General features: G+C 43.1%; 2 protein-coding genes and 5 pseudogenes across 5 annotated transcripts; 3 read left to right on the top strand and 4 right to left on the bottom strand.

Moving 5' to 3' along the window:
- Nucleotides 1-14605: 14605 nt before the first annotated feature.
- Nucleotides 14606-185742, bottom strand: LOC148030050 (uncharacterized). 3 transcript variants are annotated; one of them, XM_087686325.1, is made up of 8 exons: nt 184690-185740; nt 139597-139785; nt 139405-139496; nt 81214-81273; nt 80847-80916; nt 59844-60047; nt 14854-15270; nt 14606-14760 (listed from the first exon to the last, which is right to left on the bottom strand). In XM_087686325.1, the coding sequence occupies exons 1-7, from the start codon at nt 185425-185427 to the stop codon at nt 14881-14883; spliced, it is 1743 nt and encodes a 580-aa protein (XP_087542451.1). In that variant the 5' UTR covers nt 185428-185740; the 3' UTR covers nt 14606-14760; nt 14854-14880. The 3 variants fall into 3 exon arrangements, with proteins under 3 accessions (XP_087542451.1, XP_087542450.1, XP_087542452.1); XM_087686324.1 differs by having other exon boundaries at nt 14606-15270; XM_087686326.1 differs by lacking the exon at nt 59844-60047 and having other exon boundaries at nt 14606-15270; nt 184690-185742.
- Nucleotides 27029-32273, bottom strand: LOC148030055 (uncharacterized; annotated as a pseudogene).
- LOC148030054 (uncharacterized) lies at nt 71682-72992 on the bottom strand (annotated as a pseudogene).
- Nucleotides 94640-96031, top strand: LOC148030053 (uncharacterized; annotated as a pseudogene).
- LOC148030052 (uncharacterized) lies at nt 96243-97506 on the top strand (annotated as a pseudogene).
- LOC148030051 (3-oxo-Delta(4,5)-steroid 5-beta-reductase pseudogene) lies at nt 106653-107783 on the bottom strand (annotated as a pseudogene).
- Nucleotides 185743-229162: 43420 nt separating the features above from the next.
- LOC148030049 (beta-glucuronosyltransferase GlcAT14B-like) lies at nt 229163-242798 on the top strand. Of its 2 annotated transcripts, XM_087686323.1 has the most exons (5): nt 229163-229605; nt 229813-230448; nt 234226-234301; nt 234411-234526; nt 241525-242798. In XM_087686323.1, exons 2-5 carry the CDS (start codon nt 229872-229874, stop codon nt 242043-242045), a joined length of 1290 nt encoding a protein of 429 aa, XP_087542449.1. In that variant the 5' UTR covers nt 229163-229605; nt 229813-229871; the 3' UTR covers nt 242046-242798. The 2 variants fall into 2 exon arrangements, with proteins under 2 accessions (XP_087542449.1, XP_087542448.1); XM_087686322.1 differs by having other exon boundaries at nt 229163-230448; nt 241525-242797.
- Nucleotides 242799-247968: the final 5170 nt, after the last annotated feature.

Here is a 247968-nt window from a genome sequence, read left to right as displayed (position 1 = left end):
TGCTTGGCTATTGCATGAGGCTATATTTTGCATCTTTTACATTTAGAGAACAAATGCATGAAATGAAAGAAGCATTAACATTGGCACAAAAAACTATTTCTGAGCTAACAGACAAGGTTGATAATCTAGAAAACTCTAATTAGTCATTGCAAGAAAAATTATTGTGCTTGAAAGAAATTCCAATAGGATTTAGACAGAGAAAAATACCACTTAAAAATATAATGGATTTGTGTAGTCGAGTGAAGAAAAGGAGACTAAATCTGCAAAGAGATGTGTCTCTAATATTTCAGGTATTAATATTCGAGAGAATGATGAGAGGATTAAGCTTATTAAAGAAACTATGACAAAGAAGGACATTATAAGGATTCTTAAATCACCTGAAAATGTAGACTTGAGAAGCCAAACTCCGAAAGAGTTAGTGAAAGATTTAAAAGGAACAGTTAAACCAAATGAAATAGTGGAGACATGTGACAGTATGGGTATCAGTAGTGGGGTTATCGTGCTCTCTCTAAATTGTGGTTTACAAATCTTAAATGCCATAGAATAAGTGCATTTGTTTTGCCTCGGCCTCTTGCAGTTTCAATTGCTAGGACATCTATGAATCTTAGGATTCCAGATGCTTTTGGGGAGTATATCCATATAGAAGGATCTATGCCCTCTGAAAAACATAAAACAAAGGTCTTTTTTGAATACAACACATTTAATAATATTTGGATTGATCTTAAAAGAGTCTAGATTGCAATGGTCCATTTGTATAAATTTACTTTCCAAGAATGTGGTGGTATTTTGAAGTTCTCACTAAAATTGGATGAAGCACAGATTCAAAAGGGACAAAAGATAGAAAGAGTCAGCATCTGTATCATGAACAGGGCATTGGATTATAGTACTGGTAGGGGGAAAGAACAACAGTTTAAGATACAATCAGAGACGGAGCTTTGGTGGATTGGTGCGGCCCAAGTACCAACTGAAAGTCATGAAATCTTGAAATGGTTCTCTCATACAGGTATTCATGATATTATAAAGTCTCAAAGTGAAGGTGAAATATTGATAACCGATGATGTCGATAGTTTTAATGTTGAATGGCATATGAGTGCTGACTTAAAAAATATAAAATGTATGCTTGGATTAAGTAATGGGACCAATGTAAAATATCCTTTTATTTATTGCATTGAGAGTTTGGGATCCAAAGAATGAAGTACTTTGTGGCCAGCAAGAAGAGCCCTGACTCGTAACTCTATAGATTTGAGCAAGTTCAAAAACATGGATGGCTTGTGGGATCTTATTCTCTCAATCTCTCTAAGGAATGCTCATATTTGTACATTACGTGCAGAGATTAGAATAATTGATAAGTTACTTAGATTGCATCTTGACTATGCATATTCAATAAAACCAATATATTTGTCAGATGACTGCATTGATAAATGTGAGACTTTACTGTCAAAAATGGATTTTCATGGAGGTCAAGTTCACATGAGAAATGATCCAATAGCCTCAGGGGAAATAAGAGAGGTCTTAGCAGATGTCTCTATGGGAGGTGCAAAAGCTAGACGATATCTAGGAAATCATACTGGTAAACAAATGAATGCATTGTGGGAATGCTGAAGAGAGTTTTGTGCAATCACAACAAATGTGGCTAGCACACCACAAATTGCATTCTTATGAATGGAGGTTTGGAGATACCTTGACATATTTTTAAAAATGCTCAGGGAACAAAAGATATCATCTAACTATTCGAAAGAGTACAAACATTTAATTGTGAATCTTGTTTATGCAATTAAGGAAGCTTGGGGAGAAAATAATATTACTTTCTACTTGGTAAGATAGACATGAATTTGAACCTTTTTGCTTTGAAAACAAGGTTTAATGATTTAAACTGATCATTGCTTGTTGGGTTGTCACAACATATTCTTCTTATTCATGGGCCTTATTTTGTGGAAGAGCAAGGGCCCCTAGAGCGACTTACAATAGCCAAGGTATGGAGAAATCTCACTACCAAGCACGTATGCTTTCTTTCAGAGCACTAGACATGGAGGAGGAGTAACAAAAACCAATGCCCTTTAGGAGTTATTCAATTGGTTTTTTCGAAGACAACTTCAAAGATCGAGAACACAACAAATGCGGTGGAATCTAAAATACCAATACTATTTTTAAAATATTATATACATGGCTAGCTTTTAAGAGCCTTTACATCCTCATCCTCCTCAGGCATTTTTCCTCTATAACGTAAAAACTTTATTCTCTTGTATCCAGCTATGGATTTGATATCTGTTTTGTTTGCTGCTAAAACATAAGATGAGTATGCTGGGAAGTATCCAGCCCTAGAGGTAGAGAAGCTGGGACCATAACCAAATATTCGGATGGCTCCTGCCTTTTCCAAAAACATAACTTTGTGCGCATTGTATTGCAAACCAGAGTATCCAAGAATCCTTGTAAGTGCTTTAACATATACAATTGGCCATGAGACCTCCTTTGAGAAAGTGCTATGCAAAACCAACAGAATATTGGGATCAATCTTCGATATGTAATGCCCAAGTGCAACATCCTTTAGGGAACTACCACCAACTCTCGATCCTTTGGCTCTTCCCAAGAAATTATCGTCATATGCAATCTCCAACTGTAAAAGCAACAGTTAGAATGAAAAAATAAAAATATGTATGTGGTTCCACAAAAACAAAAGAATGCATTACCATTTGATTTTCATCACTCTTAAGTTTGCTTGGATTCCATAAGCTAATTGATGTCTCCTTGACATCCTCGAGCTCCTTTACATATTCTGACTCCTCCCTTCCGAAATTGGAGATTCCAAGCTTCTCTTGAAATTGGTCAAATTCTTTGTCAGCAACCTGTAACTCTCTCTCAGCATCTTTAACCTTGCTTAAACATAGGGAAAGAACATTTGATGCATCTATAAACTTATCATCAGACATTTGAGTATCTAATTTAAGTAAGTCCTCCTTGGACTCATTTTCAACATCCACTATGCCTTTTGCATCTATAGATATCTCTGCAATAAGTGCCAAGCAATAATCTTCTCTCAAATTGAAAAGAATTTGGAGATCAGACAATAATATGTACTCCTTGCCTTTAATTGGGAAAGTAGGCAAAGATGGAACGATAAGGAGGAATGTCAAATGGCTTATCAACCTCTATAGTGGTCTCTTCAATTACTGTCTCTACTTTGAATTCAGCAACATCCAGGTCCTTTGCAACTAATGCTTCCATCTGGGTGTCTAGTTGCTCCTCAACATCAACTTCATCTACAATCTCCATAAGAAGGCAACAACTATATAATTTTGAGGTTTCTTTATGCTTTTCATCAGATCTTAGAGGATATTTCACAAGGGAAAATACAATGAATATAGTAGACTTAAGCATAAGTTTGCATTTATTTGGGTATAAACAACATAACTCAGATGCATAAAATCTATCAAGAGAATGATAACCACATTTCTTGGTAAACAAGGACTTCTTAGTGCTTGACCTTCCAACAGGGGTGTGAACATATTTTTTAGACTGGTCAAGGAGATATCTGATAGGTTGTCCTCTGTTGCTTCTGTGGATGACCTCAATAATAGATGGCAGCTGTTTGCCCTACTATGCTTGTAAGAGGCAACATATGATTTTTTAATAGATTTTATGAATGATACTTATATTGGAGCTGCCCATGCACATCGAATTACATTAATGAATAAAGACTTTAGTATGGTTTGCAGACTTAGATATAGGTTTGACAAGGTTTTGAAGCCTCTTCCATCAAACAACTGATCAAAAGGCATTTGAAATCCTCAATGTTCCACCCAGGAGAAAGCAGAAAGAGCCACCAGTACCCAAGATTGAAGAGGTTACCCATTTGTATCCTACAAGGATTGCAAGTGAGCAGGAGGTTGTCTTGGAGGAGAAAAGGAAAGAGGTAATAGAAAATGAAGATATGATCTGGCAGAGAAAGATTTTGTCTCTTGGCCTAGTGAACTGTAAGAGGATGGGCAAAGTGTACGGCCAAATGGTCGTGAATGTTTCTATTAATCGTGAGAAAGAAGACTACCTCAGCATTTCTCTAGAGGATAAGATCCTATTTGAGAAAAAGGATTCTCAACTAACAGATTCAGTAGTTTTTTTTTTGTTTGAGGTAAGGTCTTTTGCTTCTCTTTATTTATAATGAAATTTTCCAAGGGTCGTTATATTGCACTCATTCTCTTATTCATTCTTTACTTTGTATACTGGGAATATGTTGCTTCTCTTAGCATTGATATTGCTAAGGGTATATTTGTTTGTTTTCAAAATCTAATTCAAATATTGCAAGGTTTTTTAAGGACTTCGATAGTGTCACAAACCATCATACTTTTTTTCCATATATTGAAAGGTACTTTCTTCAACATTCTACCTCTTGATGATTTGTCTTTAGGGTTATTTCTCACTTGTGTTTTGGTTTGCAGACGACATTGGAGCCTAATCTATATCGACATTTTTGCAAGAGAGGTCATTTTTATGAATTCTCTTTCAGGGAATCCATGGCCAATCAAAGGTGCATTGTCAATAAACACTCTTTATTTTATCTTTTATTGGATAAAGTTTATAATATTTGCTAATAAGTTAATATGTGTAGTGCTGCTAGACTTGTTACAACCCACTTGGACACCAGCTTTCAAAGCATTGTTGATCCTCAAAGACCTTTCAAGTTTCTGCTTCAAGAGGTCCCATTGCAAAATGACGTACATAGTTGTGGCTGGAGAGTGGCTTCAAATGCTTCGAGGATAATAGATTCAAAGTTACTGAATGTAGAGGGGGTGAATGTAAGTTTCCTATGCTTTATTCTTTTTATAGTAAAAGTCTCTTGCTACTTCAAATAACTTGTGTGCTTTGTTACAGTGCAAAGACTACCTTGAGTCATACATGTGGTGCATGCGGGAGAGGTGTATTGAACTAGTTTTAGATAGGGCAATTACACCGGTGGACCCAAATTCCCCTCTCCTAGCTAAAAATTCCAAAGGACAGGCAACAATGAAGGGCAAAGGCAAGAAAATGGCAACCACCAAGAAAAAGAAGTCTCCATGGTCTAAACAAAAGGGGCCCAAAATGAAGGGCATGCCTAAGGTTTCTTCATTGAAATTTAGTGCATCCCCTCTAAAGCCCAAGGAGAAAAGACTGCCTGAGGTGATTAAGTTATTTGAGCGACCAAAGAAAACACATACTAAGAGGAAACTAGAAATGACGGATGAAAGTATGGAAGATGAAGCAACTTTTCCAAAGAAAGAGGGAAGTCTTAAGGATGGAGAAGTTGTAGATCAAGGAGAAGCTAAAGAACAGCCTGAGGAAGGAGAAGCCAAAGATCAAAGAGAAGTTAAAGAATAGCCTTATAATTATCAGTTTGTCTATTTGTACTGAAGTAACATTCCCCTTGTGTGTACATCTGTAGTGCAATATTCTAACCCAAAATGTAATGATATGTCATTTTGATCTTACGCATGAAAAATGATTTTTTGTTCATAGAATCATAGAGAATTATAAAGCTTGTACCAAGTCTTTCCTATTAAATTGTACTGCAATTTTGTAACTCATGATGTAATGAAATCATTTTGGTCCACAAACGACGATTTGTTATTCAGAGAATCATATCAAAGCTTATACAAATATTTTTTTAAATAGTACTTATCAATGTGTATAATTCCATGTTTTTGGCAGCAATATTTATGAGTAAAAGAAAGATTCAAATTATTTATACATGCATATTTATGGTCCGCCGAAACTCACAACACTAGGAGGCAAACAACTCATACATGATATAGAGCTCTCAGCTCTTTTTCCAATTATAGCACCATTTACCTTGAACTTATATCCAGGAGTAACATTCTCTAGAAACTCCAAGGTGTCCCTTACATCCTTAAGACTTCACTTTGAAGTAATGTTTACCTCCTTTACTTCTTGTACGGTGACTTGCACAATAAGTTTCAATATCTTACAATCAATATCTGAATCTAAAGGAACCCAAGCACCCAATCTAAGTTTGTATCTTTTGTAATCAAAACCTATGATAAGAGATTGTCGAGATATATTATAGGACAAACCCAATGATTGAGGGCACACATTGCACCTTATAAAGTCACCTTTATGGTCAGATTCCTTGACTTTTCAACATAGACCTAAAATTTTGTCCAAATCTTCCTCTGAAAAATTTCTATTTAGCCATGAAACCTTCGTTCGTTGTAAACATACTGTTTTAAAGCAAGCTACAAAAACATGCAAGGGTAAAAATCACGATAAGTGTACTCTTCTCGAGATCCTTTTAGGAGTCATAGCCTTTTGAAAATCTTGAGCAATCTTGAGTTTAAAACTCTCCATTGTTGCTTCATCAAGCATCTCCCAATCCAAAGATGAGAGGCTTGGTAACTGTAGATCTTCAAGGTATCCATACACATGTTCTTGAAGGAACCACATATTGTGCATAATACACAAAAATTCCACTTTCATGAAAAAAACTCGTGGTCTGATCAGCATAAATAATGTATGCAAATTCTTTATGAATGGCACGGAATGTTCCGCTGAGGCTCTCCACAGGTTGCCACTCGAAACTTGTTGATGGAAAGATATCTACAACCAACAATCCATTATTTAGCATATGCTTCAAACAAAACCATATACTCACGTAAACCTTACAACTCAAACTTATAGTGTGCTTGCTGGGAAAAACATTCCCGTGGAGCCAAGTGCATATCTCTAGCTATGTAAACATGTTGTACCAAAGCAAACCAGCCTTGAGACGTGGTTTTGAAGGCAAAGATATGTCCGTTCCAATGATATTTGATATCCCCTTGTTTTGTTTTTTTCACTTTGTGAGAGCCCGTGCAAGATGGTAGCATTGTAACCCAATCATTTATAGTAAATATTTTGGGCTCCTATTCTCCATTTGCACTTTTGCTATACATGGTGCAAGAGTTTATGGAATGAGAAGGATGCACTGTGGACGCCATGTAAAAGACAACGAGTATGCAGACAATGTGCAAAGAAAGAAACCTAAAGAGAGAGGATACAAATTAAAAATACTACGAGTGCCAACAACTTTGAAAATTCTCTCGATTTTCAAAATGGTCTTAATTGACTTAACTTTGTTATGTCTTCGTCAGAAGTTTTGACAACTTTTATTAGTTAATAGGGGCCGTTGGAACTACTAAAACTCGTCAGGGTTTGAAGATTTTGGCTAAATAGGAGGGGAGAACTACAAAATGTACTCTACTATCTCAAAAGTAGAGGAGACAAGAATACCATATTTTTATCCACGTGGCAAAATCTCTTTGGCTCTTTTCTTAATCCATAGATTAACAAAAGTGCCGTTTTTAACGTTTTTCGGCCCTAATGGTGGATTGCATCTTGGGATTCTTTGAGACGATGGAGCTAATTACATCATTCACCATCCCTTCTTGCCTGATTGCTGTAGATTATACCTACTTATCCCTCACCATAGCTGTTGGGGTAAAAGGCCTCCGGGCCTGCCCATGTACACCGTGACCGCCCGTTCTTTATTCATATATAATATGATAGTGCAATAAGGCTGTTAGTTTAGTTGGATGGCACCTACATTGTGTGTGCTCTTCTCTCCCACATCTTCCTCTTCTCCTTCTCCATTGCCATTGCATCCCCCCTTCAACTTGTATCAGAGCTTTGGATCAGAGCTTGATCGTGGACCTTGGCCTGGCATTACTTCAGCTCGGATTGAAGACCTAGAGCTTGGAGCTTCAATGCTAGCCATGGCTTCTTGCCCCCGAGGTAAGATTTCATCTCCCGCCTCTCCCCGGGCCTCATCGGCTCTTTGCAAGTGTTCTTTGGCTTCATTGGGCACCTTGTATGTGCCTATTTGCCCCCTTATCCTTAGCATAACTAGTAGGTCCCACAATAGCAGCTCATGTTTTTTTGCATCTGTTTCAAAATCTTGCTAAAAAATCCCATTTTTTCTCATATCTCGGGCATCAGGAACCCGATTTAGGCAAGGTAAGTGTCTAACTTGGGGTTTTGGCAAGCTCCGGGCGCAATGGTAATGTCAGATCTGCCAAATTATGATAATAGAATTTTCTGTAACAGATCTGAGTTAATTTATAGCAAGAAAATGTCATGCTCTTAGCTTATGTGATGCTCTCGAGGCTTGGTATTTGATGCCCAAATGCTTCGGGGATGTTTGCCCAATGTTTTGAGATGCTTTAGGACTTGGTTTGAGCTTCCATAGATCGATTTATGCAGGGATTTACTGCTGTACATTGTTTAGCAAGGTTTTATCGGGAAAGGCTTATGCATAATGCTCTTTGTTGACATTCGGGTGTCCTGTTGGATGTATTGATGCTTGGTCATCATGATTTATGCCCGAATATGCTATTTGAGAGCTATTGAGCTTTGATTTGGATGCGGACACTTCGTTGTTAGTTGGGATTTATGCTACCCTGATTGACATGTTATTTTACCTCCAGTTTGGTTATGCCTATGGTCTACGGGTGCTCCCGACTACTCGGGATGATATGCTGATGTATTTGGATGATGTGCTAGTTGGGTTGCTTTTGCCCATACAAGTCGGAGAGCAGTTGCTCTTGCTTTGTCTACTATCATGTACTTTACAGAGCCACTTATTTGGATGTTGTTGTACAGATACTTGGGCTTCTCCTGGAGCTTGACCATTGCAGGATCTTATGCCACTTACTGGTCTTGCATTGACTTGGATGCTACTATGTGGTCTGATGTACTGCAAAGTCATGTTTGCCATTATGGTTATGGGCTGATTTCATGGCTGAATATCATATGCTCTTATGACAGATATCTTATGCTTTACCATACTATGGTTGGTTATGTCATGTAGTTGGCTACGACTCTTCTTCATGTGGGAGCTTTTGCATCCTTGGTTGATGCCTTTATGTCCTCCCGTCTGTTGAGGTTTCATGAGCCTTGTAGCATGCTTCTACCACCCACTGATGTACTTGCAGATGATTGTCCTTATGAGCAGGTTTCCTCCGTTGGGATAGCCCTCAACTGCTTGAGCTTCGTGGATGCTATGGATAGCCCTATTCATGATGACTTGGATTCCTTGTCGTCTTCTACAGGTTCTTCTACTTCAGATGTTGTTTGCTTCCATTGTGGGAAGCTTGGGCATGTTCAAAGAAACTGCTTTAGACGGATTAGAGAGTAGCAGAGACAGAGACAGACTCGACATGAGTAGAGAGTCAGAGATACAACAGATGCAGCAAGTATTACCACTCTTACTAGTGGTGAGGTACATGCAGTTACCCATGATGATGCAGTTGAGCATATACTCCTGTCATCTTGTTTCCCTACAGCTTACTTGTTCAGTAATCAGGCCTATGAGTTTGATTGGCTTTTGGACTCTATGGCATCTTGTCATGTTACCCCTCATAGAGCATGGTTATCTTCTTACATGGAGGTTGACAGATGTATTGATTTGGGCCTTGAGCTGTCTTATGCTATTGTTGGTACAGGGGATACACACCTAGCTTTACTTAATGGGACTTCTCTTATACTCAAGGATGTTTTACATGTTCCCATGCTCAATGAGAGCTTGATTTCTGTCAGTTAGTTGCATAATGCAGGATATACTATTTCTCTTCAGGATAGGTCATGGAAGATCAGTCGTGGTTGCTTGGTTTTGGCTAGAGGTTTTGGAGTCAGTTATCATTACCCAATGCATGTCTCTCATGTGGGAGATTCTATGGTTGCAGTTATCCGGATACCACATGCATTGTTATGGCATTATCGCCTAGGCCATATGCACCACAGAGAGATGGAGATATTGTCTCGTTTAGACTCATTGTTGCCTCCTATGTCACTTATAGATCTTGATGCTTGCCCTGATTGTACTCTTGGTCCTTGCAAAGCCCCCTTGGCTTATGGCAATCGTACGAGGCATGCTCCTCTAGATCTTGTCCATTGTGCAGTATATGGACCTATGCCTTCCCAGTCACTTGGTGGAGCATCGTACTTTGTGACCTTTGTTGATCATGCTACTCATCGTGTTTGGGCTTTTCCCTTGGTGCAGATTGAGGATGCTGCAGTTATGCTTGATAGGTTTATGGATTCTGCTGGTAGCAGGTCTAGGTGCTTGCAGATGGATTATGAGAGTCATGCTCTCTCTCCCAGCTTTCAGACCTCTTGTCAGCAGTATGTCATTGATTTCTTGTGCCCACGGTATTATGGGATTGCTCATGGCATGTGCTTGACCTTATAGGCAAAGGTTGCTTCTATACTTACCACAGCTGGGTTGCCTTATGGCTTTTAGGTTGAGGCTCTTATGACAGTAGTCTATTTGGTTAACAGGACGCCGTGCTTGACCTTGGATGGTATTACACCCCATGAGGTATGGAGTAGCATGCAACCCTCCTATGATTACTTGAGGATGTTTGGCTGCTAGGCATATGTATGTATGCCACATGAGCCTATGTCACGTAGATGTATCCTCCTTGGTTATGGAGATGGTGACTTTAAGGCCTACAAATTATGGGATTTGGATGCCTAGCAGGTCACACACAGCCGTCATGCTGTCTTGTATGAGATGCAGACACCTCTCATGCCTCTTGATGAGCATTCAATACGCTTTATGGCTGATTTTACAGTAGCTACAGTGCCATTACAGCAAGTTGTTTATGTTGAAAATGAGACACTTATTGGCCTAGATGACGTAGCTATGCATAGCAGTCAGGGACAGGATGTTGGTGGTCAGTTGCTAGACCCCTTGTAGGCTCATGAGAGCCGTTTTCTTGTAGTTTTGTAGGCTCGACAGCCAGCCATATGTCAGTCTTCCGCTTTGCTAAGGCCGCATGTAGTCTTGAGACCCCGTTGGATGAGTGTCCTGGGATGTTGGCTCTCTTTCAATGATTGACTCTAGAGAGTTTGACTACTCTCCGCTGTCTTGTATGTGCCATGTTGATGTTATGCGCAACTCTGATGCTTTACAGCCGTGCACTGATGAGTTGTGCTTGCTTCATGCGAAGCATTTTTCGATTGCTCCGTTGTATGGAGTTGCGGGATCGCTTATCTCTTGGATGTCATGGACTCGGGGATGCTTAACTCTTCTTCTGTACAGGTTCCTGACACTTCTTGCACAACTCACTTTCTGATTGGGCGTTCGGTGAGATGTCATAATTCCTCACCTTATCTTTTTTTCATTTTCTTTGTTTTCACTCCCTAGCCACATTGGCCTTTTAGTGGGAGGTTGTTGGGGTAAAAGGCCTCTGGGCCTGCTCATGTACACTGTGACCGCCCATTCTTTATTCATATATAATATGATAGTGCAATAAGGCTGTCAGTTTAGTTGGACAACACCTACATTGTGTGTACTCTTCTCTTCCGCATCTTCCTCTTCTCCTTCTCCACTGCCATTGCATCCCCTTCAATAGCCACTACACCACGTGTATAGACACTAGACATCACATATACCTAACACTACCACCTTTTACTTCACAAATGAGATAGTTGATGTATATAGTCACCGTGTTTACAATGGTCTTACCTAGTTTGAGCACACTCGTTCTTTGATGACACTCACCTTCTAGCTCATGTCCATCCTATATTGAGGTGTCCTCCAAATCTTTAAACATAGAGTAGGGGCTCATGCAATACCGGATTAGCATGGATTGGACTTTGCTTCCTTCCAATGTGATTCTAACTCCCCCTCCATACACCTACCTCACATTGAGAGATCCTTGGTTATGAGACAAGATCTCTATAAGCTACACATACAATGCTGCCTACACATATACATGATCACTATTTTAAAAAAACCACAATAGATGGATTTATTGAGAGACTTGTCTTCTTAGACATATACATGATGTTTGAGGTGTGGGCGGCCATTTGTAATCTTAGAGTCTCTTCTCACTAGTTGAAGATCAAGATAGGGAGAGCAATCCACATCCCTAGAGTTGAGTGAATTTGTAGACTGTGCTAGGAGGTCGAGAGTGAGGATCACTACATATGCAAATGTTAAGCCTATAGCACAATATGGGCATGATACCCTTTCAGAGGTGACACATACCTTAGACTAGTGATGGAGTCCCCAAATCTAGTCCATTCCTCAAGATTTAGAGGCTTTACATATCATTACTGTAGTTGAGCACTATGGGGGTAGGGTGAGGACAATCACAACTCACTGGACTCTTTCATACAATGACCTCACACGTATTGCCCCCACACACAAAGGGTTGAGACTCTAAAGAATTGAGATTAGAGCCACATAGTGAATGAGCATAAAGGATATAAAACAAAGAGATTCCACTGGAAAGATTCTTGAGATTTATCAATAGCACGAGTAGCACATGGTATCTTGAGATAATACTAGTCTAGATGCTATTCATACACCGTCTCATTAGGGATATATGATATATTGTACCCATCACTACTAACTCGATGGAGTTAGATAGGTATCCTTGATACATATAGCAACCCATCATTCATGTGCATAGATAGTCCTTTAGTGCTCCATCCACCCACTCCTTTTATCCCTACATTGACATTGTATTGTACATCAATTCACACTATATATTAGATTTTATACATTACATAGTATACATTGACACCTAGTGATTATTATCCATTGTACATGATTCTATCTCATAGGCCGTTTTCAATCTCAATAGATGTGTGTGTGTGTGCGTGCACACACGCACACACACACGCACACACGCACACACGTCCCCCCTTTTTCTAGGCCAATCCAATCCATTCTATTAGACAACACAGTTTGCCAATATAGTAAATACAATTCTTTTGACCAAAAGCAAAAGACCTCCATATCATTGAAATAGATAGTTTCTCTTTCTCTCACAACTCATAGACAATTTAACTTCTTTATTCTTTCAACATCACATCTTTTTGCCACAATTTAACTTTTACGTGCACGTAGGACTAAGTTTTAATACGCAAATTACCACAAATTGCATGTAAGTGAACCTGCTGCTTGAATTTTGCAATTATAATTCTTTGCATGCTTCATATTCATATAATGACTAGAGTATGCTATTTTGAATGACAATAGAACCTAAAATTATTCATAACTTACTTTCCACATTGTCTTCTTCTCGATGTTCCCCACTAAAGGATGACCATTCCTACTTTACCACTTCAAAGCAACTACTATTTTTCAGAACCACTACATTTGGCAATTTGATACTCTTAAACTCTAAGTTGCTCCCTTATTTAATTGTTGACTTGCATTCTTTGACTACCTTTAACTAGATTTGACTTGGCTTTTTTTCCTTTGACTTGCAACTATAATTTCAGGTTAACATGTAATGCATACACTTCTATATACATAAACTTGCATGCATATATACATATATCAAGGGTTTCTCTCAATAGATCTACGACATTGGGTTAAGTGAGATGATGTCTACCAAGGCTATATTACACACACACACACACACACACACACACACACACATAGAGTTACCCAAGTTTCAAACCAAATTAGTTGTATGATAAATCTCTCAATTAATAGTGTACACTCATCAACTAGATTTGCCTAATTGATGGCCAAATTTGTCGAATCTACCAATCGTCCCCTTTGCATGTTTTAAAGCTCAACATTTTTGAGGGTCACATAGTTTTACTCTTTGTATTTCACCATGGGAAGGGGGAAAAACCTTGTTAGCATACATTCAACATTTCACATTCCAAATTTGTATGAATGAAACAAGAAACAAAAAATGCCTCCTCCTTACATTACAAATCTCTTCTTTTGAATGCAAAGAAATGCTACCTAAGCCCTAAATAGAAATCCCAATTGGAAAGAGGAGTCCTGACCCTCTCCAAGGCATGCATATTTTTAGTGAGAAGCTTAGAAGCATGCATTCAAAAGGGTTAACTATAAGTATACTACGAACTTCTCTGGATGATTCGATAAGGAGAACAAGGAGGGCAACTACTTCTTAGTACCATTTTCCAAAGCAATTGAAGGAAACATGAACTTATGGAAGAATACCCTCACATGTAATATGCCCAAGTGCCATATTCTATTTGATGTATGCAAATGCTGCCTGAAATGACATTTAGAGCTGCGTGTAGTTGCATAGAAATCATGACCTCTGTCATCCTAGCCGTACCCTCTCCATATGCTCATCAGACCAGCCAAAAGAGAGCTTTCTAAAAAGTCTAACAGGAAACCAACATGTTGCTTTAGACAGGAACATTCAGTGAAGATAGCTTCAAAAGTCTCCAATACAAATATAAGCTTTCTACTCTCATTTGCTTTGTTTTATTTTTCTGTTTAAAAAAGGTATTTTCAGTGTGAATGAAAAGTTGCTTGCTTGGGAAACCCTAAAATGGCACAATCCTAATCATGCTGATAGTAGCGTTTTGTGACTTGAAGAGCAATAATCAATGTACAAGGATACATAATTCAAAAACCCTAGTTGGACTTGGTTCCTGTGTGGCTTTTTATAAGAATTCTTGATCCATTGCTAATTAGTAATTATAGTGCACAGGATGGGGCCTGTGGTTCCATATCATAGACAGGGCGTAACTGCAATCATGGTTATATGAAACAGATGATGTACAGTGGTTAGGTTTGATGTCATAACAGAAGGTTGCAGGGGTTCAGGTATGACTCTCACGGGGTTTGAAGTAATTGTCACTCTGCAGCCCCTTTCCCAAGGGGACTCCATCCACACCTTCCTAGCAACATCTGCAATGTCCAACGTCCACCAAAACTACAGGTCGTAATCTCACTCCAGTGTGGCTCTTTCTGAGTCCAGGGTATGGGGTGTACTGGGCTCCATGCTGGTAAAAGAGAAAAATGCATATGATGCAATGCTTTATTTGACAATAAAAGCAAAGATATCCAAATGATCTCAGCAAAGATGACAGGCATACCTGTACTGTGAAATCAAAGGTCTGTATTTAGAAGATAAGAACATAATCGTAATCATCTGAATGTGGACTCTCTCCCTGCTCCTCTCCATTTGGGGACGAAGATCCCGCATTCCGAACATTTGCATGAGTCTCAGCAGCATGCTGGAAAGACTTCACAAGCTGTTGCAACTCTTGCTTTCGAGCTGCAAGCTGACTTTCTGAAATTGGCTTTTTTAACCCTAGGTACAGAAAACCAACACCAACTAGGATGATACCAAGGCATACAAGACATACTGTGAAGACCCAGAATGCATAAGGGGCATTCGAATTTCCAGGAATTCCATCAACATTGATACCAAAAAGTCCTGTTATGATTGTTAGTACGAGTCCACACCCTCCAAAGACTGTTAAATTGTGTGTGATCCGTACGCTCTTATCCTGAAATATCACAAACACAATTAAGATATCAAAAATTTCCTGAAAATAGACAGCATTGTTAAGATATCAAGGGCTGTTCCACAAAAATGTACATACTCAGCATCCATTAGAACATTGGCTCTTTATTCAATCGTTAATGTAAGCTGCGAGGAAAGCAGAGCATGGTTTCTCAGCTTCTGTCACCAACAGACCTTTGGCCCTTGCATTGAAATATACAGCTGACAAAAAGAGAGAAAGCAAAAACTATGCAAGACAGAATTGCTATGTGATCTTCCTATTTACTCTGTATGAATTTGATCATGACTAACCATGTTGTAAACGGCTTAAGGCCTGACATTTATTGTTTGAAACCTCCGAATAAGCCTAACGATATGATTTATATGTCTTGAAAGAACCTGTCTACTAATGCAGTCTTCTATAAATTTGATGGCTTCCAACTCTTCTGATGTTGAATAAGACCACTGGATGTTCTCCCCAAGGAAAGAAAACATCACGATAGAACAAAGGAGCTAGAAAATAAGTACGGCCCCCAGGCTGGCTACTCTAAAGTGGCAATGTCTTGTACAAATGGCTGAACAAAAGCCAATCAAGAGGACTGTAGTGCTGGAGGCCTACACTCAAAGAAGGTGCAACCTGTCGCTGTTGTGCTGTCTGTGTGTGGTCCAAATTTACCAAGCCATTTCCCTATCCATAGGGTAAAAGGAGAAACACCCCTTGGCTTCCTCCTAGCCATATGCAGGTCCTTTTCCTATAAGGCAGGCTATGATGTCCTAACTAACTATATCTCGAGTTGTGGGCATTGAAGATCAATCTCAAGGCTCTCCTTGAGATCTCCTGTGGATAAGGGCAGTCCCCATAAACAATGTCTTTGAGTCTCCTCTGCTCTTGCTCTCCCACCAAAGCTCTCAAGTGCAAGCTTCGATCCTTCTCACCTTTCAACTAGTATCAGAGCACGGCTTCCCGACTCTTGAGCTTGGCTCGTGGCATTCTCTTGAGCTCCCGTCACTCCCCGGCTTCCCGAGCTTCTTCCCGGCCTATTGAGGCACCATCACGGCATTGACATTGAGGTATTGCTTCATTATTTCAGAGATTTATCTCAGTTCACAGGTCTAGGTAAACAGGGTTTTCACAGGTTGTGGGCAGCCATAGCTCATATCTCTTGGAGCTTCCTTCACCTGGATCTTGCTTCCAGGCTATCAAGGCTTGCTGAGGCTTGGTGTATGCCTTCTTTGGCCCCCATTTGTATCCCCTTTGGGCCCCATTGTTGACATGTGGGACAGCAGGACCCCCCAGCCAGCTCACGTTTTTTTTTGTGCTTGTTTCAAAACCTGGCCCAAAAATCACTCTTTTTGTCATATCTCGGGCACTCGGAATCCGATTTAGGCAAGGTAAGAGTCTAAGTTGGGGTTTTGGCACGCTCCGGACGCGATGGTGATGTCGGATTTGCCAAATTTTGATGACAGAATATTCTGCAACAGATTTCAGGTCTGAGACAGCATGTATTTGTATGCCTATGGCTTATGTGATGCTTCTACTAATGTCTATTGATATCGAATCACTTGTGGATGTTATGCTTCTTATGTGAGATGCATTTGGAGCTGATTTAGCTCAGCCATTGACTGTTTTGAACAATCTTAGATCTGTCCAAAACAGGGCAGCCACCTGTTACTTCAATTTTATGCTTACAGGTCTTGGCATTTGATGCCCGATTATGCCCAATTGGTGCCTATATATACGAGAATGTATGCCTATGGATTTAAGCTTGGATTGAGCATTGATTTGCTCAGTTTATAGAGGTTATATGCTATTGGAAACTTCAGGGCTGAAGCTATTTATGCTACCGTTGGGTTATTTGGACTATGCCACGTCTTGTTTATGCTCCGGAATGCTTTTGAGCTGAGATTAGAGCTCGATTTGGGTTTGACTGTCACTTCTTTGCAGCTGGCATTTCATCTATGACATGGTTTATGCCTAGGCTACCCAGTACGGGTTATGATGTCTTGGTGAATGCTTTATGCTTTGGCTGTGGATGGCAGTTGTTTGAGCTCATCTTGACATTCATTTGAGTATTCCCTTGAGCAGTTGGACATTGACTTGGATTTTTCCGTTACGACTTGGCTTTTTGCATTACGACCTTGGATGCTATTGAGACATTGTCTTGGTTACCTGTCTTTGGTACTTTGACTTGGTTTGCTTGAGCTGTTGAGCTCGTTTATCCGCCTTTTGAGCCAGTGGGAGCATCTTGTATGCTTGACCGACATTGAGCAGGAGGTTTATGCTATTTGAGCATTTTGCAGATACTTGAGACTTTGGGATCTCTTACACTTATATGTTGCATGGTTCATGAACTGATATCTTGGAATTGCTTTTGACCTGAGCTTGGGCTTTGCACTCTAGTGATCATACACCTACTGGTGTCAAGTCTTGCCAGTGTTATGTATACTTTGCCCTACTGTCCAGGGGGTATGCCTACTCACTGATGGATGCTTTGGTGACATGTTTGGGTGTTTGCTCAGGGTCTTGATGACTGCTTGGTGTTGATTTATGCCTGTTTATGGTTGGTCATGTCTTGGCTGTCATTTCTTGACTTGGTACAATGATTTGGTCAGCAATTGCCTCTCACAGTACCCTGCTGTCATTTGTTACAGCAAGCATATAACTCCGGACTGACATGGATTTTTCATGCTGAAATATTCTGAAATGATGTACTTTCACTAGTACTTGGTGGGCAGCAGCTTTGGTTACACTTTCTCGCCATTTTTCTCTTGATTTTGGTGATTTTTTGGTCATTTTCTGTAGTAAACAGCAAGCAGTTTTAAATTGTCTGCAGTCTTCCACCCTGCATCATGGCGAGTTCGTCCAATGATCATGCTATTTTCAACATCACAAAGCTTAATGGTACGAATTACTCTTATTGGAAGAGCCAGATTTGGCAGGTGTTGGTGCAGAAATCGCAGTTCAAACCATTGAGGTTGAGCGGGCATCCGCTTGCAACTATGCCAGATGACTATGTCTGCTTACTTGAGCCAATTCCATGCTATACTCAAGAACTTGACTTCGCAGGACATCACTTTTGCAGAGAATGTCACTCCTCTTTTCTTGCTTGGTACTCTTAATGAGTCATGGGATGTATTCCGTACTGCATTATGTGCCTCTATTGCTACTTTGAAATTATCTAATGTTGAGAGTGCTCTTCTGTAGGAAGAGATTAACCGTAAGAATTTGGATGCCTCTCGTGTGTCGCATACTATGACAGTTAGAGGCAGGAATGATGGATATGGAAAGCATGGCAGTGGCAGTGGCTGTGGACGGGATTTTCAAAAATCTTGGTCCAAGTCTCATGGGAAGTCACGTAGCAAATCCCGTGGCAGGAATGCAAATGTTACTTGTCACCATTGTGGAAAAAAGGGCCATATTAGGCCACAATGCCATGAACTGCGCAATGAAAGGCGCAAAGATAAGGGGAAAGACAAAGTGCAGGATAAGTCTTCTAATCGCAGCATAGTGCCTGCAAAGTCCAGTGTTAAAATTGAAGAGATCAATGTTATGCAACCTGAGGATGTTGATGATGATTATATCCTTGCAGCTTATTCTAGTGCTTCGCAGATGACAGAGATACACTCTATGTATGCACAGTGTTGGCTCTTGGACTCAGGTGCGTCCTTTTATGTGACACCTTGCCGAGAGTGGTTTCATTCATACCGTACTGTTTCGAGTTCTGTGCGCTTGGGTGATGACAACTCTCTTGATATTGTGGGCATTGGTGATGTTAGGCTGTAGTTTCCTTCTGGCAGCAGTTTTGTTATGCAGGATGTACATCATGTACCTGCTTTGACACGGTATTAAGCGTCAGTTGACCGCCCCCTACACGCCCTCCCCAGAATGGTTTGGCTGAGTGGATGAATAGAACCATCCAGGAGCGTGTACGTAGTATGCTTAGCCACCCAGGCCTACCACACAGCTTTTGGGCTGGGGTAGTTAGTATAGCTGTGCATATCATAAACAGATCACCTTCTAGTGGTTTGGATGCCGAGGAGGTATGGACTGGAAAACCTCCCTCTTATGCGCATCTCCGTGTCTTTGGATGTGAGGCATTTTGCCATGTGCCCAAGGACAAGAGAAGTAAGCTGGATCCTAAGAGTGTCAAATGCATTTTCCTTGGTTATGGGGATGCAGGTGAGATGGGTTACCGTCTCTGGGATCCGCAGGCGCGGAAAGTCATCCGCAGTCATGATGTAGTCTTCCATGAAGACAAGATGCATAGGCAGCCTGAGAGAGTTGCTGAGATCTGCAGAGTCATATTTCAGGAGGAGCCGAGAGCTCCCGCACAGCCAGTTGGACAGCCTACAGATGTAGCAGATGCTCATGGTCAGGGTGTTGGACAGGCAGCTGGGTAGGCAGCAGAGCCTGCCGTGAGACGGTCTTCTAAAGACAGACGTCCACCTGATAGATTTCAGCCCTCGATGCATTATGTCTTGGTTATAGATGCAGGAGAGCCTTTCACTTATGATGAGGCTATGCGCAAGGGTGACAATCACTCATGGTAGAGGGCTATGCAGTCTGAGATAGACTCCTTGCATAAGAATGAGACTTGGGATTTGGTTTCCTTGCCTAAGGGCAAGAAGGCTTTGCCATGCAAGTGGGTGTATAAGCTGAAAAGTACCCTTGGACACCCCAAGCAGGCATACAAGGCTAGATTGGTAGGAAAGGGTTTTAAGTAGGAGCATGGTGTGGACTTTGATGAGGTCTTTTCTCCTGTGGTTAAGATGACCATCCTGCGCTTAGTCTTGGCTTTGGTTGCTCAGCTTGACTTGGATTTATACCAGATGGATGTCAAGACGGCTTTCTTACATGGGAACTTGCATGATGAGATTTATATGGAGCAGCCTAAGGGCTTTGCAGAACCTTGTAGGGAGCACCTAGTGTGCAAATTGAAGAAAAGTCTTTATGACTTGAAGCAGGCACCTAGGGAGTGGTATCATAAGTTTGATGCCTTTATGCAGTCATAGGGCTACAGCAAGAGTGCAATGGATCCGTGTCTTTATAGAAGAAAGCCCGTAATGGTTCTGTATTGATTTTGGTACTCTATGTGGATAATATGCTGATAGTAGGGAAAGCTCATGATGAGCTAGATGCTCTTAAGGCTCAGCTCAAGAAGAGCTTTGAGATGAAAGATCTGGGACAAGCCGCTCACATACTTGGTATGCGCATTAGACGCGATAGGCATCAGGGACTCCTCTACTTGTCATAGAGGGAGTACATTTATAAAGTCCTTGAGCGCTTCCGCATGCAGGACATTAAGCCTATTGGTTTTCCATTGCCTTCTTATGTGAAGGTATCACAGGCTGATTGTCCGCAGACAGATGAGCAGAGGGCCGAGATGGCCAAGATTCCCTATGCATCCGCAGTGGGCAGTCTTATGTATGCCATGATTGCCACTCATCCAGATATTGCCTTTGCAGTTGGTGTTGTGGTACACTATATGGCTACACCTGGCAAGAAGCATTGGGATACCGTGAAGGATATCATAAGGTACCTGAAGGGCACTGCAGATATGTGCATATGCTATGGCAGCCAGGATACAGGAGTCATGGGATACACTGACTCTAATTATGCATGACATGCACATAGCAGGAAGTTCACTTCCGGCTATATATTCACCTATGCTGGAGGTGCTGTTTCTTGGATGTCCTGGGTGCAGAAATGCACGGCCCTTTCTACTACAGAGATCGAGTATGTTGCAGCCACTGAGGCTTGCAAGGGGGCCATTTGGTTGGGTCGTTTGGTTGCTGACCTTGGTATTGATGCTATCCCTACACTGCATTCAGATTCTATGAGTGCTATTCGGTTAGAGCCAAGAATCCGGTCTTCCATGCAAAGACGAAACACATTGAGGTAAGGTATCACTTCATACGTGGGGTCATTGAGGACAAGTCTGTTGACCTTGTCAAGATCTCGACTGACCAGAATCCTGCAGATCTGCTCAGGAAAAGCCTCTCTACAGAGCGCTTTGCCTTTCTCAGGAGGTTGATGGGCGTGGGATGAGATGACGTCTTTCCTCGTCTTGTTGTACATTTGTACATGTGTACATGTACTGTCTTTTTTTTTTCTCTTTTCACTCCTCACTAGGGCAGATTCACCTTTAAGTGGGAGGTTGTTGGGGGTAAAGGCGCCTCCGCCTAGCCGCCCGTGTATTACTACACTGACAGTCATCGCCACTGCACACTGCAGGTGGCAGGCGCCCGTTACCGTCACTTTATTCTTTATTCTTTTAGTGACAGTTTGAATAAAGGAAGGCTCGATCACATATTGTGACTGTCGGAGTTCCCATTTCTTGTCTCTCTCTTTCTTGCTCTTGCTCTCTCGCCATAGCTCTCGAGTGCAAGCTTCGATCCTTCTCACCTTTCACAAAATGGCAATCGCATGAGGATTTTACTCGAGTTTCTCGTGGGGTTGTGGTGAGATATCTTGGATGCTATATGGGGATTGAGATTACCTCAGAGCAACGATTGTATCTCTTTCTTTTGAGCATTGGACAAAAGCTTCTTTATTGGTGCTTAGCAAGGCTTTCTCTAGCATGTAGTATGACACTTTGTGTTGGGCATTCTCCACATCATGCATTGGCGAGGTGAAGTGCCTTATTAGGAACTTTATTTGGTCAGGAGGAAATGTGAGCTTGGCTAGAGCAAAGGTAACTTGGGATGTCACCGTATAGCCTAGATGTAGAGGAGGATTGGGGATCATAGACCCAAATAGCCAGAGCAAAGCCTTGCTGGCTAAGCTCATTGTTAGGGATCTTCTTCCAGGTTGAGGAGCCTTGGAAGAGACCTCTGGCAGCGAGGCTTTAGTCTACCACACCTACACGTTGAGGACCATGGCAGCTCAACATTCATTGGCTTTTTTAAAGAAATTAGAACTAGAGACTTAGGGAGGACCTTTGAAGTTAGATTTGTAGATGCTGTTATCAAAGCACGGAGATCTGCATCATTTGGCCTTCATCAATTACCATCAACCACAACTAAAAAGAAGAGGATGCAACCTTGTCTGTTCAATCACTATTTGAGATCAGAATCAAGCCGCATTCTTGGATAAAGGACTTATCTATCTTGGGGGAGGTTCTTAATATAGGTTGCCGCCTCAATGGGAAAGCGGTTCACATTTCAAGAGCTACTGCAGTAGATTTAGAGGTTGAGACTATAGGGTCTCAAGTGAGCTAGAGCTATGATCGAGGCTGTGACAAAGAGAGTATCTCCTAATTGGCAGATAAATTATAGGCACTACTCAAACTTGGGTTGTTCTCTTCTCCAAAGAGGACATCCTTCCACCACCCTTTGTGACTAGCAAAGATGGAATATCGATTTTTATGGTTGAGGAGGATGGCCACTTTTAGTAAGAGGTCCTAGACTAGATAGAGTTTACTAGACGTTCCAAAGAGAGGATCAAGTAGTACCACATTGTGAGAGGAATCAATACATTGACCCAAACCTAGTTACCTACTTGTTGGAGTACAATGGGATCCAAGAGAGTGGATGTGGAGAGATCCATTCATTGATAGGCCATGTGATGTGGCCTTCTTCAGCTACACTACTAGGTTGGGAAGGCGGATTCAAATGAGCAAGATCACAACAGAACCAATAGCCACCTCCCATTGGCACAAATAGGTCGTCTCAAACTAGTTATCAGATTTTTTTGAGAAGGCTAGATGATAGCTTTAGGCCTAGGAAGATATTTCTCTCTATGGCTATTAACTCATAGGAGCTTAGTGGTTAGCGCTTGGCTTGACAGCACGGATCCAATGGTATGCATGAGATGCAGTGAGCCAAACAAGACACAAAGACATTGCCTTTGGGATTGTGATAGAGCTCATGAGGCATGGAGAAGAGCCCTCAAGATGATATTCCATATTACACCAATCCATCATGGTCGTGATGTGGGGAACTAGAACTTGGGTCACAAATAGAGGCCCAGCATGTGGCTATGAGGATGGTCAAGGAAGCCTTTCTTTCCTCATCATTGGATAGCATCTAAGCAAGATCCCCACTCTAGATTACTCATTAGCACAGTGGACCCGAGGACACTATCGCTGATGAGAGCTGATTGCCAATATTACGGCCTAGTACATTTAGATTGCAAGGTCCAACCATGCTATAGACCTTCAAGATGTATCCACAGTTGAGACTCTTTTGATGATTTGGACAAAGGTCATCCACACTCTCTGTAGTAGATGGGAAAGGATGCAAGGCAAATTTGAGAGGATGAGGAGGAGAGAGGCCCTTATGCAGACTTGGGACTTCTGCTCTTTTTCCATAATATCCCTTAGCTGGTCTAGCATTATATGGCCAACCAAATTGGTTGTTCACATGAAAATTGTATTTGTGATGTATCCAACTACTCTTTATAAAGATGCTTGTACTTTGGGCTTTACCTCAAGGGGGTTTTCGCCAAGGTGTTATTAATAAGATTTACTTTTCTTAGTGTACCTATGCGTGCACATGTGTGCGTGTGCACTTACACATCCATCATGATGCAATGGAAGCATGAAGCCTTTGTATGCCATACATGTGGAGAAAGACACAAAGAAGTCTAACTCCCATGATTGGAAATTCAAAGATTTTGGTAGCACTACGCAAGTGACACAACTAGGCTTCTCCAACACCTATCCAAGACAAGGGGGTGAGTTGCTCCATGCAAAGAGATCCCCAAAGCATCATAGATGAGATTCTCTCCAAGATGAGAGGTAGATTCAAGAGAGGAGGTGGCACATTGATATCAATATCCACCCATGATGAAGCCTTCAACATTGACTTGCCTTCCACCAATGCCTCCACTGTTGGTCGCTCCTTGACATCCATGTCTCACTCCAAAAGACAAAAGGTAAAGGTTAGAGCCACATGGACAACTAGAGAGGAGGGTTTCAATGGCATAAGTTATGAAGAACACTCTGTCTACAAATCAATTGAATTCTCGGATCCTTGGATCACAGCAGCTGCCCTGCTTACCACACCTCAACCTGCTTTGCCTGCACTCTCTCCTCGCTTCCTAGCCATGGACACTTCCTCAGCCTCCTCATCCACCCTTGCAGCCTTCGTAAGATTCCTTGCATAGACAACCTCCATCTCCCCTTCCCCCTCACAACCCCAACAAGCAGACTAGCGGCAATACCCTATGCCAACAGACAAGGAAGCATCCGCACCACAGGCACATGGAGCTAGTGTATCGCCTGAGATTGCAATTGGTCCTCCACCATTCCTAGGGGTTCTAGTGCGCCCCCCGCACATACTCGGCCGATGCCTTCCCACCGATCGGCTTCACTCCGGACACAGAGCTGGCACTCAGGGAGAGAGTGACAACCCTAGAAGCAACATCCTTGACTTGCAAAATGGTCGGATTGTTCGCCGATCCACAGTCTTAAGGACTCCATTCAATCAGCTCTTACTGGCACCCCAGCCAGGATCACACGAGTAGTGCCCCTTGGAAAGGGATGCTTTAGACTTTAGTTCAGCTCACTTGAGCAGATGGAGGCAGCGCTCGCTACCAGCTCGCTTGATGTCACGACCTCGGTGGCATACTTCAACAAATGGATCGAGGGTTGGGACTATTCATTGCTTGGAGATGGCATTGCCATCACCATCTCTTTTCCTCGCCATGATGCGTATTTTATGCCATGCCTTTCCGAGATTGGCAGTGCATTCAGCCATGTTATTCAAAGGGATAGGACCTTTGCTGACGTAGTCTTAGAAGGCCCACACAAATACCCATCGGTCCGAGTAATAGTTGTAACCGGCCTATTCACTGGAAAGGGCGGTAGTGTACAACCAAAAATACATAAATGCTTTCACCCAATTTACAGTCGTCCACTTTACCTGAACTTAAAGACACATAATCAAGAAGAAAAACAGGAAGCTAGAATGCTCCTGTTGCCACACAGACACCCTGTTGGCCCCTAAGTTAGGCACCCCTTGCGGTATTTCTTTATTTTTAAAAAGAGAGAAATTACAATGGGCTGTCTTTCACTTATTCTGGGTGAAATTTGACAGCATAACAGTACAATTACTGACCCAAAACAAGTTGGCCAGGAGGGGAAACTCTGCCCAAGACTGAAACTTCTGGTTGGAGTGCAGAATTGACCATTTCAGTCTGCTGTAATTACTGGTTCAGACCTGTTCTGAGACCTGTTTTCAACTCATACTGTTCCCTGTACTGTTCAGCCCACTGTAATTATTGGTTCAGACCTGTTCTGAAACCTGTTTTCAGCTCATATTGTTCCCTGCACTGTCCTGCATCATCTCTGCCAAGTGCCCCTTGATTCTGACATCAATTGGGCTCTGAAATAACCTCTGAACAGTCCAAAATCTGTACTGTTTTAGTGCTGTTTCAGACACTTGCTTGGTGAGGTTACCACCCTCACCTGTTCCTGCTTGTGGGCAGCAAACAACTGCTCCTGTTCCTGGAGAAAAGAGGCTCTTGCCTCATGCAAAAACAGCATATTCCACACAGCTGTACCTGAATCAGAAGAAAGGCCCTTGATTCTGCAGCATAACCATATTGTCAGGGAGAGAGAGAGAGAGTGTAGGAAGCAAGCCCAGCCCTCTGTGCATCATAGACAAAGTAGGCCAGCTCTCAAGACCTCTCCATCAGCAACTGTCCTTCTCAAATGAGCCCTTCTAGATCCAAAAAACTGCATGCCAACCCTCTTTAAAGAGGTAAGTGCACAACTTTGTGCCAAGTGGCAGCACTGGAAGATATTTCCCGTTCCAGCCTTCCGGTCTAAAATTCTCCATGCTCGGTGTAGAATTTGACCTCGGCACAGACCAAAGGATTAATCCTCCTGCAAAAACGAAGATAATGATGCGAACAGATTCTGAGGTCCAAAAATAGTAACTCCCTAAATTTTAGGAGTTGCTTTCATTGCATCCCCACAAGTCTTCTGACCATCTTTGCAGATATGGCTACATCCAAATTTGTAATGTAGCTCAACTGAAAGTGAATTTCCACTGATGACCCCACATGGACTAATCTCTTGAAGATTTGTCCATCTTCACTTTGAACTAGTCTCTTCCAAGCTAGTTCTTCAACACACTTGTCCATATACACTTTCACAAGTCTCTTCCAGACTTGTCAATCTACAGTGCCATCAGTCTCTTCCAGACTTGTACTGGACCTTAACTATCCAGTCTTGACTCATTAGACATTCCTGTCTATTTCACATACTGGCCATGCAACTCAGGCGTTTAGATTTCAAGAGGGATCCTTCCAAAAAGAAAAACCAAATAAAATATGTAATAAAGAAATCAACAAAAAGGTAATAATTATCACAGTCTTGTGACATACCTCCCTCTCAAAATCTCAAACGTCCTCGTTTGCATGAATGTCATACATGCTTCCAGCTAACCCAGTGAACTTACACTTGGCAGCACATGTACAACACATACATGCTATCAGTCAACATTGTGAACTAAACACACTGTTAACACATGTATGTTCTAACTGTGAAACATGGCAGACTATCATCATGTGACTCCACATCACTGTTTCCAGATATAGTGGCCGGTACACCACAATAATATCCCCATAGTGGCAGATTCTCATTTGATGACTCCACATCACCCTGACTAGAGATCTAGTGGCTGATACATCAAAATGATATCCCCACTGAGTCAATTCACAAAATACATGCCCGATCGAGTAACCATTGTTACAACATGTATTCAATTCAATAGAAGTAAAAACTATATTCTTGCAAGCAATACTTACTTCTTTAGCACTGAGAAAACCATATGGACACAATAAGTGTTAACCTGTACAAAGTCTGTTTCTGTACATAATTTCTTTCTTGAGCAATTGTCACTTTGACAATCTATTTCAGCTTAGAGATACAAGGAGTCAAGGTAGGTTGCAAGCGAAATGCTTCAAGGTAAAATTCCAACACATTAGGTGACTCTGCAAGTTCACCTTCGTCCATCCACTTAGCATCTATAGCTGGATAGTTCTTGAACTTAACCAAATACCTTCTAGCAACCTTGCCTTTCACTTTCCTTTCCTTGTGTGCCAGTACCTGTTCTGGAACAAGGATTTCATCAAGTTCTTCAACTTCGGGCTGTTCCTCAGCTGGCATATCTTCTGGCACATCACCCACATAGGGTATAAGAAGACTTATATGGAAAGCATTATGAATCTTCCAATTGTCAGGAAATTTCAGCCTATAGCTGACATCACTAATCTTCTCTGTTACTTGAAAAGGCCCATAGTATCGCATACTAAGCTTAGTGAAAAGTCTTTCCTTGCCTTTCCGCTTCTTTAAGCGTGCCTTTTCAAACCCCAACAGTACCCAACCACCAAGTGAAAATATCAATTCACGACGGTGATGATCAACAGCTTTCTTTTGCTTTGCCTGAGTTCTTTCAAGGGCATGCTTAACTTTCTGATACATTTCCCCCATACTCTGCACATATTGATCTGCCTGAAAGATCTTATCCTTTGTATGCAAAATGGGAAGAACCTTTTTACCACTTGCAACAATTTCAAAAGGGGCTTTGCCTGTCGACGAATGCACAGTATTATTGTATGCATACTCGACCAAAGGCAAATACTGCTCCCACTTTGACTTGTGCTCTGACACATAGCACTTAAGCAAATCCAAGACAATAGAATTTGCCTCTTCTGACTGTCCATCAGTCTGTGGATGAAATGACGATGAGAACTTAAGCGTTGTGCCCATGTTCTCAAATATGCCTCTCCAAAATAGACTTGTCATCCGTGGATCACGGTCACTGACAATAGACTGTGGCATACCATGATACTTGAAGACATTGCACATAAACAAACGTGCCATCTGATCTGGTTTTATCTTCTTCCTGACAGGAATGAAATGAGCCTGTTTGCTAAACCTGCAAATAATAGTCCATATCCCATCATTTCCTGTCTGTGTCCTTGGAAGATCAAAGATAAAATCCATAGCTATGCTTTCCCATGGTTTATCTGGAATAGGCAATGGCTGTAAAAGCCCTGGTGCTTTTTTGCCTGTCAAACTTGACCTTCTGGCAAATCAAACACTGCCGCACAAAAGCATCCACGTCTCTTCTCAAAGTAGGCCAATAAAAGAACGTCTCTACTGCTTTGACTGTTGCATCAATACCACGATGCCCTGCATACGGTGGAGAATGACTCTCAGTCATAACTTTCCGTCTCAATGGCATAGTTACACATAGTTTACCATGCATCAACATGAAACCATCCTTGAGAAGATAATGCTCATGATGTTGTTGTCCATTGACAAGCTGATCAAAGATCCTTGCAAAATCTTCATCATCAGCATACTGTTCCTTCATATCATCAAGCTCATGATGATAAGGAATTGACACAACTGAAATTTGTGGCTTCCTTGACAAAGCATCAGCCACAACATTCTTTTTGCCTTCCACATGCACAATCTGAAAATGGAACATTGACAAAAAGTTTGCCCAACGCATATGCTTTTCTAACAGCTTAGTCTGAGTTAAGAAATAACGCAATGTCTGATGATCCGTCTAGACAACAAAATCTGCCCCAAGTAGGTAGTGTTTCCAACAAGAAAGCGCATGAATCACAGCCAACAATTCTTTCTCATAGACCTGCATAGTCTTCTCTGGCCCTCGCAAGATTCTGCTTTCATAAGCCACTACCCGGCCATCTTGCATTAACACTGCACCAATGCTATTGCCACAGGCATCACATTGGACAACAAATGACTTCCTAAGATCTGGCAGAATGATCACTGGACTAGAAGTCATCTTTTCTTTAAGAAGATTAAAAGCTGAAATCTCTTTCTGTGTCCACTGGAAAGTGATTCCTTTCTTCTGTAAAGCATGTAAAGGTGAAGCAATCTCTGCAAAGTTGCGGATGAACCTCCTGTAGTAAGAACACAAACCCAAGAAGCTTCTAACATCATGGACAGTCTTCAAATCTGGCCATGTTCTAATTGCTTCAACCTTAGCAGGATCCATTCGGACACCATCCTTTGACACTATGTGGCCCAGGAACTGGATTTCTTCCAAGAACTCACTCTTCTTGCCATTGATAAGCAACCTATTACTGCAAAGCTCATCAAAGACTGCTTTCAAGTGTTCTCTATGCTCCTGTTCATTCTTTGAAAAGACAATCATGTCATCAAAGAATGTACCAACAAACTGCCTGTATGGACGAAAAATCTTGTCCATCATTCGATTAAATGTAGCAGGAGCATTAGTAAGTCCAAATGGCATTACCAAGAACTCATAGAGACCAAACGTGGTCCTAAATGCACTCTTATGCACATCCTCTTGCTTAATCCTGATCTGATGGTATCCACTCTTCAAATCTATCCTGCTGAAAATTGACGCTCCTTCCAAACGGTCAAGGATGTCGTCAATCCTTGGAATGGGGAACCTGTTCTTGATGGTACTCTTGTTCACCGCACGATAATCTATGCACATGCACCAAGAGCCATCCTTCTTCTGCACTAGGAGCACTGGTGAGCAAAAGGGAGATGAACTTGGCTGAATCAGCCCTTTTTCCAACAGCTCATTCACCTGGCTCAATATCTCTTTCTGTTGGGCTGCACTAACCCTATACGGAGGTCTATTTGGTGGGCTACTGCTTGGCACCAAATCTATCGCATGATCCTCAAATCTCTCTAGTGGCAACTGTGATGGTAATGAGTCAGAAAAACAATCACTGAATTGAGACAAGAAAGCAGACCTCTCTCTATCTAACATAGAAAAGTTTGACTCATCATTATCCTTGACATCACGTGCAAAAATCAAGTACGCAGAAAGATGATTCTTTATTACAGATGTAATGGCAGAAGCCGATACAACAAGTACAGACTCTCCTTTAAGCTTCACATCAAGCACATGAGTCTTTCCCCTATGTTCCAAAGTCAGTGTCTTGTTAAAGGCATCCATGACACCATGCTTTCTGAACATCCATGGCATTCCCAACAAGACATCACAGCCTTCAAGTGGCATGATATAAATTTCTTCTGCATCAACATAAGACTGTATATGAAGACGCAGCTTCCCAAGAATGGGTGTCACAGACTCTGAGTGGCCAGGACATGCCAACCCTGCCTCTGCTGTGTAGCCCATCTTATCTGCTCTGATGCCCAAAGTAGAAGCCAACTCTGGTGAGATAAAGTTTGCCTTAGCTCCAGGATCAAAGAAAATGAGTACATGTTGATCCCTAACTTTACCCCAAGCTCTGCAAAGCTCATTAGCATTCGAGTGTGGCTTGTCTCCTAGCATATCTGGCACTAAACCTGCTGAAGGTTTGGGCTTCTTTCCTTTTCTGTCCTCTTTATCATCATCAGCCGATCTCTTATTCTTGTCCAGACAGTTAGACGCAATATGACCAGTCTGCTCACAGATAAAGCATTTCCTCTCAGCCATTAAAGCCTTTCTCTCTTCAAGAGACTTGAGTACAAAAGGTTTCTTCTGGTCCTTTGACTGCTGTCTAAAGAACTTGGCTGGCTTCTTCTTGAACTGCCAAGATTTACCTGTGCTTTGAGAAATCTGAGAAATTTGTTTACCAAATGGCTTCTTTGCTGAAAAATTTTCAGATTTGTCCTGTTTAATGCTGCCCCCAAAACCACTTGATTGTCCCAACAATAATGCATTTCCTGTGGTAGCATTCTCAATTAACTGAGTCAAAGTGGTGACCTTTGTCTTTGTACAATAATTCCGGAGTTCCTTGGGCAGCCCACAACAATATTTCTCTATCTGCTCGGTCAATGGCACAACCCTGTAAGAAGTGACTGGAAGTAAAACCTCCCAAAACTTCTTGTTATAGTCTTCCAAATCCTTGCATTTAGATGCATCCAAATTGTGCCAAGCTGACATAACATCAATCTCAAATTCATTGGTCAACTAAGCAGAAGCAAATACTTGCTTAAAATAAGTCCAAGTGGCAGGAGCCTGTCCTTGCATCAACAGTGTACTCCACCACTGACTAGCATTGTCCTTAAGAAAAGTGGCAGCTTTCCGAACCTTAGAAGGCTCTGAAAAGTTCCCTCCTGCAAATGCGGCATCAAACTGCTGTAAGAAAGAAAGAGCCTTAGTCCTATCTTCAAATCCTCGAAAGATGTCAAACTGTACAGCTACACCACCTTCCTTATATGGCTTTGGCTTCTCATGAGCCATCAAAGGATCCGTAGGATATGCCTGTAACATGGGAACACTAACAGGTGGCATAGGAGTTGCTGGACCACTGACTACAGGGCTTGTAGACACAATACTTGCTTGCTGATTTTGATAACCAGCCATACCAAAAGTGCCCTGTGGCATGCCAAAACTGCCCTGAACACCCTGAAATCCAAGCTGCATGCCTATATTGCCATACATGGGGTTTGGCATAAAACCTTGTGTACCCCCAAACACCGTTCCTGGTACATAAATCTGGTTTCCAGGCGCATAACCAGCCATACTCTGAAATGCAAATCCACCTCCAAAGTACCCAGGATGTACAGAGGTCGGTGGGAAAACCTGTGGTAAAGCCTGAAAACTGTTTCCCTGTCCATTTAAACCAACATTTGGCTGCTGTAAAGTGGCGAGCTGAACTGGCAATGCCTGTGTAACTAGCGTTTCCGCCACCTGTTCCTGGACAGTTGGAACCAATCTTGGAGTCTCCATTGACTCCGCAAGCTGCCTTGGTGTTTCCACTGAATCTGCAGCATGCTTACCCTTATCTTGGACCTCTACTAGATCCGAAATCTTTGCAAATTGCCCAACTTGCTGTAAAGGAAGGGAAGGCTGCAAAAATGCCAAAAACCTTGGATTCTGCATCACTTGAGTAAACATACTCACAGCAGCAACTAACTGAGTCTTGAAAGTGTCTTCATCCATAGAAGAAGCCGTAAGAACTTGTGGCTCAACCATAACAGGAGGAGTAACAAACTGTGGAGGTCTAGAAGATTCTCCCACCTCATGAACAACAGGGATCTCCTGTGATGAAGATGCTTCCTCTATGGTGTCTTCCTTTCTATCAGCCATAATGCACAATTCTGTGTCTTATACCCAAACAAACCCTGGCTCACTCTTTAGGGAAAAAGTGATTCGATCCCGGCAATGGAACCATGTAACTGGCCTGTTCACTGGAAAGGGCGGTAGTGTACAACCAAAAATACATAAATGCTTTCACCCAATTTACAGTCGTCCACTTTACCTGAACTTAAAGACACATAATCAAGAAGAAAAACAGGAAGCTAGAATGCTCCTGTTGCCACACAGACACCCTGTTGGCCCCTAAGTTAGGCGCCCCTTGCGGTATTTCTTTATTTTTAAAAAGAGAGAAATTACAACGGGCTGTCTTTCACTTATTCTGGGTGAAATTTGACAGCATAACAGTACAATTACTGACCCAAAACAAGTTGGCCAGGAGGGGAAACTCTGCCCAAGACTGAAACTTCTGGTTGGAGTGCAGAATTGACCATTTCAGTCTGCTGTAATTACTGGTTCAGACCTGTTCTGAGACCTGTTTTCAACTCATACTGTTCCCTGTACTGTTCAGCCCACTGTAATTATTGGTTCAGGCCTGTTCTGAAACCTGTTTTCAGCTCATATTGTTCCCTGCACTGTCCTGCATCATCTGTGCCAAGTGCCCCTTGATTTTGACATCAATTGGGCTCTGAAATAACCTCTGAACAGTCCAAAATTTGTACTGTTTTAGTGCTGTTTCAGACACTTGCTTGGTGAGGTTACCACCCTCACCTGTTCCTGCTTGTGGGCAGCAAACAACTGCTCCTGTTCCTGGAGAAAAGAGGCTCTTGCCTCATGCAAAAACAGCATATTCCACACAGCTGTACCTGAATCAGAAGAAAGGCCCTTGATTCTGCAGCATAACCATACTGTCAGGGAGAGAGAGAGAGAGTGTAGAAAGCAAGCCCAGCCCTCTGTGCATCATAGACAAAGTAGGCCAGCTCTCAAGAGCTCTCCATCAGCAACTGTCCTTCTCAAATGAGCCCTTCTAGATCCAAAAAACTGCACGCCAACCCTCTTTAAAGAGGTAAGTGCACAACTTTGTGCCAAGTGGCAGCACTGGAAGATATTTCCCGTTCCAACCTTCCGGTCTAAAATTCTCCATGCTCGGTGTAGAATTTGACCTCGGCACAGACCAGAGGATTAATCCTCGTGCAAAAACGAAGATAATGACGGGAACAGATTCTGAGGTCCAAAAATAGTAACCCCCTAAATTTTAGGAGTTGCTTCCATTGCATCCCCACAAGTCTTCTGACCATCTGTTTCACATACTGGCCATGCAACTCAGGCGTTTAGATTTCAAGAGGGATCCTTCCAAAAAGAAAAACCAAATAAAATATGTAATAAAGAAATCAACAAAAAGGTAATAATTGTCACAGTCTTGTGACAATAGTACCCACAGAGTCTTTGCACTGCCTTCCCTAGACTATCAAGATTCCCTCCATTCACGAGGGCTTTCTTATCCAACCAGTCTTTTATACAGGCCTCCTTGGTTAGTGCTTTGCTTGCAGGATGATTGGACATCTTGCAGTGGAATGCCCCAGGACACGCCGGCGCCAGACCTCCTTCACGGATGAGGGAGGTGGTAGACCCGAGATGCGTAGGAGTGAGGTAGAGCGCCAGAGGCAGCACAAGGCTAGATAGAGGAGGAGACAGCGTTAGCGAAGAGAACGTGCTAACGAGAGTCAAGGGCATGAGGGCCTAGAGCCGAAGAGGCAGACAGAGGGAAGGTGGAGAGCGATTAGGGACCTCAAGCCATTAGTCCATGCGGAGCCACTGCAGCCCCCCAATGCTCCCATGGACACTCCTCTTGATGCCTAAGAGCCAGAGGTCCCACAACCACTGATAGTGGCAGCACTACAGATTGATGTGATACAGCCCATGGAGGCATCGACACCAATAGCTTCTCAGGAGCTACACCAGGCTACAGATATGCCACAATCCCCTAGACCATCGCCTCATCAAGTTGAGCTCCCAGAGCTTAGCCCATCTCAGGTACCTGACACTTAGCAAGCAGGGGAGGCCGTGATGGCCCAAGATAGTGTGATGAGCAAGAGGTAGAGGACTCAACAGGAGATAGAAGTCTCAGATGCCTACTCTGAGGACTTCCCCCAATTACACCCCGCAACAGAGATGGCGGAGAGGACACATGATAGAGTATATACTAGGAGGTAGCAAAGGCAAGTATGGGCTGTAGAGCCACACCAGTCCGAGAGGTTGAGACACACTTCGTGATGATACTCTCATGGAATGTACGAGGCTTCGGAGGTTGTCACTTCAAGTAGGGCCAGAGTCTCATGTGACAGGATTTGCATAGAGCTTTAGTAGGAGGATCGATTGATTTTCTTATGTTATAGGAGCACCATCTTTTAGCAGATAGGATATCTTGATGTTGCAGGTAGCTATTGCCAGGTCAGAGTCACACTTATTGAGCAGCAGCTGTAGGTGTTACCGAGATACAGGCTGGAGTATGCATGTGTTGGGGAGCAGTGGACCCAGTCGGTACAGTTCTGGGGTATTCTGATTCCAAGGAGAGCCATGTGGGTCTCGGTGATTCCACACCACAGGGCCTAAACACTCTAGACAGGGTGTTTGGAGACTCAGAAGAGCTCATGGATCCATTGCACAGGGTCCTCTAGAGGCAAGACAAGTGGCCACACAATACTACACATCCTTGCTAGAATCCACCACTAGACCCCCTGGATATGAGAGAGAAAGAGAGACTGTTTGGCAGAGCAAGCACGGGGTGGTTACAGACAGAATGAGCAAACATCTGATGGCTCATTTTACAGCGGAGTAGTTGGAGGAGGCACTTCGGGCACTACCCTCAGGCAAGTGTCTAGGCGAAGATGGACTAGATAAGTCCTTTGTGAGCTACTGGGATCTTATTAGAACAGGCCTTCACTCAACCTTTTAGGAGATTATGGCATTAGGGACTATGCCAGAGAGACTTTTTGAGGGGGCTGATTCATCTTATCCCCAAAAGAAGTGGAGATAGATTGGAGATCACACAGTGGAGACCGACCACCTTGCTTGGAACTGCCTATAAGATCCTTGCAAATGCGATTAGTCTCAAGCTAGCACCATTGATGTTAAATATTATACACCCCACTCAGACAAGGTTCGTCCAAGAGCGCAGCATCTTGGACAACATTTTCACCTTTTGGGAGACCACAGCTTTGGTTAGATCCAGGAGGCAAGACCTTACTGTACTACTTCTTGACTTTGAGGAGGCATATGATTGCATGGATTGGGAGTTATTGGAGGGCACAATGCTGAGGATAGGCTTTCCAGAGTGGTAGGTCAAGGGAGTAGCGGCTCTCTATTCTTCAGCACACAGCTAGGTCATGACTGGAGGGGCAAGAGGAGATAGATGCAGCATTCATAGATCAGTTAGACAGGGGTGTCCACTAGCTCCCTTCTTGTTTTTATTTGTAGTAGAGGCCATGAGTTCCTTCTTGAGAGACAGATCTATAGGTATCAGAGGCATCATGCTACCCATCCTCGAATTTGAGGAGCTTCTTGATGTGGAGTTTGCTGATGATACATCAATTTACTTGGGTGGGAATGAGGGCAACTTTAATGAACCTTTGTAACAGCCATGAGATATTTTGAAAAGCATTAGGAGCACTAATTAATTGGCACAAATCCTATGGATTTTGGGCATGCAACACTAGACAGCCAGAGTCGCGACCACATGAGGATTTCACATGGGTTCCTCGTAGGACTGTTGTGAGATATCTCGGATGCCATGTGGGGATTGACATTACCTTAGAGCAACAATTGGTACCCCTCTTGAGCATTAGACAAAAGCTTTTGTATTGGAGTTCGGTGAGACTCTCATTGGAGGGAAGAGTAGTGGTTGTCAACCAAGTTCTTCTAGCGACCATGTGGTGCATCGGCTAGGTGAAACGCCTCATTAGGAACTTCATTTGGTCAGGAGGAGATGGAAGTCCAAGCGAAGCGAAGGTGGCTTGGGATGTCATCATACAACCTAGATCCAGAGGAGGATTGGGGATCATAGACCCAGATAGCCAAAGCAAAGCCTTGTTGGTCAAGCTCATTGTTAGAGGTTTGCTTCCAGGTGAGGAGCCCTTGAAGAAACTGCTAATGGGGAGGCTAGAGGACTTGACACCTACGCATGGAGGACCATGGCAGCCCAACATTCACTAGATATTTCAGGAGATTAGCACTAGAGATTTAGGGAGGAGCTTCGAGGTTAGATTTGCAACTGCCATTATTAGAGCATGGAGATCTATATCTGCAAGGCTCCACTAGCTCCCCCCGACTACTACTATTGGAGAGAAGAGGAGGAAACCTCTTCTCTTTAATCATTATTTGAGATTAGAGTTAGGACACACCATTGGGCAGTGTGGACACACTTATCACGAGGGAGATTCTCTTTGCAGGTCGCTACATTAGTGGGGGAACGGTTTGCATTTCAGGAGTTACCACATGAGACTTGAAGGCAGAGACTTCATGGTCCCTTAGGGGAGTCGGGGGTATGATTGAGGTCGTGATGGAGGGGATTTCACTAGATTGGAAAATTGACAAAGCTTCCTCTCAGACTTGGATTGGTCTCTTCTCTAGAGGGGATATCCTTCCAGCAGTCATTGCATCTAGCAGAGACAGGACATTCACTTTCACATTGGGGAGGATGGCCGCCTCTAGTGAGAGGATCTTGACCTTACAGCCCTTAGTGGTGGCTGCTCTAGGTAGAGAATTAGAGAAATGGCACACTTTGAAAGGAAATGGCACATAGACCCAAACCGAACCACTTATCTTATAAAGATGGAGATATTGGGCATACCAAAGGAGGCCTCTACAAAGACTCAATGGGATCCGGGAAAGTGGGTGTGGAGGGATCCCTTCCCTGATCCGCCATGCAACATTCCCTTTTTTGGCTATACCACAAGATTGGGATGGAGGATACAGATGAGCAAGATTAGAGCACAGCCTGTAGCCACCCCTCATAGGCATAGAAAAGGAATCTCAGATGAGTTTTTATATGACTTTTGGAGGCGGCTACAAGACATCCTTCAGGCCCAGGAAGATATCCCTCTTTCTATGGCTTCTAGCCCATAGGAGTTTAGTAGTTGGCACTTGGCTTAGATATGGCAAGGGTCCAGTGGCATGTGTGCGATGTGGTGAGCCAGAGGAGATACAGAGACATTGCCTATGGGACTGTCCCACAGCCCAAGAGATTTGGAGGAGAGCTCTTAGGATAGTATTCCATGGTACAGTGAAGTCCATGGTGGCGACATGGGGGGCTGTAGCTTGGGTCATAGACAGAGGTTCAGCTTGCGGCTATGAGGACACTCAGGGGAGCATTTCTTTTCTCATCATTGGACAACATCTAGGTCTGGCACTTTAGCCCACCGGATTGGTTGTTCACACAACCATTGTATCTTTGATGTACCTAGTTACTCTTCACATAGTTCCTTGTACGTTGTATTTACCTTAGGGATTTTTCTTCGAGGTGTTATTAACAAAATTCTCTTTTCTTGGAAAAAAAAAAGAACACTGTCTATACTAGCTTCTAGTGGGTTGCCAATTGGACAAAGAGAAGGTTGTCACTACACCAGGCGTTCCACATGTCTTGCTGTTGTGTCCACAAACAAGTCCTAGCTGTTTTTCTCATTATTCTTATGGACCTCCACTGACTATGACTCTTATAGTTTCTTCACAATCTCCCACTTGAAAATATCTAGAAACTCTTCAATGAAAGCTAGATCTTCCATTGATGTTCATTCTCTCTGTTCGTGCTTCTTCAATTTTCTCCCAAATAGGTCGATACAAAAATGCAAGTCTTTATTGCTTCTATAGATAGGAGGAACAATTCGTCATACAAGGCCCGCATCAAGATAGCATTGTGCTCTCCAGTTGTTGCAAACATAGAGATTGCATACACCATTATTGAGTGCAATCTCTCCTTCAATGTCCTTACACAAAAGCAATAGAAGAAAATGATGAAGGCAATTGCAAATGTGGGTCCATGTGAGAGATGGACTATTGTCTCATACAACTACATGAGGACAAAGAAGATTGATGAAGAGGAGAAGATAGCTAAGCCCTCGACCCAATTTGGGCTACATGGACCAAATTAGGTAAGCATTGTAATTTGCCTCTTGCTGCTTAAGTTGCATGTATTTAAATTTCATCATTTTACATCAAGCACACACTCTCTCTCTCTCTCTCTCTCTCTCTCTCTCCCTGCCCCCCGGAAAAAAAAACCAAGCATTGTATTGTGCATGTACGTCAGCTCCTCAAATGTGGTACAAATGGTTACCAACAATACATTCAAATGCCATTGCATGGGCTGCTAGCTTGAGCTGGAGTTTCCCCCAATTATATGGACTCCATGTGCAAACCATTGTCTTGACTTGCTCATGGAGAAATTATCGATTTTAAAGATTCTTATATTCAAGTGCAAGCTCCTAGCCCAAGATTGCAAATCAAGTGCATGCGAGAGAAATTGGAATGCCTATTATCTCATTCATACAAAGATTTGTGATCAACTTAGCACATGATAGTTAGAGTGGCTAGTTTATTGCTGCACTAACTTGCGCACGATGTGAGTGATACTCAATATGGGTAGTCTCAATCAGGTAAACCGTAAGAGTCAAGACTTAAGTTCACTTTTGAGTTTTCAGCTTCATATTTGCAATGTGCATGTGCCAAGGCTCTTAAGCTTTTCTAATTCTAAAACTTTTCAAATTTCACTTGTATGTGTAGGTGAATGTTGACACCTTCAAGTTGTAAGTGATACTCTTCGTAGTGTGCATCATGAGGTCAATAAGGGTGAGATGATTTTTGTAGAGCTCTATAAAGCGCTTACGGTATCCAGCACCCTGTTTGCTATGTTTTTTGCAGGTCCTTTGTGTTTGCAGCCATTAAAGACTGGGCAATTGCTCCAAACTGTCGGTGATACTCTTTTCAGCCTAAGGACCTGAAAACACAAGTTTTTCTTGGCATTGGTTGTTGCTGTTTCAGCAATTGCAGAGCATCTAAGGGCCGTTTTTCACCAAAATGCAGTAGTGTGGCTGATTTCTGCTCGTCTGGGCAGCCCAACAACAAAATTCAGCATCTTTCTATGTATGCTTGTTTGTTTTGTAGATGATTCTAATAGGATAGATGGCAAACTGGTATAATTGGCAAGATGGTTTTGATGAGGACAGTGAAGACCAACAAAGCCCACATTGCGACTATAACAATTGATGAGAGCGTTGGGAAGGTCATCAAAATGACAATCATGATTGAGAAGACCACGAGGATCAACGTGAAGAAGACTACAGGTCACATCACTGATCAAACAGAGATCAGCATTCTTACAAGGAACGATGCTCAGAGTGTGCTTCAGATCGTCCCTTCCTCCTCCATCTTCTCTCTCTATTTCTCCAAAGGCTCCTACCAAAGGACCTCGATTGGCCATAATGGCACCCTTTGCGTAGGTGCCTGTTCTTCCTTCATTGCCCTTGGGTCTTGTAAAGTGGAGTGCATCTTAGATACCTTCGATTTATGGGACTTTCTCATCGCCCTAATCCATTGTCCAATGGTAAATCCCATATTGGATCAACTTTTGATTAAGCAACTCTTTGGGATAGATTCAACTCACAAGCCTATTCCTTTCTCTTTATAAGCTGTCATGATTTTGTTATTGTTCATGAACAAGGAATCCACTCCACAATGTAGGTGAGGACAAGGCTTTCTTTTTTGTTGACGACTCCCTAAGTATGATGGACCATATCAACAAAATGGAGGAGATATGGAACGAGCTTGCATTCCTCAAGATTCAAGAAGCTATCAACCAAAGACATGGCTATGATACTCTTGACACACCTTCGGTCTCCAAAATACGATGTTTTCTACACTAGTCTCTTTACCTCTAGAATTCAAGACATCATCATGTGGAGGAGCTTGTGCCGATGAACTTGGAGCAAGATGCTAGACAAAAGGAGAGTGGTATCATCCCATATGATACATTGTCGGGATTGGATCTAGGATCGTTAGTGCCATTTTCTAAAGCGGGGAAGATTCCCTTCATTCAAATACACACGACTCTACAACCAAAGTCTTTTATGTACCAGATTTAGGTTTTAACCTTCCTTTTTGTCGAAGGACTTACACACATGGGGACCCACATGGTCTTCACCCAAGAGGCAATTACCGTGGAGGACCAAACCATTGGGCATCAGCATTGTGGTGGATGGGTAGACAAGAGGGTGGGCTCTACAAGCTTGCAGCCCTAGCAGCCGTGCGTTCTTTAGCTCTTGGGCTACTTTGGCATGCCTCCTATGCGCAGCTGAATTGTGACTCCATTTACAAGCATTGAGGAAGGAAATTGTTGAGGGTCTACCAAATTTCCCTTCCATTACTAATTCATGCCCTAGCTGTTTTAGGGGCAAATAACATCGCCAACCTTTTTCAAAGGCGGCTACTAGACAGGCTTCTACACTATTAGAGTTGGTGCATACTGACTTGTATAGACCTATGAGGATAGTTTCCTTAGGAAATGCCAAACACCTAATGCTTGTGGTTGATGATTTCTCCAAATATATGTGGCCCTATTTGTTGGAGTTTCTTTGAATGAAGGTGTTTGTGGAGAAATAGACTACCTTTTAGGTTCAAGGGGTTTGAGCCAATCTTGGAGGCGAGTTTCATTTCCACTCCTAAACCAACCATCGATGGGGAGCCACCTACAAGGATATCCAACATGTGTGTATAAAGCCCCTCACCTTCCTCCAACTCGTTAGATGACTACACAATTTGCTAATGTGTCTCAATTGTTGGGTGTTTTTTTTTTGCAAGTAAAATGTGGCTGATTATATTACTCAAAAAAGCTGATTACAACGGAATGTTCATGCTCAACAGACAAGTTGGAGCTGATGCAAAGTCACAAATACATCATGTATACAAGCCTCACAAGGAGGTTTGGGGGGGATAGGGGCAAGAAGCCATGGGGGGTGTATCACCAACTGGGGCTGCCTGCCTGCATCACGAAAAACAGGTCCTGGCAGCCCCAAGTGCGCATGAAATGACCACGAAGCTCCTAACAAGCTCTGGACTTGCCCTGCACCTGATCTCATCGGCCGCGGAAGGAGTGGATGATGGAGGTCCAGAGCACTGCTAAGGTCGCCTGTACTGACAGTCTCTCTTCGCTGAAAGTCTCCTAACACCGGGCCTTCCAAATATGCCATCCAGTCAGGCTCCCTATGATCTCCCATACCTCCGAGTGGTCTGCTGTGGGCTCTAGTACCTGTCGGATGGGTAGAGCCTCCAAACCGACCACTGCGCATGATCCTGCCTCGATAATGAATATCGTGTCTTGCATCCCGGCCTCATACAGAAGGTGACAGCCCTGGCTGACTGTCTGCCAACAGAAGGCTCCCTATGAGATACATCCAAGGCTGGGTGCTATACAGCGAAGGATGTGGCAAGCTCCTCTCCACACGAGCTGCGCCTCCTCACATGACCAAAGGCAGTGCTTTGGGGTTTCCAGAGATTGCTGTGTGCAGTGCTTATAACCTCCCTCCTTTTGCATCTGGGCAAGCCAACTTCCCATCGCCAAACCTCCATGTGCCACCAGCCATAAGAAATACGACACCCTCCTCGGCCTCTAGCTATCCCATAGGCGGTGCCAGAAGGACCGTCGAAAAGGCTCCGTGATGCTGTGCTCCGTCTAGTGCCTGCTACGTGACCGAGCCCACTCCATATCCTCCTGCATCAGTACGTGTCTGCCAATCCTGGCAGTGTACTCAAAGAACCTGGGTGGCTTTTTAGCAACCTCCGTGGCCAGCCATATCCACTCTCCTGGATCCCACTCCAGCTCATCAAGTGGTCTGCCCTCCCAGATCCAAAGGCGCCACTCCCTGAGCTCCTCCCAGAAGACATAGATGTCCAATCGCCATGTCTTCCACTAAAGGCCCACCACCCGAATCCTTCTCCACAAGAGGGCGGCTATCCCCTCTATCCTGCTGCTCTTTGTCAAGGGCCAGACGTTCCCCCTTATGCACTGCGAAGAAAGTCCCGTGTGGGGCACCGCCCACTCTTCCTGCCACCTATAGGGGGATGCCTGTTGGTGAGAATCTAGCTGCCCATACCTCCCTAGGCTCTATCGGCTCTCGTATTGGGGGAGCAAGCCACTCCAGAGGTATTGCTGCGTCTATCTCCCTTCTCCTCAACTCCACTCCCCTCTGACAACGTGATGCTCTCTGCAACACCTCCTCTTCCACCATCCTGTACACCTCCCGCCATGTCTTCATGGTACGAGCCGGGCCGGCCTCCCAACCAGCCCACTGGATGTGGGTACACTTGCCGATCTGTGCTCCTTCCCGATCTTTGACGTGGGGGCTCCAGATCATTGGCTGACGGTCTATCTCCTCCTAACAGCCTGGGGGGCTCTGTGTTAGGGCCTTGCGGAGGCCCTGCCACATGCGGAGTAGGCTGCGTAGGAAAGGTGATTTGGGGGGGGGGGGGGGGGGTGATCTGGGCTGACGTGAAAATCCATCTCAAGGATGGCCTCCACTCACCGCCAAGCCTCGGTCTACAGTTCTCTGAAAGCCCTCCTGCAATAAGACCTTCCAGGTCTGGCCGCTAGGTGTGAGGCCGCGGACAACTAGCTTGGCCAAGAGGGCCATACTTTGATATTCTAAGTCTATGATCTCGAGCGCTCTCTCTGACCGATGCCGTATGATGGTCGCCGACGCCACCTTGGCCCTGGAGTCACTGGAACCATCTGACCCTGACCAAAGGAAATTCCACACTAGGCGGCCCATACTGATCCCGAAGGCTGCGTATCTGCTCTCCTGCGGTACGAGGCTGGTGCACCTGGAAGAACTCCCTGCACATTGTGTCCCCCTTCCGCGCCCAGAAAGTTATTGAGATTCAAAAAGAGAACTCTGAGCGCCTGTCCTCTAGGCCAACAATGGCTGCTCACGCGTGCACATCTTGCGCATGGAGGGTGGGATCCCTTGGTACCTCCTGTAACTGTCTCTGCGTGGCTGCAAGGTCCCGCCGGAGTGCTCTCTCCTCCTCCCAGCTTTGCTACTTGGCTTGTATGGCTGCCTCTGGGCAATTCTGCTCGACTCGGCTAGGACCTCTACAACCTCCTCTGGTATCCGGTCCCTCTCGCCCCACTCTATGGTCCAAATCTGCTCTCTGTCTCGTCACCTCCTCCCTCCTATAGATCGAGTCAGGGATCTGATAGGAGCGTGCGTCTAAGGTGGATGCTGGGGGATCAATTGTCACGAGGACCGGGCAATGATCGGACAACGTGGTGCCTGCCAACTGCTCAATCTGGCCTCCACGAGAGCCTCCCCACTCTCCCACATAGAACCTATCCAACCGCTCCAACAAGACTCCTCCAAGCCGCTTGTATCCCTAAGAGAAATCCAACGACCTCTCCCTCCTGTGGAAAGCAGGGTCTCTCCACGTGTCATGTGCTCCTACTGCTAGCAGAAAGACCTCCCATGCCTCTTGCTCCTCCCCAGCCATGCCCTGGTAGTTTCTGCCTCTGCCCTGTTGGTCCTCCAAAGCCTCCAGGTTGTTGAAGTCTCCTCCAACAATCCAGGAGTCCACCTCTGGGAGTCCATCCGCGATCTCTTTCCAGAACCTATTGCATGCCCTAACCTTCGTAGGGGCATAGACATTGAGGACTCCAAGGCACGAGTCCCCAATATCCAGTCTGATCCAAAGAACTCTCCCTGCCATTATCGTCCCGTGGTCTCGTACACAGGCAGTGAGACTCCGGCCAATAGAGGTGCATACGCCTCCACTCTTGCTATGGGCACCTAGCGTGCTCCCAGTAAGTGTGTGAGCTGCCCGGAAGTACCTTCTCTACCCGCTGGGCCTGGGTGGGGGTGAGCTTGTGCTCCTGTAGAAGTAAGATGTCGATCCGTCCGGCAAGGGCAAGCTACAGCTTCTGTCGAACAATCAACTTCCTGGAACCACGTTCCCCATTGTAGTGGAGACTATTCACATTCCAAGATGCAAGGTGTAGCCTCATGGGGTACAAATTATGTTGCAGATTATGTCATGCCGACAGATTGTGGTGAACTGTCATGCTTTGAGGAAGTAATGGACACAGAGGACAGTAAGAAATGACATAAAGCTATGCTGTCAAAGATGGAATCTCTAAAGAAGAATGGTACTAGGGATTTGGTGCATTTGCCGAAAGGGCAGAAAGTTCTACCATACAAATGGGTTTACAAGGTGAAGGTCACTTCTGGTTCCTCGCCAAAGTACAAAGCACGACTTGTTGCAAAAGGTTACAAGCGGAAATATGGGATCGACTTTGATGAGATCTTTTCTCTTGTAGTCAAGATGACTACTTTGCAAACCATATTGGGCTTGGTTGCATGTGAGGATATGAATCTCATATAGATGGATGCAAAGACTGCTTTCTTACATGGTGATCTGGATGAGGACATATATATGCAACAACTAGAAGGTTTTGTGGCTAAGGGGCAAGAAAAGATGGTATGTAAACTTAACAAAAGCTTGTATGGGCTGAAATAGGCACTGTGTGAATGGTATTATAAGTTTGATACATTCATGCAATGTCAAGGATTTAAAAGAACTCAAGTAGATCACTGCTTGTATACCAAGAAGGTAGCAGATGGCAGCTTTATTATACTGGTTTTGTAGGTGGATGATTGGTGGTAGGGATGTTCATGTGTTAAACACATTGAAGCAGAACCTACATAGCAGTTTTGACATGAAGGATCTTGGTAAAGCAAATCACATCCTTGGCATGCATATACTCAGGGATAGATCAAAAGGTCTTCTTTATTTGTCATAGCAGGAGTATGTATCCAAGGTTTTGTAGCGCATACCATTGCCTCCATATGTGAAACTCAGTGTAGAGGACAGTTCTACATCTAATGATGAAAAGGCTGAAATGGATAAGATTTTGTATGCTTCAACTATGGGTAGCTTGATGTATGCGATGGTTGCTACACGTCTTGACATAGCATTTGTGGTGGGTGTGGTTAGCAGATACATGGCACATCTTGGTAGAAAGCATTGGGAAGCAGCGAAAGGTATCATGAGATATCTTAAGGGCACAAAGGATTTGTGCATTTACTTTGGAAAGTAGAAGGCATTTGTCGTTGGTTTTATGGATGCACACTATGCTAGTCATATTGATTGCAGAAGTCTACTTTAGCGTATGTATTTATCTTCACAAGGGCAGTAGTTTCTTGGATCTCCATGCTATAGAAGTGTGTTGCATTGTCTACTATAGAGGCAGTAAAAAAGGCTGCCATTGAGGCATGCAAGGAGGCTTTATGGCTTTCACGTTTGGTAGGAGAGCTTGGTATTACTGAAATACTTGTTCTCCATTACGATAGCCAGAGTGCTATCATGCTCGTACGGGCATCTTTCATGCAAAGACAAAGCACATCCAGATGAAGTATCACTTTATCAGGGATGTACTTAACAACAAAAGCATTGAGCTTGTCAAGGTACATACAAATGATTATCCTGTAGATCTTCTCACAAAGGGTCTTCTAGTAGAGTGGTTTGCTCATTGTCGATAGATGATGGGAGTTGGATAGTATATGTACTTCAGCTTTGTACATACTTAGACTTAGCTGATTCTTTTCTCAACATTAGGGCATGCTATCTTTAGGTGGGAGATTGTTGAGAATAAAGGGCCATCGTGCCTTTTATATGTGCTTGGGTGTGAATACATCCTTAGTACTTGTACTTTATATATAACTATCACAAAAAAACCAAAAAGAGGTACACTCATTGTACCCACACATCATGCATCTCACTCTTTACTCCTGCTCACTCTTTCTCTCTTTCTCTTCGCCATTGCCATTGCTGAATATTGAACCTTTACTACGCATTGGCCACCACGCAAGCTTGGAGGTATACATGTATTGAGACACAAAAATACCTTGTGAAAGCGGATAGATTTCCAATCCAAGGAAGAAATGGAGGATGCCTAAGTCGGTCATATTAAACTCTTGGCATAAAATGTCCTGCGAATAGTCCAAGTCTTGTGTGTGGACACCTGTCAAGATAAGATCATTTCTGCAAAGAATGACTAAGACATTGTGGACCATAGTAACATGGGACAGGTTTTGGGACGGGGAGGGGGGCACGAATTGCCTCCCCTTGTTACCATGAGAGGTGGCTCTAACATGGGGATGGAATTGGGACGAGATGGGATTGGGACAAGAAGCAAGAAAATGGCCATCCCCTATTACTATGATGTGGACCATCCAATGGATAGTAGAGGTTGGGGTGGTGGTTTGATCAGCAAAAGAAACTTTGAAGAAAAAAATGTGTTAATATGCTGATACTAAACCCTTAGAGCTTGCTTCAAGATGTAAAGGGCCTTCTTGTAAGTGATAGACATGGTCCTCCTTTCCAGGTACATTGAAGCTTGGAGGTTGATCGACGTAAATCTTCTCATCTAAGACATTGTTCAAGAAGGTGGACTTCATGTCCATTTGATAAATGAACCAATGATGGTGGACTACAAGAGCCAAAACAGACCAAATAGTAGACATGCAAACTGTTAGAGCAAAAGTCTCAAAATAGTCCAACCCTTCCTCTGAGCAAATCCCATGAAAAAAAGCATTGCCTTATACATGTCGTGTTGGGTTTCACTCACACCTACGTTCAGAGAGGAGTGTGGGTGATCAGTAGGACACTAGGGCACTTTTTACTCTCAATACGAGAGGTTTTTTCCCCCAGACTTACTCTTCTTTCGTATGTGCTCATGTTACACACTTACGGGCACTTATCATGTTCGGGTGTGAGCACCCCCTACAACCCTAAGGTTTAAGGGTTGTACTTTGTACTTTCAGCTTACACTCTTTCAGTCTATTGTACTGGGTGTCGTGCTTTACTCTACACACTGTCTACTGCACTCTCAGCTGAGCTTCGATCCTCTCAGCCTCTCACATTTGGTATCGGAGCTGAGTTCAGCTCAGTCCAGCTCTGCCCCATCAGCTGCCTCACCAGCAACGCCTCAGTGGAAGACCGCCAGTGCCCCCTGCAGCAGCTTGACAGCAGTGCCTGACTCCCTCTAGTCCAACGTTGCACCTGTCAGCTCCGCCCCGTGTCACCACTGCCCGGCAAGGCGCCGCCTGCCTGTATAGTGCTCTCCTGCGCCGCCTGTCTGCCTGGGAGCCCACCTCACTGTTCGATGCCCCGCCCTGGTCAGAGCCGCCTGCTGCCTGTGCTGCCTGTGCCCGCCTGCCTGTCTCCAAGCGCTCTTGACAGCCTGCTCCTGGTGTGTATCGCCCATGCCCCTAGCCTGCACCCTGTGCCAGCGCCGTGTGGCTGCCTGTCCACCAGTCCGCCAGTCATCAGCCACTCCACCACCAGAACTGTGACACCCCTGCACGCAGATCTTGCATGCCCCAGCACGCCTCAGCAGCGCCTCGCCACTGTGGCCCAGCGAACCTGCAGTTCAAGCCTGCTGCCTGACAACCAGATCCGGGTAAAAAGGCATGTTTTAATCAATGTTTTATTTCAAATCTTATTCCCAAGAAAGCATTGTGCTTGGGCAGCATATGTCTGCATTTGCAAGTGTCTGGGACACATTTCACACAGAGATTTTGTGAAATTTTGGGGCTTTTGGGCTTTGTGAAGACATTGGCAGATGTATTACCGTCTCAGTCTGAAATAGACTGTTTTTGATAATTTTGGGGGAAGAAATTTTGGGCTTTTTGCTCATACAGCGTTGCTGAACATTGAATGCACCTTGGATTGCATGCACTACAGACAGTTCAAACAGAGTGTACATCAGTGTACTAATTGCAGCAAGCTATTTGCTGTAATTTCTAGAAATTTTGAGATTTCTAGGTTGGTCCAGCTTGGACATTGCTCTTTTGCTTCTTTTGGCATTGATTATCATGGCAAATCAGGGAGGGAATGTATTTACCTATGTATCCAAGGAGGACAGATTGGATGGTAACAACTACTCACTTTGGTCCTTCATGATGAAGAATGTGCTGGTTGCGAAAAATCTTTGGAACTATGTCAGTAGAGAAGAAGTTAGGCTTGGAGTTGTGGCTCTTGCTACTCCTCCAGGAGGACATGGACAATGGGCACCTCAGCCTGTTCAACCTGCTCCACTTCAGCCACTTCCCCAAAGATCAACAACTCAAAAAGCATGGGATACACGGGATGCACAGGCTTTGTCCCTGATTGCATTGGCAGTTCAGCAGTCCATCATCCCTCACATTCGGTCTGTAGCTTCTTCATGAGAAACTTGGCTAACTTTGGAGCAGATATTTGCTGGTAAGAATGAGACCCGCATCTCTTTCTTAAAGAAAGAGCTTGAGAAATTGAAAATGGACGAGGGTGATTCTATGTAGGATCACCTGAACAAAATTCAAGACTTGCGTGAGGAGCTTATGAATGTCGATGAGTACTACTTAGATGCACAGCTCATATCTACTACATTGAGCTTATTACCTCCTTTGTACTTGGCTTTTCATACCGCTCTATACCTCACCATGAGGATTGCCCCACAGCTGATTACTTTTCTTTAGTTAGTCGGTTTGCTTCTAGAGGAGGAGCAAACAAGAAGAAACAGTGGTGTGGATGTCATAGCCTCTGAGCAGGCTTTTATGGCACGACAAAAGGGCAAGGGTAACTAAGTAAAGAATGCTCTGTAGAGCTCTGGGGCTTCAAGCACTTCACAGGGTAATAAAAAACAAGGGGGACACATAGGCCAAGAAGGGCAAATACCATTATTGCAAGAAGCTAGGCCATTACATTACTGAGTGTAGAAAGTGCATCGCCACAAGGAGAAGAAAAAGGAGTCAGGGATGTCTGCTTTGATACTCCTTCCACTGCTATTGAGTCAGCGTCCTTTGTTGCAGACAAGGACTACTGCTTTTACACATGCAGTTATGACTTTTCTTGGGCTGATAGGGCATTTAGCTCTATTAAGGATGCAGACACTTGGTTTTTTGACAATGGTGCTTCTAGGCACATCACATTTTGCAGAGATTTATTTGCTTCTTTTGGTGCAGCTCCATTTGGCAAGTCTGTATAGTGTGCCAACAATGCATCATACCCTATTAGAGGTATTGGGGAGATTATGCTCACAACCATTGATGGCTCTATTCTCCACCTACAGGATGCTTTGTTTGTGCCACGCATAAAGAAGAATTTGCTCTCTATTTCTTCTTTGATACGTTGTGGATTGCAGGTCACCTTTGATGATGACAAATGCATGGTAAGAGATAAGGAACACATGACTTTGGTCTTGACTGGCACTTTATATCATGGATTATATGAGTTGGATGCTCTTTCAGTTGATCAATCAATATACTTAGCATCCACTCTTATTCCTGCTATGTTACATGCAGAGTTATGGCATGCTCGCATGGGGCATGTGAAATGTGGTAGCTTGATGCTCTTACAGTGTACACAGATGCTAGATGGATTATCTCTTTTGGAGAGTCCTCCTGAGCACTTGTGCGAATGAAATATTTTGGGAAAAATGCATCGGTTTTTTATTTCCCGTGATGTTGCTTTTAGAGCCACAACTAGGTTACAGTTAGTGCATTCAGATGTATGTGGCCCTACGCAGACAAAGTCATTAGGTGGATGTTACTATTTTGTGACTTTTATTGATGACTTTACTCGCTTCTGCTAGGTCTCTTCTGTGGTTAGAAGTCAGAAGTGTATGATGCATTTTTGGCTTTTGTAGCACTTTGCTGAGAACCAATCTAGCTGTAAAATAAAGACTCTTTGTTCGGACCAAGAGGGGAAATATATATCCTCTATGCTGAATTCTTTTTTGAAGCAGAAGGGCATTTTTCATCAGTTCACTACTGCTTATACTCCACAAGAGAATGGGGTTGCAGAGAGGAAGAATCAGTCACTCATGGAGATGGCTAGATGTATGCTGAAAGCAAAGAGCTTGCCACATAGTTTTTGGATGGAAGCCGTAATGTGTGCTTGCCATGTTTTAAACAGATGCCCCACCAAAGCATTAAAGAATGTTATGCCTTCTACAAGCTAAAAAGGAATGCAGATGGATCCATTGACAAATATAAGGCAAGGCTTGTAGCTAAGGGCTATGCACAGGAAAAAGGCATTGACTATGAGGAGACATTTGCTCCTACCTCTTGAATGACTACCATCAGGTCTATGGTTGCTTTGCCTGCCCATTATGGATGGACTGTGCATCAGTTAGGTACTAAAACTGCATTTTTACATGGGGAACTTCATGAAGAAGTATATGTATAGCAGCCCATTGGTTTTGCAGTTGAGGGATCCGAACACTTCGTTTGCAAGCTGAAAAAGGCTTTATATGGCTTGAAACAAGCTCCTAGAGTTGGTATGCAAAGATTGATGCCTTTTTACTAAGCCAAAGGTTTGTAAACAGCTCATCTGAGTCTACCTTTACGTATGTAAAGAGGGGAGATCTATGTTGATCATTTGTCTATATGTTGATGACCTTTTGCTTATAGGGACACATGCTGATCAGATTTCAGCATTTAAACAAAATTTGCAGCAAACTTTTGAGATATGAGACTTGGGGTCTTTGCATTATTACTTGGGCATTCAATTCATACATGATGCTAGAGGTATTGGTTTATCACAGTCAAGATACATTGGTAAACTTTTTGAGAAGTTTGGCTTATAGGATTGCAAGCCAGAGTCTGTACACCAATGGAACTTGGATTAAAGCTGTCATTACAAGATGACAATGATTTGTTTGATATACACACATATGCTCCAACACTTGGATGTCTTATTTACCTATGCAACACTAGGCCGGACATACTATTTGCAGTTTCAGCCCTCAGCAGATATATGCATCAACCACTCATGTCACATTGGCAAGCTGTTAAGCATGTCTTTCGTTACCTGCAAGGTACTAGATCTCTTGGATTGCTTTATGCCAAGGGGGGACCATTGTAGTTACATGCGTAAAGTGATTATGATTGGGCTGGTGATTATGATTCATGTCACTCCACTAGTGGCAATTGTTTCTTTCTTGGCTCATCTTGCATATCTTGGCTTAGCAAGAAACAATCCACTGTTGCCACATCGTCGTGTGAAGCTGAATACAAGGCAGCTTTCACTATAACAATTGAATGTGTATGGATTAGACGCTTGCTAGCTGATCTGGATGTGTCTGTTATGGAGCCTACTCCTTTGTTCACTGACAGTAAGAGTGCCATTGCAATGGCACAGAACCTAGTGTTTCATGCACACACGGAACACATTGAGATACATTATCACTTTGTCAGGGAGAGGCTACATGCAGGTGATATCAGCCTTGTATATTGTCCTACCACCAGTAATATGGCAGACATCTTCACCAAAGCTCTTCCTTGTGACAAATTTGAAGCATTTCGCAATGCTTTAAATTTGATCTCCTTTCGTGGCGGATGATCCTTGTACTTTTGATCACTCTTCACTCTAGGGGGGTTTTTTGGGTTTCACTCATGTCTACGCTCATAGAGGAGTGTGGGTGATCAATAGGACACTGGGGCACTTTTTACTCTCGGTACGAGAGGTTTTTTACCCTAGACTTATTCTCATCTGTCGTATGTGCTTATGTTACACACTTACGAGCACTTATCATGTTCGGGTGTGAATACCCCCTACAACCCTAAGGTTTAAGGGTTGTACTTTGTATTTTCAGCTTATACTCTTTCAGTCTATTGTATTGGGTGTCGTGCTTCACTCTACACACTATCTACTGCACTCTCAACTGAGCTTCGATCCTCTAAGCCTCTCACATATCCAAGGTGCCATCAATGAGGTACTTGGTCTTATAGACCCACTTTACACCAATCACCTTTTGCTTGGCTCAAAGCAGAACCAACTCCCAAGTTTAATCACACTTGATGGAAGCTCATTCTACATAGCACGACACCAAACATCCTCTGCAGATCCTCCTCAAACATAGTAGGCTCTCTATCCTCTTAATATCTGGGTCATAAGTCAAACTCTTTAGGAAAAAACACATCGAGGTGCATTACCATTTTTTGAGAGAACATATGCTTGCAAGAGGGATTGAATCAAATAGATTGGGTGCAGAGGAGCTTCAAAAATTTCGAAGCTTGGAGTTGCAGAGATATAGTTGAGTTTGAGGGGAAGTGTTAAGACAGAAAGCTCAACATGTGCCAACATTGATGATAGACTACCTGGTTAGATGGGTCCACACGTTTATACTTAGCATATCGGCGGTCATTATGATTCTTACATGGCCACTAACTAATCACTTATTATGGTTTAGGGATAGGATTTAGACCTATGGGATATGTGTCTAATGGTGTGGTACCCCCAAATATGGTGAATTGTGAAATAGATGATTGAGTGTATATAGTAGAAGAAGATGGAAGTTGTGAAATGGGTGGGAGTAAACATTGTGACTATTGCTTTTGATTGACTGATAATGATGTACCAAAAGTAAAATCATTGGAATGAGCATGTGACGTAGAGGTTTTACTTCACCTTCTGAGGTGTCATCATGGCAGCCTAAATTGATTAGATTTGCAAAGATGACGAAGTAAAGGTGTGCTCTTCTTGATAATGAGATCTCAAGTTCATGTGAACAAAGGCTAAAAGCCTCAAGGACCTTCAAGCATGTGAAGGGGGGCTTAGACTTTTTAATTATCCTTTTTATATAGCTTAAATGTATTAAGTAAATGAAGCTTTTTGAAACTACAATTTTGCTTCAAAATGCTTCAAAATTTGGCCAAGCAAAAAGCAAAGCCCAAGATGGCTAGAATGAAGGAAGCAAAGCCAAACATGGTTGCTTTAATAAATTAGAAAGCTTGTTTTTGTTTTGTTTGTTTGTTTTTTATTTTGGGGGCGGGGGGGGGGGGGGGGCAAGAGGGATGTTATGAGTTTGTCCTACATGTTCGGAAGGCAACAATGCTTTTTGATGACTTGGGAAATGCCTATATAAAGAGGCAGTAGGCTGTGGATAAGGAGGGGGAGAAGATTTATGAGAGAGGTGGATGTTGCAGCAAGATACTCCAACATACAAACAATGTGCTTGGAGTGTTGAGGAAGAAGATCTGAAGGCTACTTCGATTACTCACATTGAAGGCCCACCATCATTCACGTAGGATTTGTGTAGGTGTGGGAGATGCTCGATAGCCAATTTGTGGCAGAAGACAAAGGTGGTGACTTGCATGGGATCGACGTAGCTCCAAAGTTGAGGCATCCCTGATAGATCAATAAGCACTTCTACTTGCCCACATTCTTGGCGTAGTTGGAGAGGATTGCAATGTTGATGCTATTGATTTGCAAGCCATAGGTCAAGAGTGTTGTATACTTGGATGAAGACCATGAGCATGAGGGTGCTATTATTTCCAAGGATGAGAGTCGTTTTGTGTCCATAGTACCTCATGTGATGCCTCTTCCTAAGAGCTTCCCTCCTGGTGTCAGAGACATCCATTTCATTCCTAAGTGACTTTTACATTGGTCCCCCATGCCCTTGTACACCGTGCTCCACTCTATTATGGCCTAAGAGTGTGGTTTTGTATGTAGCCTTGAGCTACCTTGGGTTGTATTTCTATGTTTTATGAGCATTGAACCCTTTGAGCTGCTGATTTGAGTGATTGTGTGATATATTATTTTTGAGATTGGGGTTGTTTGTAGCTGGTACGACAATGCAGAGAACACAATCTATAGAATGGTGAATGATGATGAATCAATGAGAATGAAGATGATACAATCAAGGGGCCTCAAACCTCCATGTCTCTAAGACTAGGGCAAATATATTTGAAGATGATGTTGGAGTGTGTCGCACTTGAGATGGATCCTGAAATGCCACAGCAGCAGTCTGTGAATGTTTGATGATGTCAAATGATGGCGACAGCAGTGGGGCAGCAAAAGGCAAATGTAGCTCACCTAACCATGATGTCAGGACTCTGTGTGGAGGCAGCAGTCTCCACAAACAGCAAGGCAGCCTGCCTGAGGTCAAAACAAATCTGGGGCAGCATTACGACAAACTGCAAATGATAACAACTCATGGATGATGTCTAGATGCTCAGGGCTGTCACAACAGCAAAACATAGTGCGGCTGATGAGGAGGAATGTTAGAGATGAGATGACCTCGGACAGCTGGGTGGCCACAAGACTCAGCAAATGCAGCAACAAAAGATCTGGAACAGGTCGCATGGATTGTACGAAGATGTAGACAGCAGGATAGCCAGATCATGATGAAGCAGCAGGAGTGGAAGGGTCCAAATCAGGTTGCCTGCTTGTGTAGAATTCATGGACAGATGGGCAGCACTCTAAAGATTATCCACAAACTGGTGCTGTCCTCTGGAAGGGGTGCAGGCAGCAGTGAGAGGGTGAGAGTGCTGAAGGCTGACTGGCTGATGTGATAAGGGAATGATCAAGGATTAAGGATTCACTAACACAAACTCATATTTTTGTAGGATGGGTGGTGCATTTGTCCTACTGCCAAAAATAAGCCATTTATTTTTATAAATTTTCATAAATTGATTTTTGGGGCTATTTTAAGGAGACTTAATTAGGGGTTAATGTAGGACGATTATAATTGAGTGCAAACCCTAATATTAGGTGGCTCAATAGATGCTACCATAGTAGTTGATTCTCCGGCACAACTCTTCCACTGAGGTACTTCTTCTTCCATCTTCTACATCGGCATTGTGTTCTCAATACCTCAACACCTTCATCTCCTCCTTTGGTATTGACATCCATGGTTTGAGAGGGGGGTTTCTTTCCCCACATAGTACATGCACCTTTTGGCTTGTCTTCTTTGTGTTTGACTTCAACATCCCTTTCTGCTTTATACCTCTCCATGCATTGAATTTTTATATTGTAACAGGATACTTGGACAAGTAAACAATTCCCCTAGAAGGGTACAGTTCAAAATGAAAAACTGTTGCATAAGCATCCCCTTATTGCATTCCCCTTGGATAGCATTGTGTTTTCTGATTTGGGCATTTGGATAGATGCAACATGCAATTATGGGCATCTTTCCAGCAAAAACCCATGCATTTGTGTAGCATGTTCCCTATAATCTCAACAAGTGGAGCATCACGTGCTTCCATTGCTCACCCTCAAATCTCGAGTGGCAATCTCACTCCTTGCAGCATTTACCCTTGACCTTGCCATGTCTTCTACATTGGCATCCTTGATGGTGGAATTGCACTTTAGTTTCACTTTTATATGAACTAATGAGCTATGTCAAACATGTGTGCACGCGCACATGTGTATGTGTGTGCATGCGTCTGTCCAGTCCTCGCAGTTGTTGCCCACATCTAGGCTGCTCTGTTTTCACTGAGCCTTCTGCCTACCCCCTTCCAACATTGTTCAGCAACTATGTTTTGGTGTCTACATCCCTCTCCTCTACTGGTCGACGTCTCTAGTGGCTGCAGTGTTGTGCCGGACTGCTCGTCGTCCATGGATCTACTGTGTTTTGCAGTTGTCCGCAACCCTTCAGTCCCTGCATTCCTCTCAACATCAGAAGCCTCCTTACTCTGAAGCACCAGTCACCCAACAGTCAGGCGTCTCACTCTGCTGCAACACCACCAACAATCCTACTGTTGTCCCAGTACCACCTGTACAACCAGTCAGGTTGCCACCCAGTTCTGAAGCACTGCCCTGATGCTGCCTTGCTCAGCCCTTTTTGCCACCTCTAATGCTTCTGCAGAACTGTCTGTCCCAGCAAAGTTGCTTCTGCTTCAGCACCACCTGTCGACTTGGAGTGCTGTTGTCTTAAGCTGCAGCACACACACCAAACCTGCCACCATATCCACATCATCCACCCTTTTTCTGTCTTTGTTTATCATAAGCAAAATGCCATCTTCCTTCCACATTTCACAATATGAAATCACCATTGAAAAATTCTCAGGCATTGGCTTTGCAATCTGGAAGAATAGTATCCAACTTGTGAGAAGGGACATGGAAGGTGGTTTCAATAGAAGAATCAGAAGAAGTTCCGGGGAATCCAAGACTCCATCAAAACTGATGGAAATAAATGAGAGCCATTTCATAATCATAGGGTTTGGTCTCGCAAATAATCTTCTTTATCTCTTGATCTCAACATAAAAACCTTGATACTACATTTGGGGAAGATATAAATAACTCAAAGTTATTTTGTCAAATGCAACCTTTTAGTGGTCCCTACAATCCAATAGAAATCCTCAAACAACATATAGATTGTCTGAGCCTTCTTTTCCAATCACTTATCACACTTCAAAGCTGTCTAGATAATGATGATGAGAAGGTTGTACTTCTCAACAATTTGCCCAAGGAAGAAGACTTTTAAGGAGTGTTACCACACTCAAAGTAGGATATCAAAATGGTCCCCATTCTTATGGACAGGAACATCGAGGCAATGACACAAAAATGATCACAAGTGCATTTTCTAGTAAAGATAAAAGCAGGCCACCAAAATGTAGTTTATGCAACAGAATTGATTATATAATTGACCGACGTTACAAGAAGAGAGAAAGAAAGAAAGAAAGTTATATTAACATCTACAAAGGCCAAATCTGCCTATGAGACCAAAATGTTACATCTGAAAAGCCAGGGAATTTCTCATGTCCCAAAATAGCTGTCATCTAATGCTATGACTAACTAAATGGAAAATAAATAGTGAAAAATACATAGCTGATGAGTATAAAATGATGTCTAAGCTAGATACATGTGGAATTGCTCAAGAGGCACTCTCATCCTAAGATATCTCTCATGGGTCTATCTAGCATAGAGAGGTTGCAGTGGCGAGGTAGGGTCTAGTGGTGATGGTGTAGTATCCTTTGTATCTGCAGATGATGCCTCTACAAGGGCATGACCAGATGGGCATGGGTGAGGGCTCTGCATCTCTCCGTGGCTCTTTCTAGGGTGGTCCCCCGTGGTGGGGCTATCGGTTGAGGCTCTGTAGTAGTAGAGGGAGTGGTCGATGCTGTAGAACTCTGTGAGTGCATGCTGGTGTGTGGTTCTGTGTCTCTGCTGCTAGGTCCGTAAGAGGTGCTCTCTGTAGTGGTGTAGCTCTAGTAAGAAGAGACTGATCTGGGAAATCCATAACCCTAGGTAGTGGCTCAAATCCCTCTCTAAACAAACAATGGAAGCACCCTCAGATCTTGTAGTACACTGGGCATCTACATAAGTAGTAGTCCTCAGTCTTTGGCTTGAGTTTTATATTTTGTCATTTTGATTCCTTTTATGAGCATTGAATGATGGCATGTGCCATGGCAGATGCCCTTTTGTATCTTGTTGGAGTACTCAATAGAACATGTTACATGACTCTAGTTTTAACTCTTATATGGCCTTGCAATTGTTTTCTAAACTCTAATCCATGAAACTTTGTGCTTTCCATGATCTATCTTTGGGTTGCACATTTTATATGTGTATATGCTGATTTTATGTATAATTTTATATGTATTTTTTTAATGAACGTACAAAATAATGTATTTCATTCTTAAATATTTTGTGTATGTTTTATATTGTACATATTCACATACTAAATGTATCGTACTACACGTATGAAACTACCGTGCAGGATAACATGGTGAGGACCGGATGGGTTGCCAAAGCAAAGAACAATGGACTCAAAGGGCAGCCCTACCTGACTGAGTATGCAACAGTAAAGGGATCAATGACACCACTGTTCAACATAACTTGTGAGAAAGCATCAGTATTGATAGTGTATATTAGATGAGACATACATAGACCAAATCCCATAATCTGCATAAGTTCTACAACAAAAGACCCATCCGGATAATCAAAGCTCCAGCTGGAGTAGTACCACCTCCTAATTAGAATGCTTGGCATAGTCAATACCCATATGCACATTCAACACATTATGCAAGATGTTTTGACCCTTGATAAGTCCATACTACTGGGGATGCACAATGCCAGGGAGATGCTTGTGGAGGCAGTTGACCAATACTTTGAGAAAATTTTACAACTTGGCCCTGTTAAGGAGATTGGTCTCCAATGTTTGAACATTGACAAAGAGGGCACTTTTGGAATGAATTAACTCTGTCCTTCCATAATGCAGACATAACCCCCATTTCCCAAACCTGTTGACACACGGTGGTCAAGATTTTCACCAAATGAGTGGCATAAGTCTAAAAGAATTCATTGGTGAGGCCATCCCAGCTAGGACTTTTACACATAGGCAAATGCAAAAAGAAATCCATAACCTCATCCTCACAAACCTCTCTCTCCAAGGCGAGGTGGATGTCATCTCTCTCTGTCTCTCATAGGGCATACTCTAGAGAGGCGTGGAAGGACATAACATTAGAGATGTCAAATGGGGGAGCTATAAGACAAAGTACAAGTACACACACAAACTTCTTGTCTACTATAAGATATAAGGCCCCTACCATTGCCTTTTCTAGGACAGATTTGGCCTCCTGAGTTGGGTTCAGCATTCTGTGACCAAAGATGCTCCGGACTCTACCTTCAAGAGATCCATAGATACCAAGATTCACTAACTCAGCCCTGATCGATCAAGGAACATTCAGTGTTATACAGAAAGCTCGCGAGGCTAGGTGACCCCAACCCCCAGCAGTAATCCATGCAAGGGACTCTACTTCCAGAGATCCATAGACACCCAAAGTCACTACCTCAGCCCTGATCGATCAAGGGACACCTGAGTTGCTATCCACAAAGCCATGAAGATATGCAAGGGGCTAGGTGACCTAAACTCCTAGTACTAGCAACAAGTAATCCACACAACTACATGATGATCCATGTCATCATCTCCCAGAGGATGTTCCCAAGGAGCATGACATGTTGAATAGTTTAAGCTAGTAGGAGAGCCACAACCTCCTTGTACACACTAATAGATGCTAGTTGTGCTAGTTTATCTTTTTTAATAACTTAATACAACTTTTCCCTAAGCACAAGCATAAGAACAAAAACTAAATGGATGAAGAGGACCAGCATAAATAATACTGCATTAGTCCATATACTATACAAACTGCCCCCAGATACAATGAGCTGCATCACAAGAGATACTAACTGCAGTGGGATAGCAGGACATTATTACTTGGAGTCTCACCTAGCCCTCAGTCCTTGATCCCTGACTTTATATTTCAAGCAAGGTGGTTACAAGATGTTTATACAAGAACAAGATCGAGATCCCCTGCCTAGTATTGTAACTGGTTCAATTGTCATCCTTTATCCTGAAAGTTGGACTCCCACTGCCACTTCCATGCAGCCACAAACACCCTGAAGCCCATCAAAGTCATGAGTGCATGAGTGCCTGTTGAAATCTGTGTGCATATAGTGTTGCTAAACTTACTAGGTATGTGAATATGAAGTGGACATGTTAACATTCACTGACTTGACCACAACCAAAGTTCAAGTTTCAATGACAGGTCAAAAATGATCCTCCCCTGCTTTTCTAATATTCCAAGTGTCCCATAATTGTTCTGTAAAAGGATAAATCCCCAGTCAAAAGCATATTTTGCTGTGTATAAAAATATTGCAGTGACTTGTAGAGAACATGATATGCCCTCTCCTCTTGGCAAAATCTTGCATCATGATAACCAGTAAAACAGCCCTTCGGCCCATTTAAAAGCAAGAGAGAGGATTCATCCAGCATGATGCATCTACACATACTGCAATCAAATCCATGCCACCCATACGCACCTGTAAAACAGATCGCACTGTATTATGCATAGCATCCTGGACAGTAAATATGCGATCACGAACTGCTTCTTGCTCACTTATCATCTCTCTTGTACCCCTTCGCACAGTTGCCAGAATTTCTTGAGTGGTGCTTCCTTTCAAATGTTGTGATAGTTCAAATATTATTTCTTCTCTGGCATGTAAGGACCACTTGACCCTTATAACCTGTCATGGAGAGCTACAGGCATCATTAATTGTTGAAGAATACCTTTGCCCTTTAGAGCACGTTGAGAGAAAAAGGCTACATGCTGAAGTAAACAGAGAAAGCAATACATGTTCACAGACCACTTTGCAAGTGGACCCACATAGTACAACACATAGCATAAGCCCAGGAATGCCTTTATGAACAGCTGAAAGAATTGGATCTGGTTGCATTTTGTAACTTTTAAAATACGGTATGACACAATCAGTAGGCATGAGTTTTTTTGTAATCTCAAGATCTTAAGCATTATACAGACCGTATAGCAACTGCAAGTAGTGATATACTTGAATGTAATTTAGTCAAGACTATGGTTTCCAATGCTCAGATGTGAGGGAAAAATGCTGTAATTGAGAATGGAACTGAAGGAATAACCCCTAAATTAAATCAATATTGGCTGTGGTATTGCGGGCTCTCCATTGACAAATGTGCTTAAGGTGAGCTAATCGAGGATCTGATATTGGCTCTAGACCAACAACAAGATCCCAAAGTTCTTGAGATTTAAGCACTTGTTGCATGAAGTCCGATCAAGTGGTAAAATTGGACTTGTTAAAATGAGTCTTATCCATGAAGGCATTCTTGGCTGTAGCAACACGAGTGGTAGTATTGTAGGAGGGGAAAGGTGGATACGGTGGTTGAGTGCAGTATACATGGGAATTAATCCTAAAGTGTCCATCATAAATATGAGAAGTGTGCACAATGGATCCAAATGTGGGCATCGATTGCCCAGGCATGGGCATGGTGACTGTATGAGTAGCCCATGGAGGAGAGAGAAATACGTGGAACACATGGAAATCCCTGCATAGGAGCGGCCCATGGAGTGTATGACAACGCATCATAAGCACATGATGGGAATCCCTACCTCTAAAAGGTCAATAAGTGGGGATGTGAGTGTTCGCGGGTAGGGAGTGGGATGCCCATCACATGGAAATCCCTGCATAGGAGCGGCCCATTGAGTGTATGACAACGTATCATAAGCACATGATGGGAATCCCTACCTCTAAAAGGTCAATAAGTGGGGATGTGAGTGTTCGCGGGTAGTGAGGGGGATGCCCATCACAGTCATCCCAGGGTGAAAAGAAGTGCTCACTTATGGGTATGTGGAAGGCACAGTGTTAAAGGGTGGCATTTCCCCTAACGATGTACCAGGATGCAAAGGGATAGTGAAGTGAAGGTAGGTAGAAGATGGTGTGGAGAAAGAGAGTGCTAGGAGTAGAGATAGAGGATCCAACTCCTAGTGTGCTGGATGCAAAGGTGGAGTGTAATCCAAGGTTTTGGAATAAAGAAGATAAATAATCTGTGTGGATTAGAAGAGGGTGGGATGGCAGGGATTTGAGAAGAGTGGTTTACTTGCTCAAATGAAATAGAAGATATACATATACCTGAGGAAGAATGTTTACTTCAAGAGCCCCCTCTATTGAAGTTTACATACTGAAAATGATCCGCATCTTGCGCATCAAAAGGAAAAACAGGAGAGGGTTTTGATTCATATGACTCAAGGGGTTGTATGAGCTTGAAATTGGGTTGGCTGAGGTGAAGAAGATGGATCGCCAACCGTTCCAAATGCCGTATGTCCTCCATGATCAAAGAGGTGGCCAGCCTCACCAACTAGATCAGATGAAGTAGCAAAGCTGGTAGGAGTGGTGTAAGCTCAACTATACATAATGTGCAAGTACTCTTCAAACTCCTCTATTGTGAGACTAAAATCTAGAATAGGAGAAGTAAAAGAAGGTGAAGGTAAAGATGGGGTGTCGTCTTCATTGTCAAGTCCATAATGCCTCCTCATGGCCTCCAATGATGGAGAAGCTTGATGAGACATTGTGTGATCTTGAGAAGGTGTTCGAGACATTATGAATCAGTTATATATTGTTCGTGTATCTTGTACAAAACCAACCCTCCGTAATATATGCAGGATACTCTTTATAAGAGCTTCAACTTTGACACCATGTGAAGATATGCTAGGGTTTGCATTGAGGAAAGGTAGAAATTATGGTCATGACCGAAACACAAAGACCTCAGATAGTGACATGCAAAACCCAAACCCTAAATGCAAAATGCAAAACACAAAAATCAAAACACAAAATGTAAAACGCAAAAAGACAAACACAGATAGAGAAGAAAGAGAACTCTAAAGTGAATGAATTAATATTGTAAATGAACGAAAGTACAAGATGCTCAAGGGCAAAGCTGTCCAATAGTTGGTGGCTCTCGTGGGAGCGGGTTGAGGGAGATGTCAATGTGTATTGCTAATTGGAGATGGATCCCAAGTGCAGTTACCACCAATTGGAGCAAAGTCTGGTGAAGAAAAGTGCTAGAAACACAAAACGAACCTGATGTAGATGATGGAAGCTGATCACCGGCAGCAACAGCAGCAGTCGCTACCTTCTAGTATACATCCATGGGAGTACAAATAGCCTTACACCCTTCAATCTGAAAAGTGGTCAAAAGCTCATATACATACCGCTACTGGGAGATGAAAATCCCCCTCAGAGTCTACCAAATCTCATGACTTAGAAAGAAGTGGAGAAAGTCCATCTTCGTCATCCAGAACATCTCATGTAGTGCCTCCTTTGTATATTTGACTTTTTGGGCATCGTCACCTATCAAAATGAGATCATCAATATAAAGAACAAACAACGTGTGCCCTCTGGCAACTGAGGTGTGGACATACAATGAGGGATCAGCAAAGGAACCCTGACACACTAACTTTACTTGGAGAAACAAGTCTACCTTCTCATCCTAAGCACATAGAGTCTATTTGAGGCCAAAAAGGGTGTTCTTAAACCTATAAACTTTGCCATTACATGAGGAAAAGCTAGGAGGCTGCTCAACATAGATCTCCTCCTTCAAATCTCTATTAAGGAATGCAGTTTTCGCATCAAGATAAATTGGCCATCGCCTATGGCTAGCTAAGGTGAGAATGGCCCTACTAGTATCCATTCGAGTTGTAGGGACAAACGTATCATGGAAATCCACTCCTAGCCACTGAACAAAACCCTTAGCAACAAGTCACGCCTTGTGCTTTTCCACTGCCATCAATATGGTACTTGGTCTTAAAGACCCACTTGACTAAATTATCTTCCTATGAATGGGTTGAGGCACAAGATCCAAAGTATCATTCTACTCAATAGTCTCCAACTCTTGCTCCATGGCCTTCTTCCAATAGTATGACTACAAAGCCTCCTTCACGGAGATGGGCTCCTTGGCCTATATGGCATGAGACATTAAATAATAGTTAGTACAAACAATGTCAGTGGAATGTGTCTAGTTTCTCCAAGATCACCATGGGCCATCCTGCGGCTATCACTCCTTAGACACACCCTCAATCACTGCATCACGAAGTGTATCATGTGCCCAACGAGAAGGAGGCCAATACTAAAATCACATAGCCATTCTATGTCTTCTTAGTAAACAAGCAATGATCATCTTTACCCATCTAAAATCCAAGATTCTGTAAGAATGAGCTGATTTTTGCATTCCATGCCCGTGGGGCTTGTTTCAATTCATACAATGCTTTCTTCAATATGCACACATAAGATGGATATTCAACACGTACATATCCTTTCGGCTGATCCATAGACTTCTTCCATTAAGTTACAATTCAAAAAAGCATTCTTTATATCCATCTAATATAGATTCCAATCTTTGGATGCAGCTAATGCAATGACAGTTTGTACAATTGCCATATTTGCAATAGGACTAAAAGTCTCTTCATAGTTTGGCCCTTGCGGGCTTCTCATTGAAATCTCTAGAACATCCATTGGTGTCAACTCAATGGGTCAATGCAATGGTGAAGCAATCTCCTTCTCCATTGATGGTGGAGTCTCAAGAGACATAGGCTCCAAAGGCATTGGTTCACATGTCCACCTATCACTCGGACGATCTAGAGACTCCATAAACCGAACATCTTGACTTAGGTAGACCTCCCGTTGAACAAGATCATAAAGCATGTATCCCTGTGATTGCGAGCTATAAGCATTATCTTGCTCATCCAAAATCACTTGCATATCACCTTTTCCATAGGGATTGAAGAACTCTCACCAATGAGAATTTGCCTATGCATTAGATGCAGACGGGCAATACCATCTATAGAAGGAATCATGTGGTGGGAAGCACCACTATCCACAATCCACTCACGAGGCTGTGGGGCCATCATCGTTGCATCAATAGCCATTAGTGTCGAATGCTCAATCACCTCCAAATGGAGAAAGACGGCTAATAAGAAGCAACTACCACTTAAGAGTCCTTCATAGATTTCTTCTTCTTGGTATCCTTCTTGTCCTTATCGGGGCTTCTTTCAATGACTTATCTTGCCACAAATGTGACAAGTAGACTCCTTGGCTTTGTCTTGCTTGGTCTTCGCATCCTTCTTGTTGTTGTTTTATTGTTCCCCTTCTATTGAGAAGACTAACCTATCAACGCATTTGTCTTGGGAGTGTTATGTCTGTTCCTCCTTATCCAAGACCATCGGAATCCAGTCTTTTCACTTAAGGGTGCTAGTTTGTCCTAAAGCAAACAAAGCGGAGTAAAATGCACTAAACTAGGGTGGTAAATCTGAAACAAGAGGTATTCCCATGTACTTTGTGGTAACCACCTTCCCTGCACTTTGGACACACATCTACAATTACTAAAACTTATTGACATGCTCTAGCATGGAAGCTGACTTGGATGGGCTTAACGTTCATGTCTGTACCTTCAGAGACATTTGCTTTATCACGGTCATCTGATTGTACAACTCATCCAATTCTAGCCATATCTCCAAAGCAATGGTCAAATGCTTTATTTGGGCTGTCATGGCCGAAGTGCAAGAGAGAAATAGGAACGATCGCATGCGGGCATTCAGTTTGTTTCAATGTGCTTGTACCTTCACCAACTCAGCTTTCTCATTAGCAAAAAACTTGGAGACATCATGCGTTGTAGGACAGCCTATGGCCTCGATTACGAGCTTTGCAAATCATAGAACTCCAAGATGGCAAGCATCATTAGTCACTAGATGTAGTAATTCTCCCCATTGAGCTTCTGATCTTGAGAAAGAGGCAGTAACATAGGGACCTTACAATCCATAGTAGCCTGAAACTCCACGTCAAGCTCAGAAGACATTATTACTTGAATTACTTGCACAAAAACAAGAGCAGCCCCCTTTGGCTCCGAAAACACTAATTGCTAAGGTTTCCACCACTCGTCCGAAACCTTTTCAACCGCCGGAGGCGATGAAAATGCAAAATCTGCACAAAAACTGAAAATGCAGTCTTTTCTCCTTCAAGAAGAGAAGAAACCCACAAAAAAACAGCAACTTCGCTCCGTTCCCACACTTCACAAATCGTTTGAAGCTTGTGTCGATGGACAGCCCACCTGCTTGCCCTTAAATGCTGAAAACACAAACTTTTGTCACACTGAAATCTCCTCTTTAGATCTGCCCACGATCAATCAGCCCTTCAACATTGCTTTGATACCATGTCAGACTGCAGTGTATGCGAAAGTGTATGACTGAACTAAAAGAAAACGAACATGGCGAGAAGAGGGAGAGAGAAAGAGACAACAGAACACAGAAATCTGCAATGAACAAATGTTGAAATGAAGGAAGCAGGTATGTACAACATGCTGTTGAGTGTATCTCCAGTGAGGATCTCGATTCTCTCTCCACCTAAAAAAACCAACTGAAATGACTGGGGCAGGGCAGCGAATATATAGGCCTAAAAATAGGGAAAATTTGGCTAGGTTGGGCTTAGTGTCAAAACTCAAATCTTTCACTACTGGTGCAATGGTCACCATTGCAAGAGCTAGGGATACCAAAATTAGAGTCCATTTTAATTAAATATATTAGGTGAAGTCTAATTAAATCATTAAGTTCATCTCATTGTGGTGATATACCTCCCTCTTGAAACGCCACAAGTGAGCCCAATTAGACATAGCTAAGATCCAACATAGTATATGAAATGACCAATATACATTTTCAACTATTCAAGCATGTCATTTTCACTCCATGCATTACCAATGTACAATTATCCATACATGTTTCCAAGTTACCAAGTATTATTGTTTATATTCCATGTACTACATAGTTATCCAAGATGATAGTCACTACACTAGCATACAACCCATCACACTTGCACAAATCCATGGCTATCAAAATGGTATTCACTACACCAGTAAATAACCAAGCATAACTGAAAAAATGCAAGTGTCTAGTAGATTGATCATAGAAGTACTTGTATGGAACCTCACAAATCTCCAAACAATGTCTAAATACTTGTCCATATCTAAATGAAGTAGAAGCAACACCCCCCGCTTGAACATCAAACAATGCTCTAGATAAGCACTTTCCTAAGCCTAAATAAAGTCAACTTCAATTAAAGAGCATCAAAGTAAAGTTGTTACAAATGAGGTGATTCTAACAAATCATCCTCCTCCATTGATTGCCCATCAAGTGGTACATAGTTTTGAAACTTCACCAAAGTGATATGAAACTTAACCCTTGATCCCCCTCTCCTTACATGCCAATATTAGCTCACGTCCCAAGATTTCATCAAGTACCTCAACCTCTAGTTTCATCTTGTTAGTGATATCCTCAAGCACATCACCATGGAAAGGCCTAAAAAGACTAACATGAAAAGAGTTGTAAATCTTCCGATGATCAGATAGCATTAATATGTAAACCCCTTAATTATCTTTTGTATCACTTGTAAAGGCCCACAGGTCCTCTTATTAAGTTTAGAAAAGACATTCTTTACACTTCATTTTCTTTAATATGGCCTTTTCAAAGCATAGCAAGACCCAACCACCCTTTGTATACCCAAAGCTTTGCGTTGATGGTCAACTATTTTCTTTTTATTTTTCTTCAATCTCTTGGACAACTATCTTTACTTTAGCATAAGTCTCATCTGTAATTTTGATACATTTGTCATGTGAGAGGAAGGACAGATCGAAGCTGAGTTGAGATTACAGTTGACAGTGTAGAGCGTGAGAGCACAACACCCAACGCAATAATTTGAAGTGTAATGTGCTAGTATAAAGTACAACCCTTAAACCTTAGGGTTGTAAGAGGGTGTTTACACCCAAAGAGTGTGAAATACGATAAGTGCCTAAAACTGTGCAACATAGGTACATAAAATTAAAAAAATAAATATGGGAAAAAAAACCTCTCGTACAAAGAGTAAAAAGTGCCCTAGTGTCCTACTAAAGATCACTCACACCCCTCTGTGAGCGTAGGTGTGAGTCAAACCCAACAAACCCCCCTGGAGTGAAGAGTGATCAGGATACAAGGGTCATCCACCAAAGGAGATCAAATTTAAAGCATTGTGAAATGCTTCAAATTTGTCACGAGGAAGAGCTTTGGTGAAGATGTCTGTCACATTACTAGTGGTAGGACAGTAGACAAGGCTGATATCACCTACATATAGCCTCTCTTTGACAAAGTAATAATGCATCTCAATGTGTTTCGTATGTGGATGAAACATTGGGTTTCGTGCCAATGTAATGGTACTCTGATTGTCAGTGAACAAAGGAGTAGGCTCCATGATAGATACATCCAAATCAGCTAACAAGCGTCTAAGCCATACGCATTCAAGTGTGGTAGTGAAAGTTGCATTGTATTCAGCTTCACATGACGATGTGGCAACAATGGATTGTTTCTTGCTAAGCCAAGAGATGCAAGATGAGCCGAGAAAGAAACAATTGCGACTAGTGGAGTGATGAGAAACATAATCACTAGCCCAATCAGAATCACTATAAGCATGTAAGTGCAGTGGTCCCCCCTTGGCATAAAGCAATTGAAGAGTCCTAGTACCCTGCAAGTAACGGAAAACACGCTTGACAGCTTGTCAATGTGACATGCGTGGCTGATGCATATATCTGCTCAGAGTTGAAACTGCAAATTGTATGTCTGGCCTTGTGTTCCATAGGTAAATAAGACATCCACTTGCTGGACCATATATATGGATATCAAACAAGCCACTGTCATCATGCAATGATAGCTTCAGTCTAGGTTTCATTGGTCTACAAACTGGCTTGCAATCTTGTAAGCCAAGCCTCTCAAGAATTTTATCAATGCATCTCGACTATGACAGTCCAATGCCTCTAGTATCATGAATGAATTGAATGCCCAAGTAATAGTGCAAAGGCTCCAAATCTAACGTCTCAAAATTTGCTGCAAATTTTGTTTGAATGTTAAAATTTGATCAGCATGTGTCCTTGTAAGCAAAAGATCATCAATATATGAACATATGACCAACAAGGATCCCCCCTCTTTACATACGTAAAGGGTAGACTCTGATGAGCTTTTTATGAACCCTTGGCTAAGTAGAAAGGCATCAATCTTTGCATACCAAGCTTGAGGAGCTTGTTTCAAACCATATAAAGCCTTTTTCAACTTGCAGACCAAGTGTTCAGATCCCTCAATTGCAAAACCAATGGGCTGTTGTACATACACTTCTTCTTGAAGTTCCCCATGTAAAGATGTAGTCTTTATATCAAGCTGATGCACAGTCCCAACCAAAGCAACCATAGACCTAATGGTAGTCATGCGGGATGTAGAAGCAAATGTCTCTTCATAGTCAATGCCTTTCTTCTATGCGTAGCCCTTGGCCACAAGCTTGGCCTTATGTTTGTCAATGGATCCATCTGCATTCCTTTTCAGCTTATAGACCCACTTTGTACCAATGGCTTTCTTCCCAACAGGCAAAGACACTAAATCCCATGTTTGATTCTTTATGATGGAATCAAACTCGGCTTGCATTGCTGCCATCCAATGTACACCATCCTCAAAACATTTAGACTCCTCATCATCAAATGTATCTGCTGCCATAACAACTCCATAGTATGTGCGCCATCGTGTATATGAGCTTGCCTTCTAGTACGACCAGCAATAGGAGCAGCCAAACGGTTATCTTTCGTAGTCTGAAAATACCATCTAGGCATCTCCCTAGGCTCCTGATTGTGTATAAGCTCTTGTTGAATTTCAAATTTAGTACTTTGCTGAATATTCAGATCAGCCATGGGCTGATTTTCTGCATTACCCAATGGAGCAACTGGCTGAACATTAAGTTCACTTGCTGAAGCTCTAGCTGTATCACCAGAAGAAATGGGAAGCAACCCTTCAAATACATCATTGGCAGCCTGATATGTGTCAAAACCAGCAAGGGATAATTCTGATTTTTCATCGAAAACCACATCCCTATCGACAAATATCTTTTTAGAGATAAGATCATATAATCTATATCCTTTGCTCTCACTGATTTAAACCCATCACTTATTGCTAAATCTTTTGACTAAATCCCACAAAAATCCCTTTAAAAAAACAAAAATAGAAAAAAACTAAAAAAAGTCAATTGCTGATTTCATCCGCCGTTGTAGGTCTTGGTAGGCCCCTTGGCAGCCAACGAGCACCCTTGGTCTGATACCTTGGCCTCTCTGGGATGATCACTTGGTCTCCCTTGGTAAGATAATCATCGTCTCTATAGTCTTGGTAGGTCACTTCCACCATCCATCTGTTATCATTTGGCGCCTAATTCCAGCCTTCATTACCTATTTGCAACTTTCGCCAAGTCCCAGGAGCTATCGCCTACAATTTGATGCTAACGTCAGGCATCTGGTGCTGATGCCATCAGACAAGAACTATCGCCCCAATCTTCTCTCCTCTGATTGCTGTGTTTTCAATTTTTTGGCTACCGCCCTGACATTCTCTCACATGTCTGTTGCGTTTGTACCTAACAGCTATCGTTCATATTTTCTATCCTCATGTACTTGCGTTTTTAGTCTTTGTCTCTCTTGCACTGCCGTTTGTATCACATCTAGCCTTCCTTGGCTGCGTTTGCTAGAGTTCGACACTCCAAGGCTACCTTTGCTGCGATTCCAAATCCATTCGGAGTACGATACACTCTACAGCTCATGATCTCTACCTTGATCCCAAAGATATAAGAGTTCAAAGTTCAGTATTTGCTACATAGTGTGTTTGCTACATGAGCATTATATATTCATTATTCATTCAATTTATTATACATTGTGTTCATTGTCTCTGAGTTACCCTAACCATAATCCTAATTGTATTCTGAGTTTATCAATCTGTGCTTTGTTATACGATTGGTTTTGTGCTTTTTGTGTTTAGAGTATTTCTTCACATCCCTCCCATTCCACCTCTAGACATTGTGTTATGGATGCATTTGAAGGTCATGATTGGGATGCATTTGCATAGGTGGTTTTGAAGCAAGATTATGGCCTTGGTTGTGCTTATCCACTCATGGCTATACTTTTTTTCTTAGCTCAACATTTGGGAACTTCGAGTTAGTTGGATCATATATATGTCATGTATGATGATGGTTTCTTGCAAGAGATCTTGGAGAGGAAGGCCTTGCACCAGTATCTACTCTTACTATTTTTTACTAGAATTTGTAATGCTCAAGCAATCAACTCGTACTTTTGCATGTTTCCTAGGCAAGTTTCCCTTACACTTCAATTCTTCATTTCTTCAACATTAAATGTATAATAAATACATAATGCAATTTTTGGATCAATTTTCTCTTAACTTTCTACACAAGGGGATAGCCTTCTTGGACACATTAATTTGTAATCTCCAAAGAGTGGCCAAACAATATTGAATTCATCATGCTTTCCTTCACAAACAAACATTGCATACTGCTAAGGAACTATTGACATTGGTTTAATCTCTTCTAGTTGATTCTCCACAAGCTTCTATTTTAGTTTCAAAATCTATACAATTGTTGCACCTTGTCAAACACTTTCTATCACAAGGACATGTATTTTTAATGCTTAGCTTTGGTATTATGAAGTTGTTCACATGCGAAGTGCAAGTCTACTAAAGTCATGGTGATGGCCTAAGTAACCCAAGTGAACAATGGATGACATTGGCAAAAGTTGTACAAAGTTATACCGGGCATATACTTGTGCATACTCTAGGCCATTAATTGGGCAATTAAATGTCCAATGGTGACATTAAGGGACTAGGAATTAATTAATAAATTAATGCTAGTCCAAGGAGAATTAATGTTGGGATCATTTAATGTTCCATGGGGGTTAGCGCATTAATTGTGAATGGGCACTAGCTAGATATTGGGCAAGGTCAAATCGATAATTAATTCGTTTTGAGAGTTTAAATTCTAAAAATTAATCAATCAAAGCTGAAAATTACAATTAGAAGGCTGCCAAGTGGCAAAACAAGCTGCCACTTGTCAAGATTACGCATGCAAATAGGGTGAGAGCTGCTTGGGGGCCAGCTGAGGGTCATTCCAATCAATTAGTGCATTGTGGAGGCTGAGAGAGAGAGGAGAAATGAAATGAAATGATATATTAACGTCTACAAAAGGCCAAAATGACCTATGAGACCATGAGTTACAATCATGTGTATAATGGTACAATTGTCTGGGTAAAATATGTAGCACAAAGCAAAATAAGAAAAGAAACTAACTATGGCTATGTGTAAAACATAGAGACCTGTCTAGTAACAATGAGCTCCAAATGGTACAATCTCATGTGGGTATGGAGGGCCTAGCTCTAGCCCGAGCAATAATCCCCTATATCTACCTATGAAGGTGTCGTGGGTGTCTATGTCGAGGCCTAGAACGTCTAGATGGACTAAGCTGAACGGCTCAATCAATCAATACTCCTTGTCTGTGTGTGTACTGTGGCGGTGAGAGAGGCTCTCGTGTGGACTGTGGTTGTAACTCTATTGAAGTCTTCTGGGCCTCCTTTGCAAAGAAGTCTGTGAGCTGCCTCTGTGAAGGGCCTCGGTGTGCTTGAGCAGCTGTACTCTTGAGGCGCATGTCATGAAGCCATCGTATCTCAAGAAGATAGAGGCTGAGGCATCGCTGATCGATAAAATCCATGACTCTGGATAGTGGTCCAAATCTGTCTCGAAAGAGACAGTGGAAACAACCACGGACCTCATAATACGCTGGGCAGCGGCATATATAATGCTCCTCTATCTCTGGCTCTAATTGGCATATCTGGCATATGCGCTCCTCTAGTGGGATGGATCTATATCTGCCAATCTCAATCTCTAGCTGATGTGAGGAGGTGCGCAACGGGTCAATAGTACATTTGACCCCATGGGAAAGGTGAGTGTCCATGTATCTCAAGCGAACAATAAATCCATCATTTGCAGTATGAAGGAAATGCTCGCGGTAGAAAGCCATCTTTGTCCCTAGCTCCTGCCCTGGCATCAACCATGTCTGCCTAATATCCAACTGGGTAAGATCCATCTTGATGATCTTGCAAATCTCTAACTTGCTCAGATCAAGAGACGGTGCATCAAGGGAGTACTGGAAGGGGGGTAAATTGTCCCTGCTAAAGCCATGCAGCTCAAACCAGGCCGACATCTGTGCATACCAACATGAAGTATCACGCTCTCTGGCAAGCTACCTGGAGGACTCAAGGGCAAACCGTGCATATCTGTGTCTGGGTAAGTCCCATAGGCTATGTATGTATGCGACCGATCGGATGAGGGCCTCTACCACAATCGGTGTAGCTGCTAGCTCAGCTCTGATGATCTCATGTGGCACTGAGACCTTACATCTGATCATCCTGGATATCATGGACACTAGGGGTTTCTCCATTGACCTCCATCCATCATAAGTGCGCCTTGATCTGCTACGGTGGTCAAAACTGGGCCCCCATATCTGTACTCCATAAAGTAGTGTGGATGTGACCAGTGTATCAAAGAGCCACAGCTTGGTGCGGGGTTCTTGGAATTGCACCTATGAGCACATCCTCTCCAAACCACCTAGTGCTGTGTATTTGCGAGTCAGTCTAGTGTCTGCTGCTTCTCGCATAGAAAAGGTGGGCCCTGTGAATAAGACTCCCAGGTATGTATAAAAATCCACATACTCTAGCTCCTCAGATCCATATGTGAATTTAGGTGTTGATCTCTTGACCCAATGTGGTGTAGTATTAAATACCATCACCTTGGTTTTACCAAGGTTCGTGAAAGCCCACTGTCCAAAGTATAGGAGTGTTATGCATTCAAGTGTCTCTGTAGACCCTCTGGAGAGTCAACTATCAATACAATGTCATCTGCATACAATAGGAGAGGTATCCAAGTGCCAGCTAGTGGAGTTCCTCTATCTCCTTCCTATGAGATATAATCAGCAATCCCATCAATGTATAGGTCAAATAATGTCGGAGAGAGGGGGCATCCCTCCTTCACCCCAATGGTGGAGTAAATAGGTGCCGAAAGGCCCTCATGTGTTCGAATTCTGCCCACAACTCTCTCATACAGTGCCAAAATACCCCAACTGAGCTCTTTCGATACTCCCATGGAATGCAATCTGTGTATCAGCTTGTCTCTCGGTACTGTGTCAAAGGCTTTGCGGAAGTCCACAAAGCAGGAGTAGGTCCATCCGCCATGGGCCCTTCCCTCCTCAATGATCACTCTTGAGTGTGAGGATGTGATCCAATGTGGAGAAGCCTCTCCTAAAGCCAGCCTGTCCCTTTGCTCTAAGACCCCACATCTCTGCCCACCTGCTTAACTCATGCTCAAGGATGGAAGCATATAACTTAGCCAATGTATGCCCAACCATGATAGTCCGATAGTTACTAGGTAGAGTAGGGTCCCCTAACTTGAGGATAGGCACAATAGTGTTCATGCTCCAGCTTTCTAGGTCTTCACACATGGCTCTATTAAACGTCTAAGCTAGGAATCCTACCACCAAATCTCTAGCATGGATCAAGTGCTCGACTACTAATCCATCATGATCTTGTGCCTTTTCTCTGCTAAGTCTATCAATGGCCTCTTGGACCCTACTTTCTGTAAAGAAAGTGGTGGTCTCTGGACAAGGCTCAAGTGGGTCAGGAAGAGGTGGCTGACCCTTCACAGTATAAAGACTAGCAGCATACTCCTCCCATACAACGGTGGACGTAATAGATGTGGTCGGGTAATGCTCTTTGAAAAGCCTCCAAGCCTCCCTAGAGTCCTGGCTCAAGAATAAGTAATAGTCTCACTCCAGCTGGGCCAAGAATGTTCTCTTCTTCCACCATGTGAGGCGTCTAAAGAGTATCTATGCTTGTCTGTGGGTAGTGGAACCTAGTGCTATCTCTCTCTGTAGCCGTGCCCTAGTCTCACGGCACTCATCATCATACCAGCTGTTCTAAGGTGTCACCCCGGTGGAGGCTCTTTGTGTGGGTCGTGAGTGTGGGAAGGCTACACCTGCAATGATGTGTAGGGCCTCACCGAACTGCTGAGTCAGCTCCTGTAATGGAACATCGGGGTCTACATCATGTAACAATCTAAGGATCTCTGCCTCATAGATAAGAGTGAGTGAGTGAGTGAGTGAAACACAGAAAATCTGCAGTGAAGAATGTTGTATAAGAATGTAGATATATACATGGGTGCAGAGAGAATGTATGTGTATATCTCCACCTCGAAGATCTCCTTCTCCAAGAACCCCGAGGGCAATCTCCACTATTTGCAGCCTAAAAATCGAGAGCACAACTATAAAAGAATGTGGAAACCGAAGCCAATAAATAGGCCACAGAAAACACACCAGAAAATGTAGGTTTTCTACATTAAATGCAGTCAGCTGGACAAAAAGCTGTCCAACTGCACAATTCGGACCTGGCACATGTCTCCGACCTGTCGGCTGCTGCCACATGGACTGTCTACTGCACTTGCTACACCTGCCTATCCAGGGAATGTCAAGCTCTAACAGACACATGGTAGTTCCAACCACACAATGCCAGACCTCAAATATAAAGGATCAAACCTTTGTTGCCACAGGGCACGAGATAAACTAATGGCGACATGTCTCCAAGCTTGTGGTATAGAAGAAGCATGAACCATTGGAGATATTTCATTAGAAAGTGCAAAAGCAAGAGTGAGACCACCCACCTACCAACATGCGCCAAATAAATACCTTGTATTTGAAGGGGTTCTTGTTGAGCCAATCCACCATCACTATTGATATCCACCATTTCATGCTTTTATGAAGGCCCCAAATGGAGTTGCCCTTGTATGCCAACCAATCATGATCCTTGGTAAACAATGGATAAATGTGATTACTTGATGTACACTCCAAGCGCAATTGTCCCTTAGTTCTCCAATCTTGCCAAACACTATCTAGAAGAAGTCTAGGAAGGGCTATCGATTACCCAAGGATGATGAGAAAGTTTCCCATATAAGTGACAATATCCTCTAGGAATATTGTATATCCTTTGGACTAACCGGAAATATATCAAGGTTTGTTGTGTACACAAAATCGCATCACCAATACAAATTCAATCCAAGCTGTACCATTCGATTTAACCTAGGTCTAGCTTGTTACTTCCCTTCCCATGAAATAATCTTAGAGATAGCTAGCAATCCAACTTGCATACAATTGACTTGCAAACAATCATCCAGACTAAAGGACCACTTTCCATGAGCAGACCAAGTGAGCCAATAAAATAGAAGATTTGAGACTCATAAGCCAATTTGTATTGAGTACATGCCACCATGAGCTCTGTATTCTTGTATTTCCATGCACAATATCCCTATCTTCAAAAAAGATTCATGTGATGGAGACCCAAATTTGCTAACCAAGGTACATAGCTTCAAATAATGACCATTTGAGTGCCACCACGAATTTCTATATGCTTATTATTTAGGATTGAAAAATTTTTCTTTGCATCATTTGTGGTAACATCTTTTGCAAAGACCAAGTCCATAGAAAGATGATTTTTCATTACTGAAGAAATTGTTGAAGCAAACATAATTGGTACTAATTGTCCCTTTAACTTAAAAATACAACCCTAGGATTTATTTATGAATTCTATCAGTTTATTTTTCAATTTTGAGAAATTAGACTTAGCATCATTTGTAGCAATATCTTTTTCAAAAACCAAGTGTGTAAAAAGATGGTTTTTCATTACTAAAGAAATTGTTGAAGAAATCACAATTCGTATCAACTAGGCTATGTATGACACCATGAAATACCTAGTTATACATTGCATCCCTCTAACGGCATAATGTGAAAATCCTCGCCCTCCAAATATGACTACAAATGAATACGGAGTTTTCCAATGATCTCTACAATCCAAGGAAGCCAAACTAGCCATGCCTATGGTACACATCACATCATCTTTGATGCCCAACTTAGATGCCAATTCTGGAGACGATGGCATGAGCACTAGCATCAAAGAAAACTAAAACATGCTAATCCCTTACTTTGCCCCATGCATGGGATGACTCTAAGGCATCTCTAGTTGGTTACTCATCGACAAAATCAGGCATCAATCTAGCAATAGCTTTAAGCTTCTTGCCTCTCCGATCCTTATTATCACCATCCTAAATAATTTCTATATTTGTTATCATGTGGAATAGGTATAATACAAGCTTTGATAACCTGATTATATCTCTCCCTATGGAGAACACACAAAGAAGTCCTACCTCCGAAAAGAGTAGTGTTACACTTATCGTGTTCCTCATATGTTTTGGTGTGAACGCTCCCTTATCTCACAGGCACTTTTTACCTTCTAGCTAAGGGTTCTTTCCCCACGTGAACACCCGCCAATGGGTGTGGTACTTTGTACCTTAGGGATTGTACTTTCATTCATTCTCGCAGAGTGGATGTAACCTTCTAGCACACTCTTCTCTCTTGTTGTTCACTTGTTCACTATGAGTATATGTGAGTGTGCACGTGCTGCTGAACCCTAACCTAACAATGGTATCAAAGCTTATCTTGTAGGTCCTACCAACACCGCCTTAGCTGCCATTGAGCCTCAAGCTTGGCCGCTCTTCTCCTCACCAGCTGTCCATTAGTTGGTTATTGTGTCTGCACTCACCACACATGCATCCTGTTGCCCGTCAACAATAGCCCATGAACTATGCTTTGTCTCTAGCCTAGCATACAATGCACAACATGTTGCTGCTCACACTTCTAGCTGATGAGCATCAACAACCTTGCAGAATGGCATCCTGTCCATCACCTCCTACCTCCACACTGTCTCTTGACAATCTATTGCCCCGATACCTACTCCACACCCTATTTTACTAGTCACTACCCCATTGACTTGCCGCAATGCTATCACCCGTCGCATCACTTACGAAAGCTCATTACACTCTTGCAAATCTAACACTAGACAATCCCCGTTTACACCAGCAGCTCACGCATTAATTGGAGCACCCACGTCATGACAGCCTAACAGCTTTCTTCATGCTCAACAATCGACGAATTAAAATTTTTTTAAAAATTCAATTCACTGGGCCTTAATCAGCATTAAGGCCTTTCAATTGCTCTTGTTCACGTGCAGTGCCACTATGAAGCACAAAATTTGGGGATTTTATAGCAAATACAAGTTTTCCCGAAAATTTTTCTAGAATTTTCAAGCTTTTGCTTGGAAACCCTAAATCTCACAAAATTTTTGGGGAATTTCACACTCAGTGCTCAAAATTTGCTTAGTCTTGTGCCAAAATTTCGGACTTTTCACATTTGAGCTCCAATTTCACCAAAGTCCACCCATTAAATTTAGGGATTTTCCAAAATTTCCCTAAATTCATCGACATTGAGGCTACATCAAATTGCTTAATGAAGATCAAAGCCCTCAATCTATCATGCACAACATTAAAATTTTCAGATTTGATTGTTACTCCACCTTTGTAATCTTCAACTTTGTCCAAAGGCGTCAAGCTATCATTTGCTGATGGCTATGAAAATGGTAATCTCAATGATGCCACTGCTATGTTTGTAATTAACAAGTGTCCAGCAGGCCTCCTAACTAGCCAAGCATTCCAATTCACGTTCCTGATTGTGTGTCAATGTACCATACATGTTTTGGATTGCAATGCCCCATGATAATTCCCTTGAACACCTTGTCTAGATAGTTGGAAACCAGCTACATTTTGCAAGCCAACATTGGTGGGTGCAGTGGCATCCATAGCCTGAAGCACTGAACCAACCTCAAAATAACTTAGATACACAGACAATTTATCTCCTAATGGGCGAGCAACCTACTAAACTAGAGTTCAATGTATTATCAGCATTATTGATATCAGTATATGCAATGCTTTTGACTAAAAAGAATTGCCCATGAGTCTCAGTTAGCTATTTAGAATGCAAAATAATCTGTCTCCATTTAACATCAAGAATTGATGGCATAAATTGAGGTTAGTAAATCAACTGCTGCAAATTCACAAAGACACTTGCCAACTATGTCCTAAACACACTGTATCTACTTTCCAAATATCTTCGACTTGTGGGGTTGCATGTGATTGAGCTGCATGCCCAGCAGTCACATTTATTGCTCACTGTCTGAATTAGATACAAATGGCTAGATTTCCAATAATTTCCTGAAACACAACTGATCCACAAGTGCTCAATGACTTGTCACCTTCGTTGCTAGCCTCAAACAAAGGTTCAACTGCTCAAAAGTCCACATGAAGATTGCAGCCTACCAAACCCTAGAAATGAAAGCCAACATTTCAGCTCCAATTTGCGGAGCATTTTCTTTGACAATTGTCTTGCATTGTCCCATGCAATACCTCATTGTTCAACTCACAAACATATGAATTTCTCATGACAAAACTGTGAGAAAATCACTCTCTTCATGATGACAAAGTGGTTCAAAATGTAACCAAGGCTCAAGCCTTAAAAGGAGAAGAGACCATCCCAGCCCGTACAGTTTAACAACCTGTTTTGTTGAAATTTAGATAAAAACCAGCAGCAATATCTGCTGGTTATGGAGTCATGGAGCTGCCAATTGATTCCCCAATCTGAGAGAAGAAGAGTGGCTGCTGCTTCACTCCCATACGTGCCATACTTGCATTCTCCAAAGCCCAGAGAGGGAAAAACAGCTGCAAACTGATCAAGAATGTCAAGAAGCTCAGCATGGGCAGCCAAGAGTGGAGAAGAAGAGCTACACTTGGCAACACATGCCTTGGTAAATGCATTAATCTCCCACACAACCCCTGAGCTGCAATGGGGCTGCTTGTCAAAACACAAGGGGGCTAATTGGCATTAAGAGTTGCCACTGGGCAAAATTTTCAATGTAATTTAGTTCTAATGTCCAAACTTTCAATTTAATGAAAGTTTCACATATTGCACCTTATTCCTTTTGCCCTACCCTTGTAGTACATACACTATACACTTGTCCACTACATGCCTAATGTATTCTCCTCTACCGGTGCAATGGTCAACATGCCAAGGGCTCAAGGTATCTAAAAATCTAAGGTGAAGCTTACTTAACTCATTGAGGTTATTTCTCATTTTGGTGACACTCTGCAAGAGTCTAAGTGAGTGAAAGAATTGGGAGGAGACATGCAAATTGAGAATGTAAAGCACCAAGCTTATACTCATATGAAATATACCTTATTAAACACTTCTGTTTATAGAGTTTCATCTATGTCCATATTGATACTGATCTCGATCTCCACAATGCTTCCAACCAGTTCCTGCATACCAGAAGGAGCAACATAGAGAGAATTTGGTTCACACAAAAAAGGATTGTACAAACCTACCACTAGGTCTAAGAGGTGATTAGTCTTGTCAAGTAAGTACCTCAACTGAGAAGCATCTTGTGGAGAAATATGCAGAGAGGAGATTTGAGCTATGTGAATGGTATCCAGATGATGGAAAAACAGAGGTGGAAGAAGAGGATGGAGTGCTGTCCTCCACATTGAGACTGTAATGTCGCATCAGGGCCTCCAATGAAGGTGGGCCCTTTATGGGACAACAGCCATATATCATGAGACCCAGAGAAAATCTATGTGAAAGGCTGATCAAGAGGTCTATAATGCCAGATTATGTACGACCCTAGATGGTAGAATGTGCTGAAGTCTCTTGCATGAAGAAAAGCATTTCTCCTCCTCATGCCCTTAGAGTCACCTTGTAATCTCTCCCATCTCCCTATAGAGCATATGTAATGATCATCTCCACTCTACAGCCTTGATTGTCTCAGCCCTGCAGATTTCTTGCAGGGCATAGTGGGGAGAGAGCTCTCATGTCTGCTGTTCCCAGTCATTGGTTATGCTTGAACCATCAGGTTTTGTTTTACATTACTGAATAAGTGCAGTTCGTATACGCATGCGCAATCAATGTCATAGCAAACTGAGGGCTCAATTTCAAAGAAGGTTTTCATAGACTCACTCTTGACCATATTAAATAGGCACAAACTAGTGATAGAAGACTTCTATAACATTTAGAACTTGCCAGTATCTGCTGCTGTTCCAATTATACAGTCAGGTTATATAATCCAAGCGCAGATGATACATGTACTATGTCAGCTATGACATAAACAGTAGGTCTTCTCTCCATGTTCTCTACAGGATTCTAACTGGATTGAATTGGTCTTATGTTGTGTTGTCGAACTCCCCATTTTGATGCCGAAGTTTAGCATTGTTAACAAACATTCCTTATGATTCATTGAATTTGAGAGACATGAAGTTGGTCTAAGGTTGTCATTCTTTCACTATTGCAATACACAGACCTGCACTCTCTCTTCTGACTTTATCGTTCAATTAGATGAGCTTCTTATGTCTCCTTTCCTGTAGGTAAAGGAGATTACAAGTTATCTTTTAGCAGATTTTATCACCTTGGACAGTTAGACCCAACAAGGGGCTTTTGCATAATCGTAAGATCATTTCAAGTTGGTAGCCCATCACTTGAGATCAATCTTACCATTTTTCCTGAAATATATGGCTTGCAACCATTTGAAAATACAGATTACCAAAAATACCTGACAATACCTGAGTAGCCCATCACTTGAGATCAATCTTACCATTTTTCCTGAAATATATGGCTTGCAACCATTTGAAAATACAGATTACCAAAAATATCTGACAATACCTGAGTGGACAATCTTCTAATTTCCTGATTCATTATCACAGTTAATAGTGTCAAATCTTCGTTTCCTCGCCTGCAACAAAGAAAATCTAGTCCGTCTCAATGACTTCTCGTCCATGGCATGAACAAACAAAAAAAACAGATGCCAAAGGATGCAACAGAAGAATAGCTTTTCGTGCAGTTTTTCACAAGAGGTCTAGCTTTATGTTGTTTGATTCCCACAAACATATCACCAGCTGAAGATTATGTAAAGCTTCTCTCTTGAGATGATAAAGAGAACAGCAAAATAATGACTAACTCTGCTAACGTATTACAGACCTCAATGTCTACAAATGCACATCCTTGTGAAAAAGAACCTGATATGGACAACCTGTTGACAAATTTGAGCTCAACCTCATCTGCTGCACCAAAGATATTCCTCCTGAAGAGTCTGCAAGGTAACATTTGTTTTCAGTAAAAGGTCAGATCCTACCACCAAGCTTAAGTGACATTTAGTACGGATGCAAGCAACCACATAATACAGAAATATGGCAATAGCAGTGCTTTTATGCTCCTAAATTATGGTAGAAGCTACACTGAAAAGTGGACAATACTTTATGAATGATGGGCAGTTGTTAATACTCGTTTCCTTTACCATACTGTAGCGATGATAGTGTTGAGGAGCCCCCAAAAAAAAGACACCTGCATCCCAACTCCCAGGCGAATTGGCTGCATAGCTCATGGACTAGAAATAGATTCCTTCCATCATTCCAGCCTGCCCTCTTGCTTCATATAATTCCTCCAGTTTTCTTGCTCCATCACTACTTAGGGCTTCTTACTAAACTCTAACCTGAACACTCAAAGCTGCTGCAATTGGAGAGTTATGAGAGGGTTGCAGAAGTGGCAGTTATGAGACACTCAAAGCTGCTGCAATTGGAGAGTTATGAGAGGGTTGCAGAAGTGGCAGTTATGAGAGGACACTTGGGCAACTTGGCTGTTGGGTGTAAAGGCCCTTACACTACTCGTGTATATATTTATTTACACACGTGAACACACCCTTGTAGGTGTAAGTGTACCGTACCCTAAGTATAAATACATTCTTTTATTATTTGTGTGTACCACACTGGTACACACCCATCTCTCAACTCTTCACTCTCTCACTGCACCGCACTGCTGAACACACCTCAATTGCCACACGCACTACCTGAGTGCTTCCTCTCGCACCCTTCAAACTGGTATCAGAGCATTGGCAAGAGAGTGTGCACTTCCAAGAACAGAGACAGGTAGTCGCGAAGTTTTCTGCAGGTGACAGTTGTCAGGAGCAGCTTGCAGGGCACGAACTGCAGCTAATGGTGCATTCAGCAGTCAACAGGCTGGCGGGGCCAGTTGCAAGCACAATAGACAGCAGCAATGACAAGCAGGTAGTTGACAAGTCAACGGCTACGTCGCTTTCAGGCTTTTGACAACTTTTTTATTATTTCCTACAAGCCAGCCCTTGCTCATTAAGGGGGGTTCATGCATGCAAGCACAGGGCTCAGATCTGTGCAGATTTATGCCTGCAAATTTGGGGCTTTGCCCAGATTTGATGCTGGTCATGCAACACAATGACATCTCACCGAGAAATTGCAAACATTGTGTGCATTTGCTTCCAAAATTTGGGGCTTTTCTTGTACAACTGAAATTTTCCTCAGCTGAGCCAATTTCATTGTGACTAGTGCAAATTTGGACCCAAAATTTCGGGGGTTTTGCAAAATTTGTGAAATTTCTGCAACATTACCCGTATTTGATACTCAGGATGATGAATTAATGCAATCACGGTAAATTTATTGCAAAAATTTTGGCCTTTTCACATCAGTCATGCATTTTGAGCCAATTTGTGCTTTGATAGTGAAACTACAATAGATTCACTACTAAGTGGGAGAGATTTGGACTTGGGATGCATTAAATGTTATAAAAGGGCACCTTCTCTTGATACATGTATTGCTGAATGCTCATTATGCACTGAAACAATGGTACATACAGCACTTGGGTTTTTGCGTTTGGGCATTATGGTGATGTATTATTGAAGTGGGAGCTGTCATTTATGCAAATGTATCAGATCTGATTCATGTATATGCTATAATCAGTACTTGGGACTGAAATTGCAGCAAAAGTATCTGCTTCTTGCACAATTTTGAAAGTACAAGTGTGTGTACTTGCTGTTATATTCAGAAACCTTGCCATTGGCTGAAAGTATTCAGCATTTAATTGCAGTCTTTCAATGCTGAAGATGGCTGTCAATGCATCTACATTTGACACAAAGAATCTTTTTGAGATTAATAAATTTGATGGCAATGGCTTTGATCTTTGGAAAGATTGTATACAGGATATACTTTTTCTAAAGGATTGTGATGATGCTTGGCAGAACATAAGCCTATTGCTTTGTCACATGAGGATTGGGCTAAAATGAATAAGAAAGCTATTGCTTACATTAAAATGGCAATCACAGATGATATCTTGGTTGATATCAAGGGACTTACCACTACTTATGCAGTTTGGGAGAAAAACTCGAGGCTATGCATGAAAATACAACTCCTGTCAATCAAGTCCATCTCATGCCAAAGGTAGTCAACTTGAAGCTTGATGAGTCTAAACCCGCCTCAGAGCGTTTAAATGTTTTCACTCGTATCTTGAGTCTATTACAGGATGCATGCTTGCCGGCTTTTGATCCTAAGCTAAGGGCTATTTTCTTGCTCATGACTTTGCCAGATTCATGGGAATCATTGGTTGTATCATTGAGCAACAACTGCAACTTGACATTTGATGGTGTGCGTGGTTCTATTCTCAATGAGGAGATTAGATGCAAGGCAAGTGGAAAAAACAGTGGATCAGCCTACCATGTAAGAGTATGAACTGAAAAGAGGAAAAATGTTGCAAATAAAAACAAAAATAGCAGCAAAAGCAAGGAAAAACAGCAAGATGCCACTTGCTATCAGTGTGGACGCAAAGGGTATAAAAAGCCCAATTGTAGGTACTATAAAAAGGAGCAAGAACACAAGAAGCAGGCTAATGCAAAAAGGCAAAAGGAATGAGAAGGATGGCAGCTCTACCCCTAAAGAAATAGAAAAGGAAAATGCGGTATCTAATGCTATTATTAAGGAGATAGAAGAAGATAAAGATACTGACTTATTGGTTGCATCTTTAGATCCACATGCTATGACAGTGAAAGATATGTATATCACTAAAAGGGATATGATAGATGCCTTGTTGTCTACTCATGATGGTTTGTCACAATCGTGGATTATTGATAGTGGTGCTTCATTTCATGTAACTCCATCTTTGGAGTGTTTTTTTTTAAATGCAGCCAGTAATGGACACCATACACCTAGCTCTTAAAAATGGTCAGGAACTGATTCTTTATGATGTTAGGTATGTACCTGGCATTAAGAAGAGCTTGCTTTCTGTTGGGCAGCTAGACAACAGGGCTTACTTCACAACCTTTGGTGGTGGAATGTGGAAGATATAGAAAGGATCTATGCTAGTCACTAGAAGCGGTAAAAAGGAAACTCTATATTACCTTTACTGCAATGCAGTTCCTGGAAAGTTTGTTGCACTTGTAGAAGTGCAGTCACACATGAAGTTATGGCATAAGCGTCTTGGACACATGAGCCAAAAGGGTTTCATTCACTTTCTTCACTTGGAAGAGTTGATGTGAAAAACTCAAAGCTTGACTTTTGTGATGACTTTGTTTTGGGAAAACATGTAAAGAGTTCATACTCTCATGAAGCCTCTAGAAAGGCATGTATCTCAGATTTAGTCCATTCTTATATATGTACCATGGCAATAAAAACCCATAGTGGTTTCTGTTATTTTGTATATTTTATAAATGGCCATTCTAGAAAGCTAAGGGTTTACTTGCTTCAGCTGAAAAGTGAGTCATTGGACGCCTTTAAAAAGTTTTATGCATTTGTTAGTACTCAAAAGGGCTTAAAATTAAAATGCATAATAACAAACAATGGAGGAGAGTATGTATCTAAAGAATTCAATAAGTTTTGTGATGTCAATGGGATTAAACAGGAGCTAACAACTCCTTATAATCCGTCATCTAATGGTGTGGCTAAGCAAATGAATCGCACTTTATGTGAGAAAATTCACTGCATGCTGTCCACAGCTACTTAAAACCGCAGTGCATATTTGCAACCGATCTCCACATCATGTACTTGAAAGTGGCATGCCTAAGAGATTTGGTCTGGCAAACTTGCTTCATTTGACCACTTAAGGGTTTTTGGCTGCAAATGCTATATACATGTACCTGTTGATAGTAGAATCAAACTTGACATGAAATCCCACAGAGGCATCTTAATGGGTTATGGAGATGAAGGTAAAATGGACTATAGAGTTTGGGTTCCAAGCATGACATAACACAGGTTGAATACCACCACGGTCCTGACAAGCATGCCCCTAGCTTGAGCAATCCCCCTGCTTCTGACAAGCAGCTCCCCAACCTCTCATGAAATGTGCCATGGTGAGACTTTCAACAGCTGCTAGACTTAGCTAACCTTGGGAAAGCTGAGCAATCCCCCTACTTCTAACAAGCAGCTCCCCAGCCTCTCATGAAATGTGTCGTGTCAAGACATCCAACAACTGCCAGACTTAGCTAACCTTGGGAAAGCTGACGCAACACCTGTGACTATCTTTCTGCCGCCTGTCGGCCCTTCACGATTGCCCCATCAAACCCTGTCGTTTTGTTGGCCGATTACCATTGCCGCCAACTCCACTGCTGCCGCATATCACAACCGCCTCCTCTATCCCACCATAGCCGCCTCCTTGGATCACAACAGCCATCCTGCTTACCACACCTCAATCTACTTTGCCTGCACTCTCTCCTCACTTCCTAGCCATGGACACTTCCTTACTTCCCAGCCATGGACACTTCCTCAACCTTACATCCTTCGTAAGATTCCTTGCACAGGCAACCTCCATCTCCCCTTCCCCCTCACAACCCCAATAGGCAAAATACCCTGTGCCTACAAACCAGGAAGCACCCCCACCATAGACACATGGAGCTAGCATATCGCCCGAGGTTGCAGCCAGGGTCCTCCACCATCCCCAGGAAGTTCCAATGCAGTCCCCCCGCACACACTCAGCCAATGCCTTACCACCGATCCACTTCACTCCAGACACAGAGCTCGCACTTAGGGAGAAAGTGACAGCCCTACTAGAAGCATCATCCTTGGCCTGCAAAATGGTTGGAGATCGTCCACTGATCCACAGTCTTAAGGACTCCATCCAATCAATTCATATCGGCACCCCAACTAGGATCTAGCAAGTAGTGCCTCTTGGAAAGGGATGCTTCAGACTCTAGTACAGCTCACCCGAGCAAATGCAGGCAGCACTCACTACTAGCCTGCTTGATGTTAGGACCTCTATAGCATACTTTGACAGATGGATCAAGGGTCGGGACTATTCATTGCTTGGAGATGGCACTGTCATCACCATCTCTTTTCTTGGCCTTGATGAGTATTTTACGCCATACCTTTCCGAGATTGGCAATGTATTCGGCCACGTCATACAGAGGGATAGGACTTTTGCTAACGCAGTCTCAGAAGGCCCACACAAATACCCATCGGTCCGAGTGATATTACTCACAGAGTCTTTGCACTCCCTTCCCCAGACTATCAAGATTCCCTCCATTCACAGGGGCTTTCTTATCCAACCAGTCACTAATACAAGCCTCCTTGGTAAGTGCTTTGCTTGCAGGATGATTGGACATCTTGCAACAGAATGCCCCAGGACACCACAAGTTGATCACTGGATGGTAGGGGGGACTTTAACATGGTAGAGGCTCTTGGGGACACGAGAGGTAGATGCACAGAAATCATTACGGGAGGAGAGCATGCTGCTTGGGAGGAGTTCTTATGTCAAATTAGAGGCCAGGACCCGTGGTTCACAGCAAAGTTTGGTAGGACCACAATTTCACATCAATTCTCCAACAGAGACAGGGTGGTAGGAACCATGACTTTCTCCAAGATTAATCGATTTCATGTGGATGACTGGGCCTACGACAAAGGCAGCCTTAACAAGCATCATACCTAGCATGACCCTCTCTGACCACTCACGGATTCGAATACTTCTTTTTTAGAGAGTAGGGGGACCCTATCCTAGTGTCAGGATTCCAAAGCACTTCTTCTATGAGGATGATCTTAGAGAAACAGTCGCACAAACATGGAGATCTAGACCCTTCTCAGCTGGACAGGCAGCTAGTGACTTGGATGAGAGCCTACAGGAGATTAGTTCCTTCTTCAAGGAGGCCACAAGGAGGAGACAATGCCTTCTAGAGAAGGAAAGAGTTGTGAGAGCATCATTGGTTGCCTTAAGGGATGAGGAGAGACGGCCACGATGCAGATGGATAGTTGAGAGGATGCAAACTGCCAGGGTAGAGATTGACTCCATGAAGGAAGCTAGATTGGAGTACAAATTTCACACAAGAGCCTCTTTTTGGACTCAGTTTGGCGACAGGGTTAATAGGGATTTTTTCCACACCACAAGGCCTAAACACTCTAGACAAGGTGTTTGGAGACTCATGAGAGCTGATGGATCCATTGCACAAGGCCCTCTAGAGACGAGACAAGTGGCCACACAGTACTACGTATCCCTACTAAGATCCACCACTAGACCCCCTGGATATGAGAGAGAGAGACAAAGACAGTTTGGCAGAGCAAGCAGAGGGTGGTTACAAACAAGATGAGCAGACATCTGATGGCCCATTTTACAAAGCAGTTTGAGAAGGCACTTCGGGCACTACCTTGAGGCAAGTGTCCAAGGGAGGACGGACTAGATAAGTCCTTTGTGAGCTACTAGGATCTTATCGAAACAAAGCTTCACTCAGCCTTTCAGAAGATTGTGGCATCAGGAACTATGCCAGAGATCCCGATGTTGCGGGAAGCTATTGCCAGGCTAGAGTCACACTTACTACGCAGCAACTGTAGGTGCTACCGAGAATCGAGATACAAGCTGGAGTATGTATATGTGTTGGGGAGCACTGGACTCAGTCGGTATAGGGCTGGGGTATTTTGATTCAAGGGAAAGCCATGTGGGTCTCGGTGAGAGTGGAGGAGGCACCATTGGTTTGTTGGCCATTTACGCCCCGAATGGCCAACGAGACAGGAGACAGTTTTGGACCTCTACCACAGGTTGATCACTGGATGGTAGGGGTGACTTTAACATGGTGGACGCTCTTGATGAGGACAGGAGAGGCAAATGCATAGAAATCATTAGGGGAGGAGAGCGGGCTGCTTGGGAAGAGTTCTTATTCCAGATTAGAGGCCACGACCCATAGTTCACAGTAGAGTTTGCCAGGACCATAGGCTCACTTCAGTTCTCCAGGAGGGACAGGGCGATAGGAGTCAAGACTTTCTCCAAGATTGATCGATTTATGTGGATGGCTAGGCCTGCGACAAAGGCGGCCTTACAGGCATCATACTTGGTACGACCCTCTTGGACCACTCACCGATTCAGATACTTCTTGAGAGAGTAGGGGGACCCCATTCCAGTGTCAGGATTCCAAAGCACTTGTTCTATGAGGATGATCTTAGAGAAACAGTCACACAGTGTTGGAGATCTAGACCCTTCTCAGCTAGACGGGCAGCTAGTGACTTGGATGAGAGCCTACAGGAGATTAGTTCCCTCTTCAGAGAGGAGGCCACAAGGAGGAGACAGAGCATTCTAGAGAAGGAAAGAGCTGCTAGGGCATCATTGGTTGCCTACAGAGGGAGGAGGAGAGATGGCCAGGATGTAGATGGATAGTTGAGAGGATGCATACCACCAGGGCAGAGATTGATTCCATGAAGGAAGCTAGATCAGAGTACATATTTCATGCGAGAGCCTCTTTTTGCACTCAGTCTGGGGACAGGGTTAATAGGGATTTTTTCCCCACCACAGGGCCCAAATACTCTAGACAGGGTGTTCAGAGACTCAGGAGAGCTGATGGATCCATTGAACAAGGCCCTCTAGAGGTGAGACAGGTGGCGACACAATACTATACATCCCTACTAGGATCCACCACTAGACCCCTTGAATGTGAGAGAGATAGAGACGCAGTTTGGCAGAGCACGTAGAGCGTGGTTACAGACAGGATGATCAAAAATCTAATGACCCATTTTACAGAGGAGGAGTTGGAGGAGGCACTTCGGACACTAACCTCAGGCAAGTGTCCAGGGGAAGATGGACTAGATAAATCCTTCTTTGTGAGCTACTAGGATCATATCAAAAAAGGCAATCACTCAGCCTTTCAGGAGATTATGGCATCAGGGACTATGCCAAAGAAACTCTTTGAGGGGCTGATTCATCTTATCCCGAAAGGAAGTGGAGATAGATTGGAGATCACACAGTGGAGACCGATCACCTTGCTTGGAACTGCCTATAAGATCCTTGCAAAGGCGATTAGTCTTAGGCAGGCACCATTGATGTAGATATTATACACCCCACTTAGACAAGATTTGTCCAAGAGCACAGCATCTTGGACAACATCTTCACCTTCTGGGAGACCACAACTTTGGCTAGATCCAGGAGGCAAGAACTTATTGTGCTCCTTCTCCACTTTGAGAAGGCATATGATCGCGTGGATTGGGAGTTCCTGGAGGGCACAATGCTGAGGATGGGCTTTCCAGAGCAGTGGGTCAAGGGTGTAGCGGCTCTCTATTCTTCAGCACATAGCTAGGTCATGACTGGAGGGGCAAGAGGAGATAGATTCAACATCCATAGATTAGTTAGAAAGGAATTTCCACTTGCTCCATTATTGTTTCTATTTGTAGTAGCAGAGGCTATGAGTTCCTTCTTGAGAGACAGATCTACAGGTATCAGAGGCATCAAGCTACCCATCCTTGAATTTGAGGAGCTTCTTGATGTGGAGTTTGCTGATGATACAGCAGTCTATTTGGATGGGAATGAGGGCAACTTTAGAGCCTTAGTAATAGCCATGGAGACATTTTCCAAAGCATCAAGAGCACTAACTAATTGGCCAAATCCTATGGATTTTGGGCATGCGACACTAGACAGCCAAAGTGGCGAACACATCAAGACTCGAATGCCATGTGGGGATTGGCATTACCTCAGAGCAATAGTTGGCACCCCTCCTTTTGAGCATCAAACAAAAGCTTTTCTATCTTGTTGGGCATTCTCTAGATCGCGCATCAGTGAGGTGAAATGCCTCATCAGGAACTTCATTTGGTCAGGAGGTGATGGGAGTCCAGCCACAGCGAAGGTGGCTTGGGATGTCATCATACAACCTAGATCCAAAGGAGGATTGGGGATCATACACCCAGATAGCCAAAGCAAAGCCTTGTTGGTCAAGCTCATTGTTAGAGGTTTGCTTCCAGGTGAGGAGCCCTGGAAGAAACTTTTAACGGGGAGGCTAGAGAAATTGACACCTGCACATGAAGGACCATGGCAGCCCAGCATTCACTCGATATTTCAAGAGATTAGCACCAGAGATTTAGGGAGGAGCTTCGAGGTCTAATTAGCAGCTTCCATTATTAGAGCATGGAGATTTGTATCTCCAGGGCTTCACCAGCTTCCCTCGACTACTATTGAAGAGAAGAGGAGACAGCCTCTTCCCTTCAATCATTATTTGAAATCAGAGTTAGGACACACCATTGGGCAGTGGACACACTTATCATGGGGGAGATTCTCTTTGCAAGTCACTACATCACTGGGGGCGTGGTTTGCATTTCAAGAGTTATCACACGAGACTCAAAGGAAAAAACTACATGGCCTTAAGGGAGCCATGGCTTATAGATGGATGGAGATATTGGGCATACCAGAGGAGGCCTCTACAAAGACTTCAATGGGATCCGAAGAGTGGGTGTGGATCCCTTCCTTGATAGGCCACGCGACATCCCCTTTCTTGGCAACACCACTAGATTGGGACGCAGGATACAAATGAGCAAGATTAGAGCACAGCCTGTAGCCACCCCTCATTGGCATAGAGAAGGAATCTCAGATGAGTTTTTGTATGACTTTTGAAGGCGGCTACATGAGAGCTTCAAGCCCAGGAAGATATCTCACTTTCTATGGCTTCTAGCCCACAGGAGTTTAGAAGTTGGCACTTGGCTTGGATATGGCATGGACCCAGTGGCATGTGGGTGATGTGGTGAGCCAGAGGAGACACAAAGACATTGCCTATGGGACTATCCCAGAGCTCAATAGATTTGGAAACAGCTCTTAGGATAGTATTCCATGGTATAGCGGAGTCCATGGTAGCGACATAGGGAGCTATAGCTTGGGTCACAAACAAAGGTCCAGCATGCAACTATGAGGACACTCAAGGGACAATTTCTTTTCTCATAATTGGACAGCATCTGAGCAGGATCCCTACCCCAAACTACTCACAAACAGTGGACTTAGGGACATTGTTATAGATCAACCACTTGAACAGCCATCAGACCACTGAAAATTTAGCTCCATTTGATGCTTGTTATGATAATCAACGTATTATCATTGAGCCAGACGAAAATGGGAAGCAAGGGGATACTGAGAAACAGCTTGGCCAACAAAATCAGCATGCTGAAAATGAATTACAGCAGCCTAAACATGTATTACAGCAACCTGAAAATGCAGTTCAGCAACCTAATAATGAGGTCATTGACGTTCCTTTGGATGTAGATCCATTGCTTGATAACACAGATCATTGGGTGAGGAGGTCTACACGTGTCTCCTAACTTATACAAAGGTTCAATCCCTCTTTGGACTGCATTTTACTCACGGATAAGGGTGAGCCTCTCACATGTAAAGAGGCATTGGGTGAGGAGGTCTACACGTGTCTCCTGACCTATACAGAGGTTTGATCCCTCTTTGGACTGCATTTTACGCACAGATAAGGGTAAACCTCTCACATATAAAGAGGCATTGTCATGTGAGTTAAAGAAAAAGTGGGAGCTAGCTATGCAGGAAGAAATGAAGTCATTGTATCAAAATGATACTTGGGATTTGGTTCCATTGCCCAAAGATAGAAAAGCTATTCCTAACAAATGGATCTATAAAATCAAGTGTGGATGGCAAACCCAAACACAAAACTAAGCTTACGGCTAAGGGCTATGCACAAAAAGAAGGGATTGACTTTCAAAAAGTCTTTTCACCTGTTGTCAAAATGACCACTCTTCGGGTATTGTTTACTATTGTAGCATCTATGGATCTTGAACTTGATCAGATGGATGTTAGAACTATATTCTTGCATGGTGATTTAGAAAAAGAGTTATATGAAACAGCCAGAAAGCTTTGTTATGCCAGAAAAGAAGCACTTGGTGTGTAGGCTTAAGAGAAGTTTGTATGGTTCGAAAGAGGCTCCTAGACACTGGTATAAAAATTTTGATGCTTTCATCCTCTCACATGGGTTTAAAAAAAGCAATGCAAATCACTGCTTATATCTAAGGAAGGCTGATGATGGAAGCCTTATAATACTTGTGCTTTATGTGGATGATATGCTTATTGTTGGTAAGCATAAAAGCCAGGTTAATGAGCCTTTTCCATAAAGGACTTGGGTCCATCCGAACACATTTTGGGCATGTGTGTGACAAGAGATTGAGAGCAAAAGCTCTTATTTCTCTCACAAGAAAAGTACATCAGCAAAGTACTTGATCCTTTCTCTATGGCAGACGCTAAGCCACTTGGTGTTTCTTTACCACCATACCTTAAGCTTAGCAAAGCAGATTGCCCAAAAGATGATAAGGCAGTTAGCTCTATAAAGGGTGTTCCTTATTCTTCAGCTTGTGGGTCACTCATGTGTGCTATGGTTGCCACTAGACCTGACATTGCTCATGCGGTGGGAGTTGTGAGTAGGTTTATGTCAAATCCTAGCAAAGTACATTGGGAAGCAGTGAAATACATCTTCCGGTACCTTAAGGGCACACAAAGAAAATGTATTTGTTATGGAAAGGGTATGTTAGATCTACAGGGATATTGTGATGCAAACATGGCAGGTGACTCGGATACTCACAAGTCTACTATCGGCTACATATTTACGTTGACTGGTGGGGCCATTTCTTGGTGCTCTAGATTGCAAAAGATAGTAGCACTTTCTACCACACTAAGGCTGAATATATTTCAGCCACTAAAGCTTCAAAAGAAGCTGTTTGGCTTGGTTGCTTGGTCAAGAATTTTGGGCTGCCCACCAAAACGCTTGTACTTGGATATGATAGCCAAAGTACTGTATGCATGGCTAAGAATGCCATGTTTCACGCATGTACCAAACACATTGATGTGCGGTATCACTTTCTCACACAAGTTCTGGATGATGGTCTAATCACACTGACTAAGATCAAAACACAAGATAACCCTGCAGACGTTGGTAGGTGAATTGGGTAGTCTGCCTCTAACAACCCCCAAGACAACACCACAGGATAAGGACCGAGGATCTTCCCTCAACAAAACCCACGAAACAACACCACTGAACACATGATCCAAAATTCCTGATTACTCACTCCTCACTGAGACTTCAACTCAACAATTAAACATTTCAAACCTTCAAGCTCAGATTTTACCACTTTTAGAAAGAATCTGACACTGAAACAACCATGGCATAGACTCTAACAACACGAGCTTTCAGATTCACACAACTCCTATTTTTTAGGGATGGAAAACCCACAACACACCAAACTGCTCCACAAAGCGTGATTGCTTCAAGCAGTACAAAATGAGTTATAGGCCCTCTCTATTCTTCTTTCCTCAGAGCACACATAAATACAAACCAAATACACAAGTAATCAAAGCTTTATACGGCAAATTTTCATGCTCATTCAACTGCTACAAGCATTTCATTGTTGAAGACATTCCATTATTGCATCAAAATAGAGCTTGCAATAATATAGCAATGGATAATCATGATGACTTTCATGGGAAACCGAGTTGGTGACGTAGATGCTGCCAAATTCACATGTTTTCTCATAGAGCACAGAAATTGCCTCATGAAGCATTTCACAGAACATTTCATAACTTTCTAACCAGACATCGGATCGCCGAGCTTCAAAAAGGAAAGTTGTAGCTCTCTTTCTAATCTATAATTCTTCAGAACAACTCATAGTCAAATTCCTTGATCTGCTGCCCTGAAACAGCTCTGCACCGTCTGCAAACATAAATTCCTGCATGCTCTATACAACAAACACAACTACTCTGTTCCAAAAGTACAATCTTGCATTGATAAAGAGTCGCAGGAGCTTTGAACTTTACAAACTCAGATCCATTATTTTCTTGGCTGCAAATCCTTTCAGATTTCCACTAACTCGAACTCTTGCATTCAACACTTGCTTATAATACATATTCCATGCCTCATACCCAGTTTCAGATGTAGAGGCCCTTTACTTCTATTCTTCTCTGCTGACGGGAAGCCTCACGCAACAACTAACAAACATCACTCTCATCATGAAGAAGAACAGCCCTTTGCTGTCTTTCACTCATATCCATACACCAGAACTGATCTGCAAACTCTCTGCCCCACAAAGCAGTAGAAGAAAATAAGACAAAAAGGAGACTCTTATTACCATAATCAGAAAACTAAGAACTCGCATCAGCCCATTGACTTCAGCAGCCCTGCCATCATGCTCCACAGCTCCAATAACTTCAGCTTCATGGTCTCTTTCTTCTGACAATTTGTTCTTCTTTTTCTGAGCTTCAGATTTCTCCCTTCTTCAGCCTGCAAGATTCTTCACCTCTCTCTGGAGTCAGCTTGCAGGAAGGAGACACGCACACACCACAATAATCGTGGGTCGTGAGGAGTAGCAGTGTTATTCAAGGAGGAGCTACAGCAGATGATCCAAGTAGTCCGCAGAGATGAGCAGGCTAGATACATGTGGGTGAGAGTGCGTGGTGAGGAACGCACTTTGTATGTTTCCATATGCTATTTCCCCCCTATGACGTCCCGATACACCCCACCCAAGGGGCAATCACCATATGTGGCTTTGGATCAGGATATTTGGATGTTCTCGAAGGAGGGAGAGGTTATCTTACTAGGAGACTTTAATGCTAGGATAGCGTCCCATCAGGCGTCTTTCTTTGATACATTTGAGGAGATGCTACAGGAGCAGGATGTGTTAGGGTTACAGCTGGAGAGGACATCTCAGGATTTGGCGGAAGTCACCAAATATGGGAGATACCTTGTGCAGATGGGCACAGCACACAGGTTGGCCATTCTTAATGGCCTGGCTAGATACCCCCTATCCGGCGCCTTAACATGTTATCCTCACCGACATAGTGCCACCACCGTAGACTATGTTCTTCCCCCACCGATGCTGATATCTCACATCCAGGACCTCTCAGTATCCCCACGCCTTCTCAGAGTTGCAATGGATCATGCCCACCTATCATTCACCATCGACCTCCAATTCACTGACACGCAGACCCATCATGCAGCTCACCGACACTCGAGATACCTCTTTTCCAGAGAGACAGAGGATATATATGAGGCGGAGATCCTTAGATTATTACATGATGCAAACCCTAACGTTCCATTACAGGAGCTGAATCAGCAGTTCAGTGAGGCCCTACACATTGCTATAGGTGTAGCCTTCCCACACTCACGACCCACACAAAGAGCCTCCAACAGGGTGACACCTCAGAACAGTTGGTATGATCATGAGTGTCGTGAGACCAGAGCACGGCTACAGAGAGAGATAGCACTAGGGTCCACTACCCATAGACAGGCACAGATACTCTTTAGATGCCTCCCAAGGTGAAAGATGAGAACATTCCTAGCCCAGTTGGAGCAAGACCTATATCAGTTATTCTCGAGTCAAGACTTTATAGAGGCTTGGAGGCTTCTCACAGAGCATTGCTCGACCACACCTATTACGTCCAACGCTATATGGGAGGAGTATGCCGCTAGTCTTTATACTGTGGAAGGTCAGCCACCTCTTCCTGACCCACTTGCGCCTTGTCCAGAGACCACCACTTTCTTTACAGAAAGTAGGGTCTGAGAGACCATTGACAGACTTCGCAGAGGAAAGGCAAAAGATCATGATGGATTAGTAGTCGAGCACTTGATCCATGCTAGAGATTTGGTGGCAGGTTTCCTAGCTTACATGTTTAACAGAGCCGTGTGTGAAGGCCTACCAGAAAGCTGGAGCACGAACACTATTGTGCCCATCCTCAAAATAGGGGACCCTACTCTACCCAGTAACTATCGGACTATCATGGTTGGGCATACATTGGCTAAGTTGTATGCTTCCATCCTTGATGCATGAGTTCGGAAGGTGGGCACAGATGTGGGGTCTTAGAGCACAGGGACAGGCTGGCTTTAGGAGAGGCTTCTCCACATTGAATCACATCCTCACACTCGGAGCGATCATTGAGGAGGGAAGGGCCCATGGCCGACGGACCTACTGCTGCTTTATGGACTTCCGCAAAGCCTTTGACGTAGTACCGAGAGACAGGCTGATACATAGATTGCATGCCATGGGAGTACCGAAAGAGCTCAGTTGGGGTATTTTGGCACTGTATGAGAGAGTTGTGGGCAGAGTCCGGACACCTGAGGGCCTTTTGGCACCTATTTACTCCACCATTGGGGTGAAGTTGCGATGCCCCCTCTCTTCGCCATTAATTTGGCTTGTACATTGATAGGATTGCTAATTACATTTCACAAGAAGGAGATGAAGGAGCTCCACTAGATGGCACTTGGATACCTCTCCTATTGTATGCAGATGACATTGTATTGATAGCTGACTCTCCAGAGGGTCTACAGAGACACTTGGATACATTACACTCCTATACTTGGGACAATGGGCTTTTAGTGAACCTTGGTAAAACCAAGGTGATGGTATTTAATACTACACCACAATGGGTTAGAAGATCAAAGCCTAAATTCACATATGGATCTGAGGAGCTGGAGTATGTGGATTCTTATACATACTTGGGAGTCTTATTCACAGGGCCCACCTTTTCCCTGCGAGAGGCAGCAGACACTAGACTGACTCGCGGATACACAGCACTAGGTGGTTTGGAGAGGATGTGCTCACAAGTGCAATTCCAAGAACCCCGCACCAAGCTATGGCTCTTCGATACACTGGTCACATCCACACTACTTTATGGAGTACAAATATGGGGGCCTTGTCTTGACCACCATAGCAGATGAGGGCACACTTATGATGGATGGAGATCGATGGTGGAGAAACCCCTATTGTCCATGATATCCAGGATGATCAGATGTAAGGCCTCAATGCCACATGAGATCATCAGAGCCGAGCTAGCAGCTACACCGATTGTGGTAGAAGCCCTCACCCGATCGGTCGCATACATACATAACCTATGGGACTTACCCAGACACAAATATGCACGATTGGCCCTTAAGTCCTCCAGGCAACTTGCCAGAGAGGGTGATACTTCTTGTTGGTATGCACAGATGTCGGCCTGGTTTGAGCTGCATGGCTTTAGCATGGACAAGTTACCCCCCTTCCAGTACTCCCTTGATGCACCATCTCTTGACCTGAGCAGGTTAGAGATTCGCAAGATCATCAGGATGGATCTTACCCAACTGGATATTAGGCGAACATGGCTGATGCCAGGGCAGGAGCTAGGGACAAAGATGGCTTTCTACTGCGAGCATTTCCTTCACACTACTGACGATGGATTCATTGTTCGCCCGTGATACATGGACACCCACCTTTCCCATGGGATCAGATGTACTATTGGCCAGTTGCGTACCTCCTCACATCAACTAGAGATTGAGACCGGCAGATATAGATCTATCCCACCAAAGGAGCGCATATGCCAGATATGCCAATTAGAGCCAGAGACAAAGGAGCATTATATATGCCGCTGCCCAGCGTATTATGAGGTCCGTGGTCGTTTCCACTCTCTCTTTAGAGACGGATTTGGACCACTATCGAGAGTCATGGATTTTACCGATCAGCGATGCCTTGGCCTCTTTCTTCTTGAGATACGATAGCTTCGTGACATGCGTCTCAAGAGTATAGCTGCTCTAGGACACCGAGGCCCTTCGCAGAGGCAGCTCACAGACTTCTTTGCAAAGGAGACTCAGAAGACTTCAATACAGTTACAGCCACAGTCCACACGAGAGCCTCTCCCACCACCACAGTCCACACAGAGACAAGGAGTATTGATTAATCGAGCCATTTAGCTTAGCCGATCCAGACATCCTAGGCCTCAACACAGACACCGACGACACCTTCATAGGCGGATACAAGGGATTATTGCTCGGGCTAGAGCTAGGCCCTCCATACCCACATGAGATTGTACCATTTGGAGCCCATTGTTACTAGATAGAGCCCTATGTTTACACATAACCATAGTTAGTTCCCTTTCTTATTTTGCTTTGTGCTACATATTTTGCCCAGACAATTGTACTATCATACACATGATTGTAACTCGTGGTCTCATAGGTCATTTTGGCCTTTTGTATACTCTCTCTCTCTCTCTCTCTCTCTCTCTCTCTCTCTCTCGTTTGTTGTGTTGTGTCGAACACTTCTCTTCTCTTCTTTCCCCAAGAGAACTACTCACGTTTTTTTATTTTCCCTTAATTTTTCAAATTGCCCCTTTCTTCCCCTTAATCGCTAGATGGCAAACATGCCCCTTGCCACGTAAAATTCCACTCAGGGACTCAAAATTGAAAATGAGAACACACTTTCTTCTCTTCCTGCATGAAGCGCGTATCTCAAAACTGAAATATCTCAACCACGTGTCAAATATGCATAATACCACTTGGGATTTCCATTTATCAACCCGACTTCCGTTACGGGTACGTGTTAGAAAGACAAAAAAAGAATATTTGCATGTGTTACCCCACTTGACTTCATGAAGCATCATGTCCTCAGTTGCTCATTTTCACTCACCAGTGTCCTCACTAAAAGTCTTGCAAAGGCTCAACATGAGCATTGCATTCTACTAGTGGGAATTGGTTAAAGGTTTGCTTAGGATCTTAAAGTGGAAGGTTGTTGGGTGTAAAGGCCCTTACACTACTCCCATGTATATATTTATTTACACATGTGAATACACCCTTGTAGGTGTAGGTGTACCGTACCCTAAGTGTAAATACATTGTTTTATTCTTTGTGTGTACCACACTAGTACACACCCATCTCTCGACTCTTCACTCTCTCACTTCACTGCATTGCCAAACACACCTCGATTGACACGCACACTACCTGAGTGCTTCCTCTTGCCCCCTTCATTGGCATTCATGGTTAAGCATTGAGAATCCATATCACAATTTACTATGCAATTGACTTATTTTGAGAGGTACTAACTATATGCTTACCTACAAGGTGGTAACAATTTATTTGTTCATTATAATCTCTATATTAACATTTGGATGTGCACAACATCACATTTGAAGACACACACCATTAAGACATATGGAGACACATATCAACATTGGTATATAGACATGAACTTTTGAAGACGTGCACACTATAAGAGGTTCAATAAATTGTTGGTTGTGCCACAACCTATCGATGTGTTGTAGCCCCCTTAAGAACTAGGTTGGCGCCATTAAACTTAAAAAAGGTGCATTACACATTAAACCTTAATTGGCTCATTTAAACAAACCTAAAACTCAAACCTTAATCTTGAACCTCAATGCTAAAAGAAGTGTGCATGCCTTATAAGCAAACTTCCACAACTCATTGGTTCCTCATCTATAAATAGATGGTGTGCTAATCACTTGACAACATAGTCACCAAAAACATTTGTCTTGTTTTGTGTCTCAAAATTTCATTTCAAGTTTCATTTCAATGGCTACCTCAAGGTTTCAAGGTTTTTTCAAATATGATTTATTATAATTAAAATTAGTATATATTAATAATGTCAAAAGAAGAAAAAGATCCATTAAATGAAAATTTTCATTCCACCTAGATCCTAGAAGCAAGAGTCTAAATCGAAAAACAAAAACATCCATTTCATCTACTTATTTAGAATTCAGCATTCACAAATCACAAATCACAATGTATATGCTACAACATATGTATAATATGTTAGGCAATATAAGAGTGAAAATGGATGTTCATAAGAGGAATCCTTGTGGGGAGGCATTTGTCAATCCAGGAGTGGAGGCCCAAGGCAAAGGAGGAGGAGGTGAAGGAGGAGTGTATAGAAAAGGTGAAGGAGCAGAAGGAAGAGGAAGAGATGAGGTGTAGGAGGAGGAGGAGGAGGAGGAGGACATGCACAAGGAGAGAAGGTGATGGCCCGCATAAGGAGGGAGGCAAGAAAACACAAGCTGAAAAAGAAAAACAGACCACATGTTCTCTTTTATAAGAAACCCTAAAAAATAATTTCCATTTCACCCAAAAAAAAAAAATCATTTCACAACCCCATTTCGCAAAACGAAAGAAAATGTTTTGTGTTTTGTCACAACAAAACATGTTTTTGTGCGTGTGTGTGCTCTTTTCTGTGCACTATGCAAAATTAGGCTTTTAGCTTTTTTCCATCGTGCTTTGTGGGCTGGAATTTAGAGTGAGTGAGAAGACAAGTGCCTAAACAACTCTATCGCTCTTGTCATGGGTTTAGCTTGATAGGCTTGTATGCCCAATTTTTGGCCGCCGGTTTTTGGCCGTCCTCGCTGATTTGTAGGGTTCGTTGCTACATCCCTTGCTCAGTCAATTCACTCCACCCCATCCAGTCTACACCGCCTCATGGCTGCCAGCTCCATCGCCTACTGCTGCCACTCCTCAGCCTAGCATCATCATTCCCAGCTGTTGCCTGCCCATCTAGTGGTTGTTGCTGCTGTGTTTTGTAAGCCAACTGCTTGGCAACTGCTCCTCGACCCTTTGGCAGCTGCATTTTGCGAATTTCAGCCTCCATCAGCCTGCAGATCACCATCAACAGGCTCTTGGACAGCCGCCTTGACTGCTGCAGCTCCTAACAGCCTGTTCACAGCTGCCACCTTGCTTTTCAGCCAACATGGACAGCTGCATTTTCAGGCCTGATCAATCACCTGCAGCTGGACAGCTCCTAGAGGACACACATTGCTCCGACACTCAGCTGCAGGCTGCATTTTAACTGTCTGCCCACTTCTCAGCTCCGACTGATGGTTCCACCACTCAAGATCTATCTCCAATAGACGTCACACTCTAACACCACCCTCAGCCTACTCTCGTCCAAGTCATCAGCTGTTGGACAGCTCTGCCTCTTTGAGCATTCTATACAAGCATTCATATACTTTCAGCAGTCATTCAGTTTCATCAGTGTTTCTTCTTCTTTATTTTGCATTTTTGTGTTTTTGTCTGAGTTATTGTGTTCCAATCATGCTCATACATTTCACATGGTATCAGATCTGTTGCTCTTCTAAAGAGCATCTTAAGGCTATCATGGAGGCTTGGCTTGTGCGAGATACACAAGCGACACATAACTAATTCACAATGGTTGAGACACCTTCCTCTTGGGAAGCTCAAGTTTCTGATTCATTGGAATCCTTGAGGGGTTATGACCTCAACTGGGAGGACAACCCATCTTCTTCTTCTACAGATTTAGAAATGTCAGATATGGAATTCAAGAAGTACTTACAAAAACAATGGCTAGACTACAATCCTCTTTCAAATCTCTACACTCCGAAGAGCATTGCACATCAGTGAAGATCAATAGGCGAGGCGGGTAATCTCTCCACTCAGGGAAGAGATTACCACTTTTAGGATGATTGGCAATAATCTTTCCACTCATGGAAGAGATACCATTGGACGATTGGCAAACCATTGTTTTTCATTACAGCCAAGACCAAAGTCAAGTTTGTATAATCCTTTTGATTCATATGAACAGAAACCTTCTTTGTTACTCATAGTGTGCACAATCCAGATCTAAGTCACCATGGTGGCACGGGGACTATGACTGGTATGAGAATGTCAATGTCCATGGAGAAGGCTCTCGACCCAAATATACATCTATGTTTTACTTATTACATTACCTTCTTTTTCATTTGAACATGTTGTCAGTATTAATTAATCACAATCCCCTCTGTCCTCCCTCTTCTCATGAACATTTAGATTCTCTTTCTTTTGCTTTTAATAGCTTAGGATTAAATTCTACATTTGCATCAAGTACAATAGGATTAGGCTCTTCTATTTCCATTCCTAGTACATTTTATTTTTCAATTCAACATGTTAGCTACCCATAAGCGTCACCATACACACCATACTTTGCACACACCCGCAAATGAGCAGATCTATCTACCCTAGGATAGCTATGTTGGGTATTCCCCCCACTCCCCATGCATCTACAACCACTTAGAGACAAGGATATCCATTCTCTCCTTTTAGTGTGCCTCCCCACATTCCATCGGCCACTCAAACGCATTGATATCCATCATGTGCTTATTGTACACCTTCACACACTCCATGGATCATCCAACGTAGGGATTTTCCTCCTCTACCTATAGGGCACCTATCCACTCTCCTTGGGCTACTCATATGGTTGCTACTCATATGGTTACCATGCCTATGCCTTGTCCACCCACACACGTATATGGATCCACTATGTACACATCTCAAATGCATGGTGGGCACTTTGGTGTCGATCCCCAAGCATACTCGAGTCTTCCACCCTACAGACCCTATTCACCACTCAACATGAATACTCCACCCACTATGGCCAAGAACACCTTTACTAATAAGATTCATTTTAAGGGTCAAATTTCACTACTTGCTCTAACTTTATACACCACATGCTTGAGTCTCACGGTCTTTAGGACCTAGTAGTTGGTCTAGAGGCTATCCATCAAGGGAGAGTTCACAATGCTACAACAAATGTGGAGTTAATGCAAGGATTACTACTCAAGTTTCAACCATAGTTACAACAATTTTCCTTGGCATCTAATCCTTGGAGTCATTTCATTGACCTGTATACACCAAGAGATCAATCTCGACGTATCAATCTCATGAGCTGCAAGAGTTTAGCATTAAGGAGGAGATGACCTAAAAGTCAAGATGGCTAAGTGTCACTCACCAAGTTTGCCACCACTAGCTCATCGAAGTCGAATGACAATCAAGTCACGTTATTTTTCAATAAGCCCCCTCCTACATGCTTTCGCTTTATACAACAAGTCATTTCATTATCCCACTGCCACTCTTCTACAAGTTCATATGCCACCTTTCGCATTACAAAAGCTTGCATGATCAAGTTCACAAAAAGACCTCTCCCATATTCTCCCTTTCAACAAGGACTCTAGTATCCTTTTGTTCAGAGATGGCAGAAACTCTCAAGAAGGTAAGGTAACCACTTTCAAGTGACACCCCTTACTAAGGAAACCAAACCCATCTGATTGCAACCCCCTTAAAAGAACAGGTTTTGCACCCACTGCTAGTGCTCGGGTAACATCGATGAAGGGTGTCATACCAAGGCCCAAGGTCTTACACCTAAATCGTCCTCACATCAAGCCGTGACCGCATCCATGGGTGGTATTCCTCCTAGATAGTTGAGAGGTTTTCTTTAGCTCTTGGGCATGTTGAGCTAAAAATGCATTATAAACTGATTAGCTTTTTATTACAATCCCAAAACTCAATTATTACTAGACTTTCATTAAATAGTTAGTGGTCCTGGAGAGTGTCTATGTCCCATAAGCCAAACCCTAATTTGGGAGGATTCACACTTTTATAAACACAGGATTGTGCTTTTTCAAGGTGTTTATGATTTTTTTCAGGTTATTGAAATATCATATATTACCACCTGCAAATACCATGCCTGGGTCTCGTGATGATGCACGACATGTTTTACGAAAGCTTGGCATGGACTACAATAACATCCATGCATGTATCAACGATTGCATACTGTTTCGAGGAGAATACGAGACTATGGAGACATGTCCAAAGTGTGGTGCTCACAGGTATCGACAGGACTTGCAAGGGCAAACCATCCCTCAAAAAGTTCTCAGACACTTTCCGCTTATCCCTCGCATAAACCACATGTTTCGTACGTCCGGCATGGTGAGCTTGACAACATGGCATGTGCAGAATAGGTCCACGGATGGAGTTCAACGAATATCAGCGGATTCACGCGCATGTAGCCACATTGACTCTACCTTCCCAGGCTTTGCCCGAGAGCCAAGGAATCTTCGGCTCGGTCTTACAATGGATGGTGTGAACCCATTCGGTCTGCGCTCAACTTCTTACAGTGTGTGGCCTATAGCCCTTGTCAACTATAATATCCCTCCATGGATTTCTACGAAGAAAGGACATCTCATCCTTAGCTTACTCGTCCCCGGCCACTACAAAGTCAAAAATATGGACGTGTATCTTCGTCCATTAGTCGATGAGCTTAAGATTTTGTGGGAGGAGATGGTCACCGTGCAAGATATGAGCAGGCGCGATGGTTGGCGGTCGGCCAATATTCGAGCCATTCTCATGTGGACGATGCATGACTTTCCGGGATTCAGAGAGTGCTCAAGTGAACAGGCCTCCGTTCTCATTGGTAATATCTATATTTTATCTCGTTCAAGCAAGTATTCACTGGGTCGTGGTGTTGGAACAGGTCTGGTTACCTCAGGTTATCATGCATGTCCATTGTGCGGGCCACAGTTAGACTCCCGAAGGTCACAAACCATGAAGAAGATGGTATATCAAGGACACGCTGCTTTCTTGCCGGAGGATCATGAACTCAGGGAAGGTTTCCTTGGACGACCTCCAACACGTATGAACGCCGCAAGCTGGTACGAGCTGAAAATGGTCCACGCGAAATCACATCCAAACGGAATGCGACAGTTCTCAGTTTTTTACGAGTTGCCATATTGGACCCACTTACAAGTCAACCACTTGTTGGATCCCATGCATATTTTCAAGAATGTGGGCGCTCTGCTATGGGACCACATCACAGGAAAGAGAGACACTATAGGGGCACGAATGGATTTGAAGGAGGTAGGTAAGATGGAGGCGCTTTGGCCGCAGTCGAGTGCTGATGGTCGCGTGCAGCTTCCTCGCACTCCTTGGGTTTTGTCCACTAAAGAAGAGCGCATTGTGAAGCAAGTAGTCAAGTCTATCCGCACTCCGACGGGTATGATGCGTTCTCTCAGGTCTGCATTTTCTAAAGACGACCAATTATCAGGGCTAAAATCCCATGACTGGCATAAGATATGTCAGGTTTGTACTACGAATGGATTGTAATTGGCGTGCGCATTTTGCTATTTAGAGTGTAGCCATTATTCATGATGCTCTCTCATTTGTGGTAGTTTGTACTACCGATCGTGATCGCAAGATGTCTTACTCCAGAAATACGCGGGGCCATTTACAGGTTGTTGACTTTGGTGTAATGGATCTCACAGAAGGAGATTAAGATGTCCTCTATTGAATCTGCGAGGCGGGGAGCAGTGGAGACGGTCTGTCTCTTTGAGAAATACCTACCCACCAGCATGCTCACGATACAAATCCACCTTCTTGTGCATCTTGTAGATGAAGTGGAGATTGCTGGACCTGTCCATACGCGATGGATGTTCTTCTTGAAGCGCTTCATGAAAACCCTGAAAGGCTTTGTGCGACAACGAGCTCGGCCAGAAGGTAGTATGGCTGAAGGTTGGTTGGTGTCTGAGACGCTAGTGCATATTTCACAATGGCTACCAACGGTGGATCCAGACAACGAAATGTTGTGGTCGCTGAAGGGCGATGATAGACTGACTAGAGATGTGGTGGTTGGAAATGGGGTAGAAAAAAGAATGGATGCCTCAATGGAGGAGAAGGTGAATCGCTTTTGTATGTTGCACCATGCCTCTATGGAGACGCGAGCAATGAAAATTTGCGACACTAAAAGCAATGGTAACAGGAAAAATTTTTTTAATGGCAGGGCAGCTATAACACTGTGTGCTTTATTAGAACCATACAAAATAGTTTCTGCACTGTTATTGGCGTCCTCATTTTCATCGCAAACCATCGCTATCAACGTCGGTATTGATGTCGATATCAAACGACGCTGATACCGACACCAATACCGATGCTGATAGTGAAATGACGCTGATACCGACGCCAATACCGACTGTCCTATGGCGTCACCAATAACAACGCTTTTTGCGACGACGGGGGCAAATTTTGTTATTTGCATTTTCGTCGCTTCTAACGTCGGTATAAGGCCTATATCTTGTAATGCATGTTATTACTCCTCATACAATCCACCAACTTAGCTTATGTTAAAGTGAAGATGTTGTAGAGGCAACCTATGCTAAGAAAAGAGACCGAGTCTGGTATGTTCAAGTGAAAATATTGACAAATTCAATTGAAGATGAAAGCAAGGCAAGTGCAAGTGAAAACTAAGTCTAGTACTAGATGAACATGTATAAGGTGCTCTAAAATGAGGAGAAAAGGGAAGCTCTTTACTCATCACCATCTTGCAATACTTAAGATCTATTGTTTTTCTCCAACCAAAAGATACAAGAAGTATCAAGAATATGAATGCTAAGCAATTGATCAAAAGCAACATTCTAAGTTAGCAACCTTCTTTCAACATGACACTTTAAGTTAGAAACTCGATCGTTAAAATTTTAACATAAGGATCAAATGGATTATATTCATGAAATGATGCTTAAATTTGGAGTTTTTCCTAAAACGTCAATGTCATGTGTGTAATTTTAGACAAGGCCTCAATATGTTTTGACATTAAAGACAACTCGAAATTTAGATAAAGTCCAAATATGTTTTAACATTGAAGACAACTTGCATGGACGTATCCTTGTTCTAAATTTTCATTTTTCTAGCATGAATCAGATTAGGTACAAATTAAAAGATTTGATCACTAAGAGTGGTTGTTTAGTGAACAACAGTAGTGGACATCGAGTAATTGGCTATGAGAGCGATTGTAGTATGTTTTGAAGTCAAAAAATTTACTTACGGATCTATGAGAAAATAATTGGAGGATGTATATATTATGAATGCACGGAGAGAGAAGATCATGGAAGAAGATGCATCTTCCTCATCTCCTGGAAAGTGTTAAGGAAGGAAGCTCCCGTATTACAGGAGCCATGGAAGCCAAACTTGGCACTCTTGGCCATGCTCATGCGATAGGGAGGGAGTTTGGTGAGTACAAGGTCGAGGCACCACCATCCGACAACCAGATCCTCCCATCGGGTGGGGTAGAGATTGTGTGAGAGCACGAGCTCCTCCCACACGTCGCGCTTGTCTTGCATCATATCCACCAGGCTCATCTGCTGGCCCGTGTAAGGAGCCGCCTTCACACAAAAGCTCTCGGCTATGGCTGGCCACAGCTCCTGCCACGTCACAGCGTCGCCGTTGGCGATATTGTAGGCCTGGTTCCTGCACGCCGCGTCCGGCGTCTCGACGGCCCAGATCTCTTGATCTGCGATCAGTTCCGCATCCGAGGCCTCCACGTGGCCCTCCCAGCTATGCCGGCTCCACGGGAAGACGAATGGGAGGCTGCCACGCTTGCAGATGCATGCGTACGCGGCGACCGCCAGCGGCGTGTTCAAGATGGCATTAGGAGACACCCCGACGATCAGCCCAGCCCTATGCACGGTCCACGTCAGCGGTCGCGCCGACATGGCGGCTACGTGGAGGAGGAGGTCCTCCTGGGCGTAGTAGAAGTTCCGGTCCGGCAGGCACGGCGTGTCCTCAGCAAAGGTGCCGAGGTCCACGTGGGTGTCGAAGCGGGACCACCCGTAGTGCGAGCCGAGGTAGTGCTTGGTCCCGGTCTGCAGGCACACGTGCGAGAGGCCCCGCGCATGGGGCAGCAGCGCGTCCAGCGTGTTCCGGAGCATGCTGACGTTGGCGCGGATGTTCTCCTCCTCCATGGCGCAGCTCGTCCAGGTCACGAAGAACAGGTGTGTGGTGTCCCGGAGGGCCGACACGTGGCGCTGCGTCTCCGCCGCGTCGAGCAGGTCGCACTGGATGTACTTCACGGCGGCGCAATCGCATCCGTCGAACCAGGCCGGGCGCGGACGGCGAGCAATGCCATACACCTTCATCCATGAGCCGCCGCGATTGGACAATTTCCGGGCTAGGCTCACACCCACGATGCCTGTGACTCCGGCGATCAAAGCAACTGACTTCTTCCCACCCTCCATTGGGAATCTGGTGATAGAGATACTAAAACGTTCACAACGGAGATAGAGATACGATAACGTATCTCCTTGTCTGAACCTGCTCCTAGCCTACATACCCTTCCGCTCGTGATAGCCTATATACCCTTCTGCACAGAGTAAGTACCAGCTGGATCCTCGTTCGAAGCAGGAGCCGTGCGATGCTTTCTTTTCCTTCAAATTTTATCCTTTATTTGACAAATAAAACCACCAGTTGTCGATGGGACATATTTGGCCGTCCGATGTTTTAGGTTGTCATATTTGGCTATGTTGTTTCAACATTAGCCAATGGGATGAAAGTCGATCGACTGCCTATCCTCCTTCAACAAGTGGGTTCCCCAAAAAGGGCCCAGTCACGTGCAACATTTTATAGGGGGAAAGGAAGCCTGCCTCCCCCCACTATTCATTCAGTTGCACCCAACTACTATGGAAGGAGTGGCGTTTCATTTACCCTGTAGCAACCCCACAAACCATTCCAAAGAAAGGAGTTTTTGTGGAGCGCTTACAAGGTTAAGTGATTCTCACCGCAGAGTAGGCCCACTCCCCCAATTTATATGCCCACAAACCAAACATGCATTAGCCAAGGCTAAAAGAAGGTGTAAGAGTAGAAGCTGGCTACAACACATAGCAAGAGCACGCTTCAAATGGGCACCATGGTCATAATGGTGAAGGTAGGTGTTCTATACTCCTTGTTCAAGGACTTAAATATTGGATAAGCAACACCGATCTAGGGCCTTGCCTATTGACCAAGGTTCTCAAAGCCTTGGTTAGAGATAGCTAGTAACTCAATTATAACTAGATATTTCCCTAACTACTACTTTATCTTGCACTTTAAGTCTTAGAAAAAGGCTTCAAATGTTTTGGGTTACAGACAATGGAAACTTAAAAACTGCCCATTAGTATAATTCAAGTGGTTTGTGTGCTTTAAGTCTAATGGCCCTAAGCCTACCAAGGCCTCGAGCTTTAGGGTAGATTCGTCAGGAATCACACCCTTGTTCTTTCCTCAATTGTCTACTTACCTAACACATGTAAGTCGTATACATAAAACCAACTTCCTTAAATAATCCTTTTAATTACAATGTTTGTTCACAAAATTTAAATCACAACACATGAATAATGAAAATAAACCTTTAGAAAACGACGTCTTTATTTAATAGAGATTCTTATACAAGTATTCACCTTACGTCCGTATAGAAGAACAGCACAAAGGCATTTATTTTACCAAGATTTTTACCCCTAACTAGTATTGAGACCTCGAAAAGTCCATCTTGAGTTGTGTAGGGATTTTGATAATTCTCAGGAGTTTAAGAGTTTACTGGCCCAGAGTCCCCTTGGCACCCTTAACTCCTCTTGCCCAAGGATCCTCCTATGAAGCGACCTCTCACCATGGGGGTTGATCTGAACTCTCTGAGGTGGCACAACTAAACCCCCTTGGAAAAGGGATCCACAACTAGCCTCGGGGAAGGTCTAGCATGCTTTTCTTTTTATCATGCTCTGTAGGAATCATGATTTTTCCTTGGAAACTACATGAGTCAACAAGGTGAGTATTTTTTCTAAGTTTTTTTTTTTACTTTTATTTTTCTCAAAGAAAAAATTATATCATCCTTTTGGTTATCTCCTTACCTAGGACTCGTACTTTAGTTTGTTACGTTGGCAAAGTGAATTGGTTCAAATATCTTAGGTTTAAAATAGTTACACACTTGATTTAATAATTTCTAATCAGTTATATACATCATTTCCTCTAAAGAGGGTACTTCCAATCAATAATTTTTAATAACCTACTTTAAGTGTCTTAATTTACTTTACATGATTTATAAATACCAAGAAAAATAATTCTCCTTACTTACATAATTTGTAAATACTAAAAGAAATATTCTTGATACAATTTTCACTTTTTTCTACATTTATATAATTCGTAAATGCTAAAAGAGATATTCTTGATACAATTTGCTTATATGAAATTGGAGAGAATTTACTCAATGCCTTTCGATGGTATGCAATTTATTCTACCCTTTAAAACTCTAAATTAATAGTCTTTACTTATTCTAACATTTCCTTCTTGTTGAATTCCCATAGTAAGCTATAACTTGTTTGCAGAATAATAAAGCTCTTTTACTTAGATTCCTATTTATGTATTAATAATTGATCATTAATTTACATAAGCACTTGATCTTGTGTTGCATGTGATGGTGTGTTGACCATATTCGTGATCATATTCATAGCTCTAGAATACTGTCACTTCGAGCCATTGTGAATAGGGAGTTTGCATATGCTAGCTTCAAACTTTGATAGTCTCGATCAGGGATCTCAAATGGCTATGGGGATTCCATATGAGATGAGAATCTTGCGGAGAGAAGAGGGATTATTCAACATATGTAATCGTGTGCAGTTACAACCCGTGATTCTAGCTATAAGAAATCATCTATATAATGTTCATTCAAAAGATATTGAGAAATAACCCTTCTTTACATGCTATAAGGCCTTAAAATGACCACTTTTACTTTGCTAAATTTACAATTTTTTTAAATTATAATTTAAAAACTCCTTTTGTAAATATAATCCTATAAATTTTACTAAATATAATACCCTTCTTTTGAATTCACGTGGTTACATGTTCTATAAGGTGAATCCCTCGGGACTTGTAATAAACCAGAGTATGACTTGGGGTTGTTGATGACCTCTTGCTTTCCTTTCTCTCTCTCTTTGTCTTCTCCTTTCACTTTCTCTTCTTTCCTTCTCCTCCTACCTTTCCCGGCTTCGTCTCCTCTTCTTCTCCTTCTCTTCCCTTCTTCTCCACCTCTTCTCTTCTCCTCTTCCTCTCTTCTCCTCCTTCTCCCTCTTATTCTCCTTTCCTTCTCTTCTCCTCTTCCTCTTCCTCTCTTCTCCTCCTTCTCTCTCTCTCTCTCTCTCTCTCTCTCTCTCTCTCTCTCTCTCTCAATAGCAAAGTGGTGGTGAAAGACAAACAAGCCATTAGCCTAAGCTAAGGCTAAGGCTTGATAGCTTTTGGCTAAAGCTCCAGTCTAAGGCTATTGGCTATTGTTTTTTTAATAGAACGGCATCTCATTGACAGTTTGCATGGTTTAATCATGCATGGGGATTAACGCATAGTGTTTAGTTCAATGATGCTCGCAGTGTATTGGAGAAAGGTAACAGTTTCGAGGGATAGTTACAGTTCGAGATAATTGATGACGGTAATGAGTCCGATGGTGATGATGGTCATTAGGAGAAATATGGACTCTCTTTTTTACCCCTTAAGGCATTTCTCTCACCTCTCTCTCTCTCTCTCTCTCTCTCTCTCTAAAAAGAGATTCCAAAATAATATTAGAATAATAGATCTTCTACAATCAAGAAAATCTTGTATTTGTATTTTCAATAGATTTCGCCTATTCTTTTATTCTCAAACTGTACGATAAGGTCACTTTTTCTCAACAAATTCCTCGTAACTAGAAAATTATAATTCTATTTTCTCTAAAAACAGAGCCAATCATTAATATACGACTCTTTAATGTCCTCATCACTTTTCAACATGAAAATATATTAGAATCATTCTCATTCTTGCTTCTTAAAAGTGCGGAAGTTAAAAAATGATATAAAATGACGTACATATTATATTTTAAGATTATTTTTTACCCAAAGACACCTTTTTGACTCCAGAGTTTCCTTGTAAATTTTTATTGTTTTTGGACAAGTATATATCTATTTCTGGACATTTCTTCATTCCCTCTCAAAGCTCTAGTTTTGTCTGAAATTTTATGTACTCTTCTCCTTCCCTCTAGAATATGGTTTCTTGCATACGAATTCTTCTGAAGCAACACTCAGTACTATCTACAGCACTCTCTACCCTGCTACAAGCAATCTTAGGAGTGGTTTTGATAGCATTTGTTGAAATCAAATAATCTCTATCTACAACACTCCCTACCCTGCTACAAGCAATCTTCCTCTTTAGTATTGTGCTATAAGATATCTTTCTCTTCAACACTCTATACTACAAGCAATCAAGTGATAATGGAGGTATCTTTATTTTTTTAATATCTGTGATGTTATTATTCTTCATAGTTGTTGTTTAATCCTTAAGTGTCAATTCATAGAGAGAGAGAGAGAGAGAGAGAGAGAGGGTAAAGGGGGGGAAGAGAGAAGACTGTGTGAGATGAACTAAGAAAATAAGTGATAGAGTGACAAAGAGTAAATTAGGATAGAATATAATAATGTTATTGTTCTCCACTAGCCAAGCTTGTGTATAAATGTGTTTAAATATCTTTGATTAATTTAGAGAGAGAGAGAGAGAGAGAGAATATTTTGGATAGAATAGAAGATAAGATTGAATGCTGATTAGAGGTAGATTAGAAGCTAAGATTACAGGCAAATTAGGGGTTGATTAGGGTCTATCATTACTGAAATCAAGAGAAAGAGACAAGATTCAACTGGGTAAAAAAGAACACAGCTATAGTGAATCAAAGGGATATAATTGTGTGATTTGAATGTTAATCCAAGTTAAAATTGACATATATTTTTCTTTACAGGATGCAGGTGTAGGACATACCAAGAAAAAGAGAGATATTCACTTTCAATTTGGAAGATGAATATGCACCAATGTTCAAAAGACATATAGAAAGGGATGATGTAATAAGATACATGATGCAACAAGAAAGAAATGCAGGGAAAAGAAATGTGGACCTTTGGGTTGATGGGTGCATTTATCCACCTAATCCAGTCACTCAAAGGCCACCACAATTTGAAGGGCTTACATCAATTGTAAAGTTCGTTTGTGAAGGCAATGAAGGATTGTATGGATATACATGCAGACTTGTCACACAAGGATTAGTAGGGATTCATCAAGCCTTGACAAATATACATACAAGATTACAAGGCCCATATGCAGTCTTTGATGGAAAAGGATAGATTATTGACTGAGAAGGATAGGGAGAACTAGAGCCTACAACAAGCAATGTTTGTCATTGAAGATGCTATGCATGCTACACACTTTCAAAATATGGAGTTACAATCTAAAGTTATGGACTTGGAGAAGGATAATGGAAACATAAAGAGGAAGCTCATGAAAACTTTGGAGATTGGGTCCACTTTAAAAACCAAAGAAGCATGTCAGCGTATCTGATTAGTTAAACCAATTCACTAATTAACCAAAGGAAGTGGACAATATCATAGACAAATATATGCTCAATCTGCTACAATGAGAAATATGTTCCCTCATTTAGAGAATGATACTATTGCCAAAGTCCTAAGCAAGGATATGGTCAAAAATGCATTGGAAAATCATAAATTCAGGGACATTGTAGATGGTGTCGCAAGTGAACATCTTAGAGATGTGAGCAACTTGTTTACTGCTACAGATGCTTAGGGATTATATGACAAGGTGGAAATGAGTTTTGAGTCATATGGTATGCTCTATCAACAATTGGATACATGATTTAAGCAAGTCTTCAAAACTAAGCGAGTAATGCCTCTGCCAAAACCATTTCACGTGAAAAAGGCTTGAAAATAACTAAATGAGATAGTTTTAGAACTAATTGGTGAGCCAATGCATCTGAAAAGTACACACATATTGAAGTATGGTTCCAAAGAAGTTGCATTTGTATTGAATGCATCCAACAACTTTGTATTGGATATATGTAGGGTTCAGATTGCTATGGTCAAGTTCTACAATATATCTATGGAAGAATGTAGAGGCAAGCTTAAGTTTGTCCTCAAACTTGATGAGAGTGAGATTATTAAGGGAAAAAAACTTAAACATGTGAGTATAACACTTATGAATCGAGCATTGGATCCCAACATGGATGAAAACCATCCTTTATACTTCACTGTACAGTCAAAGAATGAAAATGGTGGCTTGCAACATTTGAACTGCCAAAGGAGGACCATGAAGCACCTAAAGTTTTTTTAAACCTCACTTATATACCCAGTGTTATTCAACAACAAAATAATGGAGCAATTTTACACATCGAGTGGTTTGGGGACTATCAAGTTGAATGGCATCTTATAGGTGATTTAAAAACATTGAAGTATATGTTTGGTTTATCAAATGCAGCAAATGTAAAATTTATGTGCATATACTACATGCAAACTAGGAAGAAAGGGAAACATGGAAAGAAAGAATGGCTTGCCAAGGCAGGACAACAAGTTTCTCTAACATGTGAAAAAAAAGTCATGAGAAATGGAATGCTAGTTCCAATGGATCCAAACTGGCGCCCTATTTTTGAAATACCACTAACAAGGGTTCACTTTTGCACATTGCATTGTTTGGTTAGAATAATTGAGAAGCTAGTGTATGAATATATACTTTTGCACATTGCATTGTTTGGTTAGAATAATTGAGAAGCTAACAAGGGTTCACTTTTGCACATTGCATTGTTTGGCTAGAATAATTGAGAAGCTAGTATATGAATATATATGCTTTGCATATAAGATGCAGCCTGTGTTAGAAGCTAATGCTACATGCAAGAAGGTAGAACAAGTCCTCTCTGAAGTTAGATTGCATGGGGGCCAAGTAGAAATAAAAAAGAATGAGAAAAAATCGGGAAAGAGTGGAAATATCCCTTGTAAACCATGCTTTGGCAGACCCAAGGCTAGGAAGTTTATATCTGCACCTCAAGATGAGGAAGGCAATATACTTGTAAAACAACCAGAGAAGTATGAAGCATGGAAAATGTTGCACATTGCTGTTCCGGATTGGAGCAATGGGGGACGAACGAGGATTACAAAGGCAGAAGTGTGGATACACCTAGATAGATTAGCAGCTCTCTTACAAAAATTGAGGTCTAGGAATGGTGATGCCAATACATTTAAAGAGACAATTGCTAAATTTCATAAGTCCATGGTGGAGGCATGAACTACAAATAGTATAACACACTAAATGGTCAGTATTGTCACCATTACAAAAAAAACCATCATTTTGAAATAGTTTGTGTTTCTAATCTCTCTTCTTGTGCAGCATATACTTGAAGCACATAGGCCATACTTTGTAGATCAAGGAAGTTTGGCAATATGGTCAACTCAAGGCACGGAACAATCTCATTGGCAAGCCTGCTGTGCTTTTCAAAAGGCAACTGATCATGGAGGTGGCATCAATGATTCCAATTCTATGAGGCAATTATTACAATGGTGGTATAGGAGATTAGAGATACGATACAAGGAAAAAGAAAAGAAGTCCAAAACCTCTCAAGGAGAAAAGCAAGATATGAAAACAACAGAGCTAGACAATGCCACGTAGAATGGTTGGTAACCCAAGAGAGAGATGGCAAAAAATGGAGACCTAGATAAAGATAATACTTTTGATGCATTTAGAGTCCACGAGAGAGCATAGGTACCTAGGATATGACACATCAATACTTCTATCTTTAACCTGAGATGTCTTGCAAATTTCGTTTAGAATTTCGAAGGTTTGTCACTATGTTTTTTAAAGTCAATTTCAAACTATGTTTTTAAGTTATGAAAAGTCGATTCCAAAATCCTAAGACAAAGGTATGAAAATTCCGAACCTTGGAACATTCACTAGCCTAAACAGAGAGGGGCATAAGGAACCTTGGAACTTTGTGCGGCTCTTCAGCACTGTCCTTCCCGCGTCCTTCGTAAAATCAGTGACTGCCACAAGAGTCCCCAAGATACGGGTGGCAATGAAAGAGGTTAAGAATATCCCACAGTTCCTAGAGATTGAGGCAAATGAACACTCCTTTAGGCAGTACGTCATTGTGACTGGGCAATCGGGGCAGTGCTGCCTACGCTGCCATGACTTTGGGAACCAGGCAGCAGAGTGTACACGCTTCGATGCTAGGGTGGCTCTGCCGACAAGACCACCAATGGATGCGGACGGTTTCACACGAGTACAAAGACGACAAAGAGAGAGACAGTAGGGGGAAGCGACGCAGGGAGCAAGTGGGCGAGCTTCCCCCCCCCCCCCCCCCTTGGCAAAGCACTCCACAGCCCCCCCTGCCCGTCCCACCCGGCAAGACTGCAGCCCCCCACATCCACCACCCGCATCACAAACTGCCTTGCATGAGTTCCCACAGCCCCCACACCCACCCACCTCTACATCTCATGCCCCCCCCAACTCACCCTAGCCCACATCCCCCCCTTTCCAAGGCCACCAGTCCCCCCATACACCCGCCATGCATCCCTGTCCATCCCACCATCCCTCGATCCTCTCCCCCCCACCACTTTTCATACCGAGCACCCCCTTGATCCACACCCAGTTCAGGTGGTCCCACCCCCCACCCTCCCAAAGGAGGTAATGAGCCACACACACCTACTTCCTCCTCGCACCACCAGTCCTCCCCCTCCCATATAGTCACACCTTCCCGAGACAAGCACAGCTGTTGCCACAGGAGTTCTTCCGCAGTGGCCCATGGTCCTACCTGAGAATTGCGAAGCGCGGAGAGTTTCCACTACCTCTAGAGGTGGGGATCTTCGTGGTTCGTAAGTTAAGGAGGGGCAAGGTCCATCTACTAGCACCACCGGATGGACCAAACTATGCCTTTTTCTTCAATCCTCTTGCTCAGGGGAGTGGATAACTATACAGATAGAGGAGGAGGGGAAGAGTCAGGTGGCAGATCACATCTCCCAGTGGATGGGAGATGAAGGATTAGCATTCTTTGCACAGCAGTGGCCGAGGTGCATGATGGACACTAACTGGTCGCCTGGTGTCGAGGTCCCGTACTTGAGCATTATCTTTTGAGCCCCTCCACAATGGAGAGCTCCGAGGGACGTGATTGAGTGGCCCTTGGCATAAGCGGCCCGTTTCTACTAGTATACCGAGTCACGACTCTCAGCATGGCTGATAGATGTATTGATGATACCAGCTGGAGCATCTATCACCCCTATGGTCTGAGTGAGGGCCTCCATGGGGGACTGGAGTTCGCCGTCCAGACCGGTGCCAAAGCGTACTTGCACACCTCACAGTTTCTCCTTCTCATCAGCACCCTCCACACCAAACAGATACTTGTTCTGTCAGTCACAGGTTTCCCCATGAGTTTACACCTAGCATCTTGGAATGTGAATAGCCTCCACTACAGTGGGACACATGGTTCCAGAAAGTTCATTGTTCGGCAGGAGTTGCAGCCTGCCCTGGCCGGACGGATGGACATCTTGCTTCTACAGGACCACAAGCTCACCCCCACCTAGGCCCAGCGAGTAGGGAAGGTGCTGTCGGGCAGCTCCCACACTTACTGGGAGTACGCCATATGTGCCCACGGCAGGAGTGGAAGCGTATGCACCTCTATTGGCCCAAATCTCACTGCCTGTGTACGAGACCACAAGACGATAGTGGTAGGCAGGGTTCTATGGGTCAGATTGGATATTTGGGACTCGTGCCTTGGAGTCCTCAATGTCTTGCTTGGAGTCCTCAATGTCTATGCCCCTATGAGGTTAGGGCACGCAGCAGGTTCTGGGTCGAGATCGCGGATGGACTCCCAGAGGTAGATTCCTGGATCTTTGGAGGAAACTTCAAAATCACTCATAATAAACCTTATTTGGTTGTGGATGCCCCTTTGACGAGGTGTGTGTGCTATGAAAGGTCACCAGAGACAGCTGTCCCAGATCAAGCAGAAGTATTTGAGCCTGAACTAAGGCAGAACACACCTGTTTTGGGCCTGAAATGCTGCTTGCAGGGAGCAGTATGAACTGAAAACAAGTGTCGGAACAGGTCTGAACCAGTAATTACAGTGGGCTGAATAGTACAAGGAACAGTAAGAGTTGTTAATAGGTTTCAGAACAGGTCTGAACCAGTAAATACAGCAGGCTGAAATGGTCAATTCTGCACTCCAACCAAAAGATTCAGACTTGGGCAGAGTTTCCCCTCCTGGTTTGCTTGTTTTGGGTCAATAATTGTATTGTTATGCTGCCAAATTTCACCCAGAATAGGTGAAAGACAGCCCATTGTACTCTCTCTCTTTTTAAAAACAAAGAAATACCGCAAGGGGCGCCTAACTTAGGGGCCAACAGGGTGTCTGTGTGGCAACAGGAGCATTTTAGCTTCCTGTTTTTCTTCTTGATTCTGTGTCTTTAAGTTCAGGTAAAGTGGGCGACTGTGAATTGGGTGAAAGCATTTATGTATTTTGGTTGTACACTATCGCCCCCCTTCCCAGTGAACAGGCCGGTTTCATGGTTCCGTTGCCGGGATTGAATCACTTTTTCCCTAAAGAGTGAGCCAGGGTTTGTTTGGGTGTAAGACACAGAATTGTGCATTATGGCTGATAGAAAGGAAGACACCAGAGAGGAAGCGTTTGCATCACAGGAGATCCCTGTTGTTCATGAGGTGGGAGAGTCTTCTAGACCTCCACAATTTGTTACTCCTCCTGTTATGGTTGAGCCACAAGTTCTTATGGCTTCTTCTATGGATGAAGACATTTTCAAGACTCAGTTAGTTGCTGCTGTGAGTATGTTTACTCAAGTGATGCAGAATCCAAGGTTTTTGGCATTTTTGCAGCCCTTCCTCCCTTTACAGCAAGTTGGGCAATCTGCAGAGATTTCGGATCTAGTAGAGGTCCAGGATAAGGGTAAGCATGCTGCAAATTCAGTGGAAACACCAAGGCAGCTTGCGGAGTCAATGGAGACTCCAAGATTGGTTCCGACTGTCCAGGAACAGGTGGCGGAAACGCTAGTCACACAGGCATTGCCAGTTCAGCTCGCCACTTTACAGCAGCCAAATGTTGGTTTAAATGGACAGGGAAACGGTTTTCAGGCTTTACCACAGGTTTTCCCACCGACCTCTGTACATCCTGGGTACTTTGGAGATGTATCTGTATTTCAGAGTATGGCTGGGTATGCGCATGAAGGCTCTGGAGGACCAGCAAGGTAGAGGCAGTAACTACTAGGGCATTACTAGAGAAGAGCAGGAGGCATTGGAGGTCTATTTGCTAGCAGTCGGAGCACGCGATGCCTGGAGAGACCCTACCTTCCACAGGAGGGAGAGGTCGTTGGACTTGTCTTGAGGATACAGACCGCTAGGTAGAGTTGTGCTAGAGCGGTTGGACAGGATTTATGTGGGAGACTGGGGAGGCTCTCGTGGAGACCGGATTGAGAACTTGGCAGGCACCATGTTGTCCAATCACTGCCCGGTTCTCTTGTCACTTGACGCCCCAGCATCCACCCTAAACACACGATCCTGTCGGATCCCTGACTCGATCTATAGAGGGGAGGAGACGACAAGACAGATAGAGCAAATTTGGACCAAAGAGGGGTAGGAGGGACCAGATAGCAGAGACGTTGCAGGGTCCTAGCAGAGTCGAGCAGAATTTGCCAAGAGGCAGCCATACAGGCCAGGCAGTAGAGCTGGGAGGAGGAGAGAGCACTCCGACCGGACATTGCAGCCATGCAAAGATTATTGCAGGAGGCACCAGGGGACCCAACCCTCCACGCATAAGAGGTGCGCGCGTGAGCAGCCATTGCTGGCCTAGAGGACAGGTACTCAGAGTTCTCTTTCCGAACCTCAACAGCCTTCTAGGCATGAAAGGGGGACACGATGTGCAGAGAGTTCTTTCAGGTGCACTACCCTCGCACCGCAGGAGAGTAGATACACAGTCTCCGAGATCAGTATGGGAGGACCCGTTCTAGCCCACCAGACGAGGTGATGGAGATTGCCACCGACTATTACATGCGCCTTTTCTAGCAGGAGACAGCTTCAGCTAGAGGACAGAGATGTAGACAGCACGTATGGGATCACATCCCGTCCCTCGTCACAGAGGAGATGGGACGCTCCCTCCTAGCCCCCTTCACAAAGAAGGAACTAGAGGAGCCTTTCCATACACAGGATGGGCAGAAATGCCCGGAGGAGGATGGCCTCTCTAAGGCCTTCTTCACTACCTACTAGGAAGTGGTGAAGGACCCCCTACTGATGACCTTCCAGGAGATTTTCACTTCAAGACGACAGATGCCAGGGAGTCTCTCGGCAGGCCTCATCACTCTTCTCCCCAAAGGGGGAGACCGGATGGAGCTTTCCCAGTTGAGACCAATCACCTTTTTGTCAGTGGTCTATAAGGCACTGGCAAAGATGATTGGTAGGCGACTATGCCCCGTGCTTCCAGATATCATCCATGACACTCAAGTGGGCTTTGTCAAGCATAGGAGCATCCTAGACAATGTATTTACCTTCTTTGAGGCGACAGAGTGGGCTTAGCACAGTGGACAGAGGCTGCCCGTACTACTCTTGGATTTCGAGAAAGCTTATGACAGGGTGGACTGGGATTTCCTAGAGGGCACCATGGTGAGATTGAGATTTCCCCAGGCTTGGATTAGTGGGGTCTCCGCCCTGTACAGATTGGCCACCACCAGGGTTCTCATAGGCGGAAGGTGAGGGAAGGAGTTTTGGCTGGAGAGATCGGCTCAACAGGGTTGCCCCCTGGCCCCATACCTGTTTCTACTCTTCGCAGAGGCGATGTCTCACTTCCTCAGGTCACGTGTGAGCGGATTACACTGCCTCCGACTTCCAGTAAGAGAGGAGACTGAGTTGTTAGACTTAGAGTACGCAGATGACACACCCCTCTACATAGAGGACAATGAGTTGATGCTGGAGAGAGTGAGGCTAGCCCTTGACGTGTTCTACTCTGCAACAGGAGCAAAGATCAACTAGCGAAAGTCAGTTGGTTTTCTCACAGATCCGAACTCTAGCACGGAGTAGGGCGTCCACCTAGGTTTTAGATGGTGAGCAGAGGGCAAACCGTCCGGTACCTAGGGTTCCAGATGGGACTCGACATCACTCCTGCCCAGCAGTTTCTTCCTGTCCTTGATTCTATTCGGAGGAAACTGACCTACTGGAGCACAATCCGCCTCTCACTAGCCGAACGAGACCTGGTGGTTAGCCAGGTCCTAGCGACAGCCTCGTACATCACCTCATGTTAGTGCTTCTCTTCATCGTGCATAGTGCAGCTTCGCCGCTTAGTGCGAAATTTCCTTTGGTCAGGGTCTGATGGTTCCAGGGACTCGAGGGCCAAGGAGGCGTGTGGGCGACCATCATACGACATAGGTCATGGGGAGGGCTTGGGATCATAGACCCAGAGTATCAGAGTATGGCTTGGGCAAGCTAGTTGTCCGCGGTCTCACACCAGGCGAGCAGACCTGGAAGGCCTTATTGCAAGAGGGCCTCCAAGATTGTAGACCGAGGCTTGGCGGTGAGTGGAGGCCGCCCCTGAGATGGATCTTCACGTCAACCAAGATCACCCCCCCCCAGATCACCTTTCCTTCGCAGCTTACTCCGCGTGTGGCAGGGTCTCCGTAAGGCCCTAATCCAAAGTCCCCTAGGCTGCCAGGAGGAGATAGAGCAGGAGGAGATAGACCGTTAGCCGGTGATCTGGAACCCCCAGGTCAAAGATCGAGAAGGGGCACAGATAGGTGAGTGCCCCTACATCCAGTGGGCTGGGTGGGAGGCTGTGGGTGGGAGGCCGGCCCGGCTTGTACCATCAGGACATGGCGGGAGGTGTACAGGATGGCAGATGAGGAGGTGTTGTAGCGAGTATCAAGCTGCTAGAGAGGAGTGGGAGTTGAGGAGAAGGGAGATAGACGCAGCAATACCTCTGAAGTGACTTGCTCCCCTGATACGAGAGCCAATAGAGCCCGAGGAAGTATGGGCAGCTAGGTTTTCACTACCAGGCATCCCCCTTCACATGGCAGGTAGAGTGGGTGGTGCCCCGCAGGGGACTTTCTTCGCTGTTCAGGAGGGGGGGGCATCTGGCCCTTGACAGATGGCAGCAGGATGAGGGGATTGCCATCCTTTCGTGGAGGAGGATTCGGGTGGTGGGCCTTCAAGGCAAGATATGGCGACTAGACCCCTATGTTTTTGGAAGGAGCTCAAGGAGTGGCGCCTTTGGATCTCGGAGGGCAAACGACTTGATGAGCTGGAGTGGGATCCAGAAGAGTGGCTTTGGCCGGCCTCTCCGGTCGCCAAGAAGCCACCCAGGTTCCTAGAGTACACTGCCAGGATTGGCAGACATGTATTGATGCAGGAGGATATGGACTGGGCGCTGTCACGTAGTAGGCACTGGGCGGAGTACAGCATCACGGAGCCCTTCCGACGGACCTTCTGGCACCGCCTATGGGATAGCTGGAGGCCGAGGAGGGTGTCGTATTTCTTATGGCTGGTGGCACATGGAGGCTTGGCGGTGGAAAGTTGGCTTGCCCAGATGCATGAGGGAGGTTGTAAGCGCTACACACAGCAGCCTCTAGAAACCCAAAAGCATTTCCATTGATCATGTGAGGAGGCGCAGCTCGTGTGCAGAGGAGCATGCCACATCCTTCGCTGTATAGCACCCAGCCTTGGATGTATCTCATGGGGAGCTTTCTGTTGGCAAGTAGTAAGCCAAGGCCGTCACCTTCTGTATGAGGCCGGGATGCAAAACACGATATTCATTATCGAGGCAGGGTTGTGCGCTGTCAGTTTGGAGGCTCTACACATCCGCCGGGTACTGGAGCCCACAGCAAACCACTCGAAGGTATGGGAGATCATAGGAAGTCTTACTGGATGGCATATTTGGAAGGCGCAGTGTCAGGAGGCTTTTGGCGGAGAGACACTTTCAGTACAGGCAACTTAACAAAGCTCTGAACCTCCATCATCCACTCCCTCTGCAGTGGATGGGATCAGGTGCACGGCGAGTCCAAGGCTCGCCAGGAGCTCCATTGTCATTTCATGTGCACTTGGGGTGGCCAAGACCTGGTCTTCGTGACGTAGGGAGGCAGCCCTAGATGGCGATACACCCCCCCTCCATGGCTTCTTGCCCCTATCCCCCCCAGACCACCTTGAGATGCTTGTATACATTATGTATTTGTGACTTTGCTTCAGCTCCAGCTCCAGCTAGTTTGTTGAGCATGAGCACTCCGTTGTAATCAATTTTTTTGAGTAATATAATTGGCCACATTTTACTTGCAAAAAAAAAAGGATTTCTTTACATAGTAATCAGTTTTTTTTTGTAATATAATTAGCCACATTTTACTTGCAAAAAAAAAAGAGTATGTCTTTACATGGTATGAAAGCTAGGTTCTCTCTGAAGAAACCTAAGCCCTTGATTGGAAAGGTTGTCATCAGAAACAATAACTATAAAAGGTAAGATAACTTCAAATACTTCCACACCATTTTAGTCTCTAGTACGTCCTATAACTTTTGAGATTTCATGAGCTGAGTATAACTTGATTCTCATGCATCAAACCCAACAAGCTATTGAAGCCAAACATGACCTTTTCCCTTTAGATGTTGCAAATAAATCTGAAGATTTTGCACAAAGATGGGACCCCCTATAGGAGAAAGAGATGCAGAGTATACTCCATTCTTCCAACCTAATGCATTCACTCTAGTGCAAGGTACACAAGCTTTCACTTTTGAACCCTTTTTTTGCTTCTACATCCATGCAAGATTTCACAAGTTATGAGGAAGATATATTTCAGTTTTGTTAGCTATGGAATAAGTCCCAATGAGAACTAATTTATTTATGTAAACACAAGAAGCACAAGAAGAGGTGCCTATAAGAAAAGATCAATGAACCCTTCTGTAAGTTTTCATTCTCCATCTTTTCCTTGACGGGTTTTGCTTCTCATGGCCAATCTAAAGTTGATATATCATCTTTCTCTTCATTTTCATCATTTCAATTTCCACTATTAATTTTCCAAAATCAATTTAATGCATTCACTCCCTCTAGATATTTATCACAATTTCAAATCCCACCCTAATGCTACACCCACATCACCATTAACCATTCCACCTATCCAACCATGCACCACACTGGGGGACCTTCAAACATAGGCATACCCTATTCCTTTAGGTCCTTTGCATTTGCACATCCAAGTGGTCGAGATGCACCAGTGGTGGGGTTTTCTCCCCCCACTCAACCATCCATGGGGACCTATACGCAGAGGTATCCCACCGACGTGTCTCAAGCCCCATCCAATTCTCCCTTCTCTCAAATAGCCACATGGTTTGCCAACATGACAATACCTAGAGGGCCTTCCTACACCTTTTTGGCAAGTGGACCATCCATCAGTTAGTCACCTCCTTTAGGGCACACCTCTTGAGTCACCATGCCAAGCACTTGGATGCCTCAAGTAGCACCAAGTTACCCTCCTTTTTATCCTATGTCATCCATCTATCCTCCTCCTCAAGCCATCCATCCATCTACATTAGCCAAGGATGTGTTCATGAATGAGACTCATTTTAATGGGTCTAACTTTACCACTTCGTCAAATTTGATACAACATGTCTTGGATTTCCAAGGCTTGAGGGAACTTGTTCAAGGGCAAGATCCCTAGCCTAACCCCCCGCCCCATTGGTTCTTGCATGAGGTAGTTCACTCTTGGAAGAGTAAAAATGCTATAGCCATCATCGAGTTGATGCAATGTCTTCTGCCCGAATTCCACTCCTAACTCCAACACTTTGACCTTGCATCTGAGCATTGGGCATCTCTAGTCAACCACTACGCGACTCGCAATTATACAAGACATATCAGCCTTGTCCATGAGCTCCAAGAGTTTAAAATCACTGAGAGGGATGATTTGCTTGTCATGTTAGCTGAGTTAGCTAATAAGCAAGTCACTTTGTTCATAAACAAATTACCGCAAAGACAATTCGATTTTATCCAACAAGTCATCTCAAAACCCTAGTTACCCAACTTCTATGAGTTTGAGTGTCAACTATTGCAACACGCTCAACTATTCGATCAATTTCATAAGAAACCCCAATATTCAAAAAGGGGCCTTGGCTTCCCAAAAGGTGAAGCAAGGTGGTGGAAAAAACAATACCAAGACTAAGTCGAGTAGTAAGGAACAAACTAACTTCCCTCCAAGATTGAAACCAAGTTGGTAAAATGTCCCCAAAAAGAATCAATACTGTCAACGTTTACAAAAGGCCGGCCATTTTGATGATGAGTGTCATCAAAGACTAAGCACAATCTCCCCAAGACTAGACCCTCTTCCCCACCAAGGAACTAGAGCACATCAGGCGAGGGTACTTCAACCCCACCTCCATAGCAGAGAGGGGGTCATCCTCCACCACATTGGACGAGGGTACTTCAATCCCACCTCCACAGCTAAGAGGGGGTCATCCTCCACCATAGCAAAATAGATCCTATGCTCACTTGTTAACAAAACCATCTGCCCCCGCTACTCCCAAGGATTATATGATAGGTCCACCAATGCCACTATTTTAGACTTTAGTCCTCAAGCACTCTTGTCTCCCCGTGAGGATAGACTTGATGAGTCGACATCTATTTCTTAGTTGCCCTCTACATCAAATGCACCACCAAAAGTAGTGAGCCCACTTTTCCTAGCAATCCTCCAACTACCGCGTTAGCAAACTGCTTGATTTCCACAATCACCTAATTGCCAGATCAGCATCCATCTTGAGTTTTGTTGATTCCACTTCCGTCTATCCTGCCTAACACTAATCCAACCATTGTGGACAATGTTTGTTGCTACCAAACTTCTCTGGAGGAAATCTACTGCGATTTAGGATCTGTCGAAGTACAACACACTCTCCAACTCAATATTACTATTTTATTAAACTAATTTTAAATTATCAAATTATTACTAAACTACTAAATTATTATATGTTACTACTAAATTACTATGTGTTACTAAACTATTTTGAAATTATCGACGTACTACTAAATTACTAAACTAGTTTTAAATTATTACTAAATTATTGTTTTAAACTAAATTACTAAATTATTCTAAACTTTACTAAATCCACCATGATTGAGATTTCCGCAACCCCCATACAGTATTAGCTTTGGTAACCAGCCATTGATGATCTTTAATCAGAAGATGGTACACCTGGTTAGCTGAGGCCTTTTCCAAATTGCACTGACCTGCAAGGTCCCAGTCCTGCCAAGGACGATCCACAGCAAGGACAGGAAAGGGTTGCCTGCTCTGGAGCACTAACAAAAGCTGTTCCCATAAATCACGGTATCCACGAGGGATTCTGAAAAGCCTCCTGGCAGTACGAATTGATATGAAGACATTGCGCCTGGCAAGGGTGGCATCTGCAATTGAAGTCAAGCCCAAACAGGCCATGTGGTTAAATTTTGGTCTGAGCTCATGTTTGCCTTCCCATGAAAGTAATCTTGAGGCTGCCAACAATTCCAGTTGAAAAGAGTTAGTATGTAAGCGGTCCTCCGCTGGATGCCAACGCACCTTCTGGAGAACCAATTTCTAGGAGCCAACCAAATGAACAAGCAAGGATGAGGAAGGACTCGAAAACCGAGCGTCTGCATTAAGAATATGCCACCAGGAGCTCCGAATTTGTGTATTACCATGCAGAAGCCCGCGGTCCTCAATAAAATAACAGGCTATGACGGCCCATGGGTGATGATCCACACACATGGCACGAAAAAGAGACCAACGAAGTGCCAGCATATGAGTTTCGGCATCCAAAATAGCCCCACCACCCAGGCATTTGGGGATACATGTATGCGACCACGAAATCCACGAAATACCTACATGCAATGAATCCTTCTTCCATAACATGAAACGAATGGGCCGAGTGAGAGCATTCAAAGTAGTAGGAGTCCAAGGCAGCAATGGCAAGAAATATGTGAGCGTTGGCAGCATAATTATCTGAGCCACTTTGAGGCGAACATGGAAGGGCCAAGCTTGCGACTTCCAATACAGAAACTTAGTTGCCAATTTCTGTGAAATCCACTCTAGTAGTTGCTTTGGCCGAACATCAACACCCAAAGGGTACCCAAGATGCCTGACAATGGAACCACGGGGAACAACCTGCCCCTGCCAACCCAATGATTGTAAATTGGACTCCGTGCAACTGAGAATGGCTAATTTGAAAGCATTGATACGAAGACCAAAAGCATGACCAAAGAGCGTCCAAACATCTAGTGCCTTGCGAATATTGTCCTTGTCCGCACGCAAAATCATAAAGTTGTCATCAGCCAAAGATTAACTAATGAAGTGCTATCCAAAAGGAAGAGACAATCCGGCCAACTCAGTAGAAGCTGCCATGGAAGATAACAGCGAAAGAACCGGATGAGTCGCTAGGGCAAAGAAGAGAGGACTCAAAGGGCAACCCTGTCTGACAGAGCGTGCAAGGACAAATGGCTCTGTAACACCACCATTTAGCATAACTCGCAAAGAAGCCGCAGCACTAATGGTGTAGATCAAGCGGGACATCCGAGTACCAAAGCCCATAGTAGACATAAGTTCTGCAATGAAAGACCAATCTACATAGTCAAAAGCCTTTTCCAGATCCAATTGAATCAATACCACTTCCTAACTAGAGTGCCTTGCATAGTCAATAGCCATTTGCACATTTAAGATATTATGCAGAATGTTGCGGCCCTTAATGAAACCATATTGAAGAGGATGCACAGTAGCCGGAAGATGCTTGTAGAGCCGATTTGCCAGCACTTTGGAAAAGATTTTATAAATTGAACCCTTCAAAGAAATTGGTCTCCAATGTTTCAACCTTGACGGTGAAGGAACCTTTGGAAGCAGTTTGATAAGACCTTCTTTCCATGAGAAAGGCATGAAGCCTGTTTCCCAAACCTACTGAAACATAGTCGTCAATGGCTTCACCAGTTGGATAGCAGACCTCTCAAAGAATTCATTGGTGACACCATCCCAACCGATACTTTTATCCTTAGGCAGGCGTAACAAAACATCCATAACCTCCTTCTCACAAATATCTGTCTCCAAAGAAGTTTGCATATCAAGTGGAACCTGATGTCGGACCAGATCATAGAAGACTGAGCGTGCATGCGTAACCTGGTCAGAAGGTGACTGAGAAGAACCAAGAAGATCTAGAAAATAATTCCTGCACATATTGACAATAGTCTGAGGGTCAGTAACCATTCGACCTTCTGAATCCTGGAGTCTAGTCATATTTTCTCGAGCAGGAGAGGCATGCAGAGCACGAAAGAACTTATGATTTTGACAAGCACTATCTTACAAATTCTTAGTCAAATTTTGCAATTTGGCCTGCTGATAAGATTTCAACTGAAACTCTTTAATAAGATCAGCCAAACGCATTGCCAGTGACAGCACAAATTCATCATCTAGAGTGTCCACCAGCAGAGAACGAACCAAAGCCACTAAGGCCTCCGCTGCGTGTCAATGCCGCCGACAAAGAGAGGCATGATGGATCCCATACTGCCGAGCAACCCGCTGCACATTAGAGAGCAATCGTTCAAAGGAAGCAATGCCCTCAGAGGCGAAGTCCAATAAAAATCTATCAATCAATTGCTGCATATAGCCCCGAAAGATTGAATGCTTCAAATAAGACGAGTTTCCAGCATCTCAAGAAGAAAATCACCATCCTGCATGATGTACATTCGGTCCAACCGCGACCATGTAGTTGCATACTGCGCCGAATGGAAAGTAAACCCTGTAGAAGAAGAGTGTAGCCAAGACCATAGATCTTGCTTAAGTATAGCAAGAGCAAACGCATTCCACACCCGACTTTCCGGAGCGTCCATCACCGAATGCCTTGAAGTGGACTGTGAAGAATCAACACACATATTGAAATCCCCCATCAAAAAACCCTGTCTGCCAAGTGCCAAGGAGGTCTGCAAAGTATTCCAAAGATCCCGACGGGATAAAGGGTCATTCGGAGCATAGAGGCCCAGCAACCATAAGATCTCTCCTTCAAATAAAACTTCAATTACCACAAAGCGGCCATGTACATCATTTTTAATAAGAACAGGCTGATATTTCTCATGTACAATCATAAGCACACCGGAATAATGCCCTGCGTGTGTCCCTGCATAAAACAAGCGAAACCCATGGCAATCCACAACTTTTCTTGCTTCACCGTGACTCTTGTGCTCAACCGCACACAAGACATCCCACTGATTCTCATGCAATACAGTCCACATGGCATGTTGCTTATGGCGATAACAAATGCCTCGCACATTCCACGTGGCTATCTTCATGTGTATTCAAAAAGAAAATCAGGAGCAAGGCACCGCTTGCCTCAATTTAACCTTTTCTGCTAGAATGTCAAGGACACCCTCATCCAAAAAATCAACTAACATGGCAAAAGAGTTCTAACGGCTAGCTTTAGAGGTAGACGGAATATCCACTGTCTTCGGGATGGAACGGGGATAACGACGATCCCATGGTGTAATCACATTACCTCTAGTATCAAAAGCCAACTTAGCGGGTGGGCCCTTTGGATCGTCTGTATACTTTCCTGGTAGACTGATTACGGGGAGCAGAAGGAACCATAGTACGCGCAGCGCGCTCTAAAGACAACATTTCTTTCCTGCGCATATACGTGCGCATGGAATTTTGTGAAACATTAGGCCCAATATCTGCCAGGCCAGCATCAAACTTTTTACCTTTTTTGAGACGTGTCTCTACCCAGTCATTGCCACGGGAATCCAAACCCGAAACAGGTTGTTTACCTTTATCCAAAACTTTAGGTGATTGGGTTGCATCTTGTGACGGAGCATCAAGCACCATGTCTTCCATAGGCAACACAACATGCTCATCATCTGAAGACGGTTGCTTCTCTGGGCATTCGGCCATAAAATGCCCCAATTTTCCACACGAAAAGCAGTGTCCTGCAAAGTTGCCCCATTTCAAACGAAAGTGCAAAGGATGCATGCCAGAGCAATTAAGAGGAAGCCACGCAGGCCTTTTCCTAGCAGTGTCCCATAACATACACAAACGGTTACGATTTATGGCCCTTAGGCTCGGGGGGACCAGAACAGTTCCCACAATGGCCATGGCATCCTTTAACAATGGCCAATAGACAGCCGGGCAATTTTCCACTTCAACCCACACTCGGCATTCACGTTGATGTAGGCGCTGAAAGTCTGCTATAGGGCGCCATGGCACAACATGGACCAAACGGCGATCAAAGAACAATGGCAATTTAGACAGGAGATCAGCTCGATGCTTCTCAGATTTCAACAGTACCTCATAGAAGCCTCGGGGCCCAACAAAAATCTCCTCAACACACTCCCCTTGTAGTAAATGGTGTAGCCACTGGCGAATATGGGAAAGCATTGGGATCCTGCCAGTGAAGAAGAGTATAACAGCACGGTCTTAAAACACCATAAAAGAGCGCAAGACATTTTTCGGGTCCACCATGGCTTCCAGAACATCTTCAATTCCAGATTCAGAAAAAGCTTCAAGATTATGTTGGACATAATCGCCAAGCTGGCAAACTCCAGCAAAGGCTCCCAGTCAATATCCTTAGAATCCACAAAATCAAAGGCAACTTGAGCATAAGAACGTTCTTGATGACCCATTGTCTCTTCTGAAGTATGCTTGGAGCGTTTGCCCGCAAGCTGAAAGTCAGGACCAAGAGGCATCTCCTCTGTGCAAGGAACCATATCCTCTGGTTCCTCTGTATCAGAATCCGGACCAAGGGCTGCCACCGTTTGGTAGATAAAAACCATATCCAGACCAACCATGCTTCTCCTCTCTCTCTCTCTCTCTCTCTCTCTCTCTCTCTCTCTCTCTCTCTCTCTCTCTCTCTCTCTCTCTCTCTCTCTCTCTCTCTCTCTGTGTGTGTGTGTGTGTGTGTGTGTGTGTGTGTACACATCCGTGGGCACTCTAGTCAAGACGTTGCCTCTCTGACAACTGTCGGACTTAGGGTTTACAGCAGCTGGGCGTCTCTTTTTTTTTTTCCGTAAAAGGTAATTGTATTAATTACGAAGAAAGTACAAGATTACATGATTACACGAGTACAAGAGGCACGAGGGCCATAGGCCAACGTGTGGGAAATCCCCGGACTAGGGTACTAAAAAGTTACACCAATCATGGCAAGGACCCAGAGGCAATTGCCAAATGCCAGGAATACAAATCCTCCCGAGGGAGCAAATCAGAGTGCCTGATGAGATCTAGCTGCCAATGCAAGAGCTCTTTAAGCCTTGCAATATGTCGCGGTACATTAGAAGCCGAATCAAAGAGAAAAGCATTTCGGGTGGTCCAAATGTGCCAGCATCCCCAGTATCTGAAAAAAAAGGGCGTCTCTCTCTCTCTCTCTCTCTGTGTGTGCAGATTCCGCAGACCTGCAAAACCAGGTAACAGCAGGGCTGCAGCAACAGGATGGCAACGGGGCGCCTGTGCAGAACAGGATGGACTCAAGCAGGTGAACCCCAGACCAACAGAGCGTGCGAAATCAGTGGGCGTCCGCAGCGTGGCTCAGCAGGCGATTGTCTGAAGGCGCAGATCCAGGCGACTATCAGGCGAGTAATGGCACGTTCCGTCAGTAGGCGCAGCAGGCGAGAAGTCCAGGTCAAGGCGTGATGCGGATGTCAGGGCAGACGAACTCCACGCAGGTCCGAGGGGAGATCGCCCACAGCGCACAGGAGGCATGTCGCCAGGTCACGGGGGAGCCAGATCCGCCATCGCGTCGTTCTCTCTTCTTTTTTTTTCGTAAAAGGTAATTGTATTAATTACGGAAAAAAGGTACAAGATTACATGATTACATGATTACAAGAGACACGAGGGCCCTAGGCCAACGTGTGGGAAATCCCCGTACTGTCAGGATTATCTTTAGGGGGAAAGAAATATTTTGTCACCTTTGTCGATGATGCTACATAGAAAGTATGGGTTTATCCTATTCGTAGCAAGGATGAGGTGCTTAACAAGTTTAAAAATTTATTGGCATTGGCTGAAAATCAGACAGATAAGACACTTAAGTGTCTTCGCTCTGACAATGGTGCGGAATATGTGTCCAAAGCCTTTCAGGCATTTTGTGACAGCAAAGGGATAAAGAGGGAGCTCACTGCCCCTCATAATCCACCCCAAAATGGAGTTGCAGAGCATATGAATCGGACCATACAGGATAAGATCCGTATGATGCTATCTCATGCTGCATTACCCCATGGTTTTTGGGCAAAGGCTGTTATGACAACCGTTCACTTGATTAATCGGTCACCAAACAAGTCTTTTGGGGGGGGGGGGGGGAGGGGGAGTTCCCCAAGAAGCGTGGTCGAGCAAGCCACCTTCATATGCTCATCTGAAAGTGTTTGGCTGCGAGGCTTTTGTGCACATTCGTAAAGAAAAACGCACCAAACTTGAGCCAAAGTCCTGTAAATGCATTTTCCTAGGATATGGTGACAAGGGTGAAATGGGGTATAAATTGTAGGATCCCAAGAAAAGGAAAATAGTACACAGCAGACATTATCTTCCAAGAAGATCACATACACAAACAGCCCGAAAAGGCTGATAAGGTCCGTAGGGTTGTATTCCAGGAAGAAATACCTTTTGGACAGCAAAATGTGCCCGCTGTACAGCAGCAAATACCTGCTGTAAATGAACTTGTAAATGCAGGAAATGATGCTGGAAATGATCAGCCAGCTATTGCCCATGAAAATGAGCCATTACATGTGCAGGAACAACCAGGACAGCAAGCTGTTAATGCTGATTTGCAGGCTGAAATGCCAGGACAGCATGCTGAAAATGGAATTTTGCATGAACAGCTAGCAAACAATGACCATTGGGTTAGGAGATCGTCTAGGGCTACTAGACAACCTGACAGATTTGTTCCTGGTTAATGTGGCTGAGTATGTCATGTTGACAGACTGTGGTAAACCGTCTTGCTTCAAGGAAGCAATGGACAGACAGGACAACAAGAAATGGTATAAAGCCATGCTGTCAAAGATGGAATCTCTTGAAAAAAATGGCACTTGGGACTTGGTGCAGTTGCCTAAAGGGCAGAAAACCCTTCCATGCAAATGGGTTTACAAAATGAAGGTCACTTATGGTTCCTCACCAAAGTACAAAGCAAGATTGGTTGCAAAGGGGTACAAGCAGGAGCATGGAATTGACTTTGATGAGATTTTCTCTCCTGTAGTCAAGATGACTACATTGAGAACCATTTTGGGCTTGGTTGCAGTTGAGGATATGGAGCTCATACAAATGGATGTAAAGACTGCGTTTTTACATGGTGATCTGCATGAATACATATATATGCAGCAGCTTGAAGGGTTTGTGGAACAAGGGAAAGAAAAAATGGTATGTAAACTCAAAAGGAGTTTGTATGGGCTGAAACAAGCACCAAGAAGTCAATTATGTAATATTTAACTTATTAGGTCACTTTCATTTATATTGTATCTTATCTAAACACAATATTAGTGAGTTTGGGAATCTCCCAATTTCCATTTTTTGAATACTAAAAAGGTGGCACCCAGATAACATGCCCATAAGTTTCTTAAAACCATATGATGCGCCCTATCATTGGAAAGCGCTTGAAAAATGGAATTTATTGAGCTACAGAGCGCTCGATTTCGACTTATAGTGTTCAAGTTATGACAAATCCAAAGATTTGACCACATGTCCGAATGGTATCATAAGTTTGATACATTCATGCAGTCCCAAGGCTTTCATAGAAGTCAAGTGGATCACTGCTTGTACACCAAGAAGACAACAGATGGCAGCCTGATTATCTTGGTTTTGTATGTTGATGACATGCTCATTGCTGGCAAGGATACTCATGCCTTGGATTCATTGAAGCAAAGTCTTCATGGCAACTTTGACATGAAAGATCTGGGTGATGCAAATCACATTCTTGGCATGCGAATACTCAGAGATAGATCTAAAGGCTTACTCTATCTATCTCAGCAGGAGTATATCTCCAAAGTTTTGCAGCGTTTCAATATGGAGGGAGGGAAAACAATTGGGATTCCATTGCCTCCATATGTGAAACTCAGTGCAGAGGATAGCCCTACATCTGATGAAGAGAAGGCTGAAATGGCCAAGATACCATATGCTTCAGCTGTTGGCAGTTTGATGTATGCTATGGTTGCTACACGTCCTGACATTGCTTTTGCAATGGGAGTGGTTAGCATATATATAGCAACCCCTGGCAAGAAGCACTGAGAGGTAGTGAAAGGTATTATGAGATACCTCAAAGGCACAAAGGAGTTGTGCATCTGCTTTGGAAAGCAGAAGGCATCTGTTGTTGGCTTTACGGATACAGACTATGCTAGTCATGCAGACTGCAAGAAGTCCATTTCTGGGTATGTGTTTACTTTCACAGGAGGAGCAATCTCTTGGATCTCCAGGCTACAAAAGTGTGTTGCATTGTCTACTACAGAGGCAGAGTATGTAGCTGTCACTGAGGTATGCAAGGAGGCTTTATGGCTTTCACGTCTGGTGGGAGAGCTTGGCATCACAGAGTTACCTGTTCTCCATTGTGATAGTCAGAGTGCTATCATGCTAGCACGGAATCCTATCTTTCATGCAAAGACAAAGCACATACAGGTAAAGTACCACTTCATTAGAGATGTACTTGACAGCAATAGCATTGAGCTTATCAAAGTGCATACAGATGATAATCCTACAGACCTTCTCACGAAGGGTCTTCCAGCAGAGTGGTTTGCTCATTGCCGACAGATGATGGGAGTTGGATAGATATATTTATTTCAGCTTCGTACATACTTAGACTTAGCTGATTCTTTTCTCCTTTTAAGGCACATTGCCTTTAGATGGAAGATTGTTGGGAATAAAGGGCCATCGTGCCTTTTATATGTGCACAAGTGTGAACACACCCTTAGCACATTTTACTTTCATACATATATCTATCTAAAACCTAAAGTGGTGCTCTTGTCATTGTACCGAAAAATATGTTCACTCTCTACTCTGCTCACTCGCACTCTCTCTGTCTCTCTCACTGTGCGTAAAGTCTATCTACCTCGATCTCCATGCCTAACCTTGCTCTACACTTACTCCACAAAGTTTCGACATGGTGGAAGAAACTTCTGATTACATGGAAGAAAAGCTAGGCAACCTAACCTCTAAAGAATACAAGCTGACCATAGCTTATAGACGAAAGAAGATTGAGAAGCTCGATCAAAGGATTGCCCTTCAAGAAAAGCTTCTAAATAAAGGTACGCATGAATTTCTCTCTTCAGATATTGCGCGTAAATCTGATGATGTTGCAGGGCCGTTGAGACCTCCATCAGGGATGGGTCCCCCCTCTTGGATAACAAGACCCGTAGTATGTTCCTTTTTTTCATCCTCATCCGTCCAGTCCGGAGCAAGATACTTTAGATTTGTCTTTTGCTCCTTCTTCTTTTACCTCTTCTGCTTTGCCATATTCTAGTAGAGATCATGTTGAAGAAAGAGTCCAGTCTATTGACTACGGAAAAGGTCCTCTTGAGGACCAATTCTTGTATATTAACACACGTCGTGGGGATTATAAGAAAAAGCCAAGTACCTCTTCTTCTAACCTTCCTTTTTTTCTGCCTACTTCACAAAATCAAAATGAATTTGGTGTTCATTTTTCTTCATTGCATGATGCATCATCTTCACATTTTCATTTCCAATCATTAAATGATAAAAATGAACAAAATGCATCTGCACCTCACACACCACATTTTCGAAACCCACCCATCCCACCACATTCTTCCACTGCTTTTCCACTTTCATTCACACCATTTACATTTCCATTTCAGACACCTCATATCGCACCGCACATCACACCGGGAGGTTATGAAAACATAGGCACATCCTTTAGGACCTTATCCTTCCCTCAACTGGGTGATGTTCCACCTACTTCTTACACATTTTCAGGATCATTGCAGCCTGGGTATCCCCCTCAATCTCTCCTGGGTGTGGATCAGTTGACTCCACAGTCTGCCTCCATGGGTTTACCTAGTGGACATTTTGGTCATACTGCCGTGTCCCAACCTCACTTTGGACAGGGCTTCAGTGTCCCAGTGCCTCCACCTACACCGGTACCTTATGGAAACATTCATGTTTCAATGCCTTCGCCTCAATCGGCACTCATTGGACACTCACAGCCTACTTGTGCCTACCCACCTCTACCCCTCTTTCTACCTATCAGACATATCCACCTCCACCATCTTATCCCCCACATCCATCTTACCCCACCTATCCGACACCTCATGGTTCTAGCACATCTTCTGCCAACAAGCATGCATTTAATAACAAGACACATTTTAACGGATCAAACTTTACCACTTGGTCGAACTTGATGAGACATGTCCTTGACTCCCAGAACCTATGGGATCTTGTGCAGGGGTTGGAACCCCAACCCGATCCCGCACTTGTCCCATACGAGGTTGTCCGCTCATGGAAGGCTAGAAATGTCTCCGCTATTGTCAAGCTGATGTAGGGCTTATTGCTTGAGTTTCATTCTCAGCTTCAACATTTTGACTTAGCATCTAAGCGATGGGCACACTTGATTGACCGCTATGCGGCTCGGGATAGGACTGGTTGTATCAATCTTCACCATGAGCTTCAGCTTTTCAAAATCACTGACCAGGATGGCTTGAAAGTCAAGTTGGCTGAATATCCGCGTCTTCTCGTTGAATTCTCCACTACGAAGACTCCCAAGTCCTCTGATGATCAGTTCACATTGTTCCTAAATAAACTCCCCAAGAAATATTTCGATTTTGTGGAAGGTATAGTTTCAAAGCCTACCATGGCTACATTCTATGAATTTGAGTGTCAGTTGTTGCATTACGTAAGGTTGTTCGATCAGTTTCATATGAATTCCTCTTCAGAGGGGGCTCTTGTTGCTCATTCTCAGAAAGGGCAACAAGGTAAGGGAAAACAAAATCAAACCCCCACTCAAAATCAAAATCAAAATCAAAAGCAAAAGTAAAATCAATCCGGGGAATCACAAGGAACATCCCAATCTCTCAAACTTGGGTGGTAGAGTGTACCTAAAAAGAATAGGTATTGTCAACATTGTCAAAAGGCTGGCCATTTTGACGATGAGTGTCGATCAAAGGCAAGAGGCACAACACCAAAATCTAAGTCACAGACCCCCGCCCCTCACTCGAGTAACCCCCACAACAATGGAGGAAAGGTAATGGCAAGGGGCAGTTTAAAGGTCAAACTCATACTGCCACCACTCAGCCATCTCAGTCGACAATGTTCTCAACTCCAGAGGGCTTGTCTGACTAGTCTGCAGAGGCCCACATCGTCTCCATAGAGACATCCGATGCGAGTCTCGTCCATATCTGTGAGTTGCCTCCTGACGAGGTTACCGCAAAGGCCCACTCGTCACAGTCGAGCACTTCAGCTCCTCTTTGGATTGTGGACAGTGGAGCTACATATCATATGACTCCTATAGTGGAAATTTTCCGTTTCCGAGCCCCTGCAGCTGGACGATTCCACGTAGGAAACAACTCCTCGGTCAAGATTTAGGCTAAAGGTTGCGTCAATTTTGCCACTGACGAGTGCCTTTCTATTGCTAGATTTTCGACAAGTAGAAAAATAGTTTTCATTATTGGGGTCACTAATAGGAAGAGATGCATTCCTGGAGAGTATCTGAATCCCATAAGCACAAACCCACTTGGGAGGGCCCAAACTTTCCATAAATAGGTATGCTGCCCTCCATTCAACCTTAATCTTGTTTCTACAGATTTCAAGTACTTCGGCTTGCTGCCCATACCCCAGACGTGGAAGACATCACAGTCCAAGCTAACCATTGTTGTCTACAACAATGTGGCACTTGTTTCCAACCTGCCATACAATGTTCGGAGCTGATTTCAGCATGTTGACTACTGCTGCTGGTTTTTCCTGAGTTTTTAGTCTTTCTCTCTCCTGTAGCTTGTGTTTTTAGAATTTCTCTCTCCTCACCTACATTTTGAGTCTCTCTCTCCTCACCTGCATTTTGAGTCTTTCTCTCTTCTACACTGCCATTTGCATCAGATGTAGACTTCCTTGGTTGCGTTTGCTGATGTTCGACATTCGGAGGCTGCCTTGCTACGATTCAGGATCCGTTCAGAGTACGACGCACTCTCCACCTCATTATCCCTGCCCTAATCCTTAGATACAGCAGTTTGAGGTACAATATTCATTCACTGCATAGTGTGTTTGCTTCATGAGCATTGTATATTCAATAATCATATCATTTCATTCATTCTATGTGTTCATTATCTCTAAGTTATCCTAAGCCTAACTTTGTTCTTCTATCAGTCTGTGCTTTGTCATACAATGTTATTTGTGTTTCTGTGTTAGGGTGTTTCTTCACATGGTATCAAAGACAAGTTCTCTAAGAGAAACTTAGGCCTTGATCGGAAAGCTCTACACAAGAAGCAGGAACAATAGAAGGGCAAATGACACTACCTACACCACTTCTCACATCCGAGCTAAATCCATCCAGGAACAAGTTGGAGTGGACCTCATAGGTTGCCTCACAAGCTCCCGACATGGCCAAATAGACATACCACACACTGTTCAGAGCTGATTTCAGCATGCTGACTGTTACTACTGGTTTTTCCTGCGTTTTTAGTCTTTCTCTCTCCTACAGCCTGCGTTTCTGTTTTCTCTCTCCTGCAGCCTGCGCTTTTAGTCTTTCTCTCTCCTGTACTGCCATCTACATCAAATTCAGCCTTCCTTGGCTGCGTTTGCTGGTGTTCAACATTCAGAGGCTACCTTGCTACGATTCGGGATCCGTTCAGAGTATGACACACTCTCCACCTCATTACCCTTGCCCTAATCCTTAAGATACAGGAGTTTGAGGTATAGTATTCATTCACTGCACTATGTTTGCTACATGAGTATTGTATATTCAATAATCATATCATTTCATTCATTCTCTGTGTTCATTGTCTCTAAGTTACCCTAACCCTAACTGTGTTCTTCTATCAATCTATGCTTTGTCGTATGATGTTATTTGTGTTTCTGTGTTAGGGTTTTTCTTCACATCCCTTTGTCGTATTTCTTCACCTCATTACCAATTTGGGGCTTTTCCATTTTGTTCAAAAATTTCCTCCTAATCTCTCCATCAAAATTTGGGGCTTTTTCAACCTGAGCCCTCTCCATGGCATCTACGATCAGATGTCAAGATATGGCATCACCATTGAAAATTTCTCAGGCATCCACTTTCCCATCTGGAAGATCACATACACAAACTTTGGCCTAGCAGGAATAGCCCTACAAACTTTGGCCTCAGAAGACGCAACCACTTAGCAGAGGAATGAAATCCATAAGAGTGCCTCTAAAAGCCGCTAGAGGTATTGATAGTATCTTCCAGTACTCAGCCAGGTTGCACTGACAGCTGCATTTCAGGAGACAGGGAGTACGCCTTGTTTTCACCAAATATTGAAACAGAATATGGATGGTTTCAACCCCAAAAACATACAACTTTTCAGCTACTAGATGGGCAAGTGTCTGTGTAACCCAGTGGTTCCCACATTTCTAACAATGCTGGATAAGGCAACCTTGTCTAACCAAGTACCTAGCTACCAGTCCTTTGTTGGGGGACTGCCCTCTGACACAAGAAATCTGGCCCAGAACTTTCTGATGGAAGGATAATGGTCACCCAGGGTATAGATATCTAGGTGACTCCATCTCCTTCCAAGAAGGGGCTATCAAAGTGATATGACAAAATGTAATCTTTGCACCCACTAGAACCTTCATGCAGACATCGTGGCCAACAAGACAGAGCAGAAGGTATAATCATTGGCAGTGTCGTAGCTTGGCATGCCTCAAGAGCAAGATTCAGGCAGGCAATTAAGCAGCTAAGAATGACTCCAAGAAAAACCACTTTTGCCGTATGGCATTATTCATTTCCCAAAAGGCCATTGGAGAGACCTCATAGAAGCCTGGAAGCACTGACTTCCCTTTTCTTTCATTTTAGATGCATACCCTGGCAGGTTAAATAATAAACAGGCCTTTTTTCACAAAAGAAAAGATCAGTTGATGTTCCGGATATTAGGGATAAGCAACTTACCTGTCATCCCACCTTGCAAGGCGGCTTGCAAGATAAGCAATTACTTCAGATACTGATTTTGGTGCATCAACACCACCTGCTCCTATAAGATCCTGAACCAACCAATCTATTTTGGTATTAAGGTGGTGTTGTAGAGTTTGTCCTCTCACAAGGCTCAAAATGAGTCTACCAATAATTGTGTGTCACTTTTACCTGAACTTCCGTAATTCCAAGAACATTAAGGCGATCAACTGTCCCTTTCACATGCAATGCAGTGATTAAAAATCTTTGTGCTTTCCATGATCGAATCACAATTGGAACATCTTCTTCATCATGATGAGGATCGCCAACGGATTGTCCTAGCAGCTCAAACAAGAGGCCACCAGCAACTCGTACAGGAACCTAGGAGGGAAAAGATTAGATTTTAATAGATGGTGATCTAAACTATCTCTGTTAAGATAAATAGCAAATCATAGCGAATGAACTCAGGACGTATGAGAGAAGTTCTCTTACCAGCCAAACCTTATGTAATGCAAAATAGCAGTCTTTCTAAAGTACAATGCCCAATTATTGAGCTTTATTTCTACATGTTCCTCAACATCAATATAAATCTTCTAGTATTTTCTCTATAAACACACAAATTGGTAATGTAAAATCTTACTTTCATACACATTACTGGATGCAGGAAATGGATCGCTCATTTTGAAGACTAGAATGTTGCTATTGTAAGAAAATACGCATAATAGAAGCAGAACAAGACACAAACAAGCAATCCAGAGAACATGGAAAAGTGAGCAAATGCGGGTTACCAAACCAAATGAAGAATTAAAATAGGGGCTTGGTTCAGACTAAGCTAAATTTGGATAAAAGCTTCCTGATATCTAGAAGGCAATGAGTAAAGAGGCTGTTCTTTAAGTTAGCAGGAAATTATGTATTGGTCTGTCAACATTCGGTGCAGTCAACCAACCACCAGTTCCAACCAATGGACTGTATTACAACTAAAAGCAACAGAAAAAATAAGGGATTGTAGAAGCAATGACACCAAGACACAATGCACCACACTAGTCTAAAAGCTGGACTTTTATTGTAACCCAATATTGTCACAGGCGTGACGCACACAGAACAGTTGATGCCAACATCCACACTAAGAGAGAGCGGGGATAATAATCTTCAGTCACCATGCCGAGAGAGAGAGAGAGAGAGAGAGAGAGAGAGAGAGAGAGAGAGAGAGTTTTTTTTTTATTCCGAAGAGAGAGAGAGAGAGAGAGAGAGAGAGCGATGGATCGTCGGCTGCCTGAGCCCCCGTCCCTGTCGCCTGAGCCCCCGTCGTCGGCCTGCGTCCCCGTCGTCCGTGCCCCCGTCGCCTGAGCCCCTCGGCCCCCGTCGCCTGGGCCCCCGTCGTCTTGGCCTGCGTCCCCGTCGTCCGTGCCCCCGTCGCCTGAGCCCCTCAGCCCCCGTCGCCTGGGCCCCCGTCGTCTGTCAGAGCCCCCGTCGTCTGCGCCACCGTCGCCTGAGCCCCCGTCGTCTGCCCGCGTTACGTCAGTCGCTGTCGGCCGCTGCTCGTCTGCGTCCGCAGGTACGCGTCTTCGCCTGGATACCTCTGCGCGTGCCCGTGAGCGAGACAGAGCTCGACAGGGAGGAGTCGAGCGAGTGACCGAGTTCTGCCCCTTCGTCAGTTGTCCTGTCCGCCCCCTGCCCTACGTCTGCTGCCCGCGGGTGCCTGCCCTCTGCATCTTGCGGTGCCGTGACAGAGAAAGGGAACCCTAATCTGGCAGCACGTGACTGCAACCCTGCTCAGCTCCGAGATCTGATCTGCTCTTGTACAGAGAGAGAGAGAGCGAGAGAGGGAGAGAGAGAGAGGAGAGAGAGAGAGAGAGAGAGAGAGAGAGCCCTCCGGGACTTGCACAAAGCGAGAAAGAGAGAGAGTGAGGGAGCGAGCGAAAGCGAGAAGCCAGCAGTATGGCTGGCCTGGATATGGATTTTCTCGACCGGACGGTGGCAACCCTTGGCCCTGATTCCGATACAGAGGAGCCGGAGGATATGGTGCCATGCACGGAGGAGCCGCCTCCGGGTTCTGAACTGCCGCCTGCAGGCAAACGCTCCAAGCTTACTTCAGACGAGCCAATGGGTCCTTAGGACCGTTCCTATGCGCAGGTTGCCTCTGAACCTGTGGATTCGCAGGAAATTGACTGGGAACATCTGCTGGACTTTGCCAATACTCTGCTTGGCGATTATGTCCAGCATAACAATGATACTTTCTCTGCTGCGGCTGCGGATGATGTGCTGGAAGCCACGGTGGACCCAAAATCAGTCGTACGGTCCTTCTCGGTGTTTTATGACCGTGCAGTTATACTTTTTTTCACCGGCAGGATCCCAGTGCTCTCACATATTCGCCAATGGATGCACCATTTACTGCAAGGGGAGTGTGTTGAGGAGATCTTCCTTGGACCTCGCGGCTTTTATGAGGTGCTGTTGAAATCGGAATCGCATCGAGCTGAGCTCCTGTCCAAGTTGCCACTATTCTTTGATCGCCGCTTAGTCCATGTGGTACCATGGCGCCCTATGGCTGACTTCCAGCGTCTGCTTCAACGAGAATGCCCGGTGTGGGTGGAAGTGGAAAACTGTCCAGCGGTATACTGGCCATTGTTGAAGGACGCGATGGCGGTTGTGGGCACAGTGCTGGTTCCCCCGAGCCTCAGGGCTATGAACCAAAACCGTTTATGCATGCTATGGGATACGGCCAGGAAAAGGCCTACGTGGCTTCGCCTCAATTGTTCAGGCATGCATCCTTTGCATTTTCGCCTGAAATGGGGCAATTTTGCCAGACACTGCTTTTCATGTGGTAAATTAGGGCATTTTGTGGCCGAATGCCCGGAACGGCAACCGTCTTCTGAGGAGGCGCAGGTTGTGCAGCCCAAGGATGACATGGTGCTCGATGCCCCGGCACAGGAGACCCTTCAGCCACCTACTGTCATGGATAAAGGCAAACAACAGGTCCGGGGTTTGGATTCTCCTAACACTGACTGGATTGAGGCACGACAAAAAAAAGGTAAAAAGTTGGACGCAGGCCTGGCAGATGCTGGGCCTAATGCTTCTCTGGATTCCGTGCGCACGTACACGCGCAGGAAAGGCATGGTCACCTCACAGCAGGATGCGCGTACTATGGCCCCGTCCGCCCCCCGTCATCCGTCTTCAAGGAAAGTCTATTCAGAGGACCCCAAGGGCCCACCTGCTAAGCTGGCATTTGATGCAAAAGGTAATGTGATTACACCTTGGGATAGGCGTTATCCCCGCCCTACTCCCAAGGCAGTGGATTTCCCTTCTACCTCTAAAGCAGGTCGCCCGAATTCGTTTGCAGTATTGGCTGATTTTCTGGATGAGGGTGTCCTGGATGCCCTCGCGAAAAAGGTGCAATCGAGGCAATAGGCGCCTCGTTCCTGACTTCCTTTTTTGAAAATATATGAAGATTGCCACGTGGAATGTGCGAGGCATTTGCTCTCGCCATAAGCAACATACCATGTGGTCTGTCTTGCATGAGAACCAGTGGGATGTATTGTGTGCAGTGGAGCATAAAAGTCACGGTGAGGCAGGAAAAGTTGTGGATTGCCATGGATTCCGTCTGTTTTATGCAGGGACACCTGCTAAGCACTACTCGGGCGTGCTGATGATTGTCCATGAGAAATACCAGCCTGTTCTTGTTAAAAACGATGTGCACGGCCGATTTCTGGTGATCGAAGTCTTATTTGAAGGAGAGATTTTATGGTTGCTGGGGCTCTATGCTCCGAATGATCCCGCATCCCGACGGGATCTATGGTCGACTTTGCAGGGCTCCATGGCACTTGTCCGCAGGGGGTTTTTGATGGGAGATTTCAATATGTGTATTGACTCTTCTCAGTCCACCTCAGGGCATTCGGTCATGGATACGCCAGAAAGCCGGGTGTGGAACTCCTTTGCTTTGCACGTACTTAAGCAAGATCTTTGGTCGAGGCTTCACCCTTCTGTTTCAGGTTTTACTTTTCATTCCGCACAATATGCAACCACCTGGTCGCGACTGGACAGAATGTATATCATGCAGGGGGATGATTTTCTTCCCGAGATGCTGGAGATGAAGGTCTTGCAGCAATATGCGTTGTCGGATCATTTCCCCCTCCAGCTTGAGATGCGGGCACAATCCATTGCACCTTTTATGCAGTTGCTGAATAAGCTCCCTTTACGCTTCAATTCCTCTTATTTGAAGCATCCAATTTTTCAGGGTTATATGCAGCAATTGATTGAGAGGTTCTTATTGGACTTCGCCTCTGAGGGCTTGGCTTCGTTTGGACGCCTGCTCTCTAATGTGCAGCGGGTTGCTCGGCAGTATGGGATTCATAATGCCTCTCTTTGTCGCCGTCGTCGACATGCAGCAGAGGACTTATTGGCCTTGGTCCGTTCCTTGCTCCTGGACTCCCCAGATGATGATTTTCTACTGTCCCTGGAGAGGCGTTTGGCCCATCTTATTCAAGTATTTAGCTTGAAATCTTATCAGCAAGCCAAGCTGCAAAACTTGACTGACACATTGCAAGATAGTGCCTGCCAGTCTCATAAGTTCTTTCGCGCCTTGCATGCTTCTCCGGCCCGCGAAAATATGACTCGACTCCAGGATTCGGAAGGTCGCATGGTCACTGATCCGCAGACCATTATCGATATGTGCAGAAATTATTTTATGGATCTTTTTGGTTCCTCTTCCTTGCCGTCTAGCCAGATTATGCATGCCCGCTCGGTCTTCTATCATCTGGTCCACCAGCAGGTTCCATTTGATATGCAAGCCACTTTGGAGGCGGATATTTGCGAAGAGGAGGTTATGGATGTCTTGTTGCACCTGCCTAAGGATAAAAGCCCTGGTTGGGATGGTCTCACTAATGAATTTTTTGAGCACTCGGCCACGCAGTTGGTAAAGCCATTGGTGGTCATGTTTCAGCAGGTTTGGGAAACAGGGGTCATGCCTTCTTCATGGAAAGAAGGCCTTATCAAACTGATTCCCAAGGTCCCTTCGCCGTCAAAGCTGCAACACTGGAGACCAATTTCGTTGATGGGCGCGATGTATAAAATCTTTTCCAAAGTGCTGGCAAATAGGCTTCACAAGCACCTTCCAGCTATTGTGCACCCTCTCCAGTATGGTTTCATTAAGGGCCGCAACATTTTGCATAATATCTTAAATGTGCAAATGGCTATTGACTATGCGCGGCACTCCAATCAGCAAGTGGTCTTGATTCAATTGGACCTGGAAAAGGCGTTTGATTGTGTGGACTGGTCTTTCCTTGCCGATCTTATGTCTGCTATGGGCTTTGGTATCCGGATGTCTCGATTGATTTACACCATTAGTACTGAGGCTTCTTCAAGAGTTATGCTTAATGGTGGGGTTACAGAGCCATTTGTCCTTGCACGCTCGGTCAGACAGGGTTGCCCTTTGAGCCCTCTCTTCTTTGCCCTGGCGACTCACCCGGTCCTTTCAATGTTATCCTCCATGGCGGCTTCTGCCCAGCTGGCAGGGTTATCTCTTCCTTTGGGGCAGCACTTCATTAGCCAATCTTTGGCTGATGACTCCTTTATGATTTTGCAGGCGGACAGGGACAACATTCGCAAGGCATTAGATGTTTGGACGCTCTTTGGTCAAGCCTCTGGTCTTCGCATCAATGCCTTTAAGTCGGCCATTCTCAGTTGCACGGAGCCGGATTTACAGTCGTTAGGCTGGCAGGGCCAGGTGGTTTCCCGTGGCTCCATTGTCAGGCATCTTGGATACCCATTGGGGGTGGATGTACGGCCAAAGGACCTGCTGGAGTGGATTTCACAAAAACTGGCCGCGAAGTTTATGTATTGGAAGTCGCAAGCCTGGCCGTTCCATGTTCGCCTCAAAGTGGCTCAGACAATTATGCTACCAATGCTGACGTATTTCCTGCCACTACTGCATGGACGCCCACTACTTTGAAGGCTCTCACCCATCCCATTCGTTTCACGCTATGGAAGAAAGATTCACTGCAGGCAGGCATTTCCTGGATTTCATGGTCACATGCATGTACCCCTAAGCGCATGGGTGGTGGAGCTATTTTGGATGCAGAAACTCATATGCTGGCTCTTCGTTGGTCTCTTTTTCGTGCCATGTGTGTGGATCATCACCCGTGGACCATCATAGCCCGTTATTTTCTTGAGGATAGCGGGCTCCGCCAGAGCAATACACAGCTTCGGGCCTCATGGTGGCATGTCCTTAATGGTGACTCTCGATTTTCCAGTCCCTCTTCCTCTTTGTTACTGCACTTGGTCGGATCTTGGAAAGTGGTGCTCCAAAAGACCCGTTGGCATCCTGTAGGGGATCGCTTGCAGACTAATTCTTTCCAGCTGGAATTGTTGGCAGTATCCAGATTACTTTCATGGGAAGATAAACATCAGCTCAGACAAAGATTTAAGCACTTTAAAGAATTCAGAGCAATACAATATGGCCCATTTTGGGTCTATTTATTGGCCTCCTCCTTCTCCTCAATGATATAGTCATCATCATTCATCAAGTGGTCTTCCTTCTCGAGAGAGGAGCCGGTGCCAATGCCCACACAGCCAATGACTCACTATTGTACGCAATTGTCTCATATTTGGCATATGGATTGTAAAGACATGTCGATCAATCCTTTGGAATTCCTATGCTCAACTAAGTTCTCCAACACATTATAGCATGAAGCATTTTCTACTTGTAACATTTTGTTGAATGGGGCATTGTCATAATGTAGTTGTAAAATCCTTTGTATTGCCTCTTTGCTAAGAACACAAAGCCCTTTCTTTGGCTGGCAATATTTAGATAATGTCATGTACTTTTGGATGATTGGATCATGAAACATATTGAATGTAAATACATCAATGACGCTAGATTTTATGGGCTCACGACCAGTTGTTGAGGTACATGTGTTGGTATTGTTCCAATGTACCAAAGGATTATCAAGGATTGATCTATGATCTAGTGTTCCATTTGTAATGGCCCTTGTAGTTTCCCGAGCATTCTTTTGAGTTTTCTTCTTATAGTGTTCTCTCTTTCTTTCTCTTTTGTCTTCTGTTCAATAGTTATTTCAACACTTGTCTATGCTTCCATTGCTGCATCACTTCTAACATGGTATTAGACTGCAAGATCTAGGTTCCTACTACTATGTTTCTTTGCTGATTACAAGTCATCTACTCCCCTGGTGATCTAGCAAGTGTTCCCTACTGCTAGTCAACTTGTTGCTGGCCACATTTTCAAATTTAATACTCGCACGACAGCCTACGTCAGCATGTATTGCCAGTTCAGCCCATGTTTTGATCCCTGCAGTCCTCATTTTTCAGTTTTTGAATATTTAATTGCAGCATTTTCAGCATTTACTACTCTCTGAGGCTAGGCAACAGCATCTGTTGACATCTAACTTTGTCTCTTGGCTGTTTTCAATTTTCTGCAGTCGAATTTTTGTAATCATCCTGTGAGTATTGCGTGTGAACTCTATTTTTGTGACATCTATGCTGTTTGGTTGGCTGTCTTCTCTCTCTGTCTATGAAACCAGCCTCCCTTCTTAGATAGGGTGGTAATTAGCCTAATTTAACACTAATACAGCAAGCATAAAATTCACATAAACTGAAAATGCAAATATTACCACTTTAATCTTGGACAATGGACAGCATGTTGGCCCCAAAATTGATGCCCCTTGTGGCATTTCTTTATTTTATATTGCAAATTGAAGGAGTACAACTAAGATCCTCTAATCTTCTCCGCTTATCCAAGTGCCTCTTGCTGTCAAAAATTGGCCAGCAAGCCTCCAAACCGATTTGCCCCTTGGTTTGTTTGGGAATTGGCCTTCACCCTGTTCCTTGAAAAACCAATTCAGCTTCAAATCTAATATTGGCTAGCTGACCTCTTGAATCTCCTTGAAATTCCTCAATTTCGGCTGCTAAATTCAAATCCTAGGCCCTCAATCTCCTTGAAATTCCTCAATTTCGGCTGCTAAATTCAAATCCTAGGCCCTCAATTTTAAGTAAGCATCCCGAGGCAGCTATCAAACCCCTAATTTTTGCTCTGAATTAGGGTTTACAACATAGATTTTCCAATAACTCCACCTTTGATGACTCAAATTGCTAGATTTTACTTAGATAACTTGGAATATGGCCAGGGGACGAGAGAGAAATGTCAAAGTTTCATCGCGAGAAATGTTGAAACGCTATTGCTGCCTTGCTCAAACAACCATGAAAGCCATCATCTACAACCTAGGACCACCAGAATGACTACTGCCCCCTCCTATGTGCTGTCATCTGCACCAAAAGGACCTTGGGCTGCTATCATCTGCTCTTCTGGGCTCCAAACTGCTGTTACATGTTGTAGAACTAATCCCTAGTGGTTGCAATCACATCAACAACCTCTCCTTGCTCTCTAACAATCTTCTTCTTTCTCACAATGGCTAGAATATACTTTCACCAATCCCCATTTTTTCACTTGCATGGACAATTTTTGCCAAGTGGAAGCCTTCTAATCCCATTTTTCAACATTATCTTAATTCTAAAAATTTAATCTAACAATTATTCTAGTACTCAAAAAATTAATTCCACTAGTCAATAATTAAATTGGCTAGGCCAATTTGTCTTCCAAGTATCCTTGAGCACTTATTAACCCTTAGATTGGCATGCCCAGTTTCTATTGTCACCACCGACATTAGTGGCCAATAAATAGATCTAGGCCCAAAATTGACACCAAGTACCATATAGTACCTAATCAAGTATAACTTATTACAACTTTTGCCTTTGACACCCACTGCATTCTCAATGTCCTTTGTCTATTACCATGAAATAACTACCATATGCATCACATGTGCTAAACGACCTTGCACATTTGATTAATGACTTAATCAAAAGTTATCAAAAAGATTAAAGCATCTCAACATTTAACGTCCCCGTGGCAATCTACCCTCTATCTTCTCGTCTTATCCTCTCCAAATGGCTCCTCCGTGCACTTCTACAGATGATAAGTTACATGGACCTAACTATCTTACATGGAGTCTTGTGATGAAAGCCTAGTTTGTGTAAAAGTGAATCTGGTACATTATATGTGGAGCTATTCCTTAGTCTCAGCGTCCTTAGTTTTCCTCTTTCAATGATCATGCAGAGTCCTACTCCTCCTTATGCAAGGCATAGAGGGATAGATACCATAGTCAAAGCTGTGGAACATTTCTTTTATTGGCCAATTTGGAGACATGATATACAACAATTCGTTAGGACATGCATCCTATGTCAGAAAGTCAAGCATGATAAGCAAAAGATGTCGAGTTTGTTGCAATCCTTACCTATTCCACACAGGCCTTGACAGAACATTGCTATGGATTTCATCTTTGAGCTTCCTAAAATACCTACAAGGAATGATGGGATATGGACTATCATTTGCAAGTTTAGCAAACATGCCCATTTCATTCCAGTAAGAAAGAAGATAAGGACTTATCATATGGCATGATTATTCTTACAGCATATCTTTAAGTATCATGGTATGCCAAAGTCAATCGTCAGTGATTGAGATACTTGGATGACAAGTTTATTTTGCAAGGGGTGGTTTGAGAATATGGGTATCACACTGAAATTCTAATCATTCTTCCATCCGCAGATAGATGGTCAATCTGAAGAGGAAAATTCCACAATGTAGGATCTTTTGAGGTGCTATGTATTAGACCATAAGACATTGTGGGAGTAATATTTGCCATTGGTTGAGTTTGCATACAACAATACACCATAGTTCATTGGCAAAGTTCAAATTGAGGTTGTTGAGGGTGGCAAGAAGATACCACCTATTTTGCACACTAAGAATAAGATCTTTAAGGCCGATCGCTACATGGAAAGCTTGGATGCAACCTATGAAAAGATAAAGTATACACTTCAAAGATCATAGGACAAGCAAAAGAAGGAAGTTTTTCGCCACATAGACATGCTTTGCACTTCACAGAGGGTGATTATGTATTGTTGTGTTTTGAAAGGCAAGGCTGAAAAAGATGAAAGGAAGAGAGAGATTGTATCCGAAGTTGAGTATAGGATACTATGGGCCCTTCCAAGTATTGGAGAAGTTCAGTGATGTTGCATATCAGCTGAAATTACCTCCACATTGGCGGATACACAATGCCTTTCATGTTAGTTTGTTGAGGCCTTTTTGTGGTAATGTGCTTGAGAATGTGTCTGCTGAAATTCAGCTTGAGGTTGAGGAGCTAGATGAGATCTTAATACCTGAGCAAATTTTGGCACATAAAGAAAGGTCAAAGATAAAGTTTCCAAAAATATTTGGTGAAGTTTCATAATTATTCACCAATGGATGCAAAGTGGATGGAAGAGGATGACTTGGCAAACCATCCTTCGTTGGTAGCTTTACCTAGATGCCTTTCAACTAGAGCCGACTTTGGATCGGACTCAGTCATGTTCAACAAAGCAAGGGTCCAACATAGTGCCTAGTGCTCAAGGAGGAGGTACCACTTCCATTGCGTCAGTCATGAACAGCTCTCGTATATACTGGATCTCAAATGTACTCAGCATGCATCCAAGGTATTGTGTTCACAGTATATTTGCCATGAGGTCACTACTTAGAGTACTAGTCAAAGTGAGATGTATGCAGATGAGTATGGTTGTTACTGCGACTCTGCAACTATACATGTGCATCAGTTTGGGTTCAATTTCTAATCGGTGGGGCATTCAGTTTGAGCTCAATTCATGATCAACAGTTAGAGATCAATTTATGATTACTTTCAGATCAGTTTTTGCATTCAGTTTGTGATCAGCTTGGAGTCACATTTTCAGTAGTCTAGGATCAATTTTCAGATCAGCATATAATCAATTTTCCATGGTTATCAGCTAGTTCCATGGACAACAACATGTGTAATAAATGCCATTGACAGTTTTAGCAATGGTTTATACTGAGTTTATGCTTTACTACGGTTGTTTAATTAGAATAGTTGAGAAACATGAGATATGGATGCATCCGATGAGTTTCTAGCAATAGACATGGACTGTTTTTCAATTTTATGTCATGTTTATGCTAGCTGAAATTTCTTCAACAAGTCTTTGGCATATGGCATGGTTAGACAACAGTGACCAATGTTGTGACTGTGATGCCTTATGCGAATTCCAATGCAGTATACTTTTACTTTGGCACATTGCAGTGCAATCGAGGATGATCGCAAGGATTTCAAGGTGGAGATTTGTCGCAAGGATGTGATATTTTCGAGATACTTTGCTCTTTCCAGTAACATTTGATTAATTAAATAATCAAATTTGCAAGGTTGTAAAGCACATGTGATGCACATGACAATTATTTCATGGTAACAGTCCAAGGACCCCAAGGATGAAGTAATGGGTGTCAAAGGCAAAAGTTGTGACAAATTATGCCAACTAGGTTTTGGATGTCAGTCGTCGTCAGTTTTGGCCCTAGGACAGTTAATTGGCCAATAAGTGTCAATGGTGACACTAGGGATTAGGCACTAATTAATCAATTTATTCCTATCCAAAGGTCACCACTGATTGCAGACAACAGCTGCCAAGAGACCACAACAATTAGGTGATAGTATTAAATGCTCAAGGAACTATAGGCGACAACATTTATCAGTGACAGCAACTTTGGGGCCCCAAGCAACAAGCGACAACATTAAATGCTGATCAAGCAGGGCAGTGTTGAGAAACCCTTCACCCGCAATTTGTGTTTTTGTGTTTCTGTGCTTTGCGTTTAGGGTTTACATTTAGGGTTTGCAGCCCCAAAAAGGGAAACCATCCTAGACTAACTGTGCCTATTTATAGGCCACTCTCTCATCATTCCTCACAGCTGATTCATTCAATCCATCACCTCTTCTCTCCAGCCTCTCCACTACCCTCACACCCCTTCAAGAGGACATTGCGGTTCATGGTTCGTGGCTGTCTTCATCATCTTCCTTGTGCTACGGAACCCTTATTCCCTTGTATCACATTCACTCCATGATTCAAATCTTCATCATTCCATTCATCAGAGTTTCATCTCTCTTTAGAGCTAGATCTGCTCACCTAGCAGCAAAGATCCTCCACTCTAGTGAAGGCAAAGACCAGTGGCGGGTTCGGCATCCACTTCTCTTCTTCTTCCACTGCATCAACACTTTTTTGGCAGCTGTTCTAAACTACGTTTGCAGCCTGCAGCTCATCCAAACCAGCCCAAGGCTCAGCCCAGCTTGCGTTTGCAGCTAGCTGACCTCCGCCTTCTCTGCCCAACTCCTAGCGGCTGTTTTTCTGTCGCTAGCTGGCTCCGCCTAGCTTTGGGTAACTGTCTTCTGCCGCTCGCCCTGCTCCGCCCTGCATCCTGGCAGCTATTTCCTGTTATACCCAATCTGCCTACGTTTTTCAGGTGGCTGCTGCTGGCGGCGCTGGCTGCAGACTGGCAATTCCACCCAGCTAACTGGCGGCGCTGGCTGCAAACTAGCGGTTCTGCCCAGCCAGCTAGCGGTTCCTCCCTATCTCCTTGTGTTTGCACAGGCTGCTGCTGGTGGCTCAGCCAGCCAGCTGGTAGCACAACCAGCACTATTGTTTCTCAACTGGCGGTTTTTTTTTTCCCCACAATCGGTGGCTACACCTTTACTGCTGGTGGTTATTCTTGACCACTAGTGGTTCAGCCCATTTCCAGCCCTTCCCCTGCCCTCCCACTCCTTGACCGGTGGACATTGTGGCTTGTGGTTTGTGGCTAACCCCTCCCTTCTCCAGTTTGCCACACCGGTACCATGGCGTCTCCCCCGACAGATTGCCCTTCTACTGGGTGTTCCTACTGCGGCATGAACGGTCATCCCACTGAAGACTGTCGACATCGACCTTTGCTCCCCACCCCTCCGGAGTACATGCGTCTTCCACCAGGCACTCCATGTGCCACCTCTCCTTTCTCGGCCACAAAGATCGTTCTACATCGGCTATCAGAGTACTATGCTCAAGGCAATAAGATACATCCGATGCACACTAAGTCCTTTCGAGCACATGGAGGATCGATTGGCGCTACGACCTCCAGGAGATCGTTGCAATGCCAGTGGCAATCTTCTCCCACTTATTTTCAAGTACAATGGCTTCCACGACCTACGGATCTGCAGTCCGCTCCATCGAGAGACAGTGATTGTTTGATACCGTCTCCTTGCCAATCTGCTCCTTCGAGAGACAGTGGCTGCTCGACTCCTTCCTCTTCTTCGGCTACCCTGTCCGCTCCACTGAGAGACAGCAACTATTGCCCACCTCTTGCTCATTCTGGGGCCCACCCTTCCCCACCCTCAACTACTCAGGTTCGAGAGGCTACCTCTGGGAGCTCTTCAGCATCCCAAATACCTTCTTTGGCACGACCGGTGGCACTTTCTTCGTCATCACACATTTTGGAGTCCGTGATCCATGAGTTTTTGGATTTCCTCTCTACTTTAGAGGGGGATTCAGAGGGGGATGTTATTTCTTTGCCCTCAGCGGGGGCATCTACTTCTTCTTCAACTTCAGTGGGGGGCCCTCCACCTCCCACCTCAGAGGGGGAATCTACTCCACATGAAGTTCTTTACCCATCCTCTACTTTCTTGGGGTGGCTGTCTTCGACAAGTCATCTCTTCTACTGATACCCAGGATCTTCAGGTACCACCTAGATCAGGACCTCGGAGGTTCAGCCGCAACTTGGTGACGAGACCTTTGTATTCCTTCCAGCATGGGATGCATGGAGCTAGTGGCTTCTCTCCCGAGGTTGAGTTTCAGGTTCTCCAATTCAATCTATCTATTGTTCTTTACTACAGGTTCCCTTTGTGGTGGAAATCTTGGATCTTAGGGGTCCTCTACCTCTTCTTGCCTTCGTCACTTGGTCAGCATGGAGCCACCTCTCGAGATCGAGTACGGGCATATCCTTATGGTTCTCGGCACCACACCAAGTCCAACATTCCGCCTATGCATTGCATGCTTTCATCATCTATATCCTAGGGCACTTGGGCAAGTGAAAATTTTCCCCACGAGGGACACTATCCAAGTGTTATCTACTGTATGAGCATTCTTCAGCATGTAGCATTGCATCTCCACCTCACTCTTCTCTTGTTCCCCTTTTTGGGCCTGAGAGGGGGTGATGAGAAACCCTCCACCCTTCACTCGCAGTTTGCGTTTTTGCATTTCTGCGTTTTGCATTTAGGGTTTGCAGCCCCAAAAAAGGGGCTACCATCCTTAGATTGACCATGCCTATTTATAGGCCACTCTCTCATTTATTCCTCACGGCTAATTCATTTAGTCCGTCACCTCTTCTCTCCAGCCTCTCCACTACCCTTACACCCCTTCAGGAGGACATTGCGGTTCATGGTTCGTGGCTGTCTTCATCATCTTCCTTGTGCTACAGCACCCTTATTCCCTTGTATCACATTCACTCCATGATTCAGATCTTCATCATTCCATTCATCAGAGTTTCGTCTCTCTTCTTTCTCTTCTCCATGTTTGCCGAGTTCACTCCGTGTTCCTCCCCGCAAACCCTACTGTCTTGCTAGTACGTCATCTTTTGACAGACAGCAAGCAGTTTTGAAGAATTTCTTGCGAGGAAACATTGAATTTTCTCTCTCCTCAACAATCTCTCACTTTCTCCAGCTTATCTTTAGAGTATCTCAACATTTCTCAGCCAATTGAAGGGGTTCTCAATCAGATTTAGTGAACATGAGTGAGATTTCTATTGTAAACCCTAATTCTTTGCAAAAATCAGGTTTACCAGCTGCCTTGGGACCCGTGCCAGTACATAAAGGCATCATACATTGAGATCAGTTAGCTGAAATTCAAGAAATTTTCAAGGATTTCAAATGTCAACCCATCCCATTTGATTTGGGACAACATTTGGCCACTTTATGGTCCAATTTGTACAAGTCCTAGGTAAAGATCAAGGTGCAATTCTCCCAAATTTCTTGTTGATCAGTTGTGACAACAAGGGGTCTTTGGATCAATGGAGCATATCAAGAAAATATCAGTTGTACTCCATCCAATATCAATACAAATTAAAGAAATATTGCAAGGGGCGTCGGTTTTGGGTTCAACAGGGCGTCCAATGTCAAAGAATGTTATGGTGAAGTATGCATTTCAGTTTATGTTCATTTCTTAATTGCTGTAATTAAGTGCTTGATCAAGTTTTACCACCCTCTTTGAGAAGGAAGGCTGGTTTCACATTCAAACAAAGAGACAGAGTATTCTACTCAGAGACACATCAGGAGCCACATACCACACTCCCACGAGTGAGAGGCTATAGATGGGAGTTCGGCATACACGAGGGAGATACACACAAACCACAATAGTCAAGGTTCAAAAGGAGTGGCAATGTTATTCAAAGAGGGGCTACAGTTGATGATCTAGATAGTTCGCAAGGATGAGCAAGCTAGGTATATGTGTGTGAGACTATGAAGTGAAGAGCACACTCTCTACATTGCCATATGCTACTTCCCCCCTATGGCATCCTCATACACCCCACCCAAGGGGCAATCACCATACGTATCCCTAGATAAGGATATCTTGGAGTTTTTGAGGGAGGACGATGTCATTCTACTAGGGGTCTTTAATGCCAAGATAACCTTCCACTAGGTATCTCTCTTTGACACGTCTAAGGAGATGTTACAAGAGCAGGATTCAGCACTACGACGAAAAGGACCTCCTACGAACAAGAAGGGGAAATTTACAGAGTGTGACAGATATCTTGTGGAGATGAACGCAACACAAGGACTAGCTATACTTAATGGCTTAGCTAGATACCCCCCTATCAGGCACCTTCACATGCTATTCCTACTAACATGGTGCCAACACAATAGATAATGTACTTGCTCCACTAATGCTTATACCTCATATCCAAGATCTCTCAGTCTCACCACACCTACTTGGACTTGCAGTGGATCGTGCCTCCTTGGCATTCACTATAGATATCCAATTTACCCACATGCAGACCCACGTGCAACTCCACCAACACTTAAGATATTTTTCTCCACAGAGATATCTACTCGGTAGAGATCTTCGGCATGTTATATGATGCAGACCCCAACATTCCATTATAGGAGCTCACCCAGTGGTTCAACGAGGCTCTAAACACAACAGCAAATGCAACTGTTCCACACTCACAGCCTACACAGAGAACCTCCATCAGGGTGATACCTCGAAACAGTTGGTATGATAACAAGTGTTGCAAGACGAGAGCTCACCTACAAAGAGAATTAGCATTCAGATCCACTAACCACAAACAGACACAGTTACTCATCAGAAGCCTCATACAACTACAAACTTTTCACGAAGCACTGTCGAACCACACCCATTGCATCCTCTGATACATGGGTTCAACGAGGCTCGAAAACAACAGCAAATGCAACTGTTCCACACTCAGCCTACACAGAGAACCTCCATCAGGGTGATACCTCGAAACAGTTGGTATGATGACAAGTGTTGCAAGACGAGAGCTCACCTACAAAGAGAATTAGCATTCAGATCCACTAACCACAAACAGACACAGTTACTCATCAGAAGCCTCATACAACTACAAACTTTTCACGAAGCACTGTCGAACCACACCCATTGCATCCTCTGATACATGGGAGCAATATGCAGTCAATCTTTATACAATAGCAAGCCAACCTCCTCTCTCTAATCTACTACAGCCTTGCCTAGAGACCACTTTCTTTATAGAGAGCAATTGGATGGGAGAACAACTAAGATTCTATTGGCCTACCACTTTTAATGTTGTCAGCCTGTCATCTCCCGGCTGTGAGCTCTTGTCAGGGTCTAACGAAGACATGGGAGCTCTGGCATTTTAGTGTGCATTTCTCGAGTTTCTTGAGCATTTTTCTACATTTCCCAGCCTGTGCCACCTTGTCAGATATTGTCCTATCTCCTTGGATTTTCCTGCCATATCATCTGATTTTTTCAGCATTTTTATATGATTCTGACTGCATTAAATGCAGTGCGCCAGCTGGCAGCTGGTTGGCGAGTAATAGGTCAGCCAGTCTGGCATGTTTTCTGCTATTTATAGCAGGCATTTTGGCTAGGGCAGATTATCTTTTGCAAGTTGCTCCTCCAACTTCAAGCATACTCTGCCGTCTCTAATGCGGTTGCTGCTGTCATCATTTCCAGCCAGATCCAGTGCCCTCACTGATGCCTCGATCTGCATGCAGGGACTAAGCAGTCCTAATTGTATTCAGCATTTATTTCAATCAGTGCAGATTTCTCTCTCCCTTCATCTTCCTGTTGTCTCCTTCTCTGTGTTCGTGTTTCTTCTTCTATTGCACACTATCACATGGTATCATCACCTAAGGGAGAACGCATAGCAGATTTTCATCGCGGAGACCACCCCAAATTGCTAGATGGCCCTTCCCCCTCTACGTTAGCAAAACACAGCTTCTACTTGGAGTCAATAGTCTTCCTAGCGCTACATGCCAATTTTCGTCCTCATCTTGCTGCAAATGCAGTCTCCTGCTGGTAGCAACAGGTGACCACAGTCAAACAACCTTCTTCTACTACAAACAATAGTGCATCTTGGCCAAACGAGAGTCCTCAGCACAAATGCAGTAGCCTTTCGGCAAGTGACAAGCTATTTCCCCCAAGCAGACCCTCTATATCAACTACCTTGTGATCTTGTAGCCGATTCCTCCTATTTCTTCGCGGCTGTCTACAGCCAAAATGCAGATCTTGTGTGGGTATTTGCAGGTTATCCAAGATGCCTCATCACCAATTTTTCGGCTTTATTGACTCAAAGGATGAGGTCTCTCATTCCTTTGAGAGACAGCGAGATTATTGGCGATCAAAGTCCCCCGTTCAAACTCCTCATCCAGAGCAACCCCTCCCTTCATGTTTCCAATAAGGCTCACTCTACCCCTTGAAGATGCCTTACATGGCACCCGTTGTACAAGTGCATGTGCTTCCTTCTTTGCCCAAAGAAGACAAGTTGGATGGTTCCAACTATTATCTATGGTCATGTAAGGTGGAGTCCATTCTCGACACCTTCAACCTCTGGGAGTTTCTCTCTCTCCTTGTTCCCCGGTGGAAGATCTTGCACATAGGTCATCAATTGATCGTGCAATCCCCACTGGGATCGACTCAACTCTCAAGACCCTCTCTCTTTATGAGTTTTCAAGATTTAACCTTGGTTCATGTTCACAAATTGAAGACTGCGGCAAAGGTGTGGAAGAAGCTTGCATCTCTTTACCATCAAAAGACATTTTCCCACAAGATCTCCTTGGAGAAGAAGCTTCAGTTACTCCGTGTTGATGACTCTCCTTCTATCAAGGATCACATCAACAAACTAGAGGTTATGCAGGATGAGCTTGCGTCTCTCGTGAGAATGACATCTTCCAAGGATATGGCCATGATTCCACTAACGCAGCTGCCATCTCCTAGATACGATGTTTTCTACACCAACCTTCTGATATCAAGGACCCAAGATACGTTTCTTTGGGAAGAGCTTTCACCACTTGTCTTGGAGCATAATGAGCATCTCACAAAGATGGGGACTAGCAGATCCGGCTCCAAAAGGCTTTTACTACAAGTGCAAGAGGCGGGAAGAAGAAGGGGAAGCCCCAATCTAAGAAACAAGAGGACAAGAAGAATGATTCCAAGGATGAGAAGAAGAAGAAGCCCAAGTGCCCACACTATGGGAAGGATACTCATCCTGAGGATAAGTGTTGGTAGAAGTACCCCCATTTGAAGCCTAAGGAGGGGTCCAAGGATTTGAAGGCCACACCCACTACCATAGAGTCTATCTCCGTATACTTGTTTGAGGTGGAGGATACAGTACTTGCTGCTTCTTTGGAGGAGAAGCCTTGGCTCGCGGATAGTGGAACGTCCTCCCACATGACTTATCACCAAGATTGGCTTCAGGACATGCGATCTAGAGGGAAATCCGTCACCATTGGTGACAACTCTTCAGTCCCCGTGCGTGGAGTGGGGACCATTCCCTTGTTACTTGATAGGCATTCTTGTTCAGCCAAAGTCCTCTACGTACCAAATTTGGGCTTTAACCTTTTGTTAGTTCATGGTAGGTACCTGAGTCATCTTTACCCAGGATGCATACATAGTGGAGAATGCATCTTCTGTGGACATGTCCATAGGAGGGTGAACTCTACACACTTAAGAGCCCTTGCTGTGTGGTCTTCCCACGAGCTTAGACTGATTTGGCATGCTCGTTACAAGCATTTAAATATTGATACTATTCAACAAGCTTCTAGGCAGAAAATGTGGAGGGACTTCCAGATTTCCCTCCCATTCACACACTATGTCCTAGCTGCCCTTGAGAGGTAAACAACATAGGCAGCCTCATCCACACATTGCTACTCAAAGGGTATCTACCTAGCTTGAGTTGGTTCACACCAACCTTTGTAGATGAATGGGCAAGGCCTCCCTTAGGAAGGCCAAGTACCTAATGTTGATTGTTGATGACTTTAGTCCTTATGCGTGGCCCTATTTCTTGAAGTACACGAGCGATGCATACTCCAACTTCTACAAGTGGAAGATGTTTGTGGAGAAGCAACAAACCTCCTTCAAAGTTCACGGTGTCCGAGCAAGGTTGCAGGGACCATGGTATTCGGCTGGAATATTCCCATTCGAACACACCATCTAAAAATGATATGGTGGAGCATGCCAATCTAACCATGCTTGAGATGGGAGCACAAAAGTCTTCCCCATTCCTTATGGGGTGAGACAGTGGGCACTATGGTACATATCCACAACAGGTCACCTACTTTGGCATTGAAGGATACGACTCCCTACCAGGCCTTCTTTGGGAAGAAGCCTTCAGTTTTCCACTTTTGCGTCTTTGGATGCGAGGCATATGTCCGTGTGGACAAGAAGAAAATATGAAGCAAACTCGATTCCAAGCTAAAGAAGCTTATCTTTGTTGGTTACAATACAACCACGAAGGGCTACCGGCTCTACGACTTGAAGACTCACAATATTGAGGTAAGCAAGGATAAGATGCTCGATGAGATTGCAGCCTCCGAAGATCTAATTGATGGTTCTTCACCTTCAACTCACCCCTCCCTCCCCCAACCAACCATCAAACCCTCCCCTTTCTTCCAAATTTCCCTTTCGCACTCCTTCGTCTATGATTTCTCAAACTCCTCCTTCCCCTTCTCCCTCACCTTCTCCCCCTTCCACCCTTGACGGCTCCTTCATCTACTACTTCGTTATCAAGTATCCCTATCCCTTCCCCATCTCCTCAAGTTTCCTTTAAGGAAATTGAGCCGTCCGAGGCGCTTCATCATGTGAGGAGGATCCACCTTCCCTTAGTGAGGGGGAGTCCCTTTCAAAGACATGTACTTTATAGGTATCGAAAGCTTATTGGTCTCCTTCGCAACGGAATGAGCCTATCACCATTCCTCAATGGTATCAAAGGCTCATGCAAGATTCAAGGATTACTCAGTTCCCTAAGACATATCTTGGCCCACACAAGTCAGCTAGGCTTCAAGCCTGGTAGCAAGATAGTTCACTCTACGTGAAGTATACCCTTATGTCACAAATTCTTCAACACCATAAGCCTGCTACAGTTGATGAGGCTCTTGCACATAGGATGTTTGGCACAATGCTATGCAGACTAAGCTTGATTCTATTGAGCGGAACCAAACTTGGGATTTGGTTCCTTGTCCGAAGAAGCGAAAGGTGTTTGGTGTGAAGTGGATCTATAAGACCAAGTATCTTGCGAATGGGACCTTGGGCAAGCATAAGGCACAGCTTGCTGCCAAGGGATTCTCTCAATGGGCAGGTTTGGATTACTTTGAGACTTCCGTACCGATAGTTCAAACGTCCAAGACCATGTTTACACATTGTAGAAGGCTCTCTATGGCCTGAAGCAAGCTCCTAGGGCTTGGTATCAATAGATTGATCGATTCTTCTTGGACAGTGGCTTCCATCACTCAAATCATGACCCCAACCTTTATTACAAGGTTACAAAGAACAAGTGTATCTTGGTCATCTTGTATGTTGATGACCTCATTGTCACAGTGAGCAACACACAAAAGGTGGATCGAACTCCGCATATATTGGGCCAAGAGTTTGATATGACAAATCTTGGGATCCTCCAGTTCTTCCTTCGCATGGAGATCTATCAAATAGCACATGACCTGCTTATGGTAGCAAGAGATCCCCTTGGTGATGCCACCCGTTACAGGTGCCTTGTTGGCTCCTTGATTTGGCCAATCCACACTCGGCAAACATCTCTTTTGCGATGGCTTTGTTATCTTCTTTCATTAACATTCCTACTCAAACTCAATGGCGAGCCACTTTACACATTTTATGTTATCTACAAGGAACTCAATCCTACAAGATCATGTACAGAGAGAGGGCCACTCTTTCTCGATTGAATGAATCCAATTGGGCAGGTGATGTGGATTCGCAATAGTCCACTACAAGTTATGCCTTCTTCCTCGGATTGAGAGCCATCTCTTAAAGCAGTAAGAAGCAACCTATTGTGGCCCTTTCCTCTACAAAGGCCAAGTATCGTGCCCTTTGTTCTACAACTATAGAGGCGGTTTGGCTCCATCGTTTGTTGGTGGAGATTGACTTTCAACAGACAGGACCTATGGGGCTGCGCATGGACAACCAGAGTGCTCTCACTCTAGTGAAAAACCTGGTATTTTGTGCTCGCGCGAAGCACATCAAAGTTTAGTACCACTATGTTCGAGAGCGGATCGTGGATTCTCAGTTAGCAGTGGTCTATTGTCCTAATGAAGACAATTCAACGCCTCCAAACATATTTTGCCCCTTGATTTGCTTCGGGATTGGCTTTCACCCTACTCCTTGAGAGACAAATATAGCCCCAAATTTAATCTTGGCTGGCTGGCCTCTTGAATCTCCCTAAAATACTTCAAGTTCACCTATTGGAATTCAAGTCCTAGGCTCTCAATTCTGAGCACATATCCCAAGGTAGCTATCAAATCCTAATTTCTATTGTAAATAAGAGTTTACAACATAGATTAACCAAGATCTCCACCTTTGATACTCGAATGGCTAAATTTTGTTGAGATAACTTGAGAGATGGCTAGATGATGAAAGAAAATGCTGAAGAGAGAGAAAGATTAGACTTCCATCGCAATATAATGAAAGAAATCATCCGCTTCCTTGTCTAAACAGCCATGAAAGCTATCTCCATTAATAAAACACCCCGAATATGATGTTGCCTAGCTAATACAACCCTCAAACCGTTGTTATCTACAATTATAGTCTCTTTTAGGCATGTCACTAGCTCTTGGATGATCTCTTGCTGGCTGGAAATGGCCAATTAATCTCTCTCTCTCAACTTGCACAAGGCTAGAATGACCATCTCTCTTTCCCCTAGTCTCAAAACCCATTTTCTAGCATTATCCAGCTTATTAAATATTAATTCTGAAAATTAATTTAATAATTATTCCACTACAAAAAAAAAAAATCACCAACCTTGGCAGCCTTGGCTGGGCCAATTTGTCTCCCAAGTGTCCTTAAGTTTCCATGTGCTATTATGATTGTGGTTTTTACTATTCATGTACACATGAGCCACATGTATGTCTCGAGTCTATCTAGGTATGGTAAGTGGAATGGAAAAACCCAATGTATAGCAATGTTAGCATGATGCTAGAACACAAAGTGGCTAGTTTGGCAATGCATATATGGAGGCCATTGTGTTTGGGACTCATGGTATTAATGTTGGTCATGCAAATGCTCCGTATAGTGCTAGTCATGAGGAAAATGTAGCCAATGTACCATTTTTGACAGCAATGTGAAAGAATCAAGGATTTATGTTGTCCGAAGGGACAAAGGCCTAGAACCTAGTGGAGGTTTCGAGGCAAGTACAATAGAGGTAACGTATCAATGTGTTTCTCAGTGAAATTTTAGTATTGTTTCACCCTTTTGATGGATGCTAAGTCGATGGAAGAGAGTGACTTGGCAGATTGCTCTTAGTTGCATCTTTACCTCGAGGCTTTTTAGTTAGAGCCAACTTTGGATCAAGCTCAGTTAAGTTCAGTAGAGTATGGGTCTAGAGCATTGCTTGATGCTCAAGGAAGTGGTAGTGATGGACAACTCTCGTATATAGTGGATCTCGGATGTATTCAACATGCATCCAAGGTACTATGCTGATAGTATGTCTGCCATGAGATCACTATTCAGTGTATTAGTTGTTGCAGTTTGATATACATAGGGTATGGTTTTTCACCTATAGCTTTGAAACTATATAGCATCAGTATGCTTTAGTTTGCATTAGTGTATGATTACTAGAGATTATTTATTGGTTGTTGCTTTCAATGGATGATCATAAGTTCTTAGTGGTGTTCAGCTAGTTTTGTGGACATTAGCATGTTTTATGAATGCCATTGATAGCTCAGCTATGTTTTATGCTCAACTTATGCTTTGTTGCGATTATTTCACCAAAGGGTTGAGATATAGAAATGCATGCTATGGGACATTGGCAACAGTATTAATTTTTTTTTGGGTCTTTTCTTATGGCTTATGTTGGCTGGAAATTTTTAGCAAGTGTTTGGCATTAGCATGGTGTTGCGATTATTTCACCAGAAGGGTTGAGATATAGAAATGCATGCTATGGGACGTTGGCAATAGTATTAAATTTTTTTCGGGTCTTTTCTTATGGCTTATGTTGGCTGGAAATTTTTAGCAAGTGTTTGGCATTAGCATGGTTTAACAAGTTTTACTATGATACTTTTTGGAAAATTCTAGTGCAGTATGTTTTGCTTTGGGACATTGCAATGCAATAGAGGATGGTTGCAAGGATTTCAAGGGGGTGGTTTGTCACAAGGACGTGAAATTTTATTGCTTTGCTTAGCATTTGATTAAAAGTTAATCAAATGTGTAAATGTGACTTGGACATGTGAGGTGCAACTCAATTATTTCACAATGTGGAACCTAGGACCACGAGACATCGGTTGATGCCAAATGCAAAAGTTGTAATAAATTATGCTTGACAAGCATTAGGTGATACCTGGTGTTAGATTTGGGCATACACCAATTTATTTGGTGTCAATTGTGGTGACATTAGAGACTACGCAGTAATTAATTAATTAATTAATGTCAGTTTTGCATACCATGCATGGGTGGATGCATACCAAATACATTTGGTCCTTGCATCCCCATGCCTAAAGCATTACCAATCACTATTGGAAAAGCCAAACCACCACCAAAGGACCCCAAGTGACCCACATTAGCATCATGCATGCATGTCTTGCTATCCAAAAAACATTGGATTGGCACTTCCAAGTTGGATTTGCACTTCCAAGTTGGCCTTACATATGCATCAATTGCCCCACTGGCATCATTTGCTTAAGCTACTACCCACATTTGAAACATCACATTGTTGTATTGGCTCTTTCTTCAATGCATCCTGCTGTTACGAAGCTCTTTAAAGACAATTTCCTCTTATTGCCTTTGCTGTTGTCATGAGGACATGTATTTTTGAAACCTCACTTAACATGTGGATTAATTTTTAATCACATGGTTAAGTAAATGTTGCACATGTGAGATATAACTGGGGTTACAGTAAAATTACGAGCTCGATACCCGAGGAAATAACAAGAAGTTAAAGGCAAAAGTTGCTATAAGTTATGCCGCACAGGCACTTGGTGGTATTTGGTACCAATTGTTGGTCTAAGTCATTCATTTGGCCATAAGTGTCAATTTGGCGATACTAGAGAAGTGGTGTCTAATGGTATCTAATGTCAATCTAATGGTCAAAGATGGAGCAAAGACACTAACAAATGGAAGTTGCCTAGCCAATTTAATTATTGGCCTGTCAAATTATTTTTCTAGGTACCGAAATAATTATTAGATTAATTTTAATATTTAAAGACTGAAAATTAATATTTAATTATGGATAATACTGAAAAAACCGTTTGGGAAGGCTGTCACTTGTCAAAAATGCTCATACAAGACTGAAAAACGTCTTTAGAGGCTAGAGAGATGAATTTTAGTGCATTCAACTTGCAAGATAGAGAGAGAGAGAGAGAGAGAGAAGTTGGTTTGCTTTGCAGCCCCCATTGGAGGACCTTCTGAGGCACCCACAAGCAAGAGAAGACTAATCAACAGCAGGTGACAGCATCTACAAGCTGTTCAAACAAGGCCGCAGCAATAAATGATTGATTTTCTTCAGTTCTTTGCATCTACAAGCTGTTGAGACAGGGCAGTAACAATAAATGACTGATTTTCTTCAGTTTTTCACGAAGAAAGTCTGAATTTTCTCTCTCCTCAACATTCTCTCTTATCTCCCAACCTCTCTATATCCTTACTCCGAAGATTACAACATTGAGATGACTAGAGGCTAAGAAATTTCAGATTTCTCTGCTATTACCAGCAACCTCAAGAAGCATGCCAGATATTAGAAGCTCCAAGACTTGGATTCAACAAGACTGAAGCTGTTTTCAGTCAAATGCACATGGAGGGACCAGCAAATCAATGAATTTGGGGCATTTTCCATCTCCATCAAAGCGGATGAAGGCCAATTAATTACTCGAATCAAGGGGCAATTTAGATTGAAGACTTGCTAGTCAATTTGGACAGCAAGGGGAGTTGGAATACCGAAAGGGATTGGAAGAATCCCACTGTACATCAACTTCTTCAATTAAGTTAAAGAAATACCAAAGGGGCACCAGTTTTGGGGCCAACAAGGTGTCCATTGTGCAAGATTGTAAGTTAATTTGCATTTCTCAGTTTCGTAATAAATATTACTACTATAACTAAGTTGTAATCAAGGAATTACCACCCATCCACCGAAGGAAGGCTTGTCTCAATTGCCCTCTTTTAAGGGGTACAAAAAGTGCATAAACCAAAGATCTCTCACGAATTGCACAAGTATTTCAACTAGTATCCTTAGCTATTCTTTAACCTAGTCATCAAATTTCTCTCACTCTTACATGTTATGTCACAAGAACATGAAATTTTTTAGATGCTTTAATCTTGCTAGTAACATTTGATTAATTTAATAATCAAAGGTGCAAGACTATAAGGCATATGTAAGGTTGTAAAACACATATGATACATGGCAGTTATTTCATGGTAACAGGCACAGGACCCTAAGAAGTCAATGGATGTCAAAGACAAAAGTTGTAACAAGTTATGGTAACTAGGCTTTGGTTATCAGTTGGTGTCAATTTTGAACCTAGGATAATTATTTCACCATTAAGCATCAATGGTAACAGTAGGAACTAGCATTTATTGATTGATTAATGTAAGTGCAGGAAAGAACATGAGAATGACAATACTTTGAACTTAACCAACTTGACCAATTATCACCATGAAAAATTAGAAGATAGAGAGAGAGCGAGAGAGAGAGAGAGAGAGAGAGAGAGAGTATATTAACGTCTCTAAAAGGCCAATGTGGCCTATGAGACCAGAGCAGTACATACAATGATGGTGTGTTTCTCATCTAGAACGAGAAAAAAGATGAAAAACATGCCTATAAGACTGAAAAGGAAATGAAATAGTGTCCCATAAAAGGGAAACATGTCAGTGATCTGAAAGTGAGAGTAGAGAAAGGAAAACTCTCCGTCAATGATATGTTTGTTCTCTAGGGAGATGTATCTCTGCATGGCTGAGGCGTCTTGGTATATATCTAAATGTTTTGCAGACTACCATCGTTGGTAGGACACCTACTCCTAGAGAGGTAGGTTACCATCGAGGCCATAACCGCGCAGCGACATAGCTTCACTTCTATGAGGAGGGTCTCATCACTGAGGACCAATACAACCAGGCCATCAAAGGAGGTATGTTTTTCTTACTTTCCTATTAAAAGTATAGCTAATTATAACTTTTTCTCCACCTTGTCTATGTAAGCAACCCTGATCTTTTGTGTGTGTAGGCGAACCCGGATGTGGAGCATAGCGAGGAGGGGGATAGCGACGCTAGTAGCCATGGTGGTACTAGCGAAGATGTTTCCTCTTTAGATTCGTAGAGGAGCACCATACCTCCTCATGAGGCCTTCTTTTCTTGTATATATATGATATCTCTTTGAGCCTACTGCTTGCGGCCACGCTTTAGGTTGCAAGAACTTAAACTTCCCTTGTAAATGCTTTTGATATATAATGAATACATGGACTTTTATTTCCAAATGCACAATCTGATGTATGGGAGGGGGAAGCAACTACATGCTCTCTGGTTTTTTTTTCCTCGAGATAATCTTTCCACTGGAGGAGACATTCTCTCAAGGTTCTGGATCTCAGTTGTCTCTCCCTAACATCTAAGATCCTGTCAGGCCGTAGTTCAAGGACTCCTTGACTAGGCATTACAACTTGTTGGTCATCAAGTACATGGTTAGGATTAGCTACATACTTCTTCAATAGGCTAATATGGAATACATTATGAACCTTTAGGTTCTCCGGGAGTTGCAGTCTATAAGCATTAGGTCCTAGGCACTTGAAGATCTTGTATGGTCCACAATATCTTGGACTTAGCTTCTTGCAATCTCCTAAGGATAGGGAACTCTTCTTTGGGCGTACGCGAATGAAGACCATGTCTCCTTCCTCGAAGATTCTATCTTGACGCTTCAAATCCGCGTATACCTTCTGTCTGTCCTTGGCGGCTTGGATGTCCTGTCTTATTGACTTTATTTGGTCATCCATATGCCTTGAAGCTTCAACCCTCAAGGTTGGATCTGAGAAGTTTAGGGGACTTCGACAATCATGACCATACAATGCTTGAAAAGGGGTCATCTGAATGCTTTGTTGGTAAGAAGCATTGTAAGCAAATTCCACCAAAGGTAAGTATTGAATCCACCTTTTTGGTTCGCGACAGCAATGCGCCCTAAGCATATCCTCGATAACTTGATTGACTCACTCCGTTTGGCTATCAGTTTGGGGATGGTAGGCTGTGCTAAAATAGAGTTGAGTCCCAATGGCTTCAAAGATAGCTCTCCAGAAGTGTAATGTGAAGAGAGAATCACAATCACTAATGATTCTTCTGGGTAACCCATGTAGCTTGAATATCTCCTTAATAAACAACCTTGCAATGTCTGAGGCTTTATAGTTTGTTTTAACTAGAATAAGGTGTGCAACCTTAGTCAGCATGTCAATCACAAGTCCAATTGTTGATGATTTCGCTGAAGCTTTTGCAGGTAGAGCAATTTATTCTATGGGCAACCTATATTCAGGATATGACCAATTTCAGCTTTCATTAGAAAGCTGAGACATTACCACAATGAAGACACCTCTTGGATTGGTCTGCATGTGCACTCTACCACAAGGTGCAACAAACTAAGTAGCCCATATGATGAATGCCATGCACAAAGTCTTAAGGGACTTTATTCCACAACTTACTCTTCCATTTCTTGATGATGTACCTATCAAGGGATATGAAGTCAATGAAAAGAATGAGGAGCTTGACGAAGATGGCTGCATGACATTTGTAGTTAATACCAAACCCTTCATTTGAAGCTCCCAAAGATGCTAATAAAATAAAACAGTTGATACCTACGGGGCAAGGAATGCAAATGCAAGGCCATCGCGGAAGTGCCAATCCAATGGATTTTGGATAGCCAAGCGTGTATACTATGATGGGGCAGCCGGGATATTTTGGTGGAAGCACGATTTTTCATGCTATGGTTGGACAAGGAACGCATACAGGAATGTATGTCACAAATCCCTATGGTATGCAGCAACCAATGCATAGAGTGTGAGGCCCAATGTATTCGGGTATGGCTAGAAATATGCAAAACCCTATGTATGGCAGCATTAGCTTGATGCCTGGGGCACCAAGTAGTATGTTTGGTACTACATCTACACCCTCAAATGCTTATGGGACTCAAGGAATGAATGTTGGTTATGTAAATGCTCTGTTTGGCGTTGGTTTTGATGTAAATTCAGCAAATTCGCCCTTTTTGCAGCAGCCAGTGTATGACAACTTGACACCCAAAGGGCCACCTAAAGACTATGATAAGGGTGGAAAATGAGTGAAGTTTCAGTCCTTCAGCGGTGTACAAGATAGGCTGAAAACTGACTTTCATTCAACAGTTTGATACAGCCTATTTGGGAGGGGAACTTCACAGAGTCCTCAAAGATTCGAAAGGCAGTCACTTTCTTGAAAGGGAATGCATTACAATGGTGGCCCACTCTTTTGATGCAAGGTAGAGCACCGTCAACGTGGGTACAATTCAAGAAAATATTTGAATCGAATTGGTTGACAAGTACCTTTGAGGTGGACATCATGACAACTTGGAATAAGCTGGATGCTAAGGAATGTAAGAATTTGGAGTAATATGATAAGAAGCTTCGGATGCATTGCTGCCTATTACTTCTTATTGCCCTGTACCCCTTCATGAGCAAGTAGAAAAATATGTTTGTGGGCTGCCCAAAGGAATCAGGGATTTTTGCATTAAATCCAATGTGTCTAGCATGTCTCAGCTTATAGTGACTGTTGTTACAGCCGATGGTTTGCTGCATGGGAAGGATTTGGGCTTCCTAGAGAGTGGGGAGAAGCCGAATAAAAAGTTGTTTAAGGCTGAGAAAAGGAGTAGATCTGAAAATCAGCTTGAAAAGAGGCCAAAACAACAAAGAAAGGGCTCGAAAACATTGACACAATGTAGGGAATTGATAGTTGCAAATAAATGTTTTATTTGTGAACAAGAGAGTCACATTGCAAGGGACTGTCCCAATAGGCAGCAAGTTGGAAAATCAAAAAATCAGGGAGATTCTAAAGGAAAGATGCCCAAAACATCAGTGGGATTGGTACCCGATGTTATTAGTGATCAGCCCAATGATGATGCTACTGAGTTGTGCAGAGCATGGGGCAAAATTAGAGATCAGCATGCATTGATTTTCTTTGATAATGGTGCATAAGCCAACTTCATCTCTGTTGACATGGCCGCCTGTCTAGGCATCAAAGAGGATGAGATGGGATCCATGGGGGAAGTTGGAATGCCATGTAAAGGCCATGCAGAGCCTTTCACACCGCTCATTGGAAAGCTTCGATTGCACATACAAGGATATGTAGACAACGAAGAGTTCTTCATTGCTCCACTCGAGGATTGTGATGTATTGCTTGGTATGCCATGGTGTCACCGTATGCATGCAATGATTGATTCCCTGCAAAAAAGATCACTAATCAGCATAAGGAAAAGGTACTCACACTTGATGTAAAGTTAAAAGGTGAATCTATCCCTGTTGTATCTGCAGTTGCCATTTCTAAAGTAATGAAAAATCATCTTTCAGCATACTTGGTTTTTACTAAGGATAAAGATGATAGTGAGAATGTTGGGAACATGTCTAAGTTAGAGAAGGATCGCATGTCATTTCTGAAAATGTATGTTGATTGCTTCTCTTAATCATTTCCAGGGCAGCTACCACCTGAACGGCCAAAAGATCATGGCATAGATCTTATCCCTGGAAGTAGCCCACCTAATAAGCCACCCTACAGAGTCAGTGCAGCCCAACAGGAGGAGATTGTGACTCAGGTAAATGAGCTGTTAGAAAAAGAGTTAATTCAGCCCAACTCATCTCCTTTTTGTTCTTCAGTGCTTTTGGTGCAGAAAAAGGATGGTTCATGGCGTATGTGCATTGATTATCGTGCTCTGAACAAAATCACAATAAGAATCGCTTTCCAATTCCTCGGATCGATGATGTTATGGATAGATTGCAAGGGGCAACCATATTTAGCCCTATAGATTTGAAAAGTGGGTATCATCAAATACGCATTAGTCCAGAAGATGTGCCTAAGACAGCTTTTAGGACATCTTTTGGATTATATGAGTTTTTTGTTATGCCTTTTGGACTTACGAATGCTCCTGCCACTTTTAATCAGATGATGAATCGTATCTTCAGGCCGCATATAGGATTTGTGGGCACTTTCTTTGATGACATGATTGTCTATTCAAAGAATAAGGCGGAGCATAGAAAGCACTTGGATATTGTGTTCAATGAACTACGTGACAATAGGCTGGTTATTAATGACAAGAAAAGTGAATTCTTCTTTCATGAAATCCACTTTTTGGGGCATATTGTATTGGCTGATGGTATTCGCATGGACCCTGCAAAGGTTGAAGCAATACGATCATGGCCACCTTTGAGGAATGTGCATAAGATCCGCAACTTCTTAGATTTATGTTCTTACTACAAGAAGTATGTACGCGGGTTTGTTGAAATTGCATCTCCATTGTATACCTTGCAGAAAAAGGATGTGCCATTTAGATGGACAGCAGCGAAAATTTCAGCATTTGAAAAGTTGAAGGAACAGATGACTTCAGACCCTGTGCTTGTGTTGCCTGATCTAAGAAAGTCATTTATAGTTCAATGTGATGCATGTAGTAATAGCATTGGAGTTGTTCTTATGAAAGACAGCCGAGTTGTGGCTCATGAGAGCCGAATTCTCCACCGTGCAGAAAAGCATTTGCAAGTCTATGAGAAAGAGCTCTTAGTTGTAATTCATGCATTGTCTACGTGGAAACATTATTTGTTGAGGGCTGATTTTGCAGTGCAGACAGACCATCAAACTTTGAGGTACTTTCTGACGCATACAAAGTTGTCAAAGAAGCATATGAGATGGGTAAATTTTCTTTGTATGTTTCATTTTCAGATTGTACATATTGATGGTAAAAAGAATGTTGTGGCTGATGCATTGTCACGTAAGCCACAAATTTCAGCCAGCAGCATGGTTTATCACACTACTGAGTTGAATGCCATGAAAGAGCAAATTTTGCTGATTCGGAATTTGCTAATGTTTATGATCAGCTTTGCAATGGCCAAAGGCATGAACACTTTGTGCTAAGAGATGGATTTCTGATGATGCATGGACAACTGTGTCACAAAGCAATTAAGGCCTAGAGTTATCACTGAAAGTCATGTTCCTCCATATGCAAAACACAGAGGTATTGATGCCACGGTCAAGGCAGTGGAGCATTTCTTTTATTGGCCAGCTTTGAGACATGATGTAGAACAGTTTGTTAAGACATGCATCGTATGCCAAAAGGTAAAGCACGATAGGCAAAAGATGCCGCGTTTATTGCAACCCTTGGCTATTCCAAATAGACCTTGGCAAAGCATTTCAATGGACTTTATTTTTTAGCTTCCTAAGACACCTACAGGGAATGATGGGATATGGAATATGGACTATCATTTGCAGGTTTAGCAAACAAGCCCATTTCATTCCGGTCAAGAAGAAAATAAAGGCTGATCATATGGCACGATTGTTTTCGCAGCACAGCTTTAAGTATCATGGTATGCCAGAGTCGATCATTAGTGATAGAGACCCCCAGATGACTAGTTTATTTTGGAAGGGCTTGTTTAAGAATATGGGTACCACGCTGAAATTCTCATCATCCTTCCATCCCCAGACAGATGGTAAGTCTGAGGAAGCAAATTCCACAGTATTAGATCTTTTGAGGTGCTATGTTTCAGACCACAAGACACAGTGGGAGCAATATTTGCCCTTGGTTGAGTTTGCTTACAACAACACAGTGCATAGTTCTGCGGGCAAAGCTCCATTTGAGGTGGTTGAGGGTGGCAAGAAGGTACCACCTATTCTGCAAACTAAGGATAAGATCTTTGAGGCTGATCGTTATGTGGAAAACTTGGATATAGCCTATGCAAAGATAAAATATGCACTTCAGAGATCACAAGAAAAGTAAAAGAGGACAGCTGATCGACACAGATGTGATTTGCAGTGTGCAGAGGGTAATTATGTATTGCTGCATTTTGAAAAAGCAGGGCTAAAAAAGATGAAAGGAAGAGAAAGATTGTATCCAAAGTTGAGTATGAGATACTATGGGCCCTTCCAGGTGTTGGAGAAAATCAACGATGTGGCATATCGGCTGAAATTACCTCCACATTGGCGGATACATAATGCCTTTCATGTCAATTGGTTGAGACCTTTTCATGGTGATGTGCCAGAGGATGTGCCTGGGCCCTGGCTGCTGAAATTCAGCCTGAGGTTGAGGAACTAGATGAGATTTTGATACCTGAGCAGATTTTGGCACATAAGGAAAGAAAGGTCAAAGGTAAAGTTTCCAGGAGATACTTGGTGAAATTTTAGAATTATTCACCAATGGATGCCAAATGGATGGAAGAGGATGACTTGGCAGACCATCCTTGTTGGGTATCTCACACGCCTTACTTACGCCTACGCTCATATGGGAGTGTGCGGGTGATCACTAGGACACTGGGGCACTTTTTACTCTCGGTAGGAGAGGTTTTTTCCCCCAGATTATGTGTACTATTTTGTATGTGCTTGTGGTGCACACTTACGGGCACTTACTGTGTTCGGGTGTGAACAGCCCCTTATAACCCTAAGGTATAAGGGTTATCATTTGTACTTTCAGCTAACACTCTATTCAGTACTATTGCATTGGGTATCGTGCTCAACTCTGTCTCTCACTCTCACACTGTCTACTGCACTTCAGCTGCACCTCGATCCTCTCCCATCTGACATTTGGTATCAGAGCTCAGCTCAGAGCAGTCTTCAGTCTGCAGTCTGCAGCCCCCGCCAGTTCTGCCCCAGCCGTCTGTTCCTGCCCAGTCCTGCCTGCGCCTGTCAGTCCGTCAGCGCGCAGCACCAGACGCCTCCTCTGCCCAGCGCGCGCCCAGTCCTGCCTGCGCGTGTCACTGGACCTGCACCCCTGTACCTGTGCGTCAGTCCGACTGTACCCAGCAGTCATTACCTCGGGAATCGTGCCCGTCGTCAACACGCAGAGGTAACATTCTGCACTTTTCTTTTACACAGGAGTTCGTGCAACAGGTTCAGGTTCAGCATTGGGAAACGTGCTGAACAGCAGGTTCAGTTTTCAGCATTGGGAAACGTGCTGTGTCTGTCTGTGACACATTGAATGCACATTTTGGGGCTTTTGTAACAGACATTTGTGACAGAAATTTTGGGCAGAAAATTTTGGGGCTTTTGATGTTTTAGTGCTGCTGAGCACTAATTGCACCTTGGGAAGCGTGCATCAGTGACAGTTTTTTTTGACAGAGTACCCTTTGCACATTAATTGCAGACTTGTGTTTGCTGCAATTTCTGGAAATTTGCAGATTTCCAGCCCGTACTGCATTGACGTTGCTCTATTGCCTTTTGGGAAATAATGGCAAATCAGGGAGGAGATGTATTCACCTATGTGTCCAAGGAAGACCGATTGGATGGGAACAATTATTCCCTTTGGTCTTTCATGATGAAGAATGTATTAGTGGCCAAAAATTTGTGGGATTATGTCAGTGGAGAGGAAGCACGACCGGGAGTTGTGGCTCCCGCTACTCCTCCTCCAGGAGGACGTGCAAGAGGGCAACCTCAGCCCCCTCCACCTCAGCCCGCTCAGCCACTTCCCCCAAGAACTGCAGCTCAGAAAGCTTGGGATACACGGGATGCACAGGCTATGTCGCTGATTGCATTGGCAGTTCAGCGTTCTATCATTCCTCATATTCGTTCAGCAGCTTCTTCACAAGAAGCTTGGTTGACATTGGAGCAGATGTTTGCAGGAAAGAATGAGACTCGCATCTCTTTCTTGAAGAAAGAGCTAGAGACTCTAAAGATGAATGAGGGTGATTCTATGCAGGATCATCTCAACAAAATTCAGGACTTGCGGGAGCAACTCATGAATGTGGATGAGTACTACTCAGATGCGCAGCTGATTTCTACGACATTGAATTCACTGCCTCCCTCTTACTTGGCTTTTCATACTGCCTTGAACCTCACTATGAGGATTTCGAAAGAGCCCATCACTTTCATTCAGCTTGTCAGTTTGCTTCTAGAGGAGGAGCAAACTAGACGGAACAGTGGTGTGGATGGTATAGCCTCTGAGCAGGCTTTTATGTCAAGGCAGAAGGGTAAAAACAGCCAAGGGAAAAATGCTTCGCAGAGTTCTGGTAGTAGTAACACTTCACAGACAAGTCAGAAACAGGGGGGCACGCAAGCCAAGAAAGGAAAATGCCATTACTGCAAGAAGCCTGGCCACTACATCACTGAGTGCAGGAAGCGCATCGCCAAAGAGAAGAAGGAGTCAGGGATGTCTGTTTCTGCAGCTCCTTCCACTGCTAGTGAGTCCGCGTCCTTTGTTGCAGACAGGGACTATTGTTTTTACACTTGCAGTTATGATGTCTCTTGGGCTGATAGAGCATTTAGCTCTACAGAAGATGCTGACACTTGGTTCTTTGACAGTGGTGCTTCACGGCATATCACATCTCGTAGAGATTTGTTTGCTTCTCTTGGTGCACCTCCCGTTGGGAAGTCTGTTCAGTGTGCTAATAATGCATCATACCCTGTTCATGGTATTGGGGAGATTCAGCTTACAGCCATTGATGGCTCTATTCTCCGCCTACAGGATGCTTTGTATGTGCCTGGCATTAAGAAGAATCTGCTTTCCATTTCTTCTATGGCACGTTGTGGTTTGCAGGTCACCTTTGATGATGACCGTTGTATGGTCCGTGACAAGGAACACATGACATTGGTCTTGACAGGTTCTCTGTGTCATGGGTTATATGAGTTGGATGCTCTTTCGGTAGATCAGTCTGCATATTTGACATCCACTCTTACTCCTGCTATGTTAGAGGCAGAGTTATGGCATGCTCGTTTGGGGCATGTAAACTATGGCAGCTTGATGCTATTACAGCGTACTCAGATGTTGGATGGATTACCTCTCTTGGAGAGACCTCCTGAGCATTTATGCGAGGGTTGCATTTTGGGGAAAATGCATCGTTTCTCTTTTCCCCGTGATGTTGCTTTTAGAGCAACAGCCAGATTGCAGCTTGTGCATTCGGATGTTTGTGGGCCCATGCAGACACAGTCATTGGGTGGTTGTTACTATTTTGTAACATTTATTGATGACTTTACACGTTTGTGCTGGGTCTACTGCTTGAAAAAGAAGTCAGAAGTGTATGATGCATTTTTGGCTTTCAGTGCACTTGTGGAAACTCAGTCTGGTTGCAAGATTAAGACTCTCCGTTCGGATCGAGGGGGGGAATACATGTCCTCTATGCTGAATTCTTATTTGCAGCAGAAGGGCATTATCCATCAGTACACTACTGCATATACTCCACAGCAGAATGGGGTAGCAGAGAGGAAAAATCGGTCACTCATGGAGATGGCCAGATGTATGCTGAAGGCAAAGAGTTTGCCTCATAGTTTTTGGATGGAAGCCGTCATGTGCGCTTGCCACATTTTGAACAGATGCCCTACCAAGGCCTTGAAAACCGTCACACCTTTTGAGGCTTGGCACAGCCGCAAACCTTCTGTTGGCCACTTCCGTACTTTTGGGTGTCTTGCATATGCCCATATTCCACAGGTACTTCGAAAGAAGTTGGACAACAAGGCCGTAAAATGCATCTTTATGGGATATAGCAGCGAAAGCAAAGGCTACAGACTCTATGATCCCGTGACCAAGAAGGTTTTTGTCAGCAGGGATGTTGTATTTGATGAAAAATCAGAATTATCCTTGGCTGGTTTTGATACATATCAGGCTGCCCGTGATGTCTTTGAAGGGCTGCTGCCCATCACATTTGGTGATTCAGCTGGTACTTCAGCAAATGAACCTAATGTTCAGCCAGCTGCTCCTATGGAACATGCAGTAAATCAGCACATTGCTGAAACTGAAATTCAGCAGGAACTTGTACACAGTCAGGAAGCAAGACAGGTGCCTAGATGGTACACGCAGACTATGAGAGATAGTCATTTGGAAACACCCTTGGCTGGTCGTACTCGAAGGCAAACTCGACTGCATGATTCAGCACATTCCATGGAGTTTGTTATGGCAGCATGTACTCATGATAATGAGGAGCCTGAATGTTTTGAGGATGCACGACATAGTGTGCATTGGATGGCAGCCATGCAAGCTGAATTGGATTCTATTCATAAGAATCATACTTGGGATTTGGTGTCTTTGCCAGTTGGCAAGCGTGCCATTGGTACGAAATGGGTCTACAAATTGAAAAGGAATGCAGATGGATCCATAGATAAGTACAAGGCACGGCTGGTAGCTAAAGGCTACGCACAGAAAAAGGGCATTGACTATGAGGAGACCTTTGCTTCTACCTCCCGTATGACGACCATTCGGTCTATGATTGCCTTGGCTGCACATTTTGGTTGGAAAGTGCATCAGCTGGATATAAAGACTGCATTCTTACATGGGGAACTTCAGGAAGAAGTGTATGTACAGCAGCCCATTGGTTTTGCAGTTGAAGGCTCAGAAAATTTAGTATGCAAACTGAAAAAAGCTCTATATGGTTTGAAACAAGCTCCACGAGCTTGGTACGCAAAGATAGATGCTTTCTTGCTTAGTCAGGGGTTTGTAAACAGCCCATCTGAGTCTACCCTTTATGTACATAAAGAGGGGGGATCCATGCTGATTTTGTGTCTATATGTAGATGACCTTTTGCTCACTGGAACACATGCTGATCAGATTTCAGCATTCAAAAATAATTTACAGCAAACTTTTGACATGTCTGACTTGGGTATTTTGCACTATTACTTGGGCATCCAGTTTGTACATGATGCTAGAGGCATTGGATTATGTCAGTCAAGGTACATTGGGCAACTTCTTGAGAAGTTTGGCTTACAGGATTGCAAGCCAGTTTGTACACCCATGGAACCTGGGCTCAAACTGTCATTACATGATGACAGTGATTTGTTTGATATCCATACTTATGCTCCAGCAGTGGGATGTCTCATCTATCTATGCCACACTCGGCCAGACATACAGTTTGCCGTTTCAGTTTTGAGCAGGTACATGCATCAGCCTCGTATGTCGCATTGGCAAGCTGTGAAGCGTGTGTTTCGTTACTTGCAGGGTACTAGAGCTCTTGGATTGCTTTATGCCAAGGGGGGACCACTGCAGTTACATGCTTACAGTGACTCTGATTGGGCTGGTGATTTTGATACTCGTCACTCCACTAGTGGCAATTGTTTCTTTCTTGGCTCGTCATGCATTTCTTGGCTTAGCAAGAAACAATCCACTGTTGCCACGTCGTCATGTGAAGCTGAGTACAAGGCAGCCTTCACTACTGCAGTTGAGTGCGTATGGCTTAGACGCTTACTTGCTGATTTGGATATATCTGTTACGGAGCCTACTCCTTTATATACTGACAGTCAGAGTGCCATTGCAGTGGCACGGAACCCTGTGTTTCATGCTCGCACGAAACACATAGAGATTCACTACCACTTTGTCAGAGAGAGGCTACATGCAGGTGATATCAGCCTTGTCTACTGTCCTACCACCAGCAATGTGGCAGACATCTTCACCAAAGCTCTTCCACGAGACAAATTTGAAGCATTTCGCGATGCTTTGAATTTGACGCCCTTTGGTGGCGGATGATCCTTGTACACTTGATCACTCTTCACTCCAGGGGGGTTTGTTGGGTATCTCACACGCCTTACTTACGCCTACGCTCATATGGGAGTGTGCGGGTGATCACTAGGACACTGGGGCACTTTTTACTCTCGGTAGGAGAGGTTTTTTCCCCCAGATTATGTGTACTATTTTGTATGTGCTTGTGGTGCACACTTACGGGCACTTACTGTGTTCGGGTGTGAACAGCCCCTTATAACCCTAAGGTATAAGGGTTATCATTTGTACTTTCAGCTAACACTCTATTCAGTACTATTGCATTGGGTATCGTGCTCAACTCTGTCTCTCACTCTCACACTGTCTACTGCACTTCAGCTGCACCTCGATCCTCTCCCATCTGACAATCCTCAGTTGTTGCAGCTATACCTAGATGCCTTTCAGTTAGAGCCGACTTTAGTTTGAGCTCCGTCGGGTTCAGCAAAGCAAGGGTACGTAGTATTGCCTGATGCTCAAGGGGGAGGTAGCACTTCCCCTCCTCCAGTTATGGACAACTCTCGTATGTAGTGGATCTGGGATGTATTCAGCATGCATCCAAGGTACTACGCTGACAAAATGTTTGCCATGAGATCACGACTTAGTGTACTAGTCACTGTGAGATGTATGCAGATGAGTATGAGATTCACCCTGACACTGGAACTATACTTTTGCATCAGCTTATGATCAATTTAGCATGAATTTTGCCTCAATTTTGAGACAAAAATTCTAATTAGTTTCAGCTCAGTTTTTGATCGGCTTGAGAACCGTTTATGGTCACTTTTTGGATCAATTGTGCATCAGTTTTTGCACTGATTGTTGGTCAATTTTTGCAATGAGTTTGTGATGAGTTTGGGGTCACATTTGCAACAGTTTGTGACTAATTCTCGGGTCAGCAGGTGATCAATTTATGATCAGATTATGCTCAGTTTTCAATGGTTTACATCTAGTTCCATGGACATCAGCACATATTACGATGCCATTGATGTTTTAGCCATGGTTTATACTTGGTTATGCTATGCTATGGTTTGGTTTTGCCAGATGAGTTGAGCTCATGAGAAATAGATATGTCACATGATAATCTCGGAATGTTTTTGAGATTCTTTGTGAGTCTTATGTTATGTTATGTTGGCTGGGTATTTTCAGCATATGTTGGGCATATAGAATGGTTGAACAGCAGTGCATAATGTTGTCTTGACTATGATGCCCTATGGAAATTCCAATGTAGTACTTTGCTTTTGATGCATTTGGCAGTGCAATCAAGGACGATTGCAAGGATTTCAAGGGGGAGGACTGTCATGAGGACATGTATTTTTGAAACCTCACTTAATATGTGGATTAATTTTTAATCACATGATTAAGTAAATGATGCACATGTGAGGTGCAACTGGGATAAAAGTAAATTTACGAGCCCGAGACCCAAAGAAATCACGGGATGCCAAAGGCAAAAGTTGCTATAAGTTGTATCGCACAGGTACTTTGTGGTATCTGGTGCCAATTGTTGGCCTAGGTCATCCATTTGCCATAAGAGTCAGTTGGTGACACTAGAGAAGTGGCATTTAATGGTACCTAACGCCAATCTGATGGTCAAAGATGGCACAGAGACTAGTTGCCTAGTCAATTTAATTATTGGCCAATCAGATTCTTTTTTAGGACACCAAAATAATTATTAGATTAATTTTCAGTATTTAAAGGTTGAAAATTAATATTTAATTATGAAAAATGCTGAAAAAACCATTTGGAAAGTCAAAAATGCCCATGTAAGATTGAAAAACGTCTTTAGAGGCTGGGGAGAGGCATTTTTATAAATTCAACCTGCAAGAGAGAGAGAGAGAGGAGGCTACTCGTCTGATTTGCAGCCATTGAAGGACCTTCTGAGGCAGCTAAGGGCAAAAGAAGACCAATCAACAACAAGGGACAATATCTACATGCTGTTGAGGCAAGGCAGCAGTAGTAAATGACTGATTTTCTTCAGTTCTTTGTATCTATATGCTATTATGGCAAGGCAGCAGCTGCACTTGACTGATTTTCAGTCATTCTTCGCGACAAAACTCTAAATTTTCTCTCTCTACAACTTTCCCTCTCATCTTCCAGCCATTTCACAGCCTTGCTCTGAAAATCTCAGCATTTGGACCCTTGGAAGCTGAGAAATTGCAAATTTCTCTGCTGTAAACCCTAATTTACAGCAAAAATTAGGGTTTAGCAACAGTCTTGGGAAGCGTCCCGAAATTGGAAGCTCCAAGACTTGGATTCAACAAGATTAAAGATGAATTTCAGCTGAATTCAGGTGGAGGACTAGCCAGCCATTGAATTTGGGGCATTTCCATCGTCTATGAAGTAGGTGAAGGCTAATTGAGTGCCCGAATCAAGGGGTAAACTAGATTGAAGACTTGCTGGTCACTTTGGACAGCAAGGGAAGTTGAAATACCGAAAGGGATTGGAAGAATCCCGTTGTAAATCAACTTTTTCTTCAATAAAGCTAAAGAAATACCGAAAGGGGCGCCAATTTTAGGGCCAATCGGGTGTGCATTGTCCAAGATCAATAGGTAAATTTGTATTTTCAGATTTTCATTTATTGTTTGCTGCTGTAATTAAGTTGTAATCGGGGATTTACCACCCTATCCGAGGAGGAAGGCTGGTTTCACACAGCCCTCCCGTTTGCCCTCAAATGCTGAAAACGCAACCTTGGTGTCATGCTGAAATCTCCTCTTCGGGTCTGCCCACAATCAATCAGCCCCTTATACACCACCCTAATACCATGTCAAAATGCAATGATGCAGAAGAATATATGATTAGACTGAAAGAAAGAAGTGAATATAGATAGGAGAAAGAGAGAAGAAGAGAGAAAAGAATGCTGAAATCTAAATGCTGAACACTGAAATCAGAAGGTAAAAATGTGTACAAGGCTGTATGGGTGTATGGCAGCCGATAGATCAACCTGCACAAGAACCATAAAAATGTACAAGGGCTTAATGACAGCCTGCCTAAAATAGGCAAAAAGAAAAGCAAGAAAATGCTGCAGTCAGCCTGCATTAAATGCAGCGGACTGCTGTACGACAGGTCCAACTGCTGCTGCCTGCCACGTGGCGGGTCCACTGACTGCAGCCCTGCCTGCCCAACCTGGACTGGTGACTGCCCTGCTGCCCTAGTGGCTGCCCAATCACTGCACTACCCTGCACTGCTGACCATCCCACTATCTTGTATGTGATCCTCTGCCATGGGACTGTCCAAGAGGTGCCCAAACTGCTAGCAACTCATTGTCAGTAAAGAAAACTCCCTCCTATGCATTATTCAACCGTTTCACATGGTGTTTCACTTGGGACCTGCCCAGGGGTGAAATGTTTCCGGAGTGAAATGTTTTGTGGTTACCTTGTTAGCACTAATAACATGCTCATGTTAAACAGAAGTTAATGTAATACCAATACCTTAAGGCATGCTCCTCTATTAATATTAACAAACCAATATCAATTGTAATTTCCATGGTGACTTACAATCGCATCCTACACAACAAGAGCAACACAGAGGGGTTTTGGCTCATTATCACTGCTCATACAAATCAAAAGGATTGTAGGACTTCACAACCATCTTTGGCTGAGATGAAAACAATGGATCACTAGTGGTCCCGAGAGTGGTACGTCCTCCATGAGTGGAGGGATGGCCAGCCTCAACAGCTGAATACTCTGCCTAATGCACACTATCGGAGTGTAGAGTGGAGACTAAGGATTGTAGTCAAGCCATATTCTATGCAAGTTGTTTGGGAATTCCACATCCAATATCCACTCAACATCTGATAAATTGTAGGAAGATGAGATGGAGAATGTGTCGTCTCCTTGTTGAGAGCATAATGCTCCCTCAAGGCCTTTAGAAGAAACCACAGATTCCCAAGAAAGAGGTGTCTCAGCGATTATAAAGCAGATATGTATCACTTGTACGAACCAAGGCTTCACAATAGCCACAAGATACTCTTTGGAAGAACATTATTTTTGATACCATCTGAAGATATGCAACAGTTTGCACTAAGAAAACAGTGTGTGTATGAACAAGAAAGAAAACGATAAACTCAAACAAGAATACAAAATGCAAAGAGGGAGAGGGCATGTATTTGATAAATGAAAGAACGTTGAACATAAATAAGTGAAGAATATGATACAAATGTGGATGCTCAAGGCACAAAGATGACCTACACCACCAACTCTCGTTGGAACGAGGGCAAGGAGAAATGCCTGAGTGACATCCTCCTTGTAAAGATCCTCACTAGAGGAGCCTCAAAAGACATCATGGGTTCCCAAGAAAGAGGTGGCTTAGCCATTGTGAATTGGTTATGTGTCACTCATGTCCCTCATACAAACCAAGCCTTCATGATAGCTATAAGATGCACTTTAGAAGATCAACCGCTTTGCTACCATGTGAGGATATGCTATTGTTTGCACTAAAACAATAAGTGTACAAAAACAACTAACATCAATGTACTATAATTTAAGATTAGTATAAATCCCAATTTAAGTGGCTCAATACCCCCACCCCCTCTCATGCCCAAAAAGATTATACCCAAGACAATGAGTAAGTCATACCCCTACCCTCTTTTATACTTGAAAGGTCCCACCCCCAAGAAACCAAGGTATCCGACCAAGGGAGCAACAATGGGCTGCCCAAGGGCAATGGATATTTTCTTTCAAGTAGCCTACTTAATGGATCTTAGATTTTTTTTATTTTTCTTTTCTTTTTTCTTTGATGGTTTAAATGAATAGCAAGACTTAATGTTAAGAGGATAACAATGTGAGCTGACAAATTGGAACAACTAGTGTCATCTCCTTAGCCTGGTCCGCCACTCTACTTAATTGCCTTGAACTCCTACCTCCACTCTCACCATCTCTATTTATAGGCTGCACAACTGCCTATTAACCCCTAGTGCACCTCTACCAACTTCAGCACCACCATTAGCCCCTCCCACAACTGCCCGCCTATTCCCTACGCCAATGCGCCAGCTGGTCCTAACTCTATACCAACACATCTAGCCCATATCCTATACCCACACATTCATTTGTCAAGCCCTCCTACCAACCATGTTTCTATCAGCATACTACCTGCTTCACTCTACTAGACACCTCAATTGCCCACCTCCGCGGCTGTCTTAGCATTCGTTTGCCCACCTAAGCAACATACATTTCAGAGAGGTACTACCCTCCATCCAAACAAAGAAGCGTCTTTGACCAGCTCCACCTCGGCAAACTTCGTCCTCTTCATTGCTAACCTGCTTCCATCACCCCTTCTCTCACACAACCTTCTCCTCAAAAGCTGAGATCACCAAAGCAATGCTCAACGTCAGATGATCAAGAAGCATCAACAGCACAGACACATGGAGCTAGGAAGACGTACAAGATTATAGCTGGTCCACCACCACCACCAAGAAGCTTCAGTGCAACCCCCCAACACATCTATGGTCAATGCCTTGCTGTGATCCACTCTGTTCCAAACACCCTCACAGTCAAAGGGATCTTCTCTGGCTTGCAAATTGGTTGGAGATTCCCCCCCCCCCCACCCCAAAACAAAACCCAAAAAAAAAAAAAAAACAAAAAAAAAAAAAAGAATACACACCCCCCTTTTGACTCCATCCAGGCGGCTCTCATTGACACCCCAACTTGCATCACCTGAGTGGTACCCCTAGGAGGGGTATTTTAGGCTCCAGTTTAGCTTGCCTAAGCAGATGGAGGCAGCATTCGCCACCAATCTGCTTGACGTCAGGTCCTTACTATGGAGGCAGCATTCGCCACCAATCTGCTTGACATCAGGTCCTTAGTGGCATATTTTGCCAGATGCATGGGGTACTACAACCGCTTAATAGTTAGTTTCCCAATTTTTATTACCAAGGATATTGCTGAGGACAACAATCAAGAAGAAGGGGCAACAGCTAACTCCCAAGACATCGGGATAGGCACCTGCACTATGTCCAACCAACTGTGATCAGCACAGTTGGACTACAAACCCTTGGCAACTGTTGCCTGTACACCCAGATGGGGTGTGGACTATGGTACGGGATGCCAGTCCTTAGGGTCAAATGATAGGCTAGCATAGCCGCAGGCTCCCAGGCTCAAGGGAGAGCCCGTCATTAGCTCTGTGGCTAGAGAGGTGAGTCAGATATCAATCCTTATGTTTGTTTGTCCTTTGTGCTTGAAAGGCATGTGTCATATCATATATGTAGGATGGATCCTAGGGGACCGTTTACATCTTGCTACCCCCTCATTTCCAATTCAAATGGGAGGAAACCAGAGCCCCCTCTCCAATAGGAGCTAGAGAACCAATAGTCTTCTTGTGGACTTGGTCATGCAACTATACATAACACAAGCTACACAAATTTTGTAAAGTTTGAAAAAAAGGAAAGTGAACACTTTGCTTCTTCTTCCCTGCTAAAATTTTTTGGCATATTAAGGGCTGCTTGTTTTTGCTTCTCTCTACTAGGCTTGTGCAACTGCCATGTGGCACTGGCATGATCCAGCTGATACAGCCAGCCAAGTGGCAGTGTCATGTGAGCAGTTCAAACCGAATCAGCAACCTGCCAACTGGCACTACAATACACATAACAGAAACACCATAGGTAATGATGCAAAGTCCAAGCTGTCTAAGTTCACCTCTCAGGTTGAGAACGATGATCACCCATAAGGTGGAGCATCTAGCACTATTGCAAGTTAAATAGCTAGTGTCAAGATGCTGCAACTTATGAGAGTTTGAATGGTGAGACTAGAAGGATTGAGCTTCTCTTGATCTATTATGTCAGAACTTGCTCCAAAATGGGGGACACAACTGGACCCCTCAAAGCAACAGTCCTTCCAACTTGGACCTAAACACATCTGTCTGATCTATATTGTAACGCTTTTGTTAGTATGCATCCCATATGCTGGAAACTCTGCAGATTGGCATCGAAATATGGAGTACATGGTGTGATACCCCAGGTAACTTGCTAAACACAGGTTGAACAGTACATTTCTTTTATGCATCAGAACTAATTTGAACTCAGCAATTTTTAAATTCTGTATTTTTAGTGTCATGGGAAAGGCTTGTACAGATGTTTTGAGGAGCATAACCAATCCCACCTCATAAAATAGATGTTTCATTCTGTCACTAATCAGCCTGTTCTCATCCCTCAAAGCATCCCTCACGGCTGGATGAAGCCACTGTGAGCCCGCTAGCCAGGAATCTACATGTGGGTGCCCTGCTAGTACATTACACCACCAAGTCGGTCCAGCAGCTGGTTCCCAATATGGTGCTGCTACATCAGCAACCGTGAGAAGGTCATCCTGATCTGCAAGCTCTTCAGATGACCAATCGCCCTCACCTTGTACTAACATGGTTAGCTCAATCACTCTTTTCCATCCAATGGGAACCCAACGGTTTCCCTCCAATTTCGCCTTCAAGCTTGTGTTATCTGTTGATGCATGTGCCACAGATGCAGTTACCTTTTCCTCTGGGGCAGGAGCTTTCCTATCAGCTTCAGATTCTGCAATGAATGACCTCACAGGCAATGCGGCAGTGCCCGAATCGACATTCCTGATTCCATTAAGAGGCGACTGCTGGCTCAGAAGAAGCTCCGAGTCCGATTTGAGGATAACATCGGCATCGAATTTGCCCTCAAACAGCCCGCCTCTGTGGTCCAATTTGCCACCAACTCGGAGATGCTTCTTAGGACCGGGGATGTATTCATAAGCACACAAAAGCCCATCCGTCCAGAGGCCAGCCCCATCGCTCCCGTGCTTGGAGGGGCTCGATTTATGATTGTCTTGGGGTTCCCCACCGGAACCCCTCGATAGCACAGTGCTTTGTCTGGCGCTCATGATACCTTCTGAGTGATCACACCATGCTCTGCTTTTATGGAGTTGAGTAAGGCACTACCTTCTGAATGATCACACCATGCTCTGCTTTTATGGAGTTGGGTAAGGCACAGCTGTGAAACCTATGTCTGGCTGTCCAGTGGCAAGTCCAGGACAGAGAGAGCAGTGTTGCAAGGAAATGGCCTCTGTGATACCAATGCAGGGCATGCCCACGGATGATGACACGTAGGGAAACGCAACAGAGCCTACGTGTTCCATCAAAGGAGTCGTAAAATGTTTAATACAACAGCCGCCAGCGCTTAAATGGATTTTGCCAAAGCTTGTGATAGGATAAGCTGGGATTTTATACTGAAGGTAATAGAAGTAATGAGCTTTCGTACGGGACTCTTGAAGATGACCCAAGCCTTATTGTGTCCCTCAGAACTAATCCAGGATCCGTTTTGACATCAACTTCAAGGGGTCAATCAAGCAAGGTTGTCCAATTGCTCCTTTGCTCTTTGCAATGATAATTGCTCCTCTACTACCCAATTTGGACCTTAAGGTTCAGCAAGGCACTTTAAGAGGCCTTCCACTTCTTGGAGGCAAGAAGTTTGTGGCATATGACAACACCAATCGTGTACGTGCAAATCAACACTCTATGAAGACACTATTGAGCATCTATGTGACTACTTCTCTAAGCTCTCGGGCTCCATCTTTAGTGCTTGCAAAATTGAGCTCATCTACTTGGGACACAAGGATGTCCCAAACTAGGTTGCTTGAACTCAAATTATCCTCCATGTGCAAGTTTTCATATATTTAGGGTGTCCAATTGTTGTGGGCCTCACAATGAAGCAAAGAGCTAACTGGTTGGAGCAAAGAGTGTAGCCCAAGGTGGACCCTAGAAGAATAGGAAGCTATCATTTTAAGGTAGATTCGTGGTCACTAAACCAGTGCTCATATTTATTGTTACCTTCTTGGCTATGGTTTTCTACAAGGTGGCATGGAGCAAGATAGAAAAAAATTTACCGACTTCCTTTTATGTCTACCTAAGGGCAAGCATGGCTAGAGGGCTATCTCTTGGTCCCAATTCTTGACTTCAAAGTCTAAGGGAGGACTAGGCCAGCCTAGTTTGGTCCATAAGGCTTATGCACTACTATTTGACTTGTTTAAAAGGATGAAGACAACCCACCAACCTCAAGCACTAGCTTCCAGATACGAATATTAAAGGCCTCAAGGTGCCCAACCCAAATTGGTATAATCGCCCCCTTTGATAGAGTTGGACCTAGCATTAAACAATCCTCGGTTGCTCAAAGCGTTGTGACTACATGGCATGAAGTACTAGAGAATGCTAGCTAGGCAAGAGCATTGAATAGGCAAGGCAACTCATCTTTGAAACAAATCATCTCAACTTTCAAGCATGCTTACAACCCTCCCTATAGGCCAGGCCATGACAACTAGCTAAATCTCTCATATGCAAAGGAATTTGCTATTGGGAAGACATTTTGGATAGGTCCAAAATCCAAAATGTCTTCCCAATAGCAAAGGAAGTCCAAATTGGCAATAATGCCCCTTAAGAGAAAGGTATGGAGACAAGTTCAAGCTTGGTTAAAACAAGCTCGTTTCTCTGAGCAATATAATGATGTCGTGGGGCTGCTTGGATGTAATCAAAGTTGTTATGGTATAAGAGGTTAGGGGACTCAAAAATGATAGAGCCTTGGTAGGATTAAGGTTCCACTTATTCCTCTAGACAACTGGTAGAAAATCAAGGGTGAAATATTAGTGGCCTTGAGAGGTCTGAGTGTGGCTAATATAACCTTTAGGATTTTTTTTGTAAGGGTCTTTCTACGGTTTAAGGTCTTCCTCTTTTAGTTGTGATGTTGAACTCTGCCTCTTATGGCAATGTACATATTTCTTACCTCATTAATATTAATCATTCCGCTTTTTTTAAAAGCAACGCTTATATGTCCATCAAAGGAGTAAGTGTTAAATGCTACTTAGTGCAAAGTGCATAAGGCTAGCTAGTGTGAAGTGTTTTGATGTGTGTGAAGTGTTTTGGTGTGAACCCTATCATAAGGCCTATCTTATGATAAAGACCAAGACATCCATGGTTCTAACATAACTTAGATTTTTTTGGAACAATGGTGAAGATCGAGACATCCACGGTTCCAACATAACATAGATATGAAAGGATTTTGCATTAACTAAATATTGGGACTTAGAGTGAGACTTCTAATAGAGGGGGGCCCAAACATTCATCTACCAACTCAACATGTGATGCCATTATAACATCCATCTTGGTGACCATCCAAGTGGATTGAGTAACTCAACATGTGATGCCATCATAACATCCATCTTGGTGACCATCCAAGTGGATTGAGTCCCTTTTTCACACTATACAAGGTGCCTATGGAACCCTTGTGGTTCCAACATGTGTTGTAATTTGTAGCTTAGTCTTTGTCCCTCTACTATGCAAGATTGACATCAAACTATAGCAAATGGTCATGAAGGTCTTCCAATTCCAGATGGCTCAACCATAGCTATTCAAGTCTTCGCAAATGACAACGCATCAATTGGTGTTGTTGAACAAGGTGAACAAATAGAAAGGCACTTCTCTCTCCTTGGCAGGGAAGGGAAGATGACAGTACTAAAGTATTATCCACAGTTTACATGCCAACCTCAGAAATTCAGTAGCCCTCTCTCTGCTATTACAAACCCTAGAAAGCCTGACAGGAAGGGGACCTCCTGACAAATGTCGAAGGAAAAATGATTGGGTGCCCCCAACACCCACTATACCGCTCAAACAATTTGCAGAAGTGGAACAGACATTACCCCATGAGCAAATTATCAACATGCAAGCGTAGGCCGAAGAGAGTATGGAGCGCCACACCCTCCTTCTCAGTGGAGGCTACTATAGATCCTTTAAGGCCCTGCTCTCTCTTCCTTGAATCAAGCAAAAGTAGATTGAATTATATAAAGAAGGCTCTCTTCTCATACTTCTAAAACCATTTTATCCTACATAGGAGTTGCTTAGATTCCTCATATCTCTCCTACTCAAGAGCACTATTGCTTACATTCTATGTATCGCTTGATTAGAGCACCAATAGTTTACATTACGCATTTGTATAGATATGATCTACATGACTATTGTGATTTATTTTGATGTCCTATAGTTAGTAGTTTGTTGGAAAAAAAAGTTTCAAATTAAAACTAGAAAGAAACTTATGAAATTCCCTTTCAAGTTTGGAAATGAGCTTTGATAATTGACTCTTGGTCAAAAAGGTCATCATGTATGTGCTTTACAAATATAGGTCATGTTTTAGTAGTGTATGGGTTCTTTTTTGCATTGCAAATTTCGATTTCTTTCTTTGTCAAAGCCTACTTGTCCTCTCTTATTTAATTTGCCTTTGGTTCCCATCTCTCAACCCTTCCTCTTTGAAGCTTAAATCTTGTGAATAAAGAATATCATTCAATGACTCTAGTGATCAACTTGATATCAACAAGTAAATAGTTAAGAGAGCAAGGGTCAAACTAAGGATCAAGGATGTGAGAATAGGACATCGATACTTTCCTTAGAGAAAGGAAGAAAGGGTGAGAATAGGAAAGCACCATTAACATGATGGAATCTAAGAATGAAAACTTAAGATGAAAAGAAATGAGATACAAGAAACATCAATGTACAATATCCACACATTCTAATGAGAGATACAAGGGTGTCTATATAAACTCAACTAGAACACCATATGATACCCAAAGGAGATGTCACTAGATACCAAAAGGTGGATCGATGCGTGCAAACATCACAAGTGGATATGCTAGAAATGGAGCATGTTATGCAAGAAGACCTGTGTCTTCTCAAAAGAAGACGAGGAAGTGTTGCCCAAGGTTGATGCAATTTGTTCATGGTGCCAACAACATTCTCACTCTCTCATACAAAGCAAATATGAATAATGTTACCCCCTTTGCTAGATCGTGCTAGTCCCTCAACACTCACGGCAGAGTACAACAGTTCTTCAAGGAAATAAAACACTTGTGGAGGAGGATATGGGTAGTTGATAGGTCAAGTAGTCACCATGCTAGTATGCATATGGCATGCTCTACCTAGAAGGTGTGCTTGCCTCGTGTTTGATGGTTTGGGCGTACACGTGATTGGTGTGGATGCTCACACCTCACCCATCGGACATCAATGAATGCAAAATTATTCCTTCGAGAGCTCCACACCTCTATTCTACCACTCTCACATTATATTCTCTACCTCCCCTTCTCTTTCCCTATCACATGCTCTTTGCTCTAGAAACCCATGAAATCAAGAAAACACAGGAAGCAAGGAAGAAGAAAGACAATACAGTTGTACAATCAACTCTCCCTTGAGTGTAATCTAATCCACACATGATAATATCCTCTCTCTCTCTCTCTCTCTCTCTCTCTCTCTCTCTCTCTCTCTCTCTCTCTCTCTCTCTCTCTCTCTCTCTCTCTCTCTCTCTCTCTCTCTCTCTCTCTCTCTCTCTCTCTCTCTCTCTCTCTCTCTCTCTCTCTCTCTCTCTCTCTCTCTCTCTCTCTCTCTCTCTCTCTCTCTCTCTCTCTCTCTGTGTGTCACAGTGGTTCCCTCATCCCACGGGTCTGCAACAGCACGAGAACCCGCACAAGTAGCATGGTCTGCGAGCATACATCACCACATCATGTCTTGAACATGCAATAAAAGCCAACTCAAAAGACATGCCCAAAAGATGCCATCGCATCACAGCATGAACCCTTTGCATTGTGTCGTGTTATAGGCCGTAATGCCTTGATATCCCTCCCATGTTGCGACTCACTCATAGCATGCATAACACATTTGTCTAACTTGCACTTAGGTAATTTGGCGCTTGGAGTCGCTAAATCGCACCATGGAAGAGTTTCGAGCTCACAAGGATCCACTTTCAACTATCTTGGACCACGGCGCCATGGGAGTGACACGGGTCAATCCCACCTCTCCTCATGAGTCTCAACTCCAAAGAGTCATGTTGACTTGAACTCGAAGCAAGGGGCTCGGCTACCTCGACCAAATAGAGAACCTTGCACATCGAGAGGCAAAAATGATGGTTTCTCCATGCCCGCGTGCCTAAATACAATGCCCATAAGCCTTCATAGCTTGGCCACAAGATTTTTAAATTACATGGAATAGGCTAGTGAACTACTTGGACACACCTATTGAATAATCAATTGTGTGTGACTACATTTCCTTGGTATCTGGCACCACACTAGTTTTCCTCTTTATTCTTGTACCCTTTGAAAGTCAATTGCTATTTTTAGGAGTTTCCTATTTTAAGTAGTAATTTAAAAAGTGTTACTTTTGGCCTCGATTCACTCCATCTAATTTTGGTTCTACTAACCTTGACTAGGTTTGATACCTTCAAGCTCCAATGTAGCCAATGCTGTATTGGGTTAATACCTCCCCATTTCTATTATAGTGCTAATCCCTCTGAATTTTTTGTTGAAGGTAGCATGCAATGACATGAACCAAAGCCAGTATTTCTAGGGACTTGGATCAAAGGATTGATAGAGTGTTAGTGGAGGAAAGGAGAGTTGATGCTAAAGTTGCAATCATTGGATATAATAGTTGGCAAGGCTTGAAGCTATCCAAGGTGTAATTCCAAGAATATGTGTGCTCTTCAGGGTGTCAGTAGGTTACTATATAGGGTGGGTGATTGAGTATAGAGAGATTGGCCAAATACTACTCAAGCTGAGGTTCTCTAGATATGTCCCACACTTGAGGATTCGTTCAATGCAAGGGGTGGTGTGGTGTTTTGTGAATCTAGCAGAATAGGTTTGCCAAGCAAGCTTTGAATCATGTCTTGTCATTAAGCATCTTTCACTTGAGGATACCTACTTGTAGTGTTGATACATGCATCTAATCTAAGGATGAAGCATTTGCTTTTTTGAGTCCTTGGTAGAGGGGATGGTTGATTGATTAGATTTGCTCATGAGGTATTCCTTGAGTGCCAACCATGTTGTGAGGGGTTCCTTGAAAGAAATGAATGGCTACTAGAGGCAAAGCAACTCTAGGTCCTCTAGTAGCTCTAGATAAAGGATGGCAGGAAGGTGACATGGAGGAAAAGCCTTTCCATCACATATTCATGAATCCATGCATTCATGTGAAAAAACCATGGATGCATTTGCTATTTGTATACGGTAGGTCTTTGCATACTCATAGTTAGCTTTTGGAAGCATATTACTAAAGTTAGGTCGAAGAGTGGCCTATGCAACTACAATTTAGCCTACTCCTCTTCCATGCCTTCGTGGCAATCATTACAGCTATAAAGAACATGCAATATTGGATCATCATGAGATTGCTTATCACCTTCTTTTGTTTCCTTAGCAATTCCCTTTCTTATATTACTAGTGCCATGCTTGGTGATATACAATTCTTGTTTACTTTTTGTAATTATTCTAGCTCCTCTTAGACAAGTATGTCACAAAATCGTCATTAGATCTTAAACTCCCTTAAACACTAGTGCTAGTTGATGTCATGACTACCTAGCCTTTTGCTCTTTCCCAACTCTATTTGGAAAGGGGTACCCCTTTCCTAGCATTGAGTTATTTTCCCATAGGGCTCCTTGTACAATAGGGTTTTGATTTTGACATTTGAAGGTTCGAAACTTTAGTTTAGCTTGATGGTTTTTTTGTTCCCCTATGATACTTTGCTACAATGTCATGGATAGTCTCTAGCCAATAATTATTAAGATTCTATTGCATTATATTTATTTTTAAGAGATACTCCATCAACTACTTGGGGATTTTGTCATCATAGCATTGACTTGTACTAGAGAATGTAGTGTGAAACACTTGTGCTTTCACTTAAAGCTCCTTATTTCATATCCCTATAACCATTACTCAATCTTGATTGATTGTAGGGTCTCCACCAAATCATTCATCACACTAGAGTAGCCTTTTGCCCTTATTACATGGCACACACTTCTTAACAAGTGAAGTAAGATGTGAGAGCCCAAATGGAAGCAAGAAGAAACAAGAGCTATAGAGGTTCAAGCAAGAGAGAATAAGATGGTATGTGGAAACTCCGACAATCACAATGTGTGATCTACCTTTCCTTATTCTACTGTCATTAAAAAAATAAAGAATATAGTGACAATGATAGGCGACCACCACTTGCAATGTACAAGTGTGCGGATAGTAAATATAAGTAAATATAGGTGGCTAGGCACAAGTGGCCTTTAACCCCCCGCAATCTCCCATTTAAAGGAAAATGTACCTAAGTATGGAGAAAACAATATAAAAGTGACAAAGTACAAAATGTACGTAGAAGTACAACAGGATGAGGAATAGATGGCATCTCATTCTACACCCATCATCTTCCTAAGGAAGGCATAATATTCTACTAGGAGACTTTCAGTGAGAAAATCTGTAGGATTCTCATTAGTTAAGATCTCGAAAAGCTCTATATCATGAAGTGATACTACCAGACCTCAATATGCTTGGTCTTTACATGAAAGACCTAATTATATGGCAACTTAATGAAACTCATAGAATCCAAATGCAATGAAGGAGTCATTGAAGAGGCGATTGAGGACCTCTTGTCCTCAATCACCTTTGTGATAATAGACCTCTCAACGTGTTTGATCTTTACATGAGAGATCAGATTGCGTGCCAACTAAATGACACTCATAGAGTTCGAATGCAATGTAGTAGTCATAATCATACCAAGGTTTGCAACTAGACAACATAACCATAAGGCTTCCTATCAACCATCAATAGTCGAAATGTACTCAATCTTGGTAGTAGACAAGGCCATGTATTTTTATACCCTAGACATCCAAGAAATAGCACCCCAGGTAGAAGTGAAGATGTAGCTAAAGGAGATGGACTTCCTACTATTTGCATGTCCTACATAATTAGAGTCTATGTAGCCCACAACTCTAGTATCCTAGCCATGATAGCGAATGCACATATCTGCAGTATCTTTAAGGCATCTCATGATACCCTTTATGGCATCTCAATACTGTACCAAGTTTTGATAAATAACAAGCCACAACTCCCACGCCAAATATTATGTTGAGTCTAGTGGCTGTCATGGTATATATCAAGCTACCGACTAGAGATGCATACAAGAACTTGGCCATCTTGGCCTTCTCATCATCCAACTGGGAACAATTTGCCTCACATGAGAAGGTAACGACAATCCAATAGGCTTACAACCCTATATATGGAACCATCAAGGACTTTATAAATGTACTCCTTTTGTGATAAGTAGAAAAGTCCCCAAGAGTAATTGCACATAATATGCATACCAAATATGTGGGAGGCATATCCCATGTCCTTCATCTCAAAACTCTTCTCAAGATGAGTCTTCAAACCATTCACCTCATCATGGTGGAAACTGCTAGCAATTAGCATGTCATCAATATATATCTCTTGAATGATAAGGCTACCATCATAGGCCTTCTTTGTGTAAAGACATGGATCTATATCACTACGGGAATAACCTTGTAAATGCATAAAGGTACCAAACTTATGATACCATTCCCTAAGTGCTTGCTTAAGTCCATAAAGTCTCTTTTTTCAACTTGTATACAAGGTGTTCCTTACTATTTTCCTCAAAGCCATTAGATAGTTGCATGTACATATCCTCATGCAAGTCCCCATGTAAGAAAGTTATCTTCACATTCATCTTGTACAAGTCTAGATCCATTTGTGCAACCAAGGCCAATACTAAGAAAAGGTTCACCATCTTGACCACAATAGAGAATATCTCTCATCAAAGTGAACTCCCTTTTCCTATGTAAAATCCTTAGCAACTAAATGTGCCTTGTATGCTGGCTTAGGGTGACTAGGGGTACTCTTTAACTTATACATTCACTTGCATGGCAATGCATATTTACCATGCAGCAAGGAAATCGAATCCCATGTATGAGTTTTCTACAGTGAGTCAAACTCAAATTACGTAGTTCTCTTCCAAGAATGACTCATCTTTGTGCATAACCTTCTTATAAGTGAGGGACTCAATAGAAATTTTCACCATGACATAATACATAGGGCTCAAAATGATCAAGGACATGAGGCTCTAGTAGAGCATCTCAAATTGATGAGGAGATGAGGCTCTAGTAGAGTATCTCAAAGCTAATTGTGGGGTCTATATTGCCTATCCTCTCGGTCTAGCATCATGATCCTGCACAACATCCTGGGCCATGTCATCATCAGTTGCTATAAGCTATCTAGCTAGGACTGGCTGTACTATAATAAGAGGCTCCTCTTGAAAGATCACCCTGCATATCTCAACTACTTGCTTTGGTCTCATATGCATCTTTTTCTCATGGCATAAACATCATGACTGTAACCTTCTGTTTACTGCAACACCAGCAATAGTAAAAAGCCGAAAAATAGAAAAAATCAGAGAAGCAGGAAAAGGCATAGGGCAGGCATGGAGAAGGCACTTAGAAGAATAATAAGCCTGGAAAAAATCCAAAAGCAGGGGAACAACCGCCAAAAGTCCAAGGCACAACCGCCGAAGTCTGGAGGAGTTAAAAGTAAGAAAGCGCATCTTTAAATGCGAAGGCGCTCTCAAATCCTTGTAAAAGAGCGCCAGGTTCCCTCCTGTGCAAATTATGAACTTAGAAGGGCGGTAGGACCAGCTAAGAAGTAAAAGAATGGAGAAGAAGGGCCTAGGCCATGGCCAACCATGTAAAAATTGAGGTTGACCGGCGCCCGTGGGAAGTAGGGCATGTATATAAAGTTGAAAAGTGAATGAGAAGCTCATTCTTATGTGTGGCAAAAAGCTTCTTCTTCTTCTTCTTTTCTTCTTCTTGCCTTCTTGTTTGTGCTTGAGAGAGGGAGTGAGTGAGTGTGAGGGAGTGAGAGAGTGAGTGTGTGAGAGTGAGGGATCGAGGAGAAGAAGCTCCCCATCTCCTCTCTTCATCTTTTTCTCTTCTCTACTCTTCTCTTGTCTCGCGCGGCTATGGAGGATGGATCTTGTTGGAGAGGGATTGAGGTTGCTTGAGCTTACCTCAAGGATCGTGGAGCTACCGGCGTGCATGGAAGAGGAGGGTACTCAATCGGGCATCAAGGTAAGCTCACTACACCCCATAGGTAGGGAGGGTGCATCAGCTATGTGAGAGGTAGCCATGGTTGCTCGGCTTGAAATGCTTGACCAATAAGCGGTCCATAGGTCTGGAGAGTTGAGCTTGAAGCTCCCTTCATTTTGGTTCCATTGTGTCGAGACCAATGGAATTGAGCCTTGAGCGCCGCACACTTTGAATCAAGCATAGAAGTAGGGTTTTCAGCTCGAACCAGTGCTTGAGATACATAGGAGATTTAGGTGGGTTGATCTTCGAAACAAGTAAGTATTTTGGTTTGTTGTTGAGTAGGCAAGTAGGTAAATCAACCCCATCCATTGTTTTTTATTTTTGTTGCATTAGGATAGGATTAGGATCAAGGAACCAGGGAAAATGGAAGGGTTTTCTGTTGCTGAAATAGGCTGAAAATTGCGAGAAAGGGGTGTAAAATCTAAATCTTGAGTAGATGGGTGCAAAAGGGGCAACCATAAGGTTGAAGGAGACTTGAGCAGGGCAATAAGAGGCTCAAAAGGTCAGGGGAAGCCTCATTTTGCAGTCAGACATTGAGAGAGAGAGAGCTTGAGAGAGAGACTATGAGTGCAGGTCCAGAAGGGATTCGATCTGGTCATTTCGTCGTCGCCCAACCATCCCAGGTATTCCTTGACCTTCTCTGAGTTGTGCTTGTTGGATCTGGAAAGTTGAAGCTTGTGCCAGGACCCCCACGCATTGCATTCATCATTCGTGCCCTTGCAACTGCATCGCAGAAAATGTAGTCAGACCACTCTGCACGTGTCAGAGTCCCAGAATCGGGCACTCGGGCTGTTCGACTCTAGGAGTTGGACCACTCGGCTCGGGCTCACCACCTTAGAGTCGGACCACCCGGTTCGATCGGACCAACTACACGACTTGACTGTCCGACTCTGCCAGTCGGACCCTGCCATGTGGCAGTTGACCCATTTTGAGTAGGATCCATTTTGAGGCTCTGACCACCCGGTCCGATTGGACAGTCCCACTCCACTAGTCGGACCAATTCCAGTCAGACTACCTAGACTCGGTCTGACTCCCAGAATCGGACCACTAGGGAAAAACATTGTAAACTGGTAAGTGAGCCACTTTCTCAGGCTAAGGCTGCTCCGAACACATCCCCAAACATCCCTGAATGCCGAACCCTGCTCTCAGAAGCCAGAGTTCGAAGAAACCACGCCTGGGAAGCCTATAGTTAATCTTTAGAAGTAGACCATAGAACAGGTGAGACTTAGAGCTGAAACTGACCCTCAAATTCTAATAAGGCCTTGATGGAGTGTAGAGTGTGCAGCGTAGACCCTAGACAATACGAGAAGACAACCAGGAAATGCGCTTAGAGCCATATTAGGCTACGAACAAAAGGGGGAAGAGCGAGAACTGCATTGGTCATTTTGCATTCACACCCCACGCTAATTTCATCATTTAAAGTGCACTAAAAGGGAGAAAGCCTGATTTGGAACTATGCACTGGAAAACACTAAGCAAAGTGTGTTATACACTGTAGGTGGCGGACGCCCATAACCGTCACTTTATTCTTTATTCTTTTAGTCACAGTGTTTGAATAAAGGAAGGTCCAGTCACACATTGTGGCTGTTGGAGTTCCCATTTCTAGTCTCTCACTTTCTTGCTCTTGCTCTCTCGCCATAGCTCTCGAGTCCAACCTTTGATCCGTCACTCCCTTTCAACTGGTATCAGAGCTTTGCTTTCCAACTCTTGAGCTTGGTTTGTGGCATTCTCAACATCCCATCGACTCCCTACTTGCATTGGGTCTACTTCCCGGCAGCCATATCTGACTCCTTCGAGCCTCCCTCATTCCTCGGCTTCCCCAACACCTTCTCGGCATTGTTGGGCACCTTCAGTGCATTACATCAAAGGTATTTGATCACTTTCTTCAGGGTTTACTTTAGTTCTCAGGTCTCACAGGCTGTAAACAAGTTGTGGGCAGCCATAGCTCACACCTCTTGGAGCTTCCTTCACCTGGATCTTGCTTCCAGTCTATCAAGGCTTGCTGAGGCTTGGTGTAGGATTTCTTTGGCCCTCATTTGTGCCCCCTTTGGGCCCCATTGTTGACACGTGGGACAATAGACCCCCCCAGCCAGCTCACGTTTTTTTTTTGTGCCTGTTTTAAAATTTGCCCCAAAAATCACTCTTTTTGTCATATCTCGAGCATTCGGAACTCGATTCAGGCAAGGTAAGAGTCTAAGTTGGGGTTTTGGCACGCTCTAGACGCGATGGTTATGTTGGATTTTCCAAATTTTGATGACAGAATCTTCCACAACAGATTTCAGGTATGAAACAACATGTATTTGTATGTCTATGCTTATTTGGGCATGACTACATAACCAGTTTGCTGCCTATTGCATCCCCATTGATTGGGGGATTGAAGCTACATGTGATGCTATGATTTTGGCTTGATTTTGGGGCTGGAAATACACCGTTTATAACAGTAAATGCGTGCTGAATACTCTTGGGCTGAAGCTATCTTTCATGCTTTGACATATGCCTATTGGTTTCGGATGTATGTCTTGGATTATGCTATGATGTATTGACCATCGAGGGACGACTTTGAGCTTGTCATTGAATCCGGATGCTTTTGGAAGCTTGAGCTTATTTCAGCCCGCACTTATTGACATTGGTATATGCTTTGACTGTGACGCTTCTTAGGTTTATGCATACTTGTTGCCTACGGCTTGATGCTCATGTCACGATTGATTACCCTATGCATACGTTGAGCTTGAATGCTCATTGAAGCTCCACCTTGGATGCATTTTGGATTATCTGGAGTAGTCTTGGATGTTATTGGCTTGTCAAAATTTGGATTGCGATGTACTTGATGTCTTACATGCTTATGGATGCTACATACGGATGCTCTACCGCCTACATGTTCGGGATGTACTATTGATGTATTGTCTTGGACATATGTCATTGGCACAGTGTCTTGCCTTGGCTTGAGCTCTTGAGCTCATACATACGGATTTTGTGCCAGTGGAAACATTCTTGAATGCTTATCGGACATTGAGCAAGTGGTACTTTTATACATTGAGCCGTTATATGCTATTGAGCAGCTACAGACACTTGAGACTTTGGGACTTCTTATCTTTTGGGATGATACATCATATGTCTTGGTTCACTGTATGCTTACGGGCTAATTCTCAATTTTGGATCCGTATCTTTGTGAACTGACACCTACTTGTGTCAAGTTTTGGTAGTGACAGGAACACTTTGCCCCGTTGCCTAGGGGTGTGCCTACTCTCTGGCAGATGTTTGTATGACATACTTGGGTGTTGGATTCATGCTTATCGACCATCATATGCTTATGCTATGCCCACATGATGCCGACTTTGGTCTTGGCAGTATCTGATTGCCTTGGGATCCGATTTTGGGACTGTTAGCTCTCTTTTACTGAAATTTGAAATTTATTACAGCAAGCATATATGTATGGACTGACATGGATTTTTCATGCTGAAACACTCTGAAATTATGTACTTTCACTAGTACTTAATGGGCAACAGCTTTGGTTCCACTTTCTTCTCCATTTTTCCTCGATTTTGGTGATTTTTTAGTCATTTTCTGCAGTAAACAGCAAGCAATTTTAAACTGTCTACAGTCTTTCAGCCTGCATTATGGCGAGTTCGTCCACTGATTATGCTATTTTCAACATCACTAAGCTTGATGGTACAAATTACTCTTATTGGAAGAGCCAGATTTGGCAAGTGTTGGTGCAGAAATCGCAGATCAAACCTTTGAGGTTAAGCGGGCATCCGCCTGCAACTATGCCAGATGAGGAATGGCTTGAGCTTGATGAGTTATGCAAGTCCACTATTGTATTGTCTCTCACAGAACAGGTTCACTATAGTGTCTTTGAGGAAGAACAGAGTGCATGGCACTTGTGGGAAAAGATAAAAAATCTCTATGACAAAAAAAGTCCAGCGAGTCAGATGTATTGGTTGAAGCAGCTTATGGATCTGCGCATGCAGGAGAATGTGACTATGTCTACTCACTTGAGCCAGTTCCATAATTCAAGAACTTCACTTCGCAGGACATCACTTTTACAGAGGATATCACTCCTCTTTTCTTGCTTGGTACTCTTAATGAGTCATGGGATGTATTTCGCACTGCATTATGTGCCTCTACTACTACCTTGAAATTATCTGATGTTGAGAGTACTCTTCTGTAGAAAGAGGTTAACCGTAAGAATGATGGATATGGAAAGCATGGCAGTAGTAGTGGCCATGGATGGGATTCTCAGAAATCTCGGTCCAAGTCTCGTGGGAAGTCACACAGCAAATCCCGTGGCAGGAATGCAAATGTTACTTGTCACCATTGTGGGAAAAAGGGCCATATTAGGCCACAATGCCATGAATTGCACAATGAAAGGCGCAAAGATAAGGGGAAAGACAAAGTGCAGGATAAGTCTTCTGATTGCAGCATAGTACCTGCAAAGTCCAGTGTTAAAATTGAAGAGATCAATGTTATGCAGCCTGAGAATGTTGATGATGATGATTATATCCTAACAGCTTCTTCTAGTGCTTCGCATATGACAGAGATACACTCTATGTATGCATAGTGTTGGCTCTTAGACTCAGGTGTGTCCTTTCATGTGACATCTTGCCGATAGTGGTTTCATTCATACCGTACTGTTTCGGGTACTATGCGCTTGGGTGATGACAGCTCTCTTGATATTGTGGGCATTGGTGATGTTAGCCTGCAGTTTCCTTCTGGCGGCAGTTTTGTTATGCAGGATGTACGTGATGTACCTACGTTGACACACAGTCTCATGTCAGCTGGATAACTTGATGACACAGGATATCATGTATGTTTTGGAGACTTTGCATGGAAGATCACTCGTGGCAGACTTGTGATTGCGAGAGGTGCCAAAGGTTGGCAGTCTCTACCCCTTGATTGTATCAGCTTCTTCCCTTGATCATGTTTTGTCTGTGGGTTCTATCTCTTTGGCATGCCCATTTGGGCCATATGTCTTTGAAGAAAATGAAAATGCTTTCTGGTTTGCAATACTTACTGCCCCTTGATTATGCATGTTTTGATTCATGTGAGCATTGTCTTTATGGCAGGCAGACTAGGTCTACGCATAAGAAGTCTGGTAGGCCACGCATGAGTGAGCCCTTGGCATTGGTACATTCGGATGTCTCTAGGCCCATGCCTTGTCAGTCTATAGGTGGTGCAAAGTATTTTGTTACGTTCATAGATGATTTTTCACGGAAAGTTTGGGCTTATCCCATTAAGCTGAAATACGACATCTTGGCTATGCTTCAGAGATGGCTTGCATTGGTTGAGAACCAGTCTGGGTATAGGCTAAAATGCCTAAGGACAGATAATGGGGGTGAGTATGTCTCACGTGCTTTTGAGCAGTTATGTGATGAGAGGGGTATTAAGCGTCAGTTGACTGCCCCCTACACCCCCCCAAAATGGTTTGGCTGAGTGGATGAATAGAACCATCCAGGAGCGTATACGCAGTATGCTTAGCCATGCAGGCCTACCATAGAGCTTTTGGGCTAAGGCAGTTAGTATAGCTATGCATGTCATAAACAGATCACCCTCTAGTGGTTTGGATTTCTAGGTTGCAGAGGAGGTATGGACTGGAAAACCTCCCTCTTATGTGCATCTCCGTGTCTTTGGATGTGACGCATTTTGCCATGTGCCTAGGGACAAGAGAAGTAAGTTGGATCCCAAGAGTGTCAAATGCATTTTCCTTGGTTATGGGGATGCTGGTGAGATGGGTTATCATCTTTGGGATCCGCAGGCACGAAAAGTCATCTGCAGTCATGATGTAGTCTTCCATGAAGACAAAATGCATAGGCAGCCTGAGAGAGTTGTTGAGATCCGCAAGGTCATATTTCAGGAGGAGTCAAGAGCTCCCACACAACAAGTTGGACAGCCTACAACTGTAGTAGATGCTCATGGTCAGGGTATTGGATAGGCAATTGGGCAGGCAGCAGAGCCTGTCGTGAGACGGTCTACTAGAGACAGACGTCCACCAGATAGATTTCAGCCCTCGACGCATTATGTCTTGGTTAGAGATGCATGAGAGCCTTTCACTTATGATGAGGCTATGTGCAGGGGTGATAGTCACTCCTGGGAGAGGGCTATGCAGTTTGAGATAGACTCCCTGCATAAGAATGACACTTGGGATTTGGTTTCCTTGCCTACAAGCAAGAAGGCTTTGCCATGCAAGTGGGTGTACAAGCTAAAAAGTACCCCTGGACACCCCAAGCTGGCATACAATGCTAAATTGGTAGCAAAGGGTTTTAAGCAAGAGCATGGTGTGGACTTTAATAAGGTCTTTTCTTTTGTAGTTTAGATGACCACCCTGCGCTTAGTCTTGGCTTTGGTTGTTTAACTTGACTTGGATTTATACCAGATGGATGTCAAGACAGCTTTCTTACATGGGGACTTGCATGATGAGATTTATATGGAGCAGCCTAAGGGCTTTGCAGAACCTGGCAGGGAGCACCTAGTGTGCCAATTGAAGAAAAGTCTTTATGGCTTGAAACAAGCACCTAGGGAGTGGTATCATAAGTTTGATGCCTTTATCCATTCATAGGGCTACAGCCGGAGTGCTATGGATCCGTTTCTTTACATGAAGAAAGCCCGTGATAGTTCTTTATTGATTTTGGTACTCTATGTGGATGATATGCTGATAGCAGGAAAGCTCATGATGAGCTAGATACTCTTAAGGCTCAACTCAAGAAAAGCTTTGAGATGAAAGATTTGGGACAGGCCGGTCACATACTTGGTATGTGCATTAGACGCGACAGGCATCAAGGACTCCTCTACTTGTCACAGAGGGAGTACATTCATAAAGTCCTTGAGCGCTTCCGCATGCAGGACATAAAGCCTATCGGCTGTCCATTGCCTTCTTATGTGAAGGTATCACAGGCTGATTGTCCATAGACAGATGAGTAGAGGGCCAAGATGGCCAAGATTTCCTATGCATCCGCAATGGGCAGTCTTATGTATGCCATGATAGCCACTCGTCCAGATATTGCCTTTGCAGTTGGTGTTGTGGCACGCTATATGGCTACACCTGGCAAGAAGCATTGGGATGCCGTGAAGGGTATCATGAGGTACCTGAAGGGCACTGCAGATATGTGCATATGTTATGGCAGCCAGGATACAGGAGTTGTGGGGTACACTGACTCTGATTATGCAGGACATGCAGAGAGTAGGAAGTCCACTTCCGGCTATGTATTCACCTATGCTGGAGGTGCTGTTTCTTGGATGTCCAGGGTACAGAAATGCATAGCCCTTTCTACTACAGAGGCTGAGTATGTTGCAGCCACTGAGGCTTGCAAGGAGGCCATTTGGTTGGGTCGTTTAGTTGTTGACCTTGGTATTAATGCTATCCCTACACTGCATTCGGATTCTATGAGTGCTATTCAGTTAGCCAAGAATCCGGTCTTCCATGCGAAGACGAAACACATTGAGGAGAGGTATCACTTCATACGTGGGGTCGTTGAGGACAAGTCTATTGATGTTGTCAAGATCTCGACTGACCAGAATCCTGCAAATCTGCTCACGAAAAGCCTCTCTACAGAGCACTTTGCCTTCCTCAGAAGGTTGATGGGCGTGGGATGAGATGACATCTTTCCTTATCCTGTTGTACATTGGTACATGTTGTACTGTCTTGTTTCTTTTTCTTTTCACTCCTCACTGGGGCAGATTCGCCTTTAAGTGGGAGGTTGTTGGGGGTAAAGGCGCCTCTGCCTAGCCGCCTATGTATTACTACACTGAGAGTCACTGCCACTGCACACTGTAGGTGGCGGGCGCCCGTCACCATCACTTTATTCTTTATTCTTTTAGTGACAGTTTGAATAAAGGAAGGCTCGGTCACACATTGTGACTGTTGCAGTTCCCATTTCTAGTCTCTTCCTTTCTTGCTCTTGCTCTCCCGCCATAGCTCTCTAGTCCAACCTTCGATTCGTCACTCCCTTTCAAGGAACTCACATAGAATCATAATAATACAAAGAACCCACCAGTAGGAGCAAACCCTGAGGCGTACATGGGTGCCACAAAGCCCTGTTAATACGACCCTAAAGACCCCAAAGAGTTTGAAGATGACAGGATTGAGAGCAAGTCGCTACCTAAGCTGATTGGGCTGATCGACAACTTGGTGGAGCGAGAGGCTACAGAAATGTCAGGAGCAGACGTGGACCGAGAGGATGACCAGCTGGACTTGGGTGAATTCCCACTCGAATTGTAGCATATGGTTGATCAATATGACCGTCTAACAAGGACCATGATCCATGGCAGACCGATCAAGAAAGTAGTTACAAGCCTTGAGGAAGAGAGGAAGGCAGCTAGGAAAGTGTTGCAAAGCATCACGGCGTATAACCTCAAGGAAAGGACAAGGAAATTGCGGTAAGACTTAGAGATGCACGAGACACGATGCATTCTAGCCTTAGTTGGTAAGGCCACGACAGGGCCAAATGTAGAGAGAGAGAGAGGGAGCTAGAGGAAGACGTAATGTTGAGCGAGCTTGTCACCAAGTGGCTCATAGACAACACAGCTGCAGAATATAGTGCAACTATGCTAGCCACCTCTTTACTCACAGGCTTAGGAATCACGCAGGGGGTGAGAAGCCACAACAAGATCCCTATGGTGGCCAAGCAGCTGGACAAGTACCAGCCCAGCAACGACCCCTATAGCTTTGTGGAGCAGTTTGAGCAGGTTTGCGAAGCCAACGGTCTCACGGACCTCGCCCAACGCTCGCAGAGGGAAGAGCACATTCACAACCTTCACCTGAAGTTATGAGCGGCTAGACCTTGGCCTTCTTGATGAGCCACTTGCTTCTGAAGTCCGTATCTTAAAATGCACCTGGGAAGAGTATGAGCTCATGACTATCAAATTCCCTCAGGTTGCATCTGAGCTTGCCACTAGCGGTGAAGTCTCAAAGGAGCAAGCAATCATCGACAGGATGTTGACCTCATACCAAAAGCCTACCAGCTCTACACCAATCCAAGAGCTTGAAGAGCTCATGAGTCTAGTAAACTCTACCTCTTCATTCTTACAACGATGGTACACCTTACGCCTCCAATGGGAGCAAAAAGGTTGCCAAATTATGACGAATGCTAAGCAAAGACGTGCAATCAAGGCTACGGAATATGACTCCACGTACGTAGCTCCTACCTCTTTTAGGGTTATGGCCATCCTGCGTAACAAACTGCTTGAAGACCATTTATTGGCCCATCATTACATCGACCAAGTCCTTACAGACGAAGAGCTACATGTTGCTAGCTGCCTTGAATCTGGCAATGTGCTCTATGATGTCCTAATGTACATCATGCAAGCATCCATTAGACCGCATGAACTTGATCGTCATGCCCAGTTGGAATACAACCCAAATTTCTAACAATGACTGTTATCAAATTAAACACGCCACGTTGTGCTTTAACGCCCTTGCCTCATCCTATTCAATCCTAGGAAGGATCTTTATCTTCCCACGAGGGGGAGGGGGTAAGGTGATCAAGAAAACATAACACAAAGGAAAAACATAATGAAGAGTGAACTACGCATAAAAACTTAAGAGCAAAGCGCACTTGGAAAATTCTTGTATTTTCTTTCAAGTGTGTTATTTCTCAAATTTCACATTCTCGTGCAGCTTTTCTAATTGTTCAATTCTTTCATAATGCCATAATTCAATCTTGCCTACCCCATCAACACTAATTATGAGTATTGTTGCATGGCAGGTACCCATAATGGTAGAATAGGAAAAAGGCAGTAAGCTTTCGTTCACGGAAGAAGAACAAGCCAAGTACGGGGATAGGTGTGGAGACATGAGGATTTAATCAGTTCACCTCAAGCACACTCTAAACCTAGACGAAGCCATCCTAGAGGAGCCAGCAGTAAAGCAACTGGTGGACAAGTGTGCTCTCCAGAAGTATGTGGAGAAAGTGGGACAAGCAGTGGATTACAGCACTTGTGCAAAGTTCTTGAGGAGTTTTGATGCTCGTAGGAACTGTGGCACACTGACAGTAAGAAGAGGGGATGTTTCCCACCAAGTGGAGGTACCACTTAACGTGCAAGTGGTGGAGAAGGCCCTTGGCTTGGCCCCCAAGGCGGTGAAGCATCATATGAGAGACATATATGCCATGCTGGGGATGAACAAGAGTGAGGTGCACACAGTGGATGGAATAAGCTTGGCAGACATCCCAAACCTGAAAGTAAAAATGCAAGCAAAGATGGTCCACAACCTCTTCTCAGGACAGAGGTACAATGCTTTAATGAACAGGATCAGTGTCCCAGTGTTGGAAAGCATAGCGGCAGGGTCCCCTGAAGAAGTGGATTGGAATGGGTTCATCACAAAGACCATCAAGACAGCAGCAAAGGCCCTTGCTACGAGCGCAACAACGACTGGAGGAGAGTCCCCAGCCTCTACAACGAGACCAGCCTGCAAGAAGTCCTTAGCCAAGGCTTCTACCATCAGATACATTGGTGTACTGACGGCCATTATTTAGGAGGCCACCAAGGAAGCAAGGGGAATTGAAGAGATAGTCGCACCCTCCCAGTGACTGCACCATGAGGAAGATCTAGCAAACCCACCATGAGTGAAAGAGAAGTGCCTGAAGCACCATCCACTCTAGCCGAAGCTAGGACACAAGGAAAGGCAAAGACTGCCAAAATCCAAAAACAGAGGAAGGAAAAGATAAGTAAAGAAGAGAAAGCTGAGTTGAAAAGAGCACAAGAGGAGTCCAAGAGAATGGAGGAGGAACGAAGTAGAAAAGAAGAGAAAGAATTTGAAAGAATCACAGAAGAGTCAAGAAGAGCCGAGGAGGAGAGGAAAAGGAGAGCGGAAGATGAAGCTGAAGAAATAAGAAGGAAGGAAGCTGCAGACTTGGCAGAGGCAACTCACAGGTCCGTAGAAGAGACCCATGGAGGGGGAGAGATGAACCCATTGAGCCTACATCATGAGGCTGGAGTTAGTGGCAGTGTAGGAACAACCTCAATGGTTGCAGGAAAGGGCAAGGCCCCACTGCACCCCCTCCCCTCTTCCCTTGTGCCACTCCCAACTGAAACCACACCCACCATGACACAGGAGTTGGTGCCAGCTGTGGACATGGCTCAATTAATCGCAATGATATAGCTCTTGGCTAACAAAGTGGCGGAGATTGCCCCCAAAGCATGAACAAAGAGGCCAGTCGTCGCAGCAAATGCAAAATCAGGGTGAGACCCTAAGCAACAGAAGCTGAAAGCATCGACCACTATAGCCCCTCTTATAGTGCTACTAGCAGCAGCAGACTACGACGCATATGTGGCTGAACTCCTCACTCAGTTGAGCCAGGCCAGAGAGGAGAAGAGAGCAGCCTTGGCAAAGCTGGACGTTGAAAAGGAAGCCTCGACTGCTTTGAGTCTCAATGTGTCCAAGCAAGCTGCAGCTCATCAAAAAGAGCTTAAGGCCCTAAAAGAGCAGTTGGATATCAAGACGAAGGAAGCTCAAGAGAGTGAGGATCGTCTGAGGCGAAGGTTGGAGGAGAAAGAAGAGGATGCACTAGCCCTTCTAAACAATCAAAAAATAATAATTCAGCAATATAATGAGCTAATGGAAAGGACCGTTCACTTGGAGATGCACTAGTAGGAAGAAAGCCAGGAGTCGGAACAGCAACGACAGGAGCAAGAGGACGCCCTGTGTTCCGAATATGGTATGAAATAGAGGAGCAAGGAAGACTAGAAAGAAAGATCCAAGTCCTAGAGCAAGAAAGGTAGGATGCCGCAGGAAGAAGCACACATGAGCTGAAAGATGACTTGGAAAACACAAAAAGTGATGTGGAAGCCCTCATGGCTATGGCAATAATAGAAAGAAGACTACACTTTGCAGAGTTAGAAGGCCGCGAACAGATCTGGGAAGAGTTGTCAGAGAGATTCACAGAGGCAGAACTGCAATTTACCATTGTTGAACAAGGAAGGAAAATAGCCAAAGAGCAACTAAACCGCCGCAATAAGGAGAAGACACAGATGCTAGACTTAGTGAATGAGTAGCAACAGGTAGTAATGATGTTGTCTCGAGAAATGAAGGGGGGGACCAAAAAGATGGAAGAAAAGGCACAAAAATGGGAGCAACACAACTTCAAAAGAGTGCATGGACTAACAGAATGCCTGGCAGCGAGTGAATGCAAAAGAATGTTTGTGGAATCAAGAGCAGAGGCTATCGAAGTGTGCTTGGACACTCAGAGACAAGCCTTCTTGAGCATGGTGTTGAATGTCACCCAAGTTGAAGGTGAGGACTCAATGGAAAGGATGAAGAGGAATTTGGAATTGATATCTCGTGCCTTAAGATACAACCTTCAATAACACACCCTTCCAACCGGCACATGTATTACTGCAGCACAACAACACAGTTACTTGTGGCAAGCCGGCCTTTTTGTTGACGAGCTTAGGGAACTAGGGTTTGAAGGACAAGTGCAATAGCCACCACCTGAAGACCAACCAGCAGCAGAGCAAGCCACGGAGGAGGGGCTAGACTTTGAGCAAGAATTTGAGGAAGAACAGCACAAAGAGCCTAGTCCACCCCTGCCTAAATTGCCACCAGAAGAGCTAGAAGGGGCACAAATTTCTCAACACGTAATAGCAGCCCAAAGAAGAAGGCAAGAGCTTGTAGAGCAAGCCCAGAGGAGAGTGAGAGTATGGCCATAGCAACTCCTTGAAGAGCCTATGCCAATGCATGAGGATCCCCATCCCGTCTTAGGAGTTGGCTATATGGCTACACTGGGAGTTCCAGATACGACCCTTTGAGCTATCCTTTTTCTATATCCACGAGCTTTGGATCATGTCCTACCCCTGGAGACGGTGGAAAAAATCAACAAAATGACCAATGACCTCGTCAACAAATGGATAGAGGAGAGAAACATTACGATTACTAGATGGAGGTAGGAACCAATAGATTATTGGCAGGACAAAGTGAATCGGGTTCCCAAGATTGTCCAAGGCTACGAGGTGTAGCCAAAGTGGAGGAGGAGGATTTGGGATACCAACTCTAATGCCTGGACTACTTTCTGCAGCTCATTGCCTGAAGAGCAAAACGACCCCATCTATATGCCCTATCCCCTCAAACATGGAGTCGACCATGATATGAACTTGCATGGGGCCCTTGACTTCCCAAAAAACTATAACGTCAATGCATGGACTCCCGAGGGATGCTTGGTTTTTAGATTGGAGGATATCCTTCCATCCATCAACCGCTTCCTCAAGGATTTCTCCTCATGTCCAGACTTGGCATTTATAATAACATGTAATTACCTTAGGCTCATTAAGTTCTTGCTTAAGCAAAAGCCTACAGATGAGGAAGCCCACCTTCCCCCGCTCTTTTTTTATATCAATTTAGGTATCGATAGTCACACCATGGCTAGGCTCATGATGAGGGCAACCTTACTCCCCTATTTCTGCACGCAAATCCTAGAGGACATGAGCGATACCCACTTCACGAGGTGTAACCATCCCTTTTTGTCATCAACACCTCTGAAGATAAGAGCTAGCATTAAAGAATATCTACAAAGCCGTACATTTTTGACTAAGTGCCTGAGGCCACCTCGTGGACCCTTGGAAGATGATAGGAATACAGCATAATAACTCTTTTTGTATTCCAGTCGTAGTCATGATCAATATGCCATCCAAAAAAAAAAGGTACCAAGAATGAAAAGAAGGAGGGCAATAGAGGACAAACAGGTGCAAGAAAGAGAAAAACAGAGGGTTGAGCTCCCCATGAAACATCTTGAGTGCCACATTCACTGCACCTAGGGTTCCCCCCTAGCCCCTTCTCCACCTCAGGCTTAGGGCACATCAAGGGCAGGACTACCAAACCTGTCACCCTAAGCTTTGCACTGCACCCATGACAATGCATGAACTGGGTCCTCTGGTGTGGGACAACACCGTAGGCTTTGCCCAAAGTTCGACCCAACTCCCAATTCCCACCACCACGTGCACTGCATTCACCACGGAGAGGCAGACACACCCCTTAGAAAGTGCACAACTTTGCCTTGCAGGTTAAGTTCGGGCCATATCAAGGAGAAAGTACATCAACCAATGGATCCGCCCCAACACCATTTCCAATTTCAAAGGCACATCGGTGTCCAGACAAAGCAGACCTTCATCAAGACACCTTTCCGGGGGAACCAATTCAACATCGTTTTCAATTTCAAGGATAAATCCCTCCAACACCATCCTCGACAAGGGCATCTACACAAACTTAAGAGGCCACCTGGCCACCAACATTACATGGAGAAGGCACTCAAAAGAATAATAAGTCTGGAAAAAATCCAAAAGCAAGGGAACAACTGCCAAAAGTCCAAGGCGCAGACACCGAAGTCTGGAGGAGTTAAAAGCAAGAAAGCACACCTTTAAATGTGAAGCCACTCTCAAATCCTTCTAAAAGAGTGCTAGACTCCCTCTTGTGCAAATTGTGAACTTACAAGGGTGGTAGGACCAGCTAGGAAGTGAAAGAATGGAGAAAAAGGGTCTAGGCCATGGCCGGCCATGTAAAAATTGAGGTTGACCACCCGTGGGAAGTAGGGCATGTATATAAAGTTGAAAAGTGAATAAGAAGCTCATTCTTGTGTGTGGCAAAAAGCTTCTTCTTCTTCTTCTCTTCTTCTTGCCTTCTTGCTTGTGCTTGAGAGAGGAAGTGAGTGAGTGTGAGGGAGTGAGAGAGTGAGTGTGTGAGAGTGAGGGATCGAGGAGAAGAAGCTCCCCATCTTCTCTCTTCATCTTCTTCTCTTCTCTACTCTTCTCTTGTCTCGCGTGGCTATGGAGGATGGAGCTTGTTGGAGAGGGATTGAGGTTGCTTGAGCTTGCCTCAAGGATTGTGGAGCTACCAGCGTGCATGGGAGAGGAGGGTACTCGATTGGGCATCAAGGTAAGCTCACTACACCCCATAGGTAGGGAGGGCACGTCGGGCTATGTGAGTGGTAGCCATGGCCGCTCGGCTTGAAACGCTTGACCAATAAGCAGTCCATAGGTCTTGGGGGTTGAGCTTGAAGCTCCCTTCACCTTCCAAGCCTACGAATCCCAAAGGTGATAACCCATCTTATTCAAGAAAGATGCATTTGACGGACTTTAGATCCAACTTGTCGTGTTTGTCTTTGGGAATATGATAGAAAACCTCACATCCAAAGACCTACAAGTGTGCATATAAGGAAGGTTTACTAGACCATACATCCTTTGTAACTCTATCACCAAGAGTAGTGCATAGGGATCTATTAATCAAATGAACGGTAGTAGTAACTGCCTCAATCCAAAAATGTTGTGGTAAGCCTACTTGACTAAGCATATTGTGGAATCTTTCTTGAATAGTTCTATTAATGTGCTCTACAATGCCATTTAAGATTCCAGAGACTTAGATGCAATCCCAAACAAAAGTGTAGCATGTACATAAGCCAACTGTGTATACAAGATCTCCAAAAACGATAGAGATCCACCAATTTGTAGCTAAGTCGCTGTATATAAATAGCGAAGCCTACATACATAATCAAGCATGCATCCAAACCTAACAAAACCATCTGATAGGAGAAAGTATTGGGTCTATAAAGTTAGCTCACAATTATCAGTATTTGCATGAATAATGTAGACCATGAGCATATATAAATAGTCAAGTAAGAGTCTTCCATTTGCTCAAGAGGACAAGCTTTGCAAAGAAAAGATGAACATGCTCCTATGGAAGTAATCTTGAATGTATAACAGCAAAAGCAAAGCTCAATACATATGCCTCATAGCATCTAGGTGCCCAATGACATAAAGCAATATATGAGGGAGTATGTACCCATAATAGGCCTTCAAGCCCGAAACCAAGAAAGCTTCAAATCAAGGAGCCACTATAAATATGCAACCACCAGAGCTCAAAACCAAAACTTAGAGCTCAACACAACCATATTGGGGCATAATAATCAATGCCAAGTGCACATCAATGTAGCATCCCTAAAGTATGTTTAGGCATTCAATATATAAGCCTTAACAATGAATGCTTGCTCCCACATGGTATTAAAGCAAATAATCCTTCAAAAACTGAGCTAAATGCGCTCTAATAAATCCAAAAGCCTTTCCAAATCATCGATACATCATCCTAGCATTGCAAAATTTTCCCATAAGCATCAAAAGAGCATAAAAGCACTCAGTATCCAAGCAGGAATGGTAGACTTGTCACACAAATTATAGAGTAGTGGTGGCTGATCCAAAGCTCTTAAACTAATGGAAAAGATGAAGCCAAAAATAAAGCATTGGAAAAAGTGATAAGACCAAATGGTAGGGGACGGAGCAACAACAACCCACTAAAAATGTGCTGAAATGTGTAGGGGCTATCCATGGCTTTGCCTACTATGGTTGACCCTCTTAGGTCACTTGGCAATGGGGAAGATGCTTTGAGATGAATGCTGGAAACAAGCCAAGAAGAAAGGGGAGTTGTTGCATACCTCAAATAGACTAAAGTGGTGCTACCATGGAAGCTCAACAGAAGCTCTCTTCTTAGGTTGAAGTGAATGTTGATGAAGCTGCTCGAATGCATGTCTATTAGTAGTTGAAAGGTGGAGCAAGAGGTGAGAGCATGAGTGGATGCAAAGCTATGGAGGTTTAGGCAAGAGAGAGCAATATAGTATGTGGGAACTCCAATAGTCACAATGTGTGATGTACCTTCCCTTCTTTATTGTCATAGAAAGGACAAAGAATAAAGTGACAATGATGGGTAGCCACCACCTGCAATGTACATGTGTGTAGGCAGCAAGTACAAGTAAATGTAGGCATCTAGGCATAGGTGGGCTTCAACCCCCAACACTTCTTGTGCCCACAACATTTTCCATAGTTCTCTCACTCAAGGTAGTTGTATGCCTAGCAAATCCCTATAGATTTTTGACTATGATTGCTTCTAATTTGATGGATCTCTTATAAGACTTCAAAAAATTTGTGCAAATATTGTAATAAGTTTCAAAGTTAAAGGATTGGATATGCTAGTTAGACCCACATTGATTGGCAAGCTCCTTAACTTCAAGATGTCTTTAATCACTTTGTCTAGGTTTTAGAACATATGACAGCTTGAGGTTCTTATAGCACGTGATTTGAGGATTCAAGTTGGACATTGCCTATTCATTAGCATTGAAAAAAAATTGGAGTTGTGTGGAGTGGGTTTCTGTTAACATATTTGTCTTTTCCTACCATCTACATATCAATTAGAAGCTTTACTTAGCTTAGAGTTTTGGATACACTAACATACCATCAATTGTGCACATGGCATATTCCCCCTTACCCTAAATTTGTTAATCTCTTTAGGTGTGAGCTTGGATTCCTTTTAGTTCTTTTCAATGAGTAACACCTAGGATGTTGAATGCCTTCTCTTACAGCCAATTGAGTGATTAGTTGGGTTGAGAGTTCTTCAATGTATGTATCAACAACATGACTCTCTAATAGAAAGTATTCTTTAATCCTTGGGCCCTCTAAGTAATTCCTCTCCTTCTCTAGGTAGTGGCTATTCAACCTAATCACTCCCCTAATCACTTGCTTGCAAAATTTAGTTATATCTACACTCCACAATAGGATGATTGAGATGTGTTAGGAGATAGTGCGAAGTTTTTAAGACTAGCTTCTTTCTATATATTTGCATTTTCACTCATTGGACATTCTAGGGTTGTATGGTTCCTTCCACTATGGCTTGATGATTCACTGATGCACTTCTTACAACCAATCACACACATGTGATTGCGAACAAAATTTTGGGCTGATGGTTCTTATGCCTTTTTGCCTATTTTAGTAGCACATCAATTGCCTAACAAAGCAAGGTGTAGTCAAATGTTACCTTGTTCTCCTATATCTTTTATCCGATTGCATTTAAAAAAAATTAAACATACCACTAAAAAACAATGCTAATAAAACCACATGCTCACACATTTGTTTTTAAAGCAATCCCACCCATCCCTCTCTTTCTTTCATCTTTCTTAAGTTATTTTGTTTTATTTAAAAACCCTCCTCCTTGCACATTCAAAAAATTTTAACAACTTTTTCTCTTATTGGTAATAATTAATATCCAAAAAATAAACAATAAAAAATAGAGAAATAAAATAAAAATAAGAATTAACATATAAAAGAAGCAACAAAAAAAGAGAAAAAATAACAAACCAAATGACACAAAAAAGGCAATCCTCTTGATTGAGCTTAAGACAATCTCTCATTAGTATTTAAGAGAGGAGAGAGTTAGGATCCATAATTGAGACAAGTCCAATTTTTTGGATAATTTTGGATGTTTCCATTCAAATGTCACATTGCACAAGTAAATAGGACTTGTACAAAAACTAGGACCACTAGAAAATATGCCAACCTATTGCAAAAATGGAGAGGCAAGAATGAATAATTAAATGGTGGGGATTGAAGGCCTCGTGTGCCTAGCCATTTATATTTATATTGTACTTATTGCCTACACACCTATACATTATAGGTGGCGATTGCCTATCACTGTCACTTTATTATTTATTCTTATTATGACAATACAATAAGGGAAAGTAGGTTACACATTGTGCCTACTATTGGACTTCCACATACGATCTTGCTCTCTCTTCTTTCTCCAATCTCTATAGCTCTTTCTTCTTACTTCCTCTTGTGCTCTCATTCTTGCTCAACCCTTTGACATTTCAATAGGTATCAAAATAGGCATTCGAGGAGCTTCATTGACCTTGACTTTAGCGCGAGAAGAGAGCTTCATTCATTAAGGTACACATTAGTCCTATCTCTCCCTAGATTAATTCCATACCTTCTAGGGTTGATCTGGACCTTCCCTCTAAGTATTTGAGCTTTCCCAAGTGATCATTAAGCTCAATAGCAACTTGCAATCCCTCTTGGATAGCTCATGCTGATTGTGTCTACTGTATAGGCTGATCTTTTCCAAATTGTTTGGCTCAATCTTCACCTTCGTCACTTGGTTAAACATTGGCACATCTTGCACTTGCTCCATGGTAGTTTAGCTACATCTTGACCATCATTTGAGGAGTTTGAAGTCAACCATTGATTCATAGTTTAGGATAGACTATTGTTCACTATTTAAGGTGGCATACATTTTATTGTTTATAATGTCGTGTTAATGCTTATGGGGCAAGTTTATGATGCTTGGATGATGTATTGATGCTTAGGACAACTTCTTGGATCAATTAGAGCTTATTTAGCTCCCCATTTGAAAGGCTTATTGCTATTATATGACGTGGGTAGCAAGCGTACACAATGAATGCTTATGTATTTGTTTGCCTACATGCTTTCAAGATATGCCACATTGTTGTATTGATGCTGTCAACTAATACATATTCATGGATATGGTTATGTTGAGCCTTCAGCTTGCATATATACATGTTTGAAGTGGCTACTTACTTTGGAGCTTTATCAATTTTATGGGCTTGGTCACTTTTAATATGCATATGCTACCAAATATACATTTCATGCTTCTCGGGTTCTTGGATGCTAAAACACTTATGTCTTGAGCTTCTATCGCTCTTTCCTTTTCTAGATTTTGTTCTAGTGGTAGTCCTTTGACATTTTCATTGTAGAGCTTGACTTATTAGAGATAATGGGAGTCTCTTATTTATGCATATATGCTCAATTGGCATATGCATACATTGTCCTTGTAGACTTTGATAAATGTGGGTTGATTTATATCTTGATTTGTCCACCTAGTGCTCCCTCCTATTAAACACATTTCTCAATTTTTGATGCATGCTTGGTTGGAAATTGAGCTTCACTACTCATATGTAGTACCTTAGTTATATATTGGTGGATCTCTATTGCTTTTGGAGATCTCTTATGCGCACAATTGGCTTATGTACATGCCACTCTCACAACACTTTCCTAGCAATGGGAGCTTTGTATTTTGTTCTTTTGTCTATAGCTATATACTCTTTTATTGTAGTTTTATGGATAGTGATGTTGGAATTCAATTTTCAGTTAGTTTGTTGAAAGGAGTAGACGCTTGGTTTGAGCACTTTAGTGCTCAAATCAATTATTGGAAGACCTAGATATGGCAAGCTTTGGTTCAAAATAAGTAAATTAGAGCATTGAAGACTAAAGGGATAAAGCCCAAAGAATTTGATACAGATGCTTGGGCTGATCTTGATGAGTTATGTAAGTCCATTATCATTTTTTCTTTGTTAAAACAGTTTACTTTAATGTCCTTGAGATTGAGAGTGGTGCTTGGGAGCTAAGGGAGAAAATATACAATATTTATGATAAGCAAAGCCCTCCCTCCAAATTGTATTAGCTTAAGAATCTCATAGATCTTCATATGAAGAAAGCATTGTTATGTCTTGTCATTTAAATGAGTTTTATTTCTAGCTAGATTACTTCACAAGGGAATACCTTTGAGGAGAATGTCAAGGCTATGTTATTGCTTGTCACTTTCTCCCTAAATCTTGGGATACTTTTCACATTGGGATATTAAGCTGAGTACACAAGGTTAGGGTACTACTGGATGCCTTGCCCATGGGACAATTGTGATACACGTGAGTGATGCCACACTCAATGGATCTAAGGTTAGCTTTTGTGAATTTATCTCTCTTCATCCCATCTGCTAGCCACCATGGCTTTGGCCTTTGTGGTTCTAGCTTATCATCTTATTAATGGATAGTAGAATGGAAATGCATACATGCTCAATTGGCATATGCATACATTGTCCTTGTAAACTTTGATCAATGTGGGTTGATCTATATTTTGATTTGTCCACCTAGTGCTCCCTCCTATTAAGCACATTTCTCAAATTTTATGCATGCTTGGTTTGTATTTGAGCTTCACTATTCATATGTAGTACGTTAGTTTTAGATTGGTGGATCTCTATTGCTTTTGGAGATCTTTTATGCGCACAATTGGCTTATGTACATGATACTCTTACAACACTTTCCTAGCAATGGGAGCTTTGTATTTTTTTCTTTTGTCTATAGCTATATACTCTTTTATTGTAGTTTTATGGATAGTGATGTTGGAATTCAATTTTTAGCTAGTTTGTTGAAAGGAGTAGACGCTTGGTTTGAGCACTTTAGTGCTCAAATCAATTATTGGAAGACCTAGATATGGCAAGCTTTGGTTCAAAAGAAGTAAATTAGAGCATTGAAGACTAAAGGGATAAAGCCCAAAGAATTTGATACAGATGCTTGGACTGATCTTGATGAGTTATGTAAGGCCATTATCATTTTGTCTTTGTTAAAACAGTTTACTTTAATGTCCTTGAGATTGAGAGTGGTGCTTGGGAGCTAAGGGAGAAAATATACAATATTTATGATAAGCAAAGCCCTCCCTCCAAATTGTATTAGCTTAAGAAACTCATAGATCTTCATATGAAGAAAGCATTGTTATGTCTTATCATTTAAATGAGTTTTATTTCTAGCTAGATTACTTCACAACGGATTACCTTTGAGAAGAATGTCAAGCTATGTTATTGCTTGTCACTTTCTCCCTAAATCTTGGGATACTTTTCACATTGGGATATTAAGCTGAGTACACAAGGTTAGGGTGCTTCTAGATGCCTTGCCCATGGGACAATTGTGATACATGTGAGTGATGCCACACTCAATGGATCTAAGGTTAGCCTTTGTGAATTTATATGTCTTCATCCCATCTGCTAGCCACCATGGCTTTGGCCTTTGTGGTGCTAGCTTATCATCTTATCAATGGATAGTAGAATGGAAATGCATACATGCTCAATTGTCATATGCGTACATTGTCCTTGTAGACTTTGATCAATGTGGGTTGATCTATATTTCAATTTGTCCACCTAGTGCTCCCTCCTATTAAACACATTTGTCAAATTTTTATGCATGCTTGGTTTGTATTTGAGCTTCACTATTTATATGTAGTATGTTAGTTGTAGATTGGTGGATCTCTATTGCTTTTGGAGATCTCTTATGCACACAATTGGCTTATGTACATGATACTCTTACAACACTTTCCTAGCAATGGGAGCTTTGTATTTTGTTCTTTTGTCTATAGCTATATACTATTTTATTGTAGTTTTATGGATAGTGATGTGGGAATTCAATTTTCAACTAGTTTGTTGAGAGGAGTAGACTCTCAAATCAATTATTGGAAGACCTAGATATGGCAAGCTTTGGTTCAAAAGAAGTAAATTAGAGCATTGAAGACTAAAGGGATAAAGCCCAAAGAATTTGATACACATGCTTGGGCCGATCTTGATGAGTTATGTAAGTCCATTATCATTTTGTCTTTGTCAAAACAGTTTACTTTAATGTCCTTGAGATTGAGGGTGGTGCGCGAGTTAAGGGAGAAAATATACAATATTTATGATAAGCAAAGCCCTCCTTCACACATTTTATTGAACCAAAGCTTCACTAAAGAAGTCTATCCAATGTCTTGATTTTTTTACTTTTCCAAGACATAAGTAGTGTCACCATGCTTTTACCTATAGCATTCCAAAATGGAAACCCCCCTCCCCTCCCCTAACATAATCGATAATGTAAGTTGAAATATTAAGAGTGAACACAATCCCCTCCTCCCCTTACATAACAACATATTTGCTTCATTTTGTATGGTGGTCTTTTCTTGATAGTATTAGAAGTTGCATTGGAGCTCTTAGTAACTTTGGTTTCCTTAAATAAGGAGAATTTCTAATGTGTCATATGCTTTTCCTCTTATGCCTTTAGTAGCCTATTAAGAACTTCCTTACTATCCTCACTAAGGCTTTCTTTTGACTCAAAGATAAGTCTATTGCTCTTCCTTTGGGGGTTGGCAAGGTTGTCTTTGTTGAATATTGTGATTATCTTGACACCTGATTAGGGTCAAGCATATTTGATGTGCTTTATAGGCCACTTCACATTTTGTAGTGAGCTTGAAATTTCTCCCCAAGGACTTCCCTTCCTATATTATCTCAATTTAGAAGCACATCAAACATGATGGGCAAGCTTTCATTTTCCAAGGCCATCAAGGCTTTCCATTTTCCTAGGAGTGAATATGGAGAACCCCTATATGGATTGATTATTGCATCTATTGGTATAGGTTTGAGCTAGTTGATTACAATCCATGGATCATAGGTAAGGATACTATAATCGGCTCCTGAGTCAATGAGAGCCTCAATAGCATGCTCATGTTTTGAAACTAGCTTGACCCCGAGATAGGCACGTGGATGAGCTCTTTGTCTTCGGGGTTGATGGTTATAACCTTGATCGTTCAAATTTTGATTTTAGGATGTCTAGTGTTAAGGGCACAATGTTCTTGATTTTTTGGGCAATGGTTTGAGATATGCCTGGGTTGGTGGCAATTTCAACACTCAATTGTTTTTTCTTGAGTAGTTCATTCCCTTTTCTCTTGTGCTTCTTAGCATCATGGTTGGAACAACTCTTCATCACATATGTAACAATTTGTGTATTCATCATCATCGATATGTTTGTTTTATCTGATGGGCAGGAGGGTCGCTAGGGGGGTATTTATGATGGGGGCAAGGGGCTTGGCTATTCCTAATGGATTGATTTTAACTTTAAGAGCAATAGGTCCTTAATTGGGTGGGGTTAGTAAAGCTACATGTGAAACTTTTTGGGGTTGTCAATGAGAATCAAGATTGCGGTTAAATTGCTAATAATCAAAATTTGGATTAGGGCTTATAAGTTTTTGAGGAATTGTATAGCAAGTAGTTTTATACCTAAAGCATCCACATTTAGTGCATGCATGCTAGGTGTGAGCACTTCGAGGAGAGATGATCTCTACTACAATGCATGCATTGTATGTTTTGACAATAAGCTTGGGGTAGCCTCAAGGTTTCAACCATCTTCAAGAGATCTTGATGTTGCTTCTTTATGATTGCCATAAGGTCTTGCATGTCATTCATCTCAACTTTGTCTCAACTCAATTGAGAATCATATGAGATACATGTGGCTCTCTTGTCCCCCTACTTGTTTCCTTGTGTAGATCATCAATGCGGATAGCCTCATCTAATACATCCTTGATGCTAGAGGAATAAGGATGTGAGTTTCCCACCATGGTCTTGTAACTTTCATCATAGATGCCCTTAATAGCCTTGGTAGTGAGTCATTCAACAACAATTGGAATTCACTGAAATAGGGTCCTCATTTTGAGACATATTCTTACATGCTCTCCTATTCTTGTTGTTTAGTATTAATTATCTAGATGATAATATTATGATAGTAACTAATTTCTATGAAATGCTTTTGATAAAGAGATCCTCCTTGAGCAACATGAATGAGGCTTTTTTGGTGGTAGCAAGCCCAATGAGCCAAGTTTGTCCCTTTTCTTCCATGCTATATTCAAATGCATGCCCTTGCTTAGCATCTCCTATAATGTCGTTTGCTTTATAGACTTGCTCGAAGTGTTCAACACTATACATTCATGCCTAATCCCTAATATTTATCCAATTACTTGGCCATAAGAGGGATCTTTGCTCAATCCTTAGTTCATGGTGCATTTCCCATCTTGGTCAAGAGGGTTTGAGTGATGTGAATTCTAACTTAAAGCATGTCTATGAATAGGCATCACTACACAAACAAACCTTGAGAGGAATCTATGACTTTGCTATTCAACAATATCCTTTGGATGCTAATCATGTCTGCTTGGATGGTTGCAAGGTGCTATCTTGTATTGCTGTTGATGACCATCAATTAATTAAGAGTGTTTGTATCTTGACTCTAGAGCCCTATGAACATTCTTTCCATGGCCTCAAGGATCATGCTCAAGACATAAAAGTTAACAACATGTTGGAAGGTTTCAATGGTATTCTAGAAGCCATCTAAGGCTCCTATTGAGTTTTTGATTCTTTTCATTGTACTAAGTACGGTGCCCTTAGTCTCTATGCTGACTAGTTCAATGACTTGGTTTATGTGATTGTGAACAATGATGTTCTCTATATCAATTGGTCTACTAGGATTGCGATCTCTACTTTTTGTGGGAGTTGGAAGCTCAAGTTTGCTTCTCAAGCACATGCACCTATGCTAGGTTTAGGTTCTCTCTAGTTAGTTTGGGTGTTTGGTATTTTGGTCTATCATTTTGTTCTCTAAAACTTGTTGTTTGTTGCCCACTCTATTTTCTATGGCTTTCCCCAATGATTTTCTATTGACTTCTTAAACAACATTTCTAAATTTTGAATTGTGTTCAAGTGCATTTAAGTACACTATGCGCATGAGCAGGCTCTCTTTCTTTTCAAACAATTTGTGAATTCACAACTTTACATAGCTTTCAAACAATCAGGATGCAAGTCAATGTTGTTTCTTTTTTTTTCTTTCCCATCTCAATGGGTTTGGTTGGTTTTTGATAGAAATTTCACTTTTGGTTATTGTAATTCCTCTCTTTGATTTTTGCTCAATATCCAAAGCATCACCTTTCTTGATTTCATGTGTCCCTTCTCATTAGTTTATGCTTTTGAGCTCGCATTCACTAATTTTGTGCAAGGGGTGCATGTGTGCATGAAGGTGTGCACATGCTTATGTACACTAGGGTTGTGGCTAGTCAAGGGTCCATGGAAGTGTAACAATGCACATGTTGATGTTTATGTGTGTGGGGTTTGTGTATTTGAGAGGTGCACAAGGAAGTTGCACAAGTGCACATGCACCTGTGCACTAGGCTATGTATGGGAGTTGAATCTATAGCGCACTAGATGTGTGGATGTAGGTGCCACGTGCTACTTGTAGTGTGCTAACATGTTGGTTGGATTGTGCTAGGTGCTTTGTGCAAAGGGTTTTTATGATTAAGGCATTGGCACATATGCATGTATGCGCTAGTCTACATGCACTAAACTAAATGGTAGTGGATACATGAGTCAAGTGTGCCTATATGCATGTGAATGAGCATTATGCAATGGTTAGTGTGCACAGGAGGGCGCACTACGACAAGTGTATGGGGATCATAGTGTACTAGTGCATGTGTGCAAGGATAGTGCACTAAGGTTCTCTGCTAGTGCGCTAGTACATTAGTGTAGTCCACCTATAGTAGCGTGTCTTGCTATGGGTGAGTTGTGATGGTTAAGTGGACAAAGTGCACATCAAGCATGCACTAGACTATGTATGCAAGAGAAGTGCCCAAAATAGTATGCAGAAGTGGTGCATTGTGGACAATTTGTGTTTATGTATGCATGGACTAGTGCACTAGGGGTATACTAGTGCATGAGTGAGGGATTTGTGCACTAAGGGTGTACTAGTGCATGCGTCGGGTGCTAGTGTGCAACAAAATGAGTATTATAATGTGGGGGATTTGTGCACTAGGGGTTTACTAGTGCACATATCGAGTGCTAGTGTGCAACAAAATGAGTATTATAATGTGGTCAAGTGCACATGTGGATTACAAAATGCAAGGGTATAGGTTGAAGTGCAAAGGTGTGCACCTAAGGGTGCGCACAATGGAGACTATACTAGCTAAGTGTAGGATAGTGCACTAGTGCACGTGTGCACATGTGCACTATATTGTGTACGAGATATGTTTGCACATGTACACAATGCACTATGATGTAGGAATGTGTATACTAGGAGTGAATTAGAATTCCAGGTGGACTATGCCTTAGGCTATGCACATAGATGTGCACTAGAATATGTGCACTAAGGTAGTGTAAGCTAAGTGCACTAGTGCATTGGTGCACATGTATGCAATGTGCAAGCAAGGTGCACACATGATGTAAGGGATGGTTCTAGTGCATGTGTGTTCTAGTGTATGGGCTAGGTGAGGTGTTCCTAAATGGATCATAGTGCCTATTGGGAGTGCACTACCATGAGAGCATCTAAGACATAATGTATAGGACACATGCCTATTAGCCTTTGTGTATGAAACTTATTGGCAGCAAGGCCATGTGCACAAATGTGCAAGTGTTAGAAACTATGTGTAGTGCAATGCAGGGTTCCTTTATACAAGTGAGGCTAAGGGTGTTAACGTCTAGGTGAAGTGTTGTGCAAGGATGGTATGCAAGGTTTTGTTTTAAGTATATGCATGATAGGTTGCCTATGGGGGGGTGGGTGCACTTGTGTGCACCATGCAAGGGAGTTGGACATAGTGCACTAGTGCACATGTAGTGTGCAAGGATGACGTGCATTAAGGTATGTGAACTAGGTGCACTAGTGTGCAACATTGTCAATGTATCTTAGGGCATGGGGCTAGTGCATGTGTGCATTAGGGTCTAGACTAAGGATCGTTATGTGTGTTGGGCTAGGTGCAAGGATGGTGTGGATGGTGCACGTGCACTAGGGACACTAATACACAGTGGGTACAAGTGCACTTGCACTAGTGCATAATGCATTAAGGTGGATGTGAGGTGTAAGGCTAACTTAGCAATAAGGTGTGTGCATTGAGATGTAGGGGTATGTGCATAGTGGTGTGCATAGGGTGTGTTGATGCATATGCACTAAGGTGCAAAGGCATGTGTGTGAGGGTGATACATGCACTAATGGTTGGTACACTAGTGCATAGTGATGAGTGGCTCACTAGGGTTAGTAGTGCACTAGGGTAGTACACTAGAGCAATGCATTAGTGTAGTGCACTGTGCAAGGATGCGGTAGTGCACAAGGTGTGTGCACTACGGTACACTAGTGCACTTAAGGTATTACACAATGCATGTAGGTGCAATGCACTAGGGGTGTACTAGGGGTGCACACAAGGTTAGATGGATGCATAAGGCTTAGTGCATAGGCCATAGTGTACAACATTGTGCACTTGTCTTGACATTAAAGGGGGTTGACCTTAGTATAATGTTGTGGGCGTGGGATGTACACTAGTGGACTAGTGCATATGCATGTGCACTATGGTGTGGTGCAATGCACTAGGGTGCAGTGCACAAGGTAGATATACTAGTGCACTTACATGCTAACCATTGCAAAGAGTGTGGTGTAGTTAATGGCATGAAGGGTTGTAATTATTAAGTATATGATAGATGAATAATCACAAAAAAAGAAAAACTTCCCATTGTGACATGGTTCCATTAAAGATTCCCATTGTTCCTCCTTTTACTCCTCCTCCACCTTTGCTGCATACAAGGAGGGTGTGCAAAGAGAGAGAGAGAGAGAGAGAGAGAGAGAGAGAGAGAGAGAGAGAGAGAGAGAGAGAGAGAGAGAGAGAGAGAGAGAGAGAGAGAGAGAGAGAGAGAGAGAGAGAGAGAGAGAGAGAGAGAGAGAGAGAGAGAGAGAGAGAGAGAGAGAGAGAGAGAGAGAGAGAGAGAGAGAGACACTATGTGTGTGTGTGTGTGTGTGTGTTGGGGGAGTTCCATTTAAGTTAAGTAACCACCACGCCTTTGTTTAATGATGCATGAATGCTCTCTCTAATTACAAAACCTACCTTGACACTTGTCCTTAATGCAACTTCTTTTCTCTTCTTCGAGCCTATGCGTTCATGGCAGTGGCTCCTTCCCTAGCAACTCTTTGCTCCTCCCCTAGTAGCTCTTAGCTCTTCTCTTCCTTTGGAACCTAGGGTTTTGCAAAGAAAGGCTAAGATGGTGGAGCTAGAGATAGAAGGAAGAGGAGGTGGGGGAGATATTGCTAGGAAGGACGATGATAATGAAATGGATGGTGGTGACACATGGAAAGAGAGATGGTTGGTGGTGGTAAAGGAGGTTAAGAAAATGATGATGAAGGGAATGGTGAAGACATGGTGGGTAGGGGATTGGTAAAAATAGAAGAGGGGAAAAGGGGGTGTATGTGGAGCCCTAGGGGGCAAGAAGAGATGATTGCAAAGAAGAGGGAATGGAGGTTTGGAATGTTGGTGAGAGTTGAGGGCATGGAGGGTATGCCAAAGGGAAAAAGGGGTGGTGCTAGTAAGATAATGATGGTGTGTGACCCTCGTCTCTTTCATGTAGAGACAATCATCCTTCTTGGCCATTGCCACTAGGATTGAACTTGCCATGCTTCTAGAAACACATTCCAAGCTACAAAAAGCTGCCTTAGCATACATCAAGGGGTACAGGTGCTTGGACAATATGAGATCTCGCCCTCACAAATATCTATTTTTGCACTAGTAGGAGAAAAAGGGTCATTAATCCCAAATGATCATTCAATAAGGAACTATTCCATGTATCATCTTAGCAAGAAACTTGTTTTCAAGAGATTGAATGGATATTAGCCAAGGGATGGGAGATTGAGGTAGTAAAAAACCTTGATAGTTGAATGTAGTGAGTAACTATGCTTGTAATGAAAAAGCACGATTAGTAGACACTATGGCTACTAAGGTTGGTTACACACCAAATGATGGATGCCCACTTTCTAAGCTTTAACCAATCAAAACACATATTTAAGGGATGGGTGTCCATAGTCCTTTACATATTGGAGAGAACATGGCGTGTTGTCCACCTACTACTAAATAGGTGAATTCCCTCCCCACTTTTGGATGGGGAGTCTCCCTTGCCCACTTTGTAAAGTGGCAGACATGAGTGCGTTTTTTGCATTTGTAGCCAATCAAAAAAGTTATAGGTTTATTATCTTTTACCTTTTTGCAACTATAGCCATTTGGTGTGTAAAGGTACTACGCCCATGTCCATGCCCATTTTCAAAAAGTACATGTGCACACTCATTAGCCGTCCATCACCCAATGTGTAACCAACCTAAATGCTCCTAGCAAAGACATGATAGCATGCGTGATTGACTCTAATGCCCAAGTTGTGTGGCAACAATTCATCACATGTACTATTGATTGCATAGGGGATCTATAGTACATCGACCACTTTGGCATAATGTTGTAGCGTGACTACAATGAGACTTGTGGCTAATGTTGATGAGGGACTTGCTGGTGATGATATTGGCATTAGCTACTGATGCGGCAGGGGTGGGATAGGTGACGATGAAGAAGGTGCCACCAAGCAGCACATGATAGCAATGTCATGTGTGCCTAAGAGGGGGGCTTAATTCTAAGACTCCCCCTAAAAGCAAAATGACACTTGCTTGCACGTGCGCATATGTGTGTGTGTGTGTGTAAACAAACTATTCAAAGGTTCAAAGATAAGAATGAATAAAAAAGGAAGGGTTTAAGTACCCCTATTCTTGGACTAAAACACACGCACATGCACACACATGCACACACGCGCGCATGTGCGCGCACACACACACACACTCTCTCTCCCCCTTGCTTCCCCTTATGCAGTCATCCACATACGAGAGTATATTAGCCCTATCATCTTTTCTTTCCACCTCAAAAAGGCTTTTGTACTTCACACCAATAGAGTCAAGCATATTCAAGATATTCCCCTTCTTCCTTCCCAAGTATCATTTTAGAGTTAGTATAATCCACATACCTTATTCTTCTATGCAAAGTGTGTGAGCAACTTTGTGGGGGAGGTGTTCTTGGTCTTGGTAATGACAAAACCAAAATGTTGCACTTTGTGAGCTCAACACAGGACCATTGGACACACCCTTAGTATTTCAAGAGACTTGATGCATGAAGTTGATGACTATCTCTCACCTGGTCTACTCACATGTGTAAGCGCAATGAACTAACCTACCAAATGATAGATCCATTCATGGCAAATGTATTAAGCACACTTATCGAAACTTTTTACCACATTGTAGTCATGTTCTATTGACAAGCATGATTCATGTGCATAGCCCTTCGCTTACAATGCAACTTCCATTATTGTCCAGGTGAGAGAGGAATTGCAAATGATGAGCTTGAGGAGACGAAGACAAGGAGAGGACTTCATGTAGCCACATCTCTCACTCTCTCACACTCACACACACAATTCACCAAGATGGGACGGAGAAGAAAAGAAAAGAATGCAAAGAGCTTCACAACACCATGTCCCTCGCTCTACACACATGCTCAAACACTCTCTCCTTCACTCTCATGCATAGACAAGAGAGTAGCAAGAAGATAGTAAGCAAAAGTTTGCACATGTATGAATAGCTTGCTCTATTCTTTTTCATCCTTTTTATACATGAGATTTAGGGTTTCCATCCCCTCTTGGGTATCTAGCCCACTTTTGTGGTCACAAGTCCACTCTTGCTTCATTTGCATGCTTTCTTAAGGCTTATGAGCCTTTCTAGGATGAAAATAGATATTGCACCTTTCTCTTTTCTTAGGAGTCTACTGATTCTAATAGAAATTGCATAGGTGTGAGTCTGGTTGTTGGATTTATACTGCAAAATATTAATGGAACTAATGCAATCTCTTTGTGATTTATCTTACGAATTCATAATACAAGTGCATTGTTGCATATTGCCAATGGTGATCCTCGTGCAATCCAAAAATACACTTCATCTTGATTGATATGAATATATTACGTTGATGCTTGATTTGCAATCTATTGCTCTATGTGGTTGATAGTCATTAAATAGGAGAACATTTCTAATCTTATTGTGTGTGCATGAGGAATATAGATGCAAAGTTGAGTGACTTGATATGCATTTATCAATTATATTTTCCATCCTTTCCAAATACTATGCCATGGGGCTATGGCTATTTTGAGGTTTAGATCCTTCTATTTCCATTGTTTTTTAGAAACTAACATATAGGTGTGTGGTTTGGAATCATGAACTACATGGATTTAATCTTCATGAAACGAGTTAACTAACAAAAAATACAAGGAAATGAAAATCATGTTTAAATGCACAATTTGAATGATCAATGCATATAATTCAAGCTTTTGGGAAGTTCAAACTTGTGCATGCTAAAAATTTTAGAGGATAAATTGAGCAACACAGAATTGTTTACTTATGAGACACTATGAAGTCTAGAGTAACAAAAGGTTGCTCTCCAAAGTGGTATACCAAGAGGTTGGTATTGACTAAGACTTGAGTGTACTTGTTTAGAGTTATGTAATGACTTTGATGGGATGGATGGCAAGCATATAATGGTTCATGAGTGAATTTTCTTGAGCATGTTCTCTTTTAATTACACTATAGAGGATAGGAGACGTAGTTACATTTATTCCCTTTGGTTGGTTACCATCACATATCTTTTGATGTTGATGGGAAGACTATAATAAGTGGGATGTTGCTTTCAAACACCCAATGGGTATTGGGTATATGGCTTATGTGAAAACAATCTTAGTGCTTTAAGAGCTTGATAAAGAAAATCATGAAATGAATTTAAATAGGTTAATTGTGATAAATAATGGAGATAGCTCAAATCCCAACTAAAAAGACATTGATGAGATTCTTATTGGCAAGCAAGATAGAGCAATAAAAAGTGAAACACCACATAATAACTAGGGAGATTATATTTAGCAAAGGTGGATGCTAAACATTAAAAAAGTTTACTTTTAATCATTGATTCATTTCCTAATCATGCAAAAAATAGGTGGTTAACTAATCATGTGAGCTCTTTAAAAGTTATTGAGAGAAAATATTTTATTGAAAGACTAACTTGGGCCAAGGGTTCAAAGGAAAATTTGACATGCACGGTGTGATATTAGGAAGGTGCACGTGTGGCACTCCAACAAATGAAATTAGAAGAGCCTTCACACAATATGCATGTACCTTGCATCACTTGTCCTTTATGTTTTGTTCCTTCATTATGCCACTTTATCACAACACCACCCCCCCCCCCCCCCCCCTTCCCGCGGCCACACACACACACACACCCCACCACCACCAAATAGAGTTCCTATGCCACCAACCCATGTGCAAGTTTGTAAAGGGTGTGATTAGCCATGTAGGTTTATTGCAAGGGAACTTGTTGATATCTCAATGCACAAGTTGCAAGCTCTTTGTGTAGGGATGATCCTGCGAGTGTGTTTTTTTTTTTTGGGTGTTGACCACATGAATAAGGGCTTGGAGCTTCAAACAACTTTAATGTAACCTGATCTTGTGAAAAGTACTAATGCTATAATTTCATGGTGTAAATGCAAATATGTTTAAATGTAAATAATACTAATGCTTTAGTGTCATGGTGTAAATGTTAATATATTACCAATGAGCAGCAACTCCATTGGCAAGATGACTATTGTTCAAATCGTACGATTGAGTGGTTTAGCGTGTTACATTTTAGGGGTGGAGACATTTGGATGAAGCCCAATCACAATCTTTTCAATACTTCACTTGTACAAGAATAGTATAAATATATTAAGGTTCATAGATTTGATACATTATTCACATCAATTAGCTAGGTCTATTGAATTTAATCATTCAATGTCAACAAGCAATAGCTTAGTTGGTAAGGGTGGATGTGTGAGTTACAAAAGGTCTTCGAATCAATTCCCCTTAACTTCATAGTTCCAGGACATGCTATCCAAAAACCCTTAACTTCATAGTTCCAAGATATGCTATCTAAAAACCATTAACTCCATGGTTCCATGACATGCTATCCCGTTGAACAATGGCCGATTCCAGGGTTTGAGTGATGTCCTATACTAGAACCTCAATTGGTAAGGGCAGGTGTGCAAGTTATAGAAGGTATTCAGATCGATTCCCCCTAACTTCACAGCTGCATGATATGCTATCCTCAATTGGTATGGGCGAGAGTAAAAGTTATAGAATATCTTCGGATCGATTCCCCATAACTTCACAGTTGCATGACATGCTTTTGGATGTTTGGGGTTTGAGCGACATCACAATTTCTAATAGAAAATTTGAAGAAAGGCAAGGCATTACAAAAAAATTGAATCATTTAATTTTAATGTTATGTTATGTATGGCGGTATGGACGTAGATATGGATACCGGATTTTCATATTGAGGGGTGAAAGCAGAAACTACATGTAGGAGGTTTGATACAATTTTCCGCATTTTCACATTCAGGTTTGTTAGAAAATATATAGAATCTTTGATTCATTTTCATAATAATCGTTCCAATCAGAGCTGTTGAGTTTCATGTCCGAAATTAAATTTCCCTCTATTTTTCAGTGTACTGTGACACGGCAACCATTTCCATCGTTGGTCTGCGATGATGATGATGATGATGACGAGGACGATGCAGGAAATCAGAAGCCACAAGTAGTGTTACCATGGCGCCTTTTCCGCCATAGCCAGACCTTTCCTCCTCCTCCTCCTCCTCCTTCGAATCTCCCCCCCCCCCTCCCCCCCTCCCCCCCCGCCCCCGGCCCTTCTGCATATAAAATTTTGGCAGTCGGACGCAAGAATCACAAGCTATATGCAACAGTCAAGTGTCTGGTGAGCCATCAGCTTCACCTTGTCCACGCATTGTGAAAGACGTTCGACGCTTTACTTAGCCTCGTCTCAGCAGTTCGCTAAGCGCACTCCATGATCCGACCAGCAGCTTCCTCATCATCATCAGTTTTGGAAAATCCAACGAGGCAAAGGTCGCGTTTCCATTTCAAGCATTATCAGGACCGGGGGTGAAAAAAAAAGCAACAAATTTCATTTCAAGCATTGTCAGAAAGAGGAGCAGTCGGCCAGGAGAGAGCCATCACTTCTCTTCTTTTGGCCATCGCCTCTCCTTCTTTTCCTTCACCTTTTTGCGGTTTGCCAGGCTTGAGACACTCCTTTGTGTTTCCTATTATTAACAGATCATCGGGAAAGCCGCAAGTCTGCTCCCTTTCTGGCCTGTCCGCTCACCTTGGATGGCATGAAGAAGGCTCTCCAGACAGCATCCAGCATGGCGGCCGCAGAGAAAAGGTGGTTGGTGCCTCTAGTCGTCAGCTTGCTGTTCGCACTTACCCTACTGCTAGCTTCAGGGTTCACTTTAAGAGTTTCTCAAGGAGCTGGTTCTCCTTCCTATCGGTTATGGAGCTCGCAATACGATCAGGAGAAAGAACTTCAAATGCATGTTGCTAAAGGGGAAGCAGACGTACCTTCACCCCCAAGATTAGCATACCTCATTTCAGGGAGTCAGGGTGATGGCCTGAGAATCAGAAGGCTTTTGCAAGCACTTTACCATCCGAGGAACCAGTATCTTTTGCATTTGGATCTTGATGCTGCACAGAGTGAACGAGTCGATTTGGCTAAATATGTAAAATTGCACCCGACCTTTGTGGAGATAGGCAATGTGGATGTCATAGGAAAGGCTAATTTGGTAACTTACAGAGGTCCAACCATGACAGCTTGTACATTACATGCTGCTGCAATTCTGCTGAGGAAAGGCCGGGAGTGGGATTGGTTTATCAATCTCAGTGCTTCTGATTACCCTCTAGTAACACAAGATGGTATGTATCTCCTCCTTTTCTTTGGCCTTTCTAAAACATGGAAATTTTGTTTTCGGTAGTATGTAGTTGTAGTAGGATTATTAACCAAGAGCCTGCCGGATATTGTTGAAAGTGCACACCTTAGTTTTGCATTGCATGGCAATGTTAGATGGGCCTCTCGTGCACACAGCAAGATATTAGGGAAAACGTTTTGATTATTACTGGATTAAAGAGCAAAATGATGACTGAGCCTTGGTTACTGACCTTTTGGACTAGGAATGGTACCCTTTAGAGTTACAGGCTGTATATGAATGTCCTGTTGCAGTTACAGGTGTACAGGGTTTAATCTGTCTTTTTTGCTTACAGGTGGTGATCTCATTCTTTTTGCAATTACAAGGTGTCTACTTGTTAAGTTTTCTTAAGCGTAACACTTAACGTGGGAGATGTACAATCACAAATGCCTTTCGGTGGTCAGACTGGTGATTTGTTTACGTGATGTGGTGGTTTGGTATTTACCAGTCTTGCTAGATCCAGATGGTATTTATGGTAACTTGTGAAGGATCAAGAGATGCTGGATGTTTAAACTGCATAGGAGTTTCCATCCAGCAGAAGTTGTAGTTGTCATAGCTGCTAGGATGGCTATTTTTCTGGGCAATAAAAGACCAGTTTTGCTGTCATAGATTGAGGAGGTGGATTAGAGATTTTCTTCTGCAGAATCCGTCTACAATCTGCATCTGCTTCATTGAAGTTCGATTGTCGAGTCACATCCATGAATTTTGGGCAGTTATGTGGTATCTAGTGAGCTGACTACCTGCTGCATTTTTAGCAGTGGCAATGTCAGAATATGGGGCAGACTTTGCATGTCACTGGTATTCTAGCTCTATGGATGTCCAAGTGCAGGAAAAATATTGCATCAGCTTCCAAGTGACTTGCAGATAGGGAGTATTGGAGTTTTTATTCTGACATGACTTGAGCCAACCTTGAGTCTTGGTGAGTGTCCTAGGTGTCTATAGGGTAAAGAAACTTTTCTTCAAAAACACTCTAGTGTTCAGTCATGTGGCTTGTGTCTTTGCTTTCAATGTTTCCTTGCCCCTCACTTAGTGTTTGCCTGCATACATACACCCTAGTAATGGGGACGGTGGGATGTGGGGATACCATCCTAGACAAATCAGCTAGAGGGGATACCAAAAAGGAACAGGGTTTGCTTGAGACAGGCTTTTAAATTGGTTCCAGATGCATTGCAAACCCTTGAAGAAAACCAGTTTTGTGCCTATACCAAAGCTTGTCTCATGACATTGACCCTATGCAGGAACTACTCCAATCTTCCTCTTATGTGGTGGAAACAGCATCTAGAGTTCATTGGACTTTCCTTAGTTGAGAGATGATCAAAATTAAAACTAAAGACCACTCTAGATAAAAACCAAGAAAGCTAGACTTTATTATAGTATGCATATTGGTATTTCAGCAGTTGTGGAGACCCAAATACCAGCTTTCTTGCTCAGTCAGCGGCTCCTTGGAGTGGGAGTTTGCCGCCACATATGAGAAGTAGGGAAGGTAGAAGAAGGCTGTTCAACATAAACAGTTTGTTGTTGTCCAAGGACCAAGGGAAGGCCGAGTTTTTGAGTAATGAGGGAGATTCTTCCAAAGTAGAGCTATTTGTGAGGAGACATAGAAGTTGCAAAACTCTTGTTTTCACATGCAAGCAAATAGGGCATATCACCAAGGAATCAAGGATTTCCCCTAGAATATGAATAAAAAGGGATCAACTTCAAGGCGGGGTTGAGATCACGGAGTCAAGTTGAAACGGCTCCCTAGGATCCAACTTGCACATGAGACATGACACAAGCCACATTCACAGATATAAGGGATTGAACATCGGACTCACCTCCTAGCCATAGAGCCAAATGGGCTCACCCCCGAGCTTGGGATCTAGCAATACCCTAGGTCATGACCACATCCCAAGGATTGGCGTCCCATACCACCAACCCATACCATCTCGATGCACAGATATGTTAGCCAATAGGCCAAGAGTCCAAGAGTAGTGATCACATAACGAATATGCACAATAGGGCCTTGAGTCCTATAAATAGCTCTTAATTGCCCTAACCCTAAAGTGCATTCGCACTAAGTCACTTCATGACCATTGTGACCAATGCTACTAGCACCCATGTAGATGTTGAAGGATGTAACACAAGCCTTATCCTCTTCTGCCATAGTTTTTGCACTTTGTAATAGTCCTCGGTAGATTTGGATTTATCATCCTTGGGTTAATTGAATCTTGTACTCCCATAGTAGTCTCGTGGATGGAGATGGAAAAGTTGTTAACAAGTACCATGTCTAGATTGTACTAATAATGAGAATAGCACAATTGGTAGAGTAGGCTGTTTGGCATAAGAGGTAGACCAAAGCTGAGAAGTAGTGGAGGACATGACCATCTAGGTAGTGAATCTTGAGATTCAAGATTCTTTGAAGGGACTCCTTTCTTTAATGTTGACACGATCTTGGATTAGCTTGGCTCTATAATCTCATGGGGTTGCCAATCATCACTCACACTTTGTGCTTACTTGGATGAGACATGGTGGGAGTGTGTGGACCTTGCATGGCGTCGTTGCACCCTTGGTGGCTCGAGCATAGCAAGTGATGGTCATTTCTTAGGTCTAGGTGAAGCATGCAGATTGTAAGGGCTTTTGTTCTATGATGATGTAAATGCAATTGCATGAACAGGAGCCTTTTTCACCTTTACAATACAGAGATGTGGATGAGATGGGGCTGGGCATTGCCATGAGTTCGGCTCTCTTTCCCTGGACAAGTTGCCTTGCTAATTCACCCTGTTCCATCAGATGATTTCAGCGTTGGGCTTGTTCCAGGAGCAGAAGCATTGGCCCTTGGGTAAGCTTTAGGCCATTTGGTGCTTCTTTCAAAAAAGGATGATGGGAGCTCGGTCTTGTGTACAAGTTCACCATGAAAAACAAGTTTCCCTTGCTGCAGATTGGAATGAGTTGTTGATTAGCTACAGCTAACTAGGGTGGTGATTTTGTTAAGGTGAACTCTTTATGTCTGGCTGCATCAAGGAGCTGCATTTATACGGGATTTGTATTTGCAAAAGTACTTTATGTAATTGAAGTTTTTGAAGGAGACTCACTTTTGGAGGTTTCTCTGTACAAAAGAGTAACTTTTTACGTGAAACCATAGCCAACCATCCTACATGGAGCTAGGATGCCATTCTTGCATCAACTTTGAAGATGTATGGTAGGTATGTGTTGTATTGCACAATCTCATGCTTAGAACTTGTAAAGCTTTGCCAAGAGTCGAGACAATTGCAATGCAGTTCCTTAAATTTACAAGAAGCATTATACATTGCATCTCTATGTTGGATGAACCATATGATATGTTTGCATTTCTTTTGTATTTAATGTTATAACATAGTACAAGAATGTTTTGACCTTACTTTTCTCTTCATCTAGCCTGGCTACCCACTTTGACAGTCTCCTTGGTCTCTCTCAATCCTTGGTGCCGCCTCAAGGCTCACATCCTTCATCTTCCTCTTCCTCTTTTACAGTGGCCAACCCATTTGTTCTATAGTTGTGTAGAAAAAAGCTTGCCACTTTTAATTTCCTTCTTTCTTTTTTGTCTTCCTGTTCCTGCAATTCAGTTAGTTTTAGCATTGTCCTTCTTTTGACAATCCTGTCTTCTCTTTGTTTGATTGCTGATCTTTGGCATATCCTCTATCTGCATTGGATTGCTGTTCAAAATTAGTTGAGCTTTTTATTACTTATTTTATGTGCTTTTGAACTGCAGATTTACTTCATGCTTTGTCGTATATCCCCAGGGATCTCAACTTCATTGAGCACACCAGTGACATTGGCTGGAAGGAGTATGTTAAATTGGTGCATTTGCAATTGAAAGTTTTGTTCAAACTACTCAAACAAACGTTTTAACTGAAATGCAAGCGTCCACTGACCTTTCTGTGTTTTCTGCTGCAGATTTCAAAGAGCTAAGCCTATAATTGTAGATCCTGCTCTTTATCTGGTGAAGAAAACTGATATTTTTTGGGCAACTCAGCGGCGTCCCGTACCTCAAGCATTCAAACTGTTTCTAGGTATAGTACTCTGCATTGTGCTTTTGCGTTTTTTAATGTCAGGAGATAGTGCCTTTCATGTATTTTTTGTGCTTTGAGTAGTGCTTGCATATATATTTTCGAACCAAACGTATTTTTGGTTTTGTGAAAAGGCTCTAGAAAATAAGCTTGACAACAGTATTGCTGAGTTGTGGTGATTTGCAAATTGCCTTTGTACAATGCTGAAATCCAATGCATTAAATGTTTGTCACTACTTGCATTTATGCTGTTGTGTGCTTGATGTGAATATGTATGCTTTATTGGCTGGTAATGCTAGAACGTTTTCTTGATTGCTCCCTCCATAGAAGTCACTTGAATGGTGTGATCATTGTATCGCCTATTTTTCAGCAGTTGTGAAGCATTAGGTCCTAAATCCACAACTCATATGAAAGATGAGAGAATGCAAAGGTGGAAACAATCATCAAATCAACTATTACAACAATACGAGGGAAACGTACAAGGTGCATCCTTGGACATTTGGATGCGTGCCGTAGTGTTGGTCATAGTGGTCATAAAGTGACCTAGTGTGTATGGTGAATGCATTTGGGGCACTTTAGGTTTAGGGTACCCGGGTCTATTTATAGACTTAAGGCCCTATTATGCATGTCCTTGTGTTGACCACCATTCTTGCACTTATGCTTATAGGCTGATGTGTTCATAGGCTAGGATGGTGCGGGCTGGTGGTATGGAATGGCAGCTCTTGGGATGTGGTTGTGACCACCTGGTGCACTGTTGGATTCGAGGCTCAAGGGTGAGTTTATTTGGCTCTATAGCTGGAAAGTGAGTCCGATGTCCATTCTCTTTATGGTCTATGCCATGGGTATGGCTTGTGTTGTGTCTTCTGTGTAGGTTGGATCCTAGGGGGATATTTTTAGATGGAATTGAGAGCCCAAGCTGCTTGCTACCCTACACACTCTTGCACTTCGTAGTCTATTTTCGTAGAGCATGTCCATGCCCATAGTCAAAATTAGTATTTGCTCGACCTCGTGCAGCCACAAACACTCCAGTCCATGCTCCTCGAATTGCTCTCTCATGCTTGTGCCTTCTTGCACTTTTGATCTTGCAGCACTCACCAAGAGAAGACCTTGAATAGCTCTAGTCCATGATCTTGCTGAAGAGATGAGAGGATGATGTAGATGATCAGTCACCCAATGATGATCTAGATCTCCACCATGATCACATTGCAACCTTGATGGCAATGCCCCCTTTTTGTAGCTGTCCATTGAAAGGATAGGCATTTAAAATTATGCAGTCTGATACGTAAAAAGCATGACTTTAATGTGCCATAAATCAACTGACTTTAACCTTGATACTTTTGCGACATCATCAAGGTATTAAAAGCTTGACTAGTACATGATCCAACTACTGACAAAAAGCATGATTGCTACTATACCAAACTTTCACAAATTTTTGTTGGACCATCTCCATTGTCGCACTATTGATTTGTCCCTCCAGGTTGATGTTCGACATGTATAGGTGCATTATATTCCCCTCAATAGAACTGCAACTTTCTTAAGCTGTGTTGGCCCCATCTGAATGCATGAATTTTTAAAATGCCTCTTAAAGATTTCCATAAAGCTCTAAAGTTTAGTCCATGGAAATTGGTACCTGAAATTCTCATTGTGATGAGCAACCACTTGATACTCAAGATCTCCACCACGAGGACCACTCAAACAAAACTCAAGGGTGATCCTCAAGCTCTTGATATACAATATTTAAAGATTTACAAAGTAGCCACAAACATTCAATGCCAATTCAATTAGGACTCCCTTACTATCCGCAATTGCACTAGGAGCTGCTGCCCATCACTTAGAACTTCAGAAGGCTGCTGGCCAGACTAGCAGTTGTGCATTATCCTCTAGAGGTTGTCGCTTGTTGCCACCAGTTGTAAGCCCTAGATTGCTGTCACTATTTGTTGTGTCACCCCCTCTACTCTAAAACTTGGGTTTTGTTGATGCTAAGTTTGGAGAAATGATGCCATCATCATCGAGAGTGGAAGATGTCTAGCAATTTAATTATTGGCTAGTTAGATTATTTTTCAGGGCACCAAAATGATTATTAATTTTCAGTATTTAAAAATTAAAAATTAATATTTAATTATGGCTAATGCTGAAAAAGCCATTTGGGAAGGTTGCCACTTGTCAAAAATGCCCATGTAAGACTGAAAAATGTAGTGGTTGGAGAGAGGTACTTTTAGTGTATTCAGTCTGCAAGAGAGAGGGAGGAGAGGTTGCTGGTCTGATTTCAGGCATTGGAGGAGCTTTTGAGGCAGCCAGGGGTTGGAGAAGACAAATCAATAGCAGGTGATAGCATCTACAAGCTGTTGAGACAGGGCAGTAGTAGTAAATGACTGATTTTCTTCAGTTCTTTGCATCTACATGTTGTGGCAAGGCAACAGTTGCATTTGACTAATTTTCAGTCATTCTTCGCGAAAAAACTCCGAATTTTCTCTCTACAGCTTTCTCTCATCTCCCAGTCATTTCACAGCCTTGCTCTAAAGATCTCAGCATTTGGACCCTTGGAGGCCGAGAAATTGCAAATTTCTCTATTGTAAACTCTAATTTACAGCAGAAATTAGGGAAGCATGTCAGAAATTGGAAGCTCCAAGACTTGGATTCAACAGGACTGAAGGTGAATTTCAGCTAAATTCAAGTGGAGGACTAGCCATCCATTGAATTTGGGGCATTTCCATCGTCTATGAAGTGGGTGAAGGCCAATTAAGTGCCTGAATCGAGGGGCAAATTAGATTGAAAACTTGTTGGTCACTTTAGACAACAAGGGAAGTTTGGATTGCGAAGGGGATCGGGAGAATCCCATTGTAAATCAACTTTTTCTTCAATAAAGCTAAAGAAATACTGAAAGGAGCACCAATTTTGGGCCAATCAGGTGTGCATTGTCCAAGATCAGTAGGTAAATTTGTATTTTCAGATTTGCATTAATTGTTTGCTGCTGTAATTAAGTTGTAATCAGGGATATACCACCCATCCACGGAAGGAAGGCTGGTTACATGGAGTCATCTCCAACATTGTGTTGATTTGGAGGACTATGTCTCGCTCCCTCCATTACTGCCCACATTATTTCTTCTACTATCCGGTGTCTTCTTTGATATCGTATTGCTCGGAGGACTGCATTTTACTTCCTCCATGGTTCTTCCATAGGTGCTGCCAGCCTTCATCACCCATGACCGTGAACTCATTTTGACTCATTTTAGGGTCACCGACTCCTTGGCTCTAGAGCTTCAATCCCAGTCCTTGAGATGCGAAGGTCTGAGTTCATCGTATCAATGTTGTATTTCATTTGTCTTGTTTTGTGAGTTTCTAAGTTCATTCACTGCTAGTATTTGTCATATACTATGTTATCTCCAATGTATACCCTACTACATCTTTACATGTGGGCCTTGTTTTCAGCTATCCATATGTCTAGGTGGATCACATTGAAGCTGCACTTGTTCTTAGCCGTGCTGCCCTACTTGAATCCACAAACCACTGCCACAAGGTGCCAAAAGACGGTGGACATCTTTAGTGCCTTATTGCACGAAGTCTCCAAGATTGTGGGGAATCACTCACAATAGGATCCCCCCACTATGGGTCTAACCTATTACTCTATGACGCCTATTGAAAAGGGCAATGACTTCAAACATGACATCATGATCAAGAGGCCCAAGTTGCTCCAAAAGAGTTTGAAAACACGAATAGCTCATGAAGTACAATGACACAATGTGGGAACTTGAAACACAAAGAAGTCACCTTCTCACAAAAACAAAGATGAGTCCACTAATGAAAGTGACAAAGGCATGTTACTTTGGGGAAGTTATCTTTGGAGAAGCACATGACCAAATAGTTGCAATTGGAAAGTAATACACAATAGCAAGTAGATCTTTTAGGGGCTTGATTTCATATATGGTTTGACTCCCTCAAAGTAAGCCACTTTGAACGAATCTTTTGAAGCAAGCCACTTTGAAGCTGACAATTCATGACCTAGGCAACATGTTGGGTCTCAAACTAAACAAGAAGAATTCTTCATGCTATAGCTGAATCATTGGATAAGCCGTTGTCATGATGATCAAGGCATAGGCTTAAGCATGCATGTCCTCTGGCTCACCAACCAACTCAGTGTTTGGTTGATTGACCATCATCTCATCTTGCCCGACCAATTTACCAATATCTTGGTAGACTGTCTAGATTTGGTGTGAAAGACATGCTTGGTTGTAGCCACTGGTTTGGGATTTGAACCATCAATATGTTACCATAAGTTTTGGTCTCCAGCTGGATTTCATCTCCAATCCAGCTTGGATGACTTTGGAAAGATGACTGAGGAATGGGTTGGGTCTCAGGTGTAGGCCATGCACCAATATAAAAAGCTCTGACACTCCACCGAGAGTCTACAGGGATTTTCTGATGATAAGGCACCACATGATGTATGAGTGGAAGATAGCTAGAAATATCATTGCTCATTGACAAACAACTAATGGAGAAAACTCAGTGGCAAAGACAGAATGCAATCCCTCAATAGAGGGTTTCAAGGCTGCTCCAGGAGCTGTGGCAGTTGGTAGTAGCCACAACCCGTGCTTGCAATGAGTGTTCGATCTCCGAGATGTGAGAATCTCAAGAGTTGGCAGCTGTTCCTGACCAGGTGGAGTAGATGAAGTGAAAGACTGAAGCACCACTGTTTGCCTGACCAGGTGGAGGAGATGAAGTGAAACACAGCAAGGATCAGGTGAAACACAGGGAAGCACTACTGTCTGCAGACTTGGGGAGCTCATACACATGTGCAATACAGTAATCAGTGATTCCAGTGATTCAGCACTGCAAACAGCTTAACAAGGTAGAAAACTGAGAACAGCATCGCAGTAGCAGCAATCGGAGAAACATCTTTTCTGCAACAAAGAAAATTGGACCATGATGCAACTCAAGCTGCCCGCACAACAGTGAATCAGGTGGCAGCCACAAAGTAAGATAGAAGGACCATTACATTACTGTTGCCAGGCTACTTGAGAGAGTGACACTCTCTCAAGGAGAGGGTGAGAGCATAGTAATGGGGAATGGCTGTCTTGGGGCCCCTGGAACTCCACCACATCACATGCATACATTTGGTAACTATGAAATTTAAAATATTGTTTTTTGTATGCCGTCCCATCCCCTATCGCCATCCCTTGTCCCTAATCTTCTTGAAATGGAGAAAGAGCTTGAGAAGGAGGGGCTTTATATGTGTATGCACATGCACTCGTTCTTTGGTCGTACACATTTACCCACACATCCACCCACCATATCACATGCATACATTTGGTAACTATGAAATTTAAAATGTTATTTACATATCCTTTACGAAAAAAAAATGTTATTTACATATGATGTCCCCTCCCTTGCTTTTGGGCATCCCTCGTCCTTGTCCTTCTTGAAATGGAGAAAGAGCTTGAGAAGGAGGGGATGCAATGAATTTATAGGTATGTTGTCTCGTAAACGATGATGAAAGAAAAGAGGATACGGAGGTATGTGATGATGGAGCAGTGGAGGATGATGTAGATGAATGGAGCTAACTTTAGGGCGTCTTTAATTGCTGTACAAGAATTTACAGCTATGAAAACTCATGTAAAATGAGGAAAAACATGTTCTTTTGATAAGGGAAAAGGGGAGAGCTAGTACCAATAGGGAAAGTGAAGTAGCACAACACAAGTGTCCAGCCACATATCATGAGATGTGACAAGTGGAAGGACACTTGGAAGCTCGTGTGATAAGTGTGTTGACACTTCTCTTTTCCCTATGGCCTTTCTTTTTGGGATGAGTATTGTCAAGAATAGAAACAACGAATGTTAGTACACTCTAGAATGTAAAACTAACTATTTTTAGAATGTCATTCTTATTTTTTAGGACTAGCATTTTTAGATCAATTTGAGGCTTTTAAAATTTAGGGACTTGCTAAATTTAGGAATCCCTAAAAATTTAGGAACTCCCTTGTAAAAACTCTTTACGAGTACATCACAAAAACATATTTCTATGGAAAGATACTTGCATTCTAAGCTTTTAGCCTATACATGCACATTGTACAAACATTTCATGATCAATGCCATCTTGGTGATTATAATTGTCTGTTTTGGTAGATTTGGCTCACACTTAAGGCATTAATCTTTTTTATGTGCGAGCTTAACCTTAATATGCTTGAGTTCTGATCACAAGCACCCAATCGGGTCATATAGGTGGAAGTGTGTATTATCTTTTTTTTAACTCAATGTGTGGGTGCACCATAACTTGTGACCACTTATCAGTGGTCAACTCTAATGTACTTTTCTTTATATTTAGTAAGTGCAAAGGAAACACATTTAATGAATAAATAAATATGCAAAATAATAGGGAGGGTACAAAATTATTTTTTTCTGTTGTGTTATGACATGGACACAAGAGTGTTTGCCACTTATGCTGCAAAATGCAGTCACAATGTGAGATGCCAAATCTTGAAGTAGACTCTAGAGGTGAGGCTGATGCGATGGTCAAAAAAGAGTGAAAAAGGCCAATGCACAATCATAAGGTGAGTTGTGTGAGGTGATCAGGGAGACATTGCGGAGTTGGCAGCAGCCAATGTGCAGTAGTGTCTTGTTGAAGTCGGTAGTGGTCCTTGTTCCTTAAGAAACAAATAATTAAACGTGTTCTTACACATGCATAGAAGGGCAGAAACTTCAATGGTTCATGCTTACTGAACTTTTTAATGCTTCTCATTGTTAAGAACAATATATTTTGAGTTACTCTAAACTTTCATTGTCCTCATTATGATTATTGTTATTATTATCGGTATTAATTCTAACTGTTTATTGTCTAGAGATGGCTTTGTCCTCATTATTATCATCAGTATCAAAATTAAATGCCTATTGGCTAGAAACATTGTCCTGCATTGCAACTGTATGATACAACGTTTGACATGGCCTCTGCAGGGCTATTTGTTTCCAAGATCTTTTTAAAATCCTTTCCCCCCTGTGGATTGTTGTGCAGGCTCTGCTTGGATGGTTTTGACTAGAGACTTTATTGAGTATTGTGTCTGGGGCTGGGATAATCTGCCTCGGACTGCACTTATGTATTTCACAAATTTTGTCTCCTCACCAGAGGGCTATTTTCAAAGTGTCATTTGTAACACAAAAGAGTTCCGGAATACTACAGTCAATCATGACCTGCATTATATTGAATGGGATGACCCACCCCAGCAACACCCTCTTTCATTGGGTGTTGACCATTTTGACAGCATGAACAGTAGCGGAGCTGCATTTGCAAGGAAATTTGCAAAGGACGATCTGGTACTTGACAAAATTGACAGGGAACTGCTAGGCCGTACTGGTGAGCGTTTTACTCCTGGGGGTTGGTGTATAGGAAGTAGAAATGGAAGGAGGGATCCATGCAAAGAGATAGGAGATTCCTCAGTGCTGAGACCTGGGCCTGGGGCCAAGAGGCTTGAAGGCCTGCTTTTGCAGCTTCTAGATCCCAAGACTTTTCGAGCAAATCAATGCCGCATCAGCTGAGCTCCAACAGCTATTATCTTGACATTGTTGGTCTGGATAGAGAAGATCAAACTTCAACCTGCAGATAGAAGTTGACAGTGCTGGATCATCTCTCCCTACCAGTTTTGTACCTGCAATGCTACACATGGCACAAAGTAGCCATACATACATTATCCCCCATGGGCATCGAAAATCCATGTTACAGGTGCCCAATATGAATACTTAGCTCGAAACCTTTAGACCTTACATTCGTTTCTGCAAATGGGGAGGTGCTGTATATGTATGGTGGCTATCACAACAGTACTTCTCAGGTGGTTCTCAGCATTGTGAACTATGTGTATTTTGATGATTTCATGAACTTGGGGGAATCGAGACAAGCGTATATTATGCTAACTGAACAGTGCGGGCTCTTCTAATCACAGAGCTAGAAGCTGATGCTCTCTCTCTCTCTCTGTGTGTCTGTCTCTGTGGGCACTGTGTAGGTGTGTGTGTACTGATTCTATAATCGTCTTTTAGTGAAGGTTTTTCTCTGTAATCCTTAGCTTAGCACGTTACTTTTGAGATGACAAGCGATCATGGATTAAGAGCCAGCCTCTGGGATGAGGACGTGAAGTTTTGAAGCTTGTGCTAGAAATATAGTGTTAGGTCTATAGAAATGCGCCAAAATCTCGGTTGTAGAGTGCAACGCATACTATCGTACTAGAAGTATAGTGTTAGGTCTATAGACATGCACTAGAATCTTGGTTGTCGAGTGCAATGCATTCTATTATCATCCCCTTGTTTGTTATGAGGTCAATTTTTGCATGCTACTTAGTTTCATGTAACTATACAAGCAGCCCAAAATGTATTCTTTATATGTAATCTTGAAGTTGCCTTTGATCTAAAAGGGAAGGTCTTGTGACATTGTGACGTGATTTATTAGTTAGAGGGTGCAAACTTGAACATGCCATGAAAACTTGAGCGGCATATGCACTTTCGTGATACTACATGGAGGAAATTGCTGAGATAAAAGACCCACAATGGTTAGGGGGTGACATTTAGTGAAAGGTAAAATCTGTGATATTTAGTTAATTTAGTAAAGCAATATAATTGCATGAAGTTTGAGTTGAAGACATATCGCCAAAGTGAATAGTTGAAATAGGGAATAATAAAACCATATAAAAGCTCAAAAACACAATTTGCTTCATTAAAAGGATATGACGAGGAAAGTTAAGAGTTTGGGGCAACATGATTTTATGAAATTAAGATTGATATTGAGAGAGTAAGTTGTGCGCTTGAAGTTGAATTATGTCCTTTTGTTGCTACCTCTTTAGCAAACACATGAACTTTCAATTGTCTTAGTCTTTGAAGGTTTCTTTAGCAAAGTTGCATTGTCAACATAGGGAACTTCAATTTCTTTATTTTCTTTAGGTTGATCCAACAAAACCACTATCAACCATGGAAACTTCAATTGATCAATTCTCTTAAGGTTGCTTGGTTATGAAATTACATCATTGAATTCTCCCTATACATATGTTTGTGAATAGGATTTTGGTGATTTTTACCCCTCTTCAAGCCATTGCTAATTTCAACCTCCCTTGAGCACCCATGTTGCTTGGAGTCATTGTCCTAATATCAATTGGATTTTATAGTGTCAAACCAACCAACCAATACATAAACAATGAAAACAATTGTGTGTATCAAATGTTATTGTGAACCCTAATCCATTTTAAAAGAGAGTAATTAGTGGATTGTCACGACCTTTGTTGTCTCACCTTTTTCGAGCACGATTCTCTTGGAGAAACCTAACCATTTGTCTCATCCCTTGAGAAAAATAGACTTCTATACTAGGACTTAAAGGTTGTAATTTATGTACTTCATGGCATTTCACCCCCCTTTTGGGTTCTCTACATGGTTATATAAAGAATTACATGTTTGTCGTTTATGTGAATAAGCTCGAGAAGGGTTGGAGGCAATCCTTAATATGTTTTGAGGTCTATTCCTTACAAATTTATAGTATATGTTATTGAGTTCTATATTTGAATTTCCTAGGCCATTATACATTGGGCTTTGCCTCACTTACAACCATTTTTTCTTGTGATTATGTTACTCTTGCTTTGAAAGCGTGAATCCCTAGAAGGCAATAAAAATTCATAGTGCAACTCAATTTACTCATGCAACACTATGATTAATGAACTCAACGATCTTATAACTGTAAAGCTTATCTCATAGACCTTGTTTTGACAATTGAACATCTTTTGTGACTTTATTATTTAATGTTGGCACATTGATAATATCGAGATAATGATGCAACAAATGGCAATGATAATGCTACGCAATTTACATTTTCTTGGTTAAAGATGTGGTGATGTATCTACATCATCATATCCCACAAAGTATTTATGATACCCAAGTATTGGCAATCATATTTAAACAGCCACCATGTATCCCCAACCTAGACATGATAAGAGAACCTAGCTTGCTAAGGGATGTGGTCATTTGAAATGAACTCCCTATGTGTTGAGACAAGCTACAACATTTTAGGTAGGGTAAGGGAGTTCAAATGGCTAGGCAATGTGTTCATACTTGAACCTAGCCATCTTCAAATGAACTTTTGGTCTCACATATATTTATCAAAGTTCCTCTTTCTCATCCACAAATAAGAAAAAAAACCACTAGTAAACTCAACCCTTGTCCGAATATATATCATGATCATCAGTCTAAACTAGTCCTCATATCCAAAGTAAAATATGACGTGGGTAGACTATGCTAGAATGGCAATGGTCACATATTTGTCATGTTTTAATATGGTTTATATTTCAAAAATATGGTCAAGATTTAGTGTGGATTTGTCATATCACATACTATCATATGTCCTTCCTTACATTGCATGATAAGTGAGTTCACATAGAAGCCAACATCTAATGAAGCACTTGATCACCATGTTAAGTTACAATTGCACCTAAGTTTCCCTTATAAGGCGGTCCATTAAGACCATGGGAATCACATGGTCATTTTTGGTTGGAAATAAAGAGCATGCATGTATCTTGGTAAAGGGATCCCACATGCTAGACTTTAGCCATCTACAAGCCTTTATTTTTCAAACCCAAACTAACCTTGTGATTCTTAAGACTTAAATCTCTAATCCTGTAAAGTTTGATCATAAATTAAAAAGTCAAATTTCTCAAAATCACCTAGGGTGGACAAGTAAGATTTCTCAAACTCACCTAAAATGATGGCTTGATACAAAATTTAGTGCTAATGATGGTCATCATGCTTCACAACCTTGGATAAAGATGGATTGTAGTTGATGACTGCATCATTGCATGTGATTCTTGTCATACTTGTAAATCACTTGAGCATTTTAAAAAAGATTGTAAAAGACTTGTTTCTTTAAGTCTAGACAATGTAGTAGGTTAGCATGAATTAACTATTCCACCACATCCCCTATAGTTGGTATCAAAGCTACAAGGGGTAGTGTATGAGGCTTTGTGTCTTTAGCCGATGGTACATTCGAACTAAAGTAGGTATGAAGGCTACAAGGGATAGTGTATGAAGCTTTGTGTCTTTAGCTGGTGGTACATTCTATTAGAGATCATAGCCTGCTTGGAGGGCAGCTGCACAGTCGGACTGCCACGTGGCAGTCCGACTGCCTGCAGCCCAGTCGGCTGCATTTAATGCAGCCGACCTATTTTCTGGTTGCGCCCTATTTCCTGGCGCCCTATTTCCTGGCAGATCTTGGCTATTTATAGTCGACACTTTCAGCAGTCTGGACACACTTCTCTGACGCAGATTACAGACTGGTGACGCGCAGTTTCTGTCTCTGTTCACAGATTTCAGACAGCAGACAGTGCAGACTGCAGCAGACTTCGAGGTGGACAGCAGGTTGCATCGTCGAGGTGGAGACACGCAGTCCAGCGCACTGCGCCCGTGTATATCTTTGAATTCAGCATTCTTTATACAATAGATCTTCATCGTCCACTGCCTCTTTCTCTCCCTTCTCTCTCTGCGTTCTCTCTCTCTCAGTCCTACGCTTCCGCACCGCTGCACTCTGACATGGTATCAGAGCAATGTTTGAGGGCTGACTGAGTGCAGAATCAACCTGAAGAGGAGTTTCCATCGCGACACAAATTTGCGTTTTTTGCGTTTAAGGGCAGACAGGAGGGCTGCGCCTTGGAACAAGGCTGAAACGAGTGTGGGCGCACAGGAAAGGAGTACAGGTGGTGGATTTGCTGCTGTTTACTACTGTTTGACACGGAGGAAGTTTGAGTTTTCAGCCTACAAGTGCAGGTTTTGCTTTTTCATCGCCTCCGGCGGGTGAAGAAGCTTCAGGACGTGGAAGAGCCTTAGCAGGCTGAGCTTTCCCAGTCAGAGGGGGCTGCTTTTGCGTTTGAGAAGGCATTGCAGGTGAAGATGTCTACAGAGATGGACTTGGAGTTCCAGGCGATTATGGACCGGAAGGTGCCTGTCTTACCGGCTCTTCCTACAGATCAGAAGCTCGACGGTGACAACTACCGCATTTGGCGCATCATGATGTTGGCCATCCTTGAGTCCTATGATTTGGCGGAGTTGGTACAGGAGGAGATTGACCGGCCCTCGGTAAGAGATGAGTCCAAACTCTCTTCCGATGCTCGTGCGGAGTTGGCCAGGGCCCATTCTCATTGGGACAAACTGAATGCCAGGATTCGATCCTTTCTCTTTCTATCATGCACTACAGCCGTGATTGCTCATATCGAGCACTTGACGGTAGCTCGGGAGATATGGTTGGAGCTTGATCAAATGTATAATCGGATGACCCTAATGAAGAGGGTTTCTTTGGAGGTACAGATGCGGACTTTGTCCGTAAATAAGTCTTCTTCGCTACGGGAGCACATTAACAAGCTAAGGCAGCTACAGATGCAGGTTCAGAATGCGGGGAAGCCGATTTCCTCCGAAGACATGGTGATCACACTATTGTCCCAGTTGCCGCCACGATTCGGTACATTTTACTCTGCCCTTATTGCTTTGGGGCGAGAGTCTACTCTTCGGTGGGAAGAGTTGGTTCCTATGGTCTTGGACCAAGAGGAACAGTGAAAGGGACAGAATGCTTCCAAGTCGGAGGCGTTGACAGGTCAAGCCTCTCAGAAGAAGGGGAAGGACCAAAAGAAGAAGAAGGGGGATAACAAGTCCAAGAAGGACAAGGAGAAGGACAAGGACAAAGACTCCACATGCCATATTTGTGGAAAGACTGGCCATTGGAAGAAGGATTGCCTTGACAAAGACACGAAGGACACCAAGAAGAAGGACACCAAGGATTCTGGAGCGGTGGCTGCACCCTCATCAGCTGCATTTCTTCATCTAGCTGTCATTGAGGACGCTTCACCGAATGCTTCTGATGCTGCGATGACGGCTCCCCAAGCTCGAGAGTGGATTGTTGATAGTGGTGCCTCACGGCACATGACTCCTTCATCAGATGGTGTTGCCCAGTTGCGACCCTCGCGTGGGCAGATTCTCATTGGAGACAGCTCTTCAGTTTCTGTTGCAGGTCGGGGTAAGATGCAGCTTATTCCGGATGGACGAGGTGGTACCCATACCTCAGAGGTTTTGCATGTACCAGGATTAGGGTACCATCTCCTTTCAGTTCATAAGATTTGCTCCCTTGGCCTTTTGGTGGAGTTTCACAGTACTACGGTGCGAGTCCTTGATCGTGGATCGAGGAAGGTTCTCTCATCCGGATATGAGGAGAACGGCATTTACAAACTGAAGTCTTCCACTGCCCTCTCTACTCTTCAAACTACCTCACAGTCACAGTCTGAATTATGGCATGCTCGGTTTGGTCACCTGAACTATGACTATCTTCGGAGGGCGTCACGTGGACAGCTTGTTCGAGGGTTGCTGGATATAGTGGTGAGCCAGCAGCCATGTGTCTCCTGCATACGGGGGAAGCAGCATAGGGATGCCATTCCTCACACAGCTTCACGGCGGT

The sequence above is a fragment of the Lygodium microphyllum genome, chromosome 10, assembly GCF_053477565.2.
Source record: "Lygodium microphyllum isolate KBCC chromosome 10, Lygodium_microphyllum_v1.1.10, whole genome shotgun sequence".
Taxonomy (NCBI): Eukaryota; Viridiplantae; Streptophyta; class Polypodiopsida; order Schizaeales; family Lygodiaceae; genus Lygodium; species Lygodium microphyllum.
This window is presented reverse-complemented; position numbering and strand designations above follow the sequence as displayed.

Excerpts from the sequence above, each read along its gene's own strand:
- LOC148030050 (XM_087686324.1), bottom strand. The coding sequence starts at position 185,427 with ATGAGCGCCAGACAAAGCACTGTGCTATCGAGGGGTTCCGGTGGGGAA. Across the intron at positions 139,497-139,596 it reads TTGGAATTACGGAAGTTCAG|GATCTTATAGGAGCAGGTGG; the intron begins GTAAAAGTGACA and ends TGGTTGGTTCAG. Across the intron at positions 81,274-139,404 it reads CTTGCAAGGTGGGATGACAG|ACTCTTCAGGAGGAATATCT; the intron begins GTAAGTTGCTTA and ends GTTACCTTGCAG.
- LOC148030049 (XM_087686323.1), top strand. The coding sequence starts at position 229,872 with ATGAAGAAGGCTCTCCAGACAGCATCCAGCATGGCGGCCGCAGAGAAA. Across the intron at positions 230,449-234,225 it reads CCCTCTAGTAACACAAGATG|ATTTACTTCATGCTTTGTCG; the intron begins GTATGTATCTCC and ends TTTGAACTGCAG. Across the intron at positions 234,302-234,410 it reads AGTGACATTGGCTGGAAGGA|ATTTCAAAGAGCTAAGCCTA; the intron begins GTATGTTAAATT and ends TTTCTGCTGCAG.